At 47.6% G+C, this 287,026-nt stretch overlaps 1 protein-coding gene and 2 long non-coding RNA genes across 7 annotated transcripts; 1 reads left to right on the forward strand and 2 right to left on the reverse strand.

The window, feature by feature from the left end:
- Positions 1–2,366: 2,366 nt before the first annotated feature.
- Ttc7b (tetratricopeptide repeat domain 7B) lies at positions 2,367–214,239 on the forward strand. 4 transcript variants are annotated; one of them, XM_070028563.1, is made up of 22 exons: positions 2,367–2,651; positions 25,236–25,390; positions 29,138–29,306; positions 57,265–57,395; positions 71,536–71,657; positions 91,852–91,930; positions 97,234–97,406; positions 105,361–105,424; positions 109,677–109,814; positions 124,759–124,842; positions 125,870–125,974; positions 127,201–127,318; positions 129,706–129,763; positions 136,170–136,242; positions 138,861–139,021; positions 156,004–156,120; positions 162,591–162,688; positions 167,389–167,553; positions 171,239–171,289; positions 179,433–179,573; positions 187,136–187,338; positions 213,235–214,239. In XM_070028563.1, exons 1-22 carry the CDS (start codon positions 2,531–2,533, stop codon positions 213,454–213,456), a joined length of 2,748 nt encoding a protein of 915 aa, XP_069884664.1. In that variant the 5' UTR covers positions 2,367–2,530; the 3' UTR covers positions 213,457–214,239. The 4 variants fall into 4 exon arrangements, with proteins under 4 accessions (XP_069884664.1, XP_069884665.1, XP_069884666.1 ...); XM_070028564.1 differs by lacking the exon at positions 167,389–167,553; XM_070028566.1 differs by lacking the exon at positions 2,367–2,651 and having other exon boundaries at positions 25,308–25,390; positions 29,142–29,306.
- A 26,319-nt stretch (positions 214,240–240,558) lies between these two features.
- Positions 240,559–243,330, reverse strand: LOC138831469 (uncharacterized). The gene is made up of 2 exons (XR_011373333.1): positions 243,059–243,330; positions 240,559–241,369 (listed from the first exon to the last, which is right to left on the reverse strand). It is a non-coding gene; the product is annotated as an uncharacterized lncRNA (long non-coding RNA).
- Positions 243,331–251,805: 8,475 nt separating this feature from the next.
- LOC138831468 (uncharacterized) lies at positions 251,806–264,755 on the reverse strand. Of its 2 annotated transcripts, none has more exons than XR_011373332.1 (4): positions 264,694–264,755; positions 259,921–259,999; positions 256,085–256,227; positions 251,806–251,961 (listed from the first exon to the last, which is right to left on the reverse strand). It is a non-coding gene; the product is annotated as an uncharacterized lncRNA (long non-coding RNA). The 2 variants fall into 2 exon arrangements; XR_011373331.1 differs by lacking the exon at positions 264,694–264,755 and adding an exon at positions 262,791–262,862.
- Positions 264,756–287,026: the final 22,271 nt, after the last annotated feature.

Raw genomic sequence — 287,026 nt, forward strand, 5'->3', positions numbered from 1 at the left:
TCAGAAGAAAAGCGCAGCAGAGTAAGGGGAAAAGGTGAAGGGAATGGGAGAGGGAGTTGAGATTGGGTGGTCAGGAAAGCCCTGAGGACACATGACCTGGGGGTGCTACGTGGGTTCTGGGGAAAACCCTTCCTGGCCAGGCATAACCAGGCAGAGCAAGGGCAAAGGCCCAGACCCTTCCTCTCGCCCAGGATTTCCTTACTGGGCGTGCTCTACACTCCCTCCCAACCCCAGGCATTCTGCATCAAGCCCTCTCCCCTTGCTCATGTCTTCCTCTATTCTAGTTGTACAGGAACTCTGGGCTTTGGGGAAGAGGGGTGAGTCTTTAGGGGGTCCTGGAAGTTTCTAGATCACATAAGTTACCATTGGCTCTGAAATTTGATCTGAACCTGTGGCCTGTTCCTGGCAACCCCAAGTTCCCAGTGAGCTCACCTCCCCTTCCTTCAATTTGCTTTCCTTCCAGCAGGGGTGGGGAGGATGGGGGTGGGGTGGGACAGGATTTGGCTGATAGTCTGTGATTTTTCACATCCTTGTCAGACTTGTAATACCCGAATGCCTAGCTTAATTAGTGTTATTAGCATGACTTTTTACTCTGGAAAACCAACCACTCCAGGGAACTCTGTCCTCATGGTCTCTTGTCCTTTCTAGGGCTGTTGTTGCTCCCAGTACAGCACCAGTACAGTGGGTGAGGATCCCAACATTGGACTGGTGACATTCAACAGAGATCCCAGGGCCCAATTTTCTGGCTCCACACAAGGAATGAGCAGGTTGCTTCTCTGTGTGGGTCCGGATGACTTCAGCTTCTGTTACCAACCCTTGTGCCCAGCAATTATCTGCACTCAAGAAAATGGCCTAAAGAATGTTACAGCAGGCCTCAGCTGGCTGTAGGTGAAGGTCCAAGCCTGGAATGTAGTTGTGTTTGTTTTTCTTTACTATAATGTAACACCTGAGGCAGACTCCCTTTAGAAAGCAAAGTGGTTTATTTACCTCACCAATCTGAAGATGTCTGACGTCAGCTCAGCTCTGGTGAGATGTCATGGTGTTGGGCAGCAGCATGGGGAAAGGGAAAGATGACATCACCAAACAGGAAGCTCAGGAGTAATGGGGGGGGGCGCTCAGGCTTGTTGTTAAAACAGCTCACTTGACAGAGCTTCCTAATTCCCTCTGAGGGCAATTCCCCCAATGACCTAAAGACCTCCCGCTAGGCTGTTCCTCTTAAAGGTCTCTCCACTGTGCCACATGCCCCATACAGGCATGACAAGGGATGCAGGCATGACAACATGCCAAGCTAGCTTGCCCACCCTCCCCTCCCCCTCCCCTCCCTCTCTCCCTCTCTCTCCCTCTCCTCTTTCCTTTTGCTGGTCTTGGGGCTTGAACTCAGGGTCTGAGCACTGTCCCTGGGCTTTTTTGCTTCTGGCTTTTTCTGAGTAGCTTATTGGATTTAAGAGTCTCTTGGATTTACTGCCTGAGTTGGCTTCAAACCATGATCCTTAGATCTCAGCCTCCTAGGTAGCTAGGATTCCAGGCCTGAGCCACAGGGGGGTGGGGGGCTGGGGAAGTTTTCTTATTCATGCCCCTGACCGGAATGTAAGCTCCACCAAGGTGGGAATTTTTGCTTGTCTTGGTTCAGGGCTCTGAAAACACGCTTGCTCGCCCCGGGTGTTCAGTGCAGAGCTGAGGAAGAAGGACACGCGGGTCCTGGAAGAATGCACACGTAGCTCAACCACGTGTCCCAGCTCAGTCTACATGGCGAAGAAAGAAAGACAAGGAGCCCCGGGGTGATGGCTCCCCTCGGGTGCCAGGGGGCAGGCCCCTGAACCCGCTGCAGCTCACTGCGCACAGACGTTTGCAGAAACCTCTGGCAGGTGTCAGAGATGAACGAGTCTCTGGCCAGCTTTGGGGGCTAAGGCTCCAGGGGTCAGGGGGGCCCTAAGGGGGGGCAAAGGCCCACCGAGGCCTAGGGAGCCACAGACAGCCTGTAAGGACTCACGACCCCCAAACCCGTCCCCAGGCTTCAGGCCCCCGACGGTACCGGGCCAGACCCCCCCCCCTTTCCCCCCGCCCGGGCTGACCCCATTCCTGGCGTCCGGTCCCCATTGGTCGCCTTGGTCATCCTGACACAGGCCTTGCTCCCCCTCCCGCCCAGGACCCCAGCCTCTCCGCCCTGCCTTCCCCCCCACCTCCCCTCCACGCAGCCCAGGCCCTCCGCCCCGCCCTGCCGCAGCCCGGCCCACTCCAGTCCGGACCCCGGCCCCGGCCCCGGCCCCGGCCCGGGCCCCGGCCCCGCTGCAGCTCCGGCCCTGGCCGGCAGGGGCCGCTCCTCGCGGCGCCCGGGGCCCCGCCGCGCCCGCCGCCGCCCGCTCCCCGCCCCTTCCCGGCCGGCGCTCCCGTTACGCCGCGGAGCCGGGAGCCCGGAGCCCGAGCCCGAGCCCGGGGCGGGCGGCAGCGGGAGGCGGCGCGGGGCCCGGCGGCGGCGGCCTGCGGGGCCTGCGGGGCCTGCGGGGCGCGCGCCGGGCCAGGCCGGGCCGCGATGGCGACCAGGAAGGCGGGCTCGCGGCTGGAGACGGAGATCGAGCGCTGCCGCTCCGAGTGCCAGTGGGAGCGGATCCCCGAGCTGGTCAAGCAGCTGTCGGCCAAGCTCATCGCCAACGGTGGGCGCGGGCGCGGGGGCCGCGGGGGGCGCGGGCGCGGGGCGCGCCGCGGCTGCGGGGGGGCGCCGCGGCCTCCGCTCGCCGGGCCCCGAGGCTCGGGCAGGGGCGCGGCCGGGCCGCGAGGCGCAGGCCCCGGGGGTGGGGGGGGTGCGCAGGCCAGGCCCGTGGGGGGCCCGGGGTCCCCCCCTCCCGAGGTCCCGCGGTGGGGGGGGGCGGGCGCCGGGGGCGTCCCGGGGGTGAGGCTTGCAGGGCGGCATCTGGCGAGGCCGGGGTGCAGGAGGCTGGGGGGGTCGCCGCTGGGGCAGACCCGGGCCAGGGACTGCTGACCTGGCTGCTGAGAGAAGTTGGAGGTGTTGGAGGGTGGCAGCCTGGAGACCTGTATGTGAGCCAATGTGGAGGGCAGGGGACGGAGCAGAGCTCTGGGGTCCTGTGAATGCGGGTGTTGTCAGCATATGGTGTCCAAGGGCCCCAAGGCAGAAGCGCAGACTTGGGAGTATATGGGTGTGAGTGTGTGTGTGTGTGTGTGTGGGTGACAGGTTGTGATGTGTGTCCTTGGGGTTCGGAGAGTCCTATGGCAAGACAGGAGGCCTGGAGAGGTCAGGGTTGGAAGCATAGGGGAAACAGAGTCAGAGGAGTCAGGAGAGAGGACCGTGTGTGTGTGTGTGTGTGTGTGTGTGTTGGGGAGTGGCAGGTGAATGTTGGGAGACACACTGGGGTGTGGGTGAGGTGCTGGAGTCTAGAGGAGCAGGGATTAGGGTGGGAGCCCTGTCCCCTGGAGTTGATCCGTGTGACCCCAGTGACTGAACTGCTTCTTCCAACCAATTGAATCAAAATTGCAGCCAAAATCCCATTCCAGAGCACAGCTCCACGTGGCCTTATTTGTTTTGGAAGCAAGTATGGTTAATATTTGCTTGTCTTTTAGTACCCGCCAAAACCGCAGGCTCCTGGAGACTGGTGAGAGAGAGAGAGAGGGCAGAGGTTTCTGTCCTGCTTCATCTCTGACTTCTCCAAGCTGTGAGAGCAGATAGATGGGGCTGAAGAAATGAATCAAAGCAAATGAATGAATGAATGACACTGCTCTTTCAAGAAAGGACATCCACACTATTTCCAATCTTTCTCCCACAAGCTACCCAGAAAGAGAGGGACGTTATGTGTCTTCTTCTGTTTGTCTTTTATGCATTGGTACCTCCAATATGAACTTGGTTTTGCATTCAGCTATAGTTCCTTGTTTGGGTCGATGTTTTGGGGGTAAATGTAGAGGCCAGGATGGTATGGGGGTCGTGAAGGAAACACAGCCACTCCCTGGTGTCAGCTTGGTGGAAAAAGTTGACTCTTCTAAGTCAGCATTAGAAGGTGTTTAATCCCCAAGGTCGAGGCAGCTTGACCTTGTCCTCTTTCTAAGACTCCCTGGCTTGTCCTCTTACCTTTCCTGTCCTTACCTCCAGCATTTTCTCTTCTTGATGTTGGGCATCCTGGGTCGTCTCTGTTACTTCCCAGCTGTGTGGCATCACGAGCCCTGTACAGGTGGGTGCTGGGATTAGATGTGTTCGTTTGTGAGACTCTTGTGTGTTTCTTCCAAATCCTCTTGTTCTCTCTCCTCTCATTCATCATGGTGTACAAGCACACCTGGGCCTGCCACAGAACCACGGTGAACGTGCCAAGGGAGCGCCTGCCCTTGTGCCCTTGGCCTCAGACAGCTGACAAGCAAATATGGAAATAAATAAACAGGGTAGATAGTATGAAGTGACTGGTAGAAAACAGATGAGTGAATGTGGTGAGCAATGGACGGGAGCAGGGGAAGGACTCAAGCTGGCTTTTGGAAGGACAGGGGAGATAAATTTCTGGTGACATGGGCCCATCTGACTTCATGTCACAAACCCCTGTAAGGCTCGGCTTTCTTCTCAGTGCCTGGCTCATGAATAGGACTTAGGGCAGGGCGAGTGGGGTGCTGTGGGTCTTGGCTGTGTTCAGTGCTGGGAGATAGAGTTTTGGTTCCAGAGACCCTACTTGGTGAGCAACAGCAGGAGATGGCGAAAGGTCACCTAGACCTGGAAAGGTCAGAGAGACTGCCCAGAATAAAGCAAGGAAGAAAGCAAAGGAAGAAAGCAAAGAAAGATGAAACAAAGCAGAATTCTTCAGGTTGTCCTTGAGGACAGAGAGAAGCACTTGAAGGTGGGTCTTCTTTTCCTGGCTACTTGGGCTCTCCCTTGGCCAGGTGAGACTTCTTTGTTTCCCCTTGGGCCCTTTTGGGTACACTAGACAAGTTCTGGCAGATTTTGCATCTTTCAGTTCAAGTGTTTGCGTTTACATTTGTCACACTAAGAGAGTTGGAAAGAGGCTGGAAAGAGCCACGGAGGCAGCGGAGAGCACTCTGTCCACCAGGCAGACTGGGTGAGGCCTGAGTCCTGGTCCAGGTCAAATCTCACAGCTGCTCTGAGCTTCATTCCTTCATATATATATATATATATATATATATATAGAGAGAGAGAGAGAGAGAGAGAGAGAGAGAGAGAGAGAGAGAGAGAGAATGTGTGTGCACACGTGTGTGTGCGCACACGCGTGTGCCAGTCCTGGGGCTTGAACTCATGGCCTGGGCACTGTCCCTGAGCCTCTCTGTGCTCAAGGCTAGTGCTCTACCACTTGAGCCACAGCGCCACTTCTGGCTTTTTCTGTGTATGTGGTACTGAGGAATCGAACCCAGGGCTTCATGCATGTTAGGCAAGCACTCCACCACTGAGTCACCTTCCCAGCCCTCATTCCTTCATTTTTAGAAAGGGAATTCAAAGGTATAACGTGCAGGGATTAAGAAGCTCAGAGGACCTTATGTCCCCTAGGGCTAGTCTGAAGCCCTGGGATACATGAGTAGCCTTACTCCATGAGCTCATCATTCACTCATTCCTTCATTCATCCATCTATCCATTCTTCAACTATTGAGTATATGTACTAGCCACTGTTGGGCACTGGGATAAACCAGTGAACCAAACAGACACAAGGACATAACCTCCATCCCCCATGAAGCCCATAGTCTCTGGCAAAAGGACTGGGGGACTGATAATAAGATCATGAAGTGATATGTAGGAAATGTTGATGGTGGTAAGGGCCTATCAGAAGAGTTGAGAGCCAAGGGACAGGGTGTTCTGGGAGGAGGTAGAGCTGGGGGTATGGGGACTTCTAGGGGCTACCAGGGTGGCTTGGGAAGGTCCTATGGAAAGGTGACTCTGAAAAGGCTTCCTCAGATAAGATCTCCTGGGCCGGGACTCCACGGCAGAGAGGCAGGGGTCACGGTAAGGTGGGGTAAGGGCGGCTCCTGCTCAGTGCTGTGAGTAAGCCTGTGGCTTTTCTTCGAGGGAGCTGGAGCCTTCAGAGGGCTGGCAGTCACCCCCATCACCCTCGTTGTCATCCGTGACCCCACGCCACGGCTCAGCTCCTGGGAAGGGACACAGCGGCTGGCCACCTTCAGAGCTGGCTGCTCCAGCCTGGCTCTTGAGATAAACTGGATCCCACGTGTTGCCAAGAGGTGGATCAGGAAGAAAGGTCAAATGCCAAGATGGGAATAGAAGCACAAATCTGTTTTCTGCCTCCTGCTCCCTGTTGTCAGCACCGTGGTCTTAAAAAACCAAGGCGGTGGTAGCTGGCTCCGTGCCAGGCCTCGGCGAGTCCTGGCAAGAGAATGATCACAGAAGCTCAGGGCGCAGGAGAAGGGCATACTCAAGTCTGGTCTCTTCTACCTGAAGTGTGGCCTGGCGTCGGCTGGACCTGTGGGGAGTGCAGGCTCCTGGGCCCACGCGAGACCTGCGGGGTCAGGACCGCCTTGGGGCGAAGAAAGTGTCCGAGGTGGCGGGCGCAGGGAAGCTGATGAGAGCTGAGGCAGCAGCCAATGATCCAGGGGGTGTGGATGGACGGCCAGCTTCCCTTGGCTTCTGGTTGGCTCTCAGGACCCTCCTGGTCTCTGGGAGACAGTCTCGACTAGCCTCTCTCCCCGCTGTGAGGTTCACCACTGCGTGTGGAGTACAGTGGTCTGCCATCTAGGTTAATATCAACTCTCCTGAGAGCTGGCTGGGTGGCCTCAAGCCCATGCTTAACCTCTCTGTGCCAGCCCTTCCCCATTGTTAGGGTTAATCACAGTTCCATCGAGGGCTGAAGGGATTCCTTGGGTTGCTGCCTGAAACCTCTATCCATGCAAACTGGTGGTCCCTTCCTCCAGTGACTCCCTGCCACCCTTGGCAAGGCAGACTGAGCCTGGTGACTGCTGGCCTAGGAAAAAAGCAGTGGGGGCCCCAGAAATGACCCGGGGAGCTGGTGCCTGGTCAGAAGTCCTGCCCGTCCCAGCCCAGAGGCGGGAGCAGACATTCCAGGGACCCAGCAGCCTGCAGACAGCCCTCCCCTCCGAGACAGTGTGCCTGCTCTCTTAGACCTGCTAATCTTCTTAGGCAGCTCCATTACTGACCTCACTTAGGCCCCGCATGGTAGTTTCTCCTTTAAGGGGTCATGGCCCGACTCATTTTGGTAAGATTTCAAGACGTTTTGGTTGCCTCTTGGTAATGAGCTGGTAGGAAATGGTGGCTTTCTGGGCCTGAGTTTGGCTCTACAAGGTATTTGAACCATTGAGTGGCTGTGGGGCTCTAGCCTTTTGCCCAAGGCTGCAGCTCTTGTTGTTTGCAGGAAGGGTGCAGGTGGTGTCTTGGCTTCCCCGGCTGCGGTGCTGGCCCATTCCTGGGTCCCGCTTGTGTCTCTGCAGCCTTCCCGAGAAGGGCAGATCATTGGTAGCCGTGAGACTTAGCAAACAGGCTGAGCTATAACAGAGGCTCTGCTATGAGGTGGGGAGGTGGTCCTGATGTTTAGCAATGGCTCATGGGACATTTCCTGGGCCACAACAGATCAAGGGCAAGTCAGGTGTCCTCAGAAGGCGGGAAAGGGCAACAGTGCGACTCCTGCATTTGGCCTCTCCGGCCAGTGTCTTGCTCTTCACACACATGCTATCCTGTGTCCTCCAAAGGCCAGGCCTTGTAGCAGACCTTATATCCTAAGTTTGGGATTCATGGCACAGAGCTGGGCATTGGGGCTCATGGTGCTGGCAGTCCAGGCAGAAGCGCCCTGACTTCTTGTGGCTGAATCCAGCGGGGGCTGGGTCTGCCCCTCTCTTCCCAGCCTTGCGCTGGGAGGAATTTTTAGGCTCTGGATTCCTGACATTTATCTGCTGGGTCAGCCAGCCTTTCCAGCGTGTCCTTCTATCACCTTGGTGTTCTGCCCCTCCACCTCCACCTCCCTGGGCTAGTTTGGATTCCTAGACTCCTGGCTCACCGTCCACCTTTGCTCACATCATTCAGCTCTGGCATCCTCACTGTACATAAATAGCCTACCTGCCTGTCAGTGTCTGGTTCTAGTTCCAGCTGCCCTTCCTTCACAGAAAAAGCTGTGACGTTGGAACAGGGTCAGACCTTAGAGATTATGTCATGTAGCAGTTTTTAAACAGTGCTGTCAGAAAACCCCTCTGGGGACAGGCGATAGGGCCCAGTTGTGATTGGGCAGGCCTCCTTCACTGGAGAAGTCACACCTTTCCCTAAGGCTTCTTTTGAAGAAAAGGCTTCTTCTTTTTCTTTTTCTCTTTTTTTTGGTCGGTTGGTTGTGGGGCTTGAACTCTGGGCCTGGGTGCTGTCCCTGCGAGTGCTCTACCACCTGAGCCATAGCACCACTTCTGGTTTTCTGGTGGTTTATTGGAGATAAGAATCTCAGGGTCTTTCCTGCCCAGGATGGCTTTGAACTGCGATCCTCAGATCTCAGCCTCCTGAGTAGCTAGGATTACAGGCATGAGCCACCAGCGCCCAACTAAGGCTTCTTTTTGAAGAGAGGGAAGTATCTTCTTTAAAGCCTCCCGCTGCCAAGTTTGGGTTTTTAAAGTTGGGGATTTCAGAAGATATTGATTAGGTCTTGTGAACTTGTCGAAGCAGTGGTGCCAAGATGGGTGTAGGACTGAATGAGGGAAAGCCCAAAATTCCTCAGAGTTCTCCACACAGTGCTTCTTAGTGTAAGCACTGCTCGGAGCCAGCTGGTGTCCCTGTGCTACTGGTGATGGACATCACCGTCTCCCTTTTCCCAGGTCAGCACTGTTGCTTGCTCCTCTACCACCTCTCTTGGCTTGGGCCCTGTCTCCTCACCAAGTGGCACTAGCTTCTAGGTGGCTGAGGACCCTGGTTCTCTTTTTATGGTCCCAAATCATGGAGGTGAACTCATTCTTGGCCTACCCATAGACTTTCATGAGCCAAGCCGCTGAGCAAATGGAACAGGCTTAAGGAAGTAAGGCTCAGGGTTTCCTACAGAGGAATCGAGGGATTTTCCACCTCCAGTCATTCTTCCTGATTAGGTTGGTTCTACTTTCAGCTCTTTCTTTGTGCTTCACTATGGTTGGCCCCTAGTGCCAACCTGGTTTATTTGCCTGCCTGTGATTGGGTCATTTGCTTGCCTGTGATTGGTTGAAGCACAAGCGTGTGACTTAGTTGTGGCCAATGAGACATCAGGAGGGCCATTGCATGGCGGGGGCGGGCGGGTGCTCTTGGGAAAGATTTCTTCCTGCTGACAACCACCACGTACATGTGTTTTCTGTTGGTTGTTTTGTTTATGTCGGTCATGGGGCTTGAACTCAGTGCCTGGATGTTGACCCTGAGCTCTTTTTGCCCAAGGCTGGCACTCTACCACTTTGAGCCACATCTCCACTTTTGGTTTTCTGGTGATTAATTGGAGATAATAGTATCATGGACTTGCCTGCCAGGGCTGGCTTTAAACTGCGATCCTGAGATCTCTGCCTCTGGAGTAGCTAGTATTACAGGCGTGATACCCCAGCTCCGGGTACACATATATGTTTTAAAAGAGTAGACATGGTTTGCTCATGCCCTTGAGGTCAGTATAGCAGACCCAGAGAGTGGCAGGGCAGGCAGACAAGAATAAGGCTGCTGAGTTGCTGACAGCACCAGGCTTGGAGTAGCCCTTCTCTGGTCTCCCTGTTGTGTGATGAAACATCCTTCATTAAGACCATGTGGAGTCCTTTGGTGACTTGTGCAGATTGCAGCTGGTTCACCTCCTCAGTTCCCCAGAGTACTGCTTAAACCCAGCTGCCTGGCATCATGCTCTGGGCACTTGGGAAGGGCCTTTGCTCCTGTCTCCTATCTTACTGAGGGTGGATTCCCTGCCCCTCTGGGTGACCTCAGGCTGGTGAGGCACTGCAGGCTCTCAATGTGTGTAAAAGCCAGTGTTCTCCTTGAGGAGTCCAGAAAGAGGGAGGAGGCTTTCTGAGAACACTGAGAAGTGTCCCTTTGGCCACTGAGACTCAGATGTTTGACAGCTGGGGTACATAGTAGCCAGTAGCCATGTAAAATAGGAAGGGTTGCCACCATTTACCAGAAGCCAGATGGTGTAATTGGGGGTGGAGGAGCTGGAACTGGGCCAAAGATCTTTTCTGATTCTCTCAGAGCCCCCCAGGCCTGGGATCAGGGTACTCACGAATTTGTCCTTCAGATGACCTTGCATGCATTACTTGATGCTCTGCAGCTTTAGTTTTAGCCCACAGGTGTTATGCAGGGCCAGCAGGGAAGAAGAGTGGACAACACTCCTTGGACTTGAACTTTCACATGGATCCCAGGCAGCTGTCAAGTAATCAAGTGACGTCAGGCCTCCTAATTCTCAAGCAAGGCGTGAGTAGACTGAGGCCTGGAGCTATCCACTGACCTGGATTCTAGCTGATTTGTGACTGTTTGTTATTCTTGTAATGCACTAATACAGTCTGATTACTCCAAATTGGTCAATTACAAAGTCACAGAGACTGCTTGTTGTTGTCTGAAGTGCAAAGCCCCATTCCTAGAGGTCCTGATGGGGTGGGTATGCAGTCTCATTCCCTCCCCTCTCCGTACCAGAGTTTGAACTCAGGGCTGCTTGTTCTCATTTAACTTTCTTGCTCACAACTCGTGTTCTGCCACTTGAGTCAGACCTCCAGCTGGCTTTGTGCTGGATATTTTTGGGATGAAGTCTCAGACTTTTTTGCCCAGCTTGGTTTTGGCCTGTGATCCTTCAGGGCTCATCTTCCTAAGTAGCTAGGATCACAGACATGAGCTACCACCACCTGGCTTGGGGTCTGCATTCTTAAGTCCCTAGAGGATGTCTAGTCTGCTGGGACTTGAAGTGCTTTGGGTAACCTTGAAATAAAGGTCTCTGGACCTTATGGACTTCCAGATGTTTCCTCTGGATATGGCGATTCTCTTGGACTACTAAACAGAGCCTCAGTTGGTTTGAGCCAACAAGTATGGGAGTCTCTGCTCTGAATCACAGTGCTTAGCATTTGATGAGTGCTTACTGTGTGCTGGCACAGCACCTGGTGTTAGAGAAGCGTCAGAAGAAACAGAGTGACCAGGTTACCAGCCAGAGTAAATGAGTTGGGGAATCACAGAGCCTCTGGGCAGCAGTGTCCCTGGGGCCGTTAGCAGATTCCCACCATACTGGAGCTCTGTATGTTAGAAAGTCTTGGTGGTCAGGAAGCAGGACAAGGAGGGAAGAAGAAAGTGCCCCAGGTATGCTGCAGGGCATCTGATGACTGGACTTGAGGTATGAGTGGCCCCTTGGCCTGCAGTGCGAGTTCAGTGACGATGTCACAGCCGGCTAACTGGAGCGCTGAGGCCAGGGTGGGCCCTGGTGGCAGTAGGTAAGGCCTGGCCGAGCAACAGGAGGAACTTGGTGATGTCAGGGTAAGCGGTTCAGATCTTCTTGCTTTTGGCAACACGAAGCCCTGTGTTCTGGAAGCCCCTTAGCCCTGAGCAAGTGGGGTGCAGACCCAGAGAAGCTTCCTCCAGGTGGAGGAGGTGGGTGATGAAGGGGAGGGGCCCTGCTAGGCCTGGGAGTCCCGGCTCTGACTGCCCGCCAGGCTGCGGGGGTGTCCCCGACACACTGTCCCCACTCTTCCGTCCAGGAGCACTGTGTGAGGAGGGAGGGTGGGATGCAGGGAGTTAAGTTCTTCTCAGGGGGGTAAAGGAGACAGGGAGGAGGATGGTGCTGCAGGGACTTTCTGCAGTGCCCCATTGGGGACAAATGGTGTTAGTTGGGGCCACAACACCCATATCTGTGGAGCTGGGGCTTCTGCCTACAATCTTCCTTGGTCAGCCTGCCCTGGCATGTGGGGTGCTGTATGTGTAATGGGGTCACAGAGGAATGTGGCCCCTGACCGCCCTACAAGGCTAACTTTTTTTTTTTTGGTCGGTTGTGGGGCTTGAACTCGGCCTGGGTGCTGGCCCTCAGCTCTTCAACTCCAAGTGAGAGCTCTATCATTTGAGCTAAAGAGTCACTTCTGGTTTTCTGGTGGTTTATTGGAGATAAGCGTTTCATGGACTTTCCTTCCCCAGGCTGGCTTTGAACTGCGATCCTCAGATCTCAGCCTCCTGAGTAGCTAGGATTACAGGCGTGAGCCACCTGCACCCGGCCTAAGGCCAACATTTTTGTATCATTTTGTTTTGTTTTTACTGGCATTGGAGTTTGAACTCAGGGACTACAGCCTGCCAGACAGGCACTTTACCACTTGAGCGTTAGTTATTTCTGGGGGTAGGATTTTGCCTTTTTTTTCCTGGATGTGGAGCTTGAACTCTGGGCCTGGGCACTTTCCCTGCTCTCTTCAGCTCAAGGCGAGTGCTCTACTGCATGAGCCACAGTGCCACTTCTGGTTTTCTAGTGGTTTGTGGGAGATAAGAGTCTCGTGGCCTTTCCTGCCCGGGCTGGCTTGAACCATGATCCTCAGATCTCAGCCTCCTGAGTAGCTAGGATTACAGGTGTGAGCCACCGGTGCCCAGCTTAGGATTTTGCATCTTTACCTGGGACTTGGGACCAGGTAAGAATCCTACTGCCTTCCTGGGGTTGTAGGTATGACCACCACAGCCAATGTTGGTTGAGGTAAGGTCTCACTTTAAGCAGGGCTAGGGTCCAGATGCCTGGAATGACCTTTGCTCAGCTGTCCTACACACTTAACATTACTGGCTTCCTCTGGGTTGGAGGGGTAGAGGGCTGAGGACCCTGGAGGCCAAGGAAGGGGGGTCCACCTGAGACCCGGTCCCATATCCAAGACTGGTGTGTCATCCTGGGGCTGCCTGGGGGGCCTTGCTTGCTGGCCGCGGGCGAGTCCTGGCCGACCTTCCTTTTCTGTGGTCTCACGGAATGGCACAGTGCTGGGCTCTGGGTTCCCCCTGCTGCTGTCCCTGTCCCGCCTCTCTCTACACGTGTGACTGTTCAGCCTTGTGCCATGAAGCTGCTGGAAAGTGGGGCTTCCTCTCAAGCTGGCCAGCCCCCAGCAGTGGCTGATTGACCAGGCTGTTTTGTGAGGTGAGAGGGCAGGGCTGGGGTCTGCAGCAAACGCCTCTCTCCCTCACTCCTGTGCCAAGGGAGTTGACTCCACTTTGACTTAGGCCCACAGGCCAAGGAAGTGGGGTCTCTGAGACCCTTGGCTATGGGCTACACCCTCTGTGAGACCCCTTTTCTGCTTCTACCCATCATCCTCCCTCCTGGGTCTCAGAGGCCAGAGCCTCCTTCCTGCCTGGAATCAAACTGGAGAGGTGTCACCAGGGTTGGAGGATGCCTCAGCCTCCAGGTCACATCCCCTGATCCTCTTTAGAGGTGGCCTTTCTACCTGTACCAAGATTCCAGCTCCCCGTCTTCCACAGCTGTGCTCCTCGAGTGCCAGGCCTAGACCGGGGCTTTGCCTGCAGATGCTGTTGCATCCGGTGGGTGTGTTTAGCTGGTGTGTATGGAGCCTGCTTCCTGAGGCCCTCTCCAAGCCTCTGGGCTGGCCTGATAAGGTCCCCTGCTGCAGTCACTTCCTGTCCCATGAGCTCTACGGCCAGGCCAGGCCAACCCAGGCCACTGACTTTCAGGTTGCTTTTGCTTTTCTTAGGTTATGTCTCTCTCCCTAGGGGAAGTGAATGTGCGTGTGCACATGCGCACACACTCACACATCTGCTCAAGTGTGTGGGTTTAGGCCCAGCATGCTCGTCTCTTGTGCCAGTGCAGTGGAAACGCTGTCTTCTCTTCCCACGCTGGTGTCTTCCCATCGTCTGTCCCTCCAGCCTCTGCGCAGTGTGTGGATTTGGAGAGGCTTTCTGGCATAGAGCCTCCACTCTGCCCACCAGGGTTTTCCAAGAAGATCGTTTCTGCCAACTTCTCTTGGGCCTGGTAGTCTTTGACTTTTGCCATCTTTGCTTTTCAGCCCTATGAGCTGGGTCACAGTTCAAATGAAGACAGCGGCTCTGAGAGGAGCCCGAGGTAGGAACTGGCAGGCCTGGGTCTTGGTCAACATCATGGCCATCCAGTGTGGATGGCTCCAGTGAGCTGAATCTCTTGAGACCGAGTCGTGGATCTGGGCCATGTTCCAAAGGGGAGACGCGCACGGACTGATTTATTCCAGAAATGCTTTCTGAGCGCCTACAGGGTGCCAAGCGTGAACGAGAGAGTGCCAGGTTAAGTTCAGAGGCTTTCCCGCCTTCACTTCAGGGAGGGTCACATGGTACTATCTACCTTCCTGAACAGGGGGCCAGTGTGTGCTTTGGGGTAGTGTTCCTCTCCTCTCAGGCCGCTGCCCCACATGGCCCTCCTCTGGCCTCAGCCCCCTCTGCCTGTTCTGCCTACTCCGTGCAGCAGCCTGCTGCTGGGGAGACCCTGGGCCACACCTGGGAGTACCCTGCTCTTTGCTGGGTTTGTGTTCACTCCTTCCAGGCTGTTCTTCTTTACTTACCCTTCGCTCATGGCCTTGCCTTGGGCCTTACTGTGGAAACGAAGGCCCTCATCCGCTTCTTGAGCCCGCGCCGCGCTTTCTCTCTGCCCCTTCGGATGTTTTCTCTGTACCACAGGGGCCTGCATGGCCCTCCACAGCTTCCTTAGCCCCCACTGCAGCCGTCCAGCCTCTGCCCTGGCTCTCCACCACAGCAGCCCTCGCCTCCTCTCCTCAGGCCCCAGCCCCAGTTACCCACAACGTGATCTAATGGCTGTGGAGGCCTTCTTGTCTTCCTGCGTTCCAACACTTATAACCCACTGGGTCACCCCCTTTCTGGAAATTCCGCCTGATCTTGACTTCTGTAGCGAACTCGTCCTGACTTCTCTTCCTGGACCTTCCCACTCCCACTCCTCCTACTCTCGCTCTCCGCTCGGATCACGAATGCCATCACACGCGGTTCTTGGCAGGCACTGAACTCGTGGCTTCGTTCTTCCTCGCTTCATGAAATGGTGACGTGGTACTCCGTTGTCCACCATTGCAGCCCTCAGCTTTAATCCCTCTCCATTCCTCACCTGTCCTCTGTTAACTTCCTGTGATCAGCGTAACAAGACACCCCACATTTGCTGTCTTAAAATGTGTAGTTTCTTAGAATCCCAGAGGCCAGGTGTTGGAAGTGGTCTCATTGGGCTAAAGCAAGTGTCATGGTGCCGTGTTCCTTTTGTGGGCTCCGGGGGTGTCTCTGTCCCCATGCTGCCACACCGTGTCCACATGGCTCAGGATGCCACACCCCTTCCCTTGAGACTGGCCCACGGCTGCCCTCTGGTTACCTAGCAATCCAGAGTACCCTTCTGTTACAAGACTCCCACTCTTCTGCAAAGCCCCATTCAGCATGTAAAATAATACCCACAGCTTGCAGGGATCAGTGCGTGGACTTCCTCTAGGGCCATTGTTCTGCCTGCCACACCTGCAGTCAGCCTACCAGCAGGTCTTACTTATTTTACCTCCAGCTTTGTCCTTAGCATGGAGCCCAATATCCGACTCCTGACCTATGGGATTCTAGATGTATTTGTCTATGTCTCCCTTTCTGCACTATTTCTCACCTTGTCCCATCTAAATTGCTGTCACTGAAACCAGGCTTTTACATCTCAGGCCCAGAATTCCAGGAGTCCCAAGTTAGGTCTAGCCACTGCCTGTACCCTCCCCCCCATTCCCAAATAAAGGAACATGGTGAGGACAGAGGAAAGAGGTTTATTACATGGCAGCCATGGGAAGACAGCACTTCAGTATATCTTCAGCCATCTTCAGGGGTGCAGACATTGGGTTCAGGTTAATCAGAGAGAACTGGGGGCAGGGGCTGGGATAAGTATGCAGAGTTACAACAGTCTCAAGTCACAGGTGAGGCCTGGCTGACCGTGAGCTCAGCCTTTGACCTTGGAGGAGTCCTGAAGAACTGTTGTCACTGTATTACTGAACAGAACAGGAACAAGAAGATCTCTTGCATGTTGGTTAGTTGCTTTAAGATGATAAGAAGGAGACACTGCCTGTGTGAGGGGCAGTTTGTCTTCCACAGGAGATGACTATCTGAAGCTTTTCTTTCCTCCTGCAAACAAGACGAGTGCAAAGGGACTGTGCAGAGAATAGCTCAGTTCAAAGGGCACAGAGACAAAGTTGGGGGACTTTTAGTTCGTTCACACAATCAGCAAAAGCAAAGCTGATTCTTTCTTCACCTCTCACCTGACTACCGTTGGGATCCTACCCTGCCTTCTCCCCCACCAGTGGACAGAGGGAAGTTGTCAAGTCTTTTTTGTTTGTTGGTTGGTTGGTTGGTCGTGGAGCTAGAACTCTGGCCTGGGTGCTGTCCCTGAGCTCTTCAGCTCAAGGCTAGGGCTCTACCACTTGAGCCACAGCGTCACTTCTGGTTTCCTGGTGGTTAACTAGAGATAAGAGTCTCACACACACTTTCTTGCCTGGGCTGGCTTTGAACCGTGGTCCTCAGATCTCAGCCTTCTGAGTAGCTAGGATGACAGGCATGAGCCACCAGCCCAGCACTCGTCAAATCTTAAATCAGCCGGGCGCTGGTGGCTCACGCCTGTCATCCTAGCTACTCAGGAGGCTGAGATCTGAGGATCGCGGTTCAAAGCCAGCCCGGGCAGGAAAGACCGCGAGACTCCTATCTCCAATAAACCACCAGAAAACCGGAAGTGGCGCTGTAGCTCAAGTGGTAGAGCGCTCGCCTTGAGCTGAAGAGCTGAGGGACAGCGCCCAGGCCCAGAGTTCAAGCCCCACGACCGACCAAAAAAAAAAAAAAAAAATCTTAAATCAGAGTATTTCACCCCCGCTTATAAACCTCCAAGACCTCTCCTTTAGTTAGATGCATGCCAGCCCCTCAACACTGTCTCCCCAACATCCCCACCCCAGTGCCCTCTGCCACAGACATGTGGCCTTCGTGCTGTCTGTTCTAGATGCCACCAGCCAGGCCCCTCGCCCAGCTCCCTCTCCTGGGTTGGGGTTTTTGCATGTCGAACTGTCCTGTCCTTGCCTGTCGTGTGCTGTCCCTGGAGGGTCTTTCCCTGAGCTGACCATGACCACCCAGTCCACAGAACATGTACCTCATCTGCTCCATTCTGGCTCTTCTGTCTTTCCTGACTGGAATATGAGCTCCCTAGGGGTGAGGGGGAGCGGGAGCGCAGCCGTAGCTAGAAGTCCTGTGTTGGCAGACACTAAGTGCTGGTGATGGGTAACTATGCAGCGTACTTGAGGAGCTGGAGGAGCTGGGGCTGAGGGAAGCCAGAGGCGCTGCTCCAGGTAGAGCTGAAATGTGTCTTACCGGAGGCTGAAGTTTGGCTGAAGGCTCTTTCGGGGAGACAGCTGACCAGAGTCTCAGGAGGATGCTGAGAACCTGGAGTTATGATAAGCCTTGAGAGGCTGGTAGGCTGGGGGAGCAGGGGAGGGTACCTCAGGAGTGAGCTGGATTTCACACTGTGACCCATGTGAACTCCTGTAGGGGGTAACCTGAGCTGTACCTCAAGATTTAGGGCACATTGTAACATGGATAATCTTTTTTCCTTGGAAATTAACTTCTTGGGGGTAAGGTGTGGTGACGCAGGTGTATAATCCCAGCTCCATGGGAAGTAGAGTTGGGAAGATCAAGGCTTAAGACTAGTTTTGGCAAAGAAAGCAAGCAAGAAAGAAAAAAGTTATGTCAGGTATGCTGAGTGTGGTGATATACACCTGTAATCCCAGCTATGTGGTGAAGGTAAGAGGATCTCAGTTTGATACCAGCAAAAACCGTGACCGTGAGGTCCTATCTGGGAAATAGGGCCACAGGCTGGAAGTATGGGTGCGCTTCAAGGCTCAAACCCTAGTACCACCAAAAACAACAACAACAAAAGCCAAACACACCCAAAACAGAATAAAAAAATTAAAGGATTAATGCTTTGTGTAGCTAATGAATGTACATAATTATTAAGGAAAACAGGGCTGATGGGGGTTTCCCCAGCACCACAAGGGAGCCTAGGAAAAGATTTAATCCAAAACCTGCAATGTGTTTCCTATGGCACACGGCTCATCATGAAGCTGAGAAGTCATGAAGTTGGACTGTTGTAAACCAAGCCCTTCCGTAGGAGGAAAGGCTTCAGCCCCCTCTCACACCATCTCAGGGTCCTGCGATATCACTTCCAGGACTTCCGTGAGCGTCTTCAGAAGTACTCTGCCATCCGTAATAACAGTAATGACATCCTTCCCACCCTATTTTGTCTCTTGGTCTTTTCCCCTATGAGAGTGCTTGCTATCAGTTCTTGGCCTGGCTGTCCATGTGTGGAACCTTGGCTAAGACAACTCCCCTCCCCTTCCCACCACCTTCCACCACCTTCCCTTCACCAGTGGCTTGATGTGGGTCAGGTTGGTGCTGCCCAAGCATGCCTTGTGGGAGCACAGACAGCAAGAGGGAAGAGAAGGCGAGTCACCCCCTCTCAGCATCTGGGTGTCAGAACTGCTGTTGTGCTGTTGGTCAAGGCAGCCACACCCTGGAGAGGATAGGAAGCCACACAGTGGGGACACAGGAAGGGTGAAGGTGCAGGCTACGCTGAAGCTGTGTTTAGATCTGTTCTATGGACATACTGTGTCTAGTTGTATTTGATCGCACAGGTCCCCTTCCACCCTGTAGGTCCTCTCCTTTCCTCTCTTCTTTCTTCTTTCTTTCCTTCCCTCCCTTCTTCCCTCCCTCCCTTCTTCCCTCCCATTTCTCTCCTTCCCTCCTTCCCTCCCTCCCTCCTTCCCTCCCTCCCTTCCTTCTTTCCTTTCTTCCTTTTTGTGTTAGTACTGGGGTTGAACTCAGGGCCTGTTCTGGGTGCTATCCCTTAGCTTTTTCCACTCAAGTTAGTGCTCTACCATTTGAGCCATCGCTCTACTTCCTGCTTTTGAGTAGTTAATTCCAGATAAGAGTCTTCACAGCATTTCCTGCTTGGACTGGCTTTGAACTACAATTTTCCCAGATCTCAATTTCCTGAGCAGCTAGGGTTGTAGGCTTGAGCCATTGGTGTCCAGCTCTTTGTTCTTTAAAAAGAAAAAAAAAAATACCAGCAGAGCTTTGTGTAGTGAGCAACCCTTTACTTCTGAGTGTGTGCACCAGGCTGCTGGGATCTGTGGTGTCTGTGTCTGGAAATGGAATTCCTGGGTCCAGGGGTCAAATGACGAAGCAGTTATATAGAAGTTGCTGGATTGCCCCTTGGAGATGCCCCTGCCGGCCCTCCGTGACTGGGTCATGGAGATAGTGTTATCTGGGACCTACAGGAATCTCCTTGAGACCTGAGACACGGAGAACCTGGCTGTCTTTGCCCAGTGACAAAGGGGACCTGAAGAACCAGCTTCCTGATTGAATAAGGGTTTGTTTTCCCTCCTGATTGAATAGAGGTTTGTTTATCCTCTTGGTCTGAGCTGTGCAGGAATGCAGGAATAGCTTGAATACACCTAAGTGTGGCTCATTGACAGATCAGTTAAGTAGCTGAGATTTTTGGGTTGGCATCAAGTACTTTCCCTGGAATAGAGAAGGAACTTTATGATTTTTCTTTCTTTCTTTTTTTGTGCCAGGGCCTACGTGCTATACCTGAGTTTTTTTTTCCCCTCAAGGCTAGTACTCTGTCACTTGAGCCACAGCTCCATTTCTGGCTTTTTGGTGGTTAGTTGGTGATAAGAATCTCATGGACTTCCTACCTGGGTTGGCTTCGAACCACGACCCTCAAATCTCAGCTTCCTAAGTAGCTAGGGTTATAGGTGTGAGCCGCCAGCGACCAGCAAGGTCTTTTTCCTTATATTTGCTCACAAGTGTCTGCCTCAGCTGTGTATGCTTCAAGGAAGCCCTGGTGAGAAGGCCCCTTCAGGAGCCAAAGGCCTCAGCCCAAGCACCTGGGATGCCAAGCAGTGAGCTGTGCCAGCCATGGGACATGGGATCACATGTGAAGGGCTGAGCCAGAGCAACAGGACTCCCTGGGGCTCCCTGCTCACCTAGGCCAGGGTCCTCTCTATGGGTCTTTTTGGCGTAGGCCTAAGTTCTGTTTAAGTCACTGGGCAGCTGGTTTCTTTCGTGAAAAGTGCCAGTGGGGAGGGCAAGGCCAGCCTGGGCATCTCAGGTCCCTTCTCCTCGTAGCCCTGAGGGGCTTGGTATCAGAGGCAGATTCCCATCCACCTGTCCAGGTCCTGCTGCAGAGGGCTTCAGTGGCGTGGCCAGGGTCACACTGCTGCTTGAGGAAGCTGGGCCGCTTCTGTATGCCAGGGCCCAAGCGGTTGGTGCCTGGTGTGCTGGAAAGAGCGGGTCAGAGGACACAGCCTGGGTTCCAGTCCCGGGATGAGCTGGCTGGGACTTCAGTCTCTTGCTTCCTCTCACATGCCTCCTTCCCCGCAGGGTGAAGAGCAGCTCAGCCTCCTAGGGTTGTGTCTCACAGCTTTCTGGCCTCACAATATTTAACTGATCTGGGAAGCGGCAAAAGCTGCCACTGAGTAGGAGCTGATGTTGTGTAGTGTCTGTTTCCTTCTGTATGTCTTACACGTAGTGTGTGCATTACTTGCATGCAACCAGTACTCACACTAGCCAGATGAGCAAACCAAGGCTGCTAGGCAAGGCTGCTGGGGTTTGGGGCCCAGGCTACCTTTCCTCCACCAGGTAGAAGTGCTGCCTGGGCTTCTCCATTCTGGGACACGTGTCAGCCCACCCACAGCCAGCTACACGCTGATCTGTGTATGATGAGCGTGCGTGGGTGAGTGGGGAACAGCTCACAGATGGTGGACGGTCCCATCCCGGTGTCACGGGCAGAGCAGCTGCAGGGCTCTCTCTCTCTCTCCTCTGGTCTTCAGAATCTGTCATGTGGTCCCTGTTACTCTGTCTTGGTAGAAAGGGAAAGCCTATTTTAACACTTTGATCCTCTGCTGCTTTATATTTAATTCTCTAATCCATCTGCAATTAATTCTCCTCTATGCCCCTGGTGCTTTTCCCCCCCTGCCTTTCTGCCTCAGCATGTAGCTGGATATATGATTGGGTGGTAAGAGGTGCCAAGGGCATGTCTGACTCTTTTCTTGCCCATGAATTCTGAACTGGGAGCTCTGGGGTCTGACGGGTACAGGCAGAGCTCGGGGGTGGGGTGCGTTGGGACACCAGCACCCTCCCTCCATCAGTGGGCCAAGTCATCATTATCTTTAATTCTCTGCCCTGGTTGGGAAGGAAGTGGCAGGGAATTTCCTTCCTTCCTTTCTTCCTTCCTTCCTTCCTTCCTTCCTTCCTTCCTTCCTTCCTTCCTTCCTTCCTTCCTTCCTTCCTTCCTCTTTCCCTTTCCCTTTCCCTTTCCCTTCAGAAATCAAAGTAAAGCATAATTTGCTTGGAAGGCAAATTGGAGTTCAAAAGTTGTTTTTTGCAGCCAAGTTAGATTGTAAGCTCTTTGCCCAGAGGAGACAGCTCTTTCTGGAACAAAGGTGATGATCCTTACCTACTGGCAAGACTCCCGACCATCCCCTCTTCCTCTCAGCACTCCACTGACAAGCAACTCAGAGCCCTCAAATGACTAAGCGGTGACATGCCTTTGCCTATTCTGTTCCTTTTCCCCACATTTTCCACCTGAAAAGCTTTGTTGTCTTTTTCCCCACTCACCCAGGACCTTGAGCACCTGTCCTTAGAGCCCAGGTGGAATCGAGACTGGCCCTCCATTAGCAATGGGCTGCTTCCTAATTCTGAGGGAAAGCTTTCTCCGAATGCAGCTCTATCAGGATTCCCATGTGTTCCTGCATCCAGACTCGGGCTCCTCCCCTAGCCTGGAGCACTCACTGTAAGAGTGGGTTTTATGCTCTCTTTAACTATCAGCTTCTGTTTAAATTGCAGTTGTACACACTTAGTACAAAAGCAACAGGTCAGAGCAACTGCAGAGTATCAGTTGGGTCCTGCAGAATTCCAGCTGGAAGCCATTGATCTTGGGGAGTGCTGTTGGTAAGGTGTTGTCATACAAGGGTTCTCAGCTGAAGCCTATTTCTGCCTTGGGAGCTTTGGTGAAGACACCAGTTTGGCCACTGTGACAAAGGTCAGAAGAGCAGTGACTTCAGCAAGAGTAAGGGAAAGTTAATGTTTCATGCGTAAGAACTCATGCAGCCAGTGCAGGGCTTGGAGGCAGCTCCTGACTGTTAAGGACCAAGGCTGCTATGGCATGTTGCTCTGCTTCTGTCCCGGGTTTAAGATGGACACCCTACTGTCTCCCATTCCAACAAGGAAGGTAGAGAGACCTGGCGAGTGGGCCCCCTCTCAAGCAAGGAGCCAGCCCTTGTTGATGTTCCAAAGGCCACATCTTTGGCACCTGCAGCATCTGCTACCAAGGAGCCTGGACCAGGACCAGTGGAGTTCTTAGGGAATGAGTACTCAGGACAGCTAGCAATGCCATAGCAGTTCAAGTGCCTCGGCCTGCCACTGGACCCACTACCCACTAATTCTGGTACAAACTCTGTGCCAGACATTGTGTTCAGCTGGGAGTGGAGTGAGAAAGCACTCCTGCTGCTTCTTTACGATCTATAGAGCAGCTGCCTGCGGTGGACAGGGATCCTGCAGTAGTAGGGATATTTCAGCTTGAGCATGAGGTGAGAGGCCAGCAATGCATAGGGAGGGGTTTGCTGAGTGGTGACGAATGGGTCCCCCAGATACCCACTGGGGCTGGAGGCCTAGCACAGTGACCTGTAGGCATTGGCTAGGACAGGGCTGGGACCTCTTTTCTGTGCTGAGGGCTCCGGAGTCATTGTGCATCTCTCTGTTCCAGCCTTGTGCTGGGCTTGCTGACCCACTGTGCTCTCCATGTTCTCCAGGAGCTTTGCTTTCCAGTCTTCCTCCTGTTGTCTAGGTCATCCTGTTCCCTCGGCCTGCTGTGTCCTTTGCTGTGTTTGCCAGCCCAGCTCTGCTCTTCTTCTAAGGCCCAGGTGTGTCCCACTGGGTGCCTGTTTCCCTCTAGGGATGTACTGGCTTGAGTCCATGGTCCAGATGGCAATATGGTTGCTTTATCTGTTGGTATGGAGACTGGGTAATACGCCCTATCCTGTAGTGAGAATGAGTAGCAGGAGCCCAATCTTTGCTCATTCCTCCTGGTTCCTGAGTTCTGTTCTGAGCAGAGACCTCTAGATGTAGGTGGAGGATCTTGTAGCAGGGAGGCAGGAGAGTGAAAGCATGGGAGGAGATGGGGGAATCCTCAGTTCAGGGAGAAGTGCCCCCCAGAAGGCTGAGGCTTAAGTCACTGGGCCTGAGTCATGCAGTGAGAAACAGATTTAAACCGAGAACTCAGAGCCGCATTCTCTGTTTTCTTTTTTTAATTTTAATTTTTGGTGTCAGTTCCAGGACTTTAACTAAGGCCTCACACTTTTTTGGGGGGGAGGGTTTGGTCATGGGGCTTGAACTCTAGGCCTGGGCATTGTCCCTCATCTCTTCAGCTCAAGGCAAACGCTCTACCCACTTGAGCCACAGCATCACTTCTGGTTTTCTGGTGGTTTATTGAATCTCACAGACTTTCCTGCCCAGTCTGGCTTTGAACTGCGATCCTCAGATCTCAGCTTCCTGAGTAGCTAGGATTAAGTGTGAGCCACTGGCACCTGGCACGGCCAAATACTCTTGCTTAACTTTTTTGCTCAAGGCTAGTGCTCTACCACTTGAGCTCCACTTCCAGCTTTTTAGTGGTTAGTTGGAGATGTGTCTCATGAACTTTCCTTTCCACGTTGGCTTTGAACCGTGATCATCAGATCTCAGCCTCCTGAGTAGTTAGGATTACAGGCATGAGCCAATGGCACTCAGCTCTATGCAGGTGTTTTAGTGGTTCTATCTTTATAGGTGATGATCTGTGTCTGTCTGTCCTCTCTAGATATTGCCACATTGTCCTGTAGTGTTGAACATTGCTGTGGCTGCTGGTTTTCTCTCCATGTATATAGAATTTGCTCTTTTTTTTTTTTTTTTTTTTTTTTTTTTGCTCAGCAGTCTACCTTGGCCCTGTTCTGGGGCTGGTTGGCCCTTCCCAAGACTGTAGATCTCATCTCGAGGATTTTTTTTTTTCGAGTGGTCCTGGGGCTTGAACTCAAAGCCTGGGTACTGTCCCTAAACTTTCTTGCACAAGGCTAACACTGTACCACTTGAGCCACAGTGCCACTTGTAGTTTTCTGGTGGTTAGTTGGGGATAAGAGTTGCATGTACTTTCTTGCCTGCGCTGGCTTTGAACCGTTATCTTCAGATCTCAGCTTCCTGAGTAGCTAGGATTACAGGCGTGAGCCACTGGTGTCCAGCTAAGAAATTATTTTAGCTTCAGAGGAAATCGAGCAGTTCTGAGGCATCTGGGCCTAGCATTTGGGGTGAACTGATGAGGAGACATAGAAAGGGCTCTTGCAGCACTTGTCTTTGGTGCCTCCTCAGTGATTATTGTTTGAATTAATTGTAAATTGCATGTACAACAGGCAAAGCTGTTTTCCCTTGTGGGACTAGATTCTTAAATCCAGATAAAGGCGAAGTCCATTTTTGCTACTAGTTCCAGCTGAGGTCTCTCCTGCACCCCAGCAGTAATTGTTCCCATGGGTTACAGACATATCCTTCTAGACCTTTTAAAAAGGCTTTATACTATATTATAATTATGTTCTGTCCACCACAGGATTACAGACCACACACTGGTGCATGAACTGTGCTGGGTTCATTTTAGAAGAACTGCTCCTAGAGTGAGCTTGTTTTGCAAACTAACAAGTCAATGTAGACATTCACAAGGTGGTAACTACTTTAGGTAATGAATATACTCTTAAAAGTGAAAAACAAACCAAAAACACTTCCACACACATTCTGAGAAATCAGGTGTGTTTAGTTTTGACTTTTAGACAGAAAGACAGCGTGCGTTCAGGTCACCTGGACGCAGACCACAGAGAAGCACAGCTCACTGTCCCTCTCTTGCAAGTACGTCATGGTGGGTTTGGTGTAGGTTTTACTGGTCACTGTGTCTTATCCCAGGAAAGCTTTATTGTCTCCTTTCTGATCTTGAACTCTCTCCTCTGACTGTAAGAGGGTCCCCACGTAGACCCCCTTTAGACAAGGTTCTAGAAGGGCCCTGAAGGCCCTGCAGCATTGGTGCAAGGGTCCCGAGGTCTTGGTGTGGGGGTCCTGAGGCCCTTGGTGCGGGGGTCCCGAGGTCTTGGTGTGGGGGTCCAGAGGCCCTCGGTGCAGGGGTCCTGAGGTCTTGGTGTGGGGGTCCCATGGTCTTGGTGTGGGGGTCCCAAGGCCCTTGGTGCAGGGGTCCTGAGGTCTTAATGCAGGGGTCCCGAGGCTCTGGTGCTGTCCCCTGCACAGACCATCCCTGACTCCCGCTTTCTTGCAGATGACATGGCAGAACTCCTCCTGGGGGAGGCGAAGCTGGAGCAGCACCTGAAGGGGCACCCCCTGCGGCAGGGGGCCAGTCCCCGAGGCCCCAGGCCCCAGCTGACTGAGGTCCGCAAGCACCTGACGGCAGCCCTGGACCGGGGGAACCTCAAGGTATTGTGGGCCTCTGGGATGAGCGGGGACTCCGGGGCGTGCTGGTGTCATCTCTGGACAGTGTGTGGCTGGAAGGAGCTCAGGGAGGAGCCTCTAGGCTGGCTGATCACCTGAGGGGCTGGAGCCCAAAGGGGTCTCGGTGAGTCTTAGTGACATCCTTCTGAGCCAGGGCACTGCTCTCTACTGATGCTCCAGACATCCCTCAGAGCTCAGCTCGATGCTTTACCCTGCTCTGGGAAAGTAGGAAGTCAATCAGGAGGTTATTAATGCACAATTTCCTGCCTCAGTCATGTTGCTGACCAGTGGCTGCTGTGGTCCAGAGCTGGTGCCAGCAGACCTGGCACCTCTTCAGTGTGGTGGGAATCAGGAACTTCCCCAGGGTCCTCATCTCCTGACCCCGGCATCTCGGGAGCTGCCCTTCTGCTTACCTGCTCTGTTTTCTGTCTCCTTGTGTGTTACTTCTTCCTCGTGGTGACCCTACCCCTCAGTGTCCACCTCTGCTTCACTTGGCCCGCTCCTTCGTGCTCTGGCCACTTCATCCTATCCCCTGGATGCTTCCACTGCGCTTCCTGCTCTCTGAGGTCACTTTCACTGAGATGGCCGCCAGCATGCCAGCCCTTCTGGCTCATCTTGTGCAACGCTCCCTCGCTCCCAGTATGAGTTTTCCCCAGAGGACAGGCAGTCAGTCTGTGGTTGGAGCTCTGGCTTCTTTTCCTTTCAGTCGATGACTTGCTGCTGTTTGTCTTCTCTTCCTGTCTTCCAGGCCTCTGGGGCTACTTCTCTGGCCTTCACTCTTCTCTGACTGCACGCTTCCCCTCCTCCCCCCTGAAAGCCAAATTTTCTTGGGCTTTACCTTCTGCATCTGTACTACAAATGTGTGTCTGCTTCCAGCTTGCCATGTCACTTCTCTGGGGGGTTCAGTTTCTGTGGGTTTGAAAGGAGTGAGGTGTACCTGACCCTCCCAGCTTCTATGTGCTCCAAGTGGGGAGCTTTCATTGGAGGTGTTCTCTGTTGTCGGGACTCCTCATTGTGTTACAGTTGAGGTCATGGTTCAGTCAGGGAGCACTTGAGCATGTAAGCTCTTCTTAACTGAGGTGCTCTGCCTGACCCTGGTGGTATAGCTGTTGATCAGCAGGAGAGGGGGCAATGGGTCCAAGGTCCATAGGACACAGGGACTGCCAGGCACCACCGAATGTTTTGCTAGGAGGTGTGAGGCAGTTCCTGCATGTTAAGGAGAGCCCTCTTGCTCATTTATTTCTCACTCCTAAACTCCTACTTTCATCTTGAAAAATGAGCCAGTTGTTTCACCAGTCACTGGGCCTCATCCTTACCAACAAGATGTTGGCAGTATAAACATTGCATTTTCAGGTTAAATCCCACAGTTTGAGTCCCAGTGCTGGATGTGAGAGCTGTGTTGTGTTGGGAAGTTACTAACCTCTTTGAACTCCCTGTTTCTCAGTTGGGTATTTCCGTTGTTCAGGATTGCTTTGAGGCTCAAATGTAGATGTTCTTTAAAACTGTGTCACCCTAGTGAGGCTATTGACTGGTATGTCGTATCTACCTAAGAACATTGCTTTTTTTTTTTTTTGGTGCCTGTCCTAGTGTTTTTGCTCAAGGCTAGCACACTACCACTTTGAGCCACAGTGCCTATTTCATTGGAGATGAGAGTTTCAGGAACTTCCCTGCTGGGGCTAGCTTTGAACTGCAATCCTCAGATCTCAGCCTTCTGAGTAGCTAGGATTACAGATGTGAGCCATTGATACCTGGCTTTCACTTGCTGTTTTTTGGCTTCTTTCACCTTATGCAGAATGTTCCAGAGTTGCATAGCTTTTGCCTGAATGTTGCCCGAGTCACCCTGGCCAGTGTGAAACTTCCTCATTCTCTGACCTTCAGCCAGCATGTTTCAAGTGACCCGAGGCTGGGTGATTGAAAGAGCATTGGAATAGGAGATGGAGAACTTGGCTTTCTGATTTAAGACAAGAAAATTGTGCTTGTCAGGAGCCAGGCAGCCTCTGTCTCTCACCACTCAGCCGTGGAGTGGCCTTGGCCTTGGCCCCGCTGCTTCCTCTCTGTACAATGCCTTGTCTGGACTCACCCAGGGAGGCCTACCAGGTGGCCATCCTGTGTCTCTGGACTTGTAATTTCCTCCAAGCTGAACGTCCATCTGCTCCTTCAATTTCCTTTTCCCTTTCTTTTTTTTTTAAACAACTGATTTATTGAATTGAAATGGTTTTGTACAGCTACTTAAAGAGAATTTAAAGAAAAAAGAACTTTTTTGTGGTAAAATACACGTAACAGAATTGTTTAGCATCTTAACCATTTTGCAGCGCACCGTTCGGTGGCTTGATGTCTTAGATGTTGTGGTGCACTCATCCCCACCATTCATCTCCAGAAATCTTTCCTCTCCCCACACGACTGTGCAGCGCTGCTGTGCTGCGCTCTGCCTGGTCACGGCTTCAGGTGGGCACTGAGAGAATTCTCCTTGGTTGCTTGCTCAAAGGAGGAAGGTATAGGAGAAGGTGATGTGTCTCTTTCTTCACCTCGCTGGCTCAGTGTCTCTTCTCTCCCCACTAGATGAGGTATGGGAGAGGAAGGGCAGAGGTCAAAGCTGGGGGGGCTGGTTTGGGGGAGCCCCAGGGAGGGGACCTGGAGGTGGTAAGTAGCTTCACAGGCTGGAATGGCTGTGGGAAAGATTTGCCCCTGGAAAGCAAACAAGCTGTGGCTCTCCACCCATCTGGAAAGCTTCTCCTGGGATTGGGTTCCAGCCCCAGGGCTTTGGCACGATCCTTCCTTCCCCACCCCCTTACCCCCACTCCAGCAGAGCGTATTTATCTTTCCTCATTCCTATGCTGATCTCTCTGGAAATGTGTGCTCTGATGCTCATGTTCTACTGATGCTCATGTTGTACTGCGGAAGCATTCCTTCTGTTCTGTGTCCAGCCCAGTCCAGGAACCTGAGGGGAGCTGCAGGGGTTGGTTGGTTGGTTGGTTTTGTTTTCTTTTTCTTTTCTTTTTTTTTTTGGGGTCCGGTCGTGGGGCCTGAATTCTGGGCCTGGGCGCTGTCCCTCAGCTCTTCAGCTCAAGGCTAGCGCTCTATCACTTGAGCCACAGCGCCACTTCCGGCTTTTTTTCTTTTTGCTTTTGTGGTGCTGAGGAATCGAACCCAGGGCCTCATGCATGCAAGGCAAGTGCTCTACCACTGAGCCACCATCCCAGCCCCTTGTTTTGTTTTCCTACACAGTTTTATTTAGGTAGAAGTGACCAGCCATGCAATTCATCCATATAAGTTATGGAGTTCCGTGGCTTCAGTGTCTACAAGAAGTTGTGCAGTCATGACTGTGATGAATTCTTGGACAAACAATAATCAAATGTGATACCATTAGCAGCCATAGGCATACACTAAATTTCTTTCTGACTCTACAGATTTGATAATTGGGTATTTCATGGAAATGGGGTCATTTGTGGCCTTCTCACTGATTATAATGATTGGGAGGTTTCTTTTTTGTGTCACTACTTCATTTTTATTATGACTGGGTAATACTCCATGTTAGGGCTCTTCCATTTTGGTGGACATTGGGTTGCTTGCATTTTCTGGCTCTTGTGAGAACACTGCTATGAACACTGTGCACAAGTTGTCCTTTGGGGAGCTGTGGGGTTTTACCTCACCAGATGGCCGGGCCGCGAGGGGGCAGCACATGTAGTACTATATGAACATTGTTTTCTTTGTCTCTTTTCGTTTTCTTTCTAGTCAGAATTCCTACAAGAATCCAATCTGATCATGGCCAAGTTGAATTATGTGGAAGGTGATTTTAAGGAAGCTCTGAACATCTATGCCCGGGTGGGCCTCGATGACTTGGCGCTGACCGCCGTCCCTCCATACAGGCTGCGGATGATTGCCGAAGCCTATGCTACCAAAGGTGAGCCTGCGTGCTTTGCCTTCTACACATGCTCCTTGGGCTGGCACAACATCCCATGGCTGACTCCTGTGCCCTTGGCTTGGTGGTGGACTTGGGTATTTCCAGCACAGCTGCCTGGGTCGGTCCATTGCACATATTGGCTAATTTTTAGCCTATCAACACATTGTTTCCTCAGAGCCTCAGCGCTGCAGTTACCACTGGAGTGAACCAAGGGCAATTATTTTGGTGAGGTTTCTTGAGAATTAAGTGTGCATCCTGAGCAGGGATTGTTCTTGGCCTTGCAAGTTACTGCACAGCATATCCAGGGACTTATATAGTCAACTGGCCACAAGATGGATCATAGTTTTATTCACTGATGCCCCCTTAGGTTAACAAAGGCCGTTGGGTTGTTCCATGACAATCATGGTGCTAGTCAGTCCTTGGTTAACTGGGTTCCTGTTCATGGGACAAAAGAAAGTGTACATCCCTAGGGCCATGGAAGTGCTCGTCAGGCTGTGTGAGAGGAAAGGTGGGGCGTGTGCGTTGTGTGGCACATCTTATTGCCAGCCCCTCCTCTGGAGCGGGTTCAATCATAGCCACTTCACAGAGTTACGTATGTGGAGCCCTTCACGCGGTACTGCACATACCCAGCGCTCAGGAGGTGGAAGCTTCAAGCAAGGCAGCCAGTGGTGAACGCCAGCGATGGTGACACCTTCCCCGGGGCAAGAAAAGCATGTGTAGACTTCCAGGATGAGGGGCGCTTGGGATTGGACATCTTGAGACCTCAGGAAGTGAACAGCCAGAAGCAGTTTCTCTACTGCCTGCCACCGGCTGTGCACTCCTTGCATTGTGGCTGCCCGTAGCTGCCTAGGGTCCAGGGCCCCTGGGTAGCCCCATTGTCCAGGTCAGCAGGCTGCCCATGTGCAGCAGCGGCTTGAGGTGGCCCAGCCTGTCTGATCGACTATCAGTACTGAACAAGAGGCCTGGCCAAGGTGCACTTCTTAAAGGCTTGGTGACAGGCTTGATGGGTTTACCCAGTTCCCTGGGGATCCTCAAGGACTGCCAGGTTCATCTAATTAATCTTTAAATGCCCCTGTGGGCTAGGAAAAGATGCCATCACTCTTGACAGGCCCTTCAGGCAGGTTAGTGGGCATGGTTCATTGAGGCTGTCCCTGGGGTTCTGGGAGCATCTGCCTCTGTTTGTGTCTGAGATGTGGGGTGTGCTGGAGGCTCAGGCTCAGACACAGCTGTCCTCCTCTCTCTCTCTCTCTCTGGTGTTCCCAGCCTCCCACAGGCTGTAGGGAGCTGTGTGTGTGTGTGTGTGTGTGTGTGTGTGTGTGTGTGTGTGTGTGTGTGTGTGTGTGTGTGTGTGTGTGTGTGTGTGTGTGTGTGTGTGTGTGTGTGTGTGTGTGTGTGTGTGTGTACTCGTGCATGTGTGTTGTTTGGGAAATATTCTGGAATGAGAGCAAAGCTTCATTGGTTAATTTCTAGTCACCCTGTTGACCTGGGGCATGTTGGATATGGCAGGAGATGATTTGGTGAGTGGTGGCGGGGCGGGGGGGGGGGGGCTGTGTCCCTGTGTAGCACTGGAGCGCAGGTCTAAATATCAGTCTTAAGATGGCAGAATGGAGGAAGACTCTACAGCTGGTGCTGCTGGCTTAGTTTCATGGCTACCATGAAAGATGGGCAAGAAGGACAAGAGACTTGGCCCCTGAGTTTGTCCCTCATAATAGGTGGTTAGCATCAGGCCCCTGGCCACAAGTATGCATTTGGCTCACTTGCTGTTCCCAGGACGTGGCAACCATGTCATTGTGGTAAATGTTCCTGGATGTTAGTCTAGTGTTCTGGGAGCCATTACTTCTAGCCTGCTATGGTCAGGTATGTTTGCTGTGTCTTTATGCGATGTACTAAGCCATTGTCCCTCACTCAGCTTCTCATTCTCACATCTATGGGGCCATAGAGGGCCATAGAGGGGCCAGCTGATATAGCGCCTTCATATTCTCCACAGATATTCTGTTTTTCCCAGAGAATATTCATTGGGGAGCTGCTAATGCCCCCTTTCCCTTCTCCCCTCTTAAACCTAAGTAGAGAAACTGAGGATGGGAGTAGAAGATCTGGGGAACCTGTAGCTGCTGTCATATTAGGTCAGTCAAGAGTGGAGAACTTGGCTCTGGGACAGAGGTGGAGGGCAAGACAGCCAGTAGCCACAGACATTCTTCTCCCATGGAAAGAACTGGAACAATAAGACGATGACCATTGTCCGTACTGGACTTAGATCTGCAGGGCATGGGGGTAGCTGGAAGCTGTGTGCCTTCCTGAGATGGTCTCTGTAAATAGCCTCCATATAAGCCTCACAGTGATAAAGGGACCCAAATCCACCCACCAGGTGAGGCTGGCAGGGCGGCTCCGCCCCCCGCGGGCACTTCCTCCACCAACCCCCAGGCCTCAGTTCTCATCAGCAGCTGGCAACTGGGGCGCACACTGCAGCCCATGCCAGGGGAAAAGAAGCCATGTAGGACAAGTGGGAGCAGCGCATGTCAGGTCTGCTCACGGTTCTCCAGTGAGATGGACTTACAAGACTGTAGCCACCAGAGGAGTGAGAGACTGCAGGACATGTCAGCCGCTGGGCAGGGATGTGCATCAGGGCTTTGTCTCTGATCCAGTTGGAACTGTTGGAAGATGCCAGGACAGAAGTCAGCAGCACATAGGTGGGAAAGAGGCATGCAGGGCCACAGGAAGAGGGCGATGGGAACCGGAAAGAGCAGGTACTAAGCTTGCTGCCCAGGTTGCTCCAGAAAGTAAATGAAGGAGACATGAGCATCTCTTGTACAAATGCTCTCTCTTCCAGGGTGGAAGACTGTTCTAGAAGGGGGAAGGAACTGGGCCAGGGAGCCAGGGGCTGGGGCAGGATGAGAGGTTGTAGACAAGTGGAGAGGGAGGTTCTTGTAGGAAACTCTTCTGCCAGGCTCCATGGCTTTTGTGAGCAGGTGAATGGGGGCGACAGTCCTGTCTGCACCGTAGTGTTTCCCGTCATCGTGGGGAACGAGTGCATTCGCAGCACTTAGCACAGTGCCTGGCACGTCACAAGCACTCACTTTTCCTTATGTCCCCTGGGGCACCTTTCAGACTCCCCCGGGCATCTCCAGCTGTGGGACAGGGGAGGTGCTGGCTTTCTTCCGTGAGCATGTCGAGGCCCCAGGGGACCTGCCTTTCCGATGCAGAGCTTGGCATCGTTGAGCTTGAGGGAATTTTTTTAGGGGAGCATCACCTGGAGACTGCAGACTGGAGGGGCTCCTTAGGGCAGAGAGAACGCTCTTGATGTTGGAGTATGGGCATATCCAATGTTGAGGGTGCTGGGAGGCATTCTCCTAAGGAGGATGTTGGCAGGCGGGGCTTGGCCATGTGTCCTGGTCCTTACCAGCCTTGCCCAGATGCGATCTGGTAAGATTTGAGGTCTTTTGAGTTGGGCCTTGGGTAACTGCCATAGTGAGCTGCCTGCTGAGGCCCTGGCCGCTGGGAAGGAAGCTCAGAGGAGGAGAAGCCATCTGTGGGCCAGGCCCCAGGGAAGAGGGCTTGTATCTACTGCCCAGGCTTCCCCTACCAGCCAGGAGCTGGACCTGTCCTAAGAGACTGGAATTCGCCACAGGCTTCTCTTCCAAACTGTGGAGTTCACTGACCTCCTGTGCTTCTCAGAACCATGTGTACATAGGGCCAGCAGTGAGGGGGTGGTGATGAATTCTAAACTGCTCCCCTTGGAGAATGGCTCAGACTCCATCGCCCATCTCAATGCATAGAACTGATCACTTACTGCCCCTTGTGTGCGTCTGGCTGTGCTCAGAGAAGGGATGGAGGGAGAGGGCTGCCCTCCACACCGGGCTCTCAGATGAGGTACTTCTCTTTAAACAGAGGACCCACTCCCAAAACATGTGCAGCTTAGCTTTGTGTCTGCACATACCTACAGGCCTAAGCTGAGCATGCTCGGTCGTTAGGCCAGGAGACCTGAAGCATCGGCCAACAGAATGTTTTGGGAAGAGACCCTCTGGGAATGGTGCCCTGATTTCTACCAGGGCAAAGTGTGGATACACCAGCACTACACAGACAATTCACTGGTGACCGGCATTTATCAAGCATTGCTCAGTCAGTCCTGGGTGCAGGGGTGGTCTCCAAAAATGTTTGAGACAAAGTGACATGGATATTCTTCATGTGATAGGCACTTACCACTTGAAGAGTGTCATACTTCCCAAAGGCGGTCACAGATTTTCTTCCCATGCAATAGGAAGCTAAAGAGTGAGTGTATAGCTAGCTGCTCTTTTCTCCTTAGGACTAATTCTGTGTGTGTGTGTGTGTGTGTGTGTGTGTGTGTGTGTGTGTGTGTGTGTGTGTGTGTGTGTGTGTGTGTGTGTGTGTGTGTGTGTGTGTGTGTGTGTGTGTGTGTGTGTGTGTGTGTGTGTGTGTGTGTGTGTGTTTGGAATTTGAACTCTGTGTGTGTGTGTGTGTGTGTGTGTGTGTGTGTGTGTGTGTGTGTGTTTGGAATTTGAACTCAGGGCTTTGTACTTGTTAGACCAGCATGATACTGCTGAACATGGCTGGAGCTCTGCTCTTCTTCCTATGTTCATGTGCCCCGAGAAACACAGGACTGGGAGCTCCACAGTCTGGAAGAGAAGTCTGTAGAAAATTCCAGTCTCCTAGGACTGGCTCCTCAAGGGTAGGGGAAGGGCTAACTCTAAGGGCAGTGTATTTCAGGAAGAAGATGAGACCCTAACAGGGTAACTTAGGGAATGAGGCTTCTAACAGAGAGTTTGCTGTTTTACTTCAAAGCTCGTTTTTTCTATTCTGGAATAGAGTCTCTGGCATGGACTCCATCCTCGCGTCCGAGAACTGGGCGTGGTGGATTGGCTCTAGACTGCCTGTCTCCCACCTGTGCCCAAAGTATGTGAGGGGGGAGAGGTGGGGGGGGGCTAGGGGGTGGAGGGGAGGGGCACAGGTCCTTTCTGCTGCTCCCCTAGGCATGGACAGATGGAAGGATCTGAGCCAGGTGACTCCTTTGCTGGCTTCAGGCCCAGCACGTCTACCCGGACTTGACTTTGGAGGCTTCTCATTCACATGTGCTGGTAGGAGCTGCCTGGGGTGGCAAGGACAATGCTGAGAGGTCATGAGCCCACTTTGGGGTTCAGGGGCTGCTGGGGATTGTAGGAAGGTTGAGCCGAGGTGAGTTACCTTGTCATACTCTTGCCTAGCCCCAGCCAGCTGCTTCTTAGGTAAACAGCTGTGTCCACTGCAGAGGGTGCGAAGGGGGCTGTGAAAAGCAGGGCTTTGGGGCACCAGGCCACAGCCTGTGCCTTTGGCATATGCAAGGGGGTGCGGGGCACAAAGAATGTACGGACGATTGACCTCAAGCCAGGCTTAAAAACTATTGGGTTGGATACCATGGCTCATGCCTGTAATCCCAGCTGTCTGGGAGACGGAGATTGGGAGAATTGCACTATGAAGCCACCTCAGGCAAAAAGTTGGCAAGACCCCATGCCATTCAATGGAATTGGGCATAGTAGTGTGTGCCTGTCATCCCTCTACATGGGAGGCATAAGTGGGAGAATTGCGGCCGGCTAGTCCAGGCATAAATGTGAGCCTTATAAACAACATAACTAAACAAAGAAGTCTGAGAGCATGGCTCAAGTGGTAGGGCACTTTAGAAAGTACAAGGTTCTGGGCTGGGAATGTGGCCTAGTGGGAGAGCGCTTGCCCAGCATGCCTGAAGCCCTGGGTTTGAGTCCTCAGCACCACACACACAGAAAAAGCCGGAAGTGGCATGTGGCTCAAGTGGTAGAGTGCTAGCCTTGAGCTAAAAGCAGCTCAGGGACAGTGCCCAGGTCCTGAGGTCAAGCTTCAGGACGGGCATAAATAAAAAAATAAACTAAAAAAGAAAGAATTCACACTTGACCACTGCCAAACAAAAAAACAACAACAAAAAATCCCTTTTGTAGTTCTGCCAAGATGTCTTTATTTGTAAGTTAAAAAAATACCAACCCCAAGTGATCTGAGTGGCAGCTGGATTTGGGGTTCAAAGACACACATTCTTTCTCTCTGCTTCTTGGGGCACCTTCTCTCCAGTTCCCGGCTTAAGCTGCATGTCTGTGGAGCAGCTCCAGACTCTCAGGCTCAGCCAGGTTCTAGGCTGATGTACAGCAGCAACGCCTGCCGTGACCCACTTCAGCCCCGACAGAGGTTCACAGTAGTGGCTCTCCTCACCACGCCCAGCCCCCTTGGTTCCCGGCCTTCTGAGAGCCTTGGGAGCAGGTGAATGGTAGAGGCATGGAGCCTCGAGGGCATCAGCTCTGGAGTATGGAGGACTCTGGAGGAAGAAGGCCTCCCCATTCTGGCCTCAGAGTGTGGGAGTGGACAGTGGACACTACACAAAGTCCACATCCACAGGTTTTAGCAGGATTCACATCAGCCTCACAGTGAGGAAGCCATGTGACCAGGGACTGAAATGAGCCACAGCAAACCTTTCCCCTCTATAAGCTGTTTTTTTTTTCAGACATTTGCTAACTAACGCAACCTGTTGCCTTCCTTTCTGCAGTATGAAGGCCCAGCTTCCTATCATTCTGACCAACATCTAGGGCTGAGAATGTGGCCTAGTGATAGAGTGCTTGCCTAGCATGCGTGAAGCCCTGGGTTTGATTCCTCAGTACCACATACACAAAAAAAGCAGGAAGGGACACTGTGGCTCAAGTGGTAGAACACTAGCCTTGAGCAAAAGAAGCTCAGAGACAGTGCTCAGGCCCTGAGTTCAAGCCCCAGGATAGGCTATAATAATAATAATAATAATAATGATGATGATGATGATGATGATGATGATGATGATAATGATAATGATAACATTTGCTCTTTTGTTGTATGATCTCTGTATTGTATTGGCTATTTGGAAAATAATGGAAAGGCACTTGCATATGTTACTATTATAGGTATGGGCTGCCCTGAGCGGTGGATGCTTGGCTTTGTGTCTGTGGAGCCCTGTCCGAAGTGCAGGTGTGAGCTGGGGGCTTTTGAATGCACTTGTCTGAGACACTCCTGTGCCGTGGGAGGGGCCGAGAGGTCCAGTTTGAGGGGAGCTGGGGTTCCATCTCCAGCACGCATGCTCTTTCTGCTCCACAGAGCTGCCCTCCACGGCAGCCGTGGTTCATTTGGAGTGGGCCTGCCGATGTCCCATGACACCAGTGGAATGTGTTCCGATTCCATTCTGTGACGTGTAAGTAATTTCATTAGTCACTTTACAAAACAAAAAAACAAAAACCTACTCTCAGAGTCCTGGAAGACGAAATAAGACAGAGCAGGAAGATGCTTTGAAATATGTAGATGAGGTCAGTTTAAGGGGCTTTGTGTCGTGTGACTTCAGTACAGCCTTGGCCTCCCACCCATACTGACAGCCCACGCCCACACCGCTAGATGTGGCGCTTCTACCTGTCCCTGGGTACTTCTCTTGTCCCCTCCCCTACAGTGATATTTTTTTTTGTTCTTAATATAGACACGACACATGTGCATTATATAAAACCCAGCCATGCAAACAAATCAAGAGAACATAAAAATAACTGTTTCCAACTCCATGGACGCAGGTGCTGCTAGCACTTCCTGCATCTTCTCCCAGACCTTTCCTGCACTTGCCATATGTGTGAATTTTAAAATAAGAATGGGAATTTTTTTTAAAACCACGTATACTCTTTTGTGAGCTGCTTTTTCCCCTTGATCAGAGATCTCAAACGTTTTCCATGATGGTAAATATATTTTATTCATTTTTAGAAGCGATACACTTTTTTGTTGTACGGATGAGGTGTGATTTATACACTCCTGAGACAGATGTGGAGTTTTTGGGTTTTTTTCATTGTTACACATGGGCTGTGATGAACATCTTCCTAACTTGAGCTTTTGTGCTCCTTCCTCATGATATGCATAGGAGAACTTTCCAGAAATGGAGTTCCTGTGTCAAGAAAGAAGTCTTTCTGGATTGCCCTCTGGCTTGGTTGTCCGTTTTCATTTTGTCTTGGACACAGAACTCTACTAGGACTTGAACTCAGGCCTCCTACACTCAGCCTTTTTGTTCATTGCTGGTCCTCTGCCACTTGGGCCATCCTGCTTGTGTGGTGAAGGCTTGGTCCCCGCTGGCACCATGGGGGGACATAGCAGAAGTGGGAGGGGCCTGGTTGGAGGAAGTGAGTCATCAGGGCCCCCGGAAGGATCCACTTCTCTCTCCCCTCTGCATCTTGGCCACCCCAAGGTGAGCATTTCTGCTCTTTTAGACCCTCTGCCATGATGCCCCCGTGAGAAGCCATATGACCAGGAACTGAAAAGGAAGCCACAGCAAACCTTTCCCCTTTATGAGTTGGTTTTTCTCAGGTGTTTGTTACAGCAGCAACAAGTGAACTAACACTACCTGTTGCCTTCCTTTCTGCGGTACGATGGCCCGGCTTCCTATCACTCTGACCAACGATGAATGGAAGCACTTTGCCTTGAAAAATTAACATTTGCTCTTTTATTGTATGATCTCTGCATTGGCTATTTGGAAAATAATGGAAAGATACTTGCATATTTTAATATCATATGCACCTTCATTTAAGAATATTGAATATAATATCAGGCAACATACTACCACTTGAACTAGTTAACCATGGTTAAGGTGTGTGTGAATGTAAGTATATAGGTATGTATATATGTATATGTATATATACTTATATATAAACACTTAAAATTGTATATACAATGAGATTATGCTACATATATTATCTTTTTGTGTGTCTGCTAGCACTGTGGCTTTAACTCAAGGCTTTGCAATATCTCTTGGCTTGCTTGTTCAGGATTGGTGCTTTACCACTTGAGCCACATCTCCAGTTCAGCATTTTTGCTGAACTTTTCTGAACAAACTTTTCTGCCCAGGCTGTCTTCAGATCACAGTTGTCTGGTTCTCAACCTCTGGAGCTAGGATTCCAGATGTGAGTCACCAGGAGCAGGCTGGATATATACATAATTTTTTTCTGTTCTTCTATCCATTAAACAGCTTTCTATTTCCTCTTCCAGCTCCTGACAGCCATGATTTCATTTTTTAATGTATGATTTTGACTACATTAGGTATGTCATATAAGTAGTGTCATGCAGTATTGTCTTTTTGTGAAATATATAATGTTGTCAAAAGAATGGACATGGCTTGTGTCAGAATTTACTTGTATAATGTTACAGCTTGTGTCAGACTTTGCTTCTGTTTTAAGGATTAATAGTATTCCACTGTATGTATCTACTACATTTTCACTTAATTTGTGACCAAATATGTGATCCTATCTGGAAAAATGTCCCATGTACACTGGAGAAAAATGTGTTTACTCTTCTCAGGTAGTGACTAAATACGTCCATTAGATCTGATTGGCTAATGGTGTTGTTTCCGTCTTTTTTCCTACTTCCCTCGGTTCTGTTCATTATTGAGAGAAGCATTGACATGGACAACTATTATTTAGAACTACATTTTCCTGTTTTTGAACTCAGGACCTGGTCACTTTCCCTGGGCTTTTGTGCTAAATGCTAGTGTGCTACCAATGGAGCCACAGCTCCACTTCCAGCATTTGTGGTAGTTTATTAGAGATAAGAGCCTCCTGGATTTTCCTGCCTGGGCTGGCTTTGAAAGGCAATCCTCAGATCTCCGTTCCAGAGTAGCCACCAGCACCCATTTTTGGTTGCATTTCAAACTTCTTTTCTACCAATTGATTGGAGAATTGAGATGCACGCGTGTTTGTTGGGATCTGCTTCTTCATATGGCTTTATTGCTGTCCAAGCTCCCTTTCATCTCACATTGCGGGGCAGGGGTACTGGTAATCTGTGTACCTCAGAGTTTCTTCATTTCTCCTTCTCTTTCCAAGGCCAGCTTTATCAGATAAGGCTTCTTGACTGACAGCTTATCTCTTTCAGCACTTTACTTGTATTGAGCCACTACATTTTGGCCTCCAGAGTTTCTGATGAGGTAGCTATTGATAATCTTGATTGAGAATCCTTTGTATGTGAAGAGTTGCTTCTCCTGGTTTTTGTCTTTCCTAAGTTTGATGATTTGGTGTCTCTTTCAGCTTACATTATTTAAAGTTGGTTGAGATTCTTGGATATTTGTATTCATATCTTTCATTAAATGGGTGAAATCTTCGATCTTTGGAGGGCGCTGTTTGCTTACTTTAGCATAGATGTGCTTGTGCTGAACTAGCTGTAATCTCCCATGAACCCCCTCTCTGGAAGTTGCAAACCTTTAATAGGCTCTAGAGTTGCATATTGCACCTATGTTGTTGTTGTCTCCTGGGCTTCCTACTCTACCATCTCTCAAGGATCCTCAGTTTACAGCTGTGTGTGTGTGTGTGTGTGTGTGTGTGTGTGTGTGTGTGTGTGTGTGTGTGTGTGTGTGTGTGTGTGTGTGTGTGTGTGTGTGTGTGTGTGTACTCTACCATCTCTCAAGGATCCTCAGTTTACAGCTTTGTGTGTGTGTGTGTGTGTGTGTACTCTACCATCTCTCAAGGATCCTCAGTTTACAGGTGTGTGTGTGTGTGTACTCTACCATCTCTCAAGGATCCACAGTTTACAGGGGTGTGTGTGTGTGTGTTTGTGTGTGTGTATGTGCGTGCTGGTCCTGATGTTTGAACCCAGGGCCTGGGCATTTTCCCTGAGCTATTTTTGCTCAAGGCTTGTGCTCTAGCACTTGAGCCACAGCTCTACTTCCGGCTTTTTGATGGTGAACTGGAGATAAGAGTCTCACGAACTTTCCTGCCCAGGCTGGCTTTGAACCATGATCCACAGATCTCAGCCTCCTGCATAGCTAGGATTACAGGCATGAGCCACTGGTACCTGGCTCTTCTGACCCCTTATATTTTAGCATAGATATAAGGTGGTGCAGGACAAATTTGAACAGGCATTATTTTGAATCTGTAAGTAAATTGGGGGAATATTGTCATCTTAACAATATGAGTTCTTCTAGTCCATAAGTATGCCTTCCTTCATTTCAAGTGTTTTATAGTTGTTGTTTCTTTGTTTACCAGTTTCCATTCCTTTCTTCACTTTGTTCTGTCTCTTATTTTTGATATTATACATCGAGTTGCTTTCCTAATTTAATTTCAAGAGTGTTTATTGCTATAGAAATACAGCTCATTTTGTAACCTGTATGCTTACAGAACTCATTTATCAGCTCTTAATATATTTTTAAAAATTTATTTCAGGTTTTCTATATTTAATTTATCATGTGCAGATAAAGATAGTTTACTTCTTTCCAATCTGGATCACATAGTTTCTTTTTGTGGCCTAATGGCACTGGCTAGTGCCATACCTCCAGTATGACATTGAGCAGAAGTCTGCACGTAGGTAGCCTTACTTTAAGGGGAAAGCCTTCCATCTTTAAGTATTAAGCATGATGCTACCTGTTAACTTTCCATACGAATCCTTATCAACCTTAAGAAGTTTTCTTCTAGTTGGCTGTTTATTTTTCAATCACTAGATGTTAAGGTATTATCAAGTACTTGACATTTGTGTGCTTCATTCTTTCAATATAATGTTTTACATTTGTTGGATTCCATGTAAAACTCACCTTGCATTTTTGGGCTAGCTCTCATTTGGTTGATATCTATATCTATATCTATATCTATCTATATATATATTTATAAAATCTGCATTATATGTAGCTAGGTTTGATGTGCCAATATTTTGTTGAGGATTTTGACATCTGCATTCATGATGGATATTGGTAATTTTCCTGTGATGTCTTTGGCTTTGGTACCCTGTAATACTGTTATGGGGTAAACCGAAATGTTCTCTCTTCTATATTTTGGAAGAGTATATGACGGATTTGTGAAAGATTATAGAGTTAATTTTTCTAGGTCATTCGGTATATTCACAATTGGTAATTCACAATTCACCAATTGAATCTGCTTAAGACTCAGCTTTTTTTGTAGCTCTTTTCTAGTTACTAGTTCAATATCTGATTACGATGTTTTCTTTTAAAAAAAATTAGCTTATATTAGCTATATAGGCAGATTGCATTGTTACCTTTCCACACGTTTAAAAAGTATTCCAATTTCTCTATTGTCGTGAGAGATTTTTAAAGCCTTACTTTCTACATTCTGTGTGGTAGAGGATTACAGGTGTGCACCACTCTGCCTTGCCTATGTGGTATCTTTGATTTGGAATCCCATGCTTCTTGATCATGGCAAACAGCCCTGGCCATAACACTAGTTGTATTTAGTTAGTTCCAGTTTCAGAGTTGATGACTTAAAAGATTGCCTCTGTACTGTTCTTCAGTAACAATTGGATGTCAATACATGTCCCAGGCAAGAGGAGGTAGTGGCAGGAAGCTGAAGGGCAGGAGAGAGAAGCCCTTCTTTTCTTTTTTTTGGTTAGTTATGGGGCCTGAACTCTGGGCCTGGGTGCTGTCCCTCAGCTCATCAGTTCAAGGCGAGCGCTCTTCCACTTGAGCCACAGCGCCACTTCTGGATTTCTGCAGACACATTGTGGCCAGCTGCCATCACAGAAAGGCTCCTCTCTGATCTTAGCTCCTAGGCAATGGCTCCCGCCGTAAGTTCTTTAAGATCTCCCTCCTCCTCGTGTCCCTCCCACCTCTGTGAGAGAATTTCTGCTATGCTGAATGCTTTCCCTCTTTTTCTCTTTCGTTCTATACGTCAGATCCCTTTACTTGGAAGAACTAGATGCTTTCTTTGTTCTCACTGGGTGCTAACAGACTCCAGTGATCCACCTAAAGCCTAGATTCCAAATATAGAGGGCTGTATGGAGGCCAGACTCCAGAAGCATCGGGCGCAGCAGCACGCTATGGGGACAGGTTGTGTGGCAGTGGCGTTGGCGTGCAAGGTGAAAGAGGGAAGAACGAAGGTGACCCAGCTTTCAGTTGAGCTCACTGGGCCGGGAAGGAGGAGTGGAATTTCCTCAAAGAGAGCAGATTGAAGTTGAAATAGTAAACTCCGTGTCCAGTAGAGGGCGCTGTCCTAGAACCCATCCGAATTGTGGGGTTGCTGCTCACCCTGAGGGTGCCTAGGCTACTGGTTTCTTGGTCAGGATTCAGGAGCCACTGAAGCTCATGCAGAGAACCATGGTGAGTGAGGAGGCAAGGACGGAGCTTGGACCCTTCCGTGTCCACCAAGTACCTGGCCTGCCACCAGAGTCACACTTCCAGCCTGGTGTTACAGGGCCTGAAACACACAAGCATTGCATTTGTGTATGCTCAGCAAAGGTGACTAAGGTGGTTGGTGAAGGCCTGGGTCAGGACAAGACAAGCCGAAGTAAATGTGCCATGGCAAAGCCCACATGGAGGTAATGGAGTTGATCCTCCCCTAACCCTCTCCCGAAATGTCCTCTTTTCTCTTATGCTTGAAGCTCAGGTTCCCCAAGAGTCCTCCTGGTAACTACAGCCAGTCTAGGCATGGCCACACATTTCTCCAGATTTCTGCACAATACGTCCCAGTCTTGCCAGGCTGGCCACATGTCCTGTTGTGTCCCGCCCACACTCACTCCAGGCTGCCTGCCCACTTGCCCACCCACCTGCTCTTTCCCCTTCCAGTGCACTCCCCCCCCCCCACCTTCCTCCTCCCCTGCTCTGCCCCCAGCCTTCCATTCAGACCTCACCAGCTCAGGATCCCCCCCTGTTTCTAGCCAGCACCACCTAGTTTGGTGCTTGGGTTTTGTTTAATTGTTTTCCATGGTATTTACTTCTCTCAGACTAGATTATAGACTAATTCATGAAGCCGGAAGATACAGGGCCAGCTCTGGGCCCCCCAGTGCTGCCTCTTGTCTAAGCTGTCCCTCCTGCGCTGGCACAAGGACTGTGCCTGCCACGTGGAGGGCGCTTACAACGAGACCACTCTTTACACATTTGCTCTGCTATCCGAGGGTACGCCACTGAAGAGAAACTGCCCAAGTTGCTTAACACTCAAGTAGCTTACGGAAAAGTGTGGGGTTTTCATTCTCCATGCCTCTTATGTTTAGATGACAATGAACTCTGGCCTGCTACGAAGCCAGACTTGTCTCTCACTCTCTCCTGGCCACCCTCACCTCTAGGGCAGGTCACCTGTTTGTTGTTGGCCTCTTGGTTCTACTGATCCTGACTCACCTGGCTTTGAAAGCCAATGACCCTCTGGGCTTCCTGAACCTAGCTGTCTCCCCTCAGCCACACGTGTGTTTGCATTCCTGCAAATCTCCTTGGGGCCTAGATGCACACACAGCTGGCATGGTCACCTAGTCCTGGCTCTTGTTTTGTATTTTAGGGCCAGGATGCTTGATTCCTACCTAGCACAGTGCTTGTTCTATCTAAATCATGGCTGGCGTTCATTTTCTTCCCCCAAATGTTCCCGATGCAGTGGGAATGAAAAAAGCATCCATATTTGGAAAGCTCTGAGCGCTCTCGGGGGCGGGAGCAGAGCACAGACTGTTCCGCCGAGAAGGAGGAGGTTGAGTGTGGCTCAGAGTGAGACTCTCCTGAGTGGGCTGGGAAGGGTGCAGAAGAGCAGGAAGCTGTAGGCTGGCCCTGGCCCGGGCCCTGGCCCGGCTCCCTGCACACTGCCCTGACCCATGAACAGGCAACAGAAGGCAATTATCTTCAAGGCCTGCTGCAGCCGCTCAACACGGAAGCACTTGGGTTTATGCAGTGGCTTCTGTGGTTTATGCAATGGCTTCTGTGTGCCAGGTTCTAGAGTAGCATTATTAATTATAATAATTAGTATTAATCACAGCATTAGAAATCCTTGTCAAACCCCGTTCTAAGCACTTGCCCCTTAGTCATGGATGGGTAGGGTCTCCCCTTAACGGGGCTCACCAGGGTGGATCCCCACGTCCAGCCCCTTTCCGGGCCGCGTCACTTTGCAGTAGCGGATTTTTCCAGGTGTTGGGGCGGCACTCAGTTGCCTGCAGTCGGCCGTGGTGGACAGGGCAGGAGGTTCGAGGAAAAGCCTTTCCCTACACTGCAGACTGCCCTCGGCTTCCGTGACTGACGGCAGGGCGCTTGGGAACTTGGCCTTGTTGGGAACCTGGAATTCCTCCCTCCCGAGGCGAGTGGAGAAGCCGCCTTGGCCCGGAGACCCCGCCCCAGCCCCGGGTCGCCGTGCAGCGCCGCCGGGCCGCCGCCAGGGGGCGCGGGAGCCGCATCCTGGCTCGGGCTGCGCGCTGTGGCCGACGCATGCGCGGGGCCGACTCCCACCCCCTCCCGCGGCGCCTGCGCGACCCCCGGCGTCCCCTCGCCCCCGGCACCGAGCCTCCCCGCATCCCGGGCCCCCCTCTGTCCCCTTGCCGTCCCCCCCTCCCCGAGGCCCGCCGTTACTACTGGCCATCCCTGAAATTAGGTTCATCGCGTGATTGAACTCAACGGCGGACACGGGGGAGGAAGGTGACCGGCCCGCCGTCTTGATCCACGGGATCGGGATCAGGGTCTCCCCGGGCCGCCGTCTTGATCCACGGGATCGGGATCGGGGTCTCCCCGGGCCGCCGCCTGTCCGTGGGATCGGGATCGGGGTCTCCCCGGGCCGCCGCCTGTCCGTGGGATCGGGATCGGGGTCTCCCCGGGCCGCCGCCTGTCCGTGGCGTGTCCGCGCGTGGGTCATTCTGATGAAGGACGCGAGCGGCGCGCTCTGGTCGCCGAGCCGGGCAGAAAAGCCCCGAGGTGCAGTTCTTGGTAGCTTTTATTTCTTTTGTCGGCCCTGGGACTTGAACCCTGGGCCTGAGCGCTGTCCCTCAGCTCTTCAGCCCAAGGCAAGCACGCTACCACAGCGCCACTTCCGGTTTTCTGGTGGTTGATTGGAGATAAGAGTCTCACGGTCTATCCTGCCGGGGCTGGCTTTGAACCGCGATCCTCAGATCTCACAGGCGTGAGCCACGGGCGCCCTGCTCTCTTGGTAGCTTCTTTATTCAGGGTTTCAAGTGGCATGGCCTTAGCCCAAGCTTTATAAATTGGGTGTCGGCAAATGACCATGCCTCTGGGTGCCATCTTGCAGCTGCAGGCCAGACAAGAGCTGGCAGAAAAAAAAAAAAGTCTCCTTTTCTTGGAGCCAGTGTCTGGTCTTCCCAGACAGCACCTTGGATCAGGAGTCAGGATTGTTCCACCAACTGCCACTGTGTGACTCTGGACAAATCATGAACCCTTTCTGAACTTACCATTTCCCATCTACGGTTGGATTATTGAGCTCCATTCTGTTCCCTGGAGAAACTGCTTTTCAGTTGTTGCAAGGTTGAGATCTCTGAGGCAGCGGGGTTAGGGGGTACAGAGGATAGTGTTCTAGAAAAGTCCCGGTGTGGAGAGGAAGGGGGTGAGAGGGATCAAAGTGGGTCATGGCAGTCCTTGCAGTGTGCCAGCTTTTGCCCCAGTGGCAAAGTTAGACAATATGGCCGGGGTGTTTTGGGGCCATCATGGGGTAGAGATCCCCGGGAGCCTTCTGCTGGCTCTTATCTCCAGCTCTGATCTCCGAGCCCCTTCCTGATCTAGAGTTAATGATTGCTCCAGCCGTGGAGGTGCTGCGGATTGCTGCTCCTCTCAGGTTGCCTGTCAGAGCTTCCTGTTTATATTTAGATGGTGTAAGAGGAGTCCTCTCTCTGCCACAGACCCACATTCACATTTAATGTTATTTGCCTTTATAGGCTTATTATTGGTTCTCTTCTTGCAAGCAGCAAGGTCCAGAGGAACTTTGGAGAACAGGAGGCTTAGGTGAAGGTCTCCTGAGGTGTGTCCCTAATTATTCAGGGAATCACTGCCATTTTTATTGTTCGAGAAGGCCTTTCTCCTCAGTGTCACTAGAGGTGGCTGCTCTGAGCAGCTCGGATGTAGCCAGAGCCCGGTGTGCAGTGGCTGCTCATTGGGCTCTGATGGAGTGAGCAAGGACAGACACTGGCGGCCAATTCCCTTGGGGGAATTGGCTGCACCAGGGCCCTCTTTGCACTGTAGGGGGCATACTAGTGCGGAATCCTCTTTTCTCTGGGAGCAAGAGCGAAGACCAGAGTGACATGGTGTCATATATAAGGTAGCGGCTGTGCTAATGTTCTCACCAGGTAGTGGGGACTGGGTGGTGGCTGTTTACTCCACCACTTCACACACCCCTTCCCCATAAAAAAGGGAGAGATGATCATCGGCCCCAGGAGAGTGCAAGTCCATGTGAGCAGTTTCCACCCAGCCACTGATGTTTTGTGCATGCAGACACTGGCTCAGCTTTGCGGGGTTTTTTTTAATTAAAATTTTTTTTATTATGAAAATACAGAGGGGTTACAATTACATGAGCAAGGCAATGGGTACATTTCTTATCAAGATCGTTGCCTCCTCCCTTGTTTGCCCTTCCCATCCCTGCCCTCCCATCCCCCACCCCAGCTTTGCAGTTTATGCTCCTGCTCATCCAAGCCACAGAGGGGATGTGGGGGTTCAAATCCAGCTTGGTCTCAAAAGCCCACACATTTTTCACTTCTAGCTGTTTCACCCAGTAGGTTGGCAGTGACTGTAGGTACCGATTCTTCCAATGAAGATTGAACATAATGTAACAAAACAGGATCTATCCTGAATTGAAAATGTATGTCTACACAAGAATGAGCATGTGAATGCTCAGAGCAGGATTCTCCAGGCTCTAAAAAAAGGGGTAACAACCCAAATGTCCGGCAACTAACGTTGATAAGCATGTGTAGTATTTCCATTCAGCAGTACATTATTGGGCAATAAAAAGGAATGAAGTTTTGGGACTAAAGTGTAGTCATACAATAGTGTAAATATACTGAATTGAGCTTTGTGAGATTCACTTCAGTTTCTTAAAAAAAGAATTAGCTTCTTACATACTTGCTACTCTTGTATGGTAAATCCAGTCGGCGAGATACAGAGAAGCCACATTTTGAGAGGTTGAATCTGGAGTCTTTATTAGAAAGCCGGTGACTGACAGATGGATTCTTGTTGCAACTACACTTAACACTGTCAGAAAATGAGCCATGAGAGCGAGAGAGGAAAGAAAAAGCAGAAAAACAGTACCAACACACCAGAGATCAGCTCCAACAGAGAGCTGAAGTGGGCGCCATGCTGACCGGAAGTGCCAGGAGATACAGCAACACGAACATGGAGACAGGTGGCATGGCACACCCCCACCTGGGCCGGTCTGGGCCTAAATAGAGTCAGGGTCACATGGCAGGGCCACAGGAAACTCTTGAGAGTGTCTGTAGAGTTCAAAGCATGGGACTGACAGGCCCAGTAATCTATTATCTAAGTCCCCTCCACTGCCTCTAGGAATTCAGGCATGCCCATCATCTGGGAGGCGGGACTTCCCCTTCCTCCACCAGGATGACAAGATAACACCAGTTAAATCCAATTTCTTACCCACCAAGTAGCCAAGATGGCGCCAGCCAGACCCAGTCTCCTCACTTCACTACAATAACTATGAACTTTGAAAATATTAGGTGAACTCCAAGAGGCCATGTATTCTGGCTGGCTGCTGGTGGCTAACACCTCTAATCACAGCTTGTAGTCCCAGCTACTCAGGAGGTTGAGATCTGAGGATCTCAATTCAAAGCCAGCCCAGGCAGGAAAGTCTTCCAGACTTTTATCTCCAATCAACTATCAGAAAACTGGAAGTGGAGCTGTGGCTCACAGTGATAGAGTGCCAACATTGAGCAAACAAGGTCAGAGACGGGGCCTAGCCCCAAGTTCAAGCCCCACAACTGACCAAAAAAAAAAAAAAAAGTCAATGTTTGGTATGATTCAGTTGCTGAAAAGTGTCCAGAACAGACAAACCCATGGGAAGAAAGTACATTAATACTTGCCAGAGTCTGAGGGTGGAATGAAGTCCTACTCATAGAATGGGGCTTGTTTTTGTTTTGTTTTATGCCTGAATTGGGTTTTGAACCCAGGGCCTCCAGCTGTTATTGTTGGCATCCTACCATTTGAGTCATGCCTCCAGTTCCTAATTGGGCTTCTTTTTGTGATGACAGAGGTTCTGGAATTATCTGGTGGGGGTTCCACAACTGTGTAAATCTCCTAAGGTACTGAATTTTAATATCTCAATATGCCTCATATGTAGTATAGCAAATGAATAAGACTCTTCCACTTGGGAGTCTTTCCAGCCTATTTGTACCTACAGATAACAGTGATGTAAACAATCATTAGAACCATTGGGTTTGTTTTTTTTTTTTGAGTCTGTCTTCCACATGCTGTTCTGAACAAAGCACTGGCTTTACATAGTGTAAGGCCAGCTGTGGCTTACGAACCAGGGAGTCTGGCTTTGGAGCCCACAGCCTTGGCCACTACATTGCGCTGCACAGGTTTATGCAAGAGACAAAGAGCTGAAGAATAAGGACTCAAGACTGTGGGTTTCTGAGCCCTGCTACTTTCATGTCATCTTGATACGTCACTGCTCAAGGCCCACTTGCCTCTCTTCTATGCAGGTAAATCCTCTAATGGAGGGAGCGCTCTTGAGAGTCAGATAATTTATATCAGACCCATGTGTAGCTAGTACTCAATACATTTTATTATTACTATCATGGTTATAGACTGATGGATAAAGAACATAATTTCATGAGCATTTCAGTTTGGATTAATGTCTTTTTGTATACAAGTATAGATCTAGAAGAAGCATTAATGGAAAGATCATCTTCTTTAGGAATTGTGTCCTTTTTTAAAGCTAATTATTTTAAATTTTTTAAAGTTTTTATAGAGGTGCTGTACAGAGGGATTACAGTTTTATAAGTCAGGTAAAGAGTACATTTCTTTTTGGACAATATCACCTCTTCTCTCACTCTTGCCCAGTTTTTCCCTTCCATCCCACCCACAAGTTGGATAGTTCATTTTCAACCTAGTGTCCAGTGAGTACCACTTCAGCATTTGTTCACCAGTTGTCCCTCCATTTCTGTGACCCCTTACACTCCCAAAGACATATAAGTGAGTATACAGAACAAAATGGAAAGAAAATGGAAACAGCAAAACAAGAAAGAAAAGAACAGAAAAAGAAAAGAAAAAGATCTCTTATTTTCATTTCCTGGAATTCATTTTGATAAATTGTGTCCCTTTTTTATGTACATATGAGAGAGAGAGAATGAGAGAGCTTTTACCTCCTAGTAAACCCTTACAAAAGTAAACAATCATATGGAGGCACACAGGAGGGGCCAGCCGTGGCTCCCAGCACAGAGACATGTTAAAATGTCAGGAGCCTGAGTGAACAGACACCGCACTGGAGGTCTCGGCCACCTCCCACTCTTCTGTCCCAGCAGCTTGTGGTGTCCATTGGCACCCTGTTCTCTACACCCCAGCCCAGGGGGGTCCTCTCATTGAGCTGAGTACACCTGACACCTGTAGGGGCCTGCTGTTCCAGAGGTGAGAATACAGAGCAGCATCCTGGGCTGCCTTTGCCAAGGCTTTGTTCTGTGAATCTTCAATCTCTTTTCCTGAGTTTTTTTTTTGAGCCCTGGAAGTTGAGATCCCTAGAAACCGTCTTACGGCCTTTGAACCCTGTATCACAGGGCTGGGCTTTTCTGGTAGTTGCAGCTAGAAACTCCCTGTGTGTCACCTTGCAGCCAAGCCTGCCACAGGATGTGCCTGTCCCCGGTCTGACTTCTAGAGATGTGGTTAGATAAGAGGAAACAGTGGTGACATGTCTGCCCAGTTCTGTCATAATCCCTTAGAGGCTTTTATGCATAGCATAACTTGGTAAGAAATTATGGTCTTGCATAACCATGTTCATTGTAGCCCTAGTCACCATAGCCAAGGTATGGAATCAGCCCTCAGTGGACAAATGGGTCAAAGAAATATGGTGTATATACACAATGGAATTTTTAGTTGTCCGCTAGAAAACTGGATGACTAAAATTTGTAACATTTGCAAAGAACTGGAAGGACCTGGCGGTGGTGGGTGGGGACGGGGGAGGGGAATCAAATGAAGTCAAGCCCAGATGCACAAAAGATGCTTGTCTTCTCTCATGTGTGGAAGCTGGAATCCTATAGACACTGGGAAGAGGGGACATACAAAGGATACATGTCCAAGAGAACCCAAATGATGTCATTCCTCGGAAATCTAACTCACAGTCCAACAAAATAAACACCAAGAACTGGGTCCTTAAAAGTGGGCGTAGGGCTAGGACTGGGAAGGTGGCTCAGTGGTAGAGTGCTTGCCTCACATGCATGAGGCCCTGGGTTTGATTCCTCAGCACCACATACACAGAAAAGGCCAGAAGTGGCTCTGTGGCTCAAGTGGTAGAGTGCTAGCCTTGAGCTGAAGAACTCAGGGACAGCAACCAGTCCTAGAGCTCAAGCCCCAAGACTGGCCAAAAAACCCCCAAAACACCAAAAAAGTGGGGGTAGGGCCCAAGGGAGGGGGGTAGAGGAGAAAAGAGAGGAACAGGGAGAAAGTACAGTCATAAAATTCAAAGCATATCCTACAATAGTAAGAAAACGGAGGGAAGGGGGGAGTTAGGAGGGATGGGGACAATGTTAAAAGGAGTGACATCCATCAACACACACTGTAGTCATAAACGCCTTTGTTGAATGGCAACTCCTTTGTACAACTACTTAAAGATTAAACAAAAATTACTATCCTGTTTATTTCAATGAGATTTTAGAAAAGCAAAGTATTTGTTTAAGCTGCCAGTCTTTCAGAGTCCCATAGCTCAGGGTAGTGCCTTAGGACAACTTTTCCTGAGGCGGCTCTGGGAGGTGAGGGAAGGTGGGGGAATGCCCTGGGTGGTGCTGATCGATAGAAAATCAGCGCTCTGCAGCCCTGGACTTTGATTTCTGTGTCTTGACAATCGGAGCTCATTTTTATGACTGTTGCTGTTATCAGACTTGGAATATGCTGCTGTTAGCAGATCCGAGAGAAAGGGAATGGTGCGTGTGGCTTCTTAGTCCATAGTCAAGGGTCAGCACCTGTTTTTATCACTTGGCAGCTTTGGAGCCCCAAGTTCAGTCTTATCTAGAAGGTTCTGTCAGCACCTTCCTTGCAAGGTGGCTGTGGGATTAGAAACAGGGCTTGTCCAGTTCCAGGTACAGAGCTAGGTTGTGGAGGGGGGCTTTGCTGACGGTGCTGGGTGCTGAGGGGGCATTACTGAAGGAATGATGATGATGATGATGATGAGGATGATGATGATGATGATGATGATGATGATGATGATGAGGATGATGATGATGATGATGATGATGATGATGATGATGATGATGATGCTGCAACTGTTCTATACTCAGACAAGGCTTCTAGCTGAGGAATCTTCAATTTAGACCTGAAAGAATTGGAAACTCACCTGTCGGTGATGATGGGGCTTTCTGGGGGAGAAGCTGGAGAAGCTACCGGACATGGGAGAGAAAAGTGGAGCCTCGCTGTCAGAGGCATTGAGACCTCAGTGCCCAGGGAGACATGGAGCAGAGTCTAGCTGATGGTGTCGTGTTCTGTAAAGCCAACCTACATGGGACAGTTCAGACAGGGCACACTGGAGCTTTTCATGGAGGACATCTCTCCCACACTGACCTCCATCCCCAGAGTCTCCTCTGTTTTCAACGCTCGGCACGGCCCTGTGCCTCTCCTAGACTACGGCCCAGGGCAGCATCTGTTGGCCCCAGCACATATATTTCTTCCTGGTGTTTCTGACTCCTGTGTAAGCTTGGGCAAGTCGCTCAGCTTCTCTGAACCTCTGTTCCTTTTTTCCACAAGTTTGGGAAGAGGGGGGTGCCCACTAAATGTGGCCACAAAGGCCAATATACACAGAAGAGCCATGAGATGTAGCTTGAACATGCCTTCCCCATCCCTCAAAGGTTCATGGACTAAAAGGCCCCCTCTCCCCAATATAGGGGAGTTAGATGACAGAGCCTTCAAGAGGTGGGGCCTAGTGGAAAGTGATTAGATCACGGGGGCTCTGCCCTTAGATGGGTCTCATGTAGTTCTCGAGGGACCCTAGTCAGTTCCTGTGAGAGTGGATTGTTGTAAATACAGTGAGCATAGTTCCTGAATATCTCTTGCTTCCTTTCCTACCTTCTCACATACACTCATGCCATTATGCCATCCACTACATGCTGATGTAGCCAGAAGCCTCCTGTCAAAGCCTAGCAGATCATGGACTGTGCTATTGAATCTCCAACTAAAAGACTTCTTTGTAGCGTACACAGCCTTAGGTATTTTATTATAGTAACAAAAATTGAACTACCACCTACCTAATTTCCACCTTTTTTATGTACAGTTTTGTTTTGGAAATGCAGATCTTCATGAGGCACTGGTGTTGCACTAGCTATTTATCAAGTCTATTTTTCACCTTTTTTTTGTGGTCATATATTTTGTTGGAACATAAAAAAAAGCAACTAGAGGCGTTCTTGACATAGATCTCCACAATGGGCCTATAGAAAGTCTTGACATGGAATTAAGTATTTTGAAATTCAGCTACAGAGGCCTGAATTCAGGGTGGTAAGTCCAGATTTGCCATTCTTTGATACATGCCCAGTGGCACTTGGAATGATTGCCATCAAAATTGGAGAAAGAAAGGAGCAATGCTTAATTACACTGTTGCCATAAAGGCTCCTCTGCCCATCAAAGGAATTATTACCAGGCGTTCTCTTGCTTGCACAGACCTTAAGTGTCTACCCACCCACCTGCCTAATTAAGAACCCAAACCCACAGAAAATACCCTCTCTCCTTAGTGGAGGATTAAGCTGTGATGGTTTGAATATTCTTACCAACCATGTATGATCATGATCACAGCCCTAGGTAACTTGTTCTCCATATTTTAGAACTCAGTTAAATACAGGTGGTAGATTGCGTGGAACTGGTTTGACCGAGGGGCCTTGTCTGAGTGCAGAGTCCAGTCTTCTTTGGTGTACAACGTCAGGGAACTGATTTTTCTTGACCTTTTGACATACTCTGGAGCATTCATTTTCCTGTTATCAAATCCCTGACACCAACTTGCACTTTCTTGGTTACTTCTCATACAAGCCAAGGACACATTAAGGAATGACTTTTTTTTTTCCTCTTTCTACCCCCTTGGTGCCTTGTAAGTTAAATACTTAAAGCACATTTAGGGAGCTTCAATCCAGGGCTTGCTCTGGAGCTGTGGTGTTCAGTGCTGAATTGTTCGTTTTACCCCATATCTTCCTCCAAAGAAAAGGAGTTATATCATAGTTTATATTGGAGAGAGACTTAGTGATTTTCTTTGCAACTGATTAAACACTTTTGGCTCTAATGGGAAGAGAATGAATACTGAGACTTAGAACTCTGGGGACATTAGTTATCTCTGTTTTCTTTATTATAATAACAGTAATAATTATCTTTATATTAGGGGTTGCCATTTAACAAAGCAGTTTATAAACACAATATATCTTTATCAATGAAACATATTTAAGATAAAAAGAAACCCATGTCAGATTTTGGACATGAAAAATAGTATATATAATATATATGTATAATTGGATATCATATATATATGTATATATATATACATATATATATAAAACATTATAGACAGGGCAAAAGGAGAGCTTAGTGTGTTTGGAAACATAGCAATAGAAATTCAAAATGACACAAGATACTATGTTGGAAATGAGCTTTGCAACTTCTGGGTTGGGGGGAGGACTGGGGGAGGTGGGGGAGGGAGGGAAGGGATACTAGGAGAAAAATAAAGGCAGGGGTAACAATGTTTGACAAGAAATGTACTTATTGATTACCTTACTCATGTGACTATAACCCCCTCCCCCCGTATAACATCTTCTCAAGAAAATAAAATTTAAAAATTCAAAATGAAACAGCAAAATGTTTTTAAGAAAGTGGGAAGAACATAACGTAACTACGTAACAGCTTAAGGTGGCCTGATATATGTGTGCTTAGAGCCCCAAAGAGGGAGGGGCTGGCATGGACACTTTTGGAGAAACTGGCTGTACACTTTAATTTTACAACAGCAAAAAAACACCCAACTATATAAATCCTCTAGGAAGCTCAGTGAAGTCTAAACTTTCCTAATACAAATCGATCACAACCATTGATTTTAAAAAATACCTTAAAAGCATCCAGAACTCTAGGCACCCAGGGCTCAAGGCCTGTAATCCTTGCTACTTAAGAGCCTGAGATCTGAAGATTAAGGTTCAAAACCAGCCCGGGCAGGAAAATCTGTGAGACTCTTATCTCCAGTTAACTGCCCAAAAGCTGGAAGTGGAGCTGTGGACCAAGTGGTAGAGCTTTCGCCTTGAGCAAAAAAACAACAAAAAAAAAACAACAACAACTAAAGGACAGTACTCAGGCCCTGAGTTACAGACCCAGGACTGGTGCTTGCATGTGCACGCACGCGCGCGCATACACACACCCGTACACACACAAGATAAATACAAATGAACATTGTATGATAGTCAGCTCGTTGTCACTGGGCATGCAGCAAGGCACCTTTAGAGTAAGGAAGGGGGAAAACAAACTGCCAACCTCAAACACCACACTCAGCGAAAATGTCTCTGTAACATTTTCCACTCGTGTCATGGTTGTGAGAGCCAGCAGTAGCAGACTATACCACAAAAACTATGAACTAGTTTTGGCAGAAGGAAAAGGATACCAAAAGGAAATATGAGTCAACACAAATGAGCAAAGAACAAAAGGTAGCATAACTATACTGGTGATCATGTAAGAGTTTCCACAATAATTTAAGATTTTTTTAAAAAGATAATTGACCATTTAGACAAAAATAATTATTACAGAGGATAGGGCTTATGACTTTGTGAAAGTAAAATATGTATGGAAGCATATATGTACGGAAATATGTATGGAAGCATGCAGTCATAAAGGTCATATACACTATGTGAAATGTATAATATTTCAAGTAGATTGTGGCAGGCTAAATCCTAAGCCAACCATGCCTGTAATCCTTGCTCCTTATGAGGCTGAGATCTGAGAATCATAGTTTGAAGCCAGCCTGGGCAGGAAAGCCTGTGAGACTATCTCCAATAAACTACTCAAAAACCACAAATGGAGCTGTAGCTCAAGTGGTAGAACACTAGCCTTGAGCAAAAAAAGCGTCAACACTCAAGCCCTTAGTTCAAGCCCCAAGACCAGCACACTCATACAAAAAAAGTACAGGGATTAAAGATATGAATGCTAACGCAAATGAAATGCAAACCGGACTGGTTATATTGATAGCACGCAGAATAGATTTCAGAGTAAGGATGCACTTTTCTGAAAGGATGTAACAATTCCAAAAGTCTGTATACTGAATGACAGTTTTAAAATACACCAAGCAAAGCTTGATAGAATTTCAAAGAGATCAGGCAAATACACAGTTATACTATATTTGGAGACTTCAATACCTCTGTTTCAATACATGATATAATAAGTAGCACAGATAACCAAGAAGGATGTTGAAAGTCTGGAATTACACAGTGAGATAACTTGACCAAACAGGTATTTATATGACATTTCACCCAACAACAGAAGAGGGTGCATTCTTGTTTTTTAAATTTTTTGTTATTATAAAGATGATGTACAGAGGGGTTACAGTTATATGTCAAGTACGTTCTTTTTTTTTTTTTTTTGTCAGTCGTGGGGCTTGAACTCTGAGCCTGAGCTCTGTCCCTCAGCTCTTCAGTTCAAGGCTAGCATTCTACCACTTGAGCTATAGCGCCACTTCCGGTTTTTCTGGTGGTTTATTGGAGATAAGAGTCTCATGGAGTTTCCTGCCCAGGCTGGCAATCCTCAGATCTCAGCCTCCTGAGTAGCTAGGATTACAGGCATGAGCCACCGGCATCCTGCTTCAAGTACATTCTTTTAAAGTATATCATTCACCAAGACCAGAAACCAGTTTCAACTATATTAGAAGGGTCCAGACTGTGTTCTCTGACCTGTGTGCAAGGTCTTCAAGACCATAGGATGTGGACAGTCCCCTAGATAGCTTGATGTTCAGAGATTTTACTGGAGGTCAGTGACCCTCAGGCTATTGATTCACCTTAGAAAAGCTATTTTACTCATGGTTACACTTCAATACAGCAAAAAGGTATAGATTGAAATTATTGAAAGCAAAAGATTCCTAAATCAGAGTTGAGGAGAAAACAGGCTCAAGTTTCCAGTTGTCTTCTCCCAATAGAGTCCTGTGGTTCTCCTTCCTTCCTTCCTTTCTTCTTTCCTTCCTTCCTTCCTTCCTTCCTTCCTTCCTTCCTTCCTTCCTTCCTTCCTTCCTTCCTTCCTTCCATCTTCTTTCCTTCTCTCTTCTTCCTCCTTTCCTCCTTCCCTTCTTCCCTCTGTTCCTTTCTCTCTTCCTCTCTCTTTTTTCTCTTATAAAAGTGGGTGAATGGGTTATGAGCGATGGGTAACAATGTTGTCAGACACATTGTATTCATATACTATTTTGTAGAATGGGAACTTCTTTGTACAACTACTTAAAGATAATAATTAAAAAAGTTAATAAATATAAAAAAGTGGGTGAAGGATTCTATCTGGCACTTCATCAAGGAAGATGTATAGATTACAAAGAAGCACATGAAAGATGATCAATGCCATTAGTCATGAGGGAAATACAAATCAAAGACCCTGCTCTACTATGGCTATAAATAGAAAGTCAGACAATAGCAAGTATTGATGACTGTGGAGAAAATGGAGTGTTCATGTAAAAAGGTACAGCTTCTTTGGAAAATGGAATCGCTAAAACGTTTCAAAGAAGAAGAAACATGTGTCCATGTCCATGCTGTTCCAGTGCCTGTGACAGCCTGGTTTCTAATAGCCAGAGTGGAAGTAGCTCTGTATCTTTCAACTTGCATGTCAGTCAAATCAATCCGCATTCTGTGTGTGTGTGTGTGTGTGTGTGTGTGTGTGTGTGTGTGTGTGTGTGTGTGTGTGTGTGTGTGTGTGTTCTCTTTCTTACTACATTAGAAGGTTCCATTTTTGCTTTACAAAGAGAAGACAGGTTGACAAACCACTTCTCTAATGGCTGTTATGTCCTAGAACCATTTCATGATCCTCTAGAAAATAAATATTAGTCCCATGAACACTACCCAATTTTTATGGGCTTGCTTTTTGCGTTTTTAGGACTCTGTTTAGAGAAGCTGCCTATTTCATCTTCTACCAGTAATCTCCATGTGGACCGGGAGCAGGACGTCATCACCTGTTACGAGAAAGCTGGGGACATTGCACTCCTGTACCTCCAAGAGATAGAAAGGGTGAGTGAGGCCCCATCTTCCTTCCCCCTGGTCGTGTTGTTTCCAGTTGGGTTGTGGACCCTGGTAGTCAGCCTCAGACAAGTCCTTGACTTGTCTGCCTCTGGGCAGACAAAGCCTTACTTACATTCCTGGATGCTCAGGACAGGAACCTGCCAAAGCAGATTGCTTAGTGAATGTAAAGTGTTTTAAGAGCCTCTCGGCAGATGTGATGTATTTGTCCATACCCTTAGCACACTGGAGCTGGCCAGTAATTCCTGGTCTCTTCAGCAACATGAATCCTTTGCCCTGTGTGGTCCCTGTGCCAACACGTGGTCCTCTGGGGAGGGAGGGCTTTACCTTGAAGGGTGGCAGAGATCTGCTGGGGACTTCCACTGTGTTCTCTGAGGCCAACAAAGATGATCTCCGGCAGTTCATTGGGAAGCCCACTGACAAGAAGGCTCTTGAGCAGAGGACAAAGGCACAAGAAGTCCTACGTTCACACCTTCAGGCAGAGGAAGCTGGGTGAGGCCAGGGAGGCCTGGGCACCTTGTCTGTCGAAGAGGGATCCTTGTCTTTTAGTTTTTCTTTTTACTGAGTTCTTCACCCCTTAGCCTGGATTTTCCCGTCTATACAGAAAGCATAATAATAGTTCCTGCTTCTTGAAGTTCTTTGGAGGATTATGTAAGGTCATGTCTATGATAAAGGCACTTAGCCTAGGTTGGGGGAACATATTGGATTCTTGGGAAATGGCATTTATTTTTAATGACAATAGCTCCCAGCTGTGTCTGCTATATCAGAATTTTCCTGGAGTTCTAACCAAGGCTAGACTCTGATCTCAACCCCCTCAGAGCCAGAAATGTACCCTGTGGGATTGTTTGAAATTATTATAAATCCTATAAGTCTTTGAAAATGATCAGAAGGCTTGTTCTATCAATTTTCTGGCCTTTCTTCTCCTTAAGGATTAGAATGGAGAGGTCCTATCATTTGTGGGCTTTTGTTATTTTTAATATGTAGTGTCTGGAAATAATCTTTTTAATAAGTGATTTTGTCCTGAGTTGGGGGGGGTAGGATGTAGATCAGAATTGCCTTTGAGGGAGAGCAGAGTGAGAATCACCAAAGTTGGAGCTGCACCAGCACCTCACCTGGTCCTGACCATGGCTGTAAGCCGTGGTTGATGATGTCTGGGAACTCAGGGAGCTATGTGGCTGTTGTCCCAAAATGTTATTCCAGGTTCTCTGAGGAAGGAGTTTTGCTCCTCTTATCCAGAATTTCATCAAAAGAGAAATGATCACGCAGGTGTTTTTGAAATCCACATTCCTTCTCCTGTCTGCCTACTTAGAGCCAGCCTGTGTCACCTAGCCTAGATGTTCTTGTTGACCACAAGCAGTTACTCTCCAGCCGCTGTCTGGCCCTGTCATGTCAGAGCCTCTTCCTGACGGGGAGAAAATAGAATCACAGCCTCTGTCTTCCATGACGTGAAGCTGGCAGACATCTGAAGATACTTCCTGTTAAGTTCATTCATATACCTCATTCACTATGGGCTTCTTTAGTGGGGCCATAAAGGAGACTCATTCAGTTATAAAATTCAAGAGAAAGCTTCCTTCCTTCCTTCTTTTTTCTTCCTCCTCTTTCTGTTTTGGAGATGTAGTGATTATAGGAGTTCGATTTTGATAAGAAAATTGGGGCCCAAAGACACAGGAAGTTAGGCTTAGCCAACTTAGCATGGGGAGAAGCTTCTTAGACTAGGGTTAAACCTCAGCCTATTTAGGTGACAGTTACCTATGTCTGGCCCTGATATTTCAATCTGTGTTTTCTTTTATGGAAAACTTTGTTCCTCCTTGATTTCAACAAGCTGGAATATTAATAGTGAGACAGGTTGGATGAACCAAACATGTGTTTTGATTGTAATAGATATGTAAGAAATTATGTATTGAGCAATGTAAAGTCTGGAGAAAATGGGTTGCCTTAAGTGACCAGTGGGCTTGGTGAAAGTTCAGGGTTTGTTTGTATGTGTCAGCGTCACTGAGGCTTGATTACTGTGTGGAAGGTAGATATTTGTTTATTTTTTGTGCCTATCCTGGGGTTTGAACTCAGGGTCTAGCCACTGCCCCTGACCTTTTTTGCTCAAGGCTGGCACTCTACCACTTGAGCGATGGCTCCATGTCCAGCCTTTTGGTGCTTAACTGGAGATGAGTCTCACAGACTTTTCTGTCTGGGGTTGGCTTTAAACTGTGATCCTCAGATCTCAGCCTCTTCATAGTGAGGATTACAGGCATGAGCCATCAGTCTGGCTATTTTTATTTTTAAAATCTGAGCCTGATGGACTGAATTTTGAATTGTGAAAATGATGCATTGCTGCAAACAGAAATGTTAGAGTAGAATCTGAAAGCAGTGCAAGCCGGGGTCACGCCTGCCTTGCACCACAGGTAGAGTATGCTCTCAGATCTAGAACCCCTCCAGGCATGCGTGCAAGGCCTGGCCATAGTCTGAGTTTCCCCACATTGGGTGTGTCAGTCAGATTGGAGGTGGTTTTATTGTTTTTTTTTCCTAGAGGGAAGTGACCCCTTAGAAAGGAAGCTGACCTTGACTTGCCCTTTTGGCCACTAGCTTAAGCTACTATAGGCAGCACCAAAGTGAATGACTTCTTGAAATGCTGGCTGTGTCATCTCTTAGCTGTGGATCTGTGGAAAAGTCATTTAACCTCTCTGTGCTCCCAATGCTCATCTATAAAATACCAACAATAGCACCGTATGGAGGCATGAGGACAATGAGGCCCATGCGTGGACTGCCCAGAGCATGGTCAGCACACACTACATGTCCTTGGGTCACTTGCTGAGGAACCTTCCCTATCCTTTGAAAATTCCAGGTATTCAGAAATATAATCTAGAATATACAGGCATACTGTTTTATTGGGAATGTAAGAGAACTCCTAGGGAACATGTCTGTGGTGAAGTCATCTTTCCAGGTGTTTGGTTTGGCTAAAGCTAACTCAACACCATTGTGCCTGTTGTCCATGCTGTGGTCTGGGCTCCCATTCACTACTGGCTGTTGAGCTTGGTGCACTTGCTTGTCCCTGTGACCTCAGCTTTCCTTCGGTGTAGTTCTCCCAGATTCATCTCACCTCACAGGCTGGTCCCTCACGGACAGTCAATGTGGCAGGCAGTCCATGGAGGCTGGCAGGAGCTAGTCTGTGTGTGTGTGTGTGTGTGTGTGTGTGTGTGTGTGTGTGTTTGCTTTTGCACACATATGTGCGTACCTATGCTACAGCTTAAACTCAGGGCCTGGGTAATCTCCCTTGCTTTTGTACTCACAGTTGATGCTCTACTACTAGAGCCACACCTTTACCTGTAGATATTTTTTCTCTGGTTAGAGATAAGAGTTTCATAGACTTTTCTGCCTAAGCTGGCTTTTAACCTTGATCCTCAGATCTCATCCTCCTGTGTAGCTGGGATTACTGGTGTGAGCTACTGGCACCTGGCTAGCTAGTCATCCTTAACCCCTGTGCCAGATGTCAAAAATGAGAATAAATGAAAGCTGTGTGCATTAAGTACTTGTTTCATGCTGCCCTGCTCCTACTGGGGTTACAGAGACATCAACTAAGGACTGATACAGTTTGTTTTTCTGAAGGGGAATAGAATATAACAACATTTTTGTATAGAAAATAATTTAATCAATCATATCAAACCAGAGCAACTAGATGGAGCATGGCCTAGGATGGGCTTCATTAGTTTATCTTCAGATGGTGGTGTGGTGCCAGCAGTGAATTCTGGCATTCTGCCCTGCAAGAGCATCTGGTAGCACAGGACAGGAATAGCGGTGACTTCAGCCTTGGATATCATCATATGAGCCCAGCTTTTGGCATGGGAAGCCATCCTGTCCCTATCCTTTGCACACATCAGCCACCAGCTGCTTGTGGCATTCTTGAGCAGGTGTGCCAGGGTGGAACTTAACCTTCTGCTGACCCGTTATTTCTTCACACCCTATTTTAGAAAAGGAGGTAATGCTCAATTGTAGATATCCACTCCATTTTATTGAATGTGTTATTGCTAAGGTACTGAAGAAAAATGCCAGGTTTCCAACACTGCAGGGCCTGAGCCACGTTCCTCTGCTCATGAGAGCATCTTCTGGGCTGCAGGGTCACTCCAGAGCTCACGATGTCCTCCCGCGAGGGGAACCTGTGGACATGGCCATGGGATGCATCAGGGTGGGATTAGATTAAGCTCACTGTGTGTCTTGACTTCAGGCCAGGTGTCCCAGCAGTCTGTGCTGCTGCTGAGAAAAGCAGCGTGTGAGCTTGGAGCTCCAGGTGTCTGCCTGGCGGCCTTAACTGGGAGACAGTAAAGAAGAGCCTTGCCCCTCCTCATTCCAGAGGAGGCAGTGGGTCCCAGCTTGCTGTAATACCTATAGAAACGTCCAGAAGCTGCCCTGCCAGCCTGTGGGTCTTTAGCCCTGCCCCACAGACTTTGAGCATGTCATCTGATTAAGTGGATAGTCTACAACTCTTGAGATAGAAAAGTCTGGAAGCCAGGAAAGAGCAGTCACTTAGGTTCTTTTTTGTTTTGTTGTGTGTGTGTGTGTGTGTGTGTGTGTGTGTGTGTGTGTGTGTGTGTGTGTGTGTGTGTGTGTGTGTGTGTGTGTGTGTGTGTGTGTGTGTATGTGTGTTATTGTAAAAATACTGTACAGAGGGGTTACAGTTACATGAGTAGGGTAATTTCCTATCGAGTCTTGTTACTTCCTTCTTTGTTTTTCCCCTACCATCCCTCCCCTTCCCACCTCACCAACTCCTCCCTGCCCCCTGAAGTTGTAAAGTCCATTTTCAACATCCGGTATCCTTATTTAAGAATTTTGTTATTTCCCTTCCCCTCCCCAAATTATAAAAATGTATATACAAAATGCAGGGCACTGGAATCAAATACAGTGAAAACAGGGGTTATACTGTGGGGGAGGAACATACCAAAGAAACAAAAAAATCACATAGTGCATTAAAAACAATAGCTAGAAAGAAAAAACCACTTGTGTCCCTATCTTGGGGTTCATTTCACTTAACATCATCTTATCTGGTCATATGTACATAGCTTTTGACCTTTTCTGCTTGTCCTAGACATAGTTAATGCAAATAAGGGAAACCATGGGACCTATGTTTCTTTTCCTCTTTTTTTGGGGGGGGGGTCCAGTTGTTGGCCTGAACTCTGGGCCTGGGCACTGTCCCTCAGCTCTTCAGCTCAAAGTTAGCGCTCTACAATTTGAGTCACAGCACCACTTCCGGCTTTTTTTTTTTTCCTGCTTATGTGGTGCTGAAGAATGGAACCCAGGGCCTCATGCATGCAAGGCAAGCGCTCTACCACTGAGCCACCTTCCCAGCCGGACCTATGTTTCTTTGAACCTGGCTTACTTCACTTTATATAATTTCTTCCAAGTCTAGGTTCTTTTTTTTTTTTTTTGTACATTTCTGTTTGTCTTTTGTCTAGTTGCATTTAAATGTCTGTTTTTTTCATGTAATATCATACCTCACATTGCTTTCATGGCTGTATATTTCAAGTAGGTAACCCGTCTGGAACTGTGATAGTATTAATTATTTTTAGTTTTAAAATGCCTGATTGGGGCTGGGAATGTGGCTTAGTGGTAGAGTGCTTGCCTAACATGCATAAAGCCCTGGTTTCAATTCCTCAGTTCCATATAAACAGAAAAAGCTGTGGCTAGTGAAAAGAAGCTTAGGGACAGTGCCCAGGCTCTGAGTTCAAGCCTCAGGACAGTCCAGAAACAAAACAAACAAACAAAAAACAGATTTACATTGTTTTTCTAAGGAAAATTCCCAGAATTAGGGGTATTTTTACCCTTTTTGTTACTGTGTACTATGCCCAATTTGACATCTTGTACATCACACTGATAACTTCTAACTTTGGTAGTGCAAGAGACTAGGTGTTGCTTTGTAATCTTGACAAATTGTGGAGAAGTTATTTGTTAGATGAAAACAGCACCTTGCAAGTTTAGGGTTTTGTTTAGTTTTGGCATTACCAGAGTGTGAACTTAAGACCTTGTGTTTGCTTAAACCGACACTCTACCATTTGAGCTATGCCCAAATGCTTTTTGTTTTAGTTAATTTTTCAGGCAGGTTTTCATGGTTTTGCCTGAGACTAGCCTAAACTGTGATTTCCAACCTCTGCCTCTCGTGCAACTGGGATTACAGGTGTGCATCACTATGCCTGGCTCTCTATGGCTTTAATATATTCCCAGAGTTTCATGAGCATCACTAATATTTAATTCCAGGACATTTTCACCACTCTATAAAGAAACTTCGCACCTGTTAGCAGTTGTTCCCTATCCAGTCTCTCCAGCCTACTAATATTCTTTCTGCTTCTACAGATTTGCATGTTCCCATGCAATACAGGAAGTTATTATGACTTGCTCCTTTGGCCCAGCAAAATGTTTTCAAGGTTCACCCTTGTATCATGCATGGGTACTTTTTTTAAGGACATAATAAGCTATGATTATGTTTTATTGTATATATTCATTCACCATTTGAGAAAACATTTGGGTTTGGAATAGTTTTTAGTTTAAAATAGTTCAGTTTTAGAGCAGTGCTGCTATAAACGTCCACATATTAGATCTTGCCTGGACAAGTTTTCATTTTCCTTGGGTATATCTTGACTCCTATTTTATGTGTGTGTGTGTGTCAGTACTGGGGCTGGAACTCAGGGCCTTATATTCTTGCTTCTTTTGCTAATGGTTGGTGCTTTCCCACTTGAGCCACACCTCCGCTTCCTTTGTAGGGTATATTCTAGGGGTTGAATCACTGGGTCATATGGGAACATATGTTTGATGTTAATATATTCTTTTTGTTTCATACTTTATATCTAATTTTTGTAAGTAATAGTTTTTTATAATTTAAATAAACTTATCATAAATATGTTAATCCTTTATCACATGTGCTATATTCAGTAACTTTCCATTTTTAATTTGTTCATAGGTTTTAAGTCTATATATGGTTAAAGTTGGCTATCTTTTTATTACACTTTATTTATTTAGTGCCACGCTAGGCTTGAACTTAGGCCTGGATGCTGTCCCTAAGCTTTTTTTTTGCTCTAAGCTAATTTCCTAGCACTTGAGCCACAGCTCCACTTCTGGCTTTTTGGATGGTTATTTGGAAATAAGAATTTCATGGGCTTTTCCTGCCTGGCTTCACACTGTGATCCTCAGATCTCAGCCTCCTAAGTAGTTAGGATTACAGGCATGAGCCACTAGCTGCTGGCTGGTGTGACTCTAAATTATCTTTTTTATAACTTCAATGCCTCTTCAAAATGATTTTTTTCCTTTCAAATAGTCTACAACTTTAGATACGGCAGTAATCTCTGGCCCTCTTATTTTCTTCTACTAATTTTACATCCCACTAATATGACACTGTTTACCAAGTGTTCCTTCAGAATGGGTTTTAACATCTGAAAGACTAGTGATTGCTTATTATTTTAGTTTTCAGAATATCCTATGTTCATTTCTGAATATTTCCAGATTAACTTTAGCATAATTTGTTGAGTTCAAGAACAATCCTGTTGGAATTTGGTTGAATTTTTTTTGTGGGGGGGGGGTTGGTCATGGGGCTTGAACTCTGGGCCTGAGCGCTGTCCCTCAGCTCTTCAGCTAAAGGCTAGCACTCTACCACTTGAGCCACAACAACACCTCCGGTATTTTTGTGGTTTATTGGAGATAAGAGTTTCACAGATTTTCCTGCCCGGGCTGGCTTTGAACCTCGATCCTTAGATCTCAGCTCCTGAGTAGGTAGAATTACAGGTGTGAGCCATTGGCACCTGGCTGGTTGAATTTTTTAACTCTTTATATTAATCTGTGGAGTTATATATTCATCCTCTCCTCATCTATAGACCTCTTTTCTTTCCATAAAGATTTTTTTTTGGGCCTGGGTGCTGTGCTGGAGCTTTTTTTTTTTTTTTTTTTTTGCTCAAAGCTAGCACTCTACCACCTGAGCCACAGCTCTACTTCTGGCTTTTTGGTGGTTTATTGGAGATAAGATTCTCAGAGATTTCTTTTCAGGGGTGACTTCAAATTATTATCCTCAGATCTCAGCCTCTTGAGTAGCTAGGATTATAGGTGTGAACCTCTGATGCCCAGCAAGAATTTTTTTTAATTATTATTTTAAAGACAGATTAACCTTGAAATTCCCCATCTCAGCTTCCAGAGTACTGCAATTATAGGCAGCTGCCACTCTTATTGCCCATTTCTTGTCTCTGTCTTATAGATTTTGATAGGTCTGTTTTATTCCCAAATAGTTTTCCATTTTCATTGTTGAATGATTATTTTTCCATTGAATTTTCACACATAAGAATATTTACTAATTTTTAACATCACTTACACAAACATTTTTTAGTTCCTTCTGTGTTTTGGACACTGTTTGATACCAAGGGAACTGAACTGATTAAATATTACCATCTCTTGAGGACACAAAGCCATAAGCAATATGGAGAATGCTTTGGTGAAGAACACTCAGAGAATCTTAAAGCTAAAGAAAGGTCTTGAGCCAGGGTGGAAATTCAGGGGTAGCTCATGGCGGAGAAGACACCTGAGGCTCACAAGGATCATTGGCCACATTGCTGAAGTCTTTTATAGATTTACAGTTGATTTCTACCGCCCCCCCCTCTTTCTCTTCTATGTCTCTCAGATTTAATCTAGGGCCTCATGCTTTTCAGGCAAGTGTTCTACCAAGCACTTGGGGTGTACAAATATACCCTTTTGCTTGAATTTTGTTGTTTGGTTTATTTATTTTGGGGATAGGTTCCTGGCCTGAGCATTGTCTCTTAGCTTTTTTGCTCAAGGCTGGTACTCTACCGCTTGAGCCACATTCCATTTCTGGCTTTTTGATGATTAATTGGTGCTAAGAGTCTCATGAAGCCTTTCCTGCCTAGGCTGGTTTTGAACCACAGTCTTCAAAACTCAGCTTCTTGAGTAGCTAGGATTACAGCTGGGCATCACCGGTGCCCGGCTGCATATTACTTTGAAAATAACAATAGTAATTGTACTCTGCATGTTGCATTTTGATCTTTTCCTGGCTAGTAGCAGGCAGCACAGTGTTCTCTCCCTATGGGGAGGCAGCAGTGGTAAGCTGCAGTAGTTCTTAAGCAGCCATGAAACTAGTTACTATACAGTAACTCTCACCAGATTAAAGCCATTCAATAAATTAGATGATGCATTCAGTGATTTATTATTATTTTTTGTGTGTGGGTCATGGGGCCTGAACTCTGGGCCTGGGCTCTGTCTCTCAGCTCTTCAGCTCAAGGCTAGCGCTCTACCGCTTGAACCACAGCACCACTTCTGGCTTTTTCTGCTTATGTGGTGCTGAGGAATGGAACCCAGGGCCTCCATGTACTCAAGGCAAGCACTACCACTGAGCCAACGTCCCAGCCCCTCAACACTTTACTATAAAACAGGCCTCGTATGAGATGATTTTGCCTAACTGTAGGTCTGAGCACATTTAAAATAGGGAGGTCTGAGCTCTGATGGTCAGAAGGTATAGTTAATGCATTCTGACATGGTATTTTCAATTTATAGTGTATTTATCAAAATTAACTCTATTCAAGCTGAGAAACCTCTATGCTAAGGATACTACACCATGACCAAGAGAGACTCATTTCAGGAATGAAAGGTGATATAACACCTGAAAATCTATAAACATTAATGCTGCATATAAAACTCTATAAATATAATAAAGCCTATAAACCAACCATAAGTTTGATCATCTTTTTTGGTGAGAGGTACTGGAAATTGAACTGAGGGCCTCACACTTGCTAGGTAGGTGGCCCAACACTTCATCAACACCTCCATCCTCTCTTTTGCATTTGTTATTTTTGAATTAGGATCTTGTTTTATGCCTCAGCAGGCCTGGTCTGTGTGCTTCCCTGTGTTACTGGGAATGACGGTGAGTACCACTAAGCCCAGCCATTGCTGGTAATAGAATCTCTCAAACTTCTTTTTGGCCAGTCTAGCCTGCAGCATCAATCCCCTACTCTCTGCCTCCGAAGTGCAGAGGATTACAGGCTTAAGCCACTATACCCATCTGATTATCTTAGTAGGCAGAATCTTTATGTGAGCCAAAGAAAAACTTGAATGTGATCATTTTAATAGATGCAGAGAAAGATGTGATAAAATCTAATACTTTTTCACTATTAAAAAAAAAAACATTGTATGGTGCTGAGCACAGTGGCTTGTGCCTGTAATGCTAGCTACTCAGGAGGCTGAGATCTGAGGATCACCATTTGAGCCAGTCCTAGGAGACTCTTATCTCCAATTAACCATCAAAAGCAGAAGTGGAGCTGTAGCTCAACTGGTAGAGTGCTAGCCTTGAGTACAAAAGCTCAGGGACAGTGTGCAGGCCTTTGTATTGAAAATGATATACTGTAACCTATCAATTTGTAGAAGTAATATATGCTATTTAAAAACACTTGATTGATTAAAAATAGAGAGGCACTTAAGAAAAACCCACATCAAACAGCATATTTAATGATGAAAGAATGGATGCTGTCCCTCTAAGATCAGCGATGAGATAAAGATTTTTTTTGTCACTTCTACTCACTGTTTATTGTTCTAGTCATTTTATCCAGTGTAGTTAGGCAAGAAAAAGAAATAAAATGCATCCAGACTGGAAAGGGGGAAATAAAACTATTTTCAGATGACCTGATTTTAAATATATAGAATCCTAATAAATCCACATACAAAAAACTATTAGAACTAATAAAAAAAAACTCAGCAAGATAGCAAGGACAATTTATTTTTTAAAAAATCACTTTTGTTCTATATACCAGCAATGAGTAATGCAGAAATAAACCTAAGAAAACAGTTCCACCTATAATAATATCCAAAAGCCAGGCACCAGTGGCTCATACCTGTAATCCTAGCTACTTAGGAGGCTGAGATCTGAGGATCTCAGTTCAAACCCAGCCCGTGCTAAAAAGTCCCTGTGAGATTCTTATCTGCAGTTAAACACCAGAAAGTGAGAAGTGATACTGTGGCTCAAAGTGGTAGAGTGCTATCTTACAGCAAAAGAGCTTAGGGACAGCACTAAGGCCCTGAGTTCAAGCCTCATGACCAACAACAACAAAAATATCCAAAAAACAAAATACATAGGAATCAACTCAATAAAAACATGTGCTAAAACCTACAAAACATTGTTAAAAGGAATTAAATGATACTGGAATGAAGGAAAGATGTTCATGGACTGACAAATTTGTTGAAATGGTAATATTTGCTAAATTTATTTACAAATTCAACCCAACCCCTATGAAAATGAATTATCTTTTTTTTTTTTTTGTAAAAACTGGAGAGCTGGTTCAGAAATTAATGTAAAAATTCAAGTGACTCAATAGCCAAATGAATCTTGAAGAATAAAGTTGAAGGGCTTAGCTGGGTACCAGTGGCTCACGCCTATAATCCTAGCTACTCGGGAGGCTGAGATCTGAGGATGATGGTTTAAAGCCCGCCCAGACAGGAAAGTCCGTGAGATTCTTGCCTCCAATAAACCACTAGAAAACCGGAGGTGGCGTTGTGGCTCAAGTGGTAGAATGCTAGCCTTGAGCTGAAGAGCTGAGGGACAGTGCCCAGGCCCAGAGTTCAAGCCCCATCACTGACAAAACTTACCACAAAGCTACAATGATCAAAATAGTGAACAGGGCTGGGGGTAGGTTAATGATAGAGCATCTGCCTAGCTAGTACCAAACAGCCTTGGTTCATCCTCAGAGAGAGAGAAAGAGAAAGAGAGAGGAAAGAAGAAGTGGGAGGGAGGGAAAAGTCAGTACACACAATTAGTGTTCATGAAGAAGAAAATAAAACAACCATAGATGAATATGTATATATTTATGTAATATATGTGTGTATTCACGTATGTATATGCATATGTACATACATATAATATAAAGACTTACCTGGCAATATATAAAAGTAATAATAGAACAAAACTAGGAAGCTTAAATGTAAAAATACTAATGTAATTAAAAATGGAAAGCTGAAGGAGAATGCAAAGTAGAACATATTTCTTTATTGTGTGCCAGTAGATACTGTATAAAGTTGAAGTATGTAGGCCAAAAAAGATGATCTACTTTTTGCGTGTATCTGTGCACACATGTATACATGTATATTCACATAATAAAACATGTTTTTTAACTTGAGAGAAACTTAATGAATTTTGTGAATAAAAATGTATTTCTGAATTGAATGTTTACTTTGATGGCACTTCAGTTTCTTCTGTCAAATTTAACTAATTTAAATGTAGTTTAAATCTGCTATAAATATGTATGTGTATATATATATATATAAACATAATATCTCTTCATTTTTTGCAAAATGATTTTTATCTTTCTCTGTTGATATACATGTACCCAAAGATATCTGTATTGTTGTTCAACAGATGTTAACTGTGGTTATTTCTGTGTGGTAGGATTTTGTCGTAGTTTTTAATTTTCATTGGCCTATATTGAATTATTTTTGCTTTAAAGTAGCCATGGTATTTCAAAACTAAGAACTATGCTCAAAAGCAAAGGAAGGATAATTTTGGAAAGTTCCAGGACCTCCAAATTATGTGTTTGGCTGCATGAGTCTGGAATTCAGAGAGGTCTGGACTAGCAGTCAAATATGGAGTTGAGTTCATAAGAATGGATGAGGTCATCTCACGACAGACATAAGAGAAAACAGAAGAGCTCCCCAGACAGTGACCTGTGCATCTCCTACGCTTGTGGAGAGGATCTGGGGTGGAGGGGAGACGAGGGCCCCAGACAAGGAACACCATGGAGGGTGGGGCAGGGCTGGAAGCCATGGGAGCTGTTGGTGAGATCCTGGTAGGTTTTCTTCCTCCATGGCAGTATCCTGGGGTGCTTTCTACTTTCCTTTGCCCCAAAGTTCTTGGGTTAGAGAGCCAGCAATTACTTCATCTGTATTTGGAGAATAATTTTCTGACCTCTAGGATATTTGGGGTTTGGCTAAAAACTGGCCTTTAAAAGAGCTACTGCATTACAGCAGTGTGTTGTATGGTGTTTTTGAAATTTTTCATTTTTAGCTGGATGCTGGTGGCTCACGCCTGTAATCCTAGCTACTCAGGAGGCTGAGATCTGAGCACTAGGATTCCAGCCCAGGCAGGAAAGTTCCTGAGACTCATCTCCAATAAACCACCAGAAGACTGGACATGGTACTATGGCTCAAGTGGTAGAGCGCTGCCATTGAGCTGAAGAGCTAAGTGAGGGACTGCACCCAGGCCCAGAGTTCAAGCCCCACAACTGATAATTTTTAAAGAAAATTATTATTATAAAGATGCTATACAGAGGGATTACAGTTACACAAGTCAGGCAATAAGTACATTTGGTTATGGACAATATCGCCCCTTCCCTCACTGTCTCCCACTTTTCCCCTCCCCGTTATATGGTTTTTAACTGGGTCACAAGTAGATTTCTCTGTAAGAAATGACTTATTTGACTAGTGAGTTTAAGAGAGTAGCTGATGTATCTACACTAAACTGTAACAAACACAATGTGTAAGTCTTTCCCCTGGCTTGTTAGAAGTGTTTCTTGCAACACTAACGACTTAAAACTTTTAAGCCTGATTATCTGTTGGTAAGAGGCCAAGTTTAAGGAGAGAAGGAATCTAGGTTGCTTTCTTAGTTCTCCCCTGGGGGTTCAATGACCGATGCTCAGCTCTACTGGTCTAGGTGCTATGGCCTGATGGGTTTGCCTTCTGATTAATTCTGGAGCCAGGGCCTATTCTGGCATTTATCAGCTCTCAGTAGAGTCCCATAGGCTTATGTCTCTTGGTGGCCTTGGCCCTCAGTGGATGTTGACTTTCTTCCCCTCTTCACTCTTCGGAGAACTGCTTCTGTGTCACTCAGCCTTCCTGTCAATTTCCTGTCCAGCACGCCACCTCTAATGCTTCTGGCACTGGCACTCAGCAGTGACGTGCGTTTCCCATCTCAGACCCAGGGGGACCGCATGCTCAGTAGCATGGTTGCGCCTGTCCAGTAGAAGTTATTTTCTGTGCTAGCCGGATGCTTGCCTTTGGGTACCTGCTCCACGAGGTGATGTTTGCAAAAGGAAGTCTGTTTTTCAAGCTGTGCAGTGCCTTTGAAGAAAGTAGGCGTGGATATGCGTCTGATTAGTTTTCCGGTTTTCTCCCCTTCTAGGTAATACTTACTAATATTCAGAACAGAAGCCCTAAGCCTGGCCCTGCTCCCCACGATCAAGAACTAGGTTTTTTCCTAGAAACAGGACTTCAGAGAGCCCATGTCCTCTATTTCAAAAATGGGTAAGCTTTCTTCACTGTTTTCAATCCACTTCCTAGGAAAAGGAAAACAGAAGCCATATAATGTTGTCTCCAGTTTAGTTTTTATAATGTCAGTTTTAGAGATGAACTACAATTAGGTTTCTCCCCTTAACAAGAACAAGCATGATCCCTTTTTATGTTCTCTCTGCTTGACTCTCTTGCTTTCCCATGAGGTTTGAAGGTGGGAGGGGTGGAGAGTAGGAGGAGGAGGGAGTCTGGATGACTGGGAGCCCCCAGTTGGGGAGCCCGTGAGCGGGGTGGGTGGTCTAGAGGGGCCCCGGCTATGGGTGTCCCACCATCTCTCCACTTTGATATGAAAACTGCAAACTAGAGGCCCGGGTACACACCAAGGCTGGTCAGGTCAAGAAATGGATTTGCCTAGGGTTTTTGAGAAAATGGATGTGGCTGTAAGAACCTTTTCCACTAGAGGAGAGAAGGAAGGGGCGGGGCCGGGGTTGGAGCTTCAAGGCACTGATGTCTGTTTTCCTTTTATGTTGCTCTTGTGAGAATCGTGCTGATTCTGTTCCACATCTCTTCAGTTGTCCCTTGTTTTGACCTTGTGCTGCAGGATAGATGTGCATGAAGACCAACAGTAGGTATCTGCCACCTCTGTAGCTCCTCCTAGGCTTTGCGCAGGCGGCTCTAGACGTCCGCTCCTTCCTTAGGCACCATAGTCCAATAGTGCTTTGGATGCAGAGGGGATAGGAGGCCCAGTCTCTGGAAAAATGAACAATGGAACTATTCCCTCCTTCATTTTTAAGAGATTCAAACCTTGGGGTGCATCTCTCAGAAGTGGGGTTTCACTGCATCCATCCATTTTGAATTGTTAAGAATAAATCCTTATATTCCAAATCTTACTGCATTCTGGGGGCGGGGGGGGGGGGGGAATCTTGCTTTGTTTCAAAAGCCACAGGCTCAGCTCAGCATGGCCCATGAAAGGCCACAGTTAACACCCCAAGGTTTGGAGTGGCTCAGTGGCTTTAGCACAAAAATGCTCTGGAGTCTGATCTTGCCTGCTGCTGACTGAGACCACCTGAGCAATGGTGCATGTCCCCTAGGCTGGGTTCTGTTTTCTGCTGTTGGAGATAGAGGGGGAGGGAGGGAACAGGGAATACTTTTCTATTCATCTTCTCTCGCCTTCCTTTTCACAATGACTGGTGGTCTTCATGGAGGGACCTCCCCAACTCTTGCTGCCCCTCCCTCTAGCCAGTGGGAATGTGTTGAGATGGAACCCAGAGGCAGGAATCAGTTCTCTTGGGGATTGGAGGGGACCAAACCAAGGCCTTCTATTGGGAATGCTTTCTGTGTGATTGGCCTGGTGGTAGGATGAATAGCTTGTTTTGATCTTTCATGCCGTGGGAGGGAGGGAGCAGAATGTTGGACTCTGACCTCATCCCCTGAGACGCTGAAGTGTAGTCCTGACAAGGTTGCCCTAGATGATGGATTACTAGATGATGGATTGATCTCTGACTCACTTCTCATTTCATTTCACTTTCTCCAAGTCCAAAGAGGTGCCCATTGGCATTGGTGTAGCCTTATGGGCCTGCTTACCTTTAAGCTTCTTCTCTTCTTTTCCTGCCCCCTTGCTGTTCTCTGCACTCTAAAGACCAGGTACTCTCACTGTTTCTGCCAGCTGTGGGATTGTCAAGGCAGGGTCAGCAGTGGTGGCTAAATCTTACGTGGGTAGGTAGAGGGTGGGACTCAGTGCTAGAGCCCCTGAGTGGACAGAAGAGACCAGTGTGAGGTTTTTGCTGTGCCAAATACCTTAGGGCTGCCAAGTACCAGTGGCTCACGCCTATAATCCTAGCTACTCAGGAGACTGAGATCTGAGGATCACAGTTCAAAGCCAGCCTGGGCAGAAAAGTCCATGAGACTCTTATCACCAGTAAACCACTAGAAAACCAGAAGTGGCACTGTGGCTCCAGTGGTAGAGCACTAGCCTTGAGCTGGAGTGCTGAGGGACAGCACCCAGGCCCAGAGTTCAAGCCCCATGACCGACAAAAAACAAATACCTGAGGGCTGCTTGATGCGCACTAGTGGGCTGCCAATGGTATCACTACAAATTGCAAGCAAAACAGAGGGCGCTGTGGTCCCTAAACCCCGGGGCTTTCTGCACTTCCATCTTCTGATGCATTGGTTCCTCATTTTGCTCACTTGTTCTTGGGCACTTCCTGTACTGTCTGGGAGAGTTTAATGGACAGGAATAATCTTCAGTAGAAGGAAAGTACAATATGTAAGTGTAGTGATAAGAAGTGGGGAATGGTGAAACACATCCTATATATAAACTCAGCTTTGGCTGTCATTCCTGAGGACTCAATGAGTGATAGTATTGAGTCTTTTATAATGCCCCCATCTTTTCCAGGAATGACTACCAAACTGGTGACCTGATCATCTTGCAGAGAGACTGAGGCCAGGCTAGTTCCCGGGCTCCTGATGCCTTAGAGCCCAGTGTCTACAAGCCTGTGGCCTTGTCTTCACGCATGCATGCCCACAGTGACTGTCTTGCTTATCTTTACTGCCACTCATGAACCTGGCAGTAAAGTGGTAGCACCCCAATTTTATAGAGGAGTCGAAACTCAGAAATAACCTGCTGCGGGCTGGGAAGGTGGCTCAGTGGTAGAGTGCTTGCCTTGCATGCATGAGGCCCTGGGTTCGATTCCTCAGCACCACATAAGCAAAAATAAAAAAGCCGGAAGTGGTGCTGTGGCTCAAGTGGTAGAGCGCTAGCCTTGAGCTGAAGAGCTGAGGGACAGCGCCCAGGCCCAGAATTCAGGCCCCACGACCGGACCAAAAAAAAAAGAAATAACCTGCTGCAGGTCAAACAGTGGTCTAGGTTCCAGGTTTCTGACATTAATTCCTTCACTAGATCCCTGAGGGGGAATGCTGTCACCCTGTGTGGAGGGAGAGGCCCCCTCCGCCATCTTGACTCCTTGTGAGGGAACATCTGTGATGTTGCCAACCGATGGTTCCCAGCCACTCCTGACTTGGAACATGGCATAAACACCTGCTTTCCTCTTTCCCCCTCTTGTGCCCCTCACATCCTGCCTTCCCTCCTTCCTTCTTCCCTCATACCTCTCCTTTTCCTCCCTCCCTCCCTCCCTCCCTCCCTCTCTCCCACTCTCTCTCTGTCTCTCTCTCTCTCTCTGTCTCTCTCTCTCATTTCTGCTTCCTCTCCTCCATTCCTCCTCTTCCAGTTGCCATCCAGACCTGTGCCATCTTTGGCCTCTGGCTCCAAGACTCCTTAGCTTGGTCTGATAGGAGCACACCCCTTCTCTTTCACATCTGTATCTCTTATCCCTCTGGGTTCCAGCAGAGACAGTTAAGGATAAAGAAAAATTATGTGATGTCTCTCCTGAGAGGGAAATGCCTCCAGGGTCCCCAGAATTGCCTCCCTGTACTGGGAGTTTGTATGAAGGGCAGTGAACGCACTTGGCTATGAACTTGGAACTAGCTTGTTTACTTATTGGATCTCAGCTTCTTTACCTGTAACATATGGCTAATGCCCCTTACCACATAGAGCTGCAGGGAGGCCCAAAGAAGAAGTGCACTTTATAAAGTGTCAGTCAAACAGCACACTCTATGATGATGGCAGCCAGTTGATCACCAGCTGAAAGTGGGATAGATTAAGTCTATCAGTGGACAGACAGACTCCCACAGCTGTGGGATCATGGGAGACCCTGAAAGGGGTGCTGACCAGTAAGCTAGGCTTGTAGCTAACCATCAGTCTCCCCAGGCACTGGCCCTTTGCATTCTAGCATTCAGGCCATCTTCCTCTTACAGTCCTGTTGAAGTGCAAGTTCACAGAGAAGTAGGCATCATTCATCTGATTGTTAGGCTCCTGGGCCAAGGCTTGGAGGCCGGGCACAGGTTTATAATGACTGCTGACCCGAGTGAACTCTGTTCTGAATGTAGAGCTATTAGATTGGCCACCAAAAGTAGAGGAAGCGAGCAAAGTTTTGTGTGAGTACAAGGAGAAGATACAGGTACAAGCACACTCTGTGTGTCGCTCCTGCCTGGGAACTGGTTGTATCTCAGGGAGTAGGGTATAGGGTATAAGTTGCTATGAGAAGGTAAACAGCCTGTAATACATGGGCCATGGGCCTGCCTGTGGGGTTGTTCCCTTTGCTAGGTGCATCATGAGTTCTCCCTGACTCAGAGGGGGCGTCCACTCAAGCATGGATGGGGCTGTGGGGGTCGGGGAGGGTGCTCCCTTGAGCTGGGTGCAGCTGCACCAGGTGATAAAGGCATTTGGAAGGGCTTTTGGAGTTCTGGTTTTATGGTTAAACAGACCAGTAATCACCATCATTCCTGGACTTTGAACAGCTTTTGGTCTTCTCAAATAATCTCGTGACCTTTGCAGCTGTTCAGCTCAGCCCAGTGTGGCTCAGCCAGAAACCTGTGCTGTCCCAGGGCTGCTGGGAGCGGGTGCCTGTTGGTTCATTGCCCCAGGGACAGCAGAGGCCTCAGATGAGCCCCCTCCCCCCGCAGCCTGTGGGATCATGGGAGGCCAACATGGAGGGTGCTGAGCTGACTAGGTAGTAGGTTCTCTTGTTCCATGCATCTCTGGTCTCCTAGGTGCTGAACAACTTAGCCTTTGCATCCTAACCCTCTGGCCATGATCCTCTTTCAGTGATAAGTTCACATTGTAACCTGCACACCTGCTTCTGGCATTCTGAATCCTGTCAATGCGTTTCCTCACAGAAAATGAATAAGCGTTTAATAGCTACCAACTTTGTTCCTGATGCTCTTCAGACAGTAACGGGTGAAGAAGTAGACAATAGAAGCTATTCCCAGAAGGTAGTTCAAGAACAGGATAAGACATGGTCTTTTTAGCAACAAAAGAACTCCTCACCATTTGACATGCAGTTTCCACAGTCCTGGACTCTTCAGTAAAGCGAGGTATCTTTTCATTTCATGAGGATTAATTGTGCACCTATTAGGTGTGAAGGATGGACAAAGCCCCTGACTGCCTAAAATCTGTGGAGAGGTTAAAGCGTGTGCAGAGTTATGGAGTAAACCAAGTGGTTTGGGGATCATTAGTTCAGGTGTGTCAGGGGAAGCCAGGTTGGCACAGAAGCAAGCAGAAGGGCTGCCATGCTGGGATGGCCGCATGATTTGGGAAAATGGAGAGAAAACGTGAAGAATGCTGTGCTTGGAATGGTGTAGATGCAGACAGATTAGGGAGAGCCAGGTGGATGTTCTCAGTAGTTGGTACAGGTATGGAGTTAGAACTGACCATGCTCTTCTGTGTATTCTACACTCTAGCAATCTGAGGATTTTTATGAACACTTTACAGCACAAGACCCTTGAACTAAGTGTTCAGAGCTCTTGGGGCATACAGATACACCTTTTTTGCTTGTATTGAGGGGGTGGGAGGCTTGAACTCAGGGCCTGGGCACTGGCACTTGGCTTTTTCACTCAAAGCTGGTACTCTCTCTTGATGTACAGCTCTACTTTAGTGGTTAACTGGAAATAAGAGTCTCACAGACTTTCCTGCCTGACCTAACCTCGAACCTTGAGCCTCAAATCTCAGCTTCCTGAGTAGCTAGGATTATAGGCATGAGCCACCAGTGTCTGATCTTAGACCTGATTTTGTTTTAAACCTTCAAGTATGTAGTTGAAATCTCATGTGGTAAAATTGGTCACTGAAGCACACGAGTGTTTAATACGACCTTTATAGAGATCCCGCAAGGGCAGATCATTGATATGACACACGGGTTAGGTAAGAGGAATTCACATCCAGTCTGCACATGAAGGGAGCGAAATGTCATCCTCTCTGAGCCTGTCAGACTGCAGGAAGCTATCTTGGTAATTCCGTGGCGTCTGCACAGAGAGGTCTAGATGAATGTGCCTGGGTGCAGGTGCGTGGGGAGGAGGGCTAGGGGAGCATGCAGCGTCCTTAGAGCTCTTTCTCCCCTGCCGGCTTAGGTGTCAAATGCATTAATCTTTTGCAGGAGGGTGGGCGGGGTGAGGGAAAGAGGCCCTAGTTCTTTTCAAGGGATTATTTCCTATTTTTAAAAAGCATCGCTTTCCTCTCCATTCTTGTTTTGCAGAGATATTTTTAGTCAACTCATAGGAGAGAATTACAGAGAGATCTAGCTAAAGCCCCTAAAATGACTAAGACATCTTGGAAAAGGTTATGAGTTTTCTTAGACATTACTAGATCCTTCCATTTAAAGTGAGAAAGGCTGTTTTACAGTGGCCTACCTTTTATACTTGAATGGCAGTATCTGCCGTGGATCAGTCCACCAAGAAGGAAACCTGTAACATGACTGTGTGTTCCCGTAGCCGGCTTCTGCATCAAATTACAGGATTTAAAGGCTGATGAATTCATTTTTCTCAAGTGACATTTGGTTTTTCCACCTTCCTCTCTATTGAGGTTGAAGTTTTTACTTTCCATACACAAATGCCTCTGGTGATAATTCTCTGGGTTTGGCATGAACACACTGTACCTTTCTTCTGCTAGATCTTCTTCCTTCTGCCTCCCCTTGGCATCATTTGCACCTTCCTCGTATCTCCGAGCTGGCTGACAGTCCTGGAAGCTGGGTCTCCTTTGGATCATTCGAAGAAGTAGATTCTTCTTTTGGAAGCCAGGAAGAATCTAAAGCTGGGCGTGTTCTGAGAACACCTAGAAAAACTCATTAGCTAGACTTAGTGAAACCTTTATCACATATTCTGCTTTGTGTCGATTGTGGGGCTTGAACTCAGGGTCTGGGTGCTATCCCTGAGCTCTTTTGCTCAAGGCTAGCATCCTACCATTTTGAGTCACAGCTCCACGTTGGGTTTTCAGGTAGTTAATAGGGGATAAAAGTCTCACAGGTTTTCCTACCTGGGCTGGCTTCAAACTGTGGTCCTTGAATCTGAGCCTCCTAAGTAGCTAGCATTACAAGTGTGAGCTACTAGTGCACAGCCCACAGATTCTATAAGAAGACATGGACATTTCAAGCTAGTAAATTAGAACAAAACAAAACAGAAAACCCAAACTCTTGCCTCCCTGATTTCATGTGTGTTTGTGGGAAGCCCATAAGGATATAGCTGGTGAATAAGAATGTTCTCTGAGCTTAGGCAGAAGACAAGATGCCAGTGAAAAAGTATAGTACCCTGTGGATTAATGTAGTGCAGGGAGGTATTGAGGGGAGGGGAAGAAAGCAGAGGGGGGAGGAAGTAGCTACCTGCCTGGGTATATTCACCAGGTTTCTTAGAAGATTGACATTTGAATCTGATCTTTGAATGAGTGGTGAGATTTACTGTCTGGTGGAGACCATAGGGGAAGTGGATGGCGGTTGTTGTGGTTGACGCTGACACACTTGATGTGTTTTGTGAGACATAGCATTGTCCCTTACTTTGGATCCAACTACCTAGTTTCCAGTCCTCCACGTTCTATTTACTTGTAGCATGACATCGGCAAGCTCCTGTACTCTGTTTCTGAAGCTGTACCTACTTTATAGGTGGATTTAGAGATTACTGTGTGCTTGAACAGAGTCTCAAGCTCTAGTAGCACTACACAAGGGTTTGAGAGGAATCAGCAAAATGCTACAGAGGAGAGGGATTGTCAGTGCCCAAAGAGAGAAGGCAAGGGTTAGCAGCTGAGAAGTAAAATACTAACACTGGCAACATAGTTTTTGATCTTCTCAAATATCCACATGGAAAAGAGAGAGTAACTGGATGGAAAAACCTAAAGCCCATGAACAATGCATTACAGTAAAACTGAGTGACAAGGTATTCTCATGAGGGACAGAGTTGCAATAGCATCACGGCTGTACTTCATTTACATTTGGCCAAGGGAAAGCAGAAAGAAGCAATAGGATGTGTGATGCATCTGACAGCAGACCCTGAAGTAGGACCAAGTATAACTATACAGTCATCTCCACAGTTCAGGTTTAGAACATTTCTGTCATTCTAGAAAATTTCTTGTGCCTACTTCTAATCAATCTCCAGCCCCCCGATAGCCTCTGGAAACTGCTTCTGTGCTGGCCTTTTGATTTTCCTGTGTTAGAAATTTCACAAGCTGGGTGCTAGTGGATCATACCTGTAATCCTAGCTACTCAGGAGACTGTGATCTGAGGATCACAGTTCAAACCCAGCCCAGGAAGGAAAACCTGTGAAACTCTTATCTCCAATTAACCACCAAAATAGCTGGAAGTGGAGCTGTGGTTCAAGTGGTAGAACACTAGCCTTGAGTACAATGCTCAGGTCCCGACTTCTAGCCCCTGCCCCCCTCCCAAAAGTCATCACAGAATATGTAGTTCAGTATGGCTTACTTCTTCTACTTAACATAATGGTTGTCCATAACATAGCACTAATCACTCAGTAATGCATTTGACTGCTGAGAGGTTATTCCATTGTATGGAGACATTACATTTTATATATCCCTTCATCAATTGATGGATGTTTGGATTGTGGCCACTTAGGGGCTACCAGAGAAAATGCTGCTATGGAAATTTCCATGCTAGTATTTCTGTACAGTTTCTCATTCCCTGGGACAGATTCATTGAAGTGGTTGTCCATTTTACATATCAACCAGCAGTATATTTGAGGGCTCCAGCTTCTTCATTATGAACACTTGGTATTGGATTTTTGAGTTAGAGCCATGCTAAAGTTTGTAATGGTGGACTGTGTGATCTTAATGTATATTTTCCTGATGGTTAATGTCAGCAGTTTTTCATGTGCTTACTGGCTATCATTTTATCTCCTGTGGTAAAATATCTATTCAATTTTTGCTCCGTTTTCAATTAAGTAGTTTTTTTTCTTATTAAATGTTAAGAATTCTTTACCTATTCTGGATATATATTCACAAATGTGTTTTGGAATATTTTTTCTGCCAGTCTGTTGCTTATATTTTTGTCTTAATGTCATTTAAAGAGGAAAAGACATTAATTTTGAAGTTGGGTGTATCAGTTTTTCCTTTTATAGATCATCCTTTTCATATATCTGAGGACATTAATGATGTCAGTATTAATATTGTTACTAATCTCTCTTGTGTAACATGAAATAAAGCAATTGAATAATAGAGAATGTTTTTATCCAATCATCCCTGGATTCTTGGTATGGAAGAAAGGAAAATAAATTGAGTATAGAAAAATAACTCTAGGAAAAACTGTAGTACTGATTTTGTTATTAAATTAGAAGTATCAACAGTAAGTTATGAGGTATTTATGTGTGCATATGACAGAGAAGGAAAGGGGGGAGAGGGAGCGAGAGAGGAAGGAACAGAGGGAGGGAGGGAGAAAAGGAGGGAAGGAGGACTGGCAGTCGCCATGACTGGTTCCCCAGCAAGTCATGTCCCCAGCTCCTAGACTGTAATCTTGAAGCATCATATTGCCTGCCTGGAATAGGAATGAGAACAATGAACCGGCAACATCTTTACATACATCCAGAGAGCAGGAAACTAACGCAGAGACTCAGGCCAAATATGGAACAACTTGAATTTCAAGAAGGAAAAAAATTATACAGACTGATCAAATATGTTTAAATAAATGAGTTATAATTCAACGTCTTCCAAACCAAAACTGAATAATAATTGAACATTTTGCTGTATGTACTGAGCCACTGAAGAACCAAATTGTAGATGCAGGGAAACAGCTGTTTGTAACATTATTTGAGGCAACAAGGAAAGTGCAGGGCGATCCCTGCCATTATGTAGCCCGCAGTGGCCAGGAGCGTCGAGCATCAGGGGCTGCTGAATCTCAGACAGGAGCACACCACTGCCACGTGTGCCAAGAGATGGAGTGGCATTGATAAGACTCAGGACAGCTATAGCTGCCAGACTGCAGGGAAATAGCGAACAGAGGAGAGAACTTTGTCATGAACGTGCGGCTTCCTAGCTACGGGAAACTCCACAGGTCACACAGTTCAGATTCTTTAGCAGCTCAATGGGAAAGAAATGAAAGAGGCCAAGGGAGGGGGAAGAGTGGGATCCGAAAAGTAAGATGGAAAGGATCCTCAAGTGAAAAACTGACTTAACCTGTAGTGTAGAGATACCGACTTGAGTGGCTAACCTATAATGAAATGTAACAAAGCAATGTCTGGGTAATTAGCACTTTAGATATAGGGAACCTGTAAATTAGATGCAGTGATCTGTCTGTCTTCCAATCTATCTATCCATCCATACATTCATCCATACATTCATCTACCCATCCATCCATCCATCTAGGCTTGGGTGGTGGCAATTGAAAGGATTGTCTTATCACAATGCCCTAGATGATATGTTTGTTTTACATGGATTTAGGGGACAATAAAAGATAGAACACAACAATGCCTAGAGAAGGAGGGGAAGGAAGCCAGAATTTAAACTCTGGCTCAACTGGAAGCTGTGAAACTGGCCTCTGCTTCCCCTCCAGGACTTCCTTTTCCTCTCTGATAGTGGAGGGTAGTACCTTCCTGCCTGCCTCAGTGGGTAGGAAGTTGTCCAAAGAATGAGCAGGGCCTAGAAATCAGTTATAGCACCTCCGTTTGGCTGAAGAAGCAGTGGGCCAACAGTTCCTGAGCAGTGACCCCTCCCTGTGTCCTTACAGAAGCCTGGGAACAGCGCAGGACCCCGTGCATGGGGACCAGACTGCCTGGAGGAGCCAACGTCTTATGGACGGTCTGTGGATTAGAGAGACTGCATGAAGAACAGCTGTTCTGGATGGCATAGAGTAGCCTTGAAAATAGCTTGTTCTACCAAATGAAACTCTCTCTCAGATCATACTTGCCTGCTTTGAACTTTAAGCAAGCCTTTTTCCTATAGGTTCCACACAGGGAAACCTGCACTTCCTGTCTGGAGGGGCAAGTATGACATCTGTCTAGGCAAAGCCAAATGGATGAGAGAACTTTCTTTAGGTGCTTGTGCAGATGACACATGCACAAGCCCACTTCTCCACTATTGTCATCATGCTAACGCCAAGCCTCTCCATCTCATCTCATCTTCCTGGTGGGTGGTGCTTCTGCCGTGAAGTTGAGATCACTCAATAGAAATTCTCCTCTCTTCCTTGGCCAGACGGCTACAGGCTGACCTGTTGCTGACCTCGTGTGCCCAGGCAGCCAGTGTGGCCTGTGCTGTCTTGACCATCCTAGCTGTTCTCCTGCCTCCGGGATGCATTTTGGTTGTAGGAGTTTGGTTGTGAGCTCACAAACTACCTGACACCTGCCATAAGGGAAGCATCTTCCACACTTTTTGGCACTGGAGCCAGATTGGGACTGGGTTCAAATCCCAGCACATCTGTTTGTAGATTGGACTAGTATGGGCAGTGAGTGGTCTTTTTGAAATATCTTCTCATAAATGAAACTACAAATGAGAAGAAAAACATGACAATAGGATAGGGTAGACACCAGTTTTTTTTTGGTTGTGGGACTTGAACTCTGGGCCTGGGCACTGCACCTCAGCTCTTCAGCTCAAGGCTCTACCACTTGAGCCATAGCACCACTTCTGGTTTTCTGAGTGGTTTATTGGAGGTTAAGAGTCTCACGGACTTTCCTGCCCGGGCTTGCTTTGAACCTCTGTCCTCAGATCTCAGCCTCCTAAGTAGCTAGGATTACAGGCGTGAGCCACTGGCTCCTGGCTAGACACCAGTTTTGATGTTGCTCTATTTGCTATTAAACTAAAAGTTCTCAAGCCTAAAAGTGTTGCTTTCGGCTTTTGCCCAATAAGTGTTTATAAGTGCCATGAAGAGCCAGATGGTGGGTGGAGGTGGCAAATGTTTGGGGAGTGTAAGGATGATGTTTTGAGCAGCAGGTCAGGAGCAGGTGTGAGAAGGAGGCCCAAGTCCTGGGCCAGGAGAAGGCAAGGTAAATGGATTGGTCAATTCTGGCCATTCTCAGTGTTGGCCGAGCATCTGGTACTCACTCCCTTTGCCGTTTCCAGATGTCTCATGTCCCAGGCTCTGTTCTTGTCCTTCCTCTTCTCATAAACACGCCCAACCTTTGCCCCTTTTTTCTTCCCCATCCCCAAACTATCAGCCTTTCCCAGCCCTAGCAAGTGTCTGGGACAACTCACAAGAATGTGTAAGAGTCCTGTAGGGGGCCATGCTGCCTCAAACCAAGCGGTGCTGCAACCCTGGAGGTGTCTCCTCACCAACCAATCGGCAGGATCCTCTCTTCACGACCTGGTCACCTATTGGCTGCAGATAGCTGGCCCTGTGGGAAGGTTGGGCTGAGTCCCCGAGCCTGCCTACCCTCAAGTTGCCACCACTGCTGGTCCTCCGAGGCCCCTCTTCAAGGGGTGCTACTTAACTGCTTGGTCCGGGAGCCATTAGGACATCTGCCTCCTATATGTTTAAAACTCTTACTTGGTATTTTTTTTCAAATGATTTCCTTAGATTTTTTTTTTTTCTAAAATGGAAGGGAACGATGTACTCTTATCCCTGAACTTAAAACTTTCCACTGAAGCACATGTGTTGAGTTTGGAAGTCCCTGCCTCCCTTTGGCACTCTTTCTGCTTCTCTCCTCTCCACAGTCCAAGGTGCTGGTGGCATGGGATAATCCAAGTAATTTATTTTTATTTTTAACTTTCATGCACCTCTGCTGCTTGGAAGTGAGGAATGTTTGAAGCCCCTTTATGAGGACCTTCCTGCCTTTCTTCACTTTCCTTATCTTTTAACACGAGCACTACGTTATTCATGTAATTGACTGAACCCCATCTTACAGAGAAGGCCGATGGGGACCTAGCCTACCCATGTCCTCTCACTGAGCATGTCTGTCTCTCCCCCCCCCCCGCCCTCTGCCCCTGGCCCCCCAAGGTGCGTTCTTAGCAGGGATGCCCCTGGTGGAAAGGAATGATGCTGGGACTCAGCTCTGTTCTTTTCAGCTTTTATAACAGGCTCCTCAAACCTTGGTGGTTTGCTACCAAGTTCACATTGTCTTTTTGTGTGGCCTGGCCCTTGCTGATTAATTCAGAACGGTCTCCGATGGTATCTGTGCTGACTGAGATGGCACACGGAGAACTCACTTGTGAAATACCTTGCCATGGTCTGTGCCACGCCCTGTGGCCTTTGGTGGAGACTCTGCGCCCCGGTCTCTTAGAGATGTCATCTTCTCCTCCCAGGGGAGTGGCCACACAGTCCCAGGAGAGAGCTTTCAGAAAATAGCAAAATAAAGAGGTGAGTCAGCACGGGGAATGCCATTTTAAAGAAAAAGTTAAATAATTCTAAAGCAGACATATATGTGCTATAAATTGCTTGAAAGTAGACTCCAGAATTGTAAAAGGCTTTGAGGAAAGGCAGAATTTTGAAGCTGCTAGAGTAATAAGCAAGTACTTAAGTACTTCCTCCATGTTTCCACCCGCTTAGTTCTCACAGTGAATCAGTGAGGCAGGCTCCTTGTTATTTCCATTTATATAAGGAAACTGAGGCACGGGTCCTTGCCCATGATAACAGTTTGTAAATGAGGAAGCTTAGATTTGAGTGGAGTGCATGCGGTCTGACTGCAGTCCTTAACCGCGCTGTGTTTCAAGAGTCACAGTTTACATTTACAGGTGTATGGGTGCCCCCAAGGTCAGTCCTTCTATGATAGCCATCCTCTAGTTAGCTTGTTAAAAATGCCATTATGCAAAGGAATCCAAGACTGCGTTAGATACTGTTGGGCTTTTGGGGTTACAGAACATCTTTCAGATAGAAGTTCATGAGGGAAAGTGCTTGGTGATTGGCTTCCTATTGTACTTTCTGTGCTAACTCTTTTTTTTTTTTTGGTGCACAGCAGTCCTTCTTCTGTCTCTGTGTCGGGGCGGGAGGACAGACATGAGGAGCTGGGATAAGTCTTTCTATAGTATGCCTCAGAGACTAAGAGTTTGGGGACAAGGAGAATGGGGGAGAAGGGTGAGTTGGTCTTTCAGCCCTTTCTGTTTCTCTAGCTGCTCTCCCAACTTCTGGACATAGGCCTTATTCATACCACGTGGGAAGGACTTGCTCATGCATTCCTGTCCTGACCCATTAAATATGAGCTGCTAGAAGCTTCTCTCTGAGCCTTTTGACCATGTCCCTAGTGGCTCCTGTGCGGCTACCTGATACCTAGTGCCAACTAAGTGTGCCACATGCTCTCTGGCTGGCTGACCCAATGTATAACCTAACTTTGCTTTGTCACGAGGAAGCCTCTGTTGGTAAAGTAGTCCAAAAAATGCTGCTAAGCCTACTACAAGTCTCATTAGGTTTGAAATGAGACCTCGCCAGCTTTGCCCGCTTGCTCACATCCCAGCATGGAGGGTGGTCACACCCTCCGTCACTAGATCTATGCTGCAGCTGGCTCCCACCGTTGACCAGAGAGTCCTTTGCTAACAAGGCCAAGGTTGTGGGTTTGATCCCTGGCCCCTGACTGCCCAGAGCCATCTGTCTTCACAAGTGCCTGTTACTGGATGCCAGGCGGAGAGTGCAGACAGAGGGGAAGCGGAATCCATTTCAGGAAAAGCAGCTTCCTGACAACCTGCCACAAGTGCCCTTCTGGCCTATGAAGGATGTCGCTTTTCATCTTCCACTTTCCAGAGCTGGAAATCTGGCTCCCGTTCCAGAATTCTTCAAAAGAGACAACAACTAAGGGTTACATAAATGGAGGAAAAGCAGTTTTCAAGCTTGAGGACTAATGTGCAGTTGATCTGGAAGATCTGTGTTTTTTTCTAGAGTCATGTTGCTGTAGATATTGAGAGATAGGAAGAATGTGCTTTTGTTATCCTCGAATCATCACAAAAGCACAGAGGAAAGAGATTTCAGAATCCAACCTTAGACGCTCTTTCTTTTGGGGTACCCAGCTGGCTAAGTGTTACTGAATGCCTGGCTAGCCCTGTAGGTGATGAAGACCAGGAAATGGGGATAGTTAGAGGGCCTCCACTGTCAAGAAGGCTGTCAGTGGAAAAGACTCAAATACCAATCAAAATCTGTGCTGTGAGGCTCAAAACACAGCCTTGTTGGAAGCCCCCAGAAATCATGCCTGCCTCGTCCCAAGGGAGCTAGGAAAGTTTCCCAGGGGTAGCTTTGGCCCTGGTCTTGAAAGATACCTGAGTCTACAGATAGAGGAGCACATGGACCCAGATGGACAGATTTTCTAAAATACCTGGAAGGACTTGTTATTTGCTTGTTCGTTGACATTCTTGAACTCCTCCTGTCCACTCTGCTCTGTGAAGCTGTCAGGCCAGACATGCTCCATCTAATACGTGACTTGGTTGTAGGGGGCATCACTACCTGGCCTCCACACCACAGGGAGTACCGCTGAGGGCCCTCTAGGTGCTTTCAGGGGGCTCATGAGCCATCCTTGGTGAGAAAGCAGGGGAGACAAGAAGCAGGTAGGAAGTGGATCCCCTGTGCTGTGCTCTTGGTCATTTGGTTCATGCTGGTCTGACCCATTCACATACTTGCTGAGCCAGGCTCTATTCCAAGAGATTGGATGGAGAAGCGAGCACATTCCAAGCTGGCTTAGAGATGCATCCATCCTGGTAGGGTTTTGAAGCTGTCCAAGGCAGGTATGGTGTCCCTTGTCCATCAGTGTGTACTTGGGACAGGCCTGGCGCCTGTAGGAAATCGAGTTTAATGATTGGTGAAGTGACCCACTGTGAGTGGTTCAGAAGTGCCAGTGGCAAGAAGGAACTTGCAGAAAGTCAATTTCTTTGCTCAGAGAGATCCATTGTGTTGACTTGTTCTGTAATTGATTTCTATTATGAAATTCTCAGCTAGGAGAGAAATTGAGTTTATACTGGCAGGGCCACCTTTTCTTTATTGCATAGGGATTTGCTCTGTAGCACGAAAAGTCCTTTCTTCATGTCACAATTGTGATCTGTGTGACAATAGCAAGTGATATTGAGCTTAAGGGTATTGGAGGCCTGGGTCACACTTGGGAATCAGGAGATCATTTAGAAGGACATGTTGAAGAATTATCTTTCCTACCTTAGTCTCAAGAAATAAAAGGAGAAATAACAGAAGAATGTGTTGAACTTGACATTGAACTGGCCTGTCACAATCTGAAAGAGCCCTCGAGTCTCCTGGTCTCTCCTAGTGTTGGTTTTCCATTGTGTTTAGATGTTAGAGCTCTGACTTCCTTCTTGAATACACTTATCTCTCGGTCTGATGGGAGGGAGGAACAGAAGGAGAAGGGAATGGGGGGGAGAGAGACAGAAAGAGACAGACAGAGAGAGATAGAGAGAGAGAGAGCGAGAGAGCGCTAAGCCAGTTCAGAATGATAGAACAGGACAATTGGATGATGCTTGTAAACTTGAAGAATGGGACTTCAGAGGCTGGCTGTAAAAGGCTGCCTCAGGGCCCCCGGGGAGCACTAGAACAAGGGTAGAGGTTTAGAAGAAGGACAAGAGAAAAGGGAGGAGAGAAGAAAAAGGTGGAAGTAGGTCAAGGGAGAGCAGAATATGTTCCCATGAACAGTTACAAGCTTGCCTGCCAAAAAGCTTGACAGAGAACAGGCCGCGGGAGCAGGGCCTGGGCTCTCCCTGATGGGCTGCTGAGTGGAAACAGCTATGCCTGCCCGTCAGGCTGAACAGGCTGTGGGCACTCAGGGCTGGCAGGCCCTTCCCTTCTTGGTCAGAGCTGAGCTGTGGGAGCTGCCCCGCCCGCAGGGAAAGGCACCTCGCTCAGGAAGCCTGCAGAAGCAAAGTGCAGATGAACCCAGGTTCTGACAGCTCGCCAAGGTGGCTGCGGCTCCAGTGCCCGCAAGAACATTCCTTTGGAGAATAGTTTACCATAATGAATTCTGACATCATTGTGGGGCCTCGGTTCAGGGTGCTGAAATGGATTAGATGACCTCATGTCAGGGGTCTGTGGAACCCCTCAGAACCAGGCGCATCCATTGGCTCATTGCTCTGCATAGTGGAGTGGAAATTTTAAGTAACCGTTCCTTCTAGATATTTAATAAATCTCTGCATTATAAAGAACGAGCCAGTAGTTTAGAGATAGGAAGGCAATCCTGTGGGCATTGATTGTTTTCCTCAAATTAGGTGATTCTTTCACATTTAGAATGTAATTCTTGTAAACATATTTCCCTTTCCCCCTTTCTTTCGTGACTACCCACCCAGCTTGCAGGGTGGATAGCCCTGCTCTCATTTGCATCAGTGGCAGTGATTGGTTGAGTAACATGTGACTTTTTAAATGTTTGAATGGTGTGTGGCTTGTTGAGATTTGTATGCGCTTGCCCTTGAGCTGGTGGGGCCTTTTCTAATTTTCTGTTGCCTCCATACTGGCCTGGTGTTGGGTGGGAATCAGCCTCGCATGAGCCTTTCAGAAGGCCACATTCGTTTTTACAAGCCACAGCCTTCAGCTCTCTGTAGATTCTTTGTTTACAAACAGGATTCTTCCCAGATTAAGTAAGAATCTGGTGATGGATCCTAAATCCTCTCCGGGACTAAGCTGCAAAGAGCGTGAGGAAAGCTTGTCTTTGCTCTAATGGCTTCCTTGGGAATGTTCATCACGTGCTGGACATTCTACTCATAGAGATTCTTCCATGTGTCCACCAGAGGGCCTCGGTCCTGCATGGAAGAAACTTATCTCACGCAGCCTTAGGGAGTTGGGTTTCTTCTGTCAATCATTTTTCTCTTTAGGTAGCAGAAGGCATTATCCTCAGGCGGCAGAGTTCTTCACCTGGTTCAACAGATTTGCTTTACAATTTTAAACCAATACCCAGGAGCATCTCATTCTCTGTTTTCATTGGAACAAATAGAATTTATATATGTGTATACAAATTTGCATATTGTTACAAAATATGCACCTAGGCTCTTGCATTAATATTTTTTCTTTCATCATTCAGTTGCATCTCCTCTTCCTTTTCTTCCTCCTCCTCCTCTTCTTCTTCTTCTTCTTCTTCTGCTGCTGCTGCTGCTGCTCCTGCTCCTCCTCCTCCCCCTCCCCCTCTGCTCCTCCTCTTCCTCCTTCTTCTTCTCCTCAGTCATAGGGCTTGAACTTGAGACCTGGGTGTTGTCCCAGAGCTCTTTTGCTCAAGGCTAGCGTTCTACCCCTTTGAGCCACAGTGCAACTTCCAGTTTTGAGGGTTAATTGGAGATAAGAGTCTCATGGACTTTCCTGCCAGGGGTTGCTTCAAACCGCGATCCTCAGATCTCAGTCTCTGAGTAGCTAGGATTGCAGGCGAGAGCCACCAGCGCCCAGCCAGTTACATTTCCTGTTTAGAGCTTGTGTTTCTTTTACCCAAAAAAGTAATAGAATATGGTGGAAAGCTCCCAGCTTGCTTTCTTACCAGGCTTTGAACTTAAGTCCCTACTGTGTGAGCTCAATTGTGTTGGGTCATTTAAAGCTAGAAAATTCAATGCTTCTGTGACTGTATAAATAGCTTAAACTGCACAAAGGGCATGGAAGACACTGAGTGACCATTTCCTATTAGACTTCCCAAGTTATAATGCTTAGCTTTGATATTGCTTATTCAAGGCTCATTTCTACCCTGGCAAAGCAGACCCTCTACCAGGTTCTCCAGTTTTTCACTGATGTTCCCTGAGGAAACTCTGATCTCACATGGTTCACAGTGGGCACTTTTGTACACAGTGGGCGCTTCATCAGTGATTCTGGCATAAAATTAGCCAGCAGAGCCATTCCTGTCCCTTTTTTAGCTGTAGCTATTTCTTTCCCCTGTGTTACTTAAGAGAACTGAGCTTCAGCCCAGAGCAAATGTACTTTGCTGCCTGTGAGCATGGATCCCATAAAAACAAACCAAGGGGAAAGCAGAGGAGATTGTATGTCCCAGGGCCTGTTACCTAATTCTTATTCACATCTTGGTTAGACTTCTTTAGTGCTGCTTGGAGTCCTGAGCACAGGCTTCTCTTTTTATGCCACCATAAAGCATTTGATCTGCTATCATCTGATAAGTATGGGCAAGAGGAATACATATGGGAATATTTACGTAGCAGTGCCAATAAGCCATTAGCTTAAAGTTCTGGGCCATTGCTGTGAATGAGCATTCTGAGAAGGCATGTAGGTATGAGATGAGAATTAATAGCCCTCCTGAGTGCTTAAGAACCCACGTTTTGATTTAATTCTTTTATGTGATTTAAAATGTCAGCCAGGAAGAGAGCCAAATACCTAGAACATCTGCCACAGCCTGCACAGGCCAGCCGACAGGTTTGTGCCGGCTGACTGTTCTGTGGCTTCTTGGGAAGATGGGATGTGTTCTAGTGAGCATGATATAAACATCGTCGAGTTATGTCATAGGTGGTAGCAGTGCGCAGTGTAAAGCAGAGAGCTGGAGGAGTTTCCATCTGCAGACCCTGGACCCAGCATTCAGAAGACAAGCGGGGCCTGGATAGATGGGCCTGATTGTTGCCAAGAGAATGATCCATCTCTGGATGAAACATGTCACCTGACTTGTCTCCATGGGGGTGTGTGGGGAGTGGGATGAGGTGCTCTGGTCACACGTGGAAAGCCCCAGGACCCAGGCACCACACACTTGGTCTCCAAGGAAGCCTTAGCTTCTTTTCAGTGCAGGGTTGAGGGAGGGCTGGGCTGATGGATTGACAGGGTGGCGGTTTATATTCAGAAAGATGCCGAGTAGTGGCTTGGTAGAGCCCTCACTTTCCATACCTATTTCCTTATCCTGACTGTGACTTTGTAACAAGCCTTACTATAAGTGCCACGGTGTCTCACAATACCCTCTGCCCTTTGCCCTATGCTGCCCTTTCCCCTTCAAATGAAAATATAGATCCCAGTATACTGTGGGAGAGCCAGGGTAAGGTTGGAAATAGACCTCATAAGATAGATTGATTTTTTTTTTTTTTTTTTTTTGGTCTCAGAGCTGATTTACAGATTTTTAGTTCCTTGAGGAAATTTGATAAGAAAGCACAAAACTATATCAATCTGCCAGACGCTGGTGGCTCACGCCTGTAATCCTAGCTACTCAGGAAGCTGAGATCTGAGGATTGCAGTTCAAAGGCAGCCCAGGCAGGAGAGTCCATGAGACTTGTCTCCAATTAACCAGCAAAAAGTCAGAAGTAGAGCTGTGGCTCAAGTGGTTGAGCATCAGCTTTGTGTGAAAAAGCTCAAAGACAGTTCCCAGATCCTGATTTCAGGCCCTAGCATGAAAAGAAGAAAAGTTCATCCCTCTTAGGTGAAATTTTTCAGCTGATCAAAGATGGATAGACATGTGCAGAATAATTGTTTGCTTAAAATCTAGCCAACAGCTTTCATGTAGACAAAATGCACTGAAGTATGTGTATAAAATATTGCGTATTAACACACACCAGATGGAAACCCTATCAAATTCTGTGTGCACACAGGAACTTGACAAGAGGAGTCGGGAGATTTAGAGAGCTTCTCAGAGCAGTAGAAACAAGAACAACCCAAAACCTGCGAATGGTAAGTGTGACTAACCACTAGCTGAGGCCACCAGAGTCTCCAGAGCCAGAGACTCACATGTATTTTTACATTTATATATATTGATGTTTAATAGATATAAATAGTTATTTACTCATTTAAAATGTACATTTCAGTGGGAATTGGGGGGGCAAATTCACAGTTGTTCAGCTATCACTAATATTTAATTTGAGACAGTTTGAATCATTTGTAAAAGAATCCCTAGATTCATTAGTAATCAGTTCCTACTGTTCCCTCCCTCCAGCCCCTGGCACTCATTAATGTACTTCCTGTTTCTATAGCGTTGAGCGGTTTTGATTCTATAGCAATGGAGCTATACAGTATGTGTTCTTTTGTTCTCGCTCCCTTTGCTTAGCATACTATGTTTATGATTCTTCCATGTGGCAGCAGTTTTTTAGTATATCCTTTTAATTGCCAAATAAGGTTTTATTGTAAGATATGCTACATTTTATTCACGTATTTATCATTTGATGAGCATTTGGGTTGCTTACACTCAGGACATTATGAATAATTTTGCTTTGGACATTTACATACAAGTTTTTTGAGTGGATGTATGTGTTCCTTTTTCTTGACTATGTCCCTGGGAGCAGAATTACAGGGCCTTATCATACCTTTATGGTTAACATTTTGAGGAATCGCCGTTTTGTTTTCCAAAGCGGCTGCACCATTTCACTCTCCCAGCAGTAATGAGGGTTCTGGTTCCTCCTTCACCCTAACCATCATTTTCTGTTGTTGTTTGGGGGGAGGGAACAGCCTTCCAAGTCAGTGTGTAGTGCTGTATCTTGTGGTTTGGGCTTGTATTTCCCTAATGGCCAGTAGTGTGGAGCTTCTTGTTTTGTGCTTGTTGGCAGTGCTCTCTTGGGGTAGATACCAGGGTGTAGAAGGAGTCACGTGTTCACTTGTGACTCAGACTAAAACCATGAGAACAAGGAGGCAAGATCCTCAAGCACTCGTGGTTTGCATCATCATACTGATGACAACACTCAAAAAGAGAAACATGATGGTTTATTTTTGTGAACTCCATATGGTTTTATCAGTACACTGGCAATCAAACAGTTGATTAGAAATTAGGCTCTCCTGTTTACTAGAATTTGCTTTCTTTTTAAAATTCTTACATTTTCTTTTTGGAGAGGCTCATCCTTTACCTCTATAGCTTGCCCCATACATTGAAGCCTTTAGGTGTTTGGGTGCAGGCCTGGTGCTTATTAGAAGTGGAGTGAAGGCCACATGTCACAAGCTAGCAACCCTGTATTAGGTTGCAGTTTCTTTTGGCTTTTGTCATACATGGTATTGCCTCCTTTATTCCAACTCTTCAAGCATTGTGGGGGAGTACTCAGCATGGCAAGGCTGAGCCCCACGCCATGAGGAATGAAGCTGGAGCTTCATTTGGGCACTTCCAGGCTTTCAGGATGGTAGAATGTGAGTTGAGCGGGTGGCTAGGATAAGAAGAGCAACTTCATACATGCGCACCATCATATACACTCTCCACGATGACCCTCCACCACCAAGAACTTATTTGTTCTTTGATATTTATGTATTGGTGGAATTTTAATTGCTAGCATTTTAATTTCTAGCCTTATTAAAGACAAAAGAACCTGCAAATATATGGATGAAAATTATTATTGCCAGGGATCTTTTTTTCAAACTTGTTCCCAGCACCCCATAGAGCTTCTCAATTGTCAGATCTTGTCTTTCTCCAAGATCTCAAAGCACAACAAAAATAACTGATTACGTTTTCAAATGTTCCTTTAGTTCCTTTAAAAGCACATTGAAAGGCCCATCTATGAAAGTGGCTTCAATATAGAGCATGCAGTCTTATTGTTGACTTATATTTGTGTGTGTACATATAACTCCCACATTAGTATGAAATTGAATGGGTTTGCCCACTAAGAGATACAAGTGTTCTGAACACACTGTGGGAGTCTACCTGCTGCTTATTTCTAGAGAGTGTCTTCCACTATTATCTAAGGTTTCTCATTTTCAAATCAATGTGTTTTAACCATTCAGCTTGTCTAAAGTAGGATTCTGAAAATTACTGTTTTTCTGAGAAGGCAAAGGAAGATACTTCTAAAGAATGAGTGACAAAGGGCTGAGTATGTGGCTCACTGCCTGCATGTGCAAGGCCCCACATTTAGCCTCAGCACCAGAGAACAAACAAACCAATAATATGTGGTAGCTTAGAACTTCCCCTGGCCCTTTAGCTGTGATCTGGCACATCAGTACAAGGGAGATGTGTCCCATTTTATGTCACACTGAGGCCCCCTGTGGTCTCAGCTGATGGTCTTCAAGTGACCCTAGTTAAACCCTTTCTAATCCCTGAGTGCTTAACCAAAGTTGTACATCAGAATTGGCTGGGGAGCTCTGGTTTTTGTTTCCTTTGTGGTGGCAGGAATGAAACCCAGGACTGCTGCCAGAGAGCTGCATCCTTCTTCTGGGGAGGTTTAAACAAAGAAAGGCACATTCTTGACCTTGACCTCAGAAATTCCAATGGAGTGGGCCGGGGGCAGAGCTGGAAAAGATGATTTCTAAAGTTTCTGCATTTCCTGGGTCAAGAAACACTTCCTGGGCCTTTCGCTGCTGTTTGGGTTTGTACCACATGTCAGAAAGCTTTTCTCCAGCTGACGCCATTCCCATGACAATTTACCATCAGCCTTGATCAATACCTACATGATTCTCTTTAGATTAGCTAATCATTGTGGATTTGTGATACTCTTATGAGATGGTAAAGTTGTCTTGGAAACTCAATTCGATGTGAGACCACAGAATAAGATTTAAAAACGCTTTCACAGCAATCCCACTGCTAGGTACTGACGAATGGAAAACAGGTGTTCACACACTGAATTGAACATGAGTGTTTGTAACGGCCAAAAGCAAGGAGTACCCCAAATGTCTCTGAGCTGAAGAATGTGTAAACCAAGTGTGATTGGGTCCATGAAATGGAATGCCATTCAGCCATAAAGTGGGGTGAGATACAACTCCTACGCTGCACTGAGCAAAGAGGCCAGTCACAAGAAGAGCCATAATTCTGTCCCTGTAGAACGTTCTACATGAGTAAATCCATAAAGGCAGAGGCGCATGGTTGTGCTCAGGTCCTGGGAAGAAGGGAAAATGAGAAGTGGTTGCTTAAAGGGTGTAGGGTTTCCTTTTGGGGTGATGAAAATGTTCTGGAACTGGATAGTGGCAGTGGTTGCGCAATATTGTGAGTGAACTAAATGCCATTCGACTGTACACTTTAAGGTGGTCTCATAGTGGACACATGGAAAATAATAATTATTATTATTATTATAGAAAAAGGAGAAGAAAAGTAATTTATACTGTTACCATCCCAATGTAGCAATATATCCAGAAAATGAAGATGTTCCTTGTTCTTCTCCCCCTTCTTTAGCATTTATTTCTCTACTGTACCGAGTGAAGGGTACTCCTGGCAGCTGAGATTTCCAGCAGAAGTCATTAGCTTATATGGCTTCAGTGAGATCAGAATGAAACTATAATGAAAGGTTTAAGAAAACAGCTCAGGAACTGTTTAGGTTCTGAAAATTGTGTTCTTATGAGATCTTTACCGATGGCTCAGCTGGGGATGATCAGAGTGCATTTAATTTCACATTTTTATAGACATTGAAAGGCAGCTGGTCCTACATGGAAACATTTGCCTTTACTCAGTGGTTATCAGAAGCCACCAAGCTAGTGATTTGCTTGCATTTACGTTTCCTTGGGGAGCCTTAAGAGATTTTTACACGGATGAAAGCTTAGCAAGCTTCTCTTCTGGAACATATATATTCAGAAGGGCTCAGTCTCAGGGAAGATCAACATCCTTTGTATCTTCAGAGAATTCAAGTCTCTTGCAGAAAACTCACAGGTTGAAGATCTGTTGTACCAGCTCTGGCTGGTCAAGAATGGCCCGGACCAGGCTGAGTTGCAGGACTTCTGTTTTCCTAGGGATTTGTTTCAGGCTCTTCTTTGTCCCTAGAAATTATGAACGGAACAGTATATATTCTCTCACTCTCTCCTTTGCAGTGGTGATGCAGAGGGCTTGGGAAAGCTCATTAATTAACCAGTAGTAACTTAGGAGGGAAAGACCTTGTTTTGTCCACAGGTCTTCACGGCCCTCTGGGAAGAAGCCACAGCCCCCTACTTTGTCTTCTCTGAGAATAGCCAGTCAAGAGCCATGTAGGAACCACCCTTGGTGCTGCTTGGGGGTGGGGCTTTCCAAAGTCCTGCGGTGGGCATCATGGCCAGTGAGAAGGTGTTTTTCAGGGATGGCACCAACTTAGTCAGTTCTGGGTCTTTGCCAGGCTTAGGCTTTTGTGGGCATCTGTTACAAGGTGGTGAAAATACCAGCAGCTCGCCTGCTCTCTCTTTCCTTCCTTCCTTCCTTCCTTCCTTCTTTCCTTCCCTCCCTCCCTCCCTCCCTTCTTTCTTTCCTTTTCTTTTCTTTCTTTTCCTTCCTTCCTTCCTTCCTTCCTTCCTTCCTTCCTTCCTTCCTTCCTTTCTTTCTTTCTTTCTTTCTTTCTTTCTTTCTTTCTTTCTTTCTTTCTTTCTTTCTTTCTTTCTTTCTCTCTCTTTTTTTTTTGTCAGTCAAGGGGCTTGAACTCTGGGCCTGGTGCTGTCCCTGAGCTCTTCAGCTCAAGGCTAGTATTCTACCACTTGAGCCACAGCGCCACTTCCAGTTTAATGGTGGTTCATTGGAGATAGGAGTCTCACAGACTTTCCTGCCCGGGCTGGCTTTGAACTGTGATCCTCAGCTCTCAGCCGCCTGAGTAGCTAGGATTACAGGCATGAGCCACCAGCACCTGGCTGGCCCGTTATTTCTAAGAGCTGTGGGGAAAGGAAGGGCCGAGCCACAAATCCAGTTGTCTCAGGTATGAGTCATGCGCAGTGCTCCCGTGTAGCAGAGACAAGGCAACGTGGAAGTGGTTGAGACTCATTTAAAAAATGGCTCTTTATGGGGGGGGGGACGAGGGGAAGACGGGGTGGGATGGGAAGGGGAAACAAAGGAGGAGGCTACAATGCTTGATAAGAAATATACTCATTATCTTGCCCATGTAATTATAACCCCTCTGTACAGTATTTTCACAATAAAAAATTTTTAAAAATGGCTCTTTAAGTGTTCAAATATCTTGGCATACTGTATTTTCTTTGAACTCTGGCATACTTTTCATCATGGAAGTAAACATTTTTAATTGTGAGTCTTGGAGTTGCGCCTCATACAAGTAACAGCATAACTATCTAGCAAGTGAATTCTATAAATCAGATTCCCACGACACCTTTCCTCCTGTGTGTTTCAGACAATAGCCAGGCAGTTGGCAGAGATCTTGTTGCGAGGTATGTGTGAGCAGAGCTACTGGAACCCCCTGGAAGACCCCCCCTGCCAGTCACCCCTGGACGACCCACTCCGGAAAGGAGCAAACACCAAAACCTACACGCTGCCTCGAAGAGCCCGAGTCTACTCAGGAGAGAAGTATGCACGTTCTTATTCTCAGAGGGCTGAGGGTGGGAAGGAAAGAAGGAAAACGCCAGGGTGAGTGGAGATTCTGGGGCAGCTTTTTCCCCTGAAAGAACATCAGATGGACAGGTGCCCCCCATACTACGTCATCGCCCTTACCTCCAGCTAGTGTCTGTCCTGTGGGTGCTGCGGGTTGAAGCTGCTCCCCTCTCAGTGCTCTGCCCCCAGCTCGGTGATCACCACTGGGCTTTGGGATTCTTACAGCATTTCTGGGAACCTCGGCATTGCACAGCAGTGAGAGAGCTATTGTGGGCCAAAGCTAACATTTTTCTTTTCTTTAGAAATTCTTGTTGTGTTTTTTTTGAATCATTGCAATCTGAACTAAATATAAGGACAATTAAATAATTTTCCAGCTATTGAAAGCTGGTTCTCTTTAGAACTCCATTTTGTGAGTTTCACATTTGGGACTTGATCACCTGAGAGGAGAATGGCCAGGGGAGCCACTGTCTTCTCAGGGACAGGGGACAGAGGAGGGAGAGACCTCCTAGGGACCTTTAAGTGCCCTGCAGGGACACAGCTGGGTGGTCCTTCCACCTCTCTACTTGTGAATGAATATGGAAAACCTCTGGTATTCTCTGATTGGAAGGAGGCTGAGGCTGCAGGAAGGGAGGTGAGGGGGCGGGGGAGGGGGGGGGGATGGGGGGTTGACTCATTTCTGCCTGGGACTGACTTCCAAGGGCTCAGCATTTCTCAAGGCCTCTGTGGCTTCATCCTCTTAACGCTGACCTGTGGCATTTCTCTCCCCTTGTAACCTTCTTGATCAGCTTGTGCTTCTGGATGGATTCAGATAAGGAAGCAGATTCCTAGCTTTCCCCTGGGCTCATTTTAATTTCATTCCCATCTCCCTTTTCCCCAGCCTTGCTCAACCAGGAGTTCACTTGGTTGACAGCCTGTGCTTACTCCTCAGTCTTTATCGAAGTCATAAAACATCTGTTCCAGCACTTCCCAAACCCTCACTGGAAAAGTGCTGATCCCACATGATGAGCTTGTTAGAAGCCCATTTGAGATTCAGATTCGAAGTGATGTTTATGTCTTGCAAACAGACCCTAGATTTATTTCCTGCTTGAGATGCCAGATATGTGAAGGAATCTGGTCTACATCTTCCCGACAAAGTGTGAGTTCTGTCCTAACATGGCCTGACCCCAGAGGCAGACATGCTCACCGGGCTGGCTCCCTCTGTGCCAGCCGGACCTCGGCTCTCGTATGACATCCCTGACCTCATTTGCTTTCTACCCATGAGAGGAGAATTCCAGAGCAAAACACAGATCCAGCAAAACACAACCTCTAAGACAACATTCCTATACCAGGACTCGTTTCTATGTGTGCAGAGATGCTGTTGCAGGGTTTATATGAGCAGAGCTACTAGAACCCCCTGTAGTTGTGAACCTATCACAATAATCAACCCTATGACATTTTTATTACTCTCAAAACATTCCCATGCTTCTTAGCTGTCACCTTCACCCTCCTTTGCCAGCCCCATGAAATTCCATGAATCCTAGGATCAGCTTGGCCTATGCTAGAAAAAACGGAATGTTAATAAGAACTGCCTTGAATTTGTACAGTAGTACTATCATCTTATCAGTATTGTATCTTCTTATTCACAAATATGAAATGTCTTTTCATTTACTTACATTTTCTTTAATTTTTTTCAACAATGGTTCATATACTTCTCAGAACATAAGGATTGTGCTTGTTTTGTTAAAGTTATTCTTAAGTTTTTGTGTATGTGTGCAGGTTTCTGTTTGTTCATTTGTTGTGGTGTCTGGAATGGAACTCAGGGCCTTATGTATGCTGGACAAATGCTCTATCACTGAGCTACATTCCAAACCATGCAGTACTTTGTGATGCTATAGCAAATGGAATTGTTTTCATTTCATTTTTAAATTGTTCATTCCAAGTATATGGAAGAACAGTTGGTTTTGAATACTGATGTATACTGAATATTGATGTATACTGAAACCTTGCTAAATTGGTTAGTTCTTACACTATTTTGATTTCTTAGTATTTTCTATTTTAGATAATTGTCATCTGTAGACAGATGACATTAATAAAAAGCTGGTGCTTTTCATTTCATTTTCCTCCCTAGTGACCTGGCTAGAACTCTGGCACAATAACAGAACATCATTTGTTATAATGCTGTCCTTAGAAGGAGGAAAGCATCCTGTCTCTCACTGTTAATTATGATCTTTGTTATGTACTTTTGTAAATGTTGTTTATTAGGTTGGGCATGGTCCCTCCTGGTCCTACTTTGTTGAGTATTTTTAAAAATAAGGAATAGATGTTGAAATTTATCATATTCCTTCTGCACCTATTAAGCTGATCTTGTAGTTTTTGTTCTTTATTCTACTGATGTGGTACATTGCATTGATTTTCAAGTGTTGAGCTAGCCTTGAATTCCTGGGTTGACTCTCACTAGGTTATGGTGCAAAATCCTTTTTTCTTTTTGTCGGTTGTGGGGCTTGAACTCTGGGCCTAGGCGCTGTCCCTCAGCTCTTCAGCTCAAGGAGAGTGCTCTACCACTTGAGCTACAGCGCCACTTCCGGTTTTCTGGTGGTTTATTGGAGATAGGAGTCTCACAGTCTCTCCTGCCCTGGCTGACTTTGAACCTCGATCCTCAGATCTCAGCCTCCTGAGTAGCTAGGATTACAGGCGTGAGCCACCAGCGCCCAGCTACAAAATCCTTTTTATTTATTTTGGGGCTCTATCTAGCTGTGTTCTATGGAAGAGTTTTATATCTATATCCCTAAGAGATACTGTTCTGTAATATCTTTGTCTAGTGTTAGTATCTGAGTTAGTCTGGACTCATAAAACAACCTAAGGAGTATTCATTCCCCTTCTATTTTTAAAAAGAGGAGGAAGCCATCATTCTAGGCTTTTCTTTATGAGAAGTTTTTGAACACAAATCCAATCTTTTGATCTAGGTCCCTTGAATCGATTTTGGTGATCTGTATCTACCACACATTTTCCTGTTTCATCAGTGAGCTGATTTGTTGGCCTACAGCTTCGCAAGTATTCTATTGTTGTTGTTATTGTTTTTCCTGCAGTATTGGTTGTCATGTCCCTTCTTACATTTTTCACTGAGTGATTTGAGTCTTTTTTCTCTTTGGGAGAGAGGATCAGTTTAACTAAAAGTGTCTATATATTGACTCTTTTACAGAACCAGCTTTTACTTTTGGTCCTTTTCTCTGTTGTGGTTCTAGTTTCTATTTCATTCATTTCCGCAGTAATCCTCATTCCTTCATCAGTTTTTAGCCTTTTAACTTTGGATGTGCAAAGCCCTCCTTAGTTGGAGTATTAGTGATGATAGAAACCCTGTTGGGCTGGGCTTGCTTGGGTTTCTCCTATCACTAAGGCAGGACTAGCTTGTCAGTCAGCAGTACGACTGAATGGACGGACATTAACCACCAACTCAGTTGGAATCCAGAGATAAGGTTCAGACTTCCTTTGGCCAATGGTCCCTCACTCACCCCTTCTGCTTAGTCTCTTATGGGAAATTGAAGCAAAGTTTTGGTGGCACATATCCTTCTAGCTGCAGAAAACCACAAGGATGTTGAGAACGCTGATTGTAACAAGAAACAGCTGGAAGGCCAGCTCAGCCAGAAGCTCCAGCCTGTCGCTGCATACTCCATGCACTCACTCTCTGCCACATGGCTTGAATTTTGAAGTGAGATAAAATGAAGACTCTCTTTCCTAGATGGAAAGAGGGGAGGGGTCCTCTGTCATAAGTCTGTCTTCTTCTTTCCTTTATTCTGGGTCTTTCTATGAAGAAGATCTTCTGCTTTGGTTGACTTACTTATAGAGCAAGCTTTTTATTGGTACATAGAAAAGGTGGGAAAAACAAATAAATGAAAAAATGGAAATAGACATTACCAGAGCCTTAGAAACAAACTGCCTTTTCCCCCCTGAAAACTACTATCTCTAAGGGAAGCCTTGTCCTGACTTCTAGCATAGTAATTAGTCTCCTTTCTTTTTTTTCATGTTATTTAGGTTGGGTGTGGTAGTCCACACCTGTAGTCTCAGCACCCAGGAGACTTAGATGGGAAGATCACCTGAAACCCAAGAGTTTGAGACCAGTTTGGGAAATGTAGCAAGACCACATGTTTAATCAAACAAGCAAATAAATAAGTCATTGTTGCATTATCCTTAATACAATGAAATTTAAAAATGTTTATATAAATGGAATCATATAACGTATACTTATGTTTAACTTCTTTTAGCTAGCATTATGTTTGAAATATTTTTGCTTGTTTTTGTGTAGCAGTAGTTTTCAGTGCTGTATATGATTTTATCATATGACCATTTCCAGTACATTGCTTTCTTCTCTTTGTGATGACTAGTGAAGTTATTTCCCATCCATTTGGGTCTGATAGTAGTAGTGCTGCTATGAGTATTCTTGTACGTGTTTCTTGTGTATAAATGTGTGTATTTCAGTCAGATGTCTGTCTCATTATATGCTCCCTCATTGAAAATCATTTGATGTGGCTTAAATCATAAAATACGAATTAGACCAGATAATTAGCACAGCAAACCAGGAAATTAGAAACCACTAGTAGGCCCATAAATAGATGTTGAGATTTGCTGAATGAACACCAGTGAGAACAGCTACTGAGCTGAGCTCCCTGGCAGACATAGGAAAAGGTGCTCATCCCTTGGAGCTCAGAGAATGGGTCTGGACTTCATAGAATCCATGCTGAGGATTTTGGTAAGGATAAAGTACTGATTAAAGTGGAGAGACGGGGGATGTTGTGGGGTCAGGACAACTTTTTGGTGGTAGAGTTGCTTGGTTTCCTCTTCTCTAGTGAACCTGACTCACCTTTGGGTCATTGTGTAGATCCTGTCTCCTCACGGGGGCCAGAGGAGTCTGGATTGGGCAGTGTACCCTGTGGTATTCACCCGTCCCCTCCACAGAGAGAAACTCCAGAGGCCTAGGGTGACCTGAGGGAGCCCCTTCTTTCTTAGTCATGAGGTGCTATTGACTCATGTGAGTTGAGGTGAGACCTAATCTTCAGTTGGACCAGCTAATCCCTAATGATGTAGGCACCCTCGGTTCTAGTTTAAGTTCCTTGCTTGGTGCTCTCCCCTCTTCTTATAAGCCGGAGGCTGTGTTGATTCTTCCCTGGTGTATTCCATAGGCAGAGGGGCTGCGGAGGCTGGGGCTTCAGCCCTTCCTGCCCTGGACTCCTTGGCTCTTACCTGGCTGGCTTCTCTAGTGGCATTGCAGCCAGGTACAGAATTAGGAAAGCCGAGAGCTGGGAAGGTGGCTCAGTGGTAGAGCGCTTGCCTTGCATCCACGAGGCCCTGGGTTCGATTCCTCAGCACCACATAAGCAGAAAAAGCCGGAAGTGGCGCTGTGTAAGTAGCATTTACATACATTTTCTGGGGGTGACCGAGTTCCAGGCCTCTCCTGTACCCACAAAGAGTCCCTTTGACTCTCCCACATGCCGCTCTCCTTGAGGTATCCCCACAGGACAGAGATCAAATGCAGTCAGATCAGCCTGGCTTGAGTTCTTTGCTGTGATTGTTTCTATACAGTGGGGTGAGATTTTTTGTTGCTGTTGTTGTTGTTTGAGGGTTTTTGTTGGTGGGGGGGAGGTCTTTTTGTTGTTGTTGTTTTTACCAATCTGGGAAAATTGGGGAGAAAGATTATTTGGGAGCCCTGGCAGGACGTGATCATTGTTTACACGGGAAACTCCTCACCTGTGCTCTCAGCATCTTTACACAGGAAGACTTCCTGAGCTGGCAAGTGTATCCAGAGTAAGAAAACAAGCATTGGGCCTACCCGTTGCCTCCGGAGTGGGGCTGAGCACGCCACCCTCCACTCCTAGTCCAGCCACAGCCCTCACTGACCAGCCCCTGCTGGCATTGCGAACTAGCCTCCTGCCTGCTGGTCCCCCCTGCCCTTGGCCTGCCCATCATATAATTTCCTCTGGTTGAGTGCTCCATTTTCCCACTCTCAAAAGCTGGGGCTAAGCACTCTAAAGTCTCGCCCAAGGCCCTGACAGTTGTGAACATCTCTGCCCTACCCTTGCATGAGCAAGGACAAAAGAGGAAATGACCAGAAGTAGGTTTCCAGAATTCATTAATTATTGAGAGAGAACAGTGTGTGGGTTTTCAGGCCTGTCTTATACAACCCCCTCTCTCTCTTCTCCTCCTTCCTCCCAGCCCTAGGGTTTCACAGTGCTCCCAAGGGCCTGTCCATCCCCTACCACAGCAGGGAGGGCCCAGGAAGTGACATTAGGCACAGTTAATGCGTTGCTTGTTAGCAACTCTGGTAAAAATAACACAACCTAGTGTTTAAGCAGGCTGCATGGCTCAAATGGAATCTGGAGATTATCCATGGATGGAATTGGCTAGTGTTAAGTCATAATTAGCACGAACTTTCTCTCCCCGCCCCCCCCCCTTCTCTCTCTCTTCAATTAGTCTGAATAATGCAGGACTGGCTAGCCGTGACAAAATGGTTAAAGTTCCTGCTTTATTTATGAGGTCCCCATTGCATGTAAGCAGAGCCAGGATCTCAGGAAATCATGACTGGTGTGTACAGAGCAGATGTGGAGAAGGGGGCCCTCTGCCCTTGAAGCCCCTTAGATTCCGTGTCTGAATTTAAGGGGGAGAAGTGTTCCATTCTCTGCAAACCCCAGGTTACCAGGAGCTGACCCCCAAAGGAGGTGACTGTAAGCCCCAGAATGCTGCCTGGCGCCCCAGGCTGGCCTTGCCCCTGGAGCCCTCAGTGGCAGAGGGACAACAGAAACATCTCCAGATGGTTCCTTTGCCTGTGACAAGTCAGAGTTGTCATGAGAGGACTGAGCGCCGTGCTTTCCTCCCACGCCTCAGTGGCCTATGATGCAGGATAAAAATGGCCAACCCTTTACAGAGAACAAGTATTTATACTCACATGGTAAACGTTGGGTTTGTGGTAAGGGAAGGAAATCTCTTCAATTAAATGATTGTAATGTTATTTCCAGGAAGGTGTAAATTTAGCCTTTATTTAGTCATCTTCAAAACATGCAGGAGTTAAAAAAATTTTTTTAAAGGGGGGTAGTTTATTTTTATTTATTTCAAACTCTTTGAATTCCCCGGGGGGGGGGGGAGGAGGGGGGAAATAGTTGAGTTTGGCCCAAATGGTGATAAGATTCACAATTCTATTCAAAGGATTCTAGAGCTTTAGAATAGAAAGAAAGAAAGAAAAAAAAAAAGCTGCAAGTCCTTAAAAGTACTCAGGGCACAAAAGAGTGGGCTACAGAGGGTACAGCTGGGGCTGTGTTTGGGTTTTTATTGTTTTCTAATCCTCAGCAGAATTGTGCTTAAAAGCTTTTTCTTTTAATCCAAGATTTTAGAGTTCAGCCAAATGCCATAAAATAGATTAACAAGATGGCTCTTGCATGATGGCCAATAGTAAAACGTGTGTTTTAAGTTAGATAGCTCACAAAACACTTGCAGAATGAGAGAAATTATGCTAACTAGAACTGCCTTCGGTTTCTTACTTCCTTTGAATGACAGTATAAGACAGGTCAGATGGCAAGTAAGTAAGAAGGGACGGTGTAGTGAAATACTGCAGTTTGTGACCTCATCCTGAGTGGGAGCTTTTAAAAGCTCCACTAGCTCCACGCGTTATCTCCTTCTAACTGTGGAAGCTCCTGCCTCTGTAATAGGTACATATGTTATTTGGGCTTTTAACTTGTTGTTTTTACAGTTTTACTTCACCCTTCTGCTTGCCATTAAAATGTGTGTCTAAAATGTATTAATTCCACAGATTAGCATAGCAAACTAATTCAAGTGTCCAAATTAAACCATATTTTTCATGGGTGCTCTATAAAAATCGAGATGCTTTTAGCATTCCATTCTGCTTGTGGTTGTATATTTTGTGTTATTTTGAAACTGCTGTATATCAAAGTGAGTTTTCTTTATGCAGCATTTTTTGTCCTCAAGAAAACACGGAAGAAGCCCTGTTGTTGCTGCTGATTAGTGAATCCATGGTAAGTGAAATGTGTTTCCTCGTCCTGTCTTCTGTCCCTGGGCCCCTCTTTTGCTATGCTATGCCCTCAGAATGGTAACATTTTTTGTCTGGAGAAAATACTTCCTGGACTCTAGACATTCACACGGTAAGACCAAAGGCTACCCTTATGAGAGGCTCACAAAAGCACAATAGCTATGTACATGTGGTCCAAATGGTATTTATCAAAATAAACTCCAAGAAATAGAAACAAAGGTTTTTTTTGTTAGTTTGGGTTTTTTGTTTTTGTTTGTTTGTTTGTTTTCTCCTTGGTCACTTTTTGCTTTCTATACATTTTGTCCTGTATGTAAGTTTATCTGTTTGGGGGAGGGCAAGGGGGAGCACAGAAACAGTGGGACAAAGGTTGAACAAATGGGCAGTGAGCCTCGCTAGACACTGCTGAAAATGAACCATACAACTTGTGATGGGGGAAGATCAGGAGGGAGACACTGGGAGAGAGAGAAGGAAGGAGTAACACTGTTCAAAAGAAATGTACGCATTACCTGACTTCTGTAACTAACCATAACCTCTCTGTACATCACCTTTACAATAACAATAAAAAAGAGAGAACATACTTTCTGGAGGGACGACTTGGGTGGGAAGAAAGCAGTCATAGTTTAGGATGTTTAAGTCTTGAACTGTTACCGCTGTCGATTGCTTACCTGCACCTCCTCCCTCCTTCGTAGCTGGCAGGTGTCCTGGCTCATGTGTGTATAAGTAAACTGCTACTCATGGCCCCCACTGGCCCCTTCCTGGGGAGACCAGCCCTGGGGTGACCTTTACACGCTTCCCACCCCACCCTGGAGTGCACAGGTGTTGGGATAAATCACTGGCTGGGTACATGAACTCTGGTTTCTGTGACAGGGGCCTGATGAAATACCCTGGTCCTGTCGCCTCTCCACATACCACCTGTTCTGAAGCCCCACAGGGTCCAGGCCATGCGAGCTGCTCCCCACTGCCGGGCTCTGCTGTTGAGAGGGAGCTTCGGCCAAACCTTTGGCCCATCTCTCAGGGTTTGGCTGGGATATTGAGCTTGAGTTCTAAAATGGAATCGTTGATTATTTATGGAGCTACTCCTCACAGCCCTATGCAGGCCCTGGCTTGAAGCCTTGGGGATGTGGTGTTACCTCTACAAGCTGAGCAAAATAGCAAGCTCTCGGAGCTCGACAGGCCATCCATTCACCTCCTTGTTACAGATGAGGACCCAAGGCCCAGAGCAGGCAAAATGCACATGTGGTGCAGTGGTCCACTGGTCTCCCTGCTAGATCATGCTGATCTCTTCCCAGGTGTCCATCCTCTGGGCAGCAAGTGGGGAGAAAGCAGTCCTAGAGTGAGGCGCTCCCTTCCCCCACCCCTGCTGCTCTATCAGCGGTGTGAGGAGGAGTGCTGTGCGCTGCCAGAGGCTGCAGCGAGTCAGGTGGGCAACTGCCTTGCCTCCAATTAAAACAAAACAGAACAACCTCAACAGAAAAACAACAGTTGGGCTTTGCTCCCTCTACGAAATGGCCCAGAGATGTTTACCTGAGCCAGGCCGCTCAAGTTACCATTGCATTTCACTTGGGCACCCTTGACGTCATTGGACTCACTTCCTGTCCAGGACGCAGGCTGCCCCTTGGCTCAGCTTTCCTCGACTGCCAGCTGGAAACCCAGGGCAGTGGCATTTCTATTCTCTGCTCTGCCTTAGCACTGGCCGGAGAGGCATACAGGTGGCATGTGTGTGCCATGGTGGTACCTGGCGGTAGTACAGTCACTGTTTTTCAGGTGAATGCATGTCACCTGCTTCGCCACCAGGATGGCGATCGAGGGCCGCCTGGCCACAGTTCCTTGGACCCACAGTGGACTCTTCACAACTCGCACAGTTACTTGTTAAAGCTCTGAAAGCATGGTAGCATGTATTTTAGGTTACTTGGACAATTCTGATGGAAAATACTGTGTTCCACACTCAGAGCCCGTGTGCTAGCCTTGAGTTTGTTGAAAGCCTGCTGTTCGTGGCTCCATCTTGTGATGGCGCCTCCCACCCTCCCGTTCCTTTCCAGAAGTGACAGAAATGAGTAATGCTCAAAGTTGATATCGCTCTGAGACAATCAGTTTGGGCTGGAACAATCTGTTCAGGGGATGGTTAAAGCCAGCAGTGGCCTGAAGTATGAAGGACCGGCTTCCCAGCCCAAGCAACCCTATTCTCCTTGGGCATTGTCCCAAGTAAAGTTGCTCCTACGAGCCTTGTTCTGTTCCTGTCCTGGGATTTCTTAATTCTCTCTTTTTAGGTCGAAGGTGAATATATGCTCGATTTCAGAACCAACATGAGGATTGTTTTTTAGAGATCTGACTGTAACTTAGAAGCATGCATTTATCCACCTACAGGAAATCATTTGGAAGTGTACTGCTTTCTCACTGTATAGCAAATTAGTTTTCTGCTGGACAGAGAGATTATCACACTGTATTTGTACAACTACCACGGAGACAGTATTCCAGGAGGCTTATTACTTGTGGATCTGCTTTGTGTTGGAGATTATATTATTTGTTTGTTGATGGTACTGAAGTTCGAACTCAGGGCTTTAGCCTTGCTAGGCAGGCACTCGACCGCTTGAGCTATAGCTCCAGTCCTTTTGCTTTAGTTATTTTTCCAGATAGAGTCTCATGTTTTTGCCTGAGCTCAGCAGACCAGGATCCTATGTGACATCAGACATAGCTAGAACCACAGGTGAGTGAGTGCCCCCTTACCAGCTTACTGGGATCTTGTTAACTTCTTTGCCCAGACTGGCCTCAAACTGTGATCCTCCAAGTCTTTGCCTCCAAGCTGGGATTACAAACAAGTACCACCATACCCAGCTAGACTGTACCTTTTTAATCAAAGGATACAAAGATTTTCCCTGGTGGGAAAAGAGGATACATTAGGTAAACTTGCAAATCTCTCCTGAGGAGTGTCTGTTTGTTTTGCTCCCTTTCAGGCACTGGTCTGGGTATGAAATATATATAACAAATAGGTAAAAGCAGGCTGTTCATACAGGCCCTCCTCCTTTAGAGAGCCTTTTGTTGGGCTCCAAAGATACTGCGTAGAGAAAAACTTAGAATGAAATCTTCAAAAGCAGGCTTGTTTCCATAAGAGGTGACTCACTTTGTAGGAAGTGGCCTGTCTTGTGTATTCTCGTTGACTTTGACATTTAAGAGCCAGGCGTTTTAAAGTGAGTAAGTTCTGATGGGTGGCTAGAAGTAAACACCTTGGACTCACACAGAAAGCAGGCTTTTTGCCTCATTAGCGAGGGGGAAGGTATACGCCTGGCCTTTCTGAATGTCAGGCAGGAAGAAATACCAGCCTGGAGACAAGTGACCCCCAAATCTTGTGTGCCACTGTCACAGACAAGCCTGTGGGGCTCAGACAGATGGACGTGAGACTTCTCCTAATGAGCTGAGTGCAGGGCGGGGGAAGAGTGGCAGGCAAAATCCAAGGGGGAAAAAAGGAAAATGAGCTGGCTGTTGCGTCTCTAGTACGTGAGGTCTATCTGGAGGAATCTGTGGCGAAATTAAATTTCAGCAGTAATGAAAACATGTTGCTGTGAAGAGCATTCGATTTCTGGGAGGAAGAGATGCGTCAGCCTCGCTGTGCCTGATGGATTTCAGCACTCAGGCCACGGGGCTGTGGAGTTGAGCCCTCCATGTTAGTGTCATGTAGAGTGCAAACCACTCTCTCTCTCTCTCCTCTTCTCTTCTGCATCTGTTTCGTGATTGGCTTTTCATGATCTCAGGAAAGGGACACCCCACCTCTGGAGGGCTGGTAGGAATGGAGGACACCATGTGGTGATGGGAGAAGCAGGGCTGCGAATGTCCTCCACGGATTAACGTAGAGCAGAAGCTAAATCCCAAGTGAGATATGGCAGGGCCTCCCCTGAGGGATGGAGAGGCTGCCCAGAGCCTGCTGTGTCTACCACAAGGCTGGCTGTGCACCAGAGCCCTGGGAAGCACTTCCTGCTTTCTCTAAGCTCCCAGACCTTTCTCCAAATACCTGCCAGGCCTTCAGCGCGAGTCAAACCATGTACCATGTGCACCTAAGTGCTCTGGAGGTTTTGAATACATGACCTGAGATGAACAGGCCCTTTATTCCCTCCCTCCCTCCCTCCCTCCTACCTCTCAGCAAACCATTAGCGGCAAGAGGGTCCTGGTGGCCTCTGGTCCACACAGTGATGGGCAGGCGTGTGGACCAGCTCACCATCTGCCTGTCTCTTCCATGTCATCCTTAGGCCAATCGAGATGCTGTGCTGAGCAGGATACCGGAGCACAAGAGCGACCGCCTCATCAGTCTGCAGAGTGCATCCGTGGTCTACGATTTACTGACCATTGCTCTTGGGAGAAGAGGCCAGTATGAGATGCTGTCTGAGGTACACCTGCTGAGTCTGGTTGACTACTAGGTGGCAGGGATGGCGGGATGGCTCAGAGAAGAGCTCCCTGGTCCAGGCACCTCTCCGTCATTGGTAGTTGATATGGGGCTACTCATGTAACTTCCATTTCCTCCTTTGTGATTGGACTTAATGACTGAGTTGTAGAATGCTGGATGGTTTCTAACTCCAGGCTGTGAATGGGGAGGGAAGGCAGTTTCTCTTCCATTGTTATTCCCACTGCCCCCTGATTACGAAAGTCTGGTGATGGCATTGTCTGGCCCATGTATGGTCAGGTTGACTGGTAGGGACCTTGTCAGAGTAAATGCTGTCTGTGTTTAGCAAGTGTTACTTGGCTAGGAGGGGCTTGTTGACTGTAGACCTTGTAAGGGTCTTCTGTTGTCTTCTTGCTTCTAGGAAACACTCAGGACACCTTCTGTATGTTTCATGGTTTGAGAAGGGATAGGTTTATCTGAGCTATGGTTATGTATTATGTTCCTTCCCAGAATGCCAGATTTCGTGTTGGTACAGAGATTAATTTATCTTTTCTCCAGCAAATGTTTTTGGGGGGGAGGTTGGTTGTGGAGCTTGAACTCTGGGCCTGAGCGCTGTCCCTCAGCTCTCCAGCTAAAGGCAAGCATGCTACCATTTGAACCACAGAGCCACTTCTAGTTTTCTGGTGGTTGATTGGAGATAAGAGTCTCACGGACTTTCCTTGCCCAGGCTGGCTTTGAACCATGATCCTCAGATCTCAGCCTCTTGAGTAGCTAGGATTACAGGCGGGAGCCATCGGCACCCAGCCAGCAAAATTTAAAAAAAAAAAATAAGAGGGAAAGAAACAACCTATTTTGTTAAAATAAACTTTCCCATGTTATTTATCTTTCTCCTTCTAAATTTATTCTCATTGCGGCAGCCTCTGGGCATGGGGACAGGGAGTGACATACAGTAACAGATTGGCTGAAATCAGATCAGAGCTCGCCTCGCCCCCCAGCCCGGGTGCATCTCCACATTAGGCAGGAGCCTGGGGAACAGATGAGCCCGCGTGGCTTGCATCTTTTTTTAGTCTCTGGTTTGGTGACTATACAGAGCGATGGTTACTCAGCCTTCAAAAACACCAAGGCCCCCACGATGAGGCAGGATAACATGGTGCGTGCAGAAGCCCCGCTCACAGGGCCTGCTTGCCAGGGCCTGGTCCTAGCATATTCACCCAGCTCAGATTGTCCTCCTCTGGGAGCCTTGCTTTTTCTGGGTTCCTCCTCTCGACCAGCTTGATCCTGTCAGGTATGGGCTCCAGGCCTCCTGCTCATGGTCTAGGTATTTTCTTCCTCTATAGACAGATCACTTAGCCCCCAGGTCTCTGGTGGGGTGTGGCCTACCGTATGTCTTCATACCTTCATGTAGCAATGCAGCCTTTCCCCAGGTAGAAATCTACCCTCGTCCCTCAGGGCAGAAGCTCCTCTGACAGGCCGCAGAGTCTCTGCTCTCAGCTCAGTGTCCTCCCATGGATGGCCCCGGGACACGACTGTGTGTGCCCGCAGCTCTGTGGCGTATGCCTCCTCTCAGCAAGGAATCCTTGTTTTCACTCAGATGACTTTCACCTTGATGTCGCATGCGGCCTCCACCTTGTGGGGATGATCTGACACCAAGTCACTGCAGAGTCTGGAGCCCTGTGTGTACCTCACTAGCCACCTTTAAAATGGTTGAAGCAGCTGGGTGCTGATGGCTCACACCTGTAATCCTAGCTACTCAGGAAGTTGATATCTGAGGATCACGGTTCAAAGCCAGCCCGGGCAAGGAAAGTCCATGAGACCTGTATCTCCAATCAACCACCAGAAAACTGGAAGTGGCACTGTGGCTCAAGTAGTAGAGCTCTAGCCTTGAACTGAATTGTTCAGGGACAGGGCCCAGGACCAGAGTTCAAGCCCTATCACCCACCAAAAAAATAATAATAATAACATTAACATGCTTGAGGCAGTGCCAAAGGCTGCCTTCAGGGTACTGGAGAGGGCAAAGTGGGGGCCTTCACGGGATGTGGTGCGGGGAGAAACAAGGGGGACTTACCTCTCCATCCCTCCAGCCTTTTAGATTTTTGTATTTTATCTCTACTCTTAGAAATATAACTCAAATGATAGACTATATAAAATTCACATCTTTAGCCAGGCACAGGTGGCTCACGCCTATAATCCTAGCTACTTAGGAGGCTGAGATCTGAGGATCATGGTTCAAAGCCAGCCCAGTGAGACTCTAATCTCCCATTAATCACCCAAAACAGGAAGTGGAGCTGTGGCTCAAAGGGTTGAGCATGAGCCTTGAGCAAAAAAGCTTAGGAACAATGCCCAGGCCCTGAGTTAAAAAACCAAAACAAAACAAAACAAAAAACATTTATTCAACACATATGTGTGCTGTCAGCTGTTCCCTGCCACGGGCCTGCAATCAGATGGGTCCAGTGTGGACACAGTGCAGCCTCTGTCCTCGGACCTCTCCCAATGGGGACAGAAGGGACCAGTTGACCCTGGAAGGCTCAGCATGCCCTCCCTAGAAGTTCAGCACACCTCAGGGGGCTCAGCACCCCTTACATCCTGTGCTGGAGGGCTTGCATACTTGGCTTTGGTTTCTTCTGCACTCTCCCTCTCCCTCTCCCTCTCCCTCTCCCTCTCCCTCTCCCTCTCCCTCCCCCCCCCCTCCCTCGTGGGGCTTGAACTCTGGGCCTGGGCACTGTCCCTCAATTCTTCAGCTCAAGGCTAGCATTCTACCACTTACTTGAGCCACAGCATCACTTCTGGTTTTCTGGTGGTTCATTGCAGCCTTATGGACTTTCCTGCCTGGGCTGGCTTTAAACCACTATCCTCAGATCTCAGCCTCCTGAATAACTAGAATTACAGGCATGAGCCACCATTGCCCGGCTTTTCCCTGCCCTTTCTATGTAAGCATCTGGTATGCCCATGGCAAATGTGATGACTGCCAACCTGAGATTCAGATCTTCTGACCAATATGGCGGATGTCATATTGGAAACATGAAAGCTCATGGCACCCCAGGAGGCCACGCCACCCCTCCTGAGGATGGGCCTGCACCCCTACTCTGCCCTGCAGAAGCCATCTCTCCCCTGCCTCACCTCACCTCCTGCTTCCCTCACCTCCTGCTTCTCTCCTGCTGTCTTAAATCCATTTGCCTTACGTTTTTGTTCTCTCTCACCTGCCCTTCCACTTCCTCAGGACTTTGAGTGAAGAGAATTTGATTTTAATTTATGTAAATTTCACATAACAAGTGGTGACCTCAAGTGCAAGGATGTGGTAGGAGGGGCATCAGGGAATCAGACAGGGCAGGACAGTAACTTTGTGACGGTGCTGCGGGAGGTAGAGGAGAAGCAGCATGTGTGGGATTTGCTACTTACTGTTAGTGGCCTCAGATTTCCACTGGGATTTTGAACAAGGGGTCTGCTTTAGTCTAAGAGAAAGAGATACCCTTCCCAATGGGTCTTGTAGAGGACTGATCTGCGAGCAGATCCTCTCTGTCTCAGAAAGACTGAGGTGAGTGTGCTTTGCACACATGCAGTCTTGGTATGCATACACAAGAGCTGGCAGCCATCAGCCTGTTAGGACAGAAGAGGGTCTGTCCTGAGCTTTTCCTCTTCTTCTTATCCCAGCCAGCAGCAGCACTCCTACAGCAGGGTGGGACTTGGTTTCCTGCTCTCCTCTCCTTGGCTGACCCAGTCCACAGACCAGGGAAGGGAAAAGAAGGGGAGGGGAGGGAAGGAGAGCAACTACTATGAATACAAGTACAAGCTCATCTTTCCTCCTGTCACTGGTGCCCATGGACGATGGGTGTGTCCTACAGCTCTGTGCAGACCCAGCCTTTAAAGAGCCTGGTTGTATCTGGGAAGCAGAGGCTCTGTCATGGGATATCATTCGATCCCTTTCTTCTGCAGTGCTCATTTAAGGCTGAAGTCTACTCTCCCGGTTTAAGACCAGCAGCCTTGGTGCATGCCCACACCAAGCTTGCTTTCCTTCAGGCCTTGATATTGGGCAGCGATGACAGAACAACCATCCCAGGCTCGAGGTGGATGAGAGCCTCACTCCGACAGGTTTAAATATAAGCACAATGTTTACCATCACTCCAGTGTATTCGTTTTCATGTTTTTTAGAAGACTAATTGTGAGTCCTGCTGAAAGGTTTGTGTAGGAAGGAACATTTCTTTTCCCCCTTTAATTTAAACAACAGCCTTGGTTGGCATGACAACCCACGCTATTAAAAGTAAAGCAAGGAGCCCTGCTTCCTCTGGTTTTCAGAATGAGCCCAAACCGCTAAGCAGGTTTGTTTCTTGAATTTGACTATTCGTCGCTCCATTTTGACGGAATATCATGCGTCCTTCCTGCAGGCTGTATGTGTGCCCCTGCATAGACATGGCCGCTTTAAGGCTGAAATGGTATTTTGATCTATGGTTCTGTGGGTAGGCCTGTCTGGTTAGTTACTGATAGTTCTAAAAGGACACTTGCACCTCCCTAGCCGACACAGGCTGGAGAGCACCATACATGGAGCTGGGCCTGCCTGGGAGCCCGCTCTTTGCTAAGCTGCTTTGGAGTTGAACCACCAAGAGGCCTGAAAGACATCAGTGGTGTGAGAGGTGCCAACAGAGACACAGACTTGTGAAAAACCAGGGCAGAGAGTTCAGCTCCTGGGGAAGGCTGAGTAAAATCTTGCTGAATCAATCTGGTAATCTCAGCACTTGGCCAGCAGGAGGAAGAAAATGAGAAGATTGGGAGTTCCAGGCTAGCCTGGGCTATATAACAAGGAAAGATTAAACAACAACAACAAAAAGAACAAAACTTTGCTGAAGCCAGGTGCCAGTGGCTCACACCTATAATCCTAGCTACTCAGGAGGCTGAGATCTGAGGACTGAAGTTCAAAGCCAGGCCAGGCCAGAAAGCCCATCAGACTCTTCTCCAATTAACCACCAGAAAGCTGGAGTGGCGCTATGGCTCAAGTGGTAGAGTGCTATCCTTGAGCTGAAGAGCTCAGAGACAGCGCCCAGGCCCAGAGTTCAAGCTCCAAAACAAAACAAAACAAAACAAAAACCCACAAAAAAAAAAAAACTTTGCTGAATTGCCAGCACTTCCCAGCCCAGGTGTACTCACTGTCATTTCTTGAGCTTTGCAGGTAAACTGACCCCTCCCACCCCCTCCCCACCCCCCAGAAGGGCAGCAGGCAGGCTGAGGTTAATGGGAATTAGGCAGCAGCAGACGAGTTGGGCCCTACTCTGTACATAGATCATGAACAGATCTCAACTCTGTTATCTTTCCATGACACCCTGCCCCCAAAGAATCTTAGCCCTTTAATGTAGAGGCATAACTCAAGTTGGAGAATGCCAGGCTTCAGTGATAAAGCCAAGTAAGAGCACAAGGCCCTAAGTTCAAGCCCCAGTACTGTTGTGAAAAAAATAATAACAATAATCTCAGTTCCTGCTGTGATTGATGGTGCTTCCGTCTTTCGAATGAAGTGTTGCTTTCATCTGTGGCACTCATTAGAAATTCCTTAGTGTGGCTAGCTTTAGAGAAACAAGCATGCAGAGATGCCCGTTTTATTTGCTTTAACAATAATTTAATATGCTATCTTCAACTTTTTAAAGGGCACAATTCAGTGGCATTTAATTACCTTCACATTGTTGTATACAATATTGTAACTATCTAGTTTCAGACTTTTTAAAATCACATTAGACAGAAACTCTACCCATTAAGCAATAGTTCCCCCCACCTCAGCAACCTCTAGTCTACTTTCAGTCTCTATGAATTTGCCTGTTTTAGGTACCTGGTATTAAATGGAATCATACAGTATTCACTTTTTTTTTTTTTTTTTTGACCAGTCCTAGAGCTTGAACTCAGGGCCTGGGCACTGTCTCTGAGCTTCTTTTGCTCAAGGCTAGCACTCTACCACTTGCGCCACAGCGCCACTTCCTGCTTTTTCTGTTTATGTGGTGCTGAGGAATTGAACCCAGGGCTTCATGCATGCTAGGCAAACACTCTACCACTAAGCCACATTCTCAGCCTCAGTATTCACTTTTATATCTGGCTTTTTTACTTAGTTTAATGGTTTTCAGGTTCAGCCATCTCATGACAAACTGTCAGCTAGTATTCTTTTAGAACTTTATGCCTTTTTATCGGCAGAACAATATTCCGTCGTATGCATATGCTACATTTTGTTTTGTCCATTCATTAATTGAGGGACACGCACGTTTTCACCTTGAGGCTATCACAAATATGTCACAGTACTGGCGTACACATAGCTGAGTTCCTCCTTTCGGTTCTTTTTAGCAATACCTGCCAGCTCATATGGTAATTCTATGTTTAACTGTTTGAGGAGCTACCAAACTGATTCTCACAGTGGCTGTGCCATTTAACATTCTGCTCCTATATACTAGGGTTCTAGTAACTCCACATCTCACCTACACTTGCTATTTTGGTAATGGCTATCCTAATGGATGGTAACTGGTATCCATTGTGGCCTTGCCTGGACTTTCCCTAGTCACTGATGACCTTGTACATGTGTTTATTAGCCATTTATCTTCTTTGCCAAAATGACTGTTCAACCCCAGTGCTCATTTTTTGCTGTCACATAGTGTTGAGTTATAGTTATTCTTTATTTATCATACATAATAAACTCTTACTGGAATATGATTTGAAAATATTTCCTCCCATTCTGTGTGTTCTCTGTTCACTCTTGATTATGAGACTGTCCTTTAATACATACGTTTTTAATTTTAATTAAGCCCAGTATATTTTTCTTCTCTTGCTTATGTTCCACTGGCAAATCCAAGATCCTGAAGTTTTACCCTAGGTTTTCCTCTAAGTATTTTGTAGGGTTTGCTCTTATATTTAGGCTATTGGGTCCATTTTGGGTTGGTTTTATAGATGGTTTTGCACATGCAGATCCAGTTCTTCCAGCACAGTTTGTTGAAGGACTATTCTTTCTCTCATTGCATGGACTTGGCACCCTTACAAAAATCAACTAACAATAGAAATCTGGTTTCCTTACTCTGTCCCATTGGTTTATATGCTTATCTTTATGCAAACAGGCTACAGGTCAGACTGGACCCTCAGACTATAGATTAGAGGTCCTGCTTCAGTCTTGTTTGGAATGCCACCATCTTTGCAATTCCCTGCATCCCTCTAGTTGTTCTGAGGCCCTACTTAAAGGATAACAAACAAATTGATCCAAACTCTCCATCCATTTTTATTTCTCCATTTGAGCCAATAATGCACATTTGTTTTGTATATAGCATGCTGCTGGCCTGCCACTAGCTGAGCTTCATACTTTTCTCCTTCATCTATGCATGGTGAGGCTGCAGCTCAGGTTGAAGTGCTGAAACCAGGTGCCCTGAGCCAAGGCGGATAGATTGAGAAGTGTAGGGGTGGGACAGTTGAGGAGGAGGGAGAGAGAGGAATGAGGTTCTTGTGTCTTGAGTGTAGTATATTTTGTAAGGATGACAAGGAGGCAGCTACATCAGCCAAGCAGTAGAGGGAGTGAGTGGTCTTGGGCCCTGGAGACCCATTTACAAATTCCTGTCCAGACTTGATGGAGTTGCTTTGTGTAGTTGAGAAGGGATTTTGCCTGAGAATGATATCCAACATTCAAATTCTTTATTAAAGTCTGAGACTTTTCAAAAACAGCTCACTCTCTCCCCTCTCACTGTGGCCACAGGCAATGATATCCTTTAATTTAGGCATTTGCCAAAGAAATAAAACTTCGTGACTCCTCTGCCTGGCGCAGTCTTGCTATTTTAAAGCAAAAAGAAACAGAAAGAGGTGGTACAAGGATACAGAGTTTGCTCTATTTTACTTCCAAAGTAAGAGGAGAAAACTTGGTCAAACATAAACATTGTATCTGTGTGTCCTCACAATTCAGGGAGACGGAGGGAACTTGTTTTTGTAGCTGAATACTTTTTAGAATCTTCTTCTGGACCCAGACTCCTGTGGAGAAGATCTCTCAAACCCCATTTTAATTTGTGCCTTTATTTTTAGCTAATTTAGAAATAAGAGCCCTTGTCAGTGGCTCATGCCTATAGTCCTAACAACTCAAGAGGCCAAGATCTGAGGACCATGTTTTGAAGCCAGCCTGGGTCAGAAAAGTCTCTGTGAGACTCTTTTTTTTAATTTTTTTTTTTATTTTTGGGTCTGGTCATGGGGCCTGAACTCTGGGCCTGGGCACTGTCCCTCAGCTCTTCAGTCAAGGCCTAGCGCTCTACCACTTGAGCCACAGCGCCACTACCGGCTTTTTTTCTTTTTGCTTATGTGGTGCTGAGGAATTAAACCCAGGGCCTCAGGCATGCAAGGCAAGTGCTCTACCACTGAGCCACCTTCCCAGCCCTCTGTGAGACTCTTATCTGCAATAAACTATTCAAAAACTAGTAGTAGTGCTGTGGCTCAAGTGGTAGAGCACTAGCCTTGACTACAATGAGGCCCAGGGACAGCACCCAAGCCCTGAGTTCAGGTCCCACAACCAACAAAAAAAGAAAGAAAGAAAAGGGGGAAAAAAGGAAGAAGAGCTCTGAATTGGGCATTGTAAGATCTGAGTTCTAACTTCATCTCTACAACTATGTGACCTTGAGCCAGTCCTATTTCCTGTCTGGGCTTGCTTTCTACATCCATAGAGTAAAAAGGGGACCAGATAATCCTTAAGGTCTCTAGTTACTTGTTTTCTGTTTATGTCATTCTGTAGGTCTAAGACAATGGTCAAATTGTCTAAATAGGTAGGTAATTTTTAATTGCTGGAGGTAAAGGAGCAAATTACTATCCACGTACCATGTTAAAAATTTAAGATTACAGCTGAGTGCATTGGCTTTAGCCAATAATCCTAGCTACTTGGGCAGCAGAGATTGAGGAACTGTGGTTCAAGGTCAGTCTGTCTTTCTGTCTGTCTGTCTATCTATCTATCTATCTATCTATCTATCTATCTATCTATCTATGAGACTCCATCTTGACCAATGACATGCTGGTGTGTGCCTGTCATCCCAGAGATATTAGAAAACACAAATAGAAGGATTGCAGTCCAGGCTAACTGGAGCATCAATTGAGACCCTATATTGAAAAGAAATAATGTAAAAAAAGGCTGGTGGAATGGCTCAAGTGGCAGAGTACCAGCCTAGCAAGGATTTGGCTCTGAGATTAAAATTTCTAAAACTTTTTAGTACTCCCTAAAAAGTTACATTTAACCACTGACTCATGAGGTTGTATGATGTAGAGAGGAAAACCTCCGCACCCAATGCAGCATGTGTGTGATACAAACAGCTAGCATCCAGCCACCTGTCCGCAGGTGAGGCAATTCACCGTGTGACCATTCTTTCATGGACTTCAGCCTTGGGCTTGAGGCCAGCTTTGTGAGTATCAGATTGTTTATTTCTGCCCCTTCCCCTGTGGGTTTTGGATGCTAAACCTCACTCTTAGGTTCCAAAAATAGACTCTGGCTTCTCCTTGCTTGTGGCATTATGCAGCTGTCTTTGCCCAGGGCCCAGTTGGTGTGATTAGGCCTTGCGTACAAGGGGCTATAATTACCAAATCCCTCTGATGCCAGAAGAGCGGCTCCTATCCGGAACCCCTCAAAGACCACTGCTTATGAGAAGCTGAAATAAGAGCATGGAGAAGCACCAGCTCTGCTCCGGCGGGAACACGTTGCAAGTGACATTCCCACTACCATGCCATGAATAATCCTAATCCCACAGAGGGCTTGACAGCTATTCTGCCAGGTTCCCATGGCATCAAGTGAGTGTCACCATGACTAAAGAGGGTGGCAGGGATGCACCCCCCTTGGCTGCATCTGCCCTTCCTGGTAGGCTGTTAGTACTGCTGCCAAGCCTGTCCTCTGTGCCCGTGAAGAAGGTGATCTAGACCTGTTTTTTTGTGCCAGGTCTCAAATCTGCAGCCGTGCTCACATACCTTATCCCCTCCCTCCACCTGACACTGAATCCCACCATCACCCTCTTTTACCCTCAAAGACTCCTGCCCCTTCTCCCTTGGCCATCCACGGGTACCACACATCCATTCCCAGCGGTTCTCACTTCCGGTCATCTCGCTTCTCCAAGCCCTGCTTTTCAGCATTGCCCATAGCCACTGTCATGATAGCGGTCCTCTTTCTGGGTCAGACACTCATGGGAGCATCTTTCATGCGCTCCCTCAGCCCCCAGGACAGCCCTCTGCATGGGGAGACAGACGCTTGATTAGGCCTAGGCAGTCACCCCAGAGCCAGTGCCTTCTGAAGAAGGCATGAATGTAGCTGCTGCTGCTCCTCCTCCTCCTCCTCGCCTTCCTTTTCCTCTTTCTGCTTCTTTCCCTCCTCCCTTTATTTCTCCCTGCCTTCTCCTCCTTTAGTGTCTCCTCCTCTTCCTCCTCTCCTTCTTCTTTCCCCTCTTCCTTCTTTTCCTCCTCCCCCTTCTTCTTCCTCCTACTCTTCTCTTCCCTCTCCTTTTCTCCGTTTTCTGCCCTTCTGCCTCCTCCTCCCCCTCCTCCATCCTCCTCCTCCTCTTCCTCCTCCTCATCACACCAGGCCTGTGAGCTTCAGTAGCCGGTTTCCTGGGCCCCATACATATGACACCTGCCATCTTCTGGGAAATCCATTTTCTCCAGTACTTTTCCACTGGGACCAACATTAAAATGGAAATGCTTTGATTTGATTTGACTTTTTTTTGATTTGTAGATACTTTTGCATTTTTATTTGTGTACAGTTTTTACATTTTTATGCTGTCACATACAGATAGGATCGGGGTTTCCTAAAGGGCTCAGACAATTGGGGGAACATACACCCTGTCTGAGAGGCTGTAGATACCAAACCTCCCCCATGCCAACCTCCCCCATGACAAGTTCCTTGTCACTTACAGGTGTTCTTTGGCAGGTGTTTTCTTACGATTGGGGGTGCCTGGATGACCTGGGCTGGGCAAGAGTGTGTCTCTTGCTGTTTATGGAAACCTAAGAGAAGATATGTTAGGTACATCAGGATTTGGGGGACATCTGGAGCTGTCCGGACACATTGAGAGCTGGCTGTGTATCACGTGCTGTCGGGAGACCGCAGGAAAGCAGACCGTTCAACTGTGATGGAGTTCCTATGCCTCTGAGCTGGGATGAGATAGTTTCAGTTTGCAGTCACTGGCTTACAGTGATTTTATGGCATCCCCAAGGCTTATTATGGGATATGGGTTGTTATAGTTACAAGAAAGCTATCCAGACTGGGTGGGGACAGTGAGAGCTGCAGCGGGATAGAGGCAGTGTGTGGCTGCCTAAATCTTTGTCTAGTCAAGTGTCTTTGAGGGGGAAGTATGCCTTGCCTACCGTGTGCCCCTGGGTATTCAGAATCAGGGGAGCATCTTGAAAATCCCACAGGCTGTAAGCTCTCGGTACTCTGTAGCCTCAGGGATACCCAAGAGGCCACACAGACACCACCCCCACCACCCCCCCACACCCTCCATTAGCAGAAAATGCACTGCTGAACCTCTGACATCATTCCAGGAGGACGTGGCCTTTTTAAAGGCCTTTTCTCAGCTACACTTCACTGGGTGCAGTGTGACTGGGGCTGCTAAGTGCTCACAGTGACTGCAGTCCTACAGGCAGGAGAGTGGAGAGCTTACAGAGTTCAGACTCTGGAAACAGGCGGCTCAGATTTCCAGCTAGCTCTGCCACCAGCTCCAGGAGACAGGAGATGGTGTGTCACTTAACACCTGTGTGCTTCCCACTCCCGGCCCCTCCCCTCTGGGAGGGCGGGATCAGCCGCACCTGCGCAGGCCACGTGGGGTTGTTAGGGGTGACCCAGTACCGGGAGACTTGGAGAGCAACTAAAACAGTGCCTGACTACTTTGCAAGCCTTACCAGAAAACTTGCCAAATAAATCAACCAACATGCATTCTAGTCCAGTTCTTTAGTGTTGTGCCCTCTTTCCAAAGGCCTCATATTGCGTCTTCTCCTGAAAGAGTAAACTGACAAGTATGAAATTGGATGCATTTTCTTTATTAAGATGAAAAGTGTTTTTGAAAGACTTCGCTGGTCAGAGGAGTGCACACCATTTTGTCTCAGTTTTCAGGAGGCAGAGGCGTCACTTGAGCCCAGGGGTTGGAGACCATATATATATATATATATATATATATATATATATATATATATATATATATATATATATATATAGTTAGTTAGTTAGTTAGTTAGTTAGTTAGTTAGCTAGTTAGAAATGTTGAAGGAGTAATAGTGATCTTGATTTAGCATTTCCTAGCCCGTATCTGAGGTCCGTTCCCAGTAGCCTTTTTTAAGTATGAACCCGGCCTCCCAGGAGCAGAGTTAATTGTCTTGTCTATACATACCCAGCCTGTGGTGAGGCCCACATTCTTCCTTTCCAGCTACTGTAAAGCTCATGACCTCCTCTTTTTTTTTTATTGTTGTTGTTCTTGTTTGTTTGTTTGTTTCTATGTGCCGGTACTGGGGCTTGAACTTGAGACATGGGTGCTGTCCCTTAGCTTGAGCCACAGCTCCACTTCTGGCTTTTTGCTAGTTAGCTAGAGATAAACAAGGTCACAGATTGGCTGTCCAGGCTAGCTTTGAACCATAATCCTCACATCTCAGCCTCCTGGGTAGATAGGATTACTGAACAGGTGAGCCACTGGCGCCTGGCTCTGACTTCCCTGTTTAGAGGGTACTAGGGTAGAAGCTGTACAAATACGTGGGGCTGGCAGCAGGGGTGATTGCAAGGCAGAGCGGAGCCATTCGCTTGGGTGTGCCCTTGGGCCTGGGTTGGCTTGGTAACTGGAGCGGAACCCCTCCCACCCCCCACTAAAAACGAGTAGTGCTCTCTCCTCTCGCTGCTTCCCCTGGGCACTCCCCGTCTTCTCCAGCCCCAGGGTTTGGTGAATACCCTGCACCACAGCGGCCAGGGCCATCTTCCTGTGGAGGTGCTTACCTTACCCGGAAGTGAACTTCCACCCCTGCCCCCAGAGCACAATGCGGATGGTAGCCTTTAGCATTAAAGAAAAGAAAGGATTTACTGTCTTCTCTCACTTGCATTTATATTGAGTGTCTAGCCTTAGGACCCAGAACAGTCTGTTTCAACGGCTGAGCTGCTTTTGTCCATCAGGAAAACAATTGATATTGAGGACTGGGATTCACTATGTAGCCTAGGCTGGCCTCCAACTCCAGATCCTCCTGCCTTGGCCTCCCGCGTGTTAGAGTGACAGGTGTGTGCCACCTCACCCTGCTCAACATTTAAATCTTTCTGTGTGTGTGTGTGTGTGAGAGAGAGAGAGAGAGAGAGAGAGAGAGAGAGAGAGAGAGAAAGAGAAAGAGAGAGAGAGAGAGAGAGAGAGAGAGAAAGAGAGAGAGAGAGAGAGAGAGAGAGTATTTAAGAGCTTAATAGCGCATGGCAGTGAATTCGTTGAGTGGGGCCCTAGATCAAGCCTCAGTTTTGGTCCTCATCTACCCTCGCTCCTTTGCCCGGCCTCCACCCACTGCTTCCTCCTTCCCCTCAGCCCTCCTCCCAGTTCCCCAAGTCAATTTTAAGTCTTAACTGGCTTTTCCTTGTTTGGTGTCCTTCCAACCTGACCTGCTGCCACAGTGCCTCTTAAAGGCTTCAGTTGTAGCTGCTGGCCGCCTATGCCCAGAGCATGCGCAGTTAGGTGGCTCTAGAATTAAGTTCAGGCCCCACTCTGCCACTTAGTACCTGTACCGGTGCAGATTATATGCCAGTGTGAGTAACCAAGGCAGTGTAGAGTGACTGATCCAAATATGAATTAATTCTGATCCCAGTCACAAGCCTGGTGGAGGCAGCTGCCTTGCCTGGCAGGGGCGGGGTATGCAGGGCACTTCTCTTCCCACCCACGTGGATGGGTGGCTGCTGTCCCCTTGCTGGCATCTCCTGGCTGCCCCACCACCAACTTTGAAGGGGCAGGGCCCAGCAAAGTATATGTGAACACCTTAGGCCCTACCCAGTAACTCCTGCTGGACCAAGCACTTTGCCAGTGTCTTGCTGTAACATCACTCAGCATAAATTAGGTGCTTCATAGCCATATGCCAGTGCTTCTTTTTACTTTTTTCTTTTTCTTTTGGTGCTAATACTGGAGCTTGATCTTAGGGTACTGTCCCTTAGTTTTTTTTCACTCAAGGCTAGTGCTGTACCACTTGTGTTACCACTCAATTACTAGCTTTTGGGTGGTTAATTGGAGATACGAGTCTCATGGACTTTGCTGCCTGGACTACTTTTGAACTGCGATCTTCAGATCTCAACCTCCTGAGTAGCTAAGTAGCTAAGATTACAGGCATAAGCCACCAGTGCCCGACCTCTCCTCCCTTCCCTCTCCATCCCATCCACTCTCCCTCCTCTCTTTCCCTACCCTTCCCTTTCCTCTCCTTCCTTCCCTTCTCTTCCCCTCCCTCCCCTCCTCTCTCCTCTCAACACTCTTTTTCTCTTTCCCTCTTTTCTCCTCCCCTCCTTTCCTCTCCCCTCTCCTTCCTTTTCCCTGTCCTCTCTTCCCTCTTCTCTCTTTTCTACCTCTCTCTTCCCATTCGTCTCCCCCCTTTTCCCTTCTCCTCCCCTCTCTCCTCCTTCTTTCTCTCCTTTCTTCCTTCTTCTCTCCTTTCTACCTCTCTCTTCCCCCCTCTCTTCCCACTCCTCTCCCCTCCCCTTTTCCCTTCTCCTCCCCTCTCTCCTCCTCCTTTCTCTCCTCTCTTCTCTCTACTCCTTGCCTACATTGTAGATCAAAGCTACTTGGAATCAGGGATTGTGTCTTGGCTAGTTGTGGGTTGTTCTGGCCTCCGGCTCCATCCACAGCACAATACAGGGACTTCTCTGGAGGTGTTTGGTGGAAGGTGCAAGCTAGGCACACAAGGGAAGCCATGCTGGTGGAATTGGCGTACTGCATGTAGATGCAAACTCATTGGATCCAGTAGTGAAGACTCTCACCTGTTGGCATTTGTTTCTCTCTCCACCCCAGTGCTTAGAAAGAGCCATGAAGTTTGCCTTCGAGGAGTTCCACCTTTGGTACCAGTTTGCCCTGTCACTGATGGCTGCTGGAAAAGTGAGTGGTGTTGTACGATGTCTCTTTGCTGTGTGGACTAGTCTGTTACTGAATTCCACACTGCCTTACGTAAGACTAAGCCACAATTTCATACTGTGCTGGGATCCTGTCATAATGGAAAAACAAATGTCATCATTTTGGAGCCAAGATGGACATAGTACTATGATGAACGTTTCTGAAATATTGGCCTTTGCTGGCTGTTGTGACACATTCATATGAAATGGACTGGTTTAAACTAAAGCCGGTACTGACGACCCTCATACTTGTTTGGAAGTGTAGACATTCCTCGAAGGGAGGCCTTTTGGTGGTCTTCAGCAGTGTGTGATAGAAGATGGCGTAGGGCACTGGAAGTGTAGGGAACAGATAGAGGGCAGCCGCAGGGTGCAAGCCTGGGTCCCATCACAGCTAAATGACCCAGCACACGTTGCATTACCCGCCTAGCAAAGTGAGCAATACAAGAACCTGCTTCTAGAGTTCTGACTGGACAGGTGAGCCATTGTGAGTTCGGAGCTCAGGACAGCAGCTCACTACACGCACTCAGGTGTATGGAAAGGTGGGAAGGGGGTAGCTTCTGTTTTTCTCATTCATTGGGGCCCTTCAGGACTAAGGCCTCACTCAGTTGGCTTTTTTGCTCAGGGCTGGCACTCTACCACTTATGCCACATCTCCACTTCCAGCTTTTTGCTGATTAATTGGAGATGACTGACTTTGATCCACAATCCTCAGATCTCAGTCTCTTGAGTGGCTAGGTTGACAGGCATGACCCACCAGCACCTTGCCAGGATATTTTATTTTTATAATAGCATAAGCTTCTGTTATTTTCCCAATGACTACACAAGTGGCAGGGACCTTAGGGCATGCCAGGGGTACATTATCACTTGTTTATGGCTGCACTGTATTCCCCTGTTACTCGGGATTCTGATTCTGGCCATCCTCAGACCCCTGCTTGGTTAGGAAAGCCCTCTGGGAAGGCTATCTGGTTCAGTCCAACATGTTGAGTTTCACTGAAATTCTCTCCTCTTGCCAAGTCTGCCCGGGCTGTGAAGGTGCTGAAGGAATGCATCCGGCTGAAGCCCGACGATGCCACTATCCCGCTCCTGGCTGCCAAGCTGTGCATGGGCTCCCTTCACTGGGTGAGTAGGGGCGGGGGGGGGGGGGGGAAACCACCCTCTGCTCCTCAGGGGGTCTCCAAGTCATGCAAAACTATTTCCTGCCAAAGCAAGGGGTCTGCTCCTGGTTTCCTTTTTCATGGAAATGGACCGGAAAAGTAGCAGTGATCACACCATTTAGAATGCACATTCAGGCCCATTTTGCTATGTGTAAGTCATGTAGGCCATAGGAAGCGTGTGCCACACCAGTTCACCCTTGGGGCAGTCTGGGCTTTCTGTGAAACCAAACTGTTCTCTGCTTCAGCTTGTGCACACCCACTCTCTGCCATTCTCCTTCACTCATGCTTTCTTCTTCAAGTATTCATGTTCCTACATCAGTGCAACAACCTGATTGATAACAGTTCTAATTCCTCAAAGATATATCATTAGAGAATAGAGCGCCTAGGCTAATGTGTGAAGAGGGCGAGATAGATAAATGCCTCATAGGATGAAGTTTTCATTTCTTTGCTGTATTTGTTTTATTTTGTGCTGGTACTGGGGCTTGAACTCAGTTCCTCACACACTCATTAGGTTTTTTCTGCTCAAGGATGGTATTCTCTCAGTTCAGCCACAGCTCCACTTCAGGCTTTTTTTTTGCTGGTTCATTGCAAATAAGAGTCTCAGACGTTTCTGCCTGGATTATTGGCTTCAAACCTTGATCCTTTGGATCTCAGCCTCCTGAGTTGCTGGTAACTGGCCATTGAAATACAGTGCACAGTTGTGTACATTCTCACTGCGAGCCGCTGGCATGGTCCACGTACTGTGTACTATACAAAAAAAAAAAAAAAGATGGGAGCTTGTGACAAATAGAATTCAAATGGATTCTTTATGTCATTAAAAAAAGACCCAAGCAAAAGTAAAGTTCCAAGAACTTTATTCTTTCCAAACAGACTTAATTCAACTTCTGAATTCCTAGTATAACCTAACTGCAGAACTCATCCGCAAACTAATAAAAGTAGAAAAATGACTTTGGAAAAGAAGGCAAATAAGCAATAAGGGAAAACTTAAAGAAAAAAAAATCCAAGGATAGGAGTCCTGAGGGCCGTTGGATAGGCTCAATAAAGAAGACAGAGTGGCTGGAGTGGTATTGGAAGGTTTGGGACTTACTTCCACAGTGACTCATCAGAAATTCATTTTGGGCAGCAAATGCTCACGGGAACTCATGTTAGAAATTCTGCAGATTGTTGTTTTTAACTTGTCTCATTTTTCAGCTGGAAGAGGCTGAGAAGTTTGCCAAAACCGTCGTGGATGTGGGAGAAAAAACATCAGAATTCAAGGCCAAAGGCTACTTAGCCCTGGGGCTCACCTACAGTCTGCAGGCCACTGATGGTAAGAGAAGTCCTGCCGTGCAGGGACCCCGGCTCCCCTGAGCCTTGCCAGAGGGCAGAGTTGGGTCATCCTGGCACATAGGCCTGTGGGCACCTGTGCTGCCAACCTCCTTGCCTGGACTGGGAGGGGAGGGAAGAAGGCTCTTTTCAGAGGTGGAGGGGGCTGATTGCACCCCAGGCTCCTACCTAGCTGGAGAAGGGCAACTACCAATATGTGGGATGAGCTGGGCCTTGAGAAATGAGTCACCCGACCCCTCCTTGCACCTGCCGGGGCCCCAGCACTTGACCTGGACCATTCTAAGTGAAAGATGTTGGCTGTAGATATGAGAGTATAGAAGAATTCAGGACCAGACTTTCCCAGGAAGTGAACCTGGCGGGAGACTGCCCCTCTTGCGTTCACATATTCTAATTCACAGACAGGTACACATGTAGTCTAGCAGGTCACCAAGTATCCACAGCTCTTATGGGGAATAAACTTTAGTTTTCCTTGGTAGAACTGGGATTTGAGCTCAAGTCCTCATGCCTTGTAGGCAAGTACTTTGCCACTTGAGCCACATCTCCATCCTCTCCCCTTTTTTTTTTTTCCTCTAGGCATTTTTTAGATAGGGTCTGAGGTCTTCCCTGGGGCTGGCGTCAGACCTAGAGACTGCTGCCTACCTTATGAACACCATGCCTAGCTTATTTGCTGGGATTTGATGTCATTGACTTTTTGCCCTGGCTAGCCTAGAACTGAAGTCCTGAACTCTGCTTCCCAGGTAGCTAGAATTACTGATTTGAGCCCTTCAGTGGCAGTGATTTATATATTTTGGGTTTCCTTAAAATTTTGGTCAGCGGGCTTCTGACTTAAAAAAACAAAACTTGAATTATATTTTACATTCTTAAAGAAGCTTTTGTAGGAAATAAGTTGATAAGTTATTTTTCTGATGTTTGTTATTTTTTTATTTTTTATTTTTTGCTGGTCCTGAAACTTGAACTCTGGGCCTGAGCTCCTTTTTTTTTTATTTGCTCAAAGCTAGCACTCTACCACTTGAGCCACAGCACCACTTCCAGCTTTTTCTGTGATTAATTGGAGTTAAGAATCTCACAGATTTTCCTGCCTGGGCTGGCTTCATACTGTGATCCTCAGATCTCAGGCTCCTGAGTAGCTAGGACTGCAGGTGTGAGTTACCAGTTTAATGTAAGGCAAAATGCCTTGTAACCCTCACCCTGCTCAGGGAGTAGAACTTTGCCCACCACCTGAAGCCCTCCACAAGCCCATTCCAGTTACATCCCCATCCCCATAAGAGAAAATCTTATTCTCACTTACACAGTGCTGCTTTTTTTCCTTTATAATTTTGTTGTAGCCTGTTTTTAGAAATTACCCCTTTTCCTCTGTCCTAAAATATGAATGATCCTGGAGAAGTTTTGCATATCTGGTATTTTTCAGTAATGGATTTCTGGTTAATTTTCCATTTCCACATGACATATTGACCATAGTCAGCACGTTGCCTCATATATAAGAGCCAATCATGGAAGAGTAACTTAGTGCCATAGACTTACCCAGGTCAGAAGATTGCCCCAAATTAGCCCTGTAATTTCAGGGTCACTGGCCCTGTTGGCCCTCCTCTTACATTCATGGCTCATTTTAGTTGCTCTGAGGCTCTCTTTAGCTCAGTCACCATTGTTCTGGTAGCCCTGGGCTGGAGCTTTATGGTACAGCTGTTGATGAGGCCCTTCTGCACTCCCAACCACAGACATGTTCCTCCAGGGCTGTACTTTCTTGTTCCAGCGTCACTTATTTTGTTAATGGAGAGGCTATGAAGGTGCCCACACTCGTGTGCTCTCACAGGGCACACCTGGGTGGCCACACACTTTCGAGCTGATACTCCAGTATCAAGGTGGAGATTGGCAGCCCCATCTCTTCCATTCATATCAAGGTAGTAGAGGTCCTGGCCAGTGTGAGTTAAAGTGGCCTTTTATGGCTCCAAGCTAGTGCCCTAGAATCAGGATCAGAGCCTCTCAGTGCCAGTTGCTCTCTTAAGGCCATTGGTCCAATGCCACTGATGTCCCATCCCTACAAGCCCATGAGAGCTAGTGACATTATACACCTGAGAAAGGCCATTGTGCTCCTTCTAGAGTTCCACATGGTTTTGTGGAAATAGCCTTGGATAAGCCTGGCTACCAAGAGTGACCATTCCATTTCACTGTTCCCTTGATGTTGTTCTATGGTTGGGTTCACTGAATGCAAGTGTCTTGGGGCTAAGCCTGGCCTGCCATCCCGCCTCACATTGCCTGCTGCAGGAGGCCCTCGGGAGCTGTTACTCTTAATGTGTCACCCTGGGAATGGGCTCTTTATTGTAAAAAGAACTCTGATCTCCGGTGCACTGACTAATGGAACCCTTCTCTCAGCTTCCCTGCGAGGCATGCAGGAGGTCCTGCAGAGGAAAGCGCTGCTTGCATTTCAGAGGTGAGTGGGAGTTCATCTTTTCACTCGGCTGTACGTAATGACACTCAAAAGATGATAAGTATAAAAAGAAGGTATTTATAAAGATTATGTAAACAGTGTTTTGCCCCCAGAGCCTTTCGTCTTGAGCAGCCAACATGCAGAATCAAAACTTGCTGCATCACTTGTTGCCCTGTAAATCTACATTCTTAATTTGTTTATCCATTTGGGTACATTCTATTCATCTTTGGTAACAAATGGCTTTCAGCTCAGAAAAGACAGACGCTCTGTGTGTCTAGGGAGATGACGGTTCCTTTATTAAAGACATTTGTCATCATCTAGAGAAGGAATCTTTTTCTTTCTCCTTTTTTTTTTTGAATACACATCAAGCTCCAGGCTTTTCTATTATGAGATGAAAAAGCTCAATTAGAAAGGTGGAAAAATGCAGTCATAATATTCAATGTATATATGCGAAATGGAACGAGAAAAACTGAGGGGATGGGTGGGATTGGGAGAGGAGGGGGAGAATGATAAAGGGGTGACACTGATCCTGGCGCATTGTCCTCATAAACTGACAGGCTGAACTGAACCCCTTTCTTTGTATGACTGTGTAAAGATAATAAAAATATAATTGTAAAAATAATAATAAGTAAAATGACCATCTCTTTACCAGGGGGAAAAAACAACAGCAAACAAACCAGCCCAGTGAGCCCCAGGCTCCATTCCCCACTTTGCTCCCTAATGCCTAGTGATTAGGACAGTGAACTCGGGGCTCCTAATGGTACAATGCCGAGTGTCCCCTGGTGTCCTCTCATGTCCCTGCGCACTAAGGTGTGTAGACCAATAGTTATGTCATTGCAGTATGAGACTGAGTTGCAAGGATTGTAAAAGTCACCACCATATGATTGAAGACACTGTAGCATCAAGATATCCTGACTCTAACCTAGATTTTCTTGTACCTACTGTCCTACATTGTCCTGTTTATTTGGTGGAACTAGAGATTGAACTCAGGGCCTTGTGTTGAATAGGCAAGGGCTCTACCGCTTGAGCCATGATCCCACGCCTCTAATTTTACTGCTATTATAGATATAACAAATCCCTAAAATGAATTGCTGCCAGAATGTATAGTTCAAATCTAGAAATGGAAATGATCTTGTGAACTTAAATACATCTAGGTTTACACTGATTTCTTAGAATTATGTTCGACAGTTACTTCTTTGGATTTTTCATGAGACCCTCCCCTGCCAAACACCTGTGTGAGAGCCAGGGTGGCCCCCAGGTGGGTCATGGCGTCCCTGTGCTTTTTCCGTAAAGGTCATTATCATTTGCTTTCAGTGAGGCTGCAGCATTTTCATCTCATTCCTTCCTGCTTCCTAGCAGGCCTGCCGATGGCTGCTTTACTTTGCCAGGCTCCATCTGCTTAATGACAGAAAGTACCAGTTGTCATCTGCAAACAGATCTCCTGTCTCTGTGCTAAGCTTTTGTTGGTATTCTTCAGCACGGCGTGGAGAACATTTCCATTTCAAATGATTTCAGGTTTTAGATTCTCCAGTCCTAGTTTGTAAAGCCCACACATGAATGCCTAAGAAAGTGGCCATTACATCTGCTTCGTTTCTCTTATATCATCACATCTTACTGGGTCTCTAAAAACAGCCCCCGTGGTGGTCTGCCCGGAGCTGCCAGGATAACTCTATGTTATGTAACTGCTGTTCCTTGGCCTGAATTCATTTTTGTTCCTTTTCTGCTTAGGCTTTAATTCAAAGAGATGTAAAAATTTTAGTTCATATGGGAATAAAGAGTAATAAAACCCTACTAACCTAACTATTGTGAAGTCTAACCTAAATTAGTATTTGTGTGAAATATAGAATGTTTTCAAAGGGATAAAATTTTGGTTCAAGTACACATTGACTAGTGTGAAAAGTCAATAGTTGGAGTCCCATTAAAACCTTTAAAGGAAAGATTTTGAAGGAAATAAAAATGTTTTGTATTATTTCTTACATGTAAAGAAGTAATTTAAAACCACTTGGATAAGAAGTACTTTTTCCAGTATGTATTATATGTATTTTGCACATAATTCTATTTATATTTTTGTTTAAAAAAAAGCCAGGTATCAGTGGCTCACACCTATATATCTGCAAACAGATATATCAGATATAACAGATACTCAGATATAACAGATACTCAGGAGGATGAGATCAGATACTCAGATATAACAGATACTCAGGAGGATGAGATCAGATACTCAGATATAATAGATACTCAGATATAACAGATACTCAGGAGGATGAGATCTGAGGATCATGGTCTAAAGCCAGCCTGGCAGCAAAGTTCATGAGACTCTTATGTTCAATTAACTAGCAAAAAGCAGAAAATAGAGCTGTGTCTCAAGTGGTAGAATGCTAGCCTTGAGCAAAAAGCTAAGGGACAGCACACAGGTTCTGAGTTCAAACTCCTCCAGTTCCACCACGCATGTGCCCGAAAAAAAAAAAAAAGAAGAAAAAAAGGAATATAATTTTACAAGAGATGGAGTTGCAGATACAGCATATAAAAATAGCTCTTAATTATTACTAGAGCCAGAAATCAGATATATGTTTCTCCTTGGAAGATTCAAGAGTGATGTTTTAAGATCTTCAAATAGTGGAGCTACATTGTAATCATGAGACAATTCTTACACTGAGAAACTTAGCCCGAGTAGCTCCATCAATTCATTGGCTCTACACAAAGCATAATATTATTTGTAATGTTATGCATTGCCGCTTCTGTGGGCTCTCACGTCCTGCTGAGAAGAGCAATTGTGGGGATGTGGAGAGCATGTTCCAGTGCCCTGACCCACAAAGACAGAGAGCCAGGGCTGCTCCCTATGGGAGAGGAGGCCCAAGGGTGTTTGTGCTGGTCAAATGCTGTGGTACAGTATATAACCCCACTCGGTTTTCCTACAGCGTCCTGACTTGACCTTAACTGTGGCATGTGTGGCTAGTGTAAATCCATTCTGATTTATTGGGGACATTCTTAACATTTTCCAGAACATAGGACTTTTAGTACTGAAGCCAGGGATATCCTGGGCACACCAACTTGGGTGTTCTAGGTATGTAACTACTGGGAGATCCCAGAGTTACCCAGTTACACACATTTTTTTCTTAGTTTACTAATTCAATGTCCACAGTAATCAAGAATGACAGAGACTTCAAGAGCATTGGCTACAGAAGGCAACTGGGTGGGGCTGGGAAGGTGGCTCAGTGGTAGAGTGCTTGCCTTGCATGCATAAGGCCCTAGGTTCGATTCCTCAGCATCACATAAGAGAAAAAGCCAGAAGTGGTGCTGTGGCTCAAGTGGTAGAGCACTAGCCTTGAGCTGAAGAGCTCAGGAACAGTACCCAGGCCCAGAGTTCAGGCCCCACAACAGAGGGAAAAAATAAAAAAGGCAACAAGGTGATTGTGTAGAGACCAGACCTTGGCAGCACACATTCCCCCATTCTATATCTGGCTATACCTCTTTTGCCGAGTGTTCTTGGGCCAGATGCTTGACAGTAGATAATTGCATCATAGCTCTTATTGTTCCAAGGTATGTGTCTTAAAGACCAGGGTTAAGTGTGATCATCAGCCTTCTTTGTAGTCTTGGTTCAGCAATAGAGAGTGCTGGAGCTGGAACTGGGGAGCCCTCTGGGTTCTCACAGCATGCTGGGGGCCCGCCAGGTGGTCTAGGCAGTCCATGCTCCAACAGCACCCCTGGACACTGCTCCCATGGTCCTCGATGATCATATTTGGTCTCCCCCTCTGGTGAGGGGATTGATATTATTGATGTCCAGGCTCCGCAGCCTAACCTAACAGTAGGCAGTGCATGATGTGGAAGGTCAGGTGAGTGGGTGGCATGGGCAGCGGTGGCAGAGAACTTGGACTCATGAATGGGGAAGTGCTTTAACTGTGGAAGTGCTTTATGAGCCTCCCTGGGTCTCTGGGTGTCTTGTAGCAGCCAGGCCAGGTGTTCCCTGCCTGGGGATGGGTTGTGGGGGCTGCTTTCAATCCCCTGGCAGAGCTCAGTGGGCTTGACTTGCACAGCTTGATGGTTTCTGTGGAGCAGGTTAGCAGGGGGCACATCAAAGGGGGAAGCCCAGAGGTTAAAGTGTCCAGCAGCATTTGTGAGCCTACATAGAAAGAATGCACTGCACTGGTTCTCATATCATTTGACCGTCTCCTTACTCCCATTCTCCTTTCTTAGGCTGAAGTAGACAGTTTGATCCATTGGCCAGAATTTCCGAGGAAGGTATTTAAACTGTGTGTGTTTAAAGCAGACCCCACTAGAAACTTGGTAGTTAGGTTTTCATTGATAGCCAGGTTGGAAATTCTTTTTGAAAAAATTTTTTATTGCTATTGTAAAGATGACACCCATAGGGGTTATAGTTACATAAGTCAGATAAAAGAGTACATTTCTTTGGGGACAATGTACTACCCCAGTTTTTCCCCTCCCATCCCCAGCCATCGTTGTATAGTTCATTTTCAACATAGTGTCTAGTTAGCACCACTGCTGCATTTGTTCCTTCTTTGTCCCACCATTTCTGTGCCCCCTCTACCTTCCCAAAGATATCAGTGAATAAACAGAACACAAGAAAAGAAACAAAAGCAGCAAAAAAAAAAGAAAAAAAAAACTCTTCTTTCCATTTCCCGGAGTTCATTTCTATAAATTTTATTTTGTGTGATCAGATGCAGATAGGCACGCACCCCTGGTTGCTAGTGCTTCTGGTTTGTTCCTTTCACACAGCTGTGGCCAACAGTTCACAGTCATCTGATGAGAGTAGGGCGGGGCCTTTGACAGAGCTACCATTATCCACGCCGAAGTCTTCAGACCATTGCCAGCTTCTCACTCGGTTGGCATTGTGTAGAGGCATCCATGATTTAACTTCATTTGTGAAAAATAGGAACTGGGCTGAGAAAATTACAGCTCTGACAAATTCTCTGTGAGGGCTGTTGAAACTTGGTTTTATATTATTTCTGAAGGAAGATGAGATAAAATAATCTTACATAATTCAAAGCCTCTTCATAATCGATTTTGTAATGGTTTCCTCGGAATAATTAGGAAAGATGGAAACCATGCCATTTTAATCTTCCTTATGAATGCCAAAGGGAAAAAATTCTTTCATGTACAAATGGCATGGAAAAGCCATATTTGTAAAGCTGTACAATCTGGAGTGCGCAGTCTGGGCTTTGGTAGAAAGAAGTCATGGTAAAGGCAACACAGGTAAGTTCACAGCCTTCACTCCTTATGTCCAGATGAGAACCCTCCCAAGGCTGTGTCTTAAGACACAGGTTGCTGGTGAGGATTCTTGAAGATGGGAGTCCACTAGGCTCTTAAGATTAGTAAGAAGACGGTGTTGCACACAAGCTACCATATTTGCCCAAACAGTGCCCCAAATTCATAGATGTGACGTATTGTCCTGACAGCACACACCTAGCACTTCTCTTTGTGCCTCTCCACGTGGCAGACAGATGGTTAATTAAAAGGCCTTATTTCTATGGAAAGCCAGCCTTGGCAGGTTTATGCCGTTGAATCCATAATGATTTGGCTTTCTGTTTTATCTTGGATTTGCTTTCTGCTGGTGGAAGATCCTCCTTTAATCACAGAATGTTGACAGAACAGTGTGATGGTTTGTTTACTATCTGGGTTCCACCATTCATAATTAGTCTGCTATGGTTGGTCCCATGTGAGGGAAGGAAGTTTGTTTTTCTCCCTGCCCCCACCCCTTAGACTGTTAAACACAGAAACATGTCTTGAACTGGTCACATGTAGATTTGCCTATGGCGAACTACAGTTGCCTTCCTCATAAAAGCAGAGAAGATAGCTTTACAGCTCATTAGATACCAGGACAGCCTCCGTACATCCGGTGTCAGAGGCCAGTTCATGGAAGCAAGCCTGGTGAACCACGTCATCTCACATAGCACAGTTATGTGGACCCCAGGAGGTAACTACATGGAATTTAGTAGAAACTTCAAAAGAGTGAATTTCTTTTCCCCTTCTGTTTCATTTTCTAAGCCAATCCAGATATTTGATTTTTCACATGGTTTCTCTGAAATCCAGAAATGTGAATGAAGGTGGTATTAAGGCCAAGCCGGACTTACCCAAAGCAGCCATCTCTGGCCAATGGCACATGCAACCTTGGCCAAGTGTGGCACATGGCCCTCTCCTGCCTAGCATTCTGTACCTCCTGGCCCTTCTGCAACGTCTGGGAGACAAAACCCAGAAACAGGCTTCTGTGGACAGCAGTAGGGGGAAAATGCATTCCATTTGTTAGCAGGGGAGGAAGTAGGAGTCAGTGAAACATTGCAGAGCTAAGCTAGATAATAAAGTATGGCATCAAAATGCAGAAGAGAAGGAAATGTTCAATAGGGAAATGAAAGGGGTCTCTCCCGTTTACTAATGACCATCAATACTTTTTCAGGGCCCACAGCCTGTCACCCACAGATCACCAAGCAGCTTTCTACCTGGCTCTGCAGCTCGCCATCTCCAGACAGGTCAGTGTCTCTAGAGTGTACACCATGTCTCCGTCCAATTCCTTCAGCATCTCTGAGGCAGTAGATGGCCTTCCTGTACCTGAGGCTGACTTGAAGCGGGACCCCCTGAGAATCCCCAGGTCCTCTTAGAGAAGAGCTTGGGCTTTGGGTCAGTTTGAGCATCAACTGTGAAGACCCCAAACTGCTCTTAGAGATGAAATCCACAAATCTGGATACTCCAGCCTAGGCTCAGATGACAACTTGGGATGTGCAACAATGACATACACCTTGACATCAAGAGTCCTTAAAGAACTGGTCTCTTGCTAACAGGAATGAGATAGCAAAGCCCAGAGTTGAGTGGCAGGGTGGGGATGTAGTCACTGGTGTGGCCTGGTTGTCATAGGATAGGGTATTCATGATCGACAGGAAGATGCCATCAGGCATTAACAAAGCTGTTGGGTCTGTTAAAATGCATGGAGCATATGAATCATGACAACCTGTAGTTACTCACAGTAGGAGACTGAACAGAGTTCTCCTTGGTGGGTGGGGCATAAACTTCACTTCCCAAAGAGAGCTAAAGCTGCCTGTGACAGTCTCATACCCCTCCTGTCCTCTCCCAGGGGATTCCAGCCACATACCTGCTTGTCCACCAGATGCTGGACACTGGCGGTGACCAGAGTGGATTCCAGAGTGCTGATGTTGGTGGGCTGGGGGTGGGGACGGAGGAGGAGGGAGGGATTGTGAATCAGAGGTCAGCTCCCCAGCGGGCCAGGCTCAACCATGCATCTAACTTCTGTCGCCCAGGGATGGTGTTGAGAAATGGCTCCTATTGGCAACCTGGGGATGGAGGAGACAAAGCTGCTTGCCCTGTAAAGGTCCTCTCACCTGGCCTGATGTGGCTCACAGCTGGATTGGCCAGAAGCTGCTGTTGGAGCAGACATGGGCTGAGCACTGACCATCTGGTCTCCCCTTGGCTGGGAGCTCCTCCCACCTTCTCCTCAATGCCTCCTCCCCTGATAACCTGTATTTCTTGCTCAGCTCTTGAGGCTGCAGGAGGTCAGGCACCCACATCTGGCATAGCCATTGCCTTCCTCTGTCACTTGGCACCCAGTAAGACTAGTGAATGAGAGTCAACTTTAAAGTCTGTCAAGTTGCCTACAGCCATCATTTTGTATTGTGGGTCAGTTTGTCCCTGCTTACACTGGCCATCCATGCAGGTCAGCCCTATGAGGCGAGGCCAGCCTGCCATTTGACCCTCCCACAGCCACACACTGAGTCCTAGTCCCACAGTAGGCTGTCACCCTGGCGGGTAATAAATAGATGGGGCCTTGTAGATCCAACTGAAGGCTTAGGGCACATGGTGGAGAAATGCCAGAGTGCTCAGCAAACAGTTGTGACCCTCCTGTCCAATTTAGAGCCACAGCCATCTGGACGGGAGAAAGGGGTAGAAGAAATCCGGTGATCTAGAGTCACTTAGTTTTTGTCACGTGGCAGCTGGGTGACCATCCTCAAGTCATTTCACCTCTCAGTGCTTTCCCATCTTCCCTGCAAATAAAGGGTAGGAAGAGCTGATCTCCCTGCCAGCTGTGACAGCCATGGTTCTGGCTAGCTTTCAGAGCCTCCAGCGCCAACACTTACAAGTAAATCCACGTAGAACAAAAGCTCAAGGAGAAAAATCGAATGGTTTGACTTCAACCAGGAACTGAAATTACTGAGGCTTTGAAGAGAAGCAGGCCAGCTGTAAGGAAGCCCCACGGAGGCTGGAATCTGAGTCCAGAGGGTCGGAGTCTCTGGAGTAGATGTGGCAGAATGCTTCTGTTCCCAGCTCTGTTTCCCTTGGTTGCTGTTAAAGCTATGTGGAATCTAGGTTATTCAAATAGCCGCTGTGTATGCATTTTATCAACTCTGTGATGGGAGGCTTTGAAGAACATTCTGTGCAGCTGTTGCATTTAAAGATTAAAGTTGTTTCTGGTCCCATTTGAATTCGGATACAATGCTACTTTGTAATGCCACTTTGATTGTGGCGTTATCATTTGTATCTTGGGATCCAGTTATTTGGGGTCCAACTTTGGAAATGTACAGAGTTGGCACGCGCACACGCATGCGCGCGCACGTGTGTGTGTGTGTGTGTGTGTGTGTGTGTGTGTGTGTGTGTATTTCCTTCATGTCCAACAGAGATTCAAACATCTGATCATTTGGAAAGTTCTATTCAAGGTTTTCATGACTTTAATTTCTGAAATACCTTTTAAAAAACAGTTCAGCGAGGTACTTTAATTCCACAAAGAACCACAGATAATTGTGTCTATTGACAGTGAAATTGTAAAGAACATAATCAAAAGGAGGTACATTTTGGGGGAGGGAGGAGAAAGTGTTTATTTAAGAGATTGGGAATTGGCAGTTACGTAGAGAAAAGGTTCTTTGATATAGCTTCATCTGTCCTCTGGCTGGAAGTGAGCATCTATTTCTATCCAGGGGTTGCTGTGAAGGTCTGGCTTAAAATGTGGATGTGACACAATACAAAGTAACTATTGGCCTTTACAGAGACAGTGCCTTCTTTGTGGTATGATTGTGTGTGTGTGGGGGGGGGTGTGGGTGTGTATGGGTGTTTAAAAACACCCTTTGATTTTGCTCTAAACTAGATACCTGAGGCTCTAGGGTACGTCCGCCAAGCTCTCCAGCTTCAAGGCGATGATGCCAACAGCCTGCACCTCCTTGCCCTCCTCCTGTCAGCACAAAAGCATTACCACGACGCCCTCAACATCATCGACATGGCCCTGAGCGAATATCCAGAAAATTTTATGTAAGTGATCCTCACTCAGAAGTTATTAAGTGCACTTCTTCCCTGCTCCTTCTCCTAGCCTGTCTAATGTAAGTTTTTATGAGTATCCTGAAATAACACAGAATCTCCTTTACCCTGTCTTTTTTTTTTTTTTTAATGGTTCACTAGCTAAACTGCTTCCGTTCGTTCCTGGCATATACCTTTGGAGAACACAGGATGATTTTAGACAGATACATCTTTTAATGCATATGTGAGGGGAAGGAAGAAACATGTCTGTCAATATGAGATTTTGATCCAGGGGGAGACTAAGAACCTTAATCAATTTGAAGAAAAATATGAAGTCAGTACAAATTCTAATATACTTGGAGGTGGCAAAAATGCTGTCAAACTTCAGCGACTGGAATTTGGAAAGCATCGCCGTGTTGTCTGCGTGTCCTGTTACCGCGGGCAGCTTGAGTCCACCTTTGAACTTACTTTTATTCTCTAGGAACTAGCATTCCTTAAATATAAGTCAATCAATATTTGTCATATGCTTGAATTGCCTATTTGTCTTCACATCTTTCCTCTGACTCACACGTTTATTGAACCCGTGCATTTGGAACCCATGCCTGATGGTTAGGCTTTGTGTAAAGCGTTGCCTTCGGCTACTGGGTTACCATCGCTGTCCTCAATGGTAGCTTAGTAACCAGCACACAGTGGCCAGAAATAGTAACGCCTCCTGCAGGCTGGAAGGTTCGAATTGTCTAGGTGGTTCTAGAGAGCCAGAGATGGGGAGGGGCAGCTTGGGGCCTTGGGGCGAGGGGAGATAGGAAGGAATGTAGAAGGTAGCTCTGGTGGCCTCTTTCGCTCTCAGAAGTGATTGCAGCGGCAGCCTGTAAGTGGGTCAGCTTTGGCTGGATTTCTCCACCTCTTCACCTCACTGTGTTTTTAATCAGTGCTTTTCAGCAGCTCTCCATGGAAAATCGGTTCACACATTTTCATCACAGACATTTCTTTGTCTTCAAGTGAAAAGGACATTTCTCTCCCCATCAAGAAATTCTTGTTATGAAACTTCTTGACTGGAGATTTCTGTTGTAGGCTCAGCTCTTGATGCAGCATGAATTACAGAACTCTGCTGCAGTGTTTACTTTGGCAGATCTCTAACTTAATCTTTTGTGCACCTAATTCTGTATTTTATTCCAAGATGTTTGACCCATACAACCTTAAAATGGCTAAATTAACTTCTTTAAAAAAAAAAATCTGTTCTTGCTGGGTGCCAGTGGCTCACACCTGCAATTCTACCTACTCAGGAGGCTGAGACCTAGAGAATCAATGTTTAAAGCCAGCCCAGGTAGAAACGTTAATGAACTCAGGAGGCTGAAATCTGAGGATCACAGTTCAAAGCCAGCCCAGGCAGGATAGTCTGTGAGACTCTTATCACCAATTAACCAACAGAATACCGGAAGTGGTGCTGTGGCTCAAGTAGTAGAGTGCTAGCCTTGAGTTGAAGAGCTAAGGGACAGCACCCAGGCCCAGAGTTCAAGCCCCATGACTGACCAAAAAAAAAAAAAGAAAAGAAAAGTTAATGAGATTCCATCTCTAAGTAACCAGCAAAATATCAGACTGGAGGTCTTTCTCAAGTAGTATAATGCCAGTCATGAGCAAGAAAGCAAAGTGAAGAACACAGGGTCCTGAGTTCAAGTTCCAGTCCTACAAAAAAAAATCAGGCCTTTCCCCATCTTGATACAGGAAAGTACAGCCTAATGTAATTAACTCAGTTTCTCTTCTCTGTATTTATCAAGTACCATTGCTTCCCACCTCTGGCCCACATGTGCCCAGGTGTGTGCGTTCGATGTTGGACTCCAGTGTGTGGTTGCTGTTTCCACAGCCTACAGTGTCACGATGAGTTCATTAGACTAGCAGCCACTGCAGCCGATAGGCAGTAAACAGTGGTGACTGGTATGTGAGTACCTCGGAGTGACAGCAGCTGACAGCCTTTTCAAGTAGTCCACAGAAGGAACAGCAGTGGAGATATTTGAGGAATGCAGGCCTGTTATTTTAATGTTAAGCCGTAAGCTGGAAAAAGCAAAAGCATATGGCAGCAGGTCTGAGACCAGCCGAGACTGCTTGGATTTTAAAATATCTGTTTCTTCCTTTGTGATGGGAAGCTTCTTCCCAAGCATACTTATTAAAAGTTGAGGCCATGTGTCGTTAGTGGATCCTGACCTGGGTAAAACACTTCAATGGCAACCTAAACAAAATTGAGTGGGCACCGTCCCAGCCAGGCCGTGCTGTCTGCCTGTTGGTGACAAGGAAGCCAGGCCTCCCGCAGAGCCAGCTCACCAGGGGATGGTTCATCAGGAGTTGCTCCTTGGAAGTGAAAATCCTTCCCAGTTAGGGTCGGCCGTGTTCATCTCTTGACCAGTTGCCAAGTAGGACAGCTGAAGGCTCTTAGGAGAACAGCCGATCTTCCAGCATTCCCCCATCTGTATTCATCTGTTTTCTGTTGCTATAACAAAACATCTGAAGGTGGGTTAGCATGGGCAGAGAAAGGAGGTTTCTTTAGATCACAACTGGAGGTTCCAGAGCATGGTGCCACATTCAGCTCTGGTGAGGGCCCCCTTGGTTACATCACATCAAGCAGGGCAGATGGCATCCTGGAGGGAACTCAAGCCAGAAGGAGAGGTCACCCGTGAGACAGGAAGCCTGAGAGTGGGAGGAGCCAGCCTTGCTCTTTTGTAATAGCCCATTCTTGGGAGAACTGAGAGCCCACAAGAATTCATCCCTTACCTCCGAGGCAGGCCCCGTCCCCGCCATATCGCCTCACTGAAGACCATGTGTGCTTCCAGCACACGAACTCGGAGGGACATACTTGAACCTTACACCATACAGCCTCTGCTTTGGTTTGGATGATTGATCTTCAAAGGCCCATGTGTTTCAGGCTTAGTCCCCAGCGTGGTGGAGCCTCGTGGGAGTCCTAAGGTCACTGGGGAGGACAGGGGTGATCTGCTCATCCTCTTGTTTTGCTTAGGGTGGAGGGAAGGGGAGAGTGACCCTGCTCATCCCTGGTTTTGTTTCCTTCTTTCACTTCCTGGTTCATGAGGTGAGTGTTTTACTCTACTCTGAGATCCCATCATGCTGTGCTGCTCTTGTCAGGGGTCCTAGAATGATGGGCCTACTCGACCTTGGACTGGAACTTCTGGAACCATGAGCCAGCATAAGCTTTTCTCTTTATGAGTTCACTGCCTGGGGGAAGGTGGGAATTCTGCTGGGGACTGCCAACAAGGCAGGCCCTCAACCCTTTGGGTTTAACTTTGTTCTTTAGATAGTCCCACACTAACTTTGCCTGGACCCCTCTGGAACCTCTGCCTCCTGAGAGTGGCTGAGACCAAAGAAGAATGCCACCATACCCATGATCTGCCTACTTAAGGTTTCCTGACCTAGCTAGAATAACGGGCATGTGCCACTGTGTCTAGCTCTCAGTTGAGAAGGTGAGACACTGGTGCCCAGCTCTCTTTACTAATATTAAAAAAAAACTTTATGTTTGTATGCAACATAGGCTTAGAAGGGTTTTCTTTGTCCTTATACCCTTGTTAGCTTTTAACATTTAGCTTAGACTAGCCTTATAAAATGATTTGGAGTAGGGTGTGTGTGTATGTGCGTGCGTGCGTGCGTGCGTGCGTGCGTGTGTGTGTGTGTGTGTGTGTGTGTTTTAGCACCATTTGTTCCTTGAATATTAAATTTAAGTAGAATTCACCCATAAAAGTATGTGTGGCCAGTCTTTTTGTTTTCCTATGATATTTCCGCTGCTTCTTAAAAGAAATGATTATAGGAAGTTTTCTACTTCTATGAACTTTCTATTCCTTATTTTATGAGGTAGTATATTATGAGGAAATCTATAAAGTATACATTCAACAAACGTCTACATCATCTAAATTTTAAATCTGTTGGCATGAAATTGCTCTTACTGGTTTTTATTTACTTATTGCCATATCTACAATAGCTATAGTTGTCTTCTTTTCATTCCTGACATGATTTCGTTGGGCTGTCTGCTAGATACTTACTTGTTACTCTCATCTTTTCAAAGAACAAGTACCTTTTTTTTTAATCACTGCAATTGTTGGTTGACTTTCTTTTTATTAATTTCTGTTATTTTCTGTCTTCCATTTTCTTTGGGATTGTCCTGCATGTTTAGTTTATTAATATTTGGCCTTTCTTCGCCTCAGATCTAAATATTTAAGACTAAGAATTTCCCTTTAAACATTAATTAAGCTGTAATCTACACGTTTTTCAATATGTGAAATTTTTATTATTGTTCAGTTCTTAATACTTTCAATATGCCTATTGTTCTCATTGGCCTATTAGTTTCTTTAGAATTGTGTTTTTATAAGTTCAATTTTTAAGTTTTTTGCAGCTGAACTTTATTATGGGCTTTTAAAGTCTTTGAATTGTATTTTATTACTGTAATCACATAGCTTTGAAATGTGTTGAACTTGGTTTATGGCTCAGCATGGGGTCACTTTTTGTAAATATTCCTTGTGTGCTTAAAAAGAATGCTTTCTGCATTTGTTGAGCCTCATTTTATACATATTTTGCTATAATCCATATTAGTCAGATCCTGTTATTCTGATTTTGTGGTCCATGTAATGGATCAATTACCAAGAGGACGTATATTGAAGTATTCTTCTAGGATGGCATCATCGCCTTTTTCACCACATATTTAAGGCAGTTTTTGTTTTGTGTGTTTTCAAGCCAGGCTATTATTACGTGCATATAACTTTAGCACTGCTCTATCTCCCTGGTATAGTCAACCCTTTGGCATTAAGATGTTAAGGTATAATGATATTTTGCTTCAGTTTAGTCCACATTCACATACACATGTCTATATATATGGATGCCTAAGTATATTTATAGTCTTGGACTACTATTCTTTTTGAATTTTTATACCTATTCATATGTATGTGTGTTTGATATATTGCTCACTATTTATAGCTGGTTTTTAACTCCCATTGGCAGTCTTAGCTGTAACACTTGGTTTATTTCTTTTTTGTCAATACTGGGTTGATTATACAGCTCTACTCATTTGCACTTTGCCTTCAACCTGCATTTTCTTCTTGCTTATCCTCTCCTTTCTCATCTATCTATCTATCTCTATCTATCTATCTATCTATCTATCTATCTATCTATCTATCTATCTATCTATCTATCTATTTTTGTGCTGGTTCTGGGGCTTGAACTCAAGGCCTGGACACTATCCCTGAGCTTTTTTGCTCAAGGCTAGTGCTTAACCCCTTGCACTACAGGTCCACTTCCCACTTTTTTAGTGGTTAATTGGAGATAAGAGAGTATCATGCTGGCTTCTCATTTCAGTCCTCAGATCTCAGCCTCCTGAGTAGCTGGGATGATAGGTGTGAGCCATAGGAACCAGGAACCTACCTCCTTTTATGTATGTAAGTTATTATTCTATATGTTTTTCTTTACATACAGAAACATTCTGCTTCAGTAGCTGTTGTTTTGTGATTATTCTAGAAAGCACTCTAGTGCAGGTCTTTCAGCGAGGGTCTTATAGTGAGGGTCTCTTGCTTACAGCCCTCCTCAGTTTATGTCTAAAAATGGCTTTCAAAGTGGATTTACCATTCTAACTTCAAACCTGGCATAATAGCCCAAGTGATCTTGCTCCTCTTTATAGTCATCAAAAAGTCAACTGTTTGTTTAATTGTGATTCATAGTGCCATCTGTCTTTTCTCTCTGGCTGTGTTAATTGCCATCATTGCTGGTGTGCTGTGTTTTCAGATGATCCATCTAAGGGGGAGATCTTGCTTGGGTTTTTAAAACTGCAGGTGGTATTGATCCTGTTTATCATTTCTAGAAAGTTCTCTCTCACTATTGTTCTAAAATATTACTTCTTTTTAAGTCTAAAAAGTCTTCCCTTCTGCTCAAGTGTTTGGTACATTCACATTTAATATAATTAATGACATGGTTGACTTTGTAGCTGTCATCTCCTGTCTGTGGTGTCATTATGTTCCTAAAACTACTGCCCTTCTCAGTGGAGAAAAAAATGAAAAGCTAGTGTCAGCCCATGGAATACTAATAGTAATGCTATACTTTTCCCCCCTCCCCCTAAGTAAAGTTTAACAATATATTCATTTTTTATGTTTAACAACGTTCATGGTTTCAGATCAAATCTTTGTTTTGGTATACTTGGTATACGAGCTCTTATCTTCCTTCTTCTGAAATGAAGCTTTGCAGAAACTTCCCTTGATGAATACATTTTACTTAGTAATTTTCCATATTGGCCCTACAAGGTAGAAGTGAGTGCCAGGTGATGTTTGGAGCATTTGTCTCCCATAAACAGGGAGGCTGACTGTGGGCCAGGGCTTTGATCAAACCTTAGACGTGGTTTCTGCCACTGAAATTCGTTTTTAGATGAAAGATGAAGATGAGAAGTGACAGCTTGGTGTTTTTGTCTTTGGAACATGGATCAGGTCTTATACTCAGGGTGACGTTCAAGACTTCAGTGTTATTAAATGTTAGTATTCTCATGCAGCAAGCCTTCCAGTGTCTGCCAAAGGAAGCCATCAGGCTGTGCGCTTCTTGCCCTGAGACAGACTGTGATTATGTAATTGTCCCATAGATTGTTTGGTTGGTTTGTGTGTTTCAGGCCTCGGGTTAAACCTAGCAGAAGCTAGCAAGCACTCTACCATTTGAGCCACAACCCCAGCCTTTTTGTTTATGTTTTGTTTTTCAGATAGTCTATCTTTTCCTGGGACAGTCTCCAAATCCAAATCCACCTACACCACCTCCTTCGTAGCAGGGATTATAGGTATGCACAGGTCTCAGTAGATTTTTAGCTGAGCTTTTAACTTTTTCCTATTTGGATAGCTCTTTTAATTGTGATTTTGATCCATCACCATGATGCAGAAGATACTAAAACAAATCATTTGCCACCTGATTGGAGAAACACAGCTCTCCTAAAACATGTTCCTGTCTGTGCTTTTCAACTCTCATACATGAAGAAGCAGATGTCAGCAACCATGTTTCTTTTCACATGGTAGAAACTAAATCTAAGGCAAGATGTGGCCAGGTAAACACGCATTTATTCAACAACCACTGGTATTTATGTGCTGCTTTATGAAAGGCACTTTGTAGAACTAATTTAATCCTAATAAGAACTATCTGAACAAAGCAGTATCATCTTTATTTTACAGATGAGAAAGTGGAGGTACAGGGAATCTTTTGCCCAAGATCCCATACCCAGAAAGCAGCAGAGCCATGACTTGAACTCAGGCATTCTGGCCTTGGCTTGTGTGCTCATAACTCCTAATGCCTTGGAAGCATTGGGTTCCTACAGCGTTGTAGGTGGTGGGGACACCACCAATGCTGTCTTGGAGCTTAAGTCCATTTAAGCAGGTCTTTTATGCTATCTCCCCTGCTCGTCTCATCAATAAACTAGAAAACGTAGGTGAGGTCATCTTTTCCTTAAGTGGAATATAGGTCTGCTTCTTTTCTTTTAATCATTACTTGGCAAATGAGACAGCATCTCTTTCTCTCTGTCTTACGCAGTCTCTCAAAGAAACTCAGTGTAAGTTGAAACATCTCTTGAGCAATGCTTTGTCAGTGATTACTAAGAGGCCAGGTGTTGTGGTCTACTTTGATGCCTGAGCTGAGTGATGAATTAATGAATGTGCCCATCAAATTTGCATGTCATAAAAAGCTGGACCTCAAGGAAAGAAACTATTCATCTCACAAATCTTGATCCACTGAACCCAGAGGGGAGATGAGTCACAGGGACCAGGCCAGGGATGCTAATCTGTAGAAAACAAGGTGGGGAGGGGCCCTGTGGAAAAAGAGAATGGCAGAGCCTGGAAGGCACCATAAACCAAAGCAGAGCAGGATTCGGTGGTGGTAGTAGTTTGTTTAAAACCAACCTCCACGATAATAGGAGAAAACAGATTGATTTTAAAATGCACAAAGGAGTTGAATGGGTGAAACAAGTTGTGATGGGTGGTCAGAATGACTGCACAATGGTCACTGAGCTGGACATGCAAATTTTATAGCATATATACACACACACACACATATATATATATATATATATACACTACTTTTACTTTTTAAAGAACTTATTTATTGTTGATGTATATTCCCAGAAAATTAAAATTAGATTACTGGGGACTCTTCTCCCCTGGAAACCCTCTGGCTCTGTTTGTGTCACCTTTCTGTGCTGCTCTGAGTCTGTGCATGCAAAACTGAAGTAAATGTGAATGCTTAGCACTTGTCAAGACAGAATACCCAAAAGGCAGGGGGAAATGGCTTGGAAAATGAAAAGTGAGTTTCTGAGACAAGAGTAGGACTGGAAAAGGAGAGGTAGAGACGCGTATTTGTAGTCAAGTTGTTCATAAGAAGATCGCTGTCCTGCTGTTCCTTGGGTAGGAATTGGTATTGCCCAAACTTTTCTGCTTATTACCTCCTGGTCGGTTCTAGGCACATAGGCAGCTCTTTGATACCCACCTTAAAGTCCTCATGGAGTGTCCTGCTTCTCTTCCAGAAAACTCCCTCTTCTGTATTTTTTTTTCTCCTGATTATGCCCAAGAGAATGTCCCCCTCGGGGTGGCTTCCCTGGGTTTGGAAAGCCAAGCAGCAGGGAGAGGCCATGCTAGGGCAGGAAGGGAACTGGGACAAGACCCACACAAAAGCCCGACTCCAGCCATGGCATCTGGAAAGTCTATTTTAATACTTTTCTTTCCAAGATCTCCAAGTTCTCCTAGAGAAGTCATTCAACAATTCCAAGTATGGAATGTCATCGTCAGAAGTCATACAGCTCATTTCCTGGAAACCTCTGGGTCCCCAGCACCTAGTCCAGTGCTTGGCATGCTGCAGACATGAGTAATGTGTGTGTGCAATGAGCTGTTGAAACTCTCGGCCGTTGGTTGTAGCCAGGCGTGTGTCTGCTGTTGCTTCTTCTCCTGCCCATTTTGCTTCTTTTGCTGTGACGTGACCATGTGTTCTCTCTCACAGGCTTGGGCTCACCAGCTCCTTCACCAAACCTTTTCCTCCCTCTCACTTGGTCCCCACTTAGTGCCAGGTATCCCCACCTTCAGGAAGCAGCGCTGTCTCTGTGGACCTCTGTGTTGTGTCCAGCACTGCATACAGTGGCTCCCATTAGTCAGGTGACACATGTACCATTGAGACATGGGCAGTGACTTTCCAAGTGGCAGCCCAACCTAGCCAAGTCACTCACTGTCCCCTTAGGTGCTGGCTCCACTATGCTAATTGGAAATGAGATCAATAGCTGAGGCAGGAACTAAAACAAGCCAACTGGGGTATCTCGAGGTGATTTATTCCAGCTAAATATGTCAGCTGTTTATTTGTTCTAAAAATATAGCTAGAACGATGGGGGTGTATTCCAGATTGTTGACACTTCGACTGAAATGAGAGGCAAAATGTAACCGATATGGGCACTGGCAGGAGTTCCTACCTATCACAAAGAGGAGGCACTGTTAGGTCACCCAGGGGTGCACTTAGCTCACCAGAGTCAGACACATGTGTCCCCAGCTCTACCTCACGCATGGCCACCCATGGGCAGCTAAGGGGCTATGAAGCCCTGAAGGAAGAGACGTCTCCGCTAACACTTCCCATACTTTGGCCACACGAAGCTCTATTTTGCTGTGTAAATGTGGTCTTGCTTTCCCATGCTAGTAGATCTGAGCATCTGGGGTGGGACAGTGCAGCCCCCTCCCACTGAGAGTGAGGCCCGATGGGGAGGAAGGCTGATGGGCTCCCCATGGGCTGGACTAGCTGCGTCTCCTTCCATAGCAGTTGCTGGTGTTCAAGTCCTCCACTCCAGGAGAGGACTCCTGTGTTAGGAGACACAGACTTGGTGCCCCACAGACTCATGGGCTCACCCGGCAGGGATCAGACCTTGTTGAACTTTGTCACGGCATTGGTTTTCCATCACAGTGACTCAGCCCGCAAGCACAGTTTGATTTTTGCAGAGACACGCCATCTTCTAAGATGACCTTCCTGAGAAACTCAGCCAGGAGAGTCAGGATCCTAGCAGCACATACTAGGCCATCAGAAATGTGAATGAGGTTGGGCTGGGAAGGTGGCTCAGTGGTAGAGCGCTTGCCTTGCATGGATGAGGCCCTGGGTTCAATTCCTCAGCACCACATAAGAAAAAAGAAAAAAGCTGGAAGTGGCGCTGTGGCTCAAGTGGTAGAGCACTAGCTGAAGAGCTGAGGGACAGCACCCAGGCCCAGAGTTCAGGCCCCATGACCAGACCCCCCCCAAAAAAAAAGAAAAGAAAAGAAAAAAAGAAATGTGAATGAGGTGAATTTCCTTCAAGTTTCATTTGAACTTGAAAGAATCCCTTGTCCCCTTCAGAGGGGTTGGCTAGATGGCATTGGAGACACACTCCTCCTAGAGCAGAGCTAGGCTGCACGTGGCCTGCTTTGCCCTCCCTTGCAGACCGTCTGTTCCCAGCTGACTCATCTGGCTTCAAATCTCCATCTCTGCTCATCGCCACATGCTTTTGGCACATAGCTTTTCATTTCTCTTACCTTCTGATGTATTGGCTGCCAAACCATCTTCTCTATTTAAAATTCCATTTCAACATACTTCCCTCCCCCTCCCCCTCTCGTCTTTCTTTTACCTGGTGACAGATGCTCACTTTCCTTCAAGTGGTTGGCAGGCAGCCCTGCTCTAGCTCTGTGGGCCAGTTCCCTGGCTGCGAGAGATGGGGGAAGTATTAGGGGCCCCATGGCCAGTGCCCCACTTGGGCAGTGCCCACAGGCTTTTCTGCACAGCTGCTTTGCATCTCTGCCCATATCCAGTAGACTAACAGAGGGAGGGCTCTGGCATACTGAGCCCTAGAGCTCACCACCACAGAGCAGCCCAAAATAACAAGTGTTCATTTGGTTCCTGTGATTTTATTTCTAAATGTGCTGCTATGAATGCAACACTCAGATTTGCTAATTAACAAGGGTTTGTATTCGAGTGCCCATGACTTCTTTGAGATGTATTCAACAGGTACATTTTTTTATACTGCCAAATATGATTCAGAGGGAATTAGAACTCTAGCATTACTTCAGACTCTTCTAAGTCATTTTCATTGATAGCTCTTCATCAGAAAGTTTTGTGAAGCATATTGAATTTCAGAATTTAGAAATATATGCACCATTTTCCCCTTTATATTCCAAGTCTGGAATCTGTCAATAAGCCCAACATGAACCTGAACAACAAGAGTTAGGTATGGCCAAGTACTTGCTCCTGAAATCCTAGCTACTTAGGCAGCTGAAATATGAAGATCAAGGTTCAAACCCAGCCCAGGTAGAAAAGTCTATGAGACTCTTATCTCCAATGAACCAGCAAAAAACTACAAGTGAAGGTGTAACTCCAAGTGGTAAGAGCCACAGTCTTGATTGAAAAAGCCAGGTGAGAGCAAGAGGCCCTGAGTTCAAGCACCTACCAGCACACATGCATGCACATGCACACACTCGCATGCGTACACACACACACACACACACAGAGTCAGGTACAGATATGAGGATCTAGTAGGTTAGGCAGATTCCGGGGCCACGATGTCTTCCTGGGGATAGCCACTAGATGATCAACCTAGCCTGGCAAATGCCACTTTGACTCATTTCCTACAATTAGCAATGAGCAGTCACAATGCCACATCCTCAGAGCCCCACTGGGCTGGCTATAGGTCCTTTCCAAGCTCTACATGAAGCTAAACATGTTCATTATTTCCAGAATCATCTTGGAATTTTTATTAAAAAAATCATTCTAGAAATTGGTAAAACATCTTTATTAGGGTTATTGAAAAGCAAAACTTGGATGAATTGGATTCTTTAGATACCAAGAATTTTAGATGTATCCTTTGGGATAAAAGGCAAGTCATGATCACACACCCATAAATAAATGTCACCATCCTTTAAAGAACCTGGTATGGGATATTCTAAGAGCAGAGGCCAAGGGCCCAGTTCCTCCCAAGTTTCAGAGCTGCAGTGTAGCCTGACTATACCAGAAGTCCTTAGAGAGACAGGGACGGTCCCATACACCATGTTGTAGTCTGTACAGCATCTAACCTAGGGCTTTAAATATTTGGCAGTGGATTAGAACATGTTATCCATCTTCATTAGTGTCAATAGTATCCTGGGATTGGAACTCATTCTCCTATGTTTCGTGTTCAGTACTTGGAGTCAGATAGACTTGGGGTTAAAAATCTCTCTTCTGCCAATCCCTAGTAGTGTGAATTTAATTGCAGGGTGGCAGTAAGAATCGGTGATTAAATATTAAAATGTCTGGCAGCTGCTATTGTTACTCTTAATATTTTACTTGTCTTTTCATGAGAATTACCCGACTTGAGAGCTTGCTTTTCTGCAGTTATGAACTCTCAAGTGTTTTGTAATTGCATTTCCATCTGAGAGGTTTTACTCTGACCCTTCAAGGCTGCTTTCCTTCAGTGAGGAAGTGCCATTTGACCTGTCTTGATGATGAGTAGGTACTTAAAGGGCAGAAGTGAATGGATGAGAAGACATTCCAGACATTGGGAGCAGCATCTCCAAAGTCCCAGGGTCACAGAGGCATGTGAGACATGGGGAAGATGGCCGAAGCTCAGGTGGGGGTTTGTAGGATGAGCAGGGAACCAACTCCTTGGTGGTCATGCCTGCGGACAGAGGCGGATCACAAAGGACCATTGTAGATGATGCTTGATTGACATGACGAGCACTGGAATCTGATTACTGTTTTAGTATAGTCAAGTCTCTGAGCAAAGTATTTTAAAGTTTAGAGCCAGGTGTAAGGGGTGGGAAGACAGTATCGGCCAGCACGTGCCTTCTGACTGGAGTCATGAGTGGGCTCACCCTGCCAGGCAATCCTGCTGCTCTCTGTATCAGCAAGGTGATTAGACATATTAAAATGGGGAGAATGCTGGTTTTGTCCCAAGCTTTTTCATCATTGTGTTTTTGTACCAGAGTTCCCTCACTAGAGTGTATCTTTAATATCTTTGGGTAGCAATCACCTGGGTCCATCCCAGTCAGCATTTGTGTAGCCCACATTTCTGTGCTAACAAAACTCACATTCCAGCCCACCAGATGTTTTCCAAGAGCCTCGAAATGCCAGTGTGGCAGATCTTACGACAGCAATCGCCAGTTCTGCATTCAGCATTGTTTCTCACCTCATAGACCAGCTAAGGTCTGGGGAGAGGCTGAGAAAGTGATGCCATCTTTCCCTTCTTGTCTTCAAGTGTTCACAAGATGTCAGGCAGGCAGCAGAAGGCTGGCTCAAGGCTCGCAGCTTCTCCCTTCTGCCAGGCTCTTTCATGCTACTTCTTCCTGCCTCACTTCCAAGTGCCTTCTCCATCATTTGTGCTCAGTAATTCTACCATTGTTCTTCCTGTCTGCTTCTCTTAAAACCAGCCCACACCTTTTCAAGTGCATTTCCTGAGGCAAGTGTGTGAAAGCTGTTATTTCATGTTAATTAGAAGTTCTTTTTTCAGTCAAGAATCCTTACACAGGAACCGTTAGCCCAAGCTGAAGCTTAGAAACACACTCTGGCCTTTTGTACTCTGGGTGCAGTGAAAGGAATTGTGCTAATTGCTGTGAGGGCTTCTAGACTACCTACTGGGCAGGGAAACCCTCCCACCACCTCCATGGCCCTACTCTGAGCCTGGCTGAGCCCGAGGAGCTCAAACTTTCTCCATCTACTACACCTATGGGACCTCATGGGTCCCCACAGTCCTAAGGGATTTCCTTTGGCCATAGTTACTTGGCAGCCATGCTTCTGAATAGATCTTTACCAAAGACAGACAGGTAACCACTTGGTAGCTTTTCCTGCCCCTGTCACTCACCTCCCAGTTAACCTGAGTTTGCTGGGACAGTTAGGCGGAAAATTGTCTCTGAACACAGACAGACGCTGTCAGGAGTCAGCTTATAGTTCCTTTAACACCCTTTCGCTCCCCAGGGAGACCCTGTATGGTTGTCACTCCCTGCAGGCATCCTTGCTAAGGCTTCAGGGAATTTCTGCTCCTTTAGATGCTGTAGGGCAGGACCTGAGTCTGGCCGCTCATCTAGCCTGATTCTTTATGCTCACCGGCTTGTTCACCAAGGACTCCATTCTTCACATCGCTTGGCCTGTCACCCCATCAGCCTAGGTTCTGCCTCCATACCCGCAGACTTCCTGTGTTCCACTGGGAGGAAGTGGCTGGAACTGAGCCTTCTTAAGCTGAGACAGAAGCAGGGTGGTCTGTTCTGCTGCTTCTCCCTCAGAGGAGAAGGCTCAGCTCTGCCCAGTTACCTAGGGTGAAAGCATTACATCATGTAGGGCTAAGTTCCATCACTGGAAGTTCACTTTGATGCTGTCTGTTTCTCTGCCAAGTAAAGAATTAAGGGAAGTATAGTAAAGCAGTGAGTATATTGAAATGGAAAATAGAGTACAGACTTTGCATAGGACCAAGAGTTCATCATGGTCTTCTGTGAGGGCAGTTGTTATAGTTGTTATAGCAGAGGGCTCACCCCATTTCTCTTCCCTTGTGTGGCCTTCCTTTCTCTGTCTTTTTGCTGATTGCTTGATAGTTTGTGTGTCCACCTTTCTGGCTCTTTTTGTTGTTTCTCTTATCTCTGGGCACATGTGTAGAAGTAAATCCAGTTGGTTATGTCTGGTTGATCAGGATCAAGGATTACCTCATTACTAATGTAGGATTTTTGGTTCGTTTTGTTTTTTGCCAGTCCTGGGGCTTGAACTCAGGGCCTAAGCAATGTCCCTAATGCTTCTTTTTGCTCAAGGCTAGCACTCTACCTCTTGAGCCACAGTGCCACTTCCAGCCTTTTCTGTTTATGTGGTGCTAAGGAATTTAACCCAGGGCCTCATACATGCAAGGCAAGCATTCTACCACTGAGCACCCTTGATGTAGGATTTTAAGCAGAAACCCAGGGCATTATGGAAAGAAGCGCCATTTTGAGCAGGAGCCTGAGGCACTATGGGAACCATGGTGAGCCATGTTATGGACCATAATGAGCCACCTTGTCTGCTACATGTTATGTACACCATTTTCTATGCCTATCTACCTAACAGTCTCTGTTTCTTTCTCTCAATGTATTGACTTACTATGGTTTATAGAGAAGGTAGTCAGTGAACAGATGTGGATACAAGGCCCAGTGATGCCAGGTGCCAGCGGTTCACACCTGTAATCCTAGCTACTCAGGAGGCTGAGATCTGAGGATTGCGGTTCAAAGCCAGCCCAGGCAGGAGAAGTCCGTGAGACTTTTATCTCGAATAAACCACTCAGAAAACCGGAAGTGGCACTGTGGCTCAAGTGGTAGAGCCCTAGCCTTGAGCTGAAGAGCTCAGGGACAATGCCCAGGCCAAGTTCAAGACCCATGACCAATCAGGGAAAAAAAACCCACTGAGCTCAGCACTGTCCTAGGTTCTGTGGAGGGAGGCCAGAGAGAGGGCAGTCAGGGACCCGTATACTGAAGATGATCCCATCCAGAAATCAGATGGCATTAGCACAAAGCCTTAGTGATAAACACCGCCTGCTGAGAAGGGTGGTTACACAGATGACTCTGACAGTGTCTTAAGTGCCACATGCAAGCCTGGCACATAGGAGGCCCTTGATAAGATATAGCTATTTGGGCTGGGAAGGTGGCTCAGTGGTAGAGTGCTTGCCTCGCATGCATGAGGCCCTGGGTTCGATTCCTCAGCACCACATACACAGAAAAAGCCGGAAGTGGTTGCTGTGGCTCAAGTAGTACAGCACTAGCCTTGAGCTGAAGAGCTGAGGGACAGGGCCCAGGCCCAGAGTTCAAGCTCCACAGCTGACCAAAAAAAAAAAAAGATGTAACTATTCCTTCTCATTATTATTATTATTATTATTATTTGATCTATTATTATTAACAACAGACTCAAGTTGCTAAGGACATGTCAGGTAAAGAGATAGAGGTGTGAAAGTGGCTAGTGGAAGATTTATTTGATTAGGAGATGAAGAAGTGTGGCCTAGCAGAGGTCCCAGTTGAGAATGTGGCACATACAGTGGTAGAGTGCAGGGAGAGGCAGGGATTTATGCTGGGAGGAGTAATGCGTCTAACAGGACACACGCACAGGATAGGATAGCAAGATGACAGCCTTGGAGGACTAGAGAAGAAAGCAGTAAGGAATCATTACTGTTTCTCAAGCTGGGCCTGAAACTGATTGTTAGAGGTCTTTAGAGTAAGATTACTGGGAGTTGAAAAAGCCTAGGAATAGGAAAAACATAAAGAAATTGGTCTGGTTTCCTTCTAGAATTTTCTTGAGGATAGGAGGATAGGAGTGATGAGTCCATGGACCAACAGAACTGATTTATAATCAATAGGCTGACATCTAAATAGAAACAGGAGAATTTGTAGTGGGATCTGGCTGAGGGTATAAGCGAAAGTTCTAAGTTGGCACTTAGAAGGTCTGGACAGAGGCTACTGGTGGCAACACAAATAGGAAAGCAATCTCTGAGTGATCCTGAAGGGAATTCAGATGTGTCCCCTAATAGCAGGGCTAGGGGGGACCAGAGGCCCCCTTTCCTGATGCACCCTCAAGCAGGCTTTTGTAGCTTCTCCACATAAGCATCATTCCAGAAGGTTATCTGCAGATATTTATATCAACTGAGTCATATCTGCTGTGTCATTTTGTAAATAAATCTAGATTCACTTTTAATAAACTTTTGAAGCTTCACAAGTACATTGGCTTTGTTCTAAAGAAGCATACTCTTAATAAATCCCCATGTTCCAAATAAAATTGGCCACTCTAGTACTTCTGACCTGACCACAATTCGTCATCGTGTGTTTACATTTGCCTCTGTGCTAAGACTTATGCAAAGCTCTCTATTGAGCAGTGGTTTCTAGGATCCTTGGCCCTGCTGCTGCGTCCCCTGGTCTGATGTATGGGTGTCTCCATTTTAACATGGCCCAACCCGGGCCAAGCTCTCCTCTCCATCTGGTTTGCGGGGTGGCTTCAGCTTGAGCTGTTATCTTCTTGCTTGTCTCTCACTGCAGACTACTGTTTTCCAAAGTGAAGTTGGAGTCGCTCTGCCGGGGCCCGGACGAGGCACTGCTCACCTGTAAGCACATGTTACAAATATGGAAATCCTGCTACAACCTGACCAACCCCAGGTAAGTGCCAGCAGTGCCTCTTTTGTGTGGAGTTTACCTGAGTTCCCACCTATCAGGGACACCTGCACCCCCAGTGGCCACAAGCAGCAGACAATGTTTTAAGGAACTTTTCTCCCACTGGCTGATGGAGCCTCTCAGGTATGCGTTGCTTTTGCTGCTGTGGTGTGACCCATAGGCTCAGTTCACAAATGACCTCTCTGATTTCTCTTTACCAGCCATTAACTCCTGTGAAAAGTCTCACTATCTTTCTAGTTTATGTATAGCCCAGTTAATGATGTATTCCAGTGGGGTTCTTTAGAACACCTTCTGTTTAAGAACAGCCTGTGTCCTACGAAGGGAAAGGAAAATTGTTGTTAGCATAATATACAATTTTCAAAGTTAAATCCATGACTAATATAAGATAAACACATATCATAGATCTTATTTGCCTTATTAACTAATGAAGGACCAAGTACACTGTTAAGATCTACTCAGAAACAAATTTAGATAGATATCCATGGGCAGAAATGCTGAAATAAATTTGCAAACAGAAGCAAAACCATATCTAGGCAACGACAACCATATCCAGGGTAAAGATCAATTGTGGCTATATTACACAGACCCATTTGTCTTACTATCAGTTTTCTGCAAGTTAACTTCTGCTTCTTCAGAGTTCTAGAGTAGATTAGTCAACAGGAAGTCAGATGCCACCCTTTAGAATCAGCTGATGTGGGGAAGAGCAGCCAGACAACCCCCAGCAGTCTGCCAAGAGACCTCCAATCGTCCATTTGCTCAAGACTGCTGCCCTGTTAAGGAAGATGGACTCAGTGATTTGAGTGCATGTACACGAATATCTTATGGTATATTCACAGTGAGATGTGCCTATAAACTATAGTGTGCTCTGAAGAGTCAAAAGCCTGAAAAGATGTCATTCAGATGGGAAGTGAGAGCCAAGGGTGTGACCTGCCCAACCCAGCCAGGGAGGAGACAGGCTAGTTGGCTGATGGCTGTAGTCTGCAGAGACAGCCAGATGAATGATGGGATGCAAGTTAGGTAACAGCAAATGGAGGAGAGTTTCTGCCACTAAAAAACGAGTGTTTGAAACCAGGGCCTATGAAGGGGATGTAAATTGGTGTCAGATGAGCCAGGAAGCCCAGACTGGCGAACAAGCCTGCTGAACAGCCTGCCCCGACAACAGCCGGCCCCTTACGAGAGTCCCTTTACAGCTACTACCTGTGCCACGTCCCTGCTGCCCCAGGCTGGCCTTTCTCTTGGTGAGAGGCAAGTAATTCCGAGTCTGGCCGCTTCTCTTTCATAGGTTTGATCCAAAAGTAAAAGATGATTTTCATTTAGAAGAGGTCTCTCCTTGTCTAAGTCTTAAGCAGAAATAGAAACTGCCTATATTCATCTCCCCAGAAGGCCCCTACTCCCACCCCATTAGTAGTGTCAAGACTTGGGGTGGCTGCCTGGTACCCTGGGTGCAGCAGTCACTGCAGCTGGCTGCCTCCATGCTGGAGCACACCCTTTGCCTGTCTCTCCTTTCCAATGGAGAAAATAAACCCATCAGCTCTCGCCTTGCCAATTCTCCCTCAGTTCTCCACACCTCTCCCACCTCCCCACATTTCCTCCCACTTAGCAACCAAGAATATTGAATGTGAGGAGAACAAAATAGCAGAATTGGAAAGCCTTTTGAAAATACGTAACCAAATGTCTGGGCTCTGTGCATGCTTCTTCCATTCCCTGAAGGATCTTTCAGTGCCAGAACAGGAAGGACCAGCCACCCCCCACTCTTCCCCCTGACACACACAGCTTGATGGGGCGGTCACCTCCTAACGCCCTGGGTCCGGGCAAGTAGACTGAGAAGCGCCTTACTAAAGAGCTTCCTGTTGGTTTAAACATTCTTTTTTTTTCTAGGTGATAAATAGATGTTTTCTCTCCAGCTGTCACCATTTAGCTATGTTCTTGTGTTGCGGGTGAGAAAGTGACCCAGGCCGGAGCGTGAGGCCTGTAGCGGGAGGGCTGGCCTCTGCCAGGTTCTACCCACTCCGCAGCCTCCTGATGTGCCAGTGTGGCCCCAGCAGCCTAGGCTTAGCCTTCAGGGCACGTGGGGCTTTTAGAAAAGGGCAGAATCTCAGGAAGAAGCATCCTTTCCTAAAAATAAAGTACACTGAAAATTGAGCAGCAAATTTTGGCAGGAAGCAGTTGGTTTCCATCCGGAATAGGTTCCTGCTGACTTCCTGGCTCCCGAGCCCCAGCTCTACGCATGCCCAGTGGTAGTGGGCCCTGTGCTACAACCTGTCCCTGGGTTTCCTAGTCTTGCCCAGGCTCTTCCAAGGCTATCCTGAGGTTTCACACAGAGCCTCAGAGGAGGCCGGAGGAAGAGGTGGGGAGCATCAGTGAGTGGCCAGATCCTGACTATTCTCAACAGTTTGGTTTCTCATGCTCCTCCTGTTCTTCCTCCTCCTTCTCCTCTTCCTTCTCCTCCATCTCTTCCTCCTCCTCCTCCTTCTCCTTCTTCTTCTTCTTTCTTGTTGCTGGTTGTAGGGCTTGAACTCTGGGCCTAGGTGCTCTCCCTGAGCTCTTCAGCTCAAGGCAAGTGCTCTACCACTTGAGCCACAGCACCACTTCTAGTTTTCTGGGTGATTTATTGGAGATAAGAGTCTCATGGACTTTTCCTGCCCTGGCTGGCTTTGAACTGAGATCCTCAGATCTCAGCCACCTAAGTAGCTAGGATTACAAGTATGAGCCACCGGCGCCCAACTTTTCTTCATTCACCATATGAACTAGTCACTGAACTGGGCCTCAGAGAACTGGGCCAGTAGGGTTCTACTACAGTGGTAGAGCCTGAGTCTTACTCTGAGAAAAATGGTAGGGGCATTCTTTCTAATATACATTTGGTGAAGTAATGGTCATTTCAGATGCCTGGGTTTTCCTTCTCTAGGTCTTGTGTGTATGATAGAAAGCTGCCTCCTGTCTCCTCTCCATAGTGAAGTGTAAAGCTCCTTCAGTTCCTGCACACATTCACTTGGTCACTCAGGACCGTGTGCATGTGACCAGAATCGAAGCAGAAAGTCACAGCGTGATCTCTATATCGGTATTACAGTGGGTCAGCTAGGGACAGTAATGACTGCTGTCACCAAAACATCTCCATGCCAGTACTGTCCTAGGTCATTTAAGTATTGCCTTCCATCCCTGCACTAGTAGCCTTGCAAGATTAGCTATTGTAATCTCCATTTTATAGGAAATGAAATGGAAGCCAAAAGAGGCTAAATGAATGTGCCTACATTTTCCCAGTAACCAAGCAGTAGAGCTATGACTCAAACCAAGTCTGTCTAATATAAAGGCTCTTTCCATGACAGCATGCTGCCTCTTGAAGTGACAGTTTCCTTGTCTTTTTAAAAATTTTATTGTTAACTACTTCTCCCCACTCCTCTCCTTGCTGCTACTTGAACCAATCATCCCTATTATTTAACCATAGATTGGGAACTCCATGGTTGGAAAAAAAATGTCTTCTTCCTAAGTCTTGTTTCAACCCCTTTACAGCAAATAAGCTTTACCGTTAGAACAGACTTCTTTCATTCTAGCCTCCATCAGAAGTTGGAAATCTTATTTCATATTAATAGTCCCCAGCATTTAGAGATAGCTTTTCTTTTTAAGGCGTTGCTCTCATTTCATCTTCAAAGATGACAGAATGGATGAATGTCATGTTATCTCATACCTGCTTTACTGATGAGAAAGTTGAGACTCAGGGATATCTGAGAACCTGCGTCAGTCTTAGAATCCAGGCCTTGGAGGCTTGCAGGAAAGCAGGAGCCCCTCCCACCTGTCTCTGCTCTGGTTTTCTGTGCCAGCCCCTCCCTTACACCCAAAATTGATCATGTGCCATGCACTGGAGGTGGAAAGAGGCAAAGCTGTGACAAGAACTCCAGGGGTTTGATCCACCTCCACCACTGACTCCTGTGTTTAGCCTCTGTATGGCTGTGGAACACATAATTTCTGAGGGGAGCTTACAATTTCCAGTATAAATTTAACCATCATTAGAATATACATTGAATTTTCATTCCTAATAGAAAAAAAAAAGTTCCCTGGGCATTTCCATCTATACATACAGACATTTCTAGCTTCAGTACCATGGGTTGAGGGTCCTTTCAGTTTTGCTCCCTAAACTGTTCCCTGGCACCACTGACCAGACTTAACTTTTCTCTCTTCCCTGGGAAATGCTCTAGCAACCTAAGGACCAATGAGAGAAGGGGATAGATGATAGATGGCTCATCTGTCAGCCTAAGGATCAATGAGAGAAAGAGAGAGGTGGTAGGTGGGTCATGGCGGGAAGGTGCCCAAGCAGATAGTGTCCCAGAGGGAGAGAGGAAAGTGACTTTTAAATTTACATGAGATGGACTGGTCAGAGTGAGAGACTTAAGAGGACTAAAGGTGGGGCAGTGCCCACACTTGGCCCCTTCACCCCATGGAGAAAAGGGGCATTTGCCTTTGCCATGCAAATCTCGATTGGTTAAAACTCTGCACTAAGTCAATGAAGAACTAAAGATGGCTTGAAGCATCCAGCATCCATCACAAATACTTAATTATTTCTAGAGATTAAGCATTCAATATGGAAACAAAAGCATCCCCACTTTAAATAGCTAATTGGTGCTTGTACACCAATTGTCTGTGGGAGACAAGCCAAGAAATTGAGCTGAATGTGGGTAGTCCCAAATATACATCTGTGGGCAGGTATATTTATGACACTTGGCTTGTACCTAGAAGCTAGAACTCTCCAGAATTCTCTATCTATACAAACTCATTCCATCCTTACACAGTTCTGTCCCTTCTTCGGAGGGACTTCTCATTCATTAGTGACAATGGTAGTATGAGAGCCATGATCCCCTTTCCGGGTTCTAGAACCCCAATTTCTGAATCCTGTCAAAGTAATACATATGACAGTGAGGCTCAAGCTATAAAACGAGGTGAAATGAAAGCCTATGACACTATGGCTGGAACAACCCCAGGTGTGGCCACTGACTTTCCAGACAGCTCCTTCCATGAAGTGGCAGCTCCTCACCATGTGTCCTGAATTTTAGTAACACTAGTAATAATAACAATGATGATAAGGCACGGTATTTTGCAACAAAGTCTTCTTAAAACCCTTTCAAATGAGGAGTTATGGTAGCATTTGGATAATCAATCTTGGTTGTTATGGTAAAGATGCTACATGAATAGAATGTCTACTCATGTCTACTCAATGTCTACCAATTTTCAGTTACTTTTCTGATTAATGAAAACATGCGCATACTTTTATGTTATCTTTAGTCAGAGTCATTATAGTTTCTCAGTTGTAGAAATAATTAATAGCACAGTTTCCAAAAACAACAACAACAACACTGTTTGGGATGATAAAATAAGTAGGGGCTGCCAAAAAGTCTACATGGAAGGATGCTTCCTCTGTCCTGTGGGTTTCTCTAACTGCATTACTGGATGTGGAAATTACAGCCTGTAAACTATATTAAGTTTCATACCAAATCTTGTTTGTACTGCCTTTAGCAACAGCTGCATGCAGGAAGGAAACTGTGCCCCTTTATTGTGGAATTCAGGCATCTTAGCACCAAAACCTCACTCCTGGAGCCCCCAAAATAGATTAAGGGGATAATAGGAGAGAAAAAAGCAATGATTTTTACTTACAAGCTTCAAAAAGGTCTTTTGGTTAGTGGTTTATATGGGCTAAGATCCTTTAACTGTTTCCTTCTCAGGAAGGCCTTGCTATGGTAACATGTGACATGGCTGAATGGTGCTATACTGGGTTGGTAGGCCATGCTGGGGATAAGGGTCAGTGAAGGTGGGCAGGGCAGGAAATGGGAGCAAATGGCAGTGGGGGGTGGGCAATAAAACCCTGCCCTATGCTCCCCAAATCCCTCAGACCTCCCTTTCCTCAGTTGTTAAAGAAAATATTACCCATGTGATCCAGCTGAAAGACTGGCTCGTGCTCCCGAACCATCACTCTGAAAAGCAAGGTTCTGGGGCCCTTGAACCTAGTATCTGCCCCTGAAATTCTCACTTACCTGGTCTGGAGATGGAACCCTGGCATCAGAGGGGATTGGGGGGAAAAAACTGTGGGTGACCTACATGGCACAGTGGCTGGTAGAGGCGTGTCAAGGGGTGGTATGATCAGGAGCTCCATGAATTCTAAGCATCACAGGACAAAATGCCAACTAGTCTCTCATTGCCCAGTAGATGAGAAAACTGGCATGAAGTGTCCATTTTCGTCTCTTATTATGACGGAGTAAAATCAGCAAGGATCTGTGGGTGTGGGTTAAGCCGTATTAGGGATACTGAATGCTGGAATGAGGCCCAGCCCAGGCCTGGCCTGGCCTGGCACGGGAAGCCTCTTTCCCATGTAAAAAGGACCTTCCAGCATGCCCCTCAGGAGTCCGAAGAGGTTGGATCTCTCTGCTCCCTTCCCGCCTTCCAGGTGACTGACATCCCAATGTGTTTTGCAGTGACTCTGGACGTGGTAGCAGCCTCTTAGACAGAACCATCGCTGACAGACGACAGCTTAATACAATCACTTTGCCAGACTTCAGCGATCCTGAGACAGGTGAGAATCAAAGGCCAGGGGGGATGAAATGGTGCTAGCAGTATGCAGGGCTGGGCGCCACGTGGTGTGCATGAAATCACCAGGGCCTAGGGATGAAGAGAGTTCCTCACCCAAATGGGGGAGATTTGGTTTGAGGTAGATTTCCTCCAATGGTTATCCAAGTGTTGGTTCAAGGGGTGTCGGGGGGTAGGGGGTAGAGCTAGTCATGATAATATATGTTCATCACAGTGCTGAAATCTGGGTTTTCCACCTATTCTGGGAACTTAAAATTTGGAACTAAAGTTGGATGGTTTCCATCCCCATCAGGTTTTCTTCCGTTCCTCTAGTTTCCCTCTAGGCTTCAGCCTCTGACTGCTAATCCGATACGCATTTAAATACACGTGTACCCATGTGTGGAGTGGCAGGGAGCTGCTGAGCCCCCTGGGCTGGTTCACTGCCCTTGTGGAGGCCTAGAGCACACACTGCCTCTCAAGCAAACATTTCCACCCCTGACTGAGTACAGGGGAATAAGGATGTCTCCCAATAAGCCGTTCCAACCATAATGCCAAGCGCAGTTTGGGAGACTCAGCAGACTCACAAACTTAATGAAATTCACTTGGCGTAGAGCCTCAGAGGTAGTTCTAGAACATCATTTAGAACCCGCTCCTGTCACATCTTCACCCCTAGAGGACCCTTAAGGCTCCATCCCTGTCTAATGGGCCCGGTCTTTGGGGAACTGGCCTTGCAAAAGGAGCCTTATGGTCCCTTTTCAATCCTTGTGCCATACCCCAACTCCCAAGACAAAACCTTGCAAAGGAAGTTGGGCCTACCCACCCTGGGAAAGCTGACCCCACCTGGGTGGGAGGAATGGGGCTTTGGGGAGCCCCATCTGGTGGTACTTGCAGAGCCTGCATTCTTGCAGAAGCTCTCCTCCACAAAGTGAACGTCAGCCTGAGGAATCAGATGCAAGGCCCCGGGGCGCTGGGTCAAAACACTGCTAGGTATCAATCAGGAGCAAGTGGCTCACCCCTGTAATCCTACAGGCTACTCAGGAGACTGAGATCTAAGGATCACAGTTAAAAGCTAAACTGGGCAGGAAAGTCTGTGAGACTCTTAGCTCCACTTAATCACATAAAAGCTGAAAATAGAGCTGTAGCTCAAAGTGGTAGAGCACCAGCCTTGAGTGAAAAAGCTAAGAAACAGTGCCCAGGCAGGCCCTAAGGTGTAGCCCCAGTACTGGCACATTAAAAAAAAAAAAAAAAAAGTTGGACACTGATGGCTCATGCCCATAATCCTAGCTACTCAGGAGGCTGAGATCTGAGGATTGCAGTTCAAAGCCAGCTTGGGCAGGAAAGTCTCTGAGACTTTTATCTCTAATTAACCACCAGAAAACTAGAAGTGGAGCCTTGGCTCAAAGTGAAGTGCTAGCCTTGAGCAAAAACCCAGGGACAGTACCCAGGCCCTGAGTTCAGTTCCCACAACCAACACAACAAAAAAAAGAAAAGATGACTAGGCATGAGGAGTGGTGCAAATCTGAACTTAGCTCACTTTGCAGCTGACCAAGCCACAGGTTAAACCCACCCAGTACACACAGCTCCCCTCTCCTCTTTGGCTGTCAGTCATGGGTGAGCATAGACTGAAAGCCAGGCCAAACAGGACTGGCACAGTGCACGGAATTCTATGTGGGGAGGTGTGGTCCTGCCAGGGAGCTGTCCAACTCCTCCCGGTAGCTCAGTCATAAGCTGTAGCCAGGGTGAGGTGCAGCAGAGAGAAGGGAAGCAAGAGACACTTACTATGGTCCTGCAGCGATGTGGACCCTGCTGCTGTGGGCCCCTCTGCTCCTTCTTAGTATCTTGTGAGGACAGTCATGCTAAATCCACACCTCTTCCTTTCCAGCTGGCTTGGACCTTTATTTTCCCAGAGGTCCTGAGATGTGAATGTCACAGCACAATGAAAACAGATAACCACAGGAAGTGAATGAGGCCCTAGTTCATATGCCTCTTCGCCCCTGGGGGCATTTTCCTAGCGCTCTTAAAAGCCACCGTCCCACCCCACAGGTGAAACCTCATGTGTCATGCTGTCCAGGCTGTGTCTGTGGCACAAGCCGTTGCTTCCTCTCCTCCTTTGCCTTAGTGCCATTCATGCAGTCACTCTCTCAAGGAGGGTGGGTCTCCCACTCACTACCTGGGAACCCGGATGTTTGAACCGCTGGTTCCTATGTTCTTCCAGAACAATTGGGGGTGGGGGGGGTTCACTGTCCCCAGGCAGACAGGTCAATGCCATCTTGTGGAACCATTTGAAGGAATCCCTTTCACAAAGCATGTTTGCACACCATCAGTCAAACCAAGGTACCAGAGGAGCAAGAAAATAGAGGTCTATGAGAATCAAATGTGAAATGACAGTATTAGAGAGATTGAAAGATTAGGAAAGTTCACCTAGAAATGGACACGCTGCCTCTGTCTTGATTTATGAAGCCCAGTGTTATTGGATGTGACTTGTGGGGAGGTGTCAGGAGGAATAGCTCCTCTTACCTTGTTTACACACCTGAGTGGACAACCTGCCTGCAGATCTGGTCATTCCTCACATCTTGATTTCACTTCAAGAAGAAATCCATTGCATAATTCAAAAGCCAGCACTCAAAGCTTCCACTAAGATTTGTTTTTTGTTTCCATCCCTGCACCCGCATTGTCCCTTTCTCCAAAAGCAACCATTTTTCCTAGCTTTTTGTTTACTCTTCTGGTCTTTCTGTATCCAAAGAAGCATACGCACTGTTTCCCATACCCATACATAAGGTATTTTTTGCTGCTAGCCTATCCTGACAATGCCTCTGCCCCATCATAAAGACTCTCCTTATTCTGTTGCAGGGCTGATGTATTCCATGAACTGTGGTTCACTTTACCATCCAGCACCAGCTCAGGCACAGGGGTGTTCACGTGGTGCTGGGGGAGGCTGGCTGATTCCAAGCAGTCACTGTAGCACTGCTCATTTAGAAAAGAGAACAGGGAGGTCAGCATGATTCTGAATTTAACAGAAGTGATTCCGAGATCAGAGTTAGTCTGGGAGATCTCAGCCCTGATGAGTGAATTCTGTATTTAGCACTGGTCTACACCATGCTCAATGCCTAACTGCTTTCCTGAATCCACTTTGAAGGGCACAGGTCTCCCCCCCCCCCCCACCCCCATGAGCAAAGCCACACAAGGCCGACATCAGAAGGGGGCATGCCGAAGAGAGGATGAACTTTTACTGTCTTGATTCTGTAACTGAGCCCCAGCCGGTACCCCCACTCTGCAGACATACTCCCTGATGAGAACAAAGGTCCGCTTTTGGAGTGGTTTGGGGTTTTCCCAGAGTTAACTTTATTCATTAATTAATTTAAATTTCAGTTATGTTGAAATGTTAAATAAATTGAGATGATCAGACCAGAATAGATTATCATAACCTGCCACTAACTTTCAACAGTTACTCCTTTCATCTATTTCTCCTATCCCACACTTGGTTTTTTATAAAGTATTTTAAGACATCATAATTCTGCCTGTTAAAATTTTAGAATGTAGGTCTGACAGATAAAAACTTTAAAACATCCCAGGTCGTTATGCAGTACAGACTGAGTATTCTTGATTCCAGAAGTGAATGGCTAGCTAGGAGTTTATTTTCCATCTCTGAGCTTATCCGTGTGCAGATCTGTGGAATAATATGAGGTAGAACGCACATCTGCAGTCTGGAGACTGGCCAAGTCCGCTGTAGCTAGCACAGCAGAAAGCTCCCCTTAGAGACCCCGATTCCTGTCTGATGCCCTCTGGCTCCCTTTCCCCTACCTCTAGGAGGTTTAGCCAGCCCCAAAGAAGAATCAAATGGAGTGACAATCTTTACTTTGACACTATGAGTCACCGTCTTTTCTTTGCAATAAGTTGGTAGTTCCTTAAATAGAGAATGAAAAAAAATATTATTTTTCTTCCTTTTACTTCAAAACAGGATGTGGGATAAAAAGGATTTGTCTTTAATCATTGGTAGATATTACCAGATACCTACCCAAAACAAAACAATTTTTTTTTCCTAACGTGGAAGCGTGGTGCCCTTTATTGGGACATGTTTCTAGTTGGGAGCTGCAGTGATCTCCACATTGCACAGATCTCACCAGCTGTCAGATATGAAAGCACTAGCTTCCTTTCCAAAATGCACAGAGAGGGCACCCAATCATGGACAGTCTCAGAAAGCCTGGCATGGGAACCATGATCTGTGCCCACACTTCAGGGACTGCTAGTACCTTGGCAAGTATTAGTCTGAAAGTTCACTTTCCATAAATCCTTCTCACACGTAACAAACATATGGAAAGTCAAGTTCTAGCCCTTTTTCCAACTGAAAAATGAATAGTGTCCCACAGACTGCCCTGGGTGCTATAAGTTAAAGATGTGTTGTTTTCACTGGATCACGCTGCTGAATCTGTGCCCAGGTAAATCTGAGTTGTTTTGAATTCCATGATGTTATTGCAGAAAAGTTCAATAACCAGTGGAAAAACAAATTGGTTCTCTTCAAAAATGCACTTTGTATTGTATTGTCCAGTAGAGGGATGATTGTGTATTATTACATGACCTCATTTTCTTTGCAGCATATGTGAGTATATCAAAAGCTAGTTCGTTCTTTCCTTGTGTTCCTGAAGAGGTTTTTGTTTTTGTTTTTGTTTTGCTTTTATCTTTTTTTTTCTCTCTCTTTTACTTTTTTAGTGTCAGATTCCTCCTCCTCCTCCTCTTCTCTTTCAAGAACTGAATCTCCTCTCCACCTGTTTGTATCTTCTCATCTTCATTCTCATCCCAAACCTGATACCTTTGTGTGGCCCCCCGCAAGTCATGCACTCGGTGACTCGGGTCCCCGCCGGGAGCCCTCTCTCTGTAAACATGGTTTTTCCTTTCTTGTTTGATCTGCTTCATTTGCCTGATGTTTTGTTTTCTGATGATCTTCCAACCTGTAAGCTGGAAAGGAAACTATCAAACTTGTCAGAGAGAAGATCTTACTTATTTTATAATCCAAAACTGTTCAAGGCAGAAGGAAATCTGAGAGTGCAGACATTAGTGCCAGAGTTCCAACCTTGTCTGAAAAAGTGAAGGAGACCAGGCCTGAGCTGAACAAGCAGAGCTTGTGGAAGCACCACTTCCAGCTCTTGTGTCCTTCTGGGCTTTCCTGAAGTTGATATAAATGCATAAAAGTAATCCTGCTGAAGAAAAAATTAAAGTACAATGTCTTACAAATCATCATTTAAGTCTGGGTTTCACTTTCAAAGTTAATTTACTCCAAACAGTATATAATAATGGAGGCTATATTCTAAAGCTAAAGGTCATATATCTTGTCAGACATTGCTGTGAGTTTGAATCACACGTGGACCTGTCAGAACTGCCAGGCCTCTGGCCCTACCCCACAGGGCAGCCCAGAAATCTGCTCTGTAGGCCACCCCTGTGTGACCCCACAGCTGTGAGTTACAGAACATGCTCTGAGAAGCAGTGCCATAAATGGTTTTCCATTTGCAAGGAAGGAAAATGGAGGATTTGTGTCATAAAACTGTGTAGGGAAATTGGATAGCATTTTAGCTTAATCTTGCTTTTAAATAATACAGAAATTTTGAAAGGCTACTTTGGGGAGTTCCAGGACCAAAACAATTTAAAAAAATCCAAACCACGACCACCACCACCAACAACAACAACAACAAAACCCCCAAATCCCTTTATTAAAATGAAACAAATTGGCTAGCAAGGTCCTTTTAAAGTGACCTAAATATGAATCTCACCAGGAGAGTCCATCCTTGTTTTCTTTTACTCATTTATTTAATGTTCACTTTACTGCCCACACTGCCAGAAAATTTAATCTCTGAGTGTGAGATTTATAAGGGCTCATCGTTGTTCCAAATGCTCAGTCAGATGCTGAGCAAAAGCTCATAGGGGGATTGCTGCCAGAAAGAATGCTTTCTCTGCTGAGCTGTCTTTAGGATTACTTACCATGACCACTGGGCTCACCTGGCCCCTAAGCACACGCATGTGCATGCGAGCATGCGCGCACACACACACACATACACACACACACACACACACACACACACACACACACACACACACAGCACAGGAACCAAGACCTTTACAATAAACCATTCACACCATCAGACACTCCTGACATTATCCATCTGCATGTTAATTATGCCTAACTTTGCTTTTATGGCAACTCCAATTATATGAAATGGAAGATGATGATGATATTTATAAACTGCTTAGGTTGCTTTTTAATCCACTTTAAAACAGACATTTTTTTCCTTAATATAATACCTAAGGACAGTTGCCAACTTGGGTTTTTCCAGAAAGATTGCTTTATTACATCATCTTTTTTGGAATTTATTTTAACTTTGTTTTTGATGGCACTGAGGATTGAACCCCAAGCCTCATGGCAGGCAAGCATAGATTGCTTGAGCTATGACTCCAGCCATCTTTTTTTCTTTTTCTTTTTTTAAGTTTTATGGTGGTTTTGGTTTGTTTTAGTTTTTGTGTGGGTTTGTTGTTGTTGTTGTTGTTTGTTTTATTTTTTGCTGCCAGTACTGGGGTGGGGCTTGAAATAAGGACCTAGATGCTGTAACTTAGCTTTTTCACTTGAGGCTGGTGCCCTACCACTTGAGCCACAGCTTCAGTTCTGACTTTTTGGTGGTAAATTGGTGATTAGAGACTCACAGACTTTCCTCCCTGGGCTGACTGCAGTTCTCAGATGCCAGTATCCCAAGTAGCTAGGATTACAGACATGAGCCATTGGCACTCAACTAGCTTAGTTTTTTGTTTAGTTTTGCTTGTTCTGGGGCTTGAACTCAGGGTCTAGGCATTATTCCTCAACTATTTTTCTCAGGGCTGGCACTCTCTACCACTTGAGCCACAACTCCACTTCTTGCTCTTTGGTGCTTAAAGAGTTTTATGGACTTTCCTTCCCAGGCTGGCTTCAAATCAAGATCCTCATATCTCAGCCACTCCCCCCTCCCCCCCAGCTAGGATTACAGTCATGAGCCACCAACCAGCACCCTACTAGTTTCATTTTTGAGATAAGGTCTTTGTAACTTTATCTAGACCTCAAATTCAAACTCCTTCTGCCTCTTCCTCCCTAGTAGCTAGGATTATAAGCATAGACCACCGTGCCCATTTTTACATATAATATAAAGACCCATTTCAAGACCATAGCATATGTCCCTGTTGCCCCATCTGCTCTGCAGATCAAGTCTACCTATCTCTACCCCTTGCCCATGTTTTTCCCATTGCATGCTGGGAACCATGTTCTTTCAAGCCTTTGGAGATGGCAGTTCTGGCTCTTCAACTGGGTCACCCCTCTCTGATTAGTTAGGAAGTTGGTGGGTGATGAGACAGTAGCCAGATGTTTTAGCTAACCTGAAGCTCTCAAGTCCTCCCTGAGGTACATTTAGTTAGTTAGAGAAGGGTGTACATTCTGAGTAATGAATTTTATTTTGGTGGTACTGAGGATTCTCTGTTTGTTGTGTTTTGCGGGGGAGGGGGTCCTGGGGCTTGAACTCAGGTCCTGGGTGCTGCCCCTGAGTTTTTGTACTCAAGGATAGCCCTCTACCACTTGCCACAGCTCACTTCCAGCCTTTTGGCAATCAGTTGGAGATACGTGCCTCACAAACTTTCTGGCTTGGGCTGACTTCGAACCTTGATCTTCAGATCTCAGCCTCCTGAGTTCCAGGCACCCAGCCAGTGGTATTGAGGTTTGAACTCAGGGCCTTAGACTCACTAGGCAGGTAGGTACTCAACCACCTGAGCTATACCTCCAGCCCTTTTTGCTGCTGTTGTTTTTCATATAGGATCTGTCTTCTAGCCAGCCAGTCTGGACTACCGTCTTCCTATTTATGCTTCCCACATAGCTGTGATGGCAGGCACACAGTACCACACCCAGCCTTTTATTGGGGATATAGAGGAATCATGAAGTTTTTGCCTAGGCTGTCCTCCAACTGCACTCTTCCTAATCCCAGCTTCCTGAGTAGCTAGCGTTACAGGCATGAGCTGCCACACCCAGCTATAAATGTAGATTTTTTTTCTTGACACCATTGCATTGAACTTGAATCCCAAGTATTTTCTAGGACAAGCAGGTAGCCAAGGCTGAGGTCTTCTAACTCTCTCTCTCCCATCCTTTGACTTCCAAGGAATGAAAACTCGCCTAACCCTGCACATTGCTGGACTCAGAATTAGGGTTAATAAGTGGAAAGATTTGAAACCTGTTTGATTCATTAGTTTTCCCTTTTGGAATTTCCTGCTCTGGAAACAAGACATTACATGAATTAGTCAGTGTCCATGTGCAAGTAAACATGTAGATGTAGAAGGGAATGCCCCATTAGCCTCTCTTTTACTTTAGCTTTTTTTTTTTTTAATTCATTGTTAGTGGAAAAATATATGTCACTGTTGAAATCTGATCCCAGACAGCCAGACTTACAGTTGGAAGGTTATCAGAACTCTTTGCTTTCTTAGCCTTACTTTTGGTGGTGTTTTTTTTTTTCAACTGTTCTGTTTCTTGGTTTTAATTTTTGGTTTGATCTGTTGTTCCAAGGCAACTCTCCAGAAGCATACTTTCATGGTTTTCCCTCCCTTTTTTCAGTTAGTAAGTAGTTTACCAATCTATTAATCCTCCCGAGGGTCTCCACCATCACACTTCCCTCCCATGGAATCTGTGTTGTGGCTGTCCAGTGTGGGGAATGTGGGGACGATGTGGACATCTTGCTGCCGCCTGCCTGCCCACTCTGCCAGCTGGGGCCAGCTCTCCCGCTTTGCAGCCTGGGCTTCCACCCTGGGGAGCCAGTATTGCTCTGAGGACTACAAAGGAAAACCTGGGAGGAAAAGCCCCCTAGTCACGGCCATCAGTGGATAGTTGAGAAGGCTTCTGGCCCTGATCACAAGAGTACAGCTCCTAGCCCCCACACCCAAGGCAGGTCGCCTCCAAATTATAGGTGGACAGAACCAGTTGAATCTTGATATCCTTTCCAACATAGCACCACATACACAGAAAAAGCCAGAAGTGGCTCTGTGGCTCAAGTGGTAGAGCACTAGCCTTGAGCTGAAGAGCTGAGCCCCATGGGCGACAGAAAAATAAAATAAAATAAAAAAGCTAAAAGAGACTGAGCAGTTCTCTGGACATAGGATCACTTCTATTAAGTCAGTGGTGAGTGATTGCATTTAATAAGGGTGTTTCATTTGAACACATATTTTAGGGAAATCATCCTCTCCTGCCTAGATATTTGTGATTTACATTAAAAGCTCAGGTAGGTCCTTTTAAAAAAAAATCAAGACTCTTGACATTGACCTAGTATTCATGAGCTAATTTCATCTTTTTTTTTCCTCTATGGAATTAATGTTCCTTTGATTACATTTGGGAAGCTGCTGATGGCTGTGATGTTCTAGTGAATTTGAACAGCCAGAGCCTTTAGCTTATGGCAAATTCCTGCTCTTATCCCAAGGAGCTGATTCCCCTCTGAAATTCAGCTCTGCCTACATGTGGCTTCACTCATGGTTTAGAAACAATCCATAATAGCAAAGAGGCTGGTCTGAGTATTGGCTTCACTTTAGAGCTCTTCTTCAAAAAACAAAAAACAAACTCTTTTAATATTGAGTTCTACAGAGACATTTTTAAAAATCTTGATTTTTTTTTCAGAAAATCAGGCTACATTAAAACCCCTCAAACAGCCGTTATTGCTCAAAGTGAGGCTCAATGTGTCTATACTAGAGCCTTGGATAGTTTCCATGGAAACAGCTCCACTCCCTCAGCAGCGGGGAACACTGAGTTCAAGGGTCAGCTCTACCAGGAACCCTGCACTTCGTTTTATCTTTCTGGACTTTAGTTTCCTCATCTTGACAACTACAAGTTTAATACTTACTCCATTTATGGTTTACCAGTTATTGGTGCTGGGTTTAGGGTCCAGCTAGGAGCCTTTCTCCCTGAGACATGGCTCCCCAAGAAGCCTCCCCCCACCTATCCACCCCGAGGATGGAAGGTGTGGGAGGGGCTGGGCACTGCTCCAGAGCTGCTGTCATGTGGGGGAGAAATGTATGCTTATGTGTCATTTCCCTCCCAGCACATGCTGGAATCCCATATTCTTTTTTTTTGGGGGGGGGGGGGGGTCCGGTTGTGGGGCCTGAACTCTGGGTCTGGGCGCTGTCCCTCAGCTCTTCAGCTCAAGGCTAGTCCTCTACCACTTGAATCACAGCGCTACTTCCGGCTTTTTTTTTTCTTTTTGCTTATGTGGTGCTGAGGAATCGAACCCAGGGCCTCATGCATGCAAGGCAAGTGCTCTACCACTGAGCCACCTTCCCAGCCCTGGAATCCCATATTCTTGTGTAGTAACAATATTCAAAAATTCAGCCATGATATAGATATGTAACCCTTTGCAGTAAAAGCCTTTTTTCTTATTGTTTGGATAAATTAATATTCATTTAATATGATTCCCCTTAATTAACTCTGTGGTGTCATTCTTTAAGCAAGGCTGAGTGAGATGACAGGAGATTGACAAGGCAGAAAGTGTGATGCTCAGATGCAAGTGAGTGTCCAGAGTTAGAGTAGCGCCAGGCCTGGCAGACTTAGCCCTGATGCCGAAGTCAGAGTCACACACTGGGGTGGAGGCCCAGAGCACTGCCACGCTGAGCAGCAGCCTCATGAATATGCAGCGGGGCAGGTTAGTGGGCAGGAAGCATCTGCCCTCCGTAGTCCTGCAGAAGGTACTGTCTCCAGCCCAGAGCCACGGGTGTGGCACACCCGGACAGCTGGCTCCCTTCCGCACGTGTGTGAATGGCTTCCCCCACGCTTCCGTGTGACCACCGGCAGCATGCTGCGTCTACCCGCATGCCCACTTTCTCCCTGTCTTAGTGGGGTCCTGCCCTGCGTTCCTCAGACAGAGCTTTCCCTTCCCAGAAGACATGTTGCATCAGGGCTAACCGTGATGGATGCTGTCGGAGTCACTGGGCAATTGTGACCCTGTGTCAGAGCCGCGGGGGTGGCTGCCACAGTGTCTTCTTTACTCGGGGTGGGGAAAGAGTCCCGCCCCGCTGGCCCATGGTGGATACACCGAGCAGAGAGGAGAGGGAAGCACGCACAGATACATTGGAAAGAGATCCATGCAGTAAAGGGGTCACAGCCTCTCTCCAGCCTTCCCAGAAAAACAAGGCCACCCTCCAGCAAACACAGGACCGGTCCCTGGGGGCTGGAGGGAGGGGACCAAAATAGGCCTAATTTAGGGGGACAAGGGCCTGGCTGCAATGAAAATGGCCTCCCTTATCTCTTCCTCTTCCTCCCAAAGTTAAGTGACTAGCCGTCATCAGTCCTCCCCTTCTTCAACCCAAGACATCCTGATCCGAGGGGCAGGTGGCAGGTGTGGTGACAGCAGCTGTGGCTGCCAGCTCACTGCGGTGTTGGCTAGACGTAGCTCGGAGCCCTGTCTTGAGAATCAGACATTCTCTTCCTGTGAAAAATGAACATTTGTCCTCGGGCTGGCAGAACGCTCAGTCATTCCGATTGCTCTTGAGGGTCTCTGGTTGTGAGGAGATGAAATGGCTGCTTTCCTCCTTGTTCTAACGGTTTTGGGGACATGGTTTCTAAGCAATAGAAGCTGAATAAAGTCTGCTGATAGATAATGTGGACCCATTTGGGGACTTGGAGAAAATAAAGCCCAGATTCATTAGCAGCAGGTCATTTCCACATGCCTGACAACACCCTGGCTCAGGTTCTTTTAAGGAAAAACAAAACCTGGGGAGGGCAGGCATCTGCTGCAGCAGCATGGAAGAATGTGGGTGACAGGTGGAAGTGGGACTTGGGGCAAGGCCACATGTGCTTATCATTCCCCAGATTCACTCACAGGAGGCACCTGAGCTAGACCTCCAGGGCTGGGACACAAAAACCCTGCCCAGAATCCTGAGAACCCACGTCACACGTGGCTCCTTTTACACACAATCTAACCCCCAACTCTGCTACAGGTCACCAGGTAGGAAGCATTCCAGCTGATATCTAGTTCACCTTCTCCATGCCCAGATGTGAGGGGACAAAGGACTCCAGATGACTATCCCCTGCCCGACACCACCAGATAGAAAAAGGCAGCTGGGACAGGGCAGTCCTACATAATGACTGAACTCCTTCATTATTGGGCCTTTTGCTTAACTAAGATGATTGGCTGTGGGATCCCTTATGATGATAAGCTTGGGTGGTAAAATAGGGCCCATAGGAATTGTTCCGTTTGAGGGGTGTGTGTATGTGTGTGTGTGAGAGAGAGACAGACAGACAGACAGACAGACAGACAGACAGACAGACAGAGACAGAGAGGAGGAGGGTGGGAGAGAAATCCACCATAGAGGTCTCTTTCCCTAGCTGGAAAAAGAGTTCTGGCAAAGTTTCAGCTGCCAAGCAGTGAGAGTGTTCGTGTCACACTCATGCCTTCAGAACGTGACTTCACAGTGCCCTGAGGTCAGTGGAGAAATGTCTTTCCACAGCACCTGATGCCACACACATGGTGGTCCAGGAGGGGGCCTACAAAACCCCGCAGCTGGAGGCATTGCTCAAGTGCTAAAACGCTTGCCTCCCAAGTGTCATGCCCTGGGTTCAGTTCCTCTCACTGAGGGAGGAAGGAAAGAAGGGAGGGAAGGAGGAACAGCAAGCAGGAAGATTGTGGATTCAAGCTTGGAACCATTCCTCAAGTAGCACTTTGCCTTTGTATCCAGTGACTAACAGTCTTTTCTCATTAGGGTCTAAGTAGGAGAGCAGAGGAAGCCCTGGCTGAGGAAATTCACATCATCTCAACCCTGAACCCCTTGTACAGGGAGATCACAGACCCTGGGCCAGATTTTGAGAGGTGTTCTCACGTTCAGGTCATTTTGTTTCCCAGTGGCTTTTCCAAGCCTCTGAGTTCTGAAGGAAGGGGCACATTATCTCTTTGGTGTGGGATACGGCTGTGGCCACACAGCTGCCCGCCCCCAAGGTCGCGCAGTGATAAGCACTTCTCAAGTTAGTTTGATAAATAAGAGATGTCCGCAGTCCTGGCAGGTTGCCTGTCTGTTGAACCTGATTATCTGGAAACTTACTTCTTCAGAGTCTTGGATTTCAGTTTGGGATTATATCCTCTAGTCTTCCTTCTGATTCCCTTTTAAAGCCCCAGTGTGTTCATTTCCACTCTAGGCCATGCACATTGCAAGGCATGCGCTCTACCGCTGAGCTACCTTCCCAGCCCAGGCCATGCACATTGCAAGACTGCATTTGCTTCAGTGAGGAAGAAAAGAGATCGCATACATGCTAGAACTAGCATTTTCTTGTTTACCTACACAAATCAAAATCTAGAAAATATACTGACACCATTTCAGACTTAAGGAACAAGAAGGTACATGTTGTCATGGTATGTTTTCAGCCCCCCGAATTCTAATGCAGTGGCTACATTTTTTATTTATTGTGCTGTTGCTGAGAATTGTAGATGCCAGCAGTTACTGCATATGTTTACTGTTACTGTTAGCTGCTACTATGAATCTACTATAATGCTATATCTGTATTTCAGAACAAGAAGGCTTTCTGTAGTAAGAAATTAGCTAAGAAGGAAATAAAACTGTATTTCTGATAAAACACAATTCTTTTTGTTTAATTGGCTGGTTATGTCAGAGAGAAGAAAGTCACTAACGCCAGTGTTTAATTTGAACTGAGCTCTGTCATTTTCAGTTCAGCAGCAGTGCTATACTGGAAAGATCTCTGAGGTGATGAAAGTTTTGACCTTCCATCCTTGACTAGAGAAGAGGTCTAGAGCACACAGACACATACCCTAAAGAGGGACTACTCTCTTTCCATTGTTCTGTAAGGTTGTGGCTCTTGATATGATTCATTCATTCATTCATTCATCCATCCATCCACATTCCACAAAATATGACCTGAGATCTAGGATGGGCCTGGTGTTGTTAGTCTTTGAAAATCCTTAAGCAGATGACATATACCTGTTCTCTAACATCACATAGTCTAGTAAGAAGGACAGTTACATCAACTGTAAAGCCTGTGGTCTGTACAGGGATAAAGACACCCACATGGAAGCACCAAGAACCTGAGGCCTAGCTTCGCCCAGAGATAGATGGAGGCTCACAGCACTCAGACCAGGATTTGAATCCTGGTTTTATCTTGGAGTGGATGTAGGATTATAGGCTGTTACTGAACCTCATTAAGTCGTGGTTTTGTCATCTAATGAATGCAGATGACATTGCTATGGGATTATTTAAATAGTCTATACAAAATGCTAATGACCGGGCCCAAAACATAATTTGTTCCCCAAACCTGATGACTATCACCATTATAGGTACCATCGTCATCATCATTGTCATCATCATCATCACCATTTAACCAACCTCATTCATAATAAATGCATTACTGTACTCCAAGTTAATTAGTTTAGTCATATATAAATGTTACGAAGAGGAAGAACTTTGGCAGGAGTTCTGATTAGTTCCTTTGTGGGCCAAACAAAATAATGGCTCCACAAAGCAAAATCAGCCCCTCTAAAAGCCATAGATCCTTGTAGCAAAAGATCTGGTGGAACATGAGTAGGATTTTTCTATGGCAGTAATTTGACACAATTTATAAAAGACTCTAACAAGGGAATATTTTAAACACATCTCACTTTAGTTTCTAATGAGGTAAATGCCAATAGATAAAAGCCATATAAATCTTTTCATGGTCTTTAATAATTTTTCAGAATCCAGAAGGGATTCTGTGAGACCAAGACAACTGAGAACCACTCTCTCAGAAAACAAGGAGCCTTGTTCTTGGAACCTTATTCTCCAGATGACCATCAGGTTATAGCAAGTGGAAGGGCTCAGGCCACAGTCTGTGTCCAGCTTCTCTTCACCATGAGTCCTATCCACTTCTGCCCATCTCGGCAGGTTCTCCATCTTAACTGCTTATATGAATCACTTGGGATGATCCATAAGTACGTGCCCAGCCCTGTTCCTTGGGTTGTGCCTCATTTAGTCTGGAGTATAGCTATGACATGATGAGTTTTTAAATCCCCACGTATCTGCCACATGAAGTCAGGGGTGAGAGCCCTGGTTCAGGGTAACCAATGAGAAGCCACACCAGCTTGGTGGTCATGGCACAGAGTAGCAACCGCAAACCTCCAGATTATTCATTTCATTCATCTTTGCCAGGGAAACTACCTCAGGTCCTTTTTATGTTAAAGATAGGATTTCCTGTAAAAAAAAAAAAAAAAAAAGACCAAAATTGTTTACAGTAGTTTAATCGTTTTGAATAGAGTTAGGCATACTTCAGAGGCCCCTCCCATGTCATAATGTCATCAGTTAGGGTCTTTTTAGTTTGGCCACATTTTTCTCTTCTTGGCTAGCACCTTTCCCTCTCTAGTACTCCTCCCAGTTGTCCTGTCTGCCTGTGGATGTCCTCAGAAGGTAGAATGCCTTGCCTTCCATCCACCAAACCTCCACTAAAGTTTTGAGTGTATTTATAGGAAGCTATATAAATATTGTGTTGAAATAATGAAATGGCTACCAGTAGCCAGTTGCTACTGTAAAGGTTTTTTGTATGCATGACAGGGTTTCACTCTGTATCCACAATGGCCTGGAACTCAGTACGTAATCCAAACTGGCCTTGAACTCACAATCCTCTTGCCTACGCCTCCTGAGTGCTGGGATTAGAGGTGTGTACTACTACATACACCCAGCTTGGAGTTCCTTTATTGTGCACTCAAAATCCCAGCTACAATTATGTTTATAATCACAATTCTGTATTATCTAGAGTCTAGCCAGCTCAGCTTATTTGCATAGCCAGCATTTACATATTAGCATTGTTTTCAACCTCATGAGACCTTGACAAGTTGCCACAAACCATGTTGAAATGGTTTTCTCCGTATCAAACTTTCTGACAAATTATAAATTCAGAATTGCTTCAGGTCAGAGTCAGTATGGACAGTTTCAGATTTCTGAAACCGCACCTGCAGGAGTGAATGTTGGAAGGAGGGAGGGGATGGGGTCCATTTAAGGAGGTGGTCTCCCCCCCATCACGGTCCCCAGGGGCCACCATTCCATTTTGACTATTGGACCACATCTATGCTTTGCCTGGTGAATGTGTTCAGTGGCCCTCTTTCCTTAGTCTTTCAGGTTTTATGGAACAGTTAGGTGGCGGTCTAAGCAGCTTTGGCGTAAAAACCATCCTCCACTCATTTACTGCTAGACTTAAGCACAGACATGTGCTATACTCAGGGCAGAAGTGTGCTCTCTCTGTGGTTTATATCCATGTCATAGGCTGTCACTCCCAGTCCAGGGTTATGGCTGTCCACTCGTGAAGGCCAGGCTGCTCTGATGAGACAGGGAAGTCCTGCCCCTGCCCTCTCCCGTATGGTTGCTAAGTTTCAGCCCTTAGTGGGTGCTTTGGAACATCCCTTTGTAGCCCTTCTTCTCTGTGTGTGTTAACACTTGCCCACTCGCTGTGTGTCTAGCTGACCGCCCCGCCCTGCTCTCACACTGCCGCTGAGCTCCTGAAGGGCGCTCAGCGTAGCATGTGCCCTGTGTGTTGACTAAATAACAGCTGAGCAACAGGATGGGAGAGAGGTCCCAGACCGTAATGATTGTCCCCATTTCTTTACGGACAATAACTCAGAAACATCCTGGGGAAGGGGTGTGTGTACGTCCGCGCTAGTGTCTGTGTATGGGGGCGGGGTCCTTTGTCTGGTGTGTGGTTGGTGCTCCACCCTTTCACCCCTGATGCCATCTTCTCAACCCCCCCCCCACAGGCTCCATCCATGCCACATCAGTAGCAGCCTCAAGAGTGGAGCAGGCACTGTCGGAAGTGGCCTCGTCCCTGCAGAGCAGCGCCCCTAAACAGGGCCCACTACACCCCTGGATGACCCTGGCACAGATCTGGCTCCATGCAGGTACTGCTCTGCCCCCTCTAACCCCTCCTCCATGGCGCTTTGGCCCAACTACCACAGGCTCTCAGCGAGCCCAGGACCCCTCCTCTGTCAGGAGAACAAGGTTCTTGAAGTCAAGCACCAAGCTGGTACTGTTTCTATACAGACACCCTGAGTCACTCTGCATCTCTCCATCCCTTCCAGAGCCTACACCTGGCCCAAAGCAGGCAAATTGAATCAGGCTTAGGACTCCGAGAGAGTTTGTCACGTAGCATACAGCGCTACACCCCTTCAGACTTTGTGGGTAACTTGAGTGAAATCCCAGCAGATTAGAGCTGAGTTTTGTCTTTACCTCAGTTTCTTCATCTGCGTGGTGGAGTTAGAATAGCACCTGTCTCGTAGGTCTTAGCACATCCTGGCAGTCAAATCTCAGAGTCACCAGGAGAGGGGACCGGGGGATGGGGGTGGCGCATTGATGGCTCAGTTGTCTCGATCGGGACCAGGGCAGAGCAGTGTGTTTAGTCTCTCCACTTCTCTCGACTGGCACCTCTGGTCACCCACAGAGAGGGAGGCTGTAGCAGCTGCCATTGATTGGGAAGCCAGCCCAGAGCAGGGACAGTCGCCCTTGTCCTGGTTTCATGTGGCCGTCAGCTGGCTCAGCAATTGCTGCCTCACAGCTGGAAATCCCAGCACTCAGCCTCTGTGCATGGAGAATCCCACCCTACCCAGGCTCCTGGAGGATGGCTGCCAATGTACTTGCAGGTTTCTATTTCTGTGTGAAAGGTAGCATTTGTCCCTCAGGCTTAATCACACATCCACATGACCTGGATGAGCCTTCCAAGGCCTATGTGGCTGAGAAGGGCGTGTTGCCCACCAGTCTTCTGTCTGTTTACCCCTCTGTTTACTGCCAATGCCAGTCGTGTGATGCTCACCCTTGTGTACCACCATTGGCAGACCTGTGCGCATGACAGCGTGGCTAGATTTACCTGGCTCTGAAATCACAAAGCGTAACCCAGTCAGCATTTTCTGTATTGACATCTTTAATTGAGCCATAACAACTAGCATCAATTAACAAATTATATTCTTCAGAGCAGAAGTACAAAAGAGGGCTGATTCATGCTTGTGCTATTGTTCCCTACGGCACACGCTCCCCAGCCTTGGGCCTGGAGCCAGAGGGGTCACAGACAGGCTGCCTTGAAGAGCTGGGGCTCCGTAGGAAGACCTTCTCCCCGGCTCTCTGCCCAAACAACCCACTCACCACATAGGATTCTGACATGGTACTGTTCCATCACATCCATGAGGTAGTGACCCTGAGGGCCAGACAGGAAAAGAGTGAGGTTTGGTGTGCAGGCCCAGGAAGCCCAGTGGAACACACAGGGCTGGTGGAGAGCAGGGCTGGCTTTCACCCCAGGCTTGAGTTTTCCAAGGCTACAGTGTAAAGCTTGAGAGACAGATGAGCATGCTTCCAGGTAGACCTGTTGTTGACCACTGTTACAAAACAGCTGCTGCTTCTCCTGCTTGCTTCCTGGAGAATGGGATGATCCAAGGGCCACACGCCCCAGAGAGCTTTGCCTGGTAGCCCCTATCTCTCCCACAGCTATCCAGACACTTTACCCCTCTTTGCATGGCTTGACATGACTGTTAGGGAAGATTTTTGTTTTGTTTTATTTGGGGGGGTTTCTTTTTGTAGTACTGGAGTTGGAACTCAGGGCTTCATGCTTGCTATGTCGGAGTTCCACTACTGAGCCACACCTCAAATCCCCCTTTTATTTATTTTTCTTTTTGCACTGATTATTTTGTGATAGGGTCTCACCTTCTGCCTGGGCCTGGACTGTGATCCTCCTATTTTATACCTTCTACTATAGCTAGGATGATAAGCATTCACTACTGTATCTCTTCCTTTGAGATGGAGTCTTGGTGAACTTTCTTGCCCAAGCAGGAACTGCAAACCTCCCAATCACAGCCTCCCACTTAGCTGGGATTGACAGGCACACACCACCACGCACAGCTCTTTGAGAAGGAGTCTTCTTGCCTTGGCTGGCCTCAAATTGCAATCCTCCTGGGGAGGAAATTTTTATAGTTACCCTTGATCTTTTACGTCATCCTAGAAGCTCTCTCATTGTTACGATCTCTAGGACAGAATAAAGATCTCATTACTAGTTAACCAGTATGACTTTACTATTCGACAGTACTAACTGAAAATGCTATGTTTGTCTTAAGACTCTGGCAGAGGTACTATGCACTCGTGGTGAGCTCTGCTGGCAGCATGAATGGATAAGGCCAAGTAGCATCTTGGAATGAGTGCTACATGGACTCCTTCAAAGTGGTGACGATGGAATCAAGATTAGAATTCTGTCACATATTCATGTACTCTTTAAAGAGGTAAATTCAGAAGAAAACAGACAGATTCCATTCAACTGCCGGGTGCCATATGTACCTTGAGCTCTGTTCTCAGAGTACTGAGAGGAAAAATAAAGGTGACCTCATTGACAGTTCACAGGAACCAGGTGCCATCTGCTCTGTGTGCCCATCGTCAAGATTGCCACACTCCATCAACTTGGCAGCTTTGGAGAAAACTGATGAAGGCCCAACCCCCAGGTCAGGGTGTTTCTGTGGCATTTGCAGCTCCTTCTCTCACTTGTTTTTCAGTGAACTGAGTGTGGTGAGAGCCTGTGATGGCTCTTGGCACCCAGACGTCTATAATAGTTTTGTGATGTACCTGTAACTCTAGGAAGGCAGGGACTGCTTCTGTCTCCATGACCACTGAGCTAGAGCCTGGCATTGACCAGATGCTTGGAGGTAATGTATTAGTAAGGTCAAGAGTATGAAATGAGGATTAGAGAAGGGTTCTTCTCAACATGCGAGCCATGCAACCTCAGGCAAATGACTTGCCAGCTGTGCTTTGCTTTCTTCATGCTGGTGGGGGGGGGGGGTAAATAAGGGTGTCTGTGCCCTGCTCGGTTATGATGAAGATGAAACACGTGAAGATGTGTGGTATCCTTAGAATCCTATCTGACACACCACATGGTGCTCGCTCAGTGTCAGCTATCTGCAAGCTGTATACCATTCACCAAACCCTTCCGGGAAGAAGAGGCTGGAGGGTGGAGCTGGCAGAACTGCATTTCATCCCACAGGTGCGCCCTTGCTGTGGCTCACATGCTACGTGTCTGGCATCTCTTTCTGGTAGACCAGCCCCAGGGCTGCCCCTCAACCCTATGGATGCAGTGTCCTGGAGCCTGGGAAGAGCCAGGGACAAGGGAAGGGAAAGGAGGACAGACAAGGCCAGAACCAAGGAATTTGGGAGAATTCGGGAGAGCATCTAAATTCCCAGCAGAAATCAGAAAATCTGATCTTGCACATCTAAGAATAGCCACTGGTTTCGGCTGTGAGAGGTGCCAAAGTGAAAGCTATAATTATTAGTAAGTAACAAGCAGAAATTAACCACCTACTGCCAAAGCATTTTTAGCTGCCATCCCAACGTAGGACTTCAGAGATGGGTACCCAGAAGCTGACTGGCTTGGAAGGGCTCTGGCTCAGTTAGTATGGTTGTATGAGGTTCTGGTGGCTGATAGTGAGGCTTTTGGCCTAAAGTGCATGTTTTACAGGTTCTGGATTGGGGTGCAGCACCCCTGTGCTGTGCTCTGGTTCCCCTAACTTCTGCTCTTTGACAGTGCTCACAGGGTAGAGGGAAGCCCCTCCCTCTGCCATTCTTTATAAGACATGGCACAAATGGTACCATGAGATACTTAGCACTTCAGGAAAAGCAAGAATTGGGCAGTTGCTGTTAAGATATCATGGGATTTCCAGGTGCCATAAGAAAAGCTAGATGAATAAAAATTTTTAAGCTTTTGGGAGAAAAGACTGACAAAAAGCATAAAATTAAAATGGAAGAAATATTTATAACACCTATCCTAGACACAAGGCAAATTTCTTTGATACATGGTTACAAATTAAAAAGGAAAGCTCAAGCTAGGTGCCTGTAATCCTAGCTATCAGGAGGCTGAGACCCGATCATCACGGTTCAAAGCCAACTTGGGCCACAAAGTTTGTGAGATTCTTATCTCCAAATAACTACCAAAAAAAGCTGAACATGGGGCTAACTCAAGTGATGGAGTGCTAGCCTTGAGCAAAAAAGCTAAGGAACATCACCCAGGCCCTGAGTTCAACCCGAGCGTCCATCCCGCCCCCCCCTCCATCCCCCCCACACACAGACAAAGCTCCCTCCTGCTAAATGTGGGAATGGAGATAAGGCAGCAAAGGCAGGACTGAGGGACAGGAAGACAGTGATAGACCTTGATCCAGGTGACAGTAAGTGCAGGAAGGGTATATCTGATATCCCATTCAAGGAAGAGCCAATTGGTCTGGTTGATGAGTGAGACCTAAGGAGTGAAGGAAAAGAGGAATCCAGGAAGAATATTGGATGCTAGGCTTGAGTCCATCGGTGACCAGAGGTGCTATTATTCCCAAGTTAGGGAAGAAGAGAATCCAGAGTCCTGTTTGGACCTTCATGTGTCAGATTCCTGAAAACTCACTTCTGGCCATTGTGCCTATGTCAGTCACATTTCTGTTGTCGTGACCAAATGCCTGAGGTCGCTCAAAGGGAGGAAAGATTTAGTTTGGCTCACATTTTCAGAGGTTTCAGTCCACAAGCAATTGGCACCATCTCTTTTAGGCTGCAGTGAGTTAAAGCGCCATGGCCCAGAGCATGTGGTCGAGCAGTCTGGTCAGAGAGGAGGAAGGGTCTGAGGACACCCCAGTGAGGACTTCCTCCACCCAGGGGCCACCCCCTCAGAGCCCATTCAGTATGAACTTGATCCCGTGATCCACTCACCTGGCAGTCATGCCAGCAGCTGGGAACCAAGCCTTCAACACATGTGCGTTTGAGGGGACCCTTCAGATCCAGACCCTTAGCAGTGTCTGGGCTCTTGCATTTGAGCTTAAGATGGGAGCAGCCCCCAGCCAAACATTTGGCTGCCACATCTGCCTCTGGAGCACAGGCCCTGTCAGTGCGGCCCCTCCCCCAGCCTCTAGGATGCTGAACAGACCTTTTCCCCCTCCCTTATTATCTGGCCTAAGTCTGTCTGTCTTCCACTTCCTCCTTTAGAGGAACGGTCACAAGTGGCCTGATGTTTATAATGATACGATAATGAATAAGGTACCTGGCACCCATTTGGTCTCACTGAGGGCCCTCGTGAAACAGGACTTACAGGGACACTGTCGTGAGATGGTTAAGGCCTGTTATTAGCCTTCTGTCCCTGTTCCCCACACTGAGCTTCCTCCATGACCTCACTGGGAAGGCTCAGTACCTCACCACCCACATATAGCTCCAGGTCTGGGGATCCTGCACATGTCCACAGTCTTGCCCCCTAAAATGGAAGCAAGTCAGAGCCAAGAGGACAATGAAAGGGACATTCTGTGCCACCAGGCTCAGGGGTCAGGGGCAGCCCAAAGCACGCATTCACCCCACCTGGCAAGTGCTTGAAGGGAATTATGTTACTGAAGACACCGGACAGCCCTGACGGTGTCTTTTTGAGGGTTTTGCCTGATCCAGACTGAGGACGGAAGTGCCTCCCTCATTCCCATAGGTCCCCTGTGTTTCCCTGTTGAGTCAAGTCTCCTGAGAAGATGAGGCAGGTGTGGCCTGGCATTCGCCACCTGAGAGAGCTCGGGAAGTTGTGTGTGAACTGCCCAGGTTTCCACGATTGTTTTCTGTAAGTCCCTGTGCCAGTCTGTCACCTCCTATGCTCTCACCATGGAAGAGACTGGAGGATGGGATAGAAGGACAGAGAGAAGGCCCAGGGCGGTGCCAGGATAAGGCACACTTTCTCAGTCTGGTGTGTATACAATCACCAGGCATGTGGGAGTGATAGAGTGATAGCCTTGAGCAAAAACAACAAAAAAGCTCAAGGACTGTGCCCAGGCCCTGAGTTCAATCCCCAGGATTGACCAAAGAAAAAGGAGGGAAAGGAAGTAGGGGTACAAGGTGTGGGGGAGGGGCAGGGCCAACAGGCTGGTCAGAGAGGGTTCAGCAGGTGGAGCTGAGAGGAACGGCTAAGGGGAGGGGTGGACCTTATCCTCACAGCCCCAGGGCCCACAGACAGAAAGAAGCACCAAGGCCTTAGGAGGGGGGAGGGGAGGAGTGACGGGAGTGTCTGCTGTGATCCAGCAACTTCTGAGTATGAAAAAAAAATAATGAACTTACCTTTTTTTATCCCCCTTCTTTTTTTTTTGGCATTTCTCTCTTTTTATTATTGTTGTTATTGTTTTAGTTGTGTGTTTGGGGTTTTTTTGGTTGGTCCTGGGGCTTGAACTCTGGGCTGCAGGCTGGCTTTGAACCGTGATCCTTAGCTCTCAGCCTCCTGAGTAGCTAGGATTACAGGTGTGAGCCACCGGAGCCCAGCTGTTTCTTTTTTAAGACAGGATCTCACTATGAAGTTCAGGCTGGTCTGGAACTCTATGTTGCTTCAGCCTGCTGAGCGCTGGGAGATTATAGGGGTGGGTATACCACCATGCCCAGTTTAATGTTTCCCTTTCTGGGTGCCTCTGTGTAGTATAACGAATATATTAGTTCCTATATCCATGTAAATAACTTGGAGATAGATAAGGGATGAAACCAGAGGCAAGCTAGGGGCTTTCCTGAAGGTAGCAGGATGACAGAGCCCAGGCAGAGCAGCCACTGAAGAAAGCGCTGGGCCACAGGAACAGCAGATGTGGCTGCTGTGGAAAGAAAGGGGAGAGAGGCTGCAGTGTCTTTGAAGCCTCTGGTCCAGCCAAGGAGAAAAATGGTTCCAGGCTCAGACAAGACCTTGGGAGAAGAGGCCTAGGGGCAAGACCCTGTGTTCCTACCCAGACACATGAGTAGACACACACTAGGGACTTGGAAATGCATGAGAGGCTATGATGATGGTGATTCTCTACACAGAGGTAAGAAAGTTGAGGCCAGAGTCTGGCAGAATGGTCATTTTCCTGCTTGTTCGGAAAGCAGCCTGCTCTCTCTCAAAGGCTTTATGGATATTGACAGTGGAGGATCTCCAGGGTGCACTAGCTTTCTCCAGAGGGGGTTGAGTCTGGTGGAGCAGCCATTTTATTTCAAATGTGTGCATGGCCCAGTGCCTTGGAATATGCTTTGGGCCTCAGAAGAGCAGGCCAGAAGGTAGAGCTGTGTTCCTGTGAGGGATGTGCGCCTCAGGCCTGCCTGACCCTACGCTCCTGCCAGTCCTTTCTCTGTAGCGGTCGGAGCTGAGGGCAGAGCCAGGACTGCCTCTGTCCAGATGCTGAAGTGCCCGAGGTGGTCCCCGGTGGCGGTGTCCTCAGAGGCTGTAAGCAAGACCTCACTCTCCTCTGCTGGGTGCTGACATATGGCTACCCTGCAAGGCCCACTGCCAGAGCGACTGAGTCCCTGAGCAGGACTGGGCACAGGAGACCATTGGCCTCCATCCACAAGGGTAGGGGACCAGCTGGCTCTGGGCCTTGCCAGATGCCCATGGGGGGAAATGCAAAGGTCCCCAAGCAGAGTAACAGCTGCTCACAGGACCCAGGACAGGAGGGAACCAGCACTGCATCTGATCTCTGCTCTCCTCCCACAGCTGAGGTCTACATCGGCATTGGAAAGCCCGCAGAAGCCACGGCCTGCACCCAAGAAGCTGCCAACCTCTTCCCCATGTCCCACAACGTCCTGTACATGCGGGGCCAGGTGGCTGAGCTCCGAGGAAACTTCGATGAAGCCCGGCGGTGGTATGAAGAAGCCTTATCCATCAGCCCCACCCACGTGAAGAGCATGCAGCGACTGGTGAGTCTGGGCCTGAGCCTAGATGCCCGCCCCCTCTCTGGAATTTGGGCTCCCCTTGGAAGTAGCAGGTGTCTTGGCCCCCCTAAACCCTTGGTTTCCAAAGGTCAAGTTCCAGGTTCCAGGTATCATGGGGCGGTCCGGGCCCAGGCCCTCTGTGAAAGCAGCCTGGTTTATCAAAGGCTTTGTGGATGTTGACAGTTGAGGATCTCCAGGGTGCATAAGGACATTCTTGTAGTCCTGGGCACTGTCGTTGTCATCTTGGTTTCTGCATTGCTTGCAGCAGCCACCTTGAGGGAGGAGTATCCACCCCCTAAGACTTTGGTTCAAAGGTCAGAACACGTACACCTGGGGTGCCTTTTCCTTGATGAGCCTGAGACAATGGTGGTTCTTCAGGTCCATAGGCCAGTAGGGGGCAGCTCACTGGGAGAGGAGGGGCTGTGGCACTGGGAAGTGAAGAAATCTAGGCCAGTTCCCACACTGGCTGCGCATTTCCCTTTTCTGGGTACCCAGATTGTACAAGGCATCGTGCTCTGATGCTCCTCACCCCATGTATGGCCCATCTTTGAGAGGCCCCAGAATTGGCCACCAGCTACTTTAGCATCAGTCAGGTAGGCAACAGACAGTCACTCTGGAGAGGTCTGTCCATCAAGCCCCTGTGGGGCTGATGAAAAGCTGTGCTGCCTTCTCTGTGCCTTGTGTGTAAGGCTTGGGTTCCAAACTTGTTTTATTCTTAGCAGTGGGATAGCTCTGATTTAGCAGATGACAGAAAGAGAAGCCTTGTGAAAACACTGAGGTGCCCTTTGAGTTGGTGGCTCCTTGGGAGCTCAGTGCTCATAATCAGGCAGTGGTGTGAGATGGAAAGCTAAGGTGGATGAGAAGTCTGGGGACAGAGACCTGACTCTAGGGATGTCATTCACTCCCTCTTGCCTGGGGAAAGACCCATAAGCTCTCTGAGCCTCGTTGTCCTTTTTGCAGGGGAAAGACATTGATCTCGGTAAGCTGTGAATGTGGTCAAAGACTGAGAGGATGTCATTTGTAACTAAGAAGGTTCCAAAAGCCTTCATTTTCTTGCCATTTCTCACCAATGTGGCAACACGTTGGTAGGGCTGGCCAATAGCTACTAGTTTTCAGCAGAATACTGATACACTAAGAATCAGGCACTTTGGAAGGTGTGTGGGCCTAAGTGCTAGATCTGGACTTGAACTTGGGCTTGTCACTTACCTCCAGGAGCCTTGGTGTTTCTGTGAACTGGGCTGTTACCCTGGTGAGCTGTGTGAGAACCAAATGATTCATGGAGTAAACCTAGCAGAGCTCCTGATACCAGAACACCAAAGATAGTCACTTTCAGTTTTGCAAATAAACCCAACCTAAACTAAGTAGCTAACAATTATAGCCACTTAGTTTTTTTAAACCCCCTTTTAAGAAGATGCTGTAGCTCAATGTGGCTTCATAAATAATTTCACCTAGTATCCAAACATTGATCTGTTTGATGAAAAATATTACCTGGCTTTTCATTTTGGTCTCCGTATTGTAAGAATTTATTAAGAGCTTTTCAGATCTCCAAGCTTTTGGTAGAGCATTACAAGAGGTATAATCAACTCCATGTGCCCAGGCTTTATTCCACCTTGGGGGTTATGAATTATTCAGAGAAGTATTTCTTGTTCATCCCCAAGGGGGAACATATGAGACAAAAGATCAAATAGGAAAATCGCACCGGGAGAGTTTTCTGTTTCTGTCTTAGAGCTTCTCAAGACATCTGAGCTCCTGATAATTGCCAGGCGCTTTCCTTTCTGAAGGAGCAAGCACTTCATCCAGCATGGGGCTGAGGAGCTAGGGACTGGCCAGCAGTGGGCCTTGCCTGCCACACGCATTGGCAGCAACTAGGCCCAGTGATGACGGCTGCTTTGAAAGGCTTGCCTGTAGAAATGAGTAGGAATATCAGACTCACAAGTCCTTTCTCAGCACTTCCTGATATATTTAGGAAACGCTCTGGACTAGAGACAGATTAAGAGCCACAGCCCTTGAGATTTTTGGTTCCGAGGAAACGCTCTGGACTAGAGACAGATTAAGAGCCACAGCCCTTGAGATTTTTGGTTCCGACTCTTGCAGTCACTGTTCAGTCATTGTCCTTCCTGGTGCCAGGTAATTGATGTTCCCTGGCCTGCATTCTGCCCCATTTGCCTCCCAGATCGTACTCTACCCTGGGGCCAGGCTGAGGCTCCAGATTGGCCTGGGCTAGAATCCTGGCACTATCATTCACTGGCTTTTCACCTTGAGGTAATTACTTTCCCTTGCTGTGCCTCAGTTTCCCCACCCATATAAATGAAGACAATATTAGCACCAGTATGTCGTAGAGACAAAGTCAACACAAGAACTAATCTCTTGTTGGCTCACAGAAGGCCCCATCTGCCATCACAGGAAGCAGACTGGATGTGAGCCCCAGAGGTAGGCAGGAGCTGGGAGAACATCATGGTGTTCTCACCAGGCCAAGTTCAGGGAGGAGAGTCAGGGCCGCAGAAAGACATGTCAGAGAAAGGTCGAAACAAGATGAGCTCCTGACCGCTGCCTGGTAGCGCAGCCAGGGGCCTGTGCCAAGCCTAGGCCAGAAGTCCCAGGCTAGTAATTTGAAGAACATGCACCAGAGAGAGACCAGACCAAGGTCTAAGGGAAAGAAACAGTCATGAGGCAGATCAGGGTCATGGACAAAACTGTAGATGGGTAGAGTTAGGGGACCTGTAGCCACCATGATGCTTGGAGTGAGGGGAGTGTGTGTGTGTGTGTGTGTGTGTGTGTGTGTGTGTGTGTGTGTGTGTGTGTGTGTGTGTGTGTGTGTGTGTGTGTGTGTGTGTGTGTGTGTGTGTGTGTGTGTGTGTGTGTGTGTGTGTGTGTGTGTGTGTGTTGTCTAGAAGGCCACGTTGTAGAACAGGGTGGCCACAGACAGCTGCAGAGAACAGACAAGAGTCCCAGCTTCCCCTGCAGAGAGCAATCACAAACTTCTAGGGGGTACAAGTGGCAGCATGTGCCAGACCACCAGAACAGTGGAGATCTTTGGTTTATGTAAAAATGCAAATGTGTGTTAGCATTGTTAAAAAAGCAATGGTGACTGGAGAGGCAGCTAGTATTTGAGAAAGTGAGATGAAGTTCTGAAGGTCAGACTTGACAAGAGAAATGTAAATTAAGCCCCGGGAGAGGCAGGCAATTTTCTAACCATTTTAGCCTTCATACGTGTAGAACCCTACACAGACAGCAGGGAGAAAACCGCCATGCTGAGCCGTGGCAGAGAGTGTGCACAGGCAAGGGGGCACCGAGCCGGACCCGGAGCTGAGCGTGGGCAGGTACGAAGGGAGCAATAAGCTGAAGGGACAGAAAATTACGAAGCAATGTTGCTTACAAGGGGAGCAATTCAGAGGGAGCAGACTTTCCCCAAGAAAATCTCAAGGCGTATTTTCATATTCGTTTGCATAAATGCATAAATTTACATGTATTTGCTGGCGATGTTAAAAAGCTTTAAGCTCTCAGTACCCACAATGAATTAATGAAACACAGAGATGCATTTTGCAAGGAGAGGGAGAGGAAAGAAAGGTGGCGCAAGGTGACTGCAGGCCAGAGGCCTGGAGCCCTAGGCCAGCCTTCCCAGGCCAAGGACAGGCACAGAGACGCAGTGCGGCTGAGGACACAATTACCAGGATGGGGACAGGCTCTGCAAACAGGGACATCTGGCTGCCCTCTGATAACGTCAGTCTGGGCTTTTGAGGGCAATGTGTGAGATGGGAAGGTAAGAAAGGAACAAGGGCATTCAGGACCTAGGTGACCATGGAAGAGAGCCAGGAAGGCTGTGCGGAGGGAAGTCAATAAGGCCAGCAATAAACAGGCACTTTGGGTGTCAGCAGGAGCCTTAGGTCTTCCTCCATTGTGCTGGACAGGTTGAAAGAAGGTGTGGAACCAGAGCAGATGGTGAGGCCAGCTAGGTCCTAGAGAAGTGGACAGCTTGGAGCGTAGAGGTGCCCAAGATAGCATTAGCAATGGCCACAGAAGAGGACAGAGGGGCACTGGTGACACATCTGCCATGCCCACCCACAGTGGGAAGGAGGAGAGCCAGTGTGTCTGCGCGAGGGATGGCAGTCTCCTCGAAGGGGACAGAGAAATGCTGTGTCAGAGTCGGAGATGAGAGGTGAGAAAACTGAAAGCACGAAGGGGGGCTATCCATGAGAATGCTGACGTTCCACAAGGGCTGGGCCTGAAAGCCACAGGCAGCCATGCTAATGTGAAGAGGGCAGATTGGGGAGGTGCTAAGTTTCAGATGCCCAGAGCACAAGGGGTGATCACAGACCAGTGATGGATTCCTCACAAAGGGAAGGTATTTGGGAGGAGAGACTTTTGGGGAGGGGGTGGAGGGGCAATGGATGAGGATTAGGCTCCCCCGCCTAATGAGTGTGACGGAAAACTGCTTGCCTCCCCCAGAGTTCTGGAGATGGTGGGCCAGGGAGGCTACAGTGGCCCAGTGGAAAAACACATTTCCAGTTTCCGTGAGGGTCCAATCTTTGGGAGATGGATTGTGAGATACAAAACTCTCTTAGAGCCAGGTGCTCACAGCTCACGCCTGTACTCCTAGCTACTCAGGAGGCTGAGGATGGGAGTTCAAAGCCAGCCTGAGCAGGAAAGTCCGTGGGACTCTTACCTGCAAATAACTACCAAAAAAGCCAGGAGTAGAGTTGTGGTTCAAGTAGTAGAGGGCTAGCCTTGAACAAAAGAAATTCAGGTGCAGTACTCAGGCCCTTAATTCAAGTCTCCAGGACTGGCACCAAAACAAAAAAACAAAACAAAACAAAAAAACTAATTCAATCAGGGTGGCTTCAAGCCAAAAGTGTCGCACCAAGGCTGTCTGCCAGGGTTTCTCTCTGGAGTGACACAAGTATGAAAGCCCTAGAAGTGGGCTGTAGTCCTGGTCGGAGAGATCACATGGGTGGCATTAATCTGGCAGCCACCAACTGAGCTACTGGAAAATGCATTTTCTTACAAGACACCCAGAGGTGCCCCACATTGATGGAGGGTGGAGGGCCTGGAAAGGGGGTACCACAGCCAGGGGTGCCCTAGAACGTGTCTTCTGGATCACACCTACATCTTCAGTTGTGTCAGCAGTTCTGAAGGTTGACCCATCAAGAGAAAGCTGAGGAGCGACACTGCTCTAAGCAGAGCACAGCTCTTCTGAAGTTCAAAGAGACCTGCGGTCACAGTTGGCCTAAACTTTCTTCAAGCTGTCATGCCTTTACTGTGAGAAAGCATTTCATCGGTTTTACACGCTAGGCTAGAAAGCTGGCAGAGGGGGAACAGAGGGAGAAAGGTAAGCCCGGCTTGCTAAGGCAGCTGGCATCCCTAATCATGAAACTTCGGTGCTTTGCTCTCTCTCCCATCTTTGAACGTGTCCATCTGTTCTTTGAGATTTAGGAAATTTCTGGGTCTTGTATGTTATTAGGAGCCTTTATCCTTGCCCAGAGAAGAGATGCTAGCCCTCTGAGTACAGACACGTCTGTCCAGTGTAGTGAGGCCCCTTAAGCACAGACAGGCAACACCCATTTTCCCCTCTTTTAGTCTGGATAAAACCTAGGCACAAGGAGGCTGGCGAAGCAGAATCTGAAGATCCTTCCCCTCAGACATGACTCTCTTTCATCCAGAGTGCCAGCTTTCTTTCAACACATAGAGAGGTTGGCACCAAGCAAAGCTAGATGGTCGATGTGAGGCTCTAGAGTGAGGTTCTTTCATCTATTAATTGTATTTTATTTTCTTTCACAATTGAAAACATTTCTTTGAAGCCAGTCAACCTATAATCTTAACTTACTTAGGAGGCTGATTGGGAGGATCATGGTACAAGGCAAACTCAGGCAACAATAGAGTTTGAGACTTCATCCCAACCAATAAAAATCTACACACAGCTGAGCAGTAGTGGCTTGTACTTGTAATCCTCACTACTCAAGAAGCTGAGATCTAGAGAACTGAGAGCCCAGGCAGAAAAGCCCACTAGACTCCGTCTCTAAAATTAACCAGCAAAAAGCAAGGCTGGAAGCATAGCTCAAGTGATAGAGCACCAGCCAAGTAGGCAGGAGGCTTTGAGTTCAAACCTCAGTACCACGGGGTGGGGGAGCTAAGTGTCAGTGGTCCACACCTGCCATCCCAGCTATGCTGAAAGCACGAATAGGATGATAGCGCCTAGACTAGCGCAGGCAAAAATAGGAGATGCTGTTTGAAATACAATGACACAGAAAGGGCTGAAGGCAAAGTTCAAGTGGTAGACGACCTGCCTAGGAAGTGCCAGGCCCCGAGTTCAAACTCAAGAGCCATAAAAATAAAATTGCTTTGAAAATTAAGGAGAAAAATTCTGGCTGCTGATGAAGCCTGAGAGGTCTTCAGATGTCTTCCTGGTCTCTGAAAAGCCTGCAGGTCTTCATCTGTCTACTGTCTTCACTCGGTATATGGGGGTTCAGACTCAGCATACTGGGGCTCAGATGCACAGGGCAGGGGGAAGCAACGTTGTTGTGGAGGTCTACATTCTTTATCTTCTCCCAGTCATCAGCTCCTTGCACAGCTTGAGACCTAGGCGACATTATTAATACTTGGCATGATTCTCACTTTCTTCTCTACCATGAAATGTGAAACCTTATTGGCTGTATCTGATGCGTCCATTGTCCCCATATTCAATGAAACAGGGAATCTCTTGTTAACAGGTAGGGAAGCTTGGTGACCTTCCCCAGGTCATGTTGGAACAAGAAAGTATCAGACTTCATGTTACTGTGGTCACTTAAGAAGTCTTGGTGACAGGGTGGCACAGAGGCCAAGGAATTGGATCCCGCAGGCCCTGGCAGCGGCCCTGCCTCTGCCCCAGTGAGTTTCTTCCTAGGACTCAGAATGGACCAGTTATACCTTTAAATCACAGCCTCCCTGCCAGAGTCCTATAGTCACAGAGAAACCTAGAAAGGGACAAACTTGGCCCTTGAGAGAACCAGATGTCAGCCCTGGCCTAGGACTACTTGGACACCTGAATATCATTAAATACCATTATCTGTTCGGAGGTGGGGGGAAAAGCAGGCCCCCAAGCCCTGCTCCCTTGGTCAGCTGACTTCTGTAGTAATAGCTTCTGTCAGTCATTCTTACCCTCAGGTAAGAATGCTTGCTTTGTGAGCCAGGTGGTCCCTAGTACTCTGGTATTCACTGAGGGTAGGGCTTTTTGCTCCTGGCCTGGACGGGGAGGGAGAGGGAACACTCCTATCTTGCCCTGCCCTTTCAAGGAAAGCAGCTTGGCCTTAAGCTTTTATTGCCTGCATCTGGCTCAACAATGGCTCCCCTGTGGATTCATCTAGGTGTGGGGGAAGGTGGCCTGGTGGAAATGCTTGGAAGCAGGGGATCCTGGGGATGATCTTGAGAGGAATCAGCTTGTTAACAGTTCCTTATGACCAACGCCACCATGTCTTCAGATCCTTTTGAAACTGCAAGTTGTTAGTTGAAACCTTACCCTGGCTGTTGGGCAACTGTGTTCTCCTTGAAGTAAAAGGAATGAATGCTAGGCATGGAGAACCCTAGTTCTCCATCAGATGGCTCCTGTCTGCCTGTGGCCCATGTGCCTACCTTACCTCCTAATCCCCTGGTCACCCTCCCACCCCCAACATCCCCAGGGGACGGGACATCTTCTGTTGGGTCTTCAGCTGCACTTTCCTCCACAGCTGATGGGTGCTAGGAACATGGCTGTCTAGGACCGTGGCTCTGCTCTCCCTGAAGACCAAAATCACAGTCTGAGAAGCAACCTAAGCCAGGCCAGGCTCTGCACTGCTGTCTCCTTTGTCTCCAGGCCTACCTGTACTCCCGCTAAAGGAAAAGATCGATTCTGTGTTTATTTCTATTTCCTGTTTCAGAGTCTTCCATGACTAATTATGGGGACTGCAGTTCCATCTCTCCTTAGTAATTATGACCTAAAAAATTTTAAATCTGACATATCCTACCCAAGGCGTTTATTCTTAGAAATTATTCCAGTGCAACTTGACAGCACAGCTCTCTGCCTCGCTGCTTTGCAGTTTGTACTCCTTGGCTTGGACGAGACAGTGAGCTGCGTGCTGCCTGGTTGTCTGTGCTCCCAGATGCTTGTCCTAACTCCACGCTTGGTTCTTGGCCTCTGAATTTTAGCCTGTTGCTGTTTTATATTACACGCACACACACGGGTGTGGCCTGGACTATCTGGGCTCTCTGGTTCTAACCCATCTGGTATGAGTTTCTTTCTGCCATTAGGGCTGGACCAAAACTCTCTGTTGGCTGATGTGACTCTCTTTGGGCCATGTCACCCCTATCTGTTGTCTAAGTTTAAAACTCTCAGGCCCAAAGCTCCGGAGAGGACCTCTACCCGGAGGAGGGGAGGAAGACTGGAGAAGTCTCACCCCAATAGCCTAAATTGGCTAGGAGGCAGTGAAAACCCTTGATCTGACACTTGCTTTTTCCTGAAGGGAATTAGGCGTTTCCCTAACCTAATCACCTTTGCAGACAAGGAAGCTGAGGCTAGACTGGGGGAAGGCACAGAGCTGGGCGTGGCAGCCCCTCTTCCCACAGGAGTCCTGACTCTATCATGGTGGAAGGTCCAGGAACACCTTTCCCACCTGAGAAATGGGATAGGACCTGTATCCTGAGGTGAAGGCTGGAGTGGCACAGACCCTGGCCACAGAGAACATGGCTCCTACTCAGTGGAAGGGGGTTCTCGTGGTCCTCCTGAGGGTTGGGTGACTGGCAGGTGGCTCAAGCAGTATCTCTGCTCAGCTTCTCTCTTTCTCTCCATGGCATGGAGTCTTGCTCTTTCCCCTTGCCACTGACCTCTTCCCCCCTTGCTCTGCCTCGCAGCTGCCTGGAGTGAGAGTGTGTCTGGATTGCCACCCTCGCCGTTCATTTAGGAGGCCAGTCCAATGCAGGGAGGGGTGTTTCTAGTTAGCCTTTGGCATTGCTAGTTGCCAAGGCGATGGGGCTGGGGATGGCTTAGGAAAGGAGGCCACTGTATCAGAAGTTGATGTCAACCCCTCAGGTGAGCTGTGGTGGCTTCTATGCCCCACAGGTCCCAAAGCCTGTGCTGGGCTCTGCCTCAGAGCTCTGCTGACTGAAGACTGAGTGCTGGGCAAGGGGAGGGGAGGTCTACCAGGGCTTCATTGAGAGCCCCTTCCAAGCAGGAGCCGCCTTTCTCCGCATCTAGGAAAGGAGAGAACAGAGCAAACCAAGGGCTGGGAGCTCACTCTCCCAGAGCCCCAGAAAGCCCTGTAAGAGTGCTTCCACTGAAGTCCCCTATGCCCAGGCAGGAGGTGCCCTCCAGGCCCACGCTGCCTTTCTCCTGCCCACCAGGCCCAGTGCGGATGCACAGACACAGGATTGCTCTCCCTCCTCCAGGAGCTGCCCTCCTTTTATCTGCTTGGTAGTTACACCGCATCGGTCTCTTTTTCTTTTTCTTTTTTGTGGGTTATGGGGCTTGAACACTGGGCCTGGGGCTGTCCCTCAGCTCTTCAGCTCAAGGCAAACACTATACCACTTGAGCCACAGCGCCACTTTCAGCTTTCTGGTGGTTAATTGGAGATAGAGTCTCATGGACTTTCCTACCCAGGCTGGCTTTGAACTCAGCCTCCTGAGTAGCTAGGATGACAGGTGGTAAGCCAATGGTACCCAGCAAACAGACAGTATTTTTACTGTTACAGACATTGTTTGTAATGGAAACTTCCAGAATATCAGCTAGTCACCAACAGGTCTATGAAACAGAAAAGATTCAAGACTAAGCACCTACATTGTCAGGTAGCTACTGGCTCACCTCTATGTGTTACTTTCCTGCAATCCCTGAGCATTGCCCCTGTGATCGTTCAGATTAAATAAGATGATAGAGATATGCAGTGTGTGCCAGATATGGACTAGACCCTGAGGGTACCAACATGACTGCATCAGAGCAGGGCTGGACATCTAGAGGGAGAGACATAAACATATACAGGTCAGGTGGGGCACATGGTAACATGCCTATCAGGTGTGGACCACAGGTAGTTGCTCAGATGCCTAGATAGATAAGATGTCTCCAAATCTGGGGGAGAGGACCCAGGAGGAGCAGGTTGGGGAAGAAGGCTGGGCGCAGGTGTCACAGGCCTTGCTGCAGTGGGCAGCCTGGGTCTGCCATGTAAGAGCTGCCCTGTGGCATTGGATGGGTGGGTCTGCAGGCAGAGCATGACTAGGCTAGTGCCTTGGCCATGGGAGCAGCTGTGGCCAGCAGGTGGTAGCTGAGCTGTGGCTGGAGTGTGAGTCTCAGAGAGGAGAGAGAGAGAGAGAGAGAGAAGGCTGGCAGCAGAACACAAGGAGCAACGACAGTTACGGAGCAGGGAGGAAACGACTTCAGTGGACATTTAGGTTCTGATAACTACTCCTGCAGACTTTCTTCCATCTCCCCTGTAGCTGGCGTTCGGGTCTGGTTCTGCCCTCATTTCCACAATTCTAACCTACTGCCAACACAGGCCCGTGACCAGCCCTATTCCTGCACTGCTGGGGGCGGGGCATGGTCAGCAGTCACTCTGATACGTTTCATCAGGAGCAAAGGTGGCTTGACTTCAAGTCAGATCTTCCACACAGAGGCTCTAGGGCCTCCAGGCCTTCCTTCTGTGGGCTTCGGTTTCTTCTTGAGTATGTAAGAACAATGGTGACCAGCCCACCAGCCTATAGGAATTAGATGTGATTGATTGAATGCAGTAGAACCTAATGGCAGATGCTGTGGCTTAGTTCTTGGGAGTCATTTGAACCATCCCTCCTCTGTGTCTGTTTGAGACCTGCCTGGCTCTCTTGCCAGGTGTCAGTTACCCAGGTGATAGTGGACAGACCCACACTTGTAACAACAGTGACAGTTAGTGAAAGGTCTCTTAGACACGCGCCCGCTCAGGCACATGCACACGCAACATACACAAAGCCTGGATCCGGCTATGCTGAGAGTTCAGTCTTGATTAGATCCGAAATTGAAATTCTGGCCACTGTCCTTCCAAATGCAGCGGAAACTGCTAGCCAGCCCCAGGGGAGCCTCTGATACATGATGCTGTGTCTTTCTTCATAAATAAAAAAGCAAGTTCGTCTGCCACCACCAGCAGCCCCAGCAGACAGGGCCCCAGGAACCTGCCGCCTCTCTCTCATCCTCTGCACAGGGGCCACAGCATCCAGGCAGATACACGGGGCTGGAACCAGAGCACAAGCAGGTGCGCCCTGCAAGGACCTCCCAGAACAGACTAGAAGCAAGCCCTGCTTCCTCCTAAGGACAACAGGCATTTTTTTTCCAGGCCTTTCAAAGCAAGACAGGTCAATCGAGTTATAATTGGCTCTCTAATTAGAACTCCCACAAGCTGTTAAAATCTTTACCTGCTGCCTGGCATCTTATTCAAAGGTGACAAATCCGCTTCTGCCTTTGGAATGATTAAAGAAAGCCAGCCAGTCTCCCCCTTCCTGCTGACAGCAGTCCCCCTCCAGCGTCCCCTACCCCTGCTCAGACACCCACACAGCTACCGGCAAGCACGACGGGGAGGGGCTGGAGGAAATCAGGCCGGGCAAGGCTGTGTTGCTGATGGTCTACTGGAGGCTGCTGGGGAGAAGGCTCATTCTGTCCTGCTTTCCAGGACAGGAAGCATTGTGAGGGTGCTTTGGACGAGCCCTGAGCCCTACTCTCAAGCTGATCATAACAAAGAAAACATACCTCGTCCTGTAAGTGGCTCATGCACAGAATCCCAGCTACCGGGGAGGCAGACATAGGAAGGATCTCAGCTCAAGGACAGACCAGGCCCAAAGTTATCGTGACTGCATCTCAGAGAACAAACTCTGCATGGTGATGTGCACCTGTCATCCCAGCTAGGCGGGAGGCAGAGATAGGAGGATCATGGTCCAAGGCCACCCCTAGGCAAAAAGTACAAGACCCTATCTGAAAAATAACTAAGGTGAAAGGGGACTGGGGAAGGGTGGGGCTCAAGCAGCAGAGTACTCAAGACCTGGTGTTCAAAACCCTGATGATGTCCTCCTTGACTCTGCCCCATTCTGTATCGTGAGACTGAAGAAAATGGATTGTGTGTGTGTGTGTGTGTGTGTGTGTGTGTGTGTGTGTGTGTGTGTGTGTGTGTGTGTGTGTGTGTGTGTGTGTGTGTGTGTGTGTTGCTCACCTCAGTGTGAGATTGGCAGTGTGGTTTGGACTCGGGCATTGGTGACTAAACACGGCATCACTTGTATTTCCTGGTGGTCCCTCTGCTCTGGGGCCAGGGCCTCGGGAGCCCCTGCCAGCTAGGAGGTACCTGCAGTGCTGCTAGGGCCAGCAAACTCGCCTGCCCATCTCACCACATTGCTGCTACAGTGGCCTGTACGTGGGTGACTTGGAGTCTGCCATGGAGGGGGCATTTATACCATGGCAAATGACAAAGTACCACAAATCAGGGCTTCCTTGCTTTCAGGGGCTCAGCTTACAAGCACATCCATGGGTCCAGATGGGCCATTATTATTCCATAGAAAAGGAAACAGAGGTGTTAGGGAGCAGTAGCCACGGGCAGCCATGGTCAGCGGCCCTAACTCAGTACTCCTGGGCAAAGGACGTGGCCTAGATCTAACAGCTCACCTGCCCTCCAGATGGCTGGTGGCAGGAAGAATGGTGGAATTGGAAGCTCACATTTTGGAGCAGAAAAGACCCATATTTGGTACCTAGCTGCATTATGCATTAGCGATTTGTGTGACCTTGGCTTGTCCTTTAACCTCCATAATGCAGAAGTGAACAGAGTTCTTGGAGCCAGACATAGACCTTAGCACGTGCCCCATACATAAAGCCCCACCCTGCAGCCAGCCATCTCCTGTGCCTTCTCTTCTGCCAGAATGGCTGTGGAAATCCTGGAGAAAACGAAAGATTCCCAGGCTCCCTAGAGACGGACAGGTCTCCCCCACGGACCTGTACCCTGCCCCTAGTCTGTGATGGACAGGGTTCCCTTTCAGCAAGGGCCCAGTCCAGGAGCAAAGAGGTGCCCAGTTACCCAAGGGCTGATCTTGGGCAGCTAGAGCTGCTGGCGTGTCACTTCTACTCTGAGCAGCCCTCTAGACCAGGAACACACAACAGCCACTCCTCTTCCTGAGCCCACTGGCCACCAAGCATCAGGTGCGCAGGCAACCAAGGCGGTTGCTTTTTCTCTTCTGATTTGCCCATCCCCCTGAAAGGCATTGTTGAAGCCCCGCCCCCTCCGGTGGGGTGGGAGGTGTTGAACTGTGTGCTGGGGCGCTGGGCTTCTGGGAAGTCTGGCAGGCTCTGTGCCAGCCTCAGCCTATTTAGCAGCAGCAGGGGACCTCGTGGATGAGCTGGGCTGTGGGAGTGCTCTTCCCTGGAGTTGCCTGGGGGTTTTGAGGCCATGGCTCAGATCTGGCTGCTGATGTATCCCACCCTGAAGTGGGAAATGATAAGAGCTCAACCGTGTGGAAAAGGAAAATGCTGGGTTTGGGTCTCTGCTCCAGCCTCTCCTTAGTTTCCACCCAAGCATGCAGTTCCCCACCCTGCCTTGGCCTTTCTCTGTTGTCCTTGTTTCAGCCCTCGGCCTCAGTTAGGAGCTCTGGGAGAGAATGCTTGTACAAACTCCAGGAATCACAGTTCCCCTTTCTCAAGGCTTCTCTTTACTCACTAACTTCTAATGCCCCCCCACTGGTACCCTAAAACAATTCTGTCATGAGGAGCAGCAGGGCAGAGCCAAGGGCCAGCTAGAGTTGGGGTTGTGAGTTCTCCTGTAATTTGGGAGGGAAAATCATTTTCCAAGGCTTATCAATTCCAGTTTTCCCTTCATTGGAAAGTATCTTATCATTTCTGTTTATTCCTCTTTAAAACTGGAAAGGGAGTTCGCGCCAAACTCTGGAAGGAATGGAGCAGGTGCTGGCCAAAATGATCACATCCTCCGTGGCAGGTCATGAGTCAGCCTGTGTTTGTGTCCCCATGAGCTGGCTCCAGCTGCAGCGGAGCACGCCCAGTCCCCAGCAGGGCCCTTCCTCCCTGTTCCCCCATCCCCTGAAAACTCAGGCTGTGGGAAGCACTCAGGCTTCCTGTGATCCTGGCGGCCTGGCACATCAACGTCCAGGTTGGACCTGAGGGAACTTCATCCCCAGGCAGCCTTCAGAGATGGGTCATCTGAACTGGGGAGAGCATCTGTCATCACCTCCACGCAGACAGCCTGCTGCACTGGGCCCGTGGTTCATGGAGACTCCTGTGGTCCCTGGGATGGACAGGATGGAAAGAGTTGATACCCATTCCATGGTCAACTGTGGAGTGCCTACAGAATACCCAGCATGTGCCAGGGGCTGAACTGCCACCAAGCAGGTATTATCTGCTGAGTCCCAAGGAATCAGCACATGGTCTCTGGAGATGCCAGGAGTGGCCATAGCCCTTGTCTGTGGGAGTCTGGGTATTTTTAGTCCAGCAGTTGGTGGTGCTTTTTCTCCTCTGCACTATTGGCTTTCTCCAGCTTTCTTCAGCATTTTCTGTAAATCCAGGGACCTGCCAGCATGCCCAGCAAGCCCAGCCTTTGACACTGCTCCACCATGGCCTGTCCCTCAGGAGGCTGGGAGTGATCTGTGGTGGCCCGCACCTCGCCGAATCCTCTGCTCAGCTCTGGAACACTCAGTTTTGCTGCTGGAGGTCGGCACTCGCCAGGCCTCTGCCCCATTCCTCCTCTGAGAAGCCCCTCCTGACCTCCTGCACCCCTCATGCAGGTCCCAGGAGCATATGGTCGTGTCCCCAGAATACTCAGTGGTTGATGATCTTAGACCATAGATTTTCCAGCTGGAGATTATTTACTCAGATACTTTGTCTTCTACATTAGGAAAGTAGGTGAGAGAGAAGACTCTTAATTGGCAGTGGATGGCAAATGACAGGGCTGCTTGGGGAGCCCTGCCCCACCCAGTCCCACTACTCCCCCAGAACTGACACAACTTTTCTTTCTCTACTTTCCTTCTCTTCTTTCTCCTTTCTTTCTTTTTTCTTTTTCTTTGTGCTGGTACTGGGGCTTGGCCTCAGGGCTCTGTGCCCTTGTTTGGCTTTTTTGCTCAAAGCTGGCAACCTACCCCTTGAGCCATGCCTCCACTTCCAGATTTTTGCTGGTTCATTGGAGCTAAGTCTCAGAGACTTTTCAACCCGGGCTGGCTTTGAACCATGATCCTCAGATCTCAGCCTCCTGAGTAGTTGGGGATGACAGGCATGAGCCACTGGTGCCTGGCTTCACATCCGGCTTTTTGCTGGTAAACTGGAGATAAGTGTAGGAGACTTTTCTGCCTAGGCTGGCTTCAGACCTTGGCAATGCTCAGAACTCAGCCTCCTGAGTAGCTAGGATTACAGGCCTGAGCCCCTAGCGCCCAGTGATTACAACTTCTGGCTTCCAGTGCTTGGTGATAATTGGTCAGCCTGAGTACAAAGAACATCCCACAAAGGCACAGGCTCCCCTCCCCCTCCCCTGAGCACAGGTTGGAATGAGAATGAGGAGGCCCTATCACGGTGTTTGGAAAGGCTTGTAGCCTTGGACCACAGTGGGCACTAGGGTCCCTAGGACACTGGTACTCCAGGAAGCCCCTCAGTGCAGGTCCAAAGGGTTCACATGCAAATCGTACCCTGGCTGTGGAAAACATACAATGGAGCCCGTCTCACATGTCTCCCCCCTTGATCCTAAGGTCCAGACACTGTCCCCAAGGGGGACCTGGGCCCTGCCTCGACCTGCTCTTTTCACTGTGGAGTCAGGGTACAGGGGAGGTAGGCCTCCATGTTCTCGTTTGGCTTTTTTTTTTTTTTCTCTCAAAGCTGGCATTCTACCTCTTGAGCCAGGCTCTACTTCCAGATTTTCGCTTCCAGCAAAAAGTCTCGGGAACTTTCTGCTTGGGCACAAGCCACCTGCAGTGGCACCTTCCCAAGCACAGTGGAGCAGGGGCAGCACCCCCCTCCCTGAGGACAGGAGGAGGCCCTGGGGGGACAATTAGCACCAGACTTTCCACTGTGTCAGTAACTCGGGGCCATGGGGAAGCGCTGACTTCCAGGCTGCCTGGCTCGTTGTTGGGGAAGGTAGTCAAACATAAATAAATAAGTCAACCAGGGAGATGTACAAATAAATCAACAGGCGTCGCTCCCCTGTTGCCGATGGAAAAATACTGTAATCAGGGCACCCATGCTGGCACCCACAGAGCACAGCGCATGCGCAGGTGGGACATGGCAGGCTTGCTCCCCCAGGAGACCGGTCGGGGGTCAGGTCCAGCGGTCAGGCCCTGCCTCAGAGCTCATTCCATCGCCACAAAGCACAGAATGAAATGGCAGTTGGGGGAGGGAGGCTGGAGACTCGTCTGGAATATTCCCAAGAACTGCCTTCCACTTCGGGGAGGGGAGGACTCCGCCTAGTGTCCCCACATCATGCAGGGGACGCAGGGCTTCTGCCTCCTCGTCCAGCATGGCCCAAGCACCAGGTGGACCTGGTGTCACCTCTCCCGGGCCGTCCTTGGATGCTGCCTAGGACTTGCTGACCCGACACTCTCTCAATTAGGTCAGCACATCACGCAGTGCTTCTGCGAGTGTGGGCATCAAGTCTCAGGCTGCAGCCAGTGGGGCACCGCCCTGACTCTGGGGACGCCCTCCCCACTCCCTGTGTGTAGCAGCACCCAGTGCCCCAGTGCTGCAGTGCGAGAGCGACTGAGTGACCACCTCCGGTGCTGGCAGGGCAGTGCTCAGCTCCACGTGCCGCTGCGCACAGGGCACACAGATGCCGCCCCTGCCCTTGCAGTGCCCACACCAGGGAGGAGATGGCTGGCACTGAGGTGAAGCTGTCCTCCATTACTAAAGTCATTGCTCTCCCCTTTTTTCCTGACCAGCAAAATTATCCCACTATTAATTCTCAAGGACGAGTGAAGGGATGTGGCATTCTAGCCGTCTGGGCTTGCGGCTGAGGCCAGGGTGCCTGGTCTCTGACATCTGTGGGTGGAAATGACCTGCTACCCCCATGCTTCCCTGCCTTTGGACTGGGAGGTTGACCAGTTACCATCTACGCCCGGCCTTAGGCCACTCAGGTGTGAGCATCAAGATTAGATACAGGAAGTTTCTAGAAATAGTCTGTGTGGGGTCACAACTCCTGCCACCCAGACCCTGAGCTTCAGCCTTCCCATCTATTTAGCTAAGTGTGGGAGCCTCACATCATGTCTTCTGGGACATCCTCCTCCTCCTGTCAGCCTGACCTTGAACCTTAAGACAGCCCCTCCCGGCTCAGGGCATGGCAGGCTGGGGCGGGGTCCACAGCATGCCACCCTCAGATTCAAGCATCCTGAATGTGCCAGTGCACATTTGTGGAAGAGAGGAAAGAGCTAGAAAGGGCTTTGGTTGTAGCAGAGGGAAACCCAGATTCCCGGATGCCATCCCACAGCTCACTTCTATGATCTTGGCATCACAGTTCCGCATCCACAGATGCGACAAGCCACAGATCAAAAATATTTGGGAGAAAAAATGTATCTGTACAAAACGTGTCTAACCTTTATTTTGCCTGTCATTATTTTTAAGTGAGTCAGTATGGCAACTTGTTGCACGGTATCTGCCTTGTGTCAGGTCTTACACATAATCTGGGGATGGTTTGCTGTATATGAGAGGTGGTGCCCAGGCGAGAGACAAACATGGTGCCCTTTTATATCAAGGACTGGGTATCTTAGAGCCGATCCGCCATGGACCATTTTTGTCCCCCTATTAAATAAGGATGCTAGCCCTTAGGGAATGTTTCTGTGCCCTATTCTCTGCCACACTTACCACCCAGGACACCTGCTGCAGAGAGGGGCAGCTGTGGGGTGTGGCAGGTTGGGGGGGCTGCTGGCAGGTTCTCTTCCCACCCATCCCCACTGACTGTCCTCTGAAAGCCAGCACAGCCTGTGGAGATGTTGGCACCAATGCTGAGTACCCGGTTTCAGAGAAATTAGCCTGGAGGAAGTTCAGAGCAGAGGCTGGATGGGCCCCTGGGCTTAGAGCCAGACAGCCGCATCCTTGCTGCTGACCTGCTGGTGTTTACTGCCTGACGGCCCGTCGCCCTGGCACCGCTAACTGCAGTATAAGCTCCTCTGTAATATTCCAAACCTTCTTGGAAGAAAGCAGCCACACAGGTGCTGCTTTAAAAGATTCTGCTAGACAGGTACCTGAAAATATAAATAATGTTCACATTTTCCCCGAGGCTTGGGGGTGCCTCTGTGTGGACCCAAAGACAGGTCTTCTTCTAGACACTGCTTTAGGCAGCAGAATTCAGCAAGTTAGAGACAATGGGTAGACCTGAGATTGACACTTCTGGAAAGCCTGGGGAAGGAAGGAGGTTCTGGAAGCTTCCTTCAGATCCTGAAGGACTGTTAGGTAGAAAGGAAAGGGACTTCTCCACATGACTCCAGGGGACTCAGAACATCAGAGCATGAGTATTTAATGAAGAGTTTCATTAGAGCCCCATGTTTCTCAGCCACAGTTCAGTCAGTCCACTGATGGTGTGGGCTTCCAGGGAAGTAGGGAGCTCCCTGGCATTAGGGGGTACAAGCAGGCTTAGGAGGCTCCCTGTGTGGACAGCAGCAGGAACTTGTGCATCCGAGGGCAGAGGCCCAGCCCCCAGCCCTGCCCCAGGGACTTCCGCTTCCACTGCTGGGTGGCCACTAGCTTGGAAAACGGAAAGGCTTTTGAAGAATTGACTTTTGCTTTCTTCCAGTTGGTTCAGTGTGTCCTGCAAAGGGGGGGGGGATCCCCCCACAAGAGGGCAGCCTCTTCAGTCCTCAGGGAGTAGAGGGGTGCCTCCTCTTGAGCTATGACTGGTGGAGGAGGCATGGGGCCGTTCACTCTGGATGTGGGCATCGCACCCTGGCAAGGCAGAGCTTTGGTGTCTGCTGAGCACCAGGTACGGAGTCTTCTTTCCCCAGGCCAGAAGCATCCCTTCCCCAGGGCTCGGGGCCCTATGTCTGACTGACAGCAGCAAGTTGGGGTATTTGCTGTAGTTTTGGTTGTGCCATTCAAGCAGGGACACTGGAGGGACACGGAAGCCAGAGGCCACGGGATTTCAAGATTTGTCTTTCCTGTCACCCCAGCCCTGTCCATCATAGATGGAGAAGAATCATGTAGCGTGCAGGTCTGACTTCTGCTCACGTCCGCCACAGCTCTTCTCCAACTGACCTTTGGCAGAAGAAGCCACTCCCGGGGCAGCAGGTCCCCAGCCGTGGCCTGCTGGCCTTTTCCTCCCTGTCCTTTGTCCTGGCATTCTCCCCTTCCAGGCCTTCCAGCCCAGGCTCCCAGAGCAGGGCTTGAGTTGCTTTTGTGGTTCTGAAGATTAAGTGGCCTCATAAAGCTCTGTTCTCCCTTAAGGACTTGAGTGGGGAGCCTGGGGTCTGGAGGCCACAGGGGACAGCTAGCTCAGTAGCCTCACATTGGAGGGGAGAGGGCTGTGTGCCAGCAGGCTGGGGGGCCTTCTGTCTGCGGTGGTCCCACCCACTGTGTGCTCTGGGAGGTGGAGGTGTGCAGGCAGCATGGGAATGAGCTAGGGACACCTGGCCTTGGCCAGCTTGCCTAGGGACCTGGCTCTCAAGACCTTCTGGCCTAGCAGTCAACCTTCAAGCTTATTATAACTGGCATGAACACACACTTGTTCCCCCAAGCTGTTTCAAAGCTCCCCAAACAAAGGAAATAGAAAACAAAGCCCAGGAGAGACCAGGCCTCCCCGCCAGGAGCTGCTGGAATTCAGGGAGAGAAGCCACAGCCCCACCCCTCCCACATGCGTTGCTGTAGTTTCCTTCTGGAGGCATCAGAGGGAAGCAGAAAGGGCCCCACACCTGCAGCACGGAATGCTGCATGTTCAGAACCTCCTGCTCGTGCACCTCTGGTGTTTCCTAAAGAGAATAGGGCAGCATGGAGGGAGGTCAAAGCTCTGTATTCCTGCTAACGCCAATGTTTCCTATGGACTTCTCAGAGTGGCACTAGTTTGCTATGTATATTCTGGTCTGAAAGAAAGTTTTGAAAATCCCACCAGCATCCCCTGCCTCCTGCCGCATCCTCAGGATAGAAAATGCAAATGTGCAGAGGGTGATGGTGGGGTGAGCTGCTCTTCTGCGGTCCGTGAACTTAGACATCCAGCCCCACTGGCCGTGGCATCCTCTTCTCTGGCTTATGGAGCCCAGGAACTCCAACAGCTTCCAGAAAACTCTCAATCTACTGTGCACACAGCCCCTGGCAGAACAAGCAGAATGGATAGTCAAGGCCTGGGCACTGTCAGAGCCCTGTGGTAAGAGAGGAAAAAGCAAAGATTTGCTGTGGGACAGGTGCTCTCCTGGGCCTCTCCGCCCCGTGTCTGGCAGCAGGGACCGGCCTAGAGCAGAGCTCTTTCCTGTCTGGCCCTCTGCTTGCTCACTTGCAGAGCAGCATCAGACCAAAGGGATGGTCTGAAAACGATCCTGAGATTTTCTTGGGAGTGGATCAGCTCTGTGATAGGTGAGCCCAGAGCCTGCGAAAAAGCCATGGCAGGCCCTGGGCTGAGCTGGGAGCAGAACCTGTCCCTCAGACAGCTGCCATAGATTTCTTCCAGAGGCATGGCTCTAGCACGCTGGCCTGACTGGGGTTTGGGACAAAGGTGGCAAAGCCTGAGCCAGAGCCCACTAGTGGGCCACGCCCACTCTCCCACACCACTCCCCATGGCTTCCATGTAGCCGGCATCTACACGGAACCTCTTGGTGCCAGCCACCCCTGTGCTGTGTGTTCAAAGACAAATCAGAGGCTAGGGATGGCATCAAAGGGTACATCAACTACTGGCATCACAGGGTAAGGAGGTCCCCTCCCCTCACGTCATTCACAGAAATGAGAAGGACATGGGATGATGGTCCATTCCAAGGTTGACACGTGTGTGGAGCAGTCTGCTAGCACGTGGCACATCCCATTAGTCTCCACAGTTCCCATCCCACAGCAAAAGCTTCTGAGACTCAGAGCAACTGGACCAAGTAGATGACTGAGCTGGAAGTCAGACCTAGCCATTGGATGACCCTAGGGCTCACACACTACAGAAAGCTTAGAGCCTTTCCCCTGTGGAAAAGGCTCAAACTCACAGTCCCCTGCAGCAGCCAGGGCTGGCAGAGTCCTTCCGGCTCCTTTCCAGTGTCCTCAGCCCTTTAGCACATCTGCCGCTTGGGCCCAGCCAGCTTTGCCACTCTGTGCTCTTCTTGAGGGTAACAAAGCTTTCCTTTGGCTGCTGCCTCCCCACAGGATCCCACCCTGGCAGGCCTCTATCACACTGTCCAAAAGTCCAGGGGTGCCCGCTGCCGAGGCCCAGGCCAGGCCCTGGAAAAGCTGTACCTGCTCCTCAGCCCCACCCACCTCCTCCAGGACTTCACCTGTCCTGCCAGACAGTATGTCCCTGCCCCATAGCCTCTGCCTCTAACAACGCCACTCTGAAAGCTCCACCAGCAATGGCTTAAGTTGTATTCTTGTGTGTTGGGTTTTCGTGGCTGCTTCTTTACCCATTCTGCCCTGAGTACATGCTACCTGTCAGGAGGAACCTGGAGGTGCAGAGATGACCACACAGGTCTGGTCCCTGTCCTCCAGGTACCCACAACCCCACCTAGTGAGGAGGTAGAGCTGGAGCTAAAACCACCAAGCGGAACAAGCAGGCAAGCAGCTTGCCATCAGTAAAACACACCGTGCATCCTTTATTCTTCCCCTTGCACACTAAAACCTAATACAGCTGGTGGACCGGTGCCTTTGTCCTCCCAGGCTTTTGTGTTTGGGAAGAGCTGCAGCCCCACCACTGCCGCCTGCAGGGGTATAATGGTGGCGTTTCTGACCTAGAAAAGGGACAAATGCTCTTGAAGTGGTCCAGTCCTACGCTTGACAGCAGACTCCCTCCTCTGTCCCTGACCTTGCTGTGGGTCCAGGAGCCTCTGCACACACCTGGCCAGCTAGCACATAGTGTGGTGTGGGCAGCACCAGCCAGGCTGTGGAAGGCAGAATACTCCCCAAACTCTGCCTAAGGAGCCAGCACCCCAGCTAGAGCTGAACCACAGGACTTCGGAGCTATGGCTTCTTTGGGAAGGACGCTTTCTTCCGGGGACATCATCTCTTTCTGCCTGTACCTCATCTAGCGGCATACGCAGCAGGCCATAACATGTTCTCCAGCCCAGCACACAGCTGACTTTGCTCATGAACAGAGCACCATGGGGCTGTCTAAGGTCTCCCAAACGGCCTGAGACCCTGCAGGCTTCTGACGCAGGCTACCCTGCTGCTGCCCTGCACTCCCAGAGCCAGGCGTGTGCACAGTAGCACACACAGGGCTCCTGCAGGGCTCCCTGGCATGCGACAAGGTGTTCAGTCCTGGGGCAGCAATTACCACACGAGAAAGGCAGGAGTGAGGAAGATGCTAATTGCCCTCCAACTAGCCAAGTCCATTTTGTCTCATTTGAAATAACGGGTTTCATTTAATCCTTTATTTCTAATTTGGTGCATCACCAAGATCTTATTTGTACAAAACACCTGATTAGAATAATTACAAGCTTGAGAACCATCTTCATTTGTGTCTGATGAAAGGGACTAGCAAAGGAGCTCAGAGGTGACTCCCCCTCCTTGCTGCAGGCTGGGCCCAGCTGGCTCAGGAGCCTCAGGCTGGGCAGGTGGAGATCTGTTTACACACACACACACACACACACACACACACACACACAGGTGGAGATCTGTTTACACACACACACACACACACACACACACACACACACACAGTTCCTGCTTCAGCTCAGCAAAGGGCTTGCTTGGGCAGGTCATCTGGTCTATGAAACATGATCTGCAATTGCATGGGTTCCCAGAGGTGAATGAAGATGGAGGGGTCGTGCCTGCCAAGCAGAGAACCATCACCCAGCACAGAGTAATGGCTGTGCATTGTTAACACATTTTCCATTTTCACTGGTCTTTGAGAGTCAGGTCTTACAAGTTCCTCTCTAGACACCTGGGCCAGCTCTTGATGTTGTTGGTTGAGTTTTGATAAGGAGACAGGAAGCATCCTGGCCATGAAATACGTCACAGAATCTCTTCCTTTTGTCAGGTGGGGGGTGGGAAGCAAAAACTGTCCCCTTCTGGGTCGGGCTGCCCACGGGAGGCAGTGCAGCCCGGGTCCTTGTAGGGGTGGCAGATGGACTGGAGCCCTGGCAGAGGAGCAAGCCTGGAGCAAGAAGTAGCCAGGTGGGGGAGAGGGAGGAGGGGGAAAAACTCAGCCATCCCCAAGAGACCCCAGAAAGTGGGGCCCCCTGGCAGTGAGGATGGTTGAGTGCCAGTCTCTGGAGTGAAAACTCAGATCTTTGTGAAGTCAGGATCCCGCAGCAGAACTGCTCAAGTCCAGGGCAGGAGAAGCAAGCTTCCGGGTAGCATCACCCCTAACAGCCAGGCATGTCCAGCTCCAACCCCACCTCTGGCCTTGCTGGCTCCTGCAGTGGTGCAGACCCCAGCTGGAGCCTGCTCGGGTCAGTGTTGTGATGGGGCTGATTCATGAGCTACCATTGGCTTGCTAGGCATCTGGACCGAGGCCTGTTTCAACATTCCCATGCCAAGCCTACCCTGGCAGCCCCTGGCAAGTCTGTGCTATGTCCCTGAACAGCTCCGGGTGTAGGAATTAATTCTACTAAGCAGATTGCTCAGGAAGCCACAAGATCATCTGGGAAGGGCAGCCTGCTCCTACCTTGGAAGGACAAATCCAGATTTCTTACAAACAAGAGCCCTAAATGCTAGGGAAATGCAGAGGGGCGCAGCTGCCCAGCACCAAGGACGAGAGTCAGGTGAGCCCTGGGCTGGGCCACACCCAGCCCAAGCATTGGTGGGACTCCAGCAGGATGAGAGAATGGCCTCTGTGTGCACAGAGAACACCTCCAGGTGTCCCCAGTAGCAGTATCCCCTGGTGCCTTGGCACCAGCAGCCATCCCCAGCCTCAGGCCGCCTATGGGCCACCTAAAGGAAAGCAAGGGACCCGCCCCATCCATGAGCAAATAGGCACACAACCCTACTGAGCAGCAGGCTGGAGAGAGGAGCAATCAAATCAGCCATTAGTGGCCAAAGAAATGAAAGGGAACACGCAGCGTGTCAGACGCCCATTTGCTGTTGCTTGCATGTTTGTGATTAGGTTATTGCCTGAGTCCACTGGGGCACGATGGGAGAGAGCCCACAGTGCTCTGCCCGTGGTCACAGATGTGGGCTAGCCTTTGAAAGGCATGGGGGCAGCTCTGGGCCGTGAGCACAGCAGGCAGCCTGTAACTCAGTGTTCTCTGTAACCTTGGGCACAAATGTGGCCTTTCAGAAAGCTTGTCTCCCTGTAGTTAAAGCAGTGATAATAGATGAGCCAAGTAAAGTGTCCAGCACGGTGCCCAGCACTTCCCCCGTAAAGGAAGAAAGGAACCGATTGTACAGGCGACGAGCCTGGTGTCTGATCTGTGCCCTCCACCCACAGCCAAGTAAGTGCAGGCATCTTTCTGCCTTTCCGTGGTGGCCTGTCCCTCCCCATGCTGCCAGTGGCAGGCAGTGGGCTTCCCTGCCGGGAGAATGGATCAGAACCTTCTTGCAGAGTGTGTTCAATACTGCCTCACCTCTTGAAAAACAAAAAGAGTCTCCATTGTAACCCCATGGCTGCTTGTGACCCTGCCCAGACCCTTGCCTGTCCCCACCTTCACCGACTTCATTGGAGCCTATGCTGACAGTTCCCTTTGAAAGGAAGCAGCCAGAAGCTTTGGTAGGCCTGACATCCTGCTGACCACAGCCCAGGGAAATGGTCCCCATGTATGTGGTCCGCTTGAGATCCGGTAGTGAGGCTGTCTGAATACTCTATTTCCTTCCAAGCAGGTCTCGGGTGGGAGGGCTCTGTCCCAGCCAAGGGGCAGGATCCCTTGCCACATCACCCTGGACTCCACCCAGAGGACTCCAGACAGTCCCCAGGAGCTAGGAGAGTGCTGGGAGGAGCCTTAAGAATTGCTTTATCTATAAATTTGTAGTCCACCTGCTTTGATGACAAAGCATCCTGTAGTCAAAGGGCAGAGAGGAAAGACTTAGCTACCTGTTAAAACATGGCTCAGAGTCACAGAAGTTAAAACAGTATGGTGCTGATCCAAAATTAGTTATAAGCATGGAAGGTAGGCCGGAATGGCCAGTTTGTGTCTAGCACAGTAACACAGACACATCTCTGTTGGTCAAGGCTCAGTTTAAAACCAGGAATGTCTCAATAAGGAAAATGAGACATCTCAGATCTGTGGAAGGTTAGCTTTCTAAGCTTTGAAGTGAGGTACCGCCCCCCCATTATTGTTCATCAACAAATTTATGAAGTCAAAGAACAGACTAGGAAGTTATGATGGTAGGTAAATCTCAGTCTTATAAAAGACTCCAAAACAGAAGTCAGGCATTTGAAGTGAGGTACCACCCCCCCATTATTGTTCATCAACAAATTTATGAAGTCAAAGAACAGACTAGGAAGTTATGATGGTAGGTAAATTTCAGTCTTATAAAAGACTCCAAAACAGAAGTCAGGCATTGGTGGCTTGCACCTATAATTCTAGTTTCTCAGGAGGCTGAGATCTGAGGACCACAGTTCAGAGCCAACCCAGGCAGAAATATCTGTAAGACTTATCGCCAATTAGCCAGCAAGAAGCCAGAAGTAGAGGTATGACTCAAGTGATAGAATGCCAGCCTTGAGCAAAAATTTAGAAATGCTAAAGGAGAGTATAAGGCCCTGGCTTTAAACCTGGAGTCCAGGAATTACTTGAGAACTAGCTGAGTAGAGACATAATTCCCTCATCCACAGACTTGGCTGCCAACCCAAGAACAGATAGGTACCAGAGCTCCTGAGTCTCTGACCGTCTGTCTTCATGTCTGTCTCACTCCTGCAGGCCCTGATCCTTCACCAGCTAGGCCGCTACAGTCTGGCAGAAAAGATCCTCCGGGACGCTGTCCAGGTGAACTCGACAGCCCACGAGGTATGGAACGGGCTGGGTGAGGTCCTCCAAGCTCAGGGCAACGACGCAGCGGCCACTGAGTGTTTCCTGACAGCCTTGGAGCTGGAGGCCAGCAGCCCTGCTGTGCCCTTCACCATAATCCCCCGTGTGCTCTGAGCCGGCCGCCTGCCTCACCTGCCCTGCAGACCACAGAGGCCCTGCGTAGGCCACCAGGGGACGAATCTGCCACATGGAGGCCCTGGACAGGTGTTCTGCTGACCACAGTGAATTCACCAAGCCACCCCCAAATCATCGCTCTCTCCTCGTGCATTGATTTCTCTCATTGTTCTTTGCCAGCCCAATGATAGTTTCAAATCTCCAAACGTTGTTCAAAATGGATCATTATGTGCCATATTTGTTTGGTTAGTTGACATCTGAGTTTTAAGTAAAATGATTATGGAATTAATCAGTAAATATAGAAGAATATATTCCAAGTTAAAAAAATTCAGTGGCAGAACAGATTATTTTTATCAAAGCTGTAAAGAAAGCAACTGTCCTGTCCTCTGTCCCCTCCTGCCTCCCCTCCTCCTCCTTGGCCCAGAAACCAAATGTGAATCTTCTGTTCCCACCTCAGTACCAGTCCATGCCAGGACACCAGCTGACAACTTCTTGGTTCTATTGTCAATAATTGTACCATGTGATAAATAACTGTTCTCTTTACTTAGAACAAAGCCTGAGTCCAAGAATATTTATATTTTACCAATATATGCCTGTTACAAGAGAAGGAAAATATGAGTTATTTAAGTTTAACTTTTTTATGTGAATTCAGAGTTTATTTATCGATGGAAATATGTACAAAGAAGCTTCAAATGGAATATTTACCGACATTCCTTATACACAACAGACACTTGGCTAAATGGGAAGATGATGTTAATAAAAAAATAATAATTTTTAAATGGACCTCTAGCTCGTGTCTTTCACAAGCGCTGCAGACCTGAGAAAGGCTATGGCGTAGTTCCTGGGGTGGGGAGCCTGCATCCTACTTGAGATGGCCCAGTGACAGCCACTAGAGAAACAAACCTTGGGTCTGGGCCTGGCTCTGTCACCCTCTGTCTGAGCCAGCCAGGCAAGTAAGTACTTTATTCCTTCCAAGCCTCTCTCTCATTTGTATTCTGAAAACACATGTTTGTCTATCATAGTAGATAGGTGTTTCCTGTGTCCTCAGGATAGGGTTAGAGATTTAGATCACATGACTTAGGCCCAGCCAAACGATATCTTGCATTCACTGGTCACCGAAGTTCCAGAGTCAGCATGTGACTTAAACATAGTCCAATCAAGGAGGTGTTCTCACTCTTTCTAACTGCATGTGAGCCTGAGATGAGCCACCATGAGGGGTTGGAGCTAAAAACAGAATCCAACAGAGCAGGACAGCAAAACCAGGAACCAGAGGGAAACAGAACAGACTTCTGCCATCCCCCAAAGCAACTCTGCTGAGCAGTTGTGGGGAGCCTACCACACCCCACCCACCCCCACCCTTGCTAGAATCTAAGGGAATGTGGAAGGCCTGAACTGTGCTCTAATTACCTCGAAGTCAAGAAGAACTCATCCCTGGCTTGCTGAGGCAGACAGGTGAGGGGACAGCCGAGGACTGGGGAGAGATGACAAGAAGGAAGGAAAGTCCTGTGGACAGAGCATGTCAGCCTCCAGTCTCAGGCCTGACCTTGCAGGGCAGTATTTAGGGCTCTGAGTGGCTAATAAACCATGGAATTTTTTTATGGTCAGTCTGGGCCTGGGCGCTGTCCCTCAGCTCTTCAGCTCAAGGCTAGTGCTCTACCACTTGAGCCACAGTACCACTTCCGGCTTTTTCTACTTATGTGGTGCTGAGGAATCGAACCCAGGGCCTCATGCATGCAAGGCAAGCATTCTGCCACAGAGCCACCTTCCCAGCCCCTTCCCCCCAATTTCAATGATTTGGGCATGTGACCCAAGCTTAGCCAATGAGAAGCCCCCTGGCACTTTGGTTATGGAATATTTCTTTTTTAATTACCTCTTGCTACTAGGTTTGATGTCCTAACAGGATGCAGGCTGAGGTTACTGGGGGCCTTTTGGCTCTTTGTGAACATGGTGCCAGCTCAGGAAGAGAGAGCAGGATGGAAAGAGAGCCTGCAGCCCAGGGTCACCATTGGAGCATGGGAGCCCAGCATTGTTCCATCCATCACATGTGCATTACAGTTCCCTCTTCTGCTCAGAGCACACATAGTGGGTGGTTCTTCATCCCTAAAATGTACCAAAGAAATGCTGTGGTCTCCCACAGGCCCCATCCAAGGCCTCTCCCAAATTCTCATCACCCCAAATTCTCATCACCCCAAATTCTGCCTTTCGTTGAATCCTATCTTTCCCACCCAATCCACATCACCTCCATCCCAGCCTCATGACCCAGCCTCTCCCCCTCATCCTGGCCTTCCACAGGCCCTCTGGGTTCCTTCCCACGCAGCTCTGGGCACATCATATCTCTTTGCTCTGTTAACACTTCAATGACTGCCCCACCTCTTGCCTGGAACAGAATCCAGGCTCCAGAGGCCCTACTTGCTCTCTACCCTGACTCTCTCCCGGTCCTCTGACCTCCCTCCCCCCGCATCCCCTGACCTCCCACACCTGCCCAACTACAGGCATTCACTCATTTACTCCCTCACTTGGAAATGAGGCAGCAGAAGTCTAAAGGACAAGACACTCCCTGGAGAAATACCTGGCAACAATGAGGTAAACCTTTGACAGGTGCCCAGGTCTGCCCAACAGAGAAGGCTTTTTTTATTTTTATTTTTTGGAAAGTGAGCTAAGATGTGGCTGATGATCACAACACTTTGGACAGATAAATAGATAAACAAGCTGTGGGACCCCACCCATATCAGGTAGGATCCTGGATAGAATGCAGGGTGTCCAGGGTGAGTCACTTGCATCTCTGAGTCTGTTTTCCCACATGCAAAACAGGGGTGATCACCAGACCTACCTCTTGCATTATCTTCAGTTGCTATGATAACCCACAGTGCATCACGTGACTCATACGTGTGCTGCTGTGTTTCATGTGTATCTGAGAATAACAGGCTCACTTGTAGGGACTTCAATCAGATGAAGAAGAGCGAGGGAGGGTGGAGAGGGGAGGGATGAGTGAGAATGTTGAAAGGGTGACACTGACCAAGAAGTATTCATAAACTGCTTTGTTAAACGGCACCTCCCTTGTATAACAACAACAATAATAATAACAATTTTAAAAGAACCTCAATCAGAAAGACACTCCAGTACCGGTTAGAATCTAGAACGTGGGGAACATAGGTGCCTTCAATCTGCCCACTAACTACAACTGTCCTCAAAATATGTAACCAAGCCAGGTGCCAGTGGCTAACGCCCGTAATGTTAGCCACTCAGGAGGCTGAGATCTGAGAACTGCCATTCAAAGCCAACCTGTGCAGGAAAGTCTATGAGACTCTTATCTTCAATTTAATCACCAGAAAACCAGAAGTGTCACTGTGGCTCATGTGATAGAGCACTAGCCTTTAGCTGAAGAGCTCAGGGACAGTGTCCAGGTCCCAGAGTTCAAGCCCCACAACTGACCAAATATATATATACACATACGTATATGTATATGTATATTTATTTATAGGAGGTAGCTTTAACAGGTGGTATAACTGTGAGGACTCCACTATCCTTTGAGGTTTGGGTTGCTTGATTCTGAATCCTGTCATCAGACTCTAGTTCCATCAGTTTCGTGTAGGTTTTTTTCATGTGAGTGCTTATCCATGCCTGAAATGCCAGAGCCGGAACCCCGCTCTGGCTGGACCATGTGGGTGCTATGGTATGATCTAGCCACATTTTCAGGTGAGCTAGTCTTGGAGGAGACAGAACCCAGAGATTCCAACCCTGAGTTTGACTCTGGTCTGTTTAGAGCCATGGGGAGTGAGATAATACACGAAAAACACAAAAAAAGCTCTCAATAAATGCAAGAGCCCTGAGGATTAAGAGAGATAATGTCCTCAATAAATGCAAGCTAATGAACTAACATTGCTGCAGATGTCTGTCCTGAGTCAGAGATAATTGGGGGGTAGGGGGGCGTGGAATGGGTAAGTGGACAGCTAAGGTAAGACTGCGTGCTACGGGCACGGAACCTAGCTAGGCTCGACTCTTCCAATTGTAAGACCCAGCCCTGGGCAAGTTCCTTCCTCTTCAAAGAAGCCTTTGTTTCTCACCTGTCCCTGTGTTTAGATACAGTATCCACCTCAGAGGGTTGTCACGGTGGGTGATCCTAACTGTCACCTTGATTGGACTGAGAGATACCCAGAAGAGTCATAAAGCCTGTTTCTAAATGTGTTTGTGAGAGTGTTTACAGAGACAATTTTAACTAAGGGGATGGAGACCGGCCCTGAATGTGAATGGTACCATCCAATAGGAATGAAAGAAGAAATAAACCTGCTAGACAGGAGTCTTTCTCCTAGGGAAACCAGAGCAAAAATCATGACCATTTTAATAGTGTTGTGGTGATGGTGGTAGTGATGGGTTTTCCCTAAATCAGCTCTGGGGATTTTATTCAAAACAACGCTGGCTGGCAGTAGCTGACTCTCGGTTCCGCTATGCTGGGGCTATTGGAGTAATGTCGTATCGTTAATATCCAATGTCATGGTAAGCTGTCCTGCCACTTGTCAGGAGATGAGTATGTCCACTCACAGGTGGCCACGTGGGGAGTCATCTGTGGCCAGCTGAGACCTGGACTCCAGCTCGTTCTACCCCGCATTTCTTTTTCTTTTCTTTTCTTTCTTTCTTTTTTTCTTTTTTCTTTGTTTTTGCCAGTCCTGGGGCTTGAACTTAGCATCATCTTATCACTGTCCCTGAGCTTTTTTTTTCTCAAGGCTAGCGCTTCACCACTTGAGCCACAGTTCCACTATGGGCTTTTTGGTAATTTATGGGAGATCACAGTCTCATGAACTTTTCTTCCTGGGCTGGCTTTAGATTACAGACATGAGCCACCGGCACCCGGTTCCATCCAGCATCTCTGTCCAGCCGGACTGTGGAGGAGGCAGCCTGCTCTGGCCCCTGGGAGACTCCGCTTCCCCCCCCCCCCCAGCAGGGGAGTGTGAGGTTGTCTTCTCTTTGAAACCCCCTATTCGAGGATCTGTACAAGCAGCCCGAGGGCAGCAGGTGACCTGTCACACTGTCCCATCTCCCTGAGCCTTAAATAAAGACCACCTGTGCCAATCCAACCCACACAGCCCCACATCTCAACCAATGGGAATACCTACTAAGCAATTTCCTCTAGGGAAATGCTGTCTGGTCAGCGCCCCCAGGCCATTCTCCTGATGACAGCATGATGATAAAGGACACACCTCTTTCTGAAGTTCGTTTTCTTCATCTGTAAAAAGAGTTAAAAAAAAAAAAAAAAGATATGGCTAATGGACATGCTGGTCATGGGTTTGAACTCCAGAAAACACATGATGCTACTGTACTTTGGGATTTTTTTCCAACACAATTGTCTAAAAATAACCTGGGCCACCACAGCCGGATTCCTTTTTAGGAAGGGATTCAGGGGCCTGGGCTGTCCTGGCGGGCAGCTCAGGAAATGGTGCTCAGCCAGGCAGGACGCGTAGCCGGGGCCGAGGACCTGGCAGGAGACCCTTCCCTTGCTCTGCCAGGCCCATCCCTCTCCCGCCTCACTAGAAGGCCAGGCTTCCAGGAGCATGTGGAGATTGCAGGTAGTGGCCTCATCCTTGCTGCTGTCTGGGCTGGGCATTTTCTACCCTGCAGCTAGGACTCACGGAAGAGCAGCCGAGTGCCTCAGTCTCCCCCTATGAAAGCCCTGCCCCTTTAAAGGTGGAAGAGATAGATGAGCCTTGAAATCTATGGTAGTATGGTGCAAGTTATTGATCCCATTACCCTGAAAGGAGCTTCCAGTGGAAGGACTCCTGTACTTCCCCCTTCCTCCCCCCCTCCGCTCCCCATACACCCCGCAGCTGAGCCTCCCTGAATCAACAAGTATCAGGAGTCCTGAACCACTCCACCCTCTTCCTGTTCTGTCCAGGGATTGAGACTCATAGAGACAGAAGTAGATAACAGGATGCAGGCTTATTCCATGGCCTACCTTCTGAGGACCCACACCATCTATGTGAGGGCATTGCAGGTTGGAGACAGTAAAGGCTGGGCCTCCTCGTGTGGCCTCCTTCCCACCTGCCCGCCCTCAGGAAGAATGGCGGGAAGAATAGCCAAGCAAAGCCAGCACCAACACATAGCACAGGTCTCTGCGACTGTGTCTGCAATCTGCAAGCACCATATGTCTGGGCCTGTGCTGGGGGAAATGGAAGCCATATGCTCTGGCCACCGACTGTGTGTGTGTCTGGCTCTCTTCTAACCTAAAAGCTGAGTTTTCCTCTTGGAGAATCTATAAGAAAGAGAAATCCAAGGCTGGGAATGTAGCTTAGTGGTAGAGTGCTTGCCTGCATACATGAAGCCCTGGGTTCGAGTCCTCAGTACCACAAAAAACAGAAAAAGCGCTAACCTTGAGCAAAAAGAAGATTGGGGACAGTGCCCAGGCCCTGAGTTCAAGCCCCAGGACTGGCAGAGAGAGATAGAATGAGAGAGAGACAGAGAGGGAGGGAGGGAGGGAGAGAGAGAAGAAGAGAGAGAAAGGGAGGGAGGAAGAGAAATCCAGCAACTCAGAAAGAATTACAAAGTGGTATTTCTCAGAAACCTGGTGGCCCTGACCACTTCCCATCATGCCTTGCCCTTCAGCCCCTTCACTGAGCAGCTGGCTAGAGCCCTCTGCTCCTAGATCCCTGATTCTCTTTGGCTGGGGGAAGCGGTGGACATGCCCACAGGAATGGCTTGGATTGGCATGGCACAGATGGTGGCTCACTGCGCACAGTCATCCTTCAACCTGATTCACGGCCAAGTGACATGGCTGGGCTGAGGACCTGGGACAGTGAAATACAAACAAGAGGGCCAGCTGCTTGGCTTAATCCTCAGGCCTCCACCCTTTCTTACTTCAAAAACCCAAATCGCCGCGTTTCATGCACCCACATCGAAGGGGTCTCACACACGAAGCTCGTGAGCCCTACAAAGGGCCCTAAGCAACGCTGTACACGCCTGCTTTTCTGTCCTTCTGCATGTCCTTGCATAAGGGCAGAGGGCTGGTGTTCTGCCCAGGAATCGCGAGAGAAGTGAACAGCTTGCACTCAAATCCTGCCCCTGAGCCCCCTCAGCCTGCTTGTCCTCGGGGACTCTCAGCAGAGCACCCCAGGACTGCTCACTTTAGATCAGCCTCCTTGGAACACCTGCTGTGTACCCCCACTAACCACTGGAGGGATTCAGCAGGCGTCCTGCTCCGCGTGGGCTGGGGGAGTGACGAGGGTGGAGGACTCACAGCTGCTTGCTGGCCTCACTGGAGGATGCGGCCATGAGGGCTGGAGTCCCGTGGCATGCATGCACTCTAGTCCCGGCTCCACTGTGTATCTGCTCTGTCACCTGGGGTCTACCGATTACCCAGTCTGTGCCACACTGTACTCATCGACAAATGACAGGAAATAAAGGCACTTGATGGCTTGTTGTAAAAACCAACTGGGAAGGTGGCTCAGTGGTAGAGTGCTTGCCTTTCATGCATGAGGCCCTGGGTTCAATTTCTCAGCACTATAAGCAGAAAAAAGCTGGAAGTGGCGCTGTGGCTTAAGTGGTAGAGCACTAGCTTTGAGCTGAACAGCTGAGGGACAGTGCCCAGGCCCAGAGTTCAAGCCCCATGACTGACCCAAACAAACAAAAAAAATATATGCGCACCCATGGAGAGCACAACATGTAGTAATCCCTAGATGAAAGGACATGAGGTAAGGAGAGCCAAATTTGTGTTTTAACCCTCTTAAATGAGTTGCCCATCCCAGAGTTCTCATTGGGCTACAGTTTCCCCCATAGGAGGCTGAGGAGAGGCTCACACCTGTAATCTTAGCTACTCAGGAAGATAGCTTCTGAGGAGCTAAGTTCAAAGCCAGCCAGAGCAGGAAAGTTTCTGAGACCCTCATCTCCCCTCAACCACCAAAAAGCTAGACCTGGAGGCATGGCTCACATGGTAGAGTGCCAGCCTTGAGTGAAAAAGTTGAGCAAGAGTGCAAGGCCCTGTGTTTAAGAATAAATAAGAATAAGTAAATAAAAGACACTGCAGCCGGGCGCTGGTGGCTCACGCCTGTAATCCTAGCTACTCAGGAGGCTGAGATCTGAGGATCACGGTTCAAAGCCAGCCCGGGCAGGAGAGACCGTGAGACTCCTATCTCCAATAAACCACCAGAAAACTGGAAGTGGCGCTGTAGCTCAAGTGGTAGAGCGCTCGCCTTGAGCTGAAGACCTGAGGGACAGCGCCCAGGCCCAGAGTTCAAGCCCCACGACCGACAAAAAAAAAAAAAAAAAAAGACACTGCAATTTCTGTGTTGTTGATTGCAAGCCAGGTATGGGGCAGGCACAGGGGACCCCAGGCAACACGAGAGAAGCCAGGTGTCTTCCCAGTGTCTTTCATCTGGGCTGCTTACCCTCCTTTGGCCTCTGCTCGCTCACCATCTTGTGAGGCTCAGGCCGAAGCCAGTCCTTCCTAGCAGAGGCTCCAGGGCACCCAGTGCTGCAAGGAGTCCCACGGTGCAGGCTCCAAGTCAGACAGCAGGACGAACTGGGGCTGGTCTCTACATCCAGCCTGCCTGGCCCTGCAGGGCCCTCTTGCGACTTGTAACCAGCCGGACTCCCTGCCTTGCTCACCCACCCTGCCCCCACCTCGAGTCCTCCCTGAGTTCCTGGGAGAGGGCCAGTGGCCCTGGAGTGTGACAGTGTTTGGCTTTCTCCTGTCAGAAGAGCAATTTTCCCTTGTCCTTGGCTGTACTTGGTTTTAATGACTTTTTGGCTCAGGGCCTAAGCCAAATCAAGGACTCAGGGGTGGGAGTGGGGGTGGGTCGCGGGGATTGGGGCTGGAGGGGACACTGGAGCAGGACAGTGGGTTTGCTGAGGGAGACAAGAAAGTCCTGGAGGTGATGCTTGTGGCTCAGGTGGGCCGGGGAGGAGGGGCTGCCTTGGGCTCCAGCTGCAGGGAGACGGGGACCAGACACAGAAGAGGAGGTAAGGCCAGGCAGCAGGGGCCTGCAGGGGGGAAGCAGGGGCCTGCAGGGGGGAAGCAGGGGCAGGAAGGTCGCTCAGAGGCTTTGCTCTGTCTGACAACCTCTGGGTCAGGGCTTGAGGTCCTAGAGGGCCCCCCCCCACCGGTCTCTAGGGATCTGCTCTGACGGGAAGAGGAAGTGGAAGAAGAGGGCAGGGCAGGGAGCTGGGGCTGTCCCACCCTCTCGTGCAGGCTCCTTGCTGACCCCCCCCCACCCCCCGCTCCCAAGGCGGGCCTGAGCTGGAGAAAGCAGCCTGGTAAGATCCTCTTGACTTGGTTGGTCTTAGGAAAGGGAGCCACTGCCCATAGCCAGAAGATGTCAGGAGGAGAAGGAAGGGTCGGGCCCACCTTGGCTACTGGAGCAAGCGGTAGGGGAGGCCCAGGCTGGCGCCAACAGGAAGGAGGTGGCAGCCCCTGGGGAGCTGTTGCCAATGCCGCAGCCAGTGGTGGTTGTTTTGGAGAAGGGAGCAGGAGGCAGCCCCCGCCCCCTGGGGAGCAGCTGGGCCCTGGGGTGCCAGTGGGTACCAGTGGTAGCCTGGGCAGCAGCAGGGCAGGAGTGGGGGTGGGGCCCTGCTGGAGCCTGGGAAGGCTGGGGAAGAGGGACGGGGCTGCAGCCGTGTCCAGGAGACACCTGCGCACTGGCCTAGGTGACTGTGTGCACACTTACTGTGTGCTCATGTGAGCACACCCTGCACCACGCACCCTGCATGCAACACATGAACTCGCCCTACACACGTGTACATACACACTTGTGTACACATCCCTTGCACATGACCCCCTGCATGCATGTGGGCACACACCCCTGCACATGCATTCTTGCATGCACACACATACACACAGTCCCTACACACGTGCACACACAATATACTCTTGCACAACAAGTCTGCATACATACACGGCCCTCAACACACACACACACACACAGCCCTGCACACTCATGCAGGCGCAGAGCCCTCTAACACACAGGTACCTGTGATGTGGCATGGCTCCATAGGTCTTGGCTCTCCACTGGCATTTTGCTGGATTTCTCTGTCTTGGTTTCCCAGGGTGCAGTGGTCTTCTTGGCCCACTCGGGTTTTATGAGACTGGACGTGCTAATTGTCAACTTCAGCCCACCCTCACCACCGTTCTCCTTCCCCTTTACATTAGGAAAACCAACTCAGCAAGATTAAGGGGGTAAGGGCTAGGAAGGTGGCTCAGTGGTAGAGTGCTTGCCTTGCATGCACAAGGCTCTGGGTCCGATTCCTCAGCACCACATAAGTAGAAAAAGCCGGAAGTGGTACTGTGGCTCAAGTGGTAGAGTGCTAGCCTTGAGCTGAAGAGCTGAGGGATGGTGCCCAGGCCCAGAGTTCAAGCCTGACAACCCACAAAAAAAAAAAAAAAGATTAAGGGGGGGTGGCCTGAAGCCTGGGCCAAGTAACACTCCAGAACTGGGACCCAGTCACATCATTCTGAGCTACACATAGGTGGTCACAGGGCCGTTTGGTAGCCTGCTGAGGACATTGAGGAACCAGGCTTTTCAACCTCTCTACCAACTACCTGCAGTGTTAATGAGACCACATAGTTACAGGATGGCTGCTACAGCACCAGTCATCATGTCCGTGCTCCAGTATGAGGAAAAAGGGAAGAGCAACCAAGAAAACTCTCCTGTTACACCCATGAAGAAGCCAAAGCTCTCCCAGAAGTTCCCCCTCAAAGTTGCTGTTATACTTCATTGCTGAAACTGGGTCAGTAGCTGCCTCCAGCTTCAAAAGACAGGATTTGGCAAAGTGACACCAAATGGTCATATGAAGACCAGACCAATTGGAAATGAGACAAGATTTGTCTCCTGCTACTTTGAACCAAATCAGAAATCCATTGGGCAGGAAGAGGAGAAAAAGGGCCAGTCAAGATGTTTACCCCTTGAGCCTCTGAGTTCCATCCTCTTCTGGAGGTCAGTAGGGGACAGGGAACACAAAAGGCACAGGGGTTCAAACTCCCTGAGAGGCAGGAGGAGCCCTGAACTCCAGTCCATCTGTCCCCTACAGGGGCAACCATAGCCAGAAACCGGCCTGTGTCGGGAGCCCTTTGGAGGCGGGAGGGGCTTGCAGCTCCAGGCCCTTGTTGGGGTGGCTTTCCCAGGACTCTTTATTCACACTGTTGCCAGAGTCCTCTAGGACCCCCTCACCGAAGACAGCAGGAGGTCCCGGGGTCCCCATTCCAGGGCTCACGCAGAGCCAGCAGGAAGTGGGCACATTGGTGGCAGCTGCTGCGGAAGTTAACCTTCAACCCCCTCTACGACATGCTGGTCAGCTGCCTACCATGAATGGCTTCTGGCTTTGCATGTGGCTCTGGAAGTTTCCTGGCTGTCTCCTCCCCGGCTGAGGGACCCGCCAGCCCCCGTCCCAGGGCTGCTGTTCCGAGACTGTGACCCTTCACAAGTGTGTTTGGGTGTTAAGAAGAATGTAACAGTTCCAGGCAGGCACCAATGGCATACACCTGTAATCCTAGCTACTCAGGAGGCTGAGATCTGAGGAATAAGATTCAAAGCCAGCCCAGGCCGCAAAGTCTTCCCATCTGTGTTGTCAATTAACCACCAAAAAAAAAAAAAGTGGAGCTGTGGATCAAGTGGTAGAGCATTAGCCTTGAGCAAAAAAGCTAAAGGACAGGACTCAGGTTCTGCATTCAAACTCTAGTACTGGCAGAAAGAGGGGGGGAAGAGGGAGGGAAAGAGGGAGGAAGGGAGAGAGGGAGGAGGAGGAGGAGGAGAAAGAGAAAGAAAGAAAGAGAGGGAGAGAGAAGGGAGAGAAAGGAAAAGAAAGGAAAGAAGGAAGGAAGGAGGGAGGGAGGGAGGGACGGAGGGAGGGAGGGAGGGAAGGGAAAGGAAGGAAGGAAAGAAAGAAAAGAAAGAGAGAGAGAGAGAAAGAAAGAAAGAAAGAAAGAAAGAAAGAAAGAAAGAAAGAAAGAAAGAAAGAAAGAAAGAAAGAATTCAGGAAGGAAGGGGAAGAGAAGGGAAGGGGAGGGAGGGAAGAGAAGGGGAAGGAAGGGGAGGGCAGGGGAGGGCAGGGGAGGGATTGACAGGCTCCTCTGAGTGGCGCTAGTTGCTGAGAGTCAGTACTAGGGAATGGCTTGGCAGAAGGACCCAGGTGCAGCGATTCTAGGAGAGGGCACATGTGCAGAGCTGGTGTCCCACCCTGAGGCAGGCATGGGGACAGTTGCTTAGAAAGAGACCATCGAAGGTTATTTCTGAGGACTGGAGTTTTCATCATAGCCCCTTGGAGTGGAGAGCTCCAATGTGAGCCAGCTCATCTTCCCAGCCTGACATCAGCTCATCTTCCTGGCTGTGGGCTGACTGAGGACAGGGGACGGAGGGAAAGGGTTGGGTGAGACCCAGAGCTACTGCAGCACCCCAGGCCCACGGAGCGCCCACCACATGCAGTGCCTGTATAGGACAGAGAAGGCACAGAGACCCTATTCAAGAAGAGGCCGATGGCCATGAAAGTCACCCTGGAGCGGAGGTTCCAGACAAGGGGGTGATTGTACCATTTCGGTGCTGTTTCTGGATCATTACAACTGGTGGGATGGCCACCAGTAATTTTGTTCTGCTTTGTATCTGTTGTTGTTATTGTTTGTGTGGTAATCTTGGGGCTTATCTCAGAGCCTGGGTGCTGTCCTGGAGTTTTGTTTTGCTAAAGACTAGCACTCTATCACTCGAGCCACTGTGCCACTGCAGGTTGTTTTAGTGTTTAATTGGAGATAAGATTCTCATGGTCTTGCCCACTTCAGGCTGGCTTCACACCTCAGATCTCAGCCTTCTGAGTAGCTAGGATTACAGGCATGAGCCACTGGCCCCGGCTGCCTTCTCTTGTGAGAAGGGGCCAGCAACGCTGCTGGAAATCTTACAAGGCACTACAGAGTCTCCACCTGGTGGAGTTTTCTGGGCCCCGGCTGACAGCAGGGCATCTTTGGACCACCAGCATGCTGCTGGGCTGCTGCTTCTGCCCTCGGGCAATGGGCCCTGATGATGCCAGGAGTGGCTAGGACCCAGAAAATGGGCACAGGAGTCCCCAGTCATCCTGCAGTAGCAGCTGCTCATGCTGCTGCTACGCTGAAGGGCACAGAGCCATACCCGTGGATTCAAACATCCCAACAGACTCCTGGGAGCAGCTCTTCTAGAAGGTTCTAGGGTGGTCTAGGCCTGACCGAACCCAGTGATGGCCACAGCCCTAGCAGGTGGCAACAGGAAGGGTGCTGATTTGTGAGAGTCCAGTTGCTTCCTTGGGGCTTGTCTTTTTGCAGAACACAGGCAGGAGGCTCAGCCCACACCCCCTTCCCAGACCCTTCCACCGCAACCCTGAGCCCTGAGCCACTAAGAGCGGTTGGGCCCATCAGAATCCCATTTTAAATCAAGTTCTGGCAGTTTCTGGATAAAGCTTCTGCCCTGGACCTGGCCTTCCAGTCATGTGACCTTGCCTCCACCTGCTCCTCAGTCCCACTCTTGCACACTGGTGGCCTCTCTGCGGAGCCTCGGAGTTCTCGCAGCCCCTTGCTCCAGGCTCCTCGGCGTCCACATACAGAAGATGAGGCCTCAGGTCTCCTCTCTGAACTTACTTTACATCCGAAGGTTAAACAAACAAAAATTAGCTTTAGTGAGCTTTTCATTTTTTTGACCTCAGGGCCTGGGTGCTGTTCCTGAGCTCTTCTGCTCAATGCTAGCTCTCTACCACTTTGAGCCATACTTCCACTCCTGGTTTTCTGATGCTTAATTGAAGATGAGTCTCATGAACTTTCCTGCCCTGGCTGGCTTTGAACTGTGATCCTCAGATCTCAGCCTCCTAAGTAGCTAGGATTACAGGCATGAGCCACCAGTGTTCTAGAAGCACTAAAAGCCTTTTAGTGAGACTTAGGAACAAAAGTTTTATATTTTCTTAAACAGTAGAGGAAAGTGTAAAGAATAAAGAGCAGGTGGGATAGTGTACATCTATGATTCCAGCAACTCAAGAGGTAGAGATAGGAAGACCAGGCACATGCGCGTGCGTGCGTGTGTACACATGCACACACACACACACACTCACAGAGGTGAGCTTGCCTTTCTATGGAATGGCACCCTTGGATTGGCAGCTCTTCACTACTGTGATGTCAACATAAACATCTCCACCCTGCCTGGCAAACCTTCCAATACATGAGGTTGTAATCCAATTATCCACTTCCTTCTCTGTGGACATTTAGATCTTTCCCATTTTTTTTTTTTCTGATAAAGGCTAGAACATCCTCTTCTGTCTACTTATCTTATTTCCTTGGCTCTAGAATTGTCAAGTTCATTGAAACCTGAGCTACATCTCCAAATGGGCCTTTAAAGAGATTTATCCACTTATCCTTTGAACCAACAGTAATCATAAAAGTAATAACTATCTGTAGTAAGCTTTTTGTTTTGCGTGCTTGGCACTTCTCCAAACACTTTAGACATAAGTTATTTAATCTTTCCTCAAACCCAGAGAAGGTGGGTCTGTCACTACCCATTATATTGTAGGTCCCAAAGTGAACAGGGACAAAAACGTTTCTTCACTGCCCTGTTCCCAGGGCTTCTGATCTTTTGTTCATCTAAATGAGGGTACGTGAGAACTTTGTACTGTTTTTGTTTGTTATGTTTTGGGGTTTTTTTGTGTGTGCTGGTAATGGAGCTTGAAGTCAGGACCTAGGCGCTGTCCCTTAGCTTTTTGCTCAAAGTTAGCCCTCTACCACTTGAGTCACAGCTCCCCTTCTAACTTGTTGGTTAATTCAAAATAAGAGTCTCACAGACTTTTCTTCCTGGGCTGATTTCAAACCACAGTCCTCTGATCTCAGCTTTCTAAGTAACTAAGATAACAGGTATGAGCTACCCGTGCCCAGCTCATATTATTTCTTCTTCTTCTTTTTCTTCCTCCTCCTCCTCCTCCTCCTCCACATCTTCCTCCTCCTTCTCCTTCCTCTTCAGATTTCATACTCTTTTTTTAATCATAAAGATACTGTACAGAGGGGTTACAGTTCTCTTCTTCTTTACTTTCTTTTGCAGGGTTGAGGCTGGAACCCTGGTCCTTGTGCATTCTCCTCTTATTCCAAAGTAGATTGTGGAAGCGCTGGATGTCAAGAGGCACCAGAAATGTACCCCAGACTTTCACCCCCTAGTCTAATTCCCCCGGCCTTAAACAACAATCTCATGTTTGTTCTTCTCCTCCAAGGCCAGAGGAGCCAAGTGGATTCCTTGTCACAGGTCGCATCATGACAGGCTAACATCTCAAGGCCACGACTGAGACGGAGCCCTGCCTCTTCATCCGGGGAGCACCTGCTCCTCTAAAGGATGTCCCTGAGCCTCTGATGGCTGATCTGAAGAACAGATTTGATTTCCGGTTAGTGGGAGGACCAGGGCCTTCACAGACTCAAGGCCTAGGCCACAGCACCCCACACAACCGGCCTTACAGCCCCCTATGGCCACCCGTCAGGTGGCTGTGAATCAGGCGGCCTGCCTCTCACAGAGCTCCCAGCTGGGCAGAGCCAGGGGGTGAGGGAGCCACTGGAGCAGCAAGACAAGGGCCCCTTTGTGCCTTGTTGCTAAGGGCCTAGCTGTATTTGCTCAGCCTCGGTAAACAGGAGTTGCCTGGGGGCCTGCTCTGCTGTGACAACTTAGAGAGCATTCGCGTGCAGCGCAGCGTGTGCTAGGTGGTTTTCCACTGCCAGGGACGAGGTGGGAAGGCCTCGGAAAGGTCACTCTGCTTAGCCCTTAACGCCCAGGTGGAGAAACTGAGGCTGGAGGGACTCCCCCTCATTCGCGATCACAGCATAGAGACAGCTGTCCTCTGCCCCGAGCTGGTTTGAAGGTGCGGCCACCTGCCTGTCCCTCACATGCTGCCTGCCTGGGTTTGGCCAAGTCACCAGGGTGGCAGCCAGCTCCGCCCGCCCGGCAGCTCCTAGCGCCAGGCCCTTGGAGGTAGGGAGCCATCAGAACTGTGGGCATTTTTCAAGCTTAAAAGTACAGAGAGATCGAGTTTTAGGCATCCTGGTGTTATTTTCTTTTTTAATGTCTTCCATGAACAAATGATCACTCTGAGCCTTCTAGAGCAATAGCAATAGCTACTGGTAGACACCAGCTGGTCCAAAGAGGTAGGGGACCACAGGAAGCGTGTTTGGCGAAATCTTGGTAGCTTTTTAGCTACCAGGGATAAGTTATCTTGGCCATGCTAGACAGACACTGTCAGCTTCTTTGGAAAAACATCAAAGGCTGCCTTTGAGGCTGTTGGTACAGAGTCCTCCCGTGCCAAGCCTGGCCCCAAACGGCAGACGGTCAGCACTCCTGTGTGACCTTCAGCCAGCACATACCCTCTCTGACTCCCTGGCTTCAAGCAGGGCAAACTGTGTTCTGGCCTCTGCCCCACACTGGGGGCCCAGAGGGAGGGGGAGGGCATTTCTGCCTTAGAGCTTGATTTCAGAGACCGCCCATGACTCCAAGCGGCTGTTTCTCCTGTCCAGTGCCCCAACCCACCCACTCCTGCTGCACACCTTGACTCCCCAAACAAATGCCCTGTGTTGCTTGGCCCAGTCTGCACTCGCTACAGGGAATCCTTTGGGCAGCAAGCCACGATGAGGATTTCCTGGAGACTGGGGGCAGGCCAGCCCAGGGAGGCCTCCCCGCCCCACACTAGCCCAAAGCTCCGAGCCAAGGCCTGGGGTTGCCAGGATCCTGGCCCACTGTTCCCAACAGCCAGCCCTGGCTTTCCTCCTGCCGGAGAAGGTCAGGGGTGAGTGGGCCCTTCCTCACCTGGGGAAGGCATGTCTTGGGGCTTCCCCTTCCTGGAGCTAGTCCTAGTATCTGGCTCCTGGCTAGATCTGTTCTTCCTTCACCCTCACTCCAGCACATTGTTCCAGCCAGAGGATGGCAGTAGCAGGGGAAATGTAAGGGACTAGAGTTTGTGCCCACCCCTCCTACAATGAGGAACCAGCAGCTCATGAGCCCGTGGGTACATGTGGGGGCACTTAGGGGAGAATGTTGGCTCTAGAGATTGGCCCTGAATCTATAATGTAGGCTCCATTCCTGCCATCCATTAGCCACGTGGCACGGAGTTCGTCACACAACCTCTGTGGATCACAATGCCACAGGACCACAGGACCACATGACATGGTTGCATGGCCTCAGCAGGGCATATTACAGCGACTCTCACGGCTGTTGACTGCATGCCTACTGTGTGCCCAGCGCCTCCCAGATCCCCCCAACAACCCTGGAAGGAACCACGACGATCCCTTCCTCTCACACATCAGAAACTGAGGCTCAGAGACATTCACTGTCTGGGGCAGCATCACAACGTAAGGATGAAGCTCATGTGTGAGACCCAGGGGTGCACCGCTCCCCTAGCAGCAAGCAGCTGTGCTCTGCCCAGGCTTACATTTTCCACTCCCGAGGTCTGGCAGGGGCTGAGTTTTCCTGGGTCACACAGGCAGAAGCAGGAAGTGAAGGACAAAGCTGTGCCTCAGTTTCTCACTGTTGCTGGTGGAGGTGGCAGGAGGAGCGTGGAGAGCAGGAGGACAAAGGGTTTCTGGGATACCAGTATGGAGGGCCCAGGGCCTGAGCATCATGGCCTCCAGCAGAGATCTGTGCCCTGGGGAGCAAATCTCAGCAGACTCCAGACAAAACGGAGCAGAGCATACACCTCACTCTACCTGTATCAGGAGAAGGTTCCAGAAAGCATAAGAGGGAGGCAGTGCCCAGAAAAAATGCACACAAACCACACACACACACACACACACACACACACACACACACACACACACACACACACAGAGGGCCAAGTATTCTGCAAGGGAGCAGCATATAGCATGGAGACCATGGCTATGAACAGCAAACATTCAGCCTTCATTCACGCTTGGTTCTCCAGTGAGCTCCGCAACCCAAGATTTAGTGACCATGTCCCATTGCTCTGAGGTTGTCAGGATGTTACTCCCAGCCTCTGTCCCACAACAGGGCTGGGACGGAGCCATTCGCACAGTGTCCTCCTCACTCTGGGCTGGGTGAGCTGTTGACTTTGGGGTTGACCACTCCTTCTTTGGGCTAATACCTCACATCACCCCGCAACTCCACTACTGACACAAACCCCAGGTTCAAGGGAGCAATAATACAGACCCCACAGCTCTGGGGGAGGAGCAGCAGCACCATAGTGTAAGAGCAAATGGCCAGGGCAGGACTAGGCCATCTCTGTGTGCCTTCAGCTGGGCAGATGCTGGGGACACACCAAGGAATGGAAGGGAGAGAAGCCCCTGCCCCTGGAGCTGTCATTCCCGTAGGGAAAGCCAGACCATGGAGGAATGGGTGAGTAAACTAAATGACTCTTGGAGCAGGAGTAGGCATTGAGGAGGGAAAGGAGTTGGGCAGGGACAAGGACAAACAGTCTGGAGACCAAGACTCAAGCCGGGGCAGAGGTGCTGCTGAGTGTATCTGGGGCTCAGAGGACAATCCAGAAGCCAGCAGGGCTCAGTGGAGCATGGGCAGTGGGGTTGTGGGGAGGAGAGAAAGTTGAGGACAACCAAACAGCAGGACCGGAACGTGCAGGTTGTCATCCTTCTCTGGGGACTTTGGGCTCTTCTCTGAGCAAAGCAGTATCTGTGAAGAGTCCTGATTAGAATAAAAGAACCTCTGACTCGAAGAGAAAACATCAAGGGTTCTCCAACCCCCAACCTCTGCTTGCATGCTTATAAAGATCGGGGGAGCAGGGAGGCTCACCTCTTCATTGCTTATGGCTGGACTTTCTTACCATGAATGAAAATGACCCCCCTTGTGACATCCCCCAACATGAACAGCCTCGGGGTGCATCCCCTCCCTCACCCTGGGACTCTCCATATCTTCTCCACCTGGAGCCCCATGCAGCTCTGCCACCAAGCCACAAATATATGGACTTCCTGACTCCTCACCATGCTGGTCATCTATGCCTGTCCCTTTTCTAGAACAGAGGGAGACAAACAGCAGCCCCGGGGTCAGGTCTGCCCTCTCCTCACTCATTTTTATAAGTTCCATTGAAATATAGCCATGTCCATTCATTTGCTATTGCCCACGTCTGCTTCTGTGCTAGAATGGCAGCGTGAGGAGCTACAAGGAAGACCGCATGACCTACAGGTTTAGGACACTCACTATCTGATGGTTTATAAACAAGGTTTTCTGACCCCCATCCTAAAGGGTGCATAAAGTTTTGCTATAGAAGCCCTCATTGCTGTGCTGAAAATGCAGGGGAGGGGAGAAATGTGAGAGAGAGAGGGAGAGACTGAGAGAGAGAGAGAGAGAGAGAGAGAGAGAGAGAGAGAGAGAGAGAGAGAGAGAGAGAGAGAGAGGGAGGGAGGGAGGGAGAGGGAGATGAGAGGGAGAGGGAGAGGGAGAGGGAAAGGGAGAGAGAGGCCAGGCCTGTTTGGAGATGAGCAGTTACAATGCCCCGAAGTAGAATATTTTCATGCTTTTGCTATGTATTTGCACAACTCAAATATAATTTATAGAAGCATGCTTTAAAACTGGATGACATACTCTAGTTCTCTGTAAAGGTTTCTAGGACAAGTCTCTAAATGAACAAATATATATATTTGTGTGTGTGTGTGTGTGTGTGTGTGTGTGTGTGTGTGTGTGTGTGTGTGTGTGTGTGTGTGTGTGTGTGTGCCAATCCTGGAGTTTGACAGCCTGGGCACCATTCCTGAGCTTTTTTGCTTAAGGCTAGCACTCAACCACTTGAGCAATGGCTCTACTTCTGGCTTTTTAATAGTTAATTGGAGCTAAGAGTCTCTTGAACTTTCCTGCCCCAGCTGGCTTCAAACCTTGATCATCAGATCTCAGCCTCCTATGTAGCTAGGATTACAAGTGTGAACCCCTGGCACCCAGGTTGACACATAGTCTTGTGTGTTTTCATGAATGAGTGACAGCACAGGTCCTCTGATTGTATGTATGTTGAATCCTGTAAGGGACACACTGGTGGGGACCAACCAGGGTGGTAGTCTGAGGTGTGATTAAAAACCACAACTTCTTAACTCTAGAAAACAAGATCATTAAAACCCGCAGTTGGCATGAGGCCCACAAAGGGCTGAGTGTCTGCAGCCAGCCAGGGTGGGGACTGGCTGACCACGTTTGCACGTCAGAAGGAAAGGGCCTGCCCCCTGCCCCACAGCTCTGTCCCTTGGAAACTGGGACTCTCCCTGACTTTCCAAAGCAGAGAGTTTCTTTTTTTTCTTTTTCTTCTTCTTTTTTTTTTTTCAGTCTCTATGGTCATGAAGCATGAAAAGAAAGGCCCAAATTGTTTTCAGGAGGACACAGAGAAGAGGAAAAACACAGAAGCATTTCAGTTTCAAAAGTGAATTCTTTGTCTTCAGGCTGCTTTAGAGAAAACAGCTAGCACGGCTTACCAACCCAGACAGAGCCAGTGGCTCACATCTGTAATCTTAGCTACCTGATCTGAGGATCAGGATTTGAAGGCAGCCTGGGAAGAAAAGTCCATGAGACGCTTATCTCCAATTAACCAACAAAAGGCAGGGATAACTAGCACCCAGCTCAGATGCTTCTTTAGAGGGATCCATAGGAAAGGAGCTATGGTACGCAGCAGCGAGTGCCACCAGGAGAAAAGGCGGGAGGGTAGAGGGTTAGCCTTTGAGCCGTTACCACAGCCTGGGAGCTCTTCATGCTCTAGATTCCATGCGAAGCACCTTGACCCCCTCCTTTCATCTCCCATGAGGTCTTCTGGGCACCTAGACTTCTCTGAAGCTGTCCAAACGTCTCTGGCAGGAGCCTGGCAGGTGCCAGATTCTCTTTATCATGTCACATTCAAGGTGGAAAGGCAGCTGGCGCTGCCAGGCCTCTCCAGCTGCAGGCCTAGAGTGAGGTCATTTCCTTTCCCATTTATTCCATGAAAAACTCTTTGTAGGTCAATGCAAAGGCAAGTACTGCTCAGAATGAGCCTCTGGGGAGAGGTGAGTGAGCAGAAGGGCAGAGCTCAGAGCTCTGGGTAGTTCAAAGGACTGAGCACAAGTGCAAGGACTTGAGAAGGGGCTGTGACCTGGCAGACTGCTCAGAACCCCTCTGAGCCCCATTTCCCCTGTACCCCTCCCTTGAATCGATTTGTCTGACTGACCTTAGTTAGACAAATAACACCTTAGTTCTTAATAACCACATATAGGTAATATTTTATTGCATAGCGGCCAAAATATGTAAGATATATGAACTAGATCAGGTGGCTTAAAATGATCAGCTCAATGGACATAAAAATTGTCTCATCCACCTATAAATCCATGCATCCTGCTATACATTCATCCATCCATTCTGCCTTCTGCCTTCCCTTCCACTCCCCTGGCCCTCATTTCACACATACATACACTTCTTTGTGTGTGGTGCTGGGGATTGAACCCAGGGACTCACATGTAATAGGCAAACAGTCTACCACACAGCTACACCTGCAGTCCTCATTTCTTTTCTGTACAACTATTCTTTTTTCATTATTTTTTTTCTTCCTTCCATTTTCCATCCTTCCTCCTAACTCTGTAGATTTCTCTTTCTGTCCATCCATGCACTTACTCATCTTTTATCCTTCCATGCAATATGTATCTTTTCCTTCCATTCAACTGTCATGTCTTTCTACCATCCTCACTGCTTTAATATATCTATCTGACCATCCAGCCATTTTTCTGGATTCCTTGCTTCCATCCACCCCCATTCCATCTATAAATAAGCCTAAATCCTTCCACTGGTCTACCCCCAGCCTCTCTATCTGTCAATACATTCATTGATTACATTTTGTATGAACACATTCTTGGGCTAGAAACTGCTTAGATTTAAATAGCCACATCTATATTCATGTCTAAATTTTTGCAATCTGAATGAATAAACCATGAGCTTGTTCTAGAAATACCTCATATGATGGAAGAGGGATTCCAAACACTTTAACATACAACTTGAGAAACACAATATACTAAATGTGTTCACAAGAAAAGGGGGAACCATGTAACCTTGGGTAGTCACAGTGGGTTTCCCCCGATGTTTCTCAAGGATTTGAGGAATAGGTATTTGTCATACAGACAAGGAAGGGATAGAATGGGCAAAGCGACACAGCCTGGAAGGAGCAGAAAGGTTCTAGAAACCTAAGGAAGGTTGTATTGCAACAGATCAGGAAGAGCTGAAGTAGAAAAGAGAGACTAGCTGAAGTCTAGTCTCCAGTGGCCATGTGGGCTATACTGAGGGGTAACAGGATTCCTAGAAAAAGGTTCATCTGGCCAGGTACCCGTGGCTTATGCTGTAATCCTAGCTACTCAGGAGGCTAAGATCTGAGGATCACAGTTCAAAGTCAGCCAGGGCAGGAGAGTCTGAAAGACTCTTTTCTCTAATTAATCACCAAAAAACTGGAATTGGCTCTGTGTCTCAAAATGGTAAAGCACCAGCCTTGAGAGAAAAAAAGCTCAAGGACAGTGCCAATGCTCTGAGTTCAAGCTCTATCACACACACACACACACACACACACACACACACACACACACACACACACACACACACACACACACAAATCAACTGATAAATATTTGGCAAGTTTGCATAGTGACCCTATAACCCAACCTTATTCCCCACTTTAGAGGATGTATGACAATGCATTGGAGGTATAGCTCAGTGGTAGAGCACTTGTTTAGTGTGCATACAAGATCCCAGGCCCTGAAGTCAAGCCTCACAATACACACACACACACACACACACACACACACACACACACACACACACGGTTCATCTGAGATCTGCAGGTTGGACAGGGTGGCAGGGGGGTGGAGCATGTCACTGGATAAAAGTCAGGTGGGAGGTCACAAGCATAAGTAGCTGGAGAGAGATGATGTAGTCTTGCCAAGGTGACAGAGGTGATCCGGAGAGAGTGGCAGGGTAGTTGAGGCGGCAGAGCAGCACAGGGGATGTGGGTGGTATGCTGAAAGGCCTCCCACTGGGGGAAGCAGGCGACCATGCTGATGCTCAGAGGATGCAGAGGTGGGCAGACAGGTGGTGCCTTGCCCAGGTATGGGCATCTGTTCCTTGAGGCATCCAGGAGAGGACAGTCAGCAGCAGGCACATGAGATTGAACTGCTCATCAGTTTCCTGGGACCAAGGTCGGATATTCTTTCATTCATGCACTTGCTCATTCCCTTTCAAAAGTCTCCCTAAGCATCCCTGGGCCCACCGCAGGCCGTGCGATTCACAACACGCAGGTCCTCAATGTCCCTGGTCTCCTGCAACAACATTCCAGAGGTGGTAAATCCCACTGGACAGCTGGGGGGGGGGCGGAGTCCCAGGGAGGTGAAGGGACTTGCTGAAGGACACACGGTGAGCCGGCTGGGCAGGGGCTCTGAGGCACTCTTGGACCATGGACTGAGTAGGGGTTCCAGGAAGCCAAAGGAAGCTGTGCCAGCTGCTGGGTGACTTAGTACATGGCTTTGCTGCTGCAGTGCAGGCCTGAAAACCCAGGCAGGAGGGATCTGGGGGGAGCCAAAGAAGACAGCCAGGTGTCTGTGGCAAGAGCCTCCACGGCCTTTCCTATGGGACCAGCCTCCCCGCCTCCCCGTCACCCTATCTCTTCTGCTTCCCGAGCCTCAGTTCTCACCATTGTGTTCACCAGGTCTCTTGGTAACAGCTTCCCTGCCTAGCCAGACCCCGAGCCTCTGATTGGTTGACTGTACCCTCCACAAGCTTGGGGTCTGATGTGTCACCTGACCACTCCCAGTTGCCTCTACATCCTGCTCCATAAAATGGCGCCACAGACTGAGACAGGCTTTATGGACCATGAGCAGGAGGCTGAGGCCAGAGCAGAACCAGCCTCACATCTCCTGGGTCTTTCCATGCATGATGTCCTTTAGTCTTCACAAGTCTGTGAAGCAAGTCCTGTGATGACCTCTTGGTCCACGGTTGAGGAAACTCAGCAGAGAGGGTGAGTGCCTTACCCAAGGTCACACAGCTAGAAAGGTGTGAGGCTTAGATTTGAATCCAGACCAGCTGGTGCCAGTTTCCTCTGGCTCAATGTCGGGCTGTATTCTCCTTCCAAGCTCCATCCTGTCCAAGCACTGTCCTTTAAGGAGGGTCAGGACCTCACTTGCTATGGGAAGAGGAGGGGCTGCCATGCCCAGGACGAACAGATGGTTTGGGGACACAGGGACAAATAGTGGAATATTTTAACTTTTATTTTCATGTGCTACTTTTCTTCTTGTTTCTTTCTCTACTTTCTCCCTTCTCTTTTTCTAGCTCTCCTTCCTTTCTTTTTCCCTTTTTCTCTTTTTTCTTTCCCTCTTTTCTTTCCTTTTCTTTTTTTTCTTTCTTTCCTTCCTTCCTTTTTCTTTTTTTCCCCCCTTTCTTTCTGTGCGCTATGTGTCACTCCACCAGACTCTGGTCAGTTTCTGAAATTCTTCCTTCCTCTCTTCATCTGTTTAGTGACCACCCGCCTCTCAAGACTTAGCTTCAGAGTCAGCACACGATCTGTGGCCTCCCAGGTGAGTATTTTACTGCGTCTAGCACTTGCACTCTACCAGGCCCCAGACTGAGCATTTGGCAAGTTCTCTCATGGAATCCTCATGACCTCTGTCAATGCTCCTTCACGCTGGGTAGAGGCCTCTGGTGGCACTCACAGAAGCTCACTGGAGCCCACTTCAGGGAGAAGGGGCCTGGTGGGAAGGCCAGGTATCTGGGGAGCACATGGTGTCATGAAGGATTACAATTAGATGCCAAAAACATACACATCATCTCTTATCTGTTTCTCCCTGGGCCTGAGACCCCAGGACAGAAATCTTAATCTGAGCAGTTCAGATACACAAGAGACAGCCTTGGGAGGCAGGGCCAATGGCTCCTAAACCTGAGCCAGCAGTGACAGGACAAGTAGAGAGGGACAAAATCCTACATTCCAATGCTCTCGTCGAGGCTTGGGCTCAGGCAGCCTTCTAAGGTTGTGAACTCCAGAATGCAAAAACCTCCTCAGTGTCATCCTGGGATGGCCAATGGGCATCTCACAGAAAGCACTTGCACCCCCCCCTAACCTGCCCCTCTCATCCTCTCAGTTGATCAAGCCAACGTTCGAGTCACCCTGGGCTCCCTTCGTCCTCCACTCCCCCGCTATCTGACCACCTGCAGAATCTGTTGTTTCTACCTTCAGAACTTGCTGAGTCTGGCTTGTCCTCACTGCCCTGGCCACCAGCCTAGACCGTGCTGCCAGCATCTCATCTGGATAAGTGCTGTGGCCTCTTTTCCAATCCCCTTTCCTGTCCAGTCCATCCTCAGCCCTAGCTGCTATGGTTTGACTACATGGCCGCCAAAGTCCCAGTGTGAAAGGCTTAGTCCCCAGCCCATGGAAGTTGGTGGGACCTTAAAAGGGAGGTCTTCTGGTTACTGCAGGCACTCCCCTGAAAGGAAGACCATGACTCCAGCCCTTTCTTCTTCTTCTTCTTCTGCACTACCATGCCGTGAATGGCCACCTCCATCACATGATGTACTGTGTTGCCACAAGCACAAAACAATGCAGGCAGTCGGTCATGGATTGAAATCTAAAAGAAGGCTGTTTTCTTTTTAAGTTGATTTATTGCAGGTATTGGTCACAGTAACATAAAGCTGACAAACACAGGCACAGATTGCATTGTTCTTCTGCTCAGAAGCCTGACTCCCATGACTCCTACCCACTCATAGCAAGAGCTCATCTGCACAAGGGCTCCTACCTTCCCTCTTATCACCTGCTGAGTGCCCTGTGGTCTCACCCATCCACTCCTGTTCCCTCCCACACACAGCCACATTCCTCAACTCACAGCCTTTGTACCAGCTCCCCTCTACCTGGAGCCCCGATCACCCACATATCTGCAAGGCCATGTTCCTCACTCCTGTTAGGTCTTCGCTCAGGCGTCACTTGCTCAGTGAGATCTAGTATATTTAAAACTTCACCTTCCTCACCTGCGCTTTCCCAACCAGAAGTCCCTGGTGCTTCAAAACCCCCTACCTTGCTAGACGTGTGTGTGTGTATGTGTGTGTGTGTGCGCGTGCGCGCACGTGCGCGCGCGCGTGCGCACTTGTGCTCAGAAAGAAGTTTACTGACAAATACATGGTGGTGATCAGACTCTATTGATAGTTGACTCTATTGATTTGGGGCATGCTACAGATTTCATCCATGATAGTTTTGTATGGTGAGTCTAAGACAAAGATAATACATACTAATTGTGGATAGCATGGTCTTTATTTATCCTAGTCAGTACTGTACTGAAACAGTAAAACCTTGGAAACAGGCTGTAGCTTAACTGTAGAGTGAGCCACTGTTCAAATGATAAAGATTCACAGTGTTTGACATGAAGAGAGATTCCATGCACATCAAGTAAAAAAAATCAGAAAATAAAATTGTGTCTGTATTCATTTTTGTAGGTCTTGGGGCTTCAATTCCAGGCCTGGGTACTGTCTTTGGCTCAAGGCTAGCTCTCTACCACTTTGAGCTACACCGCCACTTCAGATTTTATGGTGGTTAATTGGAAGTAAGAGTCTCATGGACTTTCCTGCCTGGTTTGGCTTCAAACCTCAATCCTCAGATCTCAGCCTCCTGGGTAGCTAAGATGACAGGCATGAGCCACTAGTGCCCAGCATGTGTGTACTCTTGCTCTATGCTCCTCACTAAACTTCATATGCCAAGATCTCTACCTCATCCCCTGCTAGATTTTTCCATAGAACTTACCCACTTTAAAGTACTACAGCATTTGACATTGTTTTACACATTATTATGTCTCTCAAACCACTAAAGCATAAGCTTTATGGGGACACCTACTACTTTTTTGCTCATAAATAGATTCTAAACGTCTACTACAGCACTGCCTCAATGCATGTGCAGAATAAGCAGGAATGATGGTGGAAACTGGGGTCACAAACCTGGGGACAACAGGTGACCTGGGATGGCCACAGCAACTGCTCCTCCAATATGTGCCTTGAAGATAAAATGGACTCAATCCAGCACTCCATGGGCCCTTTACCCCACCATTCTCTCTCACACAGATTGGGTTCCCCCTGGAGGAGGACTGAACTATATCCATGTGAAGTTCTAGAACTTTACCAATACTTTTAGGGTCACTTGTTTTCTCAAGGTAGTGGGAGGTGGGGAGGGAGACAGCATTAATCACCTTCTGATGTACTGATTTATTATGTTATGTTTCTAAATGTACCATATGCTATTCACTTGATTCTTAAGGAACACTTTGTCTCTGTCATCCTGCAGCTTTTCTGTGGTCTGCAGGGTTCCCGTAAGGTGCTTTATGGGCTTAGTTCTCTCGGGGCCTTGGAGAGGTGACAATCAGTATCCTTGACCGAAGTCATCTCCCCCAAGCCCTCCTTCCCTGGCTCTCAGCCTGGCTTCTCTACCTGCATGAGCTGCCCTTCATCTCCACAGACAGCCTGAGCTGGTCCCCTTAGGGTTATTTAAAAGCGGCATGGACACGGTAGAGCTCTCCATGGTCCTGAACTGCCTCTCCAGCTCCTGCTGAGATCTACTTTGGGAAGTAGATGGCGGAGGAGGGAATACTTGTGGCCCCTTGCTTCCCCCCTCCACGTTATACTTCTGCCCACCTCCTGGAATTCTAACCCTGCTTCTTTTTCTTATACTAAACCTTATCCTTGAGGTCTTTGTGGAGTTGGAACAAAGACGTTTCAGACTCTGAACAGCTGAGCAAGGTCTCGCTTGTGTTCAGGTGGGGGTCCCGGTACTTCTCACATTCCTGTGTGATGTCACCTCACCATTCTCCTTAAGTTTTCCAGTCTGTTCCCTTCACTGCTAGATGCCCAGCACATAGTCCGTGGCAGTAAATTCGAGTTGAACCAATGACTGAATTCATGAATGAAACGCAGGTGTGGTGGACAGGACAGGGAGAGGAATGTCTTCATGGTTTGTTGCTTGTTCTCTTTAGGTTAAGCCAGGACTACTCTGCCAGACTCTGTTAGGAACATGGAAGAGAAACATGAGTTTGGCACAGTCCTTGCCCTAATGAGTAGCTACCCAGTGAAGGAATTAAAAGTAGTTAATAACCAGAGCTCTGTGTGTGTGTGTGTGTGTGTGTGTGTGTGTGTGTGTGTGTGTGTGTGTGTGTGTGTGTGTGTGTGTGTGTGTGTGTGTACTGGAGTTGAATTCTGTAACTTGCACTAGGCACAAGTGCTCTGACATGTGAACCATGCCTCCAGCATTGTTTTGTTTTTTAGTTGTATATCAGGTAGTGTCTCATCTTTACCCAGGGATGACCTATGACCCTCCTACCTATAGCCTCCCATATAGTTGAAATTACAGGATTGACCCACTGTCCCTGGCCTCCTATTATAAGAGAGGAGGAGAGTCACTTTCTGTGACTGTGAATAAGCTTGCGCCTCCACCCTTTGTCCCCAGCATCTGGTCCTCATGCCGTGTCTAGACAGAGTTCATGAGAACTGTCTTGGCAGTGCTCTCTCAACACCAAGTTTTTATGGGAAGTTGGAAGCAAAGGGCTTCATCTCTATTCTCTGGGACCATGGAGGTAGCAGAGCCCTGGGCTCTGTGGTTCACACCTTATCCCCAGAAACAGGGAGGGAGGCCCTTTCTTTACAAGAGCTGGACACATTCAAGTGCCCAGGGCCCCTTCACTCTTCCCAAATGTGCAGAGTCCCATGGGGTGGGATGGCATGGGAGAGTGAGGACACCTTACCTGGCTGTCCACAGCCTGCGCTCCTCGGGCAGCTCATTTCTCATCTCTGGCTGGGCTGTGGGTTCTGGGGAACCCCGTGAATGTCCAACCTGAGCACTTTCCCCTGCCGGTTCCAGGCTAACATTCATGCCTTAGCTGTGGAACTGTCCCTGTTTCCACCACGCGATCACTGGGTGATCCAGCTCTGGGACCATCCTGGGCTAGTGTGTGTGTTACTCAATGAACATGGTCTGTTTAGGGAAAGGTTTTGAAAAGATGTCTTGATCCATTCATGCTAATCTATAATGGAATATCATGGAGTTTGTGAATCATTAACAACAGAAATGCATTTCTTACAGTCATATGAGTCTGGAAGTCCAGGCCCAAGGTACTGGCACAATTAGGTGTCTGGCGAGAGCCTAATATTTTGATTCTTAGCTGGCTCCTTCTGGAAAGGGTGTGGAGTTTTCTGGGGTCTCCCTAACATCATAAGGGCTCTATCTTGTGACAATCATATTTCAAAGGCCATGCCTGTCAAAAATCATCACATTAATGATTCAACTTTTTTTTTTTTGTCAGTCATGGGGCCTGAACTCTGGGCCTGGGCGCTGTCCCTCAGTTCTTCAACTCAAGGCTGGTACTTAACCACTTGAGCCACAGTACCACTTCTGGCTTTTTCTGCTTATGCCGTGCTGAGGAATCAAACCCAGGGCCTCATGCATGCAAGGCAAGCACTCTACCACTGAGCCACCTTCCCAGCCCTGGTGATTCAACTTTTAACACATGAAGTTTGGAGGGAAGCAAACCTTCAGCCACTCTCCTACCATCGCCGTGCTTGGTGGGGGGAAACAGAAGTGGGGATGGCCTCTCCAGGGCCATGGTGGTCGATTAGGCAGCTGTCCTGTGCCCTGTCTGCAATGACCCTAAGCACTTCAAGCCCACCAGAAGAGAGGCCCCAGATGAGATAGATACCTGTAAAGCATTGGCCCAGTCATGGCTGGCTGGCTGGAAAATAGGTCACGCATGATGCTCTCTGAGGGCTCCTGGTGCTGGACACACCTTTGATGGTATGGGGGCAGGGCTGGGCCTCCATGGAGAGCCAGCCACGCTGGCCCCACATCCTGGCAGCAGCCAGAGATGGCCGCCCACGCACAGGCAGACAGGCAGGCAGGAGGCAGGGTGCTGCAGCCTCGTTGCCAAGAGTACAGAGAACTTTCCACTGGGTCCAGATTTTCCATCACCATGACAACCACGGGGGGGGGGGGAGGACGGTGGCGAGCCGTGCAGCAGGGTGGAAGTAGAATTCCTCCGAATTCCGGGGAGATTATATGAGGGAAAGTAAGAACAAGAAAAATGAGCCCTGAACCAACCTGGAGATGCCAAGGACAGCACCCCACACACCCCACGTTTCCCCTCTGCCTCTCTTCATTGCCTTCTCCCCACCCCCATCCTTCTCCCTCTCGTATAATGTTTCTTCTTTCCTCTCCTTGTGTCCCTTGGAGCCCTCGCTTTCAGGATTCCCGGCTGACATTTGTTATTGGCTCGGCTGTGGGCTGGGCCATTTCCCAGACTCAACCTGTACAAAGTCATCTCCCTGTTCTAGCCCAGGCCGTAGGTACTATGACTGATCCCATTTTACAGATGAGGAAGTGGAGCTCCTGGGAGGCTCAGTGTCTCACTCAGCTCCCATAGTAAATGGTTAGACTCCAACCACCACCACCCAGCCACCAAGTCTTCCTTGTCTGAGAACCTGCGGGGTGATAATGAGATGGAAATGGGGTGGCCCTGAGAGGGTCCATGGAGGGCACGTTACCATACTCTGGAGACTCCACAGATCTCCCTATCTCTTCCTTACTTCTATCAACACCCTGCACCGACCTTCTTGATTGACACCAGGGCAGAGGGCAATGCCCACCGCCCAGGCCTCCCTGCCACTACTTTTGGGGCTGTTTTCCTTGACTTGGCTGACAAATGCTTTTTTTTTTTTTCTTACCTTTGGTGCTCAGAGAAGGACATTGGAAAGTCCAGGAGGCAGGAGACTGAGACACCATTCCCAGCATTCATTCCATTAGCCAGGGGTGCCCTAGAGAGAAAGAACTTCACCCAGGATGCTTGGCTCAAGTCACATAATCCCACCTCTGAATTCCTCCAAATTCCCAGGGCTCACTGCTACCCTCCAGGCCTCTCAGGTGGTGGTAGATAAGGATATCTTACTTATAGCTTGCTTCTGCTGGTCCCTGGGCAAGACCTTGTGGTGAGGACTTGACCAAGCTTATAAAGATCAGAACAAACTGGCTACTGCAAAAGTCTGGACAGTAGCAGATGTTTTTATCTGGAGACAAAGAATGGTCTCTTCCTGGCTTTAAGAAATCGCTGAAGTCTTCTCCAGGTTGGTTCCAGCTGCTCCTCCCTGCCTTCTGGCTTCAGGCTTCTCAGGCTTCTCTTACTTGGCCTTACTCTTACTTTTTTTTTTTTTTTGCCAGTCCTGGAACTTGAACTCAGGGCCTGGGCACTGTCCTTGAGTTTCTTTTGTTCAAGGCTAGAACTCTACCGCTTGAGCCACAGCTCTACCTCTGGCTTTCTGTGTATGTGGTGCTAAGGAATCAAACCCAGGGCTTTATTCATGCTAGGCAAGCACTCTACCACTAAGCCACCTTCCCAGCCCTTTGGTGCCATTTTTTAATCTTCTGATTCCTCTATGATCACCCCACACTTATTCCAAAGTTCTGGCTCAAATTTCAGAGATTCAGCCTGGAACCCTTAATTACTGGTACCACCACCCTGGGCAGAACTACTCCCTTGGGATGATACCATTGGTCAGCCTTGCCTGGTTACCAGGATACCAGTTGGCTTCTATAGGTCTAGTGCTCCCTCAGGCCCAGTCAGCTGTGATCAGGGAGGTGGAGCCTCCTAATACTTGAACATTGTTGTTAAGCTATTAGATGTATTTTCCTCATGTTCAATTTGGGGCTCCTTTGATTTGAGCAGCCACCTCTGTGATCTGGGTGGTGTCTTGAGCCCCTTGAGATGAGTTAGCTGCTTCTCTAGTTTGGCCAGTTGGGTTGGAGCATGTATTGATGGTAACCTAGAGTCTCACAGCTGAGTTCTGGGGAGATCCCATATCATATGCTGCTTGTGAGATTCAAGGAATCAGAACCTGTTTCCCATTTATTCTAGAATGTTCCAGAAGGTTGCCTTAAGAAACCTGGAGTTCTCACTTCTATTCACAATGTCTGAAAAAGTGACTCATGAGGCTACCCCAGTTATTGGCTATGCTGGAAAGAACCAAAGACTCAGCCAACCACAGACTTCCCCAGCCACCTGTGGGCTCACCACAGACTCCACTGAAGCCATCCCTACACATGTCTACCTGGCTCCCAGAGCCACATGATCAAAGACACCGCCTCTCAGATGTATTATTCATGTCTCCATGTGTGGGCAGGACAAACCAGCTCAGCGCCAGAACAGGGAAGGAACAGAGAGGAGAGTTGTGCAACTCAAAAAACTTCTTCCTCCAAAGCAGAACTGAGCACTGAATTACACCCTGTCCAATCCCCTCAGCCTCCAGCCTCCAGAATCCCCCCTTTGGTATTTTGTGGGATCTCCCTTAATATATGTTAAAGTAAGCCTCTGAAAAGTGTTTCCTCTGGGACACCTGAATAGACAGCTGAGCCCCGCCCAGCTCTGTCACCGGTCTACCCACCTTCCAACCTCAGAAGCTTCCTCACATCCACTTTGAAGTCTGTCCTTTTGCTAACTTTGGTGATAGAGTATACAACCCAAGGGCCAAATCTGACCTGTCAAGTTTGCTTGGAACACAGCCACACCCATTTGTTCATGATTGTCTATGGTAGCTGTGTTTGTGCTACAAAGGCTAAGCTGAAAGCTTGCATCAGACATTAGTTAATATAGAAACTATCAGTCCTTGTTGTAAAGCATCAATGGTCCCCAGGGTAGCCGAGGAAGCCCCAGGAGTGAGTATTCTAAGTGAGCCCCACGTATAACTGAGGATGACCCTGGACACACCCTCAGGTGTTTCACCAGTAGTGATCCAATATGGCTCCTGAAGGGTACATGGTCATCAAAAATGCCCAGGCCACCTGGGGACAGACAACATGTTGGGAAGTCTTGTTGCCAAGACTAGCTAGTCTCTTTCTTGCATTTTGCTGGTTTGGATTCATCTTGGTTCATTTCCCACTGTAACTTTTGTTCCAATGTCTTTCCTGAAAGCCTACTTAGAACCCTGAGTCTGTTGTCCATCTGTCAGCGAGCCCACCTAGTTTTGTGCTTTCTGTGTATTCACTCAGCTTCCTTTCTGTGTGCTTCTCAGGTGCTGTCTGAGCCAACCAGGCGGCCTGTCACTGGAGGCCCTCCTGTCAGTTTGTAATTGATCCGCCAGCACCTGCTTCTCACTCACATTCTCGAACCTGCTGAGACTCCTCTCCACCTACAGCAGTAAGGATAGTGTGAGGCTGGTTCATCAAATATTTGACTGGGCTTCTGGTTTCACAGCGTGCTGCCTGCCCACTAGGAAACCGAGTCACAGAACAGAAAAGATGGCCAGTCACCTAACTGCCCCTCTTCTTGCACATAGGAACACAGAGACCCAGAAAAAAATGTGACTTCCCACCATGGCAGAAGGAATTGAGGGGTACCCTTCAACAGCTCCAACCAAGTATTAGCTAGGGGTGGCTGTGACAAATAGGCCCAAATATGTGATGGAAGGTATAGGATGCTGTCCTTCACTCTACCCTTCAAAGACGCAAGTTTCTTCCATCGCATGACTCCATTGTCCTGCAGCACCTTGTCAAAAAAAGAGCCCTGATGAATCAAGACTCCTACTTCACCTATGATGGAATCACCTAGTGAGTTTCTGGTTGTCATTCCTCTCACCCTGGCCTTGAGATCTTTATTCCTCCAAACCTCAGCCATGTCCCAGCCCTGGTGTTATCTGCTCTGCTCCTCTGCCAGCCCAGGAAAGCACCCTGCTGCAGGGCCCTGGAAGACCAGGGGGACAAGGAAGGCTGCAATGCAAGTCAACCTGCAGAGGAAGGCCGGAGCCGTTCAATAATCATCCATCCTGCTTCCCCCAGCCTGTGTCAGGAAAGAACTGGAAGCAGCAGCTTCACAATTGGAGTCTGCCCACACAGAACCACCAGTTCCCCTCCCCGATTTCCAGCAAGCCAGTGCTGAAGGAAGCAGCTCCAGCCTCCGAGGGGAGTCACTCGGATGAGACAGGGTCTCTCAGGAAGCTGGCTTGTGATGGCTGGCAGCCATGGCGGATAGAACCAGGGAAACCCTGGCTTCTCTTCCTAACATCCCATGTCTAGCAGGGGCTTTCTTTGCTAAGGTTTTTCTCTTGTGGAAAAATCTGAGCTTTTCCTGCTCCTGGCACTCAAGGCTTTCCCCTTCTAGCCGGCCCTAATGTCTCCTCACCAGCTGCTCTTCTCTGGATGGGATGACATTGAGGTGTTCAGAGTCTTGCAATTCCCAGCTCTGCCATTTATCAGTAGACAATCTCTGTGACTCAGTGTTCCCATCTGTAAAATGGGTTACTAAAAATTAGCAGGAATCATGTGTGGGATGGTGCCATAGATACTTTATTTCTCTGTGGGTTTCCCTATCTCCTCTGGATGCACAAGGCTTTCTCTTCCTGCTTGCCTAGCAACCATTCACGTAAGTTCAGGCTGGCTGTACAGTTTAGTCTTCCAGTAGCTCAGTGGGACTTCTCCGGCCATCATGTCAGTGACCTCTTTGCCATAGGATCAAGCTAGACACTTACAACCAGAAGATGGTACAGGGCTCCATGGGAATCAGTCTTTGTACAAAGGTGGTCAGACATAGTGGCACATGCCAGTAATCCTGGATACTCTTGAGGTAGAGACAGGAGGATCATAAGCTTGAGGACATCTAGGGTAAAGTTAGTGAGAACCTCTCTGGCAACACGGCTCATACTGTAGACTGCTTGCCTAGCATACATGAGGCCCTGGGTTCCATCCCTAGACCAGCACCACACCAACATCCTCCTCCTCCTCCTCCTCCTCCTCCTCCTCCTCCTCCTCCTCCTCTTCCCCCCTCCCCTTCCCCCTCCCCCTCCTCCTCCTCCTCCTCCCCCTCCCCCTCCCCCTCCTCCTCCCCCCCCCTCCTCCTCCTCCTCTTCCTCCTCCTTCTGCCAGTCCTGGGGCTTAAACTCAAGGCCTGGTCTGGGCACTGTCCTTGAGCTTCTTTTGCTCAAGGCTAGCCCTCTACCACAGCACCATTTCTGGCTTTTTCTATGTATGTGATACCAAGGAATCAAACCCAGAGCTTCATGCATGCTAGACAAGTACTTTACCACTAAGCCACATTCCTAGCCCCCAAAAGTAATCTCAAGAAGGCATTTCAAAGTTCAATCTTTCCTTTTACTCTTGACACATAATCCAATTCATAACCTATTGTAGGCTTTCCCGAAGCTGCTTCTGCCTCTCCCAAATTCTCACCGCCTGAAGGTTTTGCAGCCTTCCTGGGCCCACCCACACCTCTTCTCTCTTGACCCACCCCCCTCAGGCTTTCCACCCTCCCATTAGATCTCCTGCGAATAAGCTGCTGGGTGGTGGGGATGAGTGCCCGCAGGCCCGAGTGTCTGCTTATGTTCACGTACATCTTTCTCCAGAACAAAGGGACTGGATTTGAAGGTTGGCTTTTTTCCCCTAATTTCAAACAGGCAAAAATTTTGCAAAAACAGTGCAAAAAGCTCTTTTATATCCATGGCCCAGATTCACCAATTGTTCCACTCCTTTTTTCCTCTCTTTCTTCTCTTTCCTTCTTCCTTCTTCTTCCTTCCTTTCTTTCCTTCTTCCTTCCTCCTTCTCCTTCTCTTCTCTATTCCCTCTTTTTTCTTTTCCTCACTCACCCTTCTTTTTATCCCTCTTTCCTCGTCTGTCCAGACAGATCTAGATATATATGTATATGTGTGTATATATGTATGTATACTATATATACACTATCTCTGATATTTGTAACTTCTGAAATTATTTGCAGTAAGTTGAAGATACCATTCCCCTTCATCCATAAATAACTTCTGTGGGAATTTTCTAAGAAAAAGAACATTCTCTTATATAACCACAGAACAGTTGTCCATTACTGCAAAAAACAGAAAATTAAGTGTTCCAGAAATTACTCTTATCTATTCCATATTAAAATGTCATCAATTGTCCCAATAATGTACTTTTATATTCTATATCCAAGATCAAATCCATAATCTTGAATTCATTTAGTTGCCATGTTTCTTTTCTTTCCTTTTTGTTTCCCATCCTCAGCTTGAATTCAAGGCCTGGACACTGTCCCTGAGCCTCTTTATTCTCAAAGTTAGCACTTTTCCACTTGAGTTATGGCGCCACTTCTGGCTTTTTCTGAGTAGTTTATTAGAGATAAGAGTCTCACAGACTTTCCTATCTGGGCATGGCTTAAAACCATGATTCTCAGATCTCAGTGTCACAGTTCTCTAGAAAAAAATTATGTTGTGTGGGTTTTTTTTCTGAATCTTTACCCCATTCACCAGCACTTAGAACAATACTATGAGCCTAATAGCAACAAAGCAAATACTTTGACTCCAATTACAAACAGGAGGGTTAAAAGGGATCTTTGCAGATTTCACACCCTGTGACAAACACTGTTGGTTACATATCTAACTGCCATTCCCTCCGGATGGATGTGTGTGGTGGTGGTTGGATGGACAAATGGGTGAAGAGATGAGTGGATAGACAGAGGGTGGAGAGGTCAACAGGTAAAGGTATAGCAGGAAGGATGGATGAGCAAATTGACGGATCTGTTGGTAGGTATGGATGGGGAAATGAAGGAACTAGTAACTTTGTGGATAAATGATGGGTATTGGGATGGAGGGTTATATTGGGGGGTTAGTGGGTAGATAGTGGTTAGTGCCTGATAGATACATTGATGTCCTCGATGAAGCATTTAGATTGGTGTCAGAATCTCACTGCTCAGGCACCAGCTCTGCCTCTTGCTAGCTGGGACTGCTGGAGTTGCTTCCTTTCTCTTCAGGACCTCAGCAGAAAGAAAGCTAAAGAAAACTTGTCCACACTTTCTAGTTTGGATCAACTCTGGATCATGGAGCTAATAGTACATGTCGGAGCCCAGATCTGGATCCTAGCAATCTATTTCCAAAGTGAGTACTTTATAAAATAACATGGCTGCTAGTTCTAAGTCCAGCCTGGGGCTCTTTCTTCCATAATGCTGTTTTTCACCCTCCCTACCTCACCAATCACCCCAGCCAACCAGCCCACTTGGCTTCTGAACCAGGAAGTACTGGAGCTTGTTCCACAGTTTTCTGCCAACCTGAGGGCTCACAGGAGGACATATTTCCCACAAACCTCCCTCTGCTAGCTTTCCTCATCTCAGCCCGCCCCTCATCCCACCTGTCCACATCCCCATGCCTTTTGTCACTCCTTCACCTTACACATTGCTTCTTGCGAGACTTCCTACCTCCTCCATGCTCCACTGGGACCTGCCACTCTGAGACCTGGTTCCCTTCCATCCATAGGTGGGTTCAGGGTTAGCACTTGTCCATAGGAACAGGAATCAGGCTCAGCTCCCATGGATAGCTGGGACACCAGACTCTCCAAGTGCTCTGAGATAGTGTCATTTACCCTCAGGATCCTGCAATAGGAGTCCAAGCAGGCGCTGGAGACAATGGCACACTGGTGCACCAGACACCAATGAGAAAGAATCATGCATTTTAGAATTTGATATGCAATGTTGCAAAAGTGCTATCAAAATAATAATTGGGGCGGGGCAGGATCAAATTGGACTGTGATATTGCCACTACAGTACATTTTACTTTTGTATGGTGCGGGGCTGGACACCACAATGTCTTTGGAATAGAAAACCTTGGTAAGTGTAGCACAGAAAAGAGAGGCATGAGTCACTGCCTGGGGCTGAGCTACCTCAAACAGGAAAAGCTGAGGCTTGGCCCATAATTTGGGCATTTGAGGGACTGCTGACATAAACTCCCCCGGGCTCCTCAGCTTCAACTGAGGCTGGTGGCCTCCTTCGGCCTCTGTTCCCTACATCTCAGCTTTTCTAAGCCCACCATCAGGTCAGGTCTCTCTCCTCTCTCCAGATTCTGACTCTTGGAGGGGAACTGCCACATCCAAGACCACACAGCCAGCTGCAAACAGAGCCAGAGTTTGAACCCCATGTAGGAGGAAATAGGACCATGAAATACTACCCATATCATTCATTCTGATGCAAAACTTGGAGCCTAATTTACTAAGTGCTGTCCCTGGCAGTGACCCAAAGCTATAGCTAGACCGGCAGTTTGCTTTGAGATTTGAAGCTGGAAGACATGTTTAGGTGCCATTGCTATGTCCCTCTGTACATATCAAACTTTCTGCAGAGCGTATATGTAACACAGGTATATATAACATACTCCCTCCTCACTCAAGGACCCAGGCACCAGCTGCGGACCAGACACCTTGCAGATGGAAAGAAAATGCATAAACAAAAGAAAAAACTCACAGCCTAGTTAGTGATCAGGAAGGAGCATATTCTAAATGCCCTGGGAGCATAGAAGATTTGAATGACTCATTAATTTTTGCCTACCAAGATTGAAGAAGGCCTCACCAGGGAGCTGGCATTTTGAGCTAGGTCATGAGGATAAGAGGAGGGGAAAATGAGAGAAAGAGGACATGTTGTTTAAACATGGTATTTATTCAGGTAATGTTAGTTGGTATAACAAGCAACCCATAAATGGACAATAGACACAACATGATAGAAGCTTCTAATTGCTTCCTGTGCATTCCAAAACTATATTCTTAATTACTAGATGAATGTCCTTCCAGTGGTAATTCAGCCCTCCACATCTTCATCTTGCTTGTCTACAGTTAAATAGCAGAGGGAAAAGTGTGAAAAATTACACTGCAAGATTAATTCTGGGACTTATGTAGGAGTGGTTAATGCACCATTCTGGTCACATTTCATTGACTGTCTTACAGCTAGCAAAATCTTAACTAAAATACTAACAAGCAAAAACAAATAGTAACAAACAAAAGCCATAGCAATGAATATACAGCACATTGTGACTATTTAACCCAATGGTGGAGATATCAGCCAAAGCAATTAGATAAGAAAAATCAAGTTGAAGAAGAATTGGAAAACAACTAGTAAAACATAACTATTTTTGATGATGGGATTATATGTAGGAAACTCTTCCATACAACTACTTAAAAAACACTGGGCTGGGAATGTGGCTTAGTGGTAAAGTGATTGCCTAGCATGCATGAAGCCCTGGGTTCGATTTCTCAGTATCATATAAACAGAAAAAGCCAGAAGTAGCACTGTGGCTCAAGTGGTAGAGTGCTAGCCTTGAGCAAAAGAAGCTCAGGGACAGTGCCCCAGACCCTGGGTTCAAGCCCCAGCACTGGCAAAAATACAAAAAATAAAATAGACTATATCTTGCTAGCTAGCTATATGGAAAAGCCAAAAGAATATTGGGAAATTGTTATAAATAATAGTAGCAGTATAATAAAGTAGTAAGATATGAAATTAATATGAACATACCAATAATGGCCATAAATATTAAAAGTTAGCCATTGCAAAAATAAGAGCATTTATAACAGTAAAAAGTAAAGTAAAATATTTAGACAAAAACAACATAACCATAACAATATTGTCACTAATAATATACAGGCAAGACAATTAAAGATTGTTTTGTGACAATTGTGATGGTAATCTAGCACTTGGGAGACTGAAGCAGGCAGTAAATGAATTTGAGGCCAGCCTGTACTCCAAAAACTTGAAACCTTGTTTTTAAAAAAAGGAAAGAAAAATGATGAAGACTGAATTGTGTGTGTGTGCTTTCCCTTAGGACATATAGTCAAAATAACATGTAACCTTAAGATGTAAAATGAGGTTAATTTCTTGCAGTTTTAAAAGTGATTTTTTAATGTTTAAAGTTTTTTTTTCCATTTAAAAAATTTGCTAAATCCACTGGTGCTGGTGGCTCCTGCCTAGAATCCTAGCTGCTTAGGAGGCTGAGATTTGAGGATCACAATTCAAAGCCAGCTTAGTCAGGAAAGTCCATGAGACTCTTATCTCCAATTAGCCAGCAGAAAACCCTAAGTGACACTGTAACTCAAGTGGTAGAGCCCTATATTTGAGCAAAAGAACTCAAGGAAAGTACCCAGGCCCCAAGTTCAAGCCCCATAACTGACAAAAAATTTTTTACTTGATTCTGTATCAAAACTACTAAAACAGGTACATCTAGAAAGGTCTACATTCAAACTATTCCTATGTGCATGACTACACTCATGAATAGGTGGGTGGTGGATGGATGGGTGGAGGGATGGCTGCATGAATGAATGTGGATGGATGGGTGAGTGGATATGGATGCATGCATGAGTGCACGGGTGGAGACAGGCATGCATGGGGAGATGCATGGACAGGTTCACAGATGGATGCATACATAAATGTATGGATGGATAACAGTTGGATGAGATGATAGATGAGTGAGACAGAGAGGGAGACACGCATAGTATTTATGGAATTAGAGAAAAGAAATACAAATACGAAGTTGAAAGTTAAAACTTTACCCTAGACTCTATTATTGATGTGAAATGTCAGTAGCCATCAAAGCTTATTTTCCTTTTCCTAACTTTTCCTTGGCATTGTCCACTCAGCCATCTTGGAGCCAATAAAAGTCAAATAGTAATAAGAATATTTAGCATCCACATTGTGATCTCTAAGTATCACTTCTCATACAAAAGCCTAGAGTTCACTAGAGAAGTAGCTGATTTTAGGACTGGAGCAAAGAACATGCAGGATGAGCCTAGATCATCTTGTCCTTGAAACCACAGGTTTTGTCCTTGGAACAACAGGGCTGATGACAAAAGGACACAAGAAGCAACTTGAGTGAATGCCCACTAACCAAAGACAAGGAACGTTATTTGTCAATTAGAATAATGAATGCAATAGATGGGAACATTTCAGGTATGTTTTTAAATTCTACTGGTTATCACAGTACTTTTGAAAAAGCATTCAGCCAAGCGTGGTAGAGAGAGAGATCTGCTGTAATCCCTGCACTTGGAAGGATGAGGTGGGAGGGTGGAGAGTTCAAAGTCAGCCTGGACTACATAGGGAGACTCTGTCACAAAGCAAAACCACAGGATTATTCTTTCTTCCTCTGTAGAGGAATGAATTAAGCTTTTATCATAGCTTTGGAATAAACAAGCCATGTTTCCCTTTACAGAAGGACTGGAGCTAATAAAAGCAGGAGAAGTCTTGCTGCTATGGTTTGCATCTGGACTGTCTCCCCAAGGCCCTTATGTTGAAAGTCTGGTCTCCAGAGTGGTGCTGCTTTGGGGCAGTGGTGGAAACTTTAGGAGGCGTGGCCTGGTGGAAGGAAGTTAGGCCATTGGGGATGTGCCACTGAAGGGCGTGTTGGCACCTTAAGCCCTTCTCTTTCTTTTCTTCCCAGCTGTCATGAGGTGAGCAGGCTCCTCAGTCTCATGATTCCTGCCATAGCCACAGGTCCACAGCAGTAGGGCCACACAACCATGGACTAAAACCTCTGAGACCATGAGCTCAAATCTTCCTTCCTTTCAAGTACAGCATCTCAGCTACTTGGTCACCATTCCAGAAAGTTGCCTAACATCATGAGATTATCACTGTTTTGGCTCCACACTGACTAGATAGGCAATGTCAATAGACTCTCAAGAGAGTCTTAAGAGAGACTATACAGCCAGGCGCCAGTGGTTCACACCTGTAATCCTAGCTACTCAGGAGGCTGAGATCTGAGGATCGAGGTTCAAAGCCAGCCCAGACAGGAAAGTCCATGAGATTCTTATCTCCAATAAACCACTAGAAAACTGGAAGTGGCGCTATGGCTCAAGCGAGTACTCACTTTGAGCTGAAGAGCACAGGGACAGCGCCCATGCCCAGAGTTCAAGCCCCACGACCAAAAAAAAAAAAAAAAAAAAAAAAAAAAAAGGAGTCTATACATCTCAAAAACTCTGTAACAGTATAAAAGAGTCTATAACACTGCAAAGACAGTGCGTGGACCTTATTGGAATATTGATTCAAACAGTGACAGAAGGGATTTTTGGAGATAATGGGGCCATTCAATTTACTAGCCATTAAGCAATTAAATGTTAATTTGGAAGTAAGGATGGTATTGTGTCTGATAAATGAAGCAGAGCTTGTGGAATGTGAAATCTAAGTGATAACTTAGTGGGAGTTCATTACAGACTCTTGGTGCTACTGTATATTTGGGTTTTTCATAATAAAAAAAGGTTTATTTGTTGTCTGCTTTCTATAAAAGGCAGAACCGTGACTTCACAGTTCCATCCCTATCTTCCCTGCAGGCCCTTCTAGATGACCTGGCCCCTGTGAACTCAAGCCACTGCTTCTGGTGGGATAAGGAAGCTTGCTCCTGCTTTTACCATGGTCTCGCAGAGGACCAAATGTACTTACTTCTCCATTCAGGGACATTGGGCTGCCCAAGTATCATTGGCTGCTAATGTCTAGAAAGCAAGCAATGACAGGGAATATCCTTGACCAATGAGGCTTGCCCTGTTACATCCTGGCTTTCAACCTGGAAAGCAGGTCCCTTCGGTCTGAGCCTTCCAGATCACAGGGTCCAGGCAAGCCACTGGACCACCAAGGATGAGCAATAGGAAATCAACAACCAACAGTGTTGGAACATGGGAGCCCTGGCCTGGACACTAGCCCACCATAGCCAAGGTACAGGGAAGCAAGTGGCCTGATCATCTCTACCCTTCAGCTTTCTATAAAACACGGGTAAGGTTTACACAAATTCCACAGGGCTATTATGAAGAGTCAATGAGTAAACACCTGAATCAGTGCTTGCCTAATGGTAAATGGTCCCTAAGAGTTTGGGATATCAGTTGCGAAATCCTTTGAGACCTCATCAGCTAGAAATACTGAGTATGAGTAAACATGCCAGAGGAGCACCTAGCCCAGGAGGATGCTCCCAAATCATACCTCTGGGGGAATGGAAGTCAATGCATCATCAGCTGAAAGATGGCTGCCAGGCTGGGTCAGCTACTGGGATTGTAATTCTTGGACTCTCCCCTCCCATGGGGTAAATATGACATCATCCACTCCATCAAGTCCACTGCTGGCTCCTGGGACAACAGGGAAGAATAAAATCAGAACTAGCCAAGTACCAGTGGCTCACCCCTGTAATCCTAGATACTCAGATCTGAGGACTGCAGTTCAAAGTCAGTCCAGGCAGAAAAATCCATGAGATTCTTATCTCCAATTAACCAGTAAAAAAAAAAAATCTGAGCAGGGCACTAGTGGCTCATGCCTGTAATCCTAGCTACTCAGGAGGCTAAGATCTGAGGATTGTGGTTCAAAGCCAGCCCAGGCAGGAAAGTCCGTGAGACTCTTAACTCCAATAAAAACCACTAGAAAAACAAAAGTGGCTCTGTGGCTCAAGCAGCAGAGCGATCACCTTGAGCTGAAGAGCTCAGGGACAGCGCCCAAGCCCAGAGTTCAAGCCCCATGATCGACCAAAAAAAAAAAAATCTGGAGCTGGGTGCAGGTGAGTCACGCCTGTAATCCCAGCTACTCAGGAGGCTGAGATCTGAGGATCACAGTTTAAAGCCAGCCCAGGCAGAAAAATCCATGAAACTCTTATCTCCAATAAACCACCAGAAAACTGGAAGTGGCGCTGAGGCTCAAGTGGTAGAGCACTAGCCTTGAGCTGAAGAGCTGAGGGACAGCACCCAGGCCCAGAGTTCAAGCCCCAGCACTAATACTAATCAATAACAACAACAACAACAATAATAATAATAAGGATGATATTGGAGCCTCGGTCTGATGGAGGAGGCAAAGACAGGAACAGATATGACAGTCCAGTGAGAAAAGGTTGGATCGGGGCAGGTCCGGTCTTTCCTTAGCTTGTCTGCTTCCCTGTGGCTTTACCAACTCTGGTCCTCACCCAGTCTTCCCATTGCACTAATACTAGAGCTCAGGGTTTGAGAACCCTAGCAATCAGTGTCCCCAAAGAGAAACCCCAACTTCAACTACAGAGACTGCAGAAGGAGTCACTCTGTGAGTACCCCCATAAGTAAATACAGTCATCTGTGCCCTAGAATGAAGGATCATAGACTTTGGCACCCATGGGTAGGACACCAGTGACCCACCTGGGCTTTCCAATGTGGAGATCTATTATTTACTCAGTGGTGTGGGCTGAAAGCCAATTTGTTTTACAAGAGCACGGGACACTGGGTGCTTCTTCCATCCATCAAAATAAGAGCTGACCAATTAGTACATAATAGAATGGAATGGATTTTGTAAAAGACAGGTCATTGTGTAGTCTGTGGCCTGTGACAATTCACACCACTACTTACCTTTGTGTGTGTGTGAGAGAGAGAGAGAGAGAGAGAGACAGAGACAGAGACAGAGAGACAAAGAGACAGAGAGAGAGAGACTGTGTGTGTGTCCCAGTTCTGGAATATGAACTTAGGGTCTGGGCACTGTCCCTGAGCTTTTGTGCTCAAGGTTAGCACTACCACTTGAGCCAAAGCCTCACTTCCGGCTTTTGGAGATAAGAGTCTCATAGGCTTTTCTGCCTGGGGTGGCTTTGAACTGTGATCCTCAGATCTCAGCCTTCTGAGTAGCTAGGATTACAGGCATGAGCCACCAGCACCCAGCAAAGGACTCTGATATTAGAAAGCCTTTGTCTACCCATGGAAGTATTCCCAAACATCTTGGCTTTGAGATGGAGCCATGTGGCTGAGTTCTAGCTAGTATAATGTAGGCAGGTGTCCTAACCCAGCCATAACAATTCCCCTTTGTGGTGGTCTACACTCTTCAACTCCTCTATGAGATGTCAAAGCTCAGAGTAACCCAGCGATGTTGTAAGGCTCTGCCTTCCTCCCATCTGCAATGCTAAACTAAATCCATTGCCTGTCAATCCAGAAAAATAACTGCTCCACAGAAAAATCCAGTATGGCCAAAGAATGAGATTATGTAACTTCAAGCAGCCTACTCAAACTTCCTGAGCCTTACCAAAAAAAAAAAAAAATGAAGGGGAAACTCACAGAGTTTTCAGGATGATCAGATTCAGGAGTCTGTGTAAACGGTCTTTTTAAATTACGTGAAGATGGTTACTATTCCATTAAGACATAAAACTGGTCTAAAATATGATCCTCTGGGTGGATCCCAGAAATAATGTGCAATGTGGAGAGCTCAGAACTGCCCTAAATATGAATGAACGGTTGCTTCTAGGCTTGCGGGGATTCTGGGAGCTCTGCTTGGTCCTCCCTGGCGGCCCCGTATTTCTGTGTAATTGGCATCTGTGAATTCAACCAACTGTAGATTGAAAAATATATACAAATGCATCTGCACTGTAGATATGCAGCCTTTTTATAGGCCATTCCTTCCTGGACCATAAAAATGATAGCTAATCACATCACACTTAGGTAATATTAGATCCTTTACATGTTATCTAGAGAGGATTTATTCGAGGATGTAATATATGTATATGCAAACACTTCCCCCTTTTGGGGGGGGGGAGAGTTGGTCATGGGGCTTGAACTCAGGGCCCAAGCTAATTATTTCAGTGCTTATTATTTCAGAGCTTCTTTTTTGGATATTTTCCACCGAAGATATAGATGGGTTTTGGGTGTTTTTTTTAATACTTTAAGGGCACATGGCCTAGTCCATTTAGAAGACAGTAAGAACCATTCTAAGCAGTTTGGAGCCAGCTGGAATGGTCAGGGCACACTGGCCCCCAGGCTGGGGGCTGAGGCTGATGTTCTCAGAAATGATGGCAGCCATGCACTTCCCGGCACTGTGACCTTGACATTTCTCCCACAGAGAAGTTACATCCAGGCCTGCTCCCATGTGGTCCAGTTGGGCGCATCACTGCTCTGACTGACAGAGATGTCTTCGTATACCATAATAGTAACTAAACACCCATCTGGCCTGACAACACAGTGGTTCCTCACTCTGCAATCACCTAAAATCCACTGATTTCCACCAATGTTCTTTGTTACCTCAAATTCAAGCATATTCTGAGTCTCACATGGCAGTACACACCTATAATCCCAGCCCTCGGGAGGCTGAAGCAGGAGGATCTCAAAGTCAGTCTGGGCTACAGAGGGAGCCTCTGTCAGGGATATTTACCAGGCCCTCTACAGTCTGTCTGTGTCTAGCTCTCCTTCTCTCTCTCTCTCCCTCTCTGTCACCAGTCAAGTGGATCCACAGGTCACATGGTACATCAAATCACCCATGCTTCACTCACCCATTAAACATTTCTTCAAGCTGCACTGGAGGTCTAAAAGGCCTTCTCGTTGTCTTTTTTACCCATTATGTAAGTGAGAACAAGGATGGGCTGGTATTCAGCCGTTTTCCAGTTGGCTTGAATTGGTAAGGGCTGAACTGAGCATTAACATATTAAAAGCCAGGTACTGACAGGTAACTAGCTCTAGTAAGAGCTCCAGGTCCCCCAGACAACCAGCCCCTTCCTCTGCTGCTCTAGCCCAGTGCTGATCTCTCCTTGCTCATCAGTGTCTATGCCATTCTGGTTGTTACATATGTACAATTCATGCCCTGAGACTAAGTTGGAGATACTAAGAGACTTCATCTAGTCAAGTTTTCTTCTCTCACACCTGGAAGAAGGAAGGAGATAATCCAGGGACCCTAACACAGCTCCACCACGCCATCAGATAGGCAAACTCTTAGGCTGTTTCATCATCCTCACTGTACATCCCAAAGAGGATGCTGGAGCTCAAACCATCAAGTATGAATTCCAGATTAGCAGAGAAAGGCATGGGACAAAGAAGCTCTCCTCCCCACTGCTTTACCTCTTTTGAGTTGCTCTTCCAGAAATCCAAAATTACATGTGTTTCCATTTCATGGCAGAACTTTGTCACATGGCTGTACCTAAAAGTGGAGAAACTTGAAAATGTAAATCTCAGTATAGTTATTAAAGGAAAAGTAGAATCAATACTAAAGACATCTAGAATTTTCTGGCTCTCCCCTCACCATTTAGTACAAGAGTTATTGTTTCTTGAGCCCTACCGTGTGCCAGATGCTACTCAATATTTTTATATTTTACCTTATTTAATCCTCACCCCCCCACACACACAAAGCCTTATGAATCAGGCTTATCCCAGATTTGCAAGGGAGGAAACTGAGGTCCAAGGGGAGATGACACATTTGTCTAAGTCCCCAAGGCAGTAGGAAGTGGAGCCAAGGTGTGATGCATGAACTTGTTAACCGTGTCCCACCCCCCACCCACCTGCCCCAGCAACCAGCACTGAGCTCAGAAAAGACATTACACTAGCCCCAAATGAAGAAGACCTGTGGCTGGCTGATTGAATGATGGAGTCAGCACCCAGATAAAAATAGAACTAGGCAAGGAACTTTATCGACTGACCTGAGCCGTCTCCACATATGGAGACCCCACTCTACAAACAGCCAGGGGTGGAGGGGAAGGAACACCGAGGTGCCCAGCCATGGGAGCTTGGCAGAGGCCACTGGATGAAGCAGAAGGTGATAGGAGACCTCTCACTTCCGGGAGCCAAACTCTGTCCCCACCACCAGGTCATCTGGCCAGCGTTCTGCATGGGGACCGTTTGCTTCAAGAATGACCCAGGACACCTCATCTTCTGTGGTTCAAACAGATGAAGGCATGTCACATGTGACCAGTAAATTCCTATCATCATCATCATCATCATCGTCATCATCATCATCATCATCATCATCATGATGTTATTAGTGATGATGAACCAAAATAGTCTGTGCTGGTTACAGCTGTCTCTGAGAGCTGGTTTTTTGTTTGTTTGGTTTTGGTTTTTGATTTTTTAAATGACAGTCCTTATGGATTTTTTTTGGGGGGGGGTCTGGTTGTGGGGCCTGAACTCTGGGCCTGGGCGCTGTCCCTCAACTCTTCAGCTCAAGGCTAGCGCTCTACCACTTGAGCCACAGCACCACTTCCAGCTTTTTTCTTTTGTGCTTATGTGGTGCTGAGGAATCGAACCCAGGGCTTCAGGCATGCAAGGCAAGCACTCTACCACTGAGCCACCTTCCCAGCCCCTCCTTATGGATTTTTATCTTGTTTCACTATGTTTTGTTTTGTTTTGTTTTTGGTCGGGTATGGGGCTTGAACTCTGGGCCTGGGCGCTATCCCTCAGCTCTTCAGCTCAAGGCTAGTGCTCTACCACTTGAGCCACAGCACCACTTCCTCACTATGTTTTAAAGACAAGGTCTCACTATATAGCCCAGGCTGGCTTTGAACTCAAAAAAATCCTTCTGCCTTGGCCTCTCAAGTGCTGGGATTACAGGCATGTACCACCAACCTTGGCAGTCCAACAGGTGCCAGCCTCGTTTATCTCTTCCTTTGGGCAGAGACTTCTAGGAAGGCAGGCTTGACCCTCTCCTTTGCCCCTTTATTTTTAGTGACTATGAAACAGTTGTATGGATGTATGACTACAGTGTGACATTCGGTACATGGACACAATGTATAATAAACAGGTCCGGGTGACTGGCATAACTATCAGGCATGCATCTTTATAAGAGAATATTTTGCGATACAAAAACGTCAAACATATACCAAAGGATTGCTGCTTTAAATGTCAAAAATAGTCCTGTATCAATCATATCTATAATTCTATCTACTCAGGAGGCTGAGATCTGGGGTTTACCGTTCAAAGCTAAGCTGGGTAAACAAATTCAAGAGACACTTATCTCCAATTAGCCAGCAAAAAAAAAAAAAAAAAAACAGAATTGGAGGTGTGGTTCAAGTGGCTGAACAAAAAATGTGAGCAAAAAATGCTGAGAATGCAAAGCCCTGAGTTCAATCCCCAGTACCAGCATAAAAACAAACAACAACAGTTCCATAGCAGTAATTTTGTATGACTCGGGACTGATTTCATGTCATTCAATCCTGTATTCTCTCCTTTGTGTGGATTATCAGGAAGCACATCAAAGACAATGTGCAATGTATTCTTAGATATTTCAGTTTGAAACCTTCAACGTTATCCCCCATACCTTTTTTATCCCCTGGAATATCATTAAATATCCAGTTCTGTGCTCAGATTTCCTCAATTTTGTCTCATGAATGTTTTTAGCTTTTCTCATCATGGTTGACTTTTTATTGGTTAAGAATCGGGATCCAAATTAACTCCATGTGTGATCATTGATTGGATATTTCTCTTCAGCTTTTGTAAAGTTATAAATTCCTCCTATGTTTTCCCCTCTCATCTTTAGTTTTTTATTTTTGGCTGATGAAAACTGGCACTTATTTTGTCTGTGGAAAATCTGGCCATGGCCCCACCGTGTGGTTTAAACACACTAACATGCTATTGTATTATCCCTTCCTTTATGCCTCCCCGGCTTCCCTGTAAGTCATGTAGCTGAGGTTACTTGCTTGATCTGATTCAGGTTTGTGCGCTTGTTTGAGAACAGGTTGTGATCTTTCATCAGAAGGAACATAGTGTCCAAGGTCTATCTCGGATGTTAGTAGTCACTGACAATCACTACGTAGACTCATTATATTCTAAGTGGATATTAATTGGCCTGGTGACAGGCAGGTGGAGTATTCAGTTAAGGGACCCCACTGCACTTCCCTCACTCCCATCTCTGGCTGTGTTGTTGGAAAGATCTAACCCAGGCCTCCCGCACCCTTCCTCTCCTTCCTCCTCCTCCCCCACGTCCCTGCAGGAAGGCTCACCACAGAGGAAGGCTGGGGAATTAGAAAGAGCCTTGAATCTGAGCCTAGCCCTGCAGATGCCAGCCTCCCAGGTTGCTAGGTTGCTAGGATACGCAGCTCTCAGAACCTCCTTCTGGAGCTCCGTGGACCAGAATGGACAGGCTGTGATGGGGGAGGGGAAAGGAGGAATGGAGCTTGCTGATAGACCTGTCAAGAGGGGGCAAGGTCCAGGCCCCTCTTAGAACTCTGCTGGGGTGGGGGTGGGAGGGAGTTTCCCCAGAAGCTTCTCTCCCTACCCATAGTGAAGGCCACATTGCATTTTCTTTTTACGTCCTCCAGTCCTGTCCCCAATTGCTACTTACTTTTTTTTCCTGCAGTATGCCCTTCTATATCAGAAACTATAACTTGAATGCAAAGGAATGCAGTCCTCTTCCCAGGCCTTCTGGTCCTCCTACGGCTCTGTGCCCTTGTCCTTCAGGACCCCTGCCTGTGCTCCCAGGTGCCCAGGCTGCCACTTGTCCAGCATCACTACTGTTATCTGCAACAGCATGGTTCCCCACTGCTCATTCTCCTCTGTGCCTCCAGCTTACCGCACAGTATAAGGTCTTGCAGAGATCAGTGTCAGAGATCTGAGTTCCCTTGTCTGTCTCTGCAGACAGGGGGCTCACAGTCAAATGACAGCTCATTCACAGTTCTTTCTTAAAAAGCTGAAATGGCCAGGCTCCAGTGGCTTATCTGAGGATCAAGGTTCAGAGGCAGCCCAGGTAGACAAGTCTGAGAGACTTTAATCTTCAATTAACCAGCATAAAAGCCAGAATTAGAGGCATGGCTCAAGTGGTAGAGCATATCTGTGAGTGAAAAAGCCAAGAGAAAGCAAGAGGCCCTGAGTTCAAACCCTCACAATGCCAGAAAGATGGAGAGAGAAAGAGAAGAGAAAAGAGAGAGAGAGAGAGAGAGAGAGAGAGAGAGAGAGAGAGAGAGAGAGAGATCATAGTTCCATATCTCAACAATTAAATGAGGTATGGTCATTCATGCCCATAATCCTAGCTATTGGGAAAGTATAGATAGGAATGTCAAGATCCAAGGTCAGCCATGGGCAAAAAAAAATGAAACTCTATATGAAAAACAACCAATGCCCAAAAGGGTTGGAAACCTGTAGAGTACATACCTAATGAGTCTGAGGCCCTGAGTTCAAACCCCAATACTCCCCAGAACAAAATAAAGTTCTTTTGTATGGGGGGGGGGGTGACAGGGAAGAAGACAGAATGAGGCAGCAACATGGCACAGTGGAGGAGCAAGCTTTCTGTGACTTAGTTATGTACCATCCAGGAAAGAGGGTGGGGGAGAGCTCAGGAGAGCTACGATTCTTTCTGACACATCAGGACTAAACTCATGGAATCCCAACAACAGCTTTCCCTCCACCGTCTCCAGGGCTGTCTGAAGACCGATTCTCAGAATGGCCTATGACTCCCAGCTGGGAAGCTGTCCATCAGGCTGCAGATTCAGACCTGGCTTTGCACCCAGCCCGCTGAGGGCCAAGCCTGGCTCCCTACCCCTTACCCCAGTTTGGTGGCCTTGGGTATGGTGCACCATAGTAGGCCATGTTGGCTCCTCCTTGCCCAGCCTCTATATCAGGATATCTCTAAACAATTATAACAGCAAGGGAAACCCTCCATTGACATTAGCTGTTATTCCAGTGTCCACTGGCAGCCAGGCTTTGGGGCTGAAAAGGAGCAGGTTCCTGCACCCCAGGGCTGCAGCCTTGCATTGGATATGGAGGGGGGGGGATTGTGCACGGGAACTGTGCAGCACCTGAGCCAGCGTCCCGGGCTGGCTGGGTGTGGTTGGTTTCTGTCCTGGGGTGGCCGTAGAGGATGACAGCTGAGAATACTGATATCTGGCCCCACGCCTCCCTCCTAATTACCAGCCGAGCTTGACCTCCGCCTGATCTGGCCCTAGGCTGTGCCCTGCACATCCACAGACCAGACTGGGATGCAGATTGGAGGTTGAGATTCCAGCCAATGAGAGCCCACGGTGATGATGTAATAATACTCTGCATCCGCCGTCATTGGCTGCCTGGCCTCCAGGCTCTGTTCTGGCGCTGCTGGAAATTTTTCTGCAGAAGGTGATGGGTATGGAAATGGGGTTCTGAGAGACTCTGGGCTGATGACCGAGCTAGGAGGCCTGGCCCCAATCTGATGAGATCCGGGGACTGGCGGCTGCCAGCAGCTGCCTGTTCCAAACTTAGAGCCCCGGGTTCCAAACACCCCCTCTCCATCACCCCTTGGAGCAGCGCAGTGACGCTTCCTGTTTGGGGACAGCAAATCTTAGGAGAGTTAGGAGCAGACAGCCCGGTGCTTGGGCCGGGGGAGGAGGGGCGCAGAGGGAGTAATTTTACAGAAATAAAGCTTCTAGTACTCACTGCCTGCTTGCCTGCAATAGACATCAAGGAGAAATGGTAAGCCCTCACCAGCCCGGGAGCTGTGCAGGACTTACATTTGACTGAGACATATATGCCGAATATATCTCACTCAAAACACCATATACATCACTCAAACAAAACATAGATATAGGGCTGGGAAGGTGGCTCAGTGGTAGAGCGCTTGCCTTGCATGCATGAAGCCCTGGGTTTGATTCCTCAGCACCACATAAGCAAAAAAAAAAAAAAACCATAGATATAGACATAGATGTCATTCAATAAAAAAAACCACCCAGAGTTGTCAGACACCTATGGCTCATGCCTGTAATCCTAGCTACTCAGGAAGCTGAGATCTGAGGATCATGGTTCAAAGCCAGCCTAGGCAGGAAATGTCCATGAGAGTCTTATCTCCAATTTACTACAAAAAGCTGGAAGTAGAGCCTGTGGCTCCAATGGTAAAGTGCTAGCCTTGAGCAAAGAAGCACAGGGACAGCACCCAGGCCAACACCCATTACTGGCAAAAAGAAAAGGGAGAAGGAGATCACAAGGATGGGAATGGAAGTTGCTTTCCCTTCTCTCAAGAGGAGGTAAAGCCCCAGTGGAGGGGCCTGGAAGGGACCATTCTAAAGCCCTGACCCCACCCCCTAACTCTATGAGCTAGTCCTGATCCTTCACCCCAATATGCAGATGTGAATACTGAGGCACAAAGGGGTGAAGAGGCAAAAAGCCAGGACCTGACCCAGATCTGCCTGACAGAGGGGGTACTGATCTGGGTATAAGTAGCTACAAATGGAAACTTGGGGAGCTTCGTGGGTGGGGAAGATAGCGCTGGGGGACACCTGACCGGGTAGAGAAAGGAAGACTGATCTTGCAAAGAGATGGGACAAGCTCATTCTTGTGTCTCATGTTTGTTGGCTTTGCAGTCAGGATCTTCTGGGTGCTTATAGGAGAGCCAGGATGGAGCTAGCACTAGCCTGGGCTTCAGGAGTTTCAACACCACCTTTCCAGTGATGCGAACTTAGGCAAGCTAGTCCAAGCCTCAAGTTGATTCTCTGTCCAGGGAAAGGCCACCCTAGGAATTCCCTGATTCTATTAGTCAGAGCTCCACTCCAGACCTGGAGCCAACCCCTTCTCCCTCAGACTTCTGGCTTTATTTCCCATAATGACCATCCATCCTTTAATTCCATTTTTCTTTTCTAAGCAGGCACCCAGTTTAGGCCAATGAGCACCTTGGACACCCAACTCTGTAAGTGAACTGCACAGGTCAATAGCCCAGGATTGCCCTTGAGAAAGGATGGGTGAAACCCAGCTCTGAACCCCTCCCCTGGCCTTTCTGACTGTGGATACAAGGCAGACTCCACCCTGGAGTTTGAGTGAGTGTTCAAAGGGTAAGGTCAGCTCAGCCAGCCTGGTAACGTGGCCAGCAGATCATTCTTGGTTCAAAGTGGACAGAGCGCAGCATAGCTCCAAGGACCCCGGGCTCACAGCAGAGCCACAATCCACGGGCAGGATGTGGCCCCAGGGCTGGCAGTTCTCTGTGATCTCATGATCTCCACGAAGGAAAGCGGGTTAGCCCCGCAGGCTTGTCTTTTATAAAGCTGCTTGATTTTTTTTCTAAGTAAGATTTGTTCAATTGCCCTGGGTCACCCCAGACGGTAATGAAGTTAGTAAGAAAAGAAGACCTTCAGCTATTCCTCTCAACACACAGCAAGAAAGACCTCAGGTCGCACCCTGTCCTATCTTCTTGGCTCTTCACCTTTCTCCAAAAAGAAAGAAAGAAAGATAAAAACATAAAAGTATATTGGACAGCCAGGGTTCAAATCCTGGTTCCACCATTGAGTATCTTCAAATATGTTGTGTAATCTCCCTGTGCCTCAGTTTCCCCAACCATCAAAAGGACACACTACTCTTCCCATTTGTGATAAAATAACAACAGTATAACAGCCAGAGCTGTTGTGAGTCTCCAATAAGCTAGTACATGGAGTGCTTAGTGCAGTCCCCCACACATCATGAGGGCTCCCTGGATTCCAGCCCTGAGCTAGAAGAGTGGGCATTTCTGGGGAGATTGCCGTGCCATACTAGAAGGGAGTCAAGGGATCAGCGATGAGCACCCCTGAAGATTTTCCCCAGACCAGCCCTTGGTCACCATCCTGTCCCCACCCCATATATTTTGATAGTGTTTCTGAACTTTCCAGGCTCCATTCCCACACCCTGAGGTCTGCTAACACGTGTGTGTGTGTGTGTGTGTGTGTGTGTGTGTGTGTGTTCTGGCTCTAGGACTTGAATTCAGAGCCTGGTTGTTGTAAATGAGCTTTGTTGCTCAAGCCTGGCACTGTACCACTTGGACCACAGCTCTACTTCTGGCTTTTCTTGGTGGTTAAATGGAGAATAGAGTTTCACAAGTTTTCCTGCCCCACTGGCTTCAAGCTGCCATCCTCAGATCTCAGCCACGAGTAACTAGGATTACAGGTGTGAGACAACAGCCAGGTGGCATAGTTTTCCACCCCACCATCTCCATTCTTGAGCTAAGAAGCCCCCTCCTGCCCAGTCTCATCCAGCCGCAACTACCCTCAACCCCCAGGGATGTGGAAGGCTATGACTGCATCCACAGAGATCCCTTAACACGATAGGAGGAAATTGGTCCATCCTGTTGGAAACTGTGTGAAAGTGCTTCTTAAAACTTGACAAGTCCTGGCATGAAGTTGGAGGCCTGAAAGATTCTCCGGCCATGAGCCGGGAGTCAGGCGAGACATCTAGCCACTGTAAAGTGCCATGGTTTTATAAGTGACTTGGTTTTTTGTTTTATGTTGTTTCAGCCTCCTGAGCTAGAACCTATCAGGAAAAAAAAAAACAACGTGGTGTGGAAGAAGAAATTCAGAAAATCACTGCTGCTCTCAGCAAGCTGGCTCTCTGTGGAGCTGAGAGATGATATGCCCTACCTACATTTACAGTTTCTTTTGCCACCATCCTTACTCAGATCCAAACACGTGCTGGCTGCACACTGATACTTCAGTCAGCAGCAGAGTACATGTGTGATTGTGGACCCAATAACAAGGGAGATAGCCAGGCACCAGTGGCTTACACCAATAATCCTGGCTACTCAGGAGATTAAATTCTGAGGATCGTGGTTTTGAAGACAGCCTGATAGACGAGTTCATAAGACTTTTTTCTCCAAATAGCCAAAAGTGGACTCAAGTGGTAAAGCTCTAGTCATGAGTGAAAAAAGCTAAGAAACAGTATCCAACCCTCGATTCCAAGCCCTAGGACTGGCACCAAAAAAAGATGGCAAGGGATCGAGAGACTTTCCATGGCCTGGTGACATAAGTAGAGTCAGATGCAGAATTAGTCATTCCACACACTTGTGGTAATGCTGGCATCTACAAACGTGCCACAAGATCAGTCACATAAAAGGACAGCACAGACGAGTGTGTTCCTGCTTTTACTGTGCTATGCCTTCCATTGTTCTTGTAGAGAGTATTCCTACTGATTAAAATACGTTAACTGTACAACAGTTCTGCCAAGCAAGGCTGGCAGCAGCCTCGTATAGCCCGTGTTTACCATACATCTAAATTGCATCATCGTCTCTTGGGCTTGATTTAATTTCATGTTGTTTTGTTCGTTGTGGCCCTAGGAGCAAGAACACATCTTGTCATTAAGCCATGGATGAGTCTACTAAATGAAGCAGAAGACATTTACAATGACAGTGTGGGTCTAGAATATCACCCAAAGGCTGCTGGGAGGCCATGGAGCCTTTAGGAGGTGGAGCCTTACGTGACTAGAGGCTTACTGTAGAAAAGGATCTTGGGATCTCAGTCTATCTCTGTCTCCTCACTCTCCCTTTCTCTCCTTCCCCTTCTCTCTCTCCCTTCTCCCTCCCTCTCCCTCGCTCTATCTCTTTCTGTGTTTCTCTCTGTGTCTGTCTGTCTGTCTCTCTCGTGTCTCGTGTCTCTCTCATGTCTCTCTCGTGTCTCTCTCTCTCTCTCTCTCTCTCTCTCTCTCTCTCTCTCTCTCTCTTTTTCTGCTACCATGAGGTGAGTCTGGCTTCCTTGATGTACTGACTTAGCACAGACCTAAAAGCAATCATTAAAGGCTGAAACCATGAACTAAAATAAATCTTTTCCTCTTTCTAAGTGGAATATCTCAGGTATTTTGCCACAGTAATGGAACTTTGACTAATACAAGAAAGGATAAACAAAATGACATGTTGTATTGACTGTCTAGCATCTACCTCTTTTTTAATAGCACTCAAATTTATATAGAAACTCTAGGGGAAGCCTGGGCGCTGGTGGCTCACGCCTGTAATCCTAGCTACTCAGGAGGCTGAGATCTGAGGATCACGGTTCAAAGCCAGCCCGGGCAGGAGAGACCGTGAGACTCCTATCTCCAATAAACCACCAGAAAACCGGAAGTGGCGCTGTAGCTCAAGTGGTAGAGCGCTCGCCTTGAGCTGAAGAGTTAAGGGACAGCCCCCAGGCCCAGAGTTCAAGCCTCACGACCAACCAAAAAAAAAAAAAAAAAAAAAGAAACTCTAGGGGAGAAAGATTCCAGGTACAGGATTCTACTAATTAGACTAGTACATACTGAATAATTCCATTTATACACCTTCAAAAACAAGCAAGAGTAGCTTTATTGCTACTAGAAAAGCCCATTCAAGTCTAGCCTCTCATACCCCATTTAAGGAGGGATCCACTGAGATTCCTCCCTAAAAGAGATATTACCAGGCTTTGCTTCTCTCCTTCTACCCTTACAAAGGTTGGGGCACAAAAGTTGGGGCCCAGAAGTTCCTGCTGTACCTGAACCTGTGGCTCCCTTCTTTCCTGGAGCTGTTGGAGTGTGTGTGGAATTAACAGCCCACAAAGCATTTCCTCTCTTTTGGAATCTGTTCCAACGCCTTCTATCTCAGGCTGAAAAAAAAATTTTTTTGCAACTTCCTCCCACCCACATCTCCCTTCAAATGCTCTCAGCCTTGGGAGTAGTAGAAGCTTTATTATTTTTTAAAGCACGGGCTTGTGTGTGTGTGTGCGCGCGCGAGCACACGCACACGCACACACACACACACACACGCACACACACACACACACACACACACACACACACACACACACACAGAAAGAGCTCACATCCACGATTTCCTAGCACCCTCTGTAATGTCTCTCCCAGAACATAGAGGCTGGGCAAGCTACAGCATGGCCCACTGCAGGGCAGCCTGATTCAGCTTAGACATTCCAGCTTGCACCAAATTCTTTGTGTCTCCACCACCTCAGCAGATGTGGCCTTATTTCCCTCTGAATAAATTGTCTCCAGCTTGGAGCCACCAGGAACTTTGCAAGCAGTCCTGCTCTCGAGGCTGGTGATTTGCCAGAATTTAGCAATGACTAAGACACAGCAAGCAGCTTCCTTTGTTCCAGCCTGAGGGACCAGGTGGTACTGCTGTAAGCCAGCCATTCAAAGACCCCCAGGCCAGGGCGGGGGCAGGAGCTATTTTTCCCTGACCTTCACCCTTGTCCCCCAGCTTTACCCAGATGGGTAAGGGAGGTGCCCTGACTTGCCATTATATTTGTTCTCCCCCCCCTTGCCAGTTCCCTCCCCCTTTGTCTTCCAGAACAAGAAAGAAACAACCATGGGCAGATAGAAGGCCATTTTCACTACTCTGTTAAAAACTGAAAGCTTTACCAAAGACTGGTGAGATTCCCCCACCTGGCTTTTGGGGTTCTCCTTAATGTTGTTCCACCCTGTGCAGCTCTAGGAGGATAGAGCTGTTCCCCATTGTCCATGTAAGATCAGATTATCTAAGATCTAAAATGGGCCCTATTGCCAATCTAAGACCAGAACACATCCTTTAATGGAGGCTTTGTTAGAAGCCTGGGTGACAAAAGCTGCATGTATCCTGGGGACTAGGCTCACTGGCTTCAGCTTTCGCCATCCCACAGACTGGGAGGAATACACACACACACACACACACACACACACACACACACACACACACACACACACACACACACACCATTGTTCCTCCCCCACTCCTGCTCTCAGGACCCTTCCCAATCATAGGAGGAGAGGAGGAAACCCCAAGTAGCCATCCAAACTTGTACCACTTCAGAAGATGAAAGAGGTCAGTATTCAGAAAGAATCAAAATTTTAAACATCTTACCAAGCACATTCATCAATTTTCTAGAAGTTTTCATCTCAGCAAGTCTTGGGAAGAAGCCCTGAAACTCCTTCACAACTCAATTAAAAAAAAAAAAATCTAGTCTTAGGCACCAGTACCTCAGGCTTGTAATCCTAGCTACTCAAGAGGCTGAGACCTGAGGACCGCAGTTCCAAGCCCGCCCTAGCAGTAAAGTTCCCAACAGTATTATCTCCAAGAAACTACTCAAGCCACAAGTGGAGCTGTGGCTCACAATGGGAGAGCACTAGCCTTGAGCAAAAGAAGCTCGGGGGCAGTACCCAGGCCCAGAGTTCAAGCCCCAGAACCAGGGGGGAAAACCAAAACTAGTCTTAACTGGATACCAGTGGCTCACATCTGTAATCCTGGCTACTCAAAAAGCTGAGATCTGAAGATTATGGTTTAAAGCTAGTCAGAGGAAGGAAAGGGACTCATATCTCCAGTTAACAAAAAACAAAACAAAACAAGTTAAAAGTAGAAATGTGGCTCAAGACTGGTAGTGACAGCCTTGAGCAAAAAAGCTAAGGGATAGCACTCAGGCCATGGGCTCAAACCCCAGTAACAACACACAGACACAGACACATACAGACACACACACACACACACACACACACACACACACACACCCCACCCAAGAACTGAGTCTTGATCACAATAGCGAGCAGTGTAGCCTTTCTCTGGTGAGTCATTTCACTTGACCCTTTGGTCCTCAGTTTCTCCAATCTGTGAAGTGATTACCTTGTTTTCCTTTTGCTGGTACTGGGATTTGAATTCTCAGGGCCTTGAGCTCACTCTGGCTTGCTTGCTTGGCTGGAACTCTATCACTTGAGCCACACCTCCAGCCTGGCTTTTTGCTGGCTATTTTGGAATAGACTGTCATGGACATGTTTGCCTGGGCTGGCTTCTAACCATGATCCTTTGGATCTCTGCCACCTGAGTAGCTAAGATTACAGGTGTCAGCCACTGACACCCATTAAGGTAATAACATTTTCATGATTAGAATGAGACTACAAGGGTGGGCCCCAATCCCATCTGACTGGTAGCCTATAAGATCACAAACTCACCCGTACAATAACAGAAAGAACTTATCTCTCAGCATTGCCACTGGGGGGATTAAATTTGAACTTTGGGGACATGTACAAATTAAGGATGGCAACTTGGGGCTCTGATGAGCTTTGTTGCTGTGGTTTGAATTGAGCAAAGTTGTCAGGAAAGTAGAATAAAAGTTTCTAAGAAAAGATGGAGTTAGAATTATTACTGCTGAAGAAAAGAATTTATTTGTTGACTTCAAGTTACCCTGATCTAACTCCATGTCCTCACTAGGACCTTGCCAGAAGGATTTCTTATGCCTGTTGTATAGATAAGGAAACAGGCTCAGAGAAGTTCAGAACTTGCCCACACAGCCGTGAACAGCTGTGGGGAGGGGGGAGGGAGGGAGGGGGAAGCTAAGAGAAAACCATAAGCTAGAGACAGCCCCATGGGTACTCTTTAGGAGGTCTCAATTTTCTTATTTGTAAAATTTAAATCTTAGCAATCACATCCCATAGTTATTGTGAAAACCAAGACAATGCACATGCCTGGCTTCTGACTGTTGTTGGATAAATATAGTGTTGTGAAATGTAAATATAAGTGTAAATGTAGCCCTTTGAAAAGTTAAGCCCAGCCACAAACACCACCTCCAACCCCACAACACACTTAAAAACAAAAGGCTGGAGCTCAAATCCTGGTCCACAGTCTTCATTGCCAGCTCAATTTTCAAGAGAAAGAGCCATAATAAACGTGGTATCTACTCAAAGAGAGCAAACACAGCTTCCCAAGGGAGATACATAAAGACACAATAGCACTGCTTTGAACACAACTGCTAATAGGACATGTCTACTCAGCCCCAGCCACCCCTCTCTCCTTCCACCTTGCAGGTGAGGAGAAGAAAGAGAAAGACAGAACATCTCCTCCCAAAGCAAGGACTGGGGCTCTAACATCTCTTTAGTGGGAGCCACCAGAAAGATCATCCAAGCTTAGAAAATGGTGGTCCAGTTGAGGCCAGGAGCAGACCCAAGGTCACACAACCTGACTGTAGAAGAGGTAGCCCCGTTTTAAGCTTTATAACTGAGAGGGTGAGTTTCCCCAAGCCTGTGTGGGATTCTTGGCCTGTTTGTCCTAGTGCAGTTGGTGTTAGATCATAACCTTCCTGTCCCCTAGATTCCCAACATCCTCAGCTCATAGGATTCTGCCTGCAGCTGGGAGCAAGACAGATCCTCTGGCCAAAACCACCAGTCTGGGGCTGGGAAGGTAGCTCAATGGTAGAGTGCTTGCCTTGCATGCATGAGCCCTGGGTTCAATTCCTTAGCACCACAGAAGCAGAAAAAGCTGGAAGTGGCACTATGGCTCAAGTGGTAAGGCTGAAGAGCTGAGGGACAGTGCCCAGGCCCAGAGTTCAGGGCCCATGACCAACAACAACAACAAAAAAAAAAACACCAGTCTGCCTTCTGCTACCTTGTTATAGAGGTGAGAGTTGGACAATGATGATTGTCAGCCCAGTGGTACAGACAGACATACACCAGTGTGTGCTACTCAGATGTGCTTCTATGCTAGATGGCAACCTTGCTGGGGGCAGGAACTGGGTCTTTACCACCATATGGTCTGGAACAGGTTGTTGACAATCACAAAGTCTGTTTCTTCACAGGAACATTGGACAAATAAAACAAGTATACAATTAGCTAAGCCTAATTCTTCAAACCCTGTAAGTGGCAATTATTCTTCTTATGGTGATTTTTGTTTTACAGTTTTTCTTTGAAGCCTAATATAGTGCCAGGCCTCAAAGGGGAAGGGGAGAAGAAGAGATAACATTGGAAGGATGATGTCATCATTAATTGTCTGCTATCTATAAGACTTCTAAGTCTTTGCATCAGTCAGCTATTGCCACAATATGCTGTGTAACAAACTACCCAAAAACCCAGAGAATTAACACAGCCACCAGGTATTCTCACTCAGGGGTCTATAGGTCGGCAAAATGAGTCTTTTCCTAATGAGTGTCCACTCTGGAGTCAGGAAGTACCCCTCACGAACACAGCCAAAATACAAAGGAGAGAAAAGAAAACAGTCTCTTATGGCCTAGTCTGAGAACTGGCCATGTTACCACTTCTTTGCACTTGTCATTGGTCAAAAAGAGTCTCATGGCCTTGATATCAGTGGATGGGCAAGCCCTTCCACCTCTGAGGCTATGCAAGGGCCTGACTGAGAACTTCAGGCCCAGGGAGTAAAGAATTTCAGCACAGAGTCCCACATCCCAAAACTATCTTGTAGGCTGCTCACTCCACCTCCGCTTTCCTCTAGTCTGCACCCCAGATCACCGGAAAGATGTCTCCCCATCAGATCGGGGGGGAGGGAACTTCAGACATTGAATAGAAAATATTTTTGAAGCCTTTTGCAGGAATAAACTAAACAGTAATTCCTCTCATTTTGCCCTCTGCAGTTTGGAATATTTTACAAATTGTAAGAAGTTGAAAATTGAGCTGACAACAGTTAGTTTCCAGGCAAATTCCAGTATCTAAGAGAAAAAAAGAAAAAAAAAAAAAGCATAGTTCAGGCCAGTGACTTCTTTTCCCTGCTTCAATGCAGGCTCCGTGTCTTGCAGAGAGCATCCCTCCCTCCCATCTGCAACACTCCCCACCCCTCAGCCTCCGGCTTTATGTCTCTGGGCCATCTGGCCCTAACTGTGGGTTGGAAGACGGACTCACTTGGGGTCTTCGGCTGATGGGATGGCAGAAGCTTCTAAGGCTTCTGTGGCTGGTCTCTGTGAATCCCCCTTGCCCTTGGAGCTCCACCTTCTCAGGCCTCTTTGAGGCCACTGGCCCTGTGTAAGGAGGAAGGATGGAGGAAGCAGAGCTGTCGGGCGGGGGATGTGGAAGGAAGTCTGGACTTGTTCCCTTGTAGCAGCATGACTGTTTACCTCCAAGTCTGTGTTTTTCAAGGAAATGGAGGCCAGCAGAGGAAAAACGCCCTTGTGAAACATTTCCATGAATTTATACGCTCTGCTGGGGAGGCACAGCCCCTTGGTTAGGCTCTTGGGATGTGACAGGGCCAGGATGAGGCTAGCCCGCCTCAGACTGCTAAGAATCCATACCCACCTGGTAACTGGCCCATGGGGTCCCCAACAGAAAACGCCAGCTAGTTGATAGGTGTGTTCCTAGGCTTAGGCCCATCTGAACACAAGTAACATCGAAAGACCTGGATTTGAGGTCTGCTAGTGCAAGCCAACATGATACTGGACCAATCACTGAACACATTCGAGTGTCCAGGCCCTGATTTTACAGAAGGACTGAGCTCTTGGATCTCACAGGAATCTTTGGGGATCAAATAAGAAAATATGGATAAAAAGGAATCATTGTGCCACGTCCCAGTGGCTAGTGTCTATAATCCTAGCAACTCAGGAGGCTGTGATCTAAGGATCCAGATTCAAAACCAGCCAGGACAGACAAACTCATGAGACTCTATCTCTAATGAACTAGCAAAGAGCCAGAAGTAGAGGTGTAGCACAAGTGGTAGAGTGACAGCTTTGAGAGAAAAAACTAAAACACGAGGTTCTGGATTCAAGCCCCAGTATAGGCACACACACACACGCACACACACATGCACACACACACACACACACACACACACACAAGCCCCAGTATAGGCACACACACACATGCACACACACATGTACACACACACACACACACACACACACACACACACACACACACACACACACACAGAGGACTATGGAATTTCTTGTCTGAACAGGGAAAGGTGGGGCATTCAGCAAAGCCCCTTGGCTGAAAATGTCTCCATGAACAGAACTAAATGTTAGGGAGTTATTCAAGGGAGGACCAATGGAGTTCGTAGATCACCCATGGAGCCAGGTGTATTTTGTCAGTACCTGGTAAGAGACTGGGCATTATGTGGGAGGAGATTTCAAAGGCAGATTTCCTGGAAGAGGGAGGAGGGCCTGGCAAGGTAAGTAGATACTTAGCTAAGTTGCACTGGTACTCTAAAAAGTAGTACAGCCATCCTCCGGCATCTGCCAGGATTCATTCCAGGATCCCCTCAGATACCGAAATCCCATACTCGAGTTGCTTGAAAATTAGTGTGACTCAGTGTTTGTGTATAACCTACACTTGGCTACATATAACCAACACTGGAGCCACCTCCTAATGACTTATAATCCTAGTGCAATGTAAGTGTCATGTAAACAGTTGTTCTGTTGTTTATGGAATAATGAAGTGTATGTCTGTAATTGGTGGAAAGCGTGGATGTAGAACCCTAGGACCAAAGGGAAGTTCCTTTTAGAATTCCAAATCAACCTCCATTGTATGTCACTTGCTCTAACTGGATCTCTTACCTGTCATTTAGCCGGTCTCTGTGACCAATCAGATCTCTCCTAGAGAGAGTGGGACAGAATCCTAGGCAAAACACATGGCTGAGCCTATAGGACTGAAACTTCCTGAAGTCCTTCAGGGAGAAAATTCCCAGAAGAGGAGGCGGTAAACAGATCTCACAGACTCATCCTGCCAGCTAAGGGCACCTGCCAGCAATGAGCCACGAGGGCAGCTGTCCTGGGTTCAATATGACACCTTAGGTAGAAAGACCTGTACTTGAAGGTACTGGCCCAACTCCACATCTTCACAAAATAGAAAATGTCACCCCTGTCACCCATAGTAGCTGGGGACATCTTGTTTCTGGGCTTCATCTCTCAGCTCTTGTAGAAAGAGAGAGAGGCCAGGACAAGGTGGGGCTTGAGCCCCAAAGGTAAACAATGGCTCCCCTACCTTCCCCAGCCCCTCCCCCACCCTCATATTTTCTCCCTCTTTAATCCATCCTAAAGCTAGCTTTTACTTTCTTTTTTTTTATCTTCAGCTACATAGAGGATTTAGATCTTTTGCATTTCAAATGTTTATTCATATTTTGACTTAAGCCCCTAAAACTAATTCTGAACATTCCATGAGCCACATAACCACCCTCAAATCCTGAATCCTTTTCTCATCCAGGCCATGTCTCTCATCAGACTAATGGGGTACAATGGGATTTGCATGTGTATGTTTTAAGAGGAAGAAAAACAACAACAACGAGGGTTTTTGAGATTATTAAAGCATTGTTTTAGTCTTTTAAATTGTAGATGGTTTCCATGGTAACTAGTAAGCTTGCTTTTCTTTGTACTCTCCAATTTTCTAGAGATGCCAAGGCAGCTCCCATCGCTTCTCAAGTGGGTTTGGATTAAACTCCTAAGGTCCAGGGGTTGGAAGGGAACAAGTCACAGCCCCAGTGGTGACAAGCCACCCTGCCCCTCCCACCCTGGTATTTTACACCCTGGGATTTGGAAAGAAGGCTGGAGCCTGCATGAGCATTGTATTGACTCCACCTCTACAGGACTCAGAGCTCAGCACCGTGTGCCATGGCTGAAAGGAGCGTCTCTCTCTGAGATGCTAGAGATTGAACCCAGTTTTACCACTGAGCGACACCCTTTGCCCAAAGCTCAAGAAAGGAGAAGGATTGTGGCAGGGGACAGGGGTGGGAAGAAGAGTCTGGAATACTTGGCCTCGGCCCAGGGTTCCAAGTTGAGTGCTCTAGGCCTCCAACATGCCTTCAGATAGCCCAGGAGCTGCTAGGTAGACAAACCCCAGGGACTCAGCTACTGCAGGGTAGGCCAGCGGAGCCCCATGGGGCCTGACTTGCAACGTGGATGTTTGCTGGGTTAACGACCTCCTGACACCCAGCAGGAGAAATAAATAAAGGGCATCATGGATTTGTCGGTGGCCAGTCAGAAGAGCGCACTCCACATCTGCACCTGGGAGACTGAGCCACACCATGAGTGTGTTCTGATGGGGACTGAGGACAGCAGACTCCAGACTGGCCATGGGGCAGTTTGGTCATCTGACCATTGCATCTGGAAGGGACCACCAAGCAGGATACTGAACACAAGGGGGGGGGCAGTTGGGAGGTGCCAGCTGGGTGTCAGAGGGTTTGAATTCCACCCTGGCCTCACTACCCTCTCTACCTGCCACCTTGGTTGGGGCTCAGTTCTTCACCTTTCCCATGGGAGCCTGACCTAGTCACCTTAGCATCTGCTTTCCCAGTGCTCAGTGGGAAGAAAGGCCACAGAGTCGTACCTTTCCAGGAGGACTGTGGCAAACAAAGACTAGGAGGTTTGGAAGGAGGGTCTGCCTCTGACCCCAGGCCCACCCCAGCAGGTGAGGGGTCAGGGAAACCTGTATGGAAGCACCAGTCTCCTGTCAGCCTTGCTGCCCAGGTTACAAATGCCAGGAAGCTTCCCCACACGCCCAACCTGTGTTAGGGAGGGGCAGGGAGCCAGTGGCAGTCAAGACTCAAAGAATCATGAGGCCAGTGACCTGGCTCTTAGCCCTGCCCCAAAGATAGCGAAATGAGCTTGGGGAGCCCAGGCTGCAAGCTGACACATTTTTCCACCTGGAATAGATGGAATCATACTCACTGGCTCAGCATGTTCTTGGCTGATTGAAAGACTTGCTAGGATACCTGCATCACCGACCAAAACAAGGGAGGCCAAAATGGGGGAGCAACACAAATCCATCAGCTGACGAAGGGATAACCAAAATGTGGTCTAAACTATTAATAGAATATTAGTCAGCAATGAAGAGCAGGGTGCTGATACCTGCTAGGATATGGATAAACATTGAAGCATGCTAAGTGAAGGAAGCATGACATGAAAAGCATACACGTGATTCCTCTGGTAAGGAATTGTCATAGCATGGAAATTCACAGAGACTAGAGGCAGAGTGATGGTAGGTAACCAGGAGAGAAGGGGCCCAGGGAGTGAGCGTTAATGAATATAGGATCATCATCTCTGGGATTATGAAATGTTTTGGAAGTTGGTGGAGATGGTGATTGTACAACATGTGAATGAACCAAATGCCCCTAAACTGCACACTTTAAATTGGTTATTTTGGGGTGGGGAATGTGGCTTCGTGGTAGAGTGTTTGCCTACCATGCCTGAAGCCCTGAGTTCCATTCCTCAGTAACACATACACAGAAAAAGCTGGAAGTGGTGCTGTGGTTCAAGTGGTAGAGTACTAGCCTTGAGCAAAAGAAGCTCAGGGACAGTGTCCAGGCCCTGTTTTCAAGCCCCAGGACTGGCAAAAAAAAAAAAAAAGTGATTTTTTTGGTGTATGAATTCAGCCCTAGTCTGAGATGTAGCTCAGTGGTAGAGTGATTCCCCAGCATATGCAAAACCCAGGGTTTGGTCCTGAGCAACACACACACACACACACACACACACACACACACACACACACACACACACACACACACACACACACACACACACACACACACACACACACACACACACACACACACACACACACACACACACACACACACACACACACACACACACACACATTTATCTTGAAAATTAAAGTTCTGGTACTGGAAATGTGGCTCAGTGGTAGAGTGCTTGTGAAGCATGCATGAGGCCCTGGATTCAATTCCTCAATGTGACATTAGCAAAATAATAATAAAAAAAGAAAATTAAAATTCTATTTTTAAAATTATTCCTACCCATTCCATAGTTGACAAATAATAAAGAATTTTTAATGTACTGAGATTTATCCTGTAATATAATATTTAGCCAATTTTGATTCTCCATTTAATGTTACTTACTATTATCTTGCTATTAATTTTATGTAAATATCATACTTATTTATATCACTAATTTATATATTATTACTGAATAATGTTGATTAATTTTTAATTAGTATCTTTTTTTTTTGCCAGTCCTGGGGTTTGAACTCAGGGCCTGGACATTGTCCTGAGCTTCTTTTGCTCCAGGCTAGCAGTCTACTACTTGAGCCACAGTGCCACTTCTGGCTTTTTCTGTGTATGTGGTACTGAGGAATCGAACCCAGGGCTTCAAGCATGGTAGGCAAGCACTCTACCACTAAGCCACATTCCCAGCCCTTAACTAATATCTTTAACATGACTTCTCTAGTTACTAGTTGCATTCTTCTGCATACAGACCAGGTTAAACTTGTTAATTGTGTAATTCAAATCTTCTACTGTCCACTTTTCCAATTAGCAAGAGAACCATATTAAAATCTCTGTAATGATGGATGTGTTTTTCTACTATTTGTCAATTCTTGCTTTATACATTTTTATGCTCTCTGTATCTGTTCTTGTATATTTAAGAGGGTGTAGGTTATCCATTGGCATACTGCTTGGCAATTGGATTGAATAATGCACTTTCTATCAAAAGACTGAAAGAGATTCTCAAAAGATAAAAATGGGCTTTTTATTACTCTGGAATCCTCTAATTCAGAGCTCTGAACATTGTAGACATCAAATCTGAGAACAAATGATGAGAATTCAATTCTCTCATTTTTTTCCTTCAAGCACCTGGTTTCTCAGTTAAAAAAAAAAAAAAAGCAAGAGCAGTCTGATCTGGAGGGCTAGATAGTTACTTACAAGGATGAATGAAAGGATTTACCATTTTTTAATACCCATGTCCAGGCCAATATCCCTTCAGAACTCTTGAAAGTAGAACTTGCTGAGATTTTGCCTAGCACTGGCCACCTCTGAGGTGTTATATCTTTGCTCTAAACATTGAGGTCTGAAGATCTTGGCTATTGAAGAAAATTGAGTCATATCTTCGTGTTGGAGTTCCAAGACTTGGGCAGAGAAGAGACAAAGTGAAATGTGACCAGGTGACACTACTTGGTAGGGTGTTAAAAAAAGTTTCGACTCAGTTGAGCCACATTGGAGAGCTAGGGGTCCTATCTGGAGCAGGAGAACACCTGAAGAACCAGTGCAACTCTGATGGGTCCATGTAAATCCATGAAGAGGAGCAGGGAGAGGCACATCTCTGCCCAGACATAGACAGTAGTAAGTAGGTACTCACAGAGGGTAAAGGGATCTAACCTCTGACTTCCCTCCTGATTGGTCAGGTGCTTCTGTCAAAGAGGGTGGCCTTTAACCAGAATGGGAGGTGGGGTTATCTTCCCAGCAACTATCAAGCCCCAGATGCTGTAGGGTAGCCCGTGTGGACATACCAGACCTGACTTGGCAAAGGGTCTGGCTTCTATGAGTCTTAATTCTCTACTTAACTAATCTTACTTGTAAGTAAGCATTCCAGAAGTTCTGGGGAGCAGGCACCAGAAGAAGAGACTGATGACTGTCACTGTTTCTTCTAAGGAGATGAGAAATAGATGTTTAATCCTGTATATGTGTGCTTAAAGGAAGAAAGGAAATAGTAGGTTCCAAGAACCAATGTGAGCTGACAGCAAACCAACCAAAATGACTCTCAAACTGGTCATTGTCTTCTACAATTTTTTTCTTCTCCAAGCACCTTCCATAAACTAGCCTCTGTGTTAGGAAATTCCACCACCATGTCTACTCTTACAGCCACCCTGTGACAGTGTTGGCCATTCTCCAATAAAGACACTGAAACAGACAGTGGGCACTTATCAAAAGTCATACTATAAAGGAAGGCAGAATTTGAACCCAGAACCTGGATACATTTTACTACATGGTATGTGTGTGTGTGTGGGGGGGGGGTCCTGGCATTGACTTGAACTTAGGGCCTCATACTCTCAATTTGCTTATTCTCTCAAGGCTAGGGCTCTACCACTTGAGCCACACCTCTACTTCCAGTTCTTTGCTGGTTAATTGAAGATAAGAGTCACTGAGTTTTCAGCCTGGGTTTTTTTTTTTTTTTTTTTTTTGAGCCTTGTTTCTCAGATCTCAGCCTCTTGACTAGCCAGGACTACAGGTGGGAACCACCAGAGCACGGCTTCACTGTATCCTTTGGTCCCTCTTAGAATAAGTTATAAAAAGGAAAAAAGAAGGGCTGGGAAGGTGGCTCCGTGGCAGAGCGCTTGCCTTGCATGTGCATGAGGCCCTGGGTTTGACTCCTCAGCACCACATAAGCAAAAAAAAAAAAAAAAAGCCTGAAGTGGTGCTGTGGCTCAAGTGGTAGAACGCTAGCCTTGAGCTGAAAAGCTGAGGGACAGTGCCTAGGCCCAGAGTTCAGGCCCCACGACTGGACCCCCCCCCAAAAAAAAGGAAAAAAGAATAATATTAAGCCCAAATGTGACTTGGAGTGTGTGTGAAAGTGAGAAAGAGGAAGGCTGGCTGGTTGGAAGCAGGATTAGATGTTCTCATGGAACTGAAGTAGAATCAATGCGTGGAAACAGAGATGCCGATTCCAGTCTGGTAGGCAAGTGTTCACAATGAGACTCACTGAAACAGAATATTGGTTAGCTAGCCATACTGCAGTAAGATAGCCAACTCCTAAAAATTAAACTCAAGAACTCAAGTAGGTGAAGAAATATTCACTATAAAAAGTCAAAAAGACAATAAAATAGTATAAATAAGATCCAGTATAGACAGTCCCATGGAGACAGGAAGTAGATTAGTACCTGTAGGGGTTGGAGAGTTGGTGAATGACTATCAATGAGCATAAGGGTTTGGGGAAGGATGGAGGAAATACCATAAAATTAAGTGCTTGGGGGTTTCATTCAGTGGTAGAGCACTTGTCCTGCATACAAAAGGCCCTGAGTTCAAACTCCAGCACTAGAAAAAGGAAAATGCCCCCAAACTAGCTATTGATAATGTCTGTGATTATACCAAAAAACATTTATGATGCATAAATTGTATCTCAAAAAAGGAGGCATACAGAGAAAATCATATGTTTAATATATGTATATACTAGAGACTATTCTTCATTTTTAAACATTATGCATAAAGATCTAATGTCAAAATTTTTCCTCTATATCCATATGGTAAGAAAAATGTTGGAAGGAAATACAAAGTGATAACTATAGTTTATAAGCTAGTGGGTGGTTTCATATCACAAATCTTATACAATAAACATCAGTTTTTTCAGGCTCAAAAAGAAAAACACAAAAAACCTTTGTAAAACCAAGAAAGGACTACCTGTTGTCACTGGTAGTAAACATTTGAGAATCATCTGATACAGATGCGAGGGAATTTAACCTTCAATATTTAACCTGGACATTTTAACTATGGTATTATTTTGGTGTATGCCAGTACTGGGGCTTAAACTTAGGCCCTCAAACTATATTATTATTATTATTGTTGTTGTTATTACCATTTTGTCTGTTGTAGGGCTTGAACTCAGGGCCTAGAAGATGTCCTTGAGCTCTTTTGCTCAAGGCTAGTGCTCTACCCTTTAAATCACAGCTCCACTCCCTGTTTTTGAGTGGTTAATTGGAGGTAAGACACTCATAGGGACTTTCCTGACTGGGCTGGCTTTCTACCACAATCCTCAGAACTCAGCATCCTGAGTAGCTAGGATTATTGACATGCTGTTTATTTTATAATTACTAATTTTCTTTGTTGTTGTTTTAGAGATTGAACCCAGAGCCTCATGCACTCTAACACCAAGCTACACTTCCAACCCATTTTTTAAAAAGAAGCTGCCAGCCAGGCGCCAGTGGCTCACACCTGTAATCCTAACTACTCAGGAGGCTGAGATCAAAGCCAGTCTGGGAAGGAAAGTCCATGAGACTCTTAATCTTCAATAAACCATTAGAAAACCGGAAGTGGCTCTGTGGCTCAATCAGTAGAGCCTCGCCTTGAGCAGAAGAGCACAGGGACAGTGCCCAAGCCGAGTACAAGCCCTACAACCAACCAAAAAGCAAAAAAAAAAAGAAAGAAAGAAAGAAAAGAAGCTGCTATTTGAGATCTTGGTTCTGATATCAGTCTAGGGGATGAAGCTCTGTCCTTTATTATAAAATTTCATACCTAAAGAGAAAAATCACAACTTGAACAGTATGAAGGTTGGGAATATGGTTCTTATAGTCGAATGTCTATCTAGCAAAATAAGGGATTGAGTTCAAATTCCAGTACTGCCAAGCAAACAAAAAAAGACATTTGAAGCTAGGTGTGGTGGTTCATACCTGTAATACTAGCCACTCAGGAAGCAGAGTCAAGAGGGTCAGAAATTTGAAGGTAGCTCATACAAAGATAGCCAGATCTTATCTGAAAAACTCAGTGATTGCTTGCCTAGCATGCACCAGGTCTTGGGCTCAGGCAACAGAACTACAAAAATAAAAATAAGAGGGCTAGGAATGTGGCTCAGTGGTAGAGTGTTTGCCTAACATGCATGAAGCCCTGGGTTCAGTTCCTCAGTAACACATACACAGAAAAAGCCAGAAGTGGCGCTGTGACTCAAGTGGTAGAGTGTTAGCCTTGAGCAAAAAGAAGCTCAGGGACAGTGCCCAGCCCCTGAGTTCAAGCCTCAGGGCTGGCAAAAATAAAAATAAGAGAGACAGGGAAAGAGAGGGCTAGGTCTATGAATACTTCAAAATGGGGAAGAAATTAGTTTAAAGGCAAACTAGATGTTTCTACAAAACCAGAACCAAAAGATTGTGTTGTAAGCCAGCCTCCTGAGCCAGTGGCTCATGCCTGTAATCCTAGCTACTCAGGAGGCTGAGATCTGAGAATTACAGCTGGAAGGCCAGCCCAGGCAAGTCCACGAGATTCTTATCTCCAATTAATCACCAAAATGCCAGAAGTGGACCAGTGATTCAAGTGGTAGTGTGTTAGCCTTGAGTGAAAAAGCCAAGTGAGAACATGAAGCCCCGAGTTCAAGCCTAGTATTGGCACACATAATTTAAAATAATAAAAAAAAAAAAGACTGTTGTAACAAGATGCTCAAGAAATCATCTTACCAGGGCTGGGAATGTAGCTTAGTGGTAGAGTACTTGCCTAGCATGTATTAAGCCCTGGGTTCAATTCCTCAGTACCACATATACAGAAAAAGCCAGAAGTGGTACTGTGGCTCAAGTGGTAGAGTGCTAGTCTTGAGCAAAAGAAGCTCAGGACAATGCCCAGGCCCTGAGTTCAAGCATCAAGACTGGCAAAAAAAAAGATAAAAAGAAAGAAGAAAGGAAGAAAGAGAGAGAGAGAGAGAGAGAGAGAGAGAGAGAGAGAGAGAGAGAGAGAGAGAGAGAGAGAGAGAAAGAAAGAAAGAAAGAAAGAAAGAAAGAAAGAAAGAAAGAAAGAAAGAAAGAAAGAAAGAAAATCATCTTGCCAGGCTTCCTTTGGTCTTTGTAAAAATGAAAACAAAACTTTTAAGATGTGACATTTGAATCATGTCTGAATGTGTCAGTTCACACTCATTCCAAAGGTTGCTGATACCAACAGAACATAAATAATTCTTAGGAGGGAAATTGCCTTTAAAAAAAACAACAAAAAACAAGTTCAGAGACTGTCAAGGAGTTGGGAAGTTGGCCAACTGCATCAGCTTTGGGGTGTGGTTCTACTGTGGGCTGGCTCCCCCAACTCCCTAGGAGGGGGCGGAGGGCAGTGGAAGAGAAGTACCAAGCTATAAAAAGCTTTGGGTTTTATTTCCTTCTAAGGCATCCTGAGTCACTGGGTGCTCCAACCCCCCCCCCCCCAGTGCCGGAGGAAGTGCAGCTGAAATCGGAAATGTGTGTAGGATTCCCACCCCCTACCCCCACCCCAAACCAGAGTTAACAAACCGGATGACAGCTGTCACCTGCACTCAAACTCTTATAGGCCCAAAGGGTAGCTTCCTATTTCCATCCCGCGAAGAGAATGGAAGTTACTTTATCTGGTGTTTCCCGCCCTCCATCCAGGTTCCAGTATTACACCACAGTCTTAACCACAAGCGTACATCCACACACACCCCCTCCTGCGTGGAGCTGCTCAGAACACAGTCTCATTTGTTATCTCAAAGGACAGCGGCGCTCCTACATGAATGACTTCGCCTTACTCTTTAGGCTGCAGTCTGATCCAGTGATCAGAATCCTAGAAAGCATCGGGCAGGTACCTGTCCAACTTTTCCTCACCAAGGAGGAAACTGAAGCCCAAAAATACTAAGGAACTTGCCCCAAGGCTACAAAGGAATGGACCAAAATTTGAGCCACAGCCTGGAGCCATGTCCCCTGGAGCCCAGCTCTAGGTAGTTTCTAGGCCCGCCCCCTTCCTCCTCACACACACCACCCTCAGGGCTTAAAGCTGTCTGTCTCCAGCCCTCAGGCCAAGGCTCTGTCATGATCTTTCTTCTACTAGCGCCCTGGAGATTTCTGTCCTTTTTGTGCAGTGGGATTGTAACCAGGTGAGGTGGGCCTGGAAAAAGATCCTTCTGGAAACAAGAGGGGGTTCAGGAAGCAGGGTGTGCATAGGACAGCATTGAGGTTGCCACACAAGGTTTGGCATGTACTATGCCACATTCCCCACCCCCAGCCCCAGCCCCGGTCCTGCCTTCCTCAGTCCCTCTGCAATGTGCTCCCACCTACGGATTCCTTAATACAATCCCCAGACTTGGATTAATATAAAGGATGAAGACCAAAGGGAAATTCATCTATGACGTACATTTTCTACATAAACAATTGTGGTTCTCTCCCCGGCCCCCCCCCCCTCCACTTTTGTGCTGCTACTGGGACTTAAACTCAGTGTCCCAGGCTCTCACTTGGCTTTCTGGCTGCTGGTACCCTACCACTTAAGTGCTTTACATCCTTCCCCACCTCTACCCCCAGTTGTGGAACTGAACTCAGGGCCCAGGTGCTGTCCCTGAGAGTTTTGGCTCAAGGCTAGCACTCTACCACTTTGAGCTACAGCTCCACTTCCGGTTTCCTAGTGGGTAATTGTTGATGTCTCAGACTTTCC

This window comes from Dipodomys merriami, unplaced genomic scaffold (genome assembly GCF_024711535.1).
Source record: "Dipodomys merriami isolate MVZ:Mamm:240054 unplaced genomic scaffold, mDipMer1.0.p SCAF_198, whole genome shotgun sequence".
NCBI classification, from domain to species: domain Eukaryota; kingdom Metazoa; phylum Chordata; class Mammalia; order Rodentia; family Heteromyidae; genus Dipodomys; species Dipodomys merriami.

Coding starts and splice junctions, on each gene's coding strand:
- Ttc7b (XM_070028563.1), top strand. CDS start 2,531: ATGGCGACCAGGAAGGCGGGCTCGCGGCTGGAGACGGAGATCGAGCGC. Junction 71,658..91,851: donor GTCCTCTATTTCAAAAATGG/GTAAGCTTTCTT, acceptor GTGTGCACACAG/GAACTTGACAAGAGGAGTCG. Junction 125,975..127,200: donor GCATGGGCTCCCTTCACTGG/GTGAGTAGGGGC, acceptor CTCATTTTTCAG/CTGGAAGAGGCTGAGAAGTT.